Raw genomic sequence first — 288,358 nt, forward strand, 5'->3', positions numbered from 1 at the left:
ACTCTGCAGCTCTGAGCACCAGGAGCTGAGCTCAGAAGAGGGTGTGACAGCCTGAGAATAAACAGGATTCTGGCTGCACGTGAGCCCGTCGCTCGCGGGCTTTAACGCTCCAGGGGTTCCCTGAGGAGTCTCCAGCACAGAGCTGCCATGGCTTCAGTGAGCTGTGGTGTTACCAAAGTGCACTGACAGGGTTAGGGCTGCAAGCAGCTGGCAGGCAGGTCTTTGGAGAAGGTGTTAAAAGAGGAGGTGAGACCAGGTGACACCAGGTGACCCATGGTGGCTCCTGCCAACCCAACCCCCTCAGTGATTCTGTAGCATCTCAGGTTTTCAGGAGGCTCCTTTGGACCACATGGCAGAACATGGAGCAATATTTGAACCACTGTTCCTGTTTTAAGGTTTTGTAAGTCACACATTTAAGTAATACAAGTAAGACTTTCCTGGGAGAGAGAGCCAAAAAAAAAGAAAGGAGGTGGAGCTTCAGTAATGGTGTTTGTGAGCAGTGCTGAAAGCTCTCTTCAGGAAATCTGGCAGGCAGGGATATAGGGATGGAGCACAGCCAGTGGCAAGCCAGAGTGGTCAGGGAGGCCTTCCAGCTCCATTTACCAAATCCAGCAGCTTGGGAAAGCCCAAGCCATTTGGTGGTGATGCCTCAGGTTTTAGCTTTTGTATTTTTCAGATTCAGTGTGTGGATCTGGGCTTCATATTAGGAGATGGTGAGCTCTCTTCACAGAGCAGGGAGACAAAACAATTCCTGCTCCAGCTGGGCACCAAGGACACATGATCCAAATCTCAGCCCCAAGAACACAAACAACGTGGTCTGAAGAGAGAAAAACAAGCAGGATGGGACTGCATGGGCTAAAGCTGGAATTGGACAATGAACTCCAATGTGCAAATGGAGCAGAACTGATCAAAGTGAGAGACCCCGTGAGTGCTCGTGCATTTTGTGACCATTTTGGTTCATCTTGGGTGCAGCCCTGGCTGGGCTCTTGTGCTGCCCAAGGTGGATCCATGGAGGCCTTTTAATAAATCCCTGCTTTATTCTTTAATTCTGTCTAGTCTCTGTTCTAGGTCAGCCTTCACAAGGCACCAGTGGAATCATTTCCAGCCAGCAGCCAGTGCAGGATGCCTGTGAAGGGGAGCAGAGCTCTAAAACCTGTCCTGTTACTGATGTTGAGACTGCAGGCATGGGGCAGCTTTTTTCCCACTGCTTGGGAAGGTCTTAAAGCCTCAGAGTGGGGGTGGACACCCAAAACATCTTTTCTTGCCCCAAAAAATTTTTTTTTTTTTTTTTTTTTTTTTTTTTTTTTTTTTTTTTTTTTTCTTTCAGCAACTAAACTTCATGTAGAAATTTCTCTGAAAAGATCCAAGGGTGGACAGGAGTGCCTGGCCCTCTGAATCCTGGTGGCAAACTGCTCACTGAGCTCGACAAAACCAGAATGCCACCCTTTCACCTGTTCTTTTTGGAACAAAAGAACAATATTCTGGCCTAACCAAAGCATTCAATGAGTTTTTAAGGTCAAGCTATCCCATGGAAATGGTTCCCTCCTCTATCTCCTCTTTCTCCATCCAAATATACAATTTTATTTTAAAAGCCTCTGCAGGCTGCTGCAGCAATTTTGTAATTCGAAGTTAGGGGAAAGCTGAACTTTTCTAAAGGAATAAAGACCCAGTTTGATTAGAACATGGCAAACCTCCCAACAGCTCTGAAAATACATCTTTTGTGCAGTGTTTACAGCACCTGTTGGCACAGCTGGCACCTTGTGGGCTTCTTTAGGTTTCTTTAAATCATTCTGATAACACTAAAAACGTGGCTAACATCGAAAACCAGGGCTCAGATTTCAAGCCTTTTTTCACCTTTTCTTGCAATGAAGCACATTCATACTAAGCTTAACATCAGAAAGTGATGGAAATATACCTTAACTCTGGATTTTGTCATGGTGGAATTTAATTAACTTCCATCCACAGTCTGGCTGGATGTGTTGGGGTCAGTGTGGGAGCACTTCAGACTGAGCACTCCGCTTTGGCTTTGGCAAGAAGCAGCTCTGACCAGGCTGTGCCATTTAAGGAATAGACTGGACTCTGTCACAGTCATATTTTTTGGAAAAATCCCTCTGCCCACGATTTTTCTCCTGGGAAGCTGAGAAGCCTCAGAGAAAAAGGAAAACTATCTTATTTGCTTCTCCTGTCTTTTGCTGCTTTGGAATGTGTTTGGAGATTGTTTACCCACAGGTGATTATTTCATTGGATTCATGTGAATTGTTTCGACTCTTTGGCCAATCAGGGCCAGGCTGTGTCAGGGCTCTGGAGAGAGTCACGAGTTTCATTATTATCTTTTTAGCATTCAGTAGGTATCCTGTCTGTATTCTTTAGTATAGTTTAGTTTAGTATTCTTTAATATAATATAGTATCATAAAATAATAAATTAGCCTTCTGAGAATGTGGAGTCAGATTCATCATTCCTTCCTTCATCTGGGAACCCCAAAAATACAACAGGACTCCATGTCCTTCCCACCTGTGGTGCAACACCTGTTCCACAGCCACCAGAGGCCAGCAGGAAATATGTGAAGTATATACAAAGTAAGGGAGGTGAAAGCAGACACATGGAAATTTCATATACTCTGAAATCATGTCTGCTTTTAGAAAACAGGCTGTGAACTCTGTTATTTTTAGCCAACCTGATGAAAGTGTGTTCTTGGTAAGGAACAGCCTCTAATGGGAGGGAGGGAGGGAGGGAGACAGGCCCATGGTAGGTTGTTATTAAGGCCAGTTTGGTTGGCAGCTGTAGAATTAAATAGTAGTGCTGCTCTTGGTTAACAAGCAGTTAAACTCACAGATCATTAAACAAAGGGAAAGTTCACCCAACATCAAAGTGTGGTTTGGTGTTTAATTTGTACTTTTAACAAAAAGGAGGGGGAAAGGCTGAGACTAAACATTTCTTCAGGTCTTGTGCAGTGTCCATCAGCCCTGCTTGGGAGCACCAGGGTCACAGAGAGCAAGAGTTTGTGTCACCCTCATTCTTGTGGGGACATCTGCGGGAACATCTCTCTCCTCAGACATCATGTATCCACCAAGTCCCACCTTTTCTGTAAAATCCTGTCATTTGGGGGCTGGGCACACATCCTCACAGCCCAGGCAAAGGGCTGCAGCCACTGGATTAATCCCCTGGCTATTAATTCAACCCAGAGACGAACAAGGAGAGAAAGTGGTAAAGATGATGTGTAACTTATAGAAAGACTGCTGAAATAAAATAAAAAAAAAAAAAAAAAGGTTTACAATAAAGATGCTCTGGTACTTCAGAGAAAACTAAATTTTTATTTTTACAGCTTTTTGTAATGCAAATGTTCTGTGCCAAAGCCTGTGGAACCTTGTGTATTAATCACTCTGACTGTCCAGATTTTTATTTTAAGGCTTGGTCCCTTAGCTATTTGGAAAGAAGCATAAATATGTGATTTAAAGCAGGGGGGATGGAGCACCTGTATGCAACAAAGGATACAATTTTATATCCTACAATTTAAAAAGGAAAAGCAAAGACATTTGGTTTCCTCTCACCAATCACACCTGTTCAGAAAGATGGCCATCTGATTACTTTGTGCTTTGAAATGACTAGAACAGCCTGTGCTGGCTTTTTTTGTTATTGTTATTATCTTTTTTTTCCTTCTTCTCTCTCCTGCCTCTTGCCCATAAGAGAGCTGTGGGAAATCATTGGAATAGAAATCCTAGCACTGGTAATAATCAAAGAGCTATTCTGATCTTAATTCAGAACCAAGTTAAAAAAGAAATCTTTTTTTTTTTTTTTTTTTTGGTTTTTTGGGGTTTTTTTTTGCCTGTTCTCTGCTTTAAGAGTCATGCACTGTGGCCACCTCTGCCGTTCTGGTTCATTTCGGGGTAGGTGATGATGAAGGTGGGTGAGTGCAGGGGGAGCAGGGGCTGTCCCTTCTGCACCCTGTGGGTGGATGCCAGGACAGGAGCCAGGACAGGAGTCTCCCGGCAGTTTAAGCCAGCAGCAAGGCTTTATCCTCCTCTCCCAGCAGCAGAATCACTGCAGGGATGTCTCAGGATTGCTCTGCTGCCTTGGCAGGGCTGTTGCCCCAGCCCACTAAGGCCACTCTCCATTTTGTCGCGGCTCACGTTTCTCAGCTGACTCCTCTTTGCCTCTTCATCTTCTCTCCACCTCTTGGACCAAAAATCACACTGTTTAGTGGTTTTTAACTGGAATGTCACGTGCCATTTGGGTTTTCTTTGCAAGACAATCTAAAGTATTCATAACTTTCTGTGACAAACAGAAGCCAAACAGGAGAATGGACTCTGTGTCTCTGCTCTTGCCATCAGCACCAGGTCCATGAGGCTCTGCTGGAATAATTCTGCCCCATCATTTCCTGCAGGATACATTTGAGGCAGCTGCTATGGTTTGCAATGAGGTTAAAAAATTATTTGTGTAAATTTTTGGCGCTAAATTTAGTCTGTTAAGGCTGGGTTTGGGGTCACTCCTTCCCAATCCCATTCCTATTTTTTAGTGTGTTTAATATCTTTCAGCACCTGCACAGCAGCCAGCCCAGGGAATGAAGACAATAATCATTGTGTTTTGATCCTCAGCTCCTTTTCAGAGCTAATAAATAAGTGAGCTGCTGGTTTATGTATGGGTTGGAAGCCAACACCATTCAAAGGTGTATTTCATTGGTGTGGGGAATTAGCAAACATTCCCCAGCATTATAATTTGCTATTTGTTTTCTCTCTGAAGCAAACAGATATAAATTGCTTAAAAGGGCAAACCTGTTGGATAGAAAAGCATCCAGGCACCCACACACCAGTTGCCAGCAGTTAAGGAGCTATTATTGCCATGACCAGGATAAATGTAATTTTTAAACCATGCAGCTGCCAGCGATCACCGTGGTCTCCTGGAAAAACAGCAGGCTCTGGGCCAGGCTGGGAATTGCCTCTGCTACACTCAGATTGTTTATTATGGAGGTCCCACTGTCACTGCTGGGACTTAAGTGACCCTTCCTGCCGGGAGGTTGGAGTGGGAAGGGACAGAGATGGGAGCTGTTCCATGAAACAACATCTGAACTTGAAAGCACAGGTTTGTCTAAACTGGGCTTGTTCTATGTTGTAGTTGAGATGGAGACAATACAAAGCAACACTCCATTTTCAAAAGGTTTCAAACTGGTTTTATTCTAGCATGCATGCTTTTTATACATTCTTATAGAACTCATAAGTTTACACTTTACTCATTGGTCAGGAGAGAAAACAAAGTGCTCACTGGAATGGGCACTTGCAGGTTTCTCTTATTTATCCTTCTTTCTTTCTTGGTTTCTGTGTCAACAACCTTGGTAGAGAATTCTTTCAGGGGTAATCATGGATCCTCTGATCAAACTTCTCTCTGGCTCACAGAAGTTGCTGTACAACCTCTTCCACAGTTCTCTAGGCGTGCATCCCATCAGGGAATCTCTCGGGGGCTGTGCAGCTTGGGGCAGACCCTTGGTGGTCCCCACACCCTGCCTGGCCCCCCAGGCCAGGACTGGAGCTCTGGAGGCTCTGTGACCCCAGGGAGGGCTGTGCTGGCTGTCCCCTCCAAGCTGGGCCAACCTCTGAAATCCCAAACCTACCCTGGGCTTGACTGACTTCCATCAAGCATTGGAGCTGCTCTTCTGCTGGACTTGTCTCAGATTTTGACATCCAGAAATCAGGTCTCAGATAAGTCTTGGGTTGTGCTTTCATTTTCAGAATTGAAAAATTGGTTTGGAAGTGAAATTTATTGGGTTTTCTCTGCTGGGGGAGAGATCAAAGCTTCTGGTTTGTTCTGAAAGAAAATAATTTTTCTGGTTTTAAAGCAGTTTTGACTTCACACAGTCATTGCTGGCTGATCCCCTCTGGAGCTGCAGAGAGGTCACTGCCCTGCTCTGCTGCTGCTCCACATTTCTGCTCCCCAGTGCAGAGGGATGGAGCTGCCCCTGTGAGAGACTGTCAGGAATGTTTACACAGTTTCAGCTGAACTGAGAAAAAGACAATAAACCAGCCTACAGTCTCATTTATAATTACCCAGTGGGAAGGAAATTAAAGTGACAACAGTGAGGTTTTCACTCTCTCCTGGTGACATTCAGACGTGGGGTTACACTTGCTAAAGGCACAGTAATCAGGCAAGCACACAGCTCACAGAGCCCCATTTCATGCTGCAGAGCACTGCCAGGGAGGCAGCCAGCTCCTCTTCTCCCTCATCCAGGTATGCCCTGCATTTATTAGTCCCCTGTCACTCTGGTGCAGACAATGACATAATTGAATTTAAACAAACTAGACTGCAGTCTCCCATGGTCTAGTGAATATTTATGTCACTCAAGCATCAGGAGAACTCTGAAGGGGTTTGGAGTTTTGTTCTTTTTTTCCCTTTCCTTAAATACTTCCAAAAAAATCAAATGTCAATGACATTTTCTGGACTAAATAGTTCCAATAGAGCTGCAGAGAGATTTGGGTGTTCATATGCTTTTTGTGTGACACAAAGAAACAGGATTAGTTTTACCTGGAAGGCAGAGTCGTGAGGCTCCCCACAGGCATCTCAGGAAATGCTGATTCTTCCTGAATGGGGTGGATAAAAGATTATTACACAAATGGTTACTTTTAAAGAAAATATCTCCTCCTCAGGGGATATAACTTTAATGTAACACTGACAAATTAACAATCCATTTCTTAGATGGGGAGAGCTGTATGTATATCCTGTTATGTGCTGCTCAGGAAGTGGGGAAGGGAGAGCAGGGGAGGCATGCTGTGGCTTTCACCTGAGGTGTGGAAAATTGCCTCAGCTGCTGGTGAACAGGGCCAGGTTCTTGGCTGCAGAAATGTGGTGGTTACAGTTTACAGTAGGAGCAATGTGAGCATATAGTTTACCCTGAGTTGGACTTTGATTTGAACAATCATGTAATGGAAAATAATGGAATTATTATTATTATTATTATTATTGTTGTTGTTGTTGTTGTTGTTGTTGTTGTTAAGTATTGTTGTATATTATATATTGTACTATATGTTATACTATATATACTATATATTATACTAGTATATTATATTGATATATTGATATTATACTTGTATTATTAATAATAATTATATATTATTATTAAATTATAGAATGGAACTTCTCCTGATGGAGCTTCTCCTCCACAGGCAGTTCTCCTTGCCACCTGCAGGACCCAGAGGTGTCTTTGCCATCCACAGTAGCACCAGGGCTGAAATGAGTCTGCTCAAGGGTTCAGGTTGACCTAGAGCATGGAAAATCAATCCCAGACTGACCTCAGCCCACAAACATGAACAACATTCAACTTCACCTCCTGGGAATGGTGGGACTTTCTGGAGAGTCCTTAAGCACTGAGCTCTAGTAGGTCCAAGAGATGTTATGGTTGATCTCATGTCCAGCTCGTTGGAAGAACAGGCATTTAAGAACTTCTTGTGCTTTTCTTCTCTCTCCTGTCACTCTTTTTTACCTGACTGCAACACCTGGGTTAGCAGGCAAGGACCAGGCCCTGGGAACCATTCCCTGTGTGGTTCTGATGGCTGAGGCCTTCTCCCTCTGCATTCAGCTTTCATGGTGTTTGGAATGAATGTTGTCTGCATTCTTCTCTTGAAATAAAAAGCAAACTTCCATAGTAAAGTAATTAGGATGTGGGTCACAGGTTGTTATACAGCAAGCCAGACATTATTTAACTTTGCAGAAAATCCTGTGCTAGGACTTTTATCAAGAAAGTCCCTTTGTTTTAAAAAGCCCTTAATCAATAAATCCTAATTAAAATCATATGTCAGATAACTAGTCGTCCTTAAGATTTTGGTTTTGTACCCAGGAGGATGCTAGCTTACTGATGACATAAGTGTATTTATTTACTGACTAGATCAATAGCCTGCTCAATAATTGGTTTTTGCCAAGGTTACAGGCATTTGGCTGGAAATAATTAAAACTGTTTGTGATGATGGATTTTTTTGAAACTTGCTGTAATACCTGAAGGAACTCCTGCCTGGGTGCCTCGAGTCTCAGACAGAGCTGTGTTTTACTTTCATGTGCACTACAGTCCTCCTAGCCCTCTCTAATAATTAGATTTGTTTAATTTTCTATGACCTAGCTTCTAAAACTTGGCCACAGTGTGTGTCCCAAAGCTGGTATGGAGAAGCACATCACATTTACAGCATTTCCAGTTTTAAATTTGGGGATATTTGCCCGCAGTGGTCGGTGGGAAACGCTGAGGCTGGGTAGGGACTTTTGATGCAAAGAACTTTGAATCTCCTGGGTGAGCCCTGGGCAGGGTTCTGTGACACTGCAGGATGTTAGAGTGGGTAAAGATCTCCTTTCATTTGCAGTATTTTTGAACTGCCCTGTGTGGGTTATTTATAAGGAGTGCTTGCACTGTTCGCTGGAGCCAACACACAGAAGATGGTGAAAGTGATTAACAAGCCCTGCTTTGAAGCACCACGTTCCTTCATCTGCAAGTCTCAGTGAGGGTGGCTGGTAAATCCCTGCAGCTCTGTCAGGATCCATCAGCAGCAGCACAGGTCTCAGCCACGGAGTGACAGAATGGATATGAGAGGCAAAAAATCTGTGGAAAACAGAAAATCCACAGAGTAGCTTGTCTTTATTTTGTCACAAAGAGGCTCTGAGTTAGATTAGAAGCTTCTCTGAACTGTAGTTCCAAAAACTTCTTCAAACCAGCAAAATGCCTTAGAAATCATTTGGTTTCCCATTAAATACATGAGTACTTCCATTGAGTTTTGGGGGGCTAACTAATGTGCCCTAGACTTCTTCTCATGGCTATGTTCCCTTAGTTCTTAATTCCAGAGTGCTTTGTCACTCAGTGAGGCTGAGACCTCCTTCTCTTGTCCTTGGCAGAGGCTGTGCCAGCAGATCCTCCCTCTCCCCAGCAGTTTCTGTGCAGAGAATCTGCTCCAGGCAAGGCTGGTGATGTGGCACACGCCCTCACTGTCTTGGTTTGAACAGACAGCTGTCTGCTAAGGAAGGCAGGAGCCCCTCCTGAAATGGAAAATGTAAACCTTCTCCCTCTGAATTGTTGTAATTTTGAAATTAAAAGGCTCTCAGGCAAAAATATGGGAATAGGAATAACAGTTCTTTACTAGGAAAACTAAACATACAAATGTAATAGTACAAACAGAAAAAACCCCAACCACTGCCAGAGCCAGAGCATGCCCTGGCCCCTGTGTGTCAGGGTGGTGGCACAGTCCCATCCCATGGGGGCTCAGCCCTCCTGCAGTGCCAGCTGTGGTTCTGCTGGAGCAGGGATCCTGCACAAGGCTGCAGTTTTCCTCTGGAGCTCCAGGGCTGCTGGAGATGGGCCTGCTCTTCCTCTGGGAATGCAGGGCAGGAGAAAGCTGCTCCTCTGGGAATGCAGTGGGCAAAGGCTGCTGTGCTGTTCCAGGCTCAGATTGTATCCAGGTAGGAATGCCTGGCTCCTGCCCTGGGCGGAGCATCTCCCATGGGATGATGGAATTTGATCAGCCCTGCAGGGACACTCAGTGGCCATGGACAGCAGAGATCTGCTGGAGGGAGGCTTGGCTGTGGGAGAGATAAAGAAAACTGCCCCATGGACAGCAGAGAACTGCCCAGCTCTGACAGATGGGGATAGAGCACACACCCCCATTTCCAACCTAAGACAACAGCTCAGTAATAAATACACCTGACTTCTGCATCCCAGCCTTTTTCCAGGGCATCTGTGTGTGCACAAAAGCCAGCCATACATATTTATTACGGAGCTGGAGCAATAATTAGGAAATATTTCATTTGAATTATGCTCCTCACGCTGTTGCTTGGTGTTGTGCACAAATATATCAGGGAGCAAACATGACTTGGTTGCAATGGCGCAGAAAGAGAAGAAATATCTCTGGTAGGAGCAGAGTGTCCAAACTGATCACAGTGATAGCTTTTATCATGCTCCTTCTTCATCCCTTTTCCCGTAGGTTAAGACTCAAGTCATTGATGCAATATCCCAGAAATAACATTTCAGTCTATTCCCAGACGACATCCTCAGCTGTGTGTTTGGAGCCACTTGCACATAAATTACACGGAAAGCTTATAGGAGCGTAAAGTATTTTCAGTAAAACCTAAACCCTTTGACTTTTAAGCTTGCTCATGACAAACATCCCAACTACCGAAAAACTAGAGCACATCCTCAGAGAACAGAATCTTTCAGTCTTCATAATAATTTAAAAAGAGAGAGATGTCATGGACAGGATGGTTAGAAATGAGCAGCCCCTTGAATGACAGTGTATCATGGCATCCAAGCAAGTAGATGACTTTCTCAGATTTAATCCTGCTTTTTTTGCACATTCCTATTTAAAACTGAAGAGTAAAGCATAGATTTTGTCCTTAAAACATATAAAAATATATATGCACACATACATTTATTCATGCATTTATGTAAAAGAATTACCATGAAAATGTGTTCTTCACTGGAACTCTAATGCCTCCAACAGGAAAAGCCATCAGATTCTTGAATTATCTTTCTCTGACAATATCATAAACCTAAAGAACTACTTAGACTAAGTGCTTGCTTTTACATGGCTAAATTTAGGTAGGATAATTCACTCCTAAGAGCTGGATTTGCATACCAAGACAATGGCAGTTAAGCACCTAAATGCCTACAGCAGATTTTCCTGCTTCCTTACATCCCAAAGCTGTCATTGATCTCTGTGCAACATAAATCCTAGAAAGCCTAACCCCATTTGTGGATACACAACATCCATGTTGCAAAGGCATGGCCCTAAAGTTTAGCTTCTCATTATGAACCCGTTTGCACTGGTGATGTTGTGACGATTCCCACAGTGTAGTTAATAATTTCCCTCCTCAACAAAAGAGCCCCAGGAGGTCTGCACAAGGAGGCGAATGATGGAATCATTGTCAATGCAACCTTGATGGAATCAGATTGCCACCAAACCATACTAGGGGCTCTTTATTTGGTCTTTATTTGAGGCCTAAAGCAAAGCAAATCACTTCTCGTGAAGAGAAGGAAAGTAGACATTGAACTTTATGTGCTTTGAATATGTGGCTGGGGTAGGGAAAGCCTTTTTCCCTGATTTAGGTGAGTTAAAAATAAATATTTTCTTTGAAGTCTTCCTTGGCATGTCTCAAGTTGCAAGATTATTTCATAAAAGCTAATGCAGTCAAACTATGCATCCAGAGCCGGTTGCTCCTTGCTTTCAAAGACTCTCAGGCATCCTCATGGGAGCATGCCTAGTAAAAATAACATTTTCTCCAGTTAACCAGAAAATAGAAACCCAAGGACAACCCGTCCAAAACTAGCATCAATTTCACAGGATGACAACTTATGTGTTTGGAAAGAGCATTACAGCATTACAGAGGCATTACTTTTTGTGTATCTGTAGGACTGACAAAGTCAAACCAATAAATAACCATAAATCAGCTTATAGATGTTTCTTCATCTTTGCATTCTCTGTGTACTGTGGCTTGTTTGGTGGCAAAGAGCTTTTCTACACCTGTGAGACCCTGGGTTTTTCACCTCCCCAGGACTGGCCAGTGCACTCTTGCTCTTGAAGCCTTCAGATTTAATTTAGGTTCAATTTGAGTTCAAACAGTCTCTCTAGCCAAATTTGCAGAAACTGGCTCCTTTCCTTCCTAAGGTTACCTTCAGATCACGTGTTCACAAGTTTGTTGTTTTGGAGAAAATAAGCCACAGGCTGAGCAGAACATATGAAGCTGTTCCCTTTAGTGTTTTAAACAATGCAGGTGCTATGAGTGAACCCCTGTCTCTGTTTCCTCCTTACTCAGATCCATCAGGAGTTGATCCTTATCCTTTAAGCACACTAGGACATGTCCTCTCTGCTCCCATTTCCTTCTGTGCAGTTTTGGGGTTGGGCTCAGGATCCCACAATAGCAGCAGACCCTTTAGTGAAGAGAAGGGGTCTGCTCTGTCAAAATCTGCTCTCGCTGTCTCCTCCCAGCCTGGCAATTCCATTTTCTGTCAGGAGATTAGCTGCTCACTCCCCCACCTGAGATTTGCTCTGGGCACCAGCCAGCTCTTTGAACAGAAATGTGTCCTTGTGGCTGTGAGCTTATCAGGGCTGTCCAGCCCTCCTCTGTGAGCGTCTGCAAGCAGGGGAGTCTCTCCTGACACTGCCAGGGATCTCTGGCCAGAGGGATTTCCAGAGGTTCTGGTGGAAATGTGGAGAAGGTTTTGCTCTCAAGGGTGGCTGGGCACAGGGCAAGGCGCAGCACCGAGCAGTGCAGACTGACAACAATGCATGCACATGCATCAGTGTGCAGTCACTGTGCACACCTGCCCTGGCAAGCATTCCTGAAGAGGAGCATCTCTTTCATAGCAGCAGTTTTCTGGGGTAACTGAATTTCTGAGCATTTTTGTGCCAACTCATTCTTCAAACCTTGACCCTGCACCACCTGTGGGTGTAAGGAGGTGTTTGGTACCTGCTGCTTTGGTATCCAGGTGAAAAACACTGTAAACATCTAACTTCATGTCACTCTGGGCCACGGTCCACTACTTAAATAGAAATTGGATTTTCCCTGAAATCTGTTTTTATTATCAAATTAGACCCTCTCCCAAGAAATATGTAAACGAGAGGACTAAAACTGTATAGATTGGTGCCTGTCACAGAATTGGTGTTGTCCCAGTGAATAATCATTTATGAACACTGGACAGATCTGAATAAAATAAACCTTAAGACATCTCAGAAATAATAAGGGATATGCAGCATGTGTCCTTAATAACCTACTGTAGTGAGCTCAGCTACTGCTTCTTAATACTGAATATTCATGAAGTCATTAAATGAATAATTGGGATACATTTACACTTTATTACTGTTATGGAATAGCCTGGGCACCTTAATAAGATGCTGATGATTCATTTTGGCATGACAAGAAGAGGGTGCAGAGGGAATTTGTCAGTGTGACTAGCTAATGCAAAAATAATTGTTCCATTTTCCAACTTTAATGTCTAGAAAGACAGTGATGCTTAAGAGTGACTCTGCCTCATAGTCCCTTTCAGTGGGTATCAGAGATTTGTACAAAGCCAGTGCTCTTTGTATGTCTCAGTAAATAAAGAACTGGGGAAGAGCAGGCAGAAATACTCCCCCCAAAAAAACTCAGAAATTACTAAGAGCTCCTGTATGGTGCAGATCAATTCTGATGCACTTGATAAATTGGAGGGATTAGATGAGTAATCTGATTAGAATGTAATAGTCATGGAAGGAGCTTTCCATTACAGTGAGACCTTGACTATCAAAATATAATGAAACTCTTATGGATCAATTTAATTATAAGTGAGCTATACAAATATTTACCGTGGCTGGATACTGAAAAGTTACATTCCTCTATTGTAAATCAGCTCCATGAACATATCTGCTGTAAAGATAGATTTATACAGCCAGTAGAAATGAAAATTTAAACAAAACTGGGTTTAAAACCCGTGTTGACTCAAGTGTGCTTATGTTTGTGATTTTTAGTCACGGCGGTGCTTTCTTTGGGCTACCTAAAAACGGAGACACAAAATTAAGGGAATAAAAGGCAGATGTATTTATTGAATGGCCTTCAGGTACATTTTGGGCAGACAAAACTAACCCAGGGGCTACACCCAAAAATGGACCATGGGTCACGGGTTTTCACACTTTTACAAGTTTGGGCCATTTGCATATTGGGGGTTAATCTTCAATTACAGTTTCAGGTAATGAGGGCATTTACCCCAAGTTTGCTCCCCCCAACTCACTTTTGTTTCCATCTCTCAGGGTCTGAGGCAATGAGGTGTCCTTGATTGCCAGGCCTGGAGAGGAATTGTTGTGTCTGCCCAGAATGGGAAAGCAGCAGCTCACACTGTGTGTGGAGTTTGGAGTTATGCACTAAAAACTGCAGGATTACAAATATATGGAAAACATGAAATCTAAAATGCTAAGGCATCAATGGTCACCTGGCACGTGGTGTCCTTCCACTGAGTGCCATTGGTTTCCCCTTTGCCATGGGCTCATGGAATTGCCATTCCTGATGGAACTGCCATTCCTGATGGAATGGGGGCACTGCGGCTGCTCTGGGGAGGGCAGGGCAGGGGTGGCCTTGGCAGTGTTTGTGTGTGTGAGCAGCTTTCCCAGTGGGTGTCAGTGGGAAGTGAGTGTGGCACACAGAACACACAGAGAAATGAGGAACCAAGCCTTGAGGCAGCTCATACACAAGAATTTCCAGGCCATGCACTCTACATCTGGCAGGCAGCTCACATTGTCTGTCTTTGATAAATAGTGCTTATTAAAGAGTCAGAAATTTCTCCTTCCCCAGAGAAGCTGTTTCATACATTTTTCAATCTTTAGGTGAAATGAAAAAGTTTAATGAAAAAGCCCCCATTCAAAAAGCCTTGAAAAAAGCCATGAAAATGCCTCCCCCAATGAGCTTCCAGCCAACGTCTACCTCAAGTACATAAATTCTTAATTTGTTGTAGATAATTTCTACCAGATGATAGTACCAGGAGCACAAGTGGAAAAGAAAGAACTGCAGGCTTGGAACAGAGGTTATTAAGCACTTTTTCACTATGAGAAGCAATTAATGAGTTGACTCAAGGCAAGGCTGTCATGGCAAGAGAGGCCAGACAGAAAAGCTTTGGAGCTGCCTTGTGGAGCAGGTCAGCCCTGCAGGGATGGCTGCAAAGCTGATTTCCCTGAGGGTCAGTAAAACACCCCTGAGAAGGAGAGCACAGTCCCTGTGTCACATCTGCAGAGAGGAACACGCCCTGCTTCCCATGGGGGACAGGGAAAATCTGGGATTTTCCTCTGGGAAGATTTTCAGGGATACAGAATGTAATTTATACCTCAAATTTGTCTAGTTAGCAACATTGAAAGCCTAAAAATGTAGGGTTTTTTATCTTCCCTTCCATAATGTTGATGGTGCTCATGTGCAATGCAGCAGTGTTGGTGTGTCATATAAATCCAAGATTTCTGAAGGAGTTTTTAATCTATGTGGTTTTGGAGAGAGGACCTCTACAGCTCCTCCAGAATGTGGGTAAATGGCCTAAAATGTGATGTGTTATAGTGAATGGCTGAAAAAGCAGAAAAGACTATAAGGGAATGATAATAATAATAATAATAATAATAATAATAATAATAATAATAATAATAATAATAATTGTTATTATTATTAATAATAATAATAATAAAAGCCTTTTTGTCATATAGTAAGACTCATCAACAGCACTTACAAGGCTTTGCACAAGGATTTATCACATCATCTCTCTTTCTTAGATGAGGAAAGAGAGGCTTACAAAAAAGCAATTTTCCAACTGCAAATAATAAATCAGTGGGTGAATGGGGGATAGAGTGTGAGTTTTGATTCCAGGATGCCTCTGGCCAGAAGCAGAGTTGGAAAACAGCAGCTTAGCGATTACAGCACCTGGGTGTTTTTCCTGTTTGTTTAGGGAAAGGGCTAATTATTTTCAGATAAATTTTCATTATTCCTTTTCCCTTACAACATCACCATTTCTAAAGGGGACCAAGCAAATTATCCTTTATGAAATATTTGACCTGAAACAAAACATCACATTTACTTTGTGTGGGCACTTGGTGAGACAGCATATTGAAATGAAAACTGGAACTTCTCGCTTGCTTTGAGAAGATGTTCCAGCTTTTAGCAAAATCACAGGATTTAGAGTCTGGCTTCCTGGGGAAGAACATCCTGAAGAATGGCTGATTATTTGTGTCTCTGTGCATGAGTCTGTCCTCAACCATTTTTGAACTGTGCATCTCTCAGCTGAGAACATTTTTACTGATCTACCCACAATGTATCAGTGGAGTGGGGAAATATCTTCAATATGTTCCTCCTTCTTACATCTGGCAAAACAGTAGCTGGTGCTGATCCTGTGCCTCTGTGTTCCAACATCCTCCTTCCACTGCAGCTGAAATTAATCTTGAGGCAATTTCTCCTGTTTCCAAATAAAAAGGAAATCTTCACATTCTGCAAAATGCAGGTATTGATCAGGTTCTAACCAGAGAAATCCTTTTGAAATGAAATTCCAATGAAGCAGTAAAACTTGCTGCTTAATAAGTTTACAGTGCAAAACTTACTTGATAATGCAATAAAATGTTATCTCAATCATGGAACAGATTTGAGGGTACCTTTTAAATGAGCTAGTGCTTCCTCTTTGAAGAAACTCCAGTGCCAAGCCAGGTACAAGCTTATTCCAAAAATACAGGTCTGGAGCAAGGTTATCCTTGTGACAAGTTCCCAGCAGAGACTGTAGGAGCAATTATTCTTTTAGAGCAATTAGTAATTTCTACTGTAACTCCTCATGGCGGCAGAAAGCTTCAGTACTGAAAAAACTGGAGGATGGGCTGAGATTGAATTTAGTTTTAAAATGTATATTAGTAACTTTAAAGTGATTTTTCTGGAAAAATCAGGCTTGTCAACAATATACTTACATGTTAAAGAGAAATGTCTTAACATTAGAAAACTTATTACCATCATCTGGATTTTTTAAATAAAATATTCATAAAGCCAGATCTGAATTTCAAAAAGAAAAATAGCCTTTAAATTCTGAAGTAATATATTCTCCCATCTCATTAAAAAGCAGAAATCTATCTTGGATCTTATATGCTCTTCCTCATTACAAGACTATTTATATAATGCTCTGATGGACATCAGCTCTTCTTGGGCTTACAGCCCTTGAAAATCATATAAAATACTTTCCTCACTGTTTTAGCCTATATAGCTAATTTTTCATTATTTATAGCATACAAGAACTCAACTCTCAAGGTCACACTCCAAAGAAGGTTTTGTTATATCTCAGAATTCCAATCAGCTGAAAGAAAAAAACCAGCACAGAAAATACAGTCAAGGCAATCAAGAACATAATATGGGTTTGGTAAATGCTTTTCAAGGGTGGAGAGTTACTGAGGAGCCTTTTAGCTAAGGCTTTACTTTAATGGTACATTTAACTCATGCCAAATTGCACTGGGCTGGAGTGAGTGTCCGTGTGATGTGCATGTAACAATCCAAGAAATTCATTCTGACAGTTCTTTTTTCTTTTCTTTTTTTTTTTTTTTCCTTTGCAAAAATACCCTAAGACAAAAGGAGACCTTGGAGCTCTCCCTGCTTTGTATTCTGAATCCTGCTTCCCCGAGGTGCGTGTCCAGGCATTAATCTCAGGAAAGGTTTCATGGCAGTGCATTATTCCAGGAGGGCAGAGCTAAGGCAGAACCCTGCAGTCACTGTTGGTTGCCAAATATTTACCACAGTGCACCAGATTTTAACCCTGCTGGCTCTGTGAGGCTGCAGCCACAAGTTTCTGTCATGGAGGGAGGGAGACAGAGGATGTGAAGTCCAAAGTTGGAAGGTTTGGCTTTGGAGAACAGCTCTGCACTTGGCACACACACACTGTGTTCTCTTAACAGCAGAATTAAATGGAAAAAGGACTGTGTAACGTGCTGTGGAGCTCTGGAAATTTCTATCAGGATGCAAACTAGCTTGGACTTGAACACAAAGCCTAAAATAAAATAACAGCAATGGAAAGGGTCAAGGTCACGCTGGATTTCAGCCCCTTCCAAGGAACAGGAACTCGTTAGACACAACACATCCTTCCAAGCTACTAAAGGGGCTAAAGCTTCATGTCACTGCATAGCCAGCATGGCACTGCTAGGAATCTGCCAGAAGAAAAGTCACCCTAATTCCAAATCATCGAAGATTCCATGTCATCCAAGTCATCAAAATAGTATTATTTCTAAAACTAAATGATTAGGTAACTAACTAACTAAATAGGTAAATTCAACTGGATGTTGTCCTTATCCTTCTATAAATACCCCATTTCTCTCTTTCTGTTGAAGATTTTATGCTGTCATAAGAACGTGTTGTGGGCTGCTGGCAAAAATGCTAAATATTCAAAATTCCCTGATTGTATATTTATGGCCTAGAACACTGTATGATTTATTTCACCTATTATCCACTGAAAGGCTTCATCATTTATTTGTCTCTTTACTTTCTAGTCTGAGAAGGACATGGGAACAGCACTATGGAAAGAAGGACGCCCTTCCCTCCTCTTAGAGGATTCACTCTTCTGCGCTGTCTGCAGAGCTGGGCCAGAATCTTCCCTTGGGAAATGTAGGTCTGCAGCATTTATCATGACTTGCACCATGGGTACCCACTGGAAATTAGATGAGAATTTGGCCACTGCATCCAAGTGCTTCCCATCTATCTTTCCTGATAACGTTATTATTCTAATACCAGTGGTATATTGCAGTTCAACACCTTATCTTCAGGAGTGCCACGGCACAGTCATGCACTGCTGCTGCCCATAATTCACCAGTGTCCTGCTAAACACCTGCTAATGGGATTGCTTTGATTCAAGTTTGGAATTGCTCCTTTACTTCTGCTACTCATCAGTAATAACCTATGCTTATGGGAAAGAAACCAAGCACTTCTTATGTGAGAAAAAAAAGGCATACAGTGCTGGGACAATTTTATAAGGGCATCAAGCTCAATGGCTCTTCAACAATTTTTTCCTCTACCTCAAAATCTGTTTTCAGAGTCTTACATGTGTATCTCAAATGTATGAGAACTCTGGTGAGGTCCTCCTAAAGTCTGTAGTTCCCATCATGTGCTCCATATGTGCTCCATATGTTCTAGTTAGGAGTCTCCTAGTTTAACATATCACTGTGGAATGTCTAGCTCTCATTAACTGAGATTCTCTGCATTTCTGATAGATCTAAAAGCATCACTTTTTTTCCCCATGGGCCAAATCCTGACCTTACTGAGCATCCTTTAGGTTTACAACAGTCAAGACTTGTGGATCTTCCTTTAAAACAAACATTACAGCATCCTTCAGTTTCATTCTTGCTGAGTGTCCAAGTCCTGCTGACAAGGTGGCTCCTGACTTCACTGGGCTGTTTCACTTATCACCTTCTTTTTCCCACATGTCATGGCCAGAGGCCCTGAGTTGCAGAGCCAGCTTTGCATTAAATGTACAAATGGTATCAGCCAAACTTCTATTTGTCATCTTCAGCCCCACACAGAAAATAAGGAACTGGCAGCCTCAAAAACCTTGTTTCTCTTTCATCTCCCTTTCCACCTTTTCTTCTGGAATATCCTACAGGGATTCAACAGGGTGTCTGTTGTGTAGCCCCACATTTCTACTTTTGAGATATTTAACGCTTCCTAACAGTCATAAGGTTTCTGCACGCTCATCATGGGCAATCCCAGACCTGAAGACCATTTAGACTGAAGCTGCTCAGGTTCCTCAAGCTGGGGAAGAGACCCCCTGAGAAGGGTGGCCACAGAAAGAGCTGGATGTGAGCAGAGTGCACATTCTGGTCCAGGGGAGTGGAGTTGTTACATACTCTGCACCACCTGCACAATGCAGCCAACAAACAAACACCACTCAGGGCGTGGGACAGTCCGTGGAACTGTTGGTTATGGGGACAGTTGTCTATGACAAAAGAATTACTATGGTGATGATGCCTTAGGTTTTAGCTCTTATATTTTTCAGATTCTGTGCTTCTTTAGTGTGTGGGTCTGGGCTTCACATGAGGGGATGGTGAGCTCTCTGCACAGAGCAGGGAGACAAAACAATTCCTGCTCCAGCTGGGGACCAAGGACAAATGATCCAAATCTCAGGCCCAAGAGCACAAACAATGTGGGCTGAAGAGAGAAAAACAAGAGGGATGGGAGTGCAGGGGCTAAAGCTGGAATTGAGCATTAACTCCAATGTGCAAATGGAGCAGAACTGATCAAAGTGAGAGACCCCATGAGTGCTCGTGCATTTTGTGACCATTTTTTGACCAGACTGTTGCCTTATCAAGGCTGACCTAGCACAGAGGCAGGACAGAGATAAAGAATAAAGCAGGGATTTATTAAAAGGCCTCAGTGGATCCACCTTGGGCAGCACAAGAGCCCAGCCAGGCCTGCACCCAAGACGAACCCAAAATGAACCCAAGTGAACCCCAAATGGGGGTGCACTTGCCATGATGGCATCAGCCTTCTCCTCTTTACAATCAGTGTTTTCTTTGACCAGACATTGACTGTCCCCTTTGAGCTGACAGTGGTTCAGGCCCAATGCAACTTGAAGGGAAAATAAATGGAAATATATGACCCTTAGTTAAAATAACATTTTAAAAAGGAAGGTAGACTTTCAGTGATTCATAACAAAAATTGTGACAGGGAAGAAGAGAGGTCACCCTGAAAAATTTAAGGAGACTTAAGCAGGATTTAATTTGTACAAAAGGATCTGCAGTGCACCTTGAGGCTACAGAGCTATAAATCATGATGTTTCAGGGCTCATTTATCACCACAGTTTGCCCCAGGATTTGGAAAAGGAGGTAGAAGCCTTCCAGCTGTTTCATGCAGCAAAGTGTCATTGATAAACGCAAGCCTGCAAAGCAAACAATAAAATATCAATTATAAAGTGAGGCAGTTGCAAGGAGGCTGCATAGAATCAGGTTTCCTGTGCCTTGCAGAGCTGTCTAGATAGTGTCTTCTTCCTCACCTGTGACAGATTCCTGCATATTTGGAGATTCCTGCATATTTGGAGATTCCTGTATATTTGGAGCCGTTCTTGCTGAAAACAGGTGACCCAGGCTTCACAGCCATTTTCTCATCAGTAGCAGGTGGGCAGGGAGTTCTTTAAAAAGGGCTGATTTGGTCTGTTAGAGAATGAATTATTTATTAATACACACAAAACCAACAGACATAGGATTTAAAACAACTTCATATTACACAGGAATAACGACAAAAAGAGACTAATAGTAGGTATATACAGCATGGGCTTAAATGTACCATTAATTTTACAGCTAGGGAAGAAATGATATACCTTAGGATTCAATATACCTTACTATCCAGTTGTTGGTGGGGCACTCATCGAGATCCTGTCCTTCAATTCCCAGGAAAGTAACCATGGAATCTGCATCCAGACTCTGGGGAGAAGTCCTGTACCTGTCAGGGTGTGTGTGTAGAAGGCTCCTGCCTCTGTGGTAACGTGTGTCTTTCATAGTCTGTAGAACAGTGTCACTGTGGCATACAGACAGGTAACACACGGGACAGGGACACCTCACTGCATCCAGTTTGGACAGAAATGCAGCTACATAATGAATATCAAAGATTTTAATAACCTTTCAAATCACAGCAAAATGCCTTCAAGCTCCACATGTCCATTTATTGGTACAGCACCCAGCACAGTGAACTCCCACTTCTTAAATCTCAACACCAACCATGTCAGAGTATAAACTCAGTCAGGATAGTCTGGGAATTTTTTTTAGCAAAGGCTTCTCACGTTTATCCAAGGTGTTAGCTGTCATTGCATGTTAAAACTGTTTTAACTCCCTGAAACTCCTTCAATTTGTAAAAATTAAGATGTGTGTATGTAAACATGCTGGAGAAGAGAACGTGGATGGTGGAGCTTTGAGTGCTGCTCTCTCCTGCCATGAGTGAAGGGAACCCAGTGTAATTCCACAGCACCACAGTGTAATTCCACAGGTCTCTGATCTGATGCTGCTGCCACAGAGCAGACTGTGAAGCCAGGGAAATATCCAAAGTCAAATCAGTTCAGCAGAAAACAGAGCAAGTCCTTTATCACCAACAGATAATAAGAATCTTATAGATTTGCCTTAGTGCCTGTTTGTTCTGGGGAATTCAGGCCACAAATTATGGGTGATTCCTTAATTGGAAAGGATTATGATTAAAAAATTACAATACTTTTTCTTTTATTGCTCGTAAAAATTCATGGATATTGTCAGGAAGTATCATTTTTCAGACTGCTTTTGGACATTATTTTCACTAGGTGTTATTGTATTATAGGACTATTTATGTTTTGCCAGCAGTCTAGTTACTGTATTATTAGTTAAGCTCATTAGCCTGAGACTGAAGGCAGACTCCTGTGCTGCAGAAAGCTCCCCTGCAGTCCAGCTTGTCTTGGATGCCTTCTGCTGGCCAGAGGAATCCAGCCCATTTTCAGGACACCACTGCTGCTTTGCTGGCACTAATAATACAATAATACCTAGTAAAAATAATGTCCAAAAGCAGTCTGAAAAATTATACTCCTTAACAATATCCATGAATTTTTACAAGCAATTAAAGAAAAAGTATTGTAATTTTTTTAATCATAATCCTTTCCAATTAAGGAATCACCCATAATTTGTGGCCTGAATTCCCCAGAACAAACAGGCACTAAGGCAAATCTATAAGATTCTTATTATCTGTTGGTGATAAAGGACTTGCTCTGTTTTCTGCTGAACTGATTTGACTTTGGATATTTCCCTGGCTTCACAGTCTGCTCTGTGGCAGCAGCATCAGATCAGAGACCTGTGGAATTACACTGTGGTGCTGTGGAATTACACTGGGTTCCCTTCACTCATGGCAGGAGAGAGCAGCACTCAAAGCTCCACCATCCACGTTCTCTTCTCCAGCATGTTTACATACACACATCTTAATTTTTACAAATTGAAGGACTTGCAGGGAGTTTACAACAGTTTTAACATGCAATGGCAACTAACAATTTGGACAAACACAAGAAGCCTTTGCTAAAAAAAAGTTTGTCTGACAAGGAGCCTTAGTCCTGACTGAGCAGCTTTTCACCTGGTGCAGAGGGACTGGAATGATTCCCCTTCTGCTCACTAAAATTCTGGCCCTCTGGTTGTATCACTTTATTAAAAACAATTGCTGCAGTTTAAACTGATCAGGAAGGAAAAAATTTTCAAGCCTTCTAAACCTGAGAGCGAGTGGAGTTGCTGGTGTTTTAATAATTTATCAACATCTTGTGAAAATTCCTTGTTTTCTGTAGCAGCCATCAGCCCTTCTAGAAAGCACAAGATGCATAACCCAACCATGTAGATAACCTGAGTAAATAACAAGAATTCAGTCATTTAAACCACTGTATTCTGACAGGATTCTGTAACTTCAGGGAAATCAGCCTGGTTAAATGTGGCTCATGCACAAGAGCCAAGCTCCCCGATGGTCTCAGGCTCAGAGCTCCTGTGGGCAGGAACAGATGGAGCATGGCCAGGGGAAGGCTGGGGCTGCACTGGCATCTCCCAAACACCAGCCAGGCTCCCTGCACATCCTCACCCTTCCCTGGTCACGTCAGGGCTGCTGATCACACTCTTATATAGCAGACTCTGCATATATATTATTTTAACTTAGTGACTGGTGAAATTAGGAACTTTCTGGTTTTGATGCCTCAGGTTTTAGCTTCTATATTTTTCAGATTCTGTGCTGCTTTAGTGTGTGGGTCTGGGTTTCATATGAGGGGATGGTGAGCTCTCTGCACAGAGTAGGGAGACAAAACAATTCCTGCTCCAGCTGGGGACCAAGGACAAATGATCCAAATCTCAGGCCCAAGAACACAAACAATGTGGACTGAAGAGAGAAAAACAAGCAGGATGGGACTGCATGGGCTAAAGCTGGAATTGGACAATGAACTCCAATGTGCAAATGGAGCAGAACTGATCAAAGTGAGAGACCCCGTGAGTGCTCGTGCATTTTGTGACCATTTTGGTTCATCTTGGGTGCAGCCCTGGCTGGGCTCTTGTGCTGCCCAAGGTGCATCCATGGAGGAGATCCTTTTAATAAATCCCTGCTTTATTCTTTAATTCTGTCTAGTCTCTGTTCTTGGTCAGCCTTCAAAAGGCATGAGTTTGCCCCAGATTTATTTCTTTTTTCTTTTAAAGAAAGTTGATTCCAACAGTTATTTCCAGGGAGTCCATTACTACTGTATCAACTAATTGGCTTTTCCATTATTGTTCCTCAGGCTCTCCTTTAGTTTACAGTTGGACAGTCCAAGTCAGCAGGCCACATTCAGCCCTGCTGTGAACCTTAAGGCAAGATCATAAATACCAACTCTTCTGTGTCTATGCCCCCAAATCACTTCTGCTTGAGTTGTAGAGTCTCAGCAGCTCACAGAATTTGGCTGGGAGGCTATATGGGCTATTAGCCAGTGTGGAATTGTAGAAAAGATATGAAAAGTAATTGCTTTCAAACTTACTCTGGATTATGGTTTAGGAGACAAAATGAAAAACAAACCACCCTGACTTTCTCCTGGCCTCTTCACTGGCAGCCTCTTCAGTATGACCCCAGCCCCAAGCAGAGCCTGAATCCTCCCAGCCTCAGTCCCACAGCCTGGACAGCACCTAACAGGCAGGCGCTGGAGATGCTGTTATGGCAGCCTTCTTCCCCTGCTTATTAAACACAACTGTCCTAAATTATGCAGCAAGGTGGAAACCCTGGGGGAAAATTTGGGCAGTTGTGGCTGATGACAAGGCTCTGTGAATTTTCCTTTTTTTTTTTCCAGCCGTCTCCCCCTGTGCTGGGGCTTTCTGGTCTGTGGTTCTCATGTGGGATGTAATTTATCATCTCTGAAGGGCTCACACTGTCTTCACTCCTGCACAGGATTGGACTGGAGGCAGGCTGAACCTAATCACTATTTGGTGCTCCAGATCTGAGTTTTTTCCTGACCAGACTGAAAGGTGTGCTGAGCTGTGCCCTGGTGATTTTCTCAGTCTCAGCAAACTCCCCTGAAGGGTTCCCTGCCTTGCCAATGAGCCCTAATATTCCAATGGCAAGAGGCCAGAACATCCTTATCCCAGCAAGTTAGCAGACCCCTGCAGGTACTGATGCACTGCTGCAGTCTGTTATCTTCATTGTTTCCCTCGTCCCATCACTCTCAGAGTGTAAGTTATTGATTGTTCTGCCAGGGGTTGCTAAACCAGAAAATTTGGATCTCTCAAATGAAAGCATGTATCACAACTTATTTACTGAACTGCAGCCACTTTATCCAGAACACTTTTCTGTTATATGTGAGAGAGAATGACTGCCTTCGGGCATGGCAAGTTGGGAAAAATAATCATAGCGTGGTTCTTTATCTCATCTCAGATAGAGGCTGAGGCCAAATTAAATCTGACCTCTGTTATTAGGGAGGGCTTGGAGAGGTCTGTACTGTACTGCACGCTGTGATTCCACACCCTTCCAGCTCTGCTTCCTTCTGAGGGGCTGTGCCACGGGCACAGGGATGCCCAGCTGCATCCCCTGCGTCTCCTCACTGCCTGCTGCAATGCAAATAAAGAAAACTGCCCATGAACAGAGGATAAGTGCCACAGCTCTGACAGATGGGGATAGAACACACATATTATCTTTCAATCAGGACAAAAAGGCACAAACAGTCCCTGCTCCAGAGCCCAGGGCACACGGGATCCCCAGGAGTCGGGGGAATGGTGTGTGGAGAACCCTCTGAGTACCAGACTCCAGGCACAGCAAGCCCAATTTTGGTGCTTCTGATACAACCCAAAGCTGCATTTTAAAAGCCTCCCTGGACAGGATCAACCGTTGCGGTGCAGTGGGAGAAGCTGGAGAGGTGGATTTAGTGCTGGCTTCACCATCATCCCTGACTTTCTTGGCTGGACAGCGGAAGCTGTCAGTGCTAACCTGTCAGACCTCAAACCTCCTGGTTTGAGGCAGTGGTTTGTGCTTTATGGACTTGTCTGAGAGTGTATTATCTCCTACTTTGCAGCTTCCCAGCTGCATTCTCTACTATCAGCAACACACATTGCAAAGCAAAAAGAGCACCATGTTAAAAATAGCAGTGCTTGCTTTCAGGGCAAGAAGCGGCTCCTGCATTTGCTTTAAAAACATAAAAATAATTTAAAAAATCTTGACTCATTTGAAGTGTTGATTTTCAGAATATATTCCACAAATCAGAGCAGAGATCTTGGGTGTTTGGCAAATAATTCCAAGATTAATACAGATATATATCCCTGAGAGCAAGGACTTTAATCAATCCCTAATCTCCCAGAGAAGTAGTTTGACTTTACCTGACAGCACTGTGAAAGATGATCTGTGTCTATGTGACTGGTGTAGTAATAGCAAAAGCCATTTCCTCCTTTTATTACTATTCAATTTTTAGTACAGAGAGCCCACAGTTGCTGAAAGCCACATTGAGAGCCTTCCATTGAACACAGAATGCTTTGAACCAAGCCCTTGGATACCTCCCTACTAATAAATAATGCCTAATGAGGCTGGCAACAGCTCTCCAAGTCTGAAGGCCTTTGAAACTCCTGAAGCCCCAGCAGTTAAGCTTTGGACTGAAAGAACACCTGAAAATGTGAGAGCAGGCAGGGAGCTGGGAGCCAAGATGTGCAGTGCAGGTGCTCTGCTCTCTCCCTGTGCACAGAGGAGCAGCTGCCCCGTCCTGCTGCTCTCCACAAGCCCTTCAGAGCCCCCTCAGCTCCTCTCTGGGCAGCCCAGCAGAAGGTGATGCATTGCCTTGGAGCCTTTTCCAGAGCATTGATTTGCCACTGGGCTAACCCAGGGCAAACTGCCTGCTTTATTAGCTGTGTAATTAAAGTGAGGGACCCTAACATAGCATTCTGTTCAAAAATAATAGCAGAATTTCAACAGGCAGCTCTGAGAGCAGAGGTTGTTTAAACTCCAGCATATTCTGCAAGAGGAGCTTCAGTAATAACTCACCAAGAGACCAAATATATCCTCTGATATAAGACACCTCAATGACTAAAAATCTAATAAAATAATACTAATGGAAGTGTTATCTATTGGCATTATATATTCTTATACAATATGTCTTTTATTACCTATTTCATTAATAGAAGCACTTCACAATAGCATTACAGAGGATCAGAGAAAACAGCTGCTTATAAACATTTTCACTATGGTTTGGTTCTCTTTGATTTGGACTGTGAAACTTCAGATATGCCCACAGCAGAACAGACTGAATTAATGTATCCTTGTACTTATGTTCTGATCATGCAACATCCTCAAAACTGATGGATGGTTCAGTGTCCATGGATTAACCCAGCACTGTGAATGCTCACTCTTCACCATTTAGGATCATGGCTAATGCTGGCTGACACCATGGCTCTGCTGTGCTTAGCATTTTACTGAATTGGGAGATTCCTGAAAGGAATTTAGCATTTAAACAGAGGAGATGCAGGTAACCAGGCTTAAAAGTAGGGAAAAAACAAAGCGAAGCTGGGAAAATGGCAAAGCAGTCTCTGTGTCACTGGTGTTGAAGAGACAATTCCACTGTGTGGTGTTTGATTGCATCTCCAGGTGCTGCTGCAACAAATTCAGAAGCTGTAAAAGCTCTGTGCCCTGAGCAGAGCCTGGTGCTCTAACTGAACACACCTCGTGCCCATCTCTTCTGGGCAAAACCCAAGGAAACCTAAGTCTGCATTTCAAAATGACATTTTGCTGCAGTAGATGCCTGAACTGAAAAGCTGATATAGGACAGTTAAAAAAAAAAACATGGATAGATCCATTCTGGCATGCCAGTTCTGGAAACATGTGTGTAATATTATATAACAGTTTGATTAGCAGATATATTTTTCTTTAAATCTAAAAGTCCAGATTCTGGACTCCTCTCTCTTGAGAGACCTGTGGGTGACTGACCATGGGGAATTCAAATGCAGGTGCCAGATCTGCAGGGCAGTCCCAGCTGTGCCACTGTGCCAGGGGAGCACTTTGCAGCAAACCTGAGGCTTTGCCTGCATATCTCCAGGAGATTGGGGATTTTCATAACCCATCCATAAACCACTGCAAATCTAATAAGGAATCAAGCCCAGTGTCAGCTATGGCCACTATATCACTGTATCTGGAAATACAGCTCCATTGTGCCTTGACCTTTTCTGTTTGGAATTTGGATTTTCCAGCCCTCCTTCCATCTGTTTACAGAACCAGACCCTCAGGGAAACATAAATAAATAAATCTTTTCCCTGGTTCATGCTCATGACATCAAATGATGTAATAAAATGAAATCTCTTTCCTTCTTTCTCCCCTTTCAATATTTATTCTGGGGATTTATTGTTTTCCCTCCTTTTCATTCAAGGTTTCCCTCTGATAGATCACTTCACTGAGGAGCATTTCTCATACTCTCCATGCATTACATCTCAAGCTATTATTTTAAAATGTAGTTGGAGCTGCTTTAAGCCAAAGACAGGGAAGAGATTTTCATTTTTCTTTCTAACTCTGCTGGACCCGCTCCATGAAAATTTCTACTCCATTTTTAGTTGAAATACTGTTAACATAGAATAGTGCTTCATGCAGATGCATGAAGACCAAAACACTTGTGTGTGTTTATATGTGGGCTGTGTCCCCACAGGGTTCTGTTAGTGTCATAAACATTTATGCTGTCCTGAACTGAATTCTCAGCTGGCATGAATGGGAATTGTTCTGCAGGAACACCACAGTGGCATTATTGCTGGGCTGGTACCCAAACCTGAGGATTAATGGTCACTTTCAAGTCTACTTCAACCTTGCTTAATATCTCGAGGGAGAATAATCAGTAAGGATTTAAAATATCTTCAATCCAGACTAGACCCTCACAGGGATTTACACACCCAGCCCAGAGAGCAGGAGCAAAGAAGAGATTTAAAGCAGGATTTCTCCAAGAGCTAAGCATCAGCACAGCTATCCAGAAATGTCCCTGAGCTGCCCAGCCCTGGAGGTCTCTCCTGTGCCCTGCCCACCCCACAGGGCAACAGTTAGCCAGGACAGCCAGGACAGCCAGGACAGCTGCTCTGCTGGGGGCTGGGGTTCTTCTGGGGGGATACGGCTGTTCTGGGGGAATGGGGCTGTTCTGGGGGGCTGGGGCTGCTCTGAGGGGCTGTTCTAGGGGTGCTGTTCTGGGGGATAAGGCTGTTCTGGGGGGCTGTTCTGGAGGGATGGGGCCATTCTGGGGTGCTGGGCTGCTCTGAGGGGGGGCTGTTCTTAGACACTGGGGCTCTTCTGGGGGGCTGGGACTGTTCTGAGGGTGGTGGGGCTCTTCTGGGGCTGCTTTGGGGCTGTTCTGGGGGTGCTATTCTGGAAGTGCTTTGGGGTTGTTCTGGGGGCTGTTCTGGAATGCTCTTCTGGGGTGCTGTACTGAGGGTGCTGTGGGGCTCTTCTGGGGACTGTTCTGGGGTGCTGTTCTGGGGGTTGTTCTAGGGTGCTTTGGGGCTCCCCTGGGCAGCTCATCCCTCTGTCTGTGTTTGTGCCCAGGGGCTCTGTGCACACCAAGGTCATGGTGTGACCTTGACCTCACTCCCCTGAGTGAGACCTGGAGCTTTCTGATAGAGCAGCAGCAGGAAGAGTGCCAGCTGCTTGTATTTATTGAAGAGATTTGAGGTCGTCTTTTCCCTCCTGTGGAGCAGCAGAATGTCCCAGAGAGCTGCCTGTTCCTGCTGGGGCTGCTGCCTCTAAGCTGCTGGCAGTGGGGAGGCTCCTCCTGGGGCAGCCTGATGTGTGAGAGTGCAGCTGGGACAGAGCAGGAAAACTCTCCCGTCTCTGCCCAAGAGATTCCCATAAAACAGAAACTATTGGGTTCTGCTCCTAAATGCAGTCAGGAGAGTTTTAGGGTCCCCTGAACCCTCTCACCCTAATCAACTGGGGTTTTTTTTTCCTTCTTCATAAAAAAACCTAGAATATACTTTATCCCATGAGTTAATCATTCAGGCTTTAAGCTTTCAACACCAGGCCCATTGATAGGTTCAGATTTCCAGAATAATCCCTTCTAATAAAAGTTACTGTCTTTCCCTGAGATCTCCAAGGTAATGGAACAGCACTTGCTTGGCCAAAAAGTAATTCACTACCATGTAATTAGCAGCTCATGCAAGAGACAATCATATTCAAATAAGTATATACCATGAGGAGTGATAAGGACTTCAGGCAGTGAAATATACAAAAAGCTCATTCAGAAATTGAAGAATATTGCCCTTTGTTTGTAGAACAGCTTATGAAAGTGATGTGCATGTTACAGCTGCATCATCACCATTAATATGTTCAGGTGAGCTGTATAAATAAGAAAGACTTTACAATAGTTTTGTTTACACTGTTTTTATATAAAATTTGTAATCACTCAAGGGGTGTCCTTGAGGTCTGCTGAAGAATATTGACTATGAAGTGTTGTAGTTCTGAATATTCAAGTAGAAACAGGATTCTAAGAATGTGTTTATCCAGCTAAGACAGAAACAAGTACTGGGACCTCTCTATTCTCTCCTCATAAGCTACTCATACACTGGGATATGAGAAAACAGCTGACCAAAAACCTGTTTGCTCATTAAGTCTGATGGCAAAATAATGCCAGCCAGAAGCCCTTTGCAGTCAGGTCATTAGAAATGAAATGTGAGTCTTTTCCAAGCGCCTGGAATTGTCAGCCTGCTGTCAGCCTGCCCCCATTCAAAGCTGATCTGTGTATGACTGAAGGAGAGACGTTTGTGGCAGGATGCCTGGCTGAAGATTAGATCTAAAATAAATATGCTCTCTTATACTATCAGCTGTTCAACATCCAGGTGTTGAAATTACCAAGAACCTTGGAAACCTGTCCTTTGTTTAGGTGCTTAGACTGAGCTGATCGTCAGCGTGGCCAAAGCTTCTGCTCCTGGCTTGCCAGGAAAGCACAAACCCACATGCTGCCTGCTCAGGAGGCAGACCCCCCTCCAGCCCACATTTCAGCAAAAATCACTGGTGTATGGCCAGCTAGGCAGCTCCTGACCCTGCAGAGGGTTTCTGATCTATACCACCTGCCTGCACAGCCTGGCTAACAAATATGAGTTTAAGCACGTCACAGAAGTTGCCCAGTCTCCAACAGCAGCACCTTCTGAGAGCACACAGCTCCACCAGCCTAATTCATACCTGCATTAGCCAACAACGTGACATGGCAGGCAAAATACAGAAATTATTTGTTTCAAATGCATTTCTAGGTCTAGTGGTTTGCACTGAAGTTAAGCAATCTTCTGCCATCAAAGATTTTCCCCTGACTTCCTCAGTGCTGTCAGGAAAGTTCACTCAGGCATTTAGAGCTTAGACCATGGATATAATCGAGGGCCAGGTCCATTCCTGTAACAAAGTCTGGAATCCATGGAGCTGCATGGATCCACCCCAGCTGCAAACTGCCCCACTGGTGCAAGGCCAGGCTCAGCCAAGGTGCTTTAAACTAAGCAGAGGTGTTTGAAAAACTGCACCCATTGATCTACCTAACCCTTCAAAAGAAACATTGCCCACCAGAGCCAGACTTAGAAACATTTATTAGGAAAATGTGGCAAGAGCAGGGAAATATGTGTCTGATAAGTAAGATCAATTTCTGTGCTTCTATTCTGTGCACCTTTCAGGGTGCTTCTATTTTGTCTGAAAACCTGGAAAATATCCAGATTCAAGCTCAGTGTTCTCTGCCAAGGCATTTGTGCTGCATTGGTCTTCAGAATCTTTATTGTTTTATCACAAATTTCATCCCTGGCTGTGTTTCAGTATGTTCAGTATATCTTAAACAGCTCTTCTGAATGTGAGGTCAGTCAGTGACACACTGGACAACTGTCTTTTATTAAAGAGCATCCAAATTAATAAAAGTTAACAGCTATTTGTAATATTAGGTAGATTTTATCTCTGAGTTTGATTTATGTGCTTTTGCCACTGGTGTTGGATGCATTCTTTCTGTGCTAGGATCCATAGCAATCCCAATTTTGTAATGTGCCAGGAAAACTCATGGATTGCAGCAAGGCTCAAGTAAAGCAGCTAAATACACATTTAGCAAAATGGGGAAAGATGAGGGAAAGGCCCAGGGGAAGAGCAAGCAAACTGCAGCCACAGGTTGGCCCCAAAGTGGCTGAAGGTTAATAGAAATTTTTGAAATGGTTTCCCACAAAACTGCTCTGTAGGGTGGCACTGAGACATGAGACACCATCAACACATACAGAGCACAGTGCAATAAAACACAAGTGTGCCCACAGCTTATGGTTTAAACCATTCTGTCATCTCTGTGAAGGCTGAGTCCAGTGTGAGCCTTGCCTTCACCATCCTGGAGAGGATTCCTCACCTCCCTGCAAAGGCTGGAACTGAGCACAAAGGAGGAAACACAGCTGCAGCCAGGGCTCAGCCTGGCAGGCTATTTCAGAAGGCAGCAGATGAGCAGGATAAAACATGAGAGCTGCAGGAAAACAAGATGTGAGCTGTAGAAATGTGGTGAGCATGACTTAGCTCTGCTTGTGCTGGAAGTACGATGGGAACAGAGTCAGGCTGAGGCTGAAAGTTCCTGAAAATCTCATTATGAATGTTGTTTTTATTATTTACATCTTCTACATATATCATACAGTGCCAGACTAAGAGCAGTAGATAAGAATTACTTTTTTCTTTACACGGATCCTTTAATTTAGAGACACCCAGCAGTATTCTAGTGTTCAGGTTTTTTGCTCCACTATTTGTAAATCAAAGTCTTAAGCTGTAGTTCTTTATTGAATACAGTGACAAATGGGGATGAACTGCATTCTCCCCTATAGTCATAAAATTGATTTAATATTTCAATTAATCTTTGCTACCTTCTCAAAAAATTTATGTGAATACATTCTGAGTAAGTCATCTTCAGGACTTAAGTAAATACTAACATAAAAATCACTTAATTTATTTGCTCTCTTTAAAATTCCTTTATATCGCTCTTGCAGTCAAATGCAGGCATTACTTCCACCAACCAGAATGCAGGAGCATCAGCTGAGGTTGTCCTGACAAAAGGATTGTCACATTTTCATTAAATACATCTATATTCATAGGCTGGTTTCCATAGCCAGTGAAATGGTTCCTCACAACTTTGCAGAGGATGGAAATTATATCACAATCTACCTTTTAATATCAAATTAAAAGAAAATATTATTAAAAGAAAATATGAGTGCAATTTTTATTTCCAGAGAGGAGAACTGGACAGGCTCTGTTTTTAGGGTTTTTCTAACTTCCCTCTGACACAAAACTGCAGAGGGGCTGACAAGGTTTCATGCAGCACTGTGAGAACATGCATTTTGTGATGTGATGTGCTGTGGTTCATTTTTTTCCTGTAATGATCCTTTATGGCTATAATCTCATGAAGAGGAGACACACAACTCCTAAAGTGCTAAGGTAGTCAGTAGGTAGCGGTCAGCTGGATGGATGTGTTGTTAACTTCGGATTTCCGAGGGCTAATAACACTTTTTGCATAAGTACTGCTCCTTTAATCCAGAATCTTAGGTTCACTAAGTGTAGCAAGCAATTAACTGTTCATTAACAAGCAATTTGTGGAAGCCCAGGGTATGAGTGCCCCCCTCCCCAGCTCACCAAAGGCCTCACCCTGCAGGCTTTGCAGCCCTGGCAAGGTAATCTCCTACTCTGATGGCAAAGACTTGGATTAAATCTGGGTTTAGAGGGTTTTGTGAAGCATAACATGCTGTCCTAAAAAGCGGTTTCTAATGAAAATAAATAATTAATAGTAAATGGGGAAAAGGGCATCTTTCTCTCTTCCTGGCTCTGCCCTTCTGGACATTCTGTCACTACTGGTGTGGAACCTGGTGATGACTTTGAATTCCAGTGCTCCTGGAGACCCTCAGTCAGTGCCTTGTGTAGTGATGCCACAGGCAGCAAACCCCTTGCTCAAGACCCCCACACCTGGCACAGCACAAAATTCACTTCTTCACATTTTTGAGTCAATTTAACAGCTTGGGGGTTTTATTTTGTCTTGTCTTTTGTTTTGCTTTTTGGTGGTTTTTTGTGATTTATTTTATTTTATTTTATTTTATTTTTGGTGGTTTTGGGTTGGGGTTTTTTTTTTTTTTTTTTGTTTTGGTTTTTTTTTTTTTTTTTTTTTTGTTTTTTTGGGTTTTTTTTTAATATAACTGATCCTATTTGTACGAATCCTAGAGAAATATCCTGGTGTTGCAAAATTATATTGAATAAAAGAGCTCTCCCGTGGCAGGCCATGCACTGAGAAGTGGTCAAGCTGCCCAAATAAAGCTTCCCCATGTTCACTCTGAGCAGCAGTCACTGGTTTCCCTCACTGCACTGCCTGTAAATGGCAATTCACAGGTGACTGCAACAGGTAGATGTATTTAAAACACTGGAATGAAAAAGTACAAGGCACACAGGGTTGAAAGAATCACTGAAATAGAGACATTTCCCCTCCTCTGTTTCCTCACAGTCTCCCCATTTTGCTATCTTCACAGTGTAAGAAATTGAGTTAAGGGCCTTAAGATCCGTTGCAGTCCAGCTTGTTGAGCACAGCTGTAATTGAAAAGTCTGGGCTGGTGGGGGAAGGAGAAGATTGATCTCTTTGAAGTGGACCTGGAGAGGAGGAGGGGGCTGGGTAAACTGGGAGATTCTGCTGGGAGAGGTGGTGGAGGTTACACAGGTCTGGTAAGAGCAAGGACTTAGTGTTTATTATTCCACTTCACAGTGCAGAGACGTGCTAGGCTCTAAAATACCTGTGGATCAGCAGGTACAGCTAAGATAATTCTTTCTAATTAGAAATGTACCAAAATGCAGAGGGGCAGCACTGTTTCTGTGCATTTGATGCTTTTAGAGCAATGCACGGCTCCTAACAAGGAGTCCAACCTGGGACCACCATCTGTACCCCTCAGCTCCAGCCCAGTGTGGCCATCATTTATTTAGAGCTGCTTTTCCACTTGGACTCACTGGTCTCTGCTCTCCTGCTGGTGCTTGCCAGATGGAGTTTAACTCTGCTTCATTAAGCCCTAAATGTTTGGGCTATGTTTGACTATCCTGCCTCGTGGTACCATCATGAGGCACGTGAGACCTCAGTGCTATTGTAAATTCAGACAGCCCCAACAAGGGGAGAGAATGATGAGGAGGACTCCATGCTGTCAGAAGGCTAATTTATTATTCTATGGTACTATATTATATTAAAGAATACTATACTACACTATACTAAAGAATACAGAAAGGACACTTACAGAAGGCTGAAAAGATAATTATGAAAACTGGTGACTCTCTCCAGAGCCCTGACACAGCCTGGCCCTGACTGGCCAAAGAGTGAAAACAACTCACAGCAGAATCCAATGGAACAATCACCTGTGGGTAAACAATCTCCAAACACATTCCACATGAGCACAGCACAGGAGAAGCAAATGAGATAAGAATTGTTTTCCTTTTCTCTGAGGCCTCTGTCTGCCTTTCAGCTTCCCAGGAGAAAAACCCTGGGTGATGGAATCATGTTCAAAGAATGTGAATGCCACACAGTGCCACGTTCCAGAAGTTACTGAGGCCTCTGTGATCAATCTGCTACGAGGAGTAAGAGATTCTGCCCCCTCTCAAACCCAAGCTTCAGTATTTTCATCCTCCTGGCAGTAGAAAACTCCCTTCCCTTTTACATGTCTGGAGAAGGGATGGGGTGAGCTTGGTCAAGGCTGCAAGGAGCAGAACCTGAGTGTTGGGGACAGCTGACCAAAGGTGATGGGATCACTGCTCTGGGGAAGAGCTGCCAGGTGGGCAGGGAGAACCTGTGATACTTTCAGTTGTGTGTGATGTATGTAAAGTGGAAGGAAATGTGAAAGGAAAGGAAAAAATAAGCTCCCAAAAAAAAGAAAATGCCTACATTCTGACACTCATTGAATGCCTGAATGTCTTGGAAACATGGGTCAAATATGATATTGGCATAACATCAGCCCCAGGAAGCTGACGATAATTCTATCCAAGTGCTGTGCACAATTATAGAGGTCCAGTACAATTAGTGTCAGCTAAATTAGGTTAAAAATAATCAATAGGAGACAGTCATTTTGTGTGTCAGTTTAGATCACACAGGGGCTTTTTATAAATCACAGTGTGAAGAAAAGTATTTGGTTCTTTTCCATTTTAGTTCACACAGTGAGGGCACAGATGTCTGGCATTTTTTCAGTTGCTTTTTGCAAGTGGCACCACACTGCCAGAGGGTGCAGTGCCAAGCTCAGGGCTCCAGCAGCAGATGAAGTCCTCACTCGCTGCTCCTCTCACCTGCCAGCATGGGCTGGCAGTGGGCAAACATGGGACAGAGCTATTTATAAACAGAACACTGCTCATTTCATGCCTTCCTGGAAGCAATCTGCAATGTGTGTTGGGACTATTCTGTTTAAACACAGCAGGCAGAGTTCTGAGCTGTGTCCTGGAGAGCCCCAGAGCTTCAGGAGGCTGCAAGGCTGAGAAGGAATCTGGTCTCCTGTGCTCATGCACCCTGGGCAGAATGTCTGACACCCCAGTGGAGGCTCTGGCAGCCTCCCCCAGGTGTGCTTGCTGCAGCACACTGGACAGGATCCATCCTGGTGGTGCCTTGTCAAGAGCCCAGCCAGGGCTGCACCCAAGATGAACCAAAATGGTCACAAAATGCACGAGCACTCACGGGGTCTCTCACTTTGATCAGTTCTGCTCCATTTGCACGTTGGAGTTCATTGTCCAATTCCAGCTTTAGCCCATGCAGTCCCATCCTGCTTGTTTTTCTCTCTTCAGCTCACGTTGTTTGTGCTCTTGGGCCTGAGATTTGGATCATTTGTCCTTGGTCCCCAGCTGGAGCAGGAATTGTTTTGTCTCCCTGCTCTGTGAAAAGAGCATACAATCCTCTAACATGAACCTCAGAAGTACACACTAAAGCAGCACAGAATCTGAAAAATATAAAAGCTGAAACCTGAGGCATCACTGGAGCTGGGCAGGCAGTGAAAAGTCCCAGCAAGCCCTGCCTGAAGTAAAGTGGCATGGAGTATGTACAGGCATGGATGTGCAGGATGTTCTGTGTGCAAAAGATCTCTGATCTCTGTTCCTCACTTGGGCTGGCTGGTCTTTAGTTCTGAGGAAAGCTGTGGGCTGTAGCCATCCCGGCCAGCTGAGAGCCCTCAGCCTCCCCCTGCTGTCCTCTCTTTCAGCCCCCTCCCTGCTGAAATCCCAGAAGGGGGAAATCCCAGAAGGAAGAAAGCCAAGGAGAAAAGCCAAATATTTAACATGAGGGGAGTGTTACCCAAGGCTGGAGCTCTTGTCCCAGTCTCAAGCTTTACAGTTTGCCAGATGTTTTTGTGTCCTCTCTCCACTCTCATTGGGACTGGACTGAGGCAGTCAAGTCCCTTGCTGCTGAAAGCAGCTTTTCTTGTCCTGTATTACTTTTTTTTTACCAGCATTTTTATTCCATGCTATGTCACATTAGCAAAGGTCTCCTGTTGGACACGTGGTGCCACATAAATGATGGATGGGCAAAAACTTTTCAGCTGCCACAGCAGGGCAGGGGACCCAATCTCCAAGCACCTCTCCAGCTCTGCACTCCCTGCAGAAATGCTGCTGACCACGTGCACTGCTGGTGAGCACCATGGGATCACCCCTGGGGACCAGCTGTGACCACCCCAGGATCTGCCAGGAGATAAAACCTTTGCTAACAAGGAGCAGCACCATGGGTGCTTTCTGTGTGTGCCCTCCATTCCTGGTGGTATGATCAGACTGCAGAAGGGCAGACAGCACATTAATGAACAAGTGCAGCAGAAGTGAGTAAAGGTGATAGATTAGAAAAGCAAAATAAACTTTGTGTCATCCATTGGATCAGAAGGTTCTATATTGCCTTGTTACAAAGAACTTGTGATCACTTTGAGCTGTGGCTGAATGCTTGCTGTCTTAAACCTCATGGCCTCTGAGACTGATGTTTATTTGAGCAATAAATTGTTTTTAACCCAGCAATAGTCTCATCCCTTCATTAATAATAATATGATGCCAGGTGGGAGTCAGATGTATTCCTCAACAATCCTGTGTATGGGTCTGGGCAGGAGTGGGGTGCTGTGCTATCCCACAGCTGCTGCCATGGGGAGCAGCCTGCTGAGCTCACAGGGATCACACACTGAAGCAAAGCAAAGCAGTGCTGGACAGAGAGCAGATGGGTGAGCAGTGCTGGGGGCCAGTGTGCTCCTGGGGATAGCTAAAGCACGGCCTGCTGTTTTCTTCCGAAATCTCTGCATCTGGAAGGGCTTCCTGGCACTGGAAGTTCACATCTGGCCATGCTGGTGCTTTGCTTGGGGCTGATCCAGCCCTTGGAAATGAGGATCCACAGGAGGACAATAGCAGCTGTAGTTTAGGTTTAAGCCTAAGCTTAAGAGGTGCTAAACTCAATGTCAGCCTGCAAACGATTGGGGGCACATACTAGATTGTGGTCTGGTTTTTACCTGGCTAAATATCTGTGATTCCAGCTCTGTCCAGCACATTGGTGAGAATCAGTCCATTCTTTTGGTCATGTGTTAACCTGTACAGCATCAAAGGCACAGATCCCCCTTTCCAAAAGAAAAACAGCTTTGAATTTCCCATACTGAGGTATCCAGGCTTCCATATTGATTCTGACAGCTTTCCCTAGCACCTGGAGCAGTGGAAGTAAATAGTTCCTTGTTTTACTGACATAGGAGAAAAATCAGTATGGCCATGCAGACTGGATCTTTTTTCCTTTAGATTAAATAGATATTGCATCCACAAAAGTCATTAGAGTCATTAGAGTTCCAAATACTTTGCAGTTAATCATGAAGTGAGTAAATGAATCATTGATTTAACATTAAGAGAGCTTTTTTTTTTTTTTTTTTTTTTTTTTTGGCAATGTATTCTCCTGACAACTTGCATTACCAGTAACTATTCAATAAAGAATAAAATAATACATTTGGTCTGGTTTAGAATGTGCCTCAAACTCCATAAATATCAATACAGATACAGCTAAACAAATCTTCTTGTGATTGTGAGCTCTAGCTGAGACTGCATCTAGCAATAAAGGTTGTCAGTGGAAAGCAGTGATGGATACAGGGTTTTGATGTGTCTGGTGGCACAGTTTGGGCAGTTGCATGTGTGTTTGCAAGGGTCAGGGGTAACTCTTTGGTGAGAAAGAGTGGAGGGAGGTACTGGCCTGCACTGAAAGATGTGCCAGCTTTCTCTGAGGGGTGTGTGTGGGTGTAAAAGTGTCTATGAGCCTGTGCCCACAGTCCCACAGTTAGCTGAGTACATATTTGAGTCCATGTGCAAACCACCTGCACTGGAAAGGAAAGCCCAAGGATTTTACAAAGGTTATGAACTTAAGCACTCAGATATTAAAAAATGTGCTCAGTGCTCTGCAACTGGCTGATAGGTTTGACATTTCTGAGTCAGGGGTGTGATTTCTGGACAAAGGTCTCCCTGCTTTAGGGCATTTGCTAGGTTGGATCAGATGTGAAGAGGGCTGCAGCAGGTGAGGGGGAAGAGTGTCTGAGCCTCCCACTCCATGCTCTGCATCTGCCCTGTCCAGCAGTGCTGTGACCACACACACAGCGGTCAGCTTGCTGACCCAGGACAAAATGCCATTTTTATTTTGGTGAGGTTTCTGTGAGCTCAGTGAGATAGATCATGCACCACATACTTCACAATCTGGGGTGAGGGAGGCTGCCAAAGCAGGAGAGAAGGGAGAGCAGCCCCTCTTTTCTCAACCAGCTAGACTGGCTGCAGTGAAATCCAGAGCTGTAGCCTAAACAGGGAATACAGCTCCAGTGTCAAATGCAGCACAAAGCCACGTGGCAGCCTTCTGTCCATTAACATGGGCTCTCTAGCCCAGCCAGTGCCCTAGCCTCAAATTACAGATACATCAATGCTCAGAGACTTTTACTCACCTGTGAAATCCCACCTCTGGCCACTGGTGCACAGTGGGTGATTCCCTGTGCAGGTGCATGTACCAACACAGATGGCTGTGCACTGGGAACCAGGCTTGGTTTGCTTCCTTCCTTCCTTTTCCTTGCAAACTAGATATTACAAATAATCACTGGATAAGATAAAAAAGCAAATCAGAGAAAATCTTAGAAAAACACCAGAAAAGGTGCCCTCAATTTAGGTCAAAAGACCGAATATTTGGACATCTGACGTGTATTTATATCTGAGCAAACTGTTAAGGCCAGGAATTTATCCAGTGTGAGAAGAAGTGCATTTGTCTGTAAAGTGCTCTAGTAAGACCTTGTAACTTTGTGCACATGAATTTTCACCACTGAAGTAAATGATACTGCTTTTAAAGTTAGGGACTTGATTTTAGGTACCTTGCTCAATTGGAGTCCATTGTGTTAACTTCTCCAAATGTCTGCTGCTTGGATTTGGTCACAGAAAGTTTTTACAGGGCTCCAAGGTTAATCTGGCAGTTGCCTTCTTTTCTCCCATCCCCAAAGCAACACAAGAACTTCAAACTTCCTTTGTAACTTATTTTATGGTTTTGTCAGCTCTAGTGGTCCTTGAGCTTAAAAATGTTCCCTATGCCTGTAATACATGAGGGGTGGAGGGAAGTTTTTGGTGCATTTCATGTCCCAGTATCACCTACAGGTGAACTAAAATGTCACACATATAAAAATATAAAAAATGGTAAAATATGTATATCTCCATAAATCTATTTAAGCACAATCAGTGATGAATGAGTGTGTTTAAATCTTAGAATTGCATTTCTTCTAACTTACTGGAAGAGGACTCCCATAATTCACTGGAGAGTCTCATTCTTGTGAATTATTGTCTTCATCATTTAAGGAATATTTCATCTCCTGAAGATGATCTCCAGCCACTATAACCTGTATTTGGCTTTCAGCTATATTTCTTTATTTTCCTTAATGCATATGATCTTGTGCACTCCGGTGCGGAAAATTGGATAGTCCTTGCTCTCTGGTTCCTGGAACTTGTTTATTCAAGAGTTCCATTTAAGTAAACACAGTGCAGCACTGTGGCCAGCTTCTATTTTCTCCCTCCTCCTTGTGATCATCACTTGTTTACTTCAGCAGCATCACCTGAGGCCCCTGAGCAGCAGCGTGGGGCTCCTGTGCAGGTGCCTTGGGCACACAGAACTCATTAAACCAGTGACAAAGGGTCTGCTCTGGTGGGGAAATGTGGGGCCTGGGCAGAGCAGGACAGCTGAGTTCCCACCCTGGGGCGTGTTTGTGGTCATTGTGTGGCCTGGGGGCCCCTTTGCCTGGTGGCATTGGCAGCTGCAGGTGTGTGGTCACATCTGCTCCTGGCACACGGAGCTCAGCTGGGCTTGGCAGGGCTGGGAGAGCTTTGTGCTGGGGGAGTGGGTAGGAGAGGGACTGCAGGCTTTGGGATGCTGATATTTCATATTTCATTTGTTATGTGTTATGTGTTGTGTGAGAAATGCTACTCACTTCCAAAAATGTGAAAGGTTTATTAAAACCTTTCAACAAATCAAAAATACAACAGAGGACCGAATAGAGAAAATGTTACAGCACCGGGAGCAGAGGATCTTTCCCACCATGTGCTCATCACACAATGGAGGTTTGGCCTTTTAACCCTTTAGCTCCCCCAAAGTTCTGTCCATCTCCTTCTTCACTGTCCAGTGCTGGAGATCACTTCTGACATCTTGACTGGAGGTCAGGCGCTGCCACAGTAACAATCCCACCCTCCCAAATGTCCCAAACACAGGCCACCCCCTGAGAGCAACGCAAGGAGCTGTTATAAGTCTATAAAACTTCTCTTAACATAGATACTTGATATTTGCCTTTTAATTGTGAGAGTCAGTCATGGCATTACTCATGTGTCACAGGCAGGAGCAGTGGTGAATGCTGCAGTAGGCAGGGAAGGAAGAGCTCCAAGGAGCAGTGCCCTGGAGGTGAGGAGGGAGCAGGCAGGCCTGAGCCTCTGAGCACAGCATTCAGGATGGAGGGACTGCCTCCTCCAGCTGGTCTGAGGCACATGATTCCCAACATAAATCGTCCTGGGAAGAAGTCCTGTGCTTAAAAGTAATGTCTTCCCGTCTTTCTTCTGAAAAATGAGGATAATACCTGACCTATCTTCTGTGAGTGTTGCTTAATATTTCAATACTGCTTTGATCCCACGGAGTGCTGAGGATTATTGCTTTATAATCCTTATAATTCTATTATTCCATGAGTGAATAAAATAAAATTGGAAGGATCTTTTATGCTGACCCAGAGTCAAAGCAGAACCAAAATTTTGTATCTGTAGATAGTGGAAGAAATTAAGCTCAACTGTAGGATATTTTGGGGGTTTTGAGTTATCCAAAGACTGTGGGGATCTTTCTTTATGCCACTGTGCTTTAAATAGGTTCAGTAGAGACAGGAAAGCCAGACAAAATGGTTGAGGAATCCCAAGAATGCTAATTCCAATTCTCCAACACAGTGTTCACTATGCCCAGATTTCTTTAAAGCTTCTTGCTATTTTTTGTATTTGACAATCTCCATGGACATGGGAAGGGAATAATGTAGTTCCCACAAAAGTACTGATGCTATTCCCTGAGCTAGGCATTGCATCTCAGCTCTGAGTCAGCTCAAATTTCACCTGAGTCATGTGGCCCTGAGCATGGGCTAGGAAGTTTTCGTTTTGGTTCTTTCCCTGCACTCCTTTTTCTTCCTAAGTGTGCCTCTCTAAAACTTCTCAGCAGTGTTTGTTCGTAGAGCAGTGCAGCCACTGGAGATGGGTCAGTAGGCAGAGCAAGGATATTTAAAATGGGTGACAGATGAACACCGTTACAAAGCTATTACCACGAAATGCATAGCTTAAATATCCTGAGGATATGCATGGGTTTGCTAGTGAAGAGAGGACTGTGAGAGTAGAAGACATTAGAGTGGGAGGGATCATGCTAAGGGCACTGTGCCAGGGGGATCTCACCATTTGGGGGTAGGGAACAGTACTGTGTCTTCTTTCAGGCCTGATTTCTAATTGCTAACCACATTCTGTGGCTGAGATTTTATTATTGTCTAAGAGAGCCCTGCAGATGTAAAAATCTGCTCATCAGTTCATAGCCCTGTGTGGCAGGGGGTGTGAGGGGTGTCCTGGGGGCACTGGTGGTTCTGGCAGTGATGGTGCACAGGCTGCAAACGAGGTGTACGATGTCCTTCTTCGCTCGTGCCAGTCTGAAATCTGTGAGATACCTTCCAGAAAGGAGGAGCACCTTGTAGGACAGAGCCATGGGCAGCTGAAGGGCCAGCCAGGACCGTGCCTGCATCCACCTCAGATGGCAGATGAGAGATTTCCAGCTCTGCTGGCTGCTCTCTCCACCACCCGACACACACCCGTCCCACAGCCCCCAGTGCCTCTGAGCAACAGCACAACGTTTTTGCTTCTTAGTAAATAACTTTTAAACTGATGAATTCAAAAAGCACTTTAGATGACATTTAAAATTTAGAACCAGATGACTGAGCTGTGAATAATGAATCTTGCCCAGTAGATGGATGGCACGTTACTGTGCAATTCTCTCCCTCTCAGTCATTGTCAGCTGAGGCATTTTTCTCTTCCACCTGGTTTCCCTCCTCTCTTCCCCCCCTCACCCCCAGAATACACCAAGCCTATTCAGAAGTGCTTTATTTTGAAGAGCATGTGCAGAGAGGAACTTTTAAACAAATCAGACATAATCAGAGATGAATTTCTCTCTTTCTCTTCAATCCTGACCTGAGGGTTGGTTATTTATTCCACCAGTCTTTACACTGGGGCTTTCTCTGCCCATCCTCACCCACACTTTAGCCAGCAGTTTTCTCCCAAGTGCACAACAAGGCAGCACAGCAGCCCCTTGTCACTCCCTTGGACACTGCCTTGGTGACACGGTGCAGGACAGCAAATGTGAGAAATGGATTTGTAAAGAATTCTTAAAATTTAATAGAAAGCTTACATAGTTTTGTATATTTTTATGTGAATACTGAGATAAGGTGTGTTGATTTAGGAAATAGAGATGATGTTGCGAGAGAAATTGAACTAGAAATAAGTTTTAACAAGTTTTAAAATATGGCTTTGTAAGATGACTATTTTAGAAAATTTAAATTGTGAGAGATGTAGTAAAATTACATGGGGTAAAAACATAAGTGATTAGTGTTAGAAGTAATAGTAGCATTGTGTGGCAAAAGCTAATAAGCTGAAAAACATTTGTAAGGTATTGTAACCAGGAAATGGGCTGGCTTCTGATAAAATGGTGTTGAGTTTTACATCTCTTATGTCTCACTCTTCATTGAGACTGATAATACAATAAAATCTTTTAAAACACCTCTCAGTTACCCCGTCTCTGTAAAAGCTGGGAAAACCAACAAGCAAACAGCCCCCTGTCAGCCCCCTGGACACTGCACTTGACACAGTGCAGGATAGCAAACAGGCAGTCCCCATTTAAGGCCAAATTAGAGGTGCCACTGTCAGTGCCCAGCAGGAGCCAAGGTTTTGGGCAGCATAGGGCTGCTGTGGTTGTACTTTTGATGGCTACAGCACACCTGTCCCAGCTTTCCCTTTTGGAGATGGCGTGGAGCTCATGCCACACTGTCCCCAAGTGTTGGGGAAGATGAAACAGGAAAGCCTTATAAATATGATTGTCTGGCAAAAGATTTTGAGAATATGGAAGCTATAAGTGAGATTGAAATGAAAGCAAGCTCTGAGATACCTTAGTTACTGAACAACTGGAAAACAATGGTATGGCCAGCTGAAGGTAATCCCCTTTTGATGAAACAATACCCTCTGCTTGCAGACAGGCCCAAGGGTCAGAGCAGATCCTACTGGCTTGGCAGAAGGGGTCCAAAGAGCAGTTTTTAGGGTTTAAAATGTAACACAGTATGGGCTGTATGTAAATGCTATAGGTTTTGTATCTTGTATTGGATTGGTTAGTGAGAATTAGAATATTCAACACAGAAGAAGATTTATTGTATTGTAACGGGAACTTTATTCTCTTTTGCTCTCTTTTACTCTTTCGTGCTCTCCCTCATCCTCTTCACCACGCTCTTGCCTTCTTTCTCTTTACCACTCTCTTTACCTCTCTTTCTCTCTTCGGGCCCGCTCCAAGCTGTGGCTGCAGCTCCAGCAGGGAGGGCCCCTGCACCCAGGCCCTTTGCAATAAACCACGAGTACCAAGACCTGCCTTCAGAGATCTCAGTCCGTCCCAACCGTCCTAACCCCGTTGCTCCTACACCTCCTAAGGCTCGGCTGTGCCTCCTGCCACCCCCACTGCAAGGAGGTGTTTCTTGGCTCATGGCTGGCCCCTGCTCACAGCCTGAGTGTTTTACTTGGTTTGAGCATGTCCCTTGCTCAGGAATTTAACCCCTGCAGGCACGGCAGGCAGCGCGCAGCGTCCAACAAGTGGACACTGGCAGCATCCAGCTGTCCCCCCAAGCAGCCCAGAGTCCCTTTGTCACCTGCAGAGAGGGAGCAGAGCAGGGAGGGGGTCTGAGGGGAGGCTGCTCAGGATGTAGCAAGCAGGTGAGAACAGCATGAAGCTGAATTCTGGCACCTGGAATTGAGCTGGGTCTCCACACCTGAGGCAAAGGTGGATTATGAACCGAGCAGGAGGCTCCAGCAGGTGGGAGCAGGGGATTAATTAGACTTTGGTTTTCTGACTGCCTTCACCTGGGTGTCAGTGTGATGCATTTTTGGGCTACCTAAACACAGAAGCCAGACAAAATTAAGGGAATAAAAAGCAGTTCTATTTATTGAAGGAACCTCAGGTACATTTCAGGCAGACAAAGCCCCCCAGGGGCTACACCCAAAAATAGACCACGGCTCACAGGTTTTCACACTTTTACAAGTTTGGTCCGTTTGCATATTGGGGGGTTAATATTCCAATTACAGCTTCAGGTAATGAAGCCATTTACCCCAAGTTTGCTCTCCCCAACTCACTTTTGTTTCCATCTCTGGGGCCTGAGGCAATGAGGTGTCCTGGATTGCCAGACCTGGAGAGGAATTGTTGTGTCTGCCCAAAACGGGAAAGCAGCAGCTCACACTGTGTGTGGAGTTTGGAGTTATACACCAAAGAATTGCAGGATTACAAATATATGGAAAATAAAAGCTAAAATCCTAAGGCATCAATTGCTACCAGGGCTACATTTCCAGCCTGGAAAGGCTAAGGGTTGTCAGCTTGCTTTGGTTGCTGCATGTTTGATCCCATTGTCTGGACAGGCTGTTGGAAAATCATTGCAGCATATAGGAAGTCAGGCTGAAGATGGTATTTATTATAGTATTGGTTACTTTTTGCCTCCTCCATTGTCAGATGGAATGTTTTTGTTCAGAGGAATTCTTGACATTGTGCTACAAGTCATCTCCCAGTGCTGTTGTCTTGTTCCAGAAGGAAGTGTGGAAACTGCTGATTTTGGTAATTGCACTCAGATCTTTGAGGTAGAAATTATTCCTAGAGGAAGATGGGACACCTTCTGTGGACATCAGCCTGGAACAAACCACTCAGACTAGAACAAACCAGCTGGGCTGAAAGCTCTGGGGCCCTGCTCCTGTGTTGCTTTTAGGTGCCTGCCCTGGCCTCTCCCTTCACATTTAATGCTGCACTGCTGGGGTTTGCATATGAACACCAAGAAATTCCACCCAAGGACGGAGGAAGCAGCAGGGCCAAGCTGTCTCACGCACAACTCCAAGTAGGAAAGGCTGTGTGTGTTCCTATTCTGCCAGTTGTTCTGATAAAACAGCTTCAGCTTCTCCAAGCTAAAACCCTCTTCATCTATGTCTCCTGAAGTCTACTGATTTGTTTGTGCTCTCTTATGTTTCTTGAGACTTTTTGTATGATTCAGTTGGAAATTCATCAGCGAGAAAAATAACATGTTTTAAGAATTACTTTCAAATTGTATTTCTTGGTTGCTGGATGGGTTCCTAAAATACTTTTTCTTCCTCTTTTTGGGTTTCCAAGTGTTTTAACACAGAGATTTGAGCCTCTTTCATGTGAGAAATGCTTTTCTGCTGTGAAAACTCACAGAATATTTGCTCTGAGTGGAGGTGAAGGAAGTGCCCTGGGTGGTCAGTGCTCCCTGGGAAGCTACTTCTCTGTAGTAGGATGAACTTCTGGCTCTGTGTGGCATCAAGGAGCAGTCAATGGCTGTGTTGCTTTGTATTTAAAAGGAAGGTAAATGAATGTTGTAAATTATTGTTTAGAAATCTAGCTTTCACATCAAGGAGTCAAGGTAAAAAGGGGATTTTATTATTATTTTCTGTTGGTAGATATTAGCAAAGTGTCAAAACTGCCTCTCCAGAATTTCTTTGTATGCCAAATAACTGCAATGCCAGGCTAGGGCATGGAAAATTGTCTTTTGAGAAAGTAATTTGAAGCATTATTAAAGTAGCACTGACCACACCTGAACCTCAACCCACTGACCCACTGCAAACCCGAGCAAATAATTAGTCTCTGCAGAATTACAGGAAGAGTAATAAAGCTCAGACAGGGAGGAAACTTTTGGTGAGCTAGACTGTGCTTTCAGTGTGGTTACACCATTCAGCTGAACTTTGAAATGCTCAGAGAGAAATATTTGCCCTCAAGTATGGTACAGCTGATCTGGCACAGGAAAGGGTGTCTGGAAAAGGGCCTGTGACTGACTGGAAATCTCTCTATAAAGATGAGGGAGAAGGAGAGCTGCAAATCATGGGATTGTTACACATAAAGTAAGATTTTATTTTTTTAAATGAAAGCTGGGAAAACTCAGCTGAGACTTTGAAGCTGGGAAATGGCTTAGTGGTAGGTATTGGATTGCTAATGAGCTATGAACTTTACTGAACACAATGTATTGATTAAGGTGGTATTTTCGTAATCTTGTTCTTAACACTTATTTACCCTTCCTTAAACTTAAGAGAAAGTATTGCTGTAGATACCTGTTTATTTGATCTCAGAGTAGCTACACCTTCCTACTGGCCAACTCCCCTTGTACTCAAACCAAGTAAAAACACATTCCATGGTGCAGGCAGGTGTCTAAAGCAAGCTGGTGTTGGGAAGAGCCTCAAGACTGGAGGCTGATTTATTTATGAAATATTAAATCAGTATTTATTAAATACTGATTTATTTATTTGGATGTAACACTGTGGTTACATCCAAATAAATCAGTGTTCTGTGCACACCTTCCAGAGCTCTGAAGTGGAATTTATTGTTGTTGCCTGTGGAACGGGCAGAGCTGGTCTGTCCCAAAGCCTGCAGGTGCACATGGGGTGACTGTGCTCACCAGTCCCTCTGAAAGTGCTGCAGAACAAGGTGGGAAGTGCATTGTGTTCAAGCTTTAATTGCTAGGGCCTCAGAAATATAAAGAAAGAAATGTTTTCTCCTGGCTGAACAGCTGCTCTGCTGGATTGGTCTTAACCAGCAATGCCAGCAGAGCACACAGGCCCACGTGCTGCAGTCCTTAGCTCAGTGCTGCTCTGTGAAATCAGGAGTCTTTCATGGGCCTTTTTTATTCCATTTGTGCTGGAAATATCAGAGTAACAGTCTCCTAGTGTTAACATAGTCATTTTCCTTTAATCTTTTCTAAAATGCAGAAAAACCACAGGAGAAAAGACAGATGTTAACTAAAGATCATTTCCAAGATGCTGGTTTAGCTCTTAGGGTAACACTTCTTTTGGACAGATTGACTCCTCTTTGCAGGGTTTTTGAGGTTTTCTTTTTAAAAAAACTTCTTCCAGGTATTTTTTTCTCTTTCTTTCCCCTAAAAGATCCTTCTTCTCTTGTTGTAAAGCCTTTCCTAAGGCCTTACCTCACAGCTCAAAGGAGGAAGCAGGGGCAGGAATCAATGTCTGAATGTGCTCAGGCCTAACTCTCACACCTGGATAAGGTGTTTTGCAGTATTATTTGTTTTAATTTACAGCTGCCTTTTTTTTCTTTCCTTTCACTTGGAAAGTGTTCATAGCAAAACCTTTATTGCAACACCACATGTTCTGGAAACATGATTAATAAAGAGCTTTCAGGAATTGAATTATCATGGAAGAAATTGCTTGTATTGATTTACTCTATATACATATATATGAAAAAAAACTTATTTTGTGACGTGACTTCTCTCCCCACAGTTTCTGGCAGCAAGGAGAAAGCAAATTTCTACCAGATGGTATGGAGGCAGTTCAGACTCTGCTGTGGAGGTGATGGCACAGGTGTGGTGCTGTAAGACCACCAAAGGGCTCACTGATAAAAGCTAGTGTATTGCAAATTAGGGCCAGGAACCAGGAACTGACTCTTTCTTGGGCTGCTACTGACACTGGAATTACTAAAAGCAGTTTTGGAGTATATTCTGTTGCTGACAGCTGTGCAATAGCAGTACAGCCTCTAAAGCATGTGAGTAATGGAAATGGAGAGCTTTCCTGAAAACCTTTAAAACTGTGATCATAAAGAAAGTTTTCTTTTAGTAACTTGCCTTCCCTAGGAGTGACTGTGGGATTGTGAATAGCACTGTATGAACTGTGGGAAAGGTCTGCAGCTTGCCAAACCCAGGCTGGACCCACTCAAACTTCCTCTCCTCTCAGGGAATGTGAGGCTGGCCTTGGTTCACAGTGAGAGCTGCTGCAAGCAGAGAATGTTTGCTGTGCAGTTTTGCAGAACTGATCCTGTGAATGGTCTTCTACTTCACTTATTTCATAGGGGAGCAGTGTCAGGACTTGGGCTAAATATACAGGGCTGTTTTTTGGACATGCATGGATTTTCACTGATTGTTTGTCTGCATGCAGTCCTGCATGGTGATTTAAACTTCATGTGGCAAACGTAATGGAGGGTGTAAATCTTCATCTTGCTTCTCAACCAAACCATAAAAATAAGATAATTTGTTTCATCCTATAGCTCGTTCTAAAATGAGTCATATGCATGTGTATACACTTTATAGGGGTCATTACTGAAATTCCTGCTCGTAATAGGTTCAAGAAAATCCCTTCCAAGGGAAATAAGCCAAATAGCTTTGCTCTATCATCACTCCTACAGAGGCAGCCACTGGGTCCCAGCAGGGATGTCAGCATCGACCAATCTGTGTTTTGAGTGAGGCACCAGGAAGCACAGTTTTCTGGGCCAGTATTTCAGGGAAACATATGGCAGTGTCTGCTGCTCATGAAAGGCAATGGTTTAGTCAAGCACTCAGTCAGGGCTTTCCCACAGCACAGACTGAGAGGGATCCAGTCTTCTCCACATCTCCTTCTTGCAAAGCTGTTTTGCATTTCCTACAGTAGCCCTGGTAGAAACTTGTTTACAGCTAACCCGTGCAGGATCTGCACGCCTGAGCATCAGCACGGAAGTCTTCAGGCTAACGACACCCAAGTCCACCAGCGAGCCTCAGGAATGGATAAGTGAGTTTCTTGCACAAGAAAACTTCTAAACACTGCCTTCTATTGTAAGCTGCACTTTAATTTTGGTGTTGTAACACACATCACATTGGATGGAGTTACTAGAGGGTGAGCACTGCTGCTCCTGATATCCTGCTAGGATGAGGAATGGGCTAGCACTAGGGGGAAAGGGCCTTTCCCACTGCTCTGTATTTACTTTTTTAACTGGCATTGAAGTTGGTTTTGGTCTGCCTGCCCCAGCTTTGGACACTGCTGCCTCATTGCTGTTGCCCTGAACACACTGAGCTTGTTTATAATGGACTGTTGAATTAGTAGTTGCAAAAGGACCTCTAGACTTGTAGACTAAATTTGAAAGTATATTATTTATACTAGTTATATTAATTATCCGTGATACAGTCATGTTCCTCTGCTTGACAGGATAAATAATTTGGTCTTCTGAGAATTTCTTGATTGTAGTCTTTTTCTAAAACTGGCATTAATGACATGGTTTCTAGGGACAGAGATTCTGACTTCTTTGAGATCCTCAGCAGTCTGGGCATCAGGTGACTGTAGGACAGCAGCAACTCTACCAATAATCACCTACCACAGTGCTATCTGGTCTAGTAATTTTTCTGTCATTTGGGACCCAGTAGTAAAGCAGATTTCCCCTTCAGTGTAGAATGACTTTGCTATGCAAGGTAATTATTTTCTTCCTTTCATTTCAAATTAAGTTTGTGTTTTTCCAGTCTATAACTAAAGTATCAGCACAGTGTCAGCTGTAGGTGGGATTATAAGCAAGAACTGCCAAAGCATATAAAGTATAGATACCGACACAGTCAGATGTTGCATGGGGGTTCTCATCATTAAAGTACTGTTTTAGTAGCTCCCATTATGTTGCTCTCCTGTGGTGCAGCATTCTGGATCAGAAGAGACCTGCTATTTCACATGCACTCCAGCTGTTCCCTTCACCCACCACAGTCAAACCTCACATTTTCTTATTTTTAATGAGTTACAACTGTGGAAAGCCAAATAAAAGAATCAAAAACCTTGCAGAGGGAGATGGTTAGATTGTTTCCTGCATGAAGAAGATGAGTGAGACTACTGAGAATCCAAGAAAGTTTTTCCCAGCCATGTGAAATGCAGAGCTGTGAGGCTGACTCATTTCCTTGACCACCATCCAAACAGACCAACACCAGCCTTTGCCCCTGGTGCTTTTGTTTTTGAGAGCACTGATCATTTCTGTTTTCTAGTCTCCTTTTGTTCTTGCTCTTCTGTGTTCTGGGCTCATTATTATTCTGGTTTGATTTTGGTTTTACAGGCCATTGGGGATATTTCCCTTCTCCTTATGTCTCATCTTAAACTACATGTGGTTCAGAGCTCTGACTGACGGCCCCAGGATGCCTGGTTGTGGCTTTGATGCATGTCATAGTCCAGGAAACTGAAACCCCAACACAAATCACTGTACAACCTGACACAACTCTAATGTTTGTGAGGAAAAGCTGTGCCCAGCAAAGTCAAAGGGAGCAGTGTACCTTCCTCAGGAGCCCGTCCAGGACAGCACAAACTCTGCATGTGCCTGGCCTGCCTCTGCAGCTTCAGAGGCCCCTCCTGTGTCAGTGGCACACCTGCAGCTTTGCACCTCATCTCCTGCCAGCATCATGCCTCCTGCATCCTGCACAGCCCTCCCAGAACAGGTGTAGGTCATTCCTGCAGGATGCCCTGCTGCTGGGGGTGATCTCTGTGTGTCACACTGATGTTCAGAACTTTCCTGGTGGTTTTTGGATCTTCTCAGTCCCTGCTGTAGCTTAGTGTACTAGTTTGAAAACAAACCAGTGGGAGATTCCAAGTCAGTACAATTTGATAGAAAAATAAAAATAAAGGCAGAAAACACTGGCTTAAAGTGACAGAGTCAGGATACAACCTGGCACCCTGTTGGTCAGGGTGGCGGTAGCAGTCCCATTAAATGGTGGAGGGATAGATGTGGTTCTGTTGATTCTGTAGAAGGGTCTGGTGTTCCTCTCAAGGTCCAGTGGTGGTTATGTAGCTCTTGGTCCCTGGGAATGCAGTAGGTGAGGGCTGGCTGTGGTGTTCCAAAGCTCAGATTATAACCAGGTAGGAATGCCTGGCTCCTCCCCCTGGTGGAGTGGCTCACAATGGGATGATGGAATTTTATCAGTCATGCAATGAGACTTGATGGCTCATGAACAGAAGGTATCCTCTGGAGTGAGGTATCAGGAATGATCATGGAAGAGGTAAAGAACACTGCCCCACCTGGTTTTAACAGCTTAGGGAGATGGTGACAGAATACATACTTTTGGTGACATCTTCCATTGTAACCTAAGACACAGAGGGAGGGACTTGCAGAGCAGGACTCCTGCTCTGTTTTGAAAGCCTGCCCATAATCTCCAAAGAACTGACATACCCGTGGCCACAGACCTGACCACCGAGCTGGTCCTGGTGCTTCAGTGCCTTGTGACTTTGAGTAGTTGCACAGCAATTTGCAGAAAGTTTGCTGACAATAATACAAACACTGGCTGGCCTCTGCAGAGGAATATCCCAACTCTTGGCATGCAACCAACACAGCACATAAGCTTCTGTTTCCTCCTTCTTTGAACCATCTTTCTGCTTCAAATAATCTTCAGAAAAAAAGGGTTTAAAACCTCAGTATCAAAGTCATATACCCAGTGGTCACAAAGAACTGCAGAACAAACAAGATTTGCCTCGTAGCAGAGCTGAGAGGAGGGAGTGGGTGCTGTTGCTTGTCATACTCCTGTGATGGAGCAGGGCTTAGCAAAGTGGCCCTGAGCTGGGATGGGTTAATCAGAGTGGCATTTTAAGGTCCCTACCCCCTAGCTATACTTAAAGAGCTTTTACAACCTTAGTTGCTTCTGTACTGCTTCAATCCCTTCTGCAGGAGGCTAATCCAGCCCCTGAAGTATCTTTTGGAAAGAGGGATGGGTTGAAGCTCTGGTGGTTTGACACTGGACCACCAGTACTTAAAATCTGAGAACTCTGTATAGTCTGGAGGCTTTTATAGCTCTGCTGAGCTACCACTGGTCTAAAATATTGCCAGAATGCATTACTTGTCTCTGGAAGCCATTTGTTTTCATTCAGTGCACAAAGTAAAACAGGCCCAGGGTTACAAACAGCTTGGTCTGTGCTGGGGTTGTAATTCTGCTGCACTGGTAAAGTGCCACTGTCACTGACATAACACAGTAGCTCAGGTAGCTTCTCCAGGCTGGTGGCACAGAACAGGTGCTCGTGTTGCTGATTTTAGGAGCTCTTTAAACACAGACACAACTCTCTTAATGTGAGGATGATTAAATCCTGAAGTAGAATTGCCTAGAGAGGTTGTAGGGTTTCCAGCTTCAAATAGCCAATACCTGACTGGCCACAGTCCTGAGGAACCTGCTTTAATTGACCCCGCTTTGAGCATTGGACCAGATGATCTCCAGAGATGCCTTCCAACCTCTGCCCTTCATGATTCCCTTCAGATTCCCTTCAGAACCTCTTCAGATTCCTTGAAAAGAGGTTCAGTGCAGGCACAGTAGTTTGAGCACTGTCTTTAGCACAACAGAACTCCACACTGCTCCTATTCCAAGAGGCCTATCAGCAATCTAACTTTAAAATCTGCATTTCCTGGCTTATGAGATCACCCGTGGAGGTAGATTCTCATTTCCTGAAATGATAAGAGCTCAACAGATAGGCAAAGGGCAAGAGCTCGCTCAATCTGTTAGTTATATAAGCACATAAATATAACAGTCACTTTTCTTAGCATCAGGTACTTACTCTGTAATTGGTACCACTTAATGTAAAGCGTTGTTCTCGATTTAAAGGCTGATGTAATTGCAGTTTTGCAGACCTTGGTAGCATACCAAGCATACTTCTGTGCAAAGTAAAGCACTTGGTGTGCCGCTCATGATATGTCAGTGTAAGACTTGGATGTCACAGAAACAGGATCAGATTTTGGATGTAGACAGCTGGATTATTATTATTATTATTATTATTATTATTATTATTATTATTACTATTACTATTATTATTATTTTCTACATGAATTACAGGTTTTATTTCAGATACAGCAATTGCTGCAGTATTAACCCAACTACCTAAATTTTCATATAGGATAGGTAAAAAATTCCACTCTAAAGAGAACCTCTGCAGAGAGTGGGATGCAGAAAGATTTCACACTAATTAATACATTTTGTAAAACCATGACTGCAAGGTGCATGTGTCAGGAGCTTGAACCAGCACTTGAGCTCCAGTTGTAGTGTTGTGGACAGTATCTGGTTTCTCTGAACATGCTCACCATGTCATACTTGACTCAGACAGGTGCTCCACCAAGCTTTGGGGCTGCTCCTGCCTCTGTTTTATTCAGGGTGTGAAATGAACTATTTTATACAAATAGCAATCTTATTAACACTGACTCTGCAAGACTAAAATTGCTCTCTCTTCTGAGGTGCTGGCTGTAGTCCCTGGCAGCTTGAAGTGCTCTGCTGTTTCACATAGGTGCATTCAAGTCTCATCTTTGTCTGCCTTGTACTGAAGAGTGGTGTTTCCAGTTCTGGGGTGTGAGGAGAGGAAAGAAATTGCTGTATTCATGGTAAATTCTCAGCAGAAGAGTGAAGGCTCCTGCTTGGAAATGCAGGCAAGGTCCTCATGAGAGTTGTCCTCTGAGAACAATCCACAGAAAAACTAATCTGCTCTGGTCTGAATATTAATGTGGTCAGTTTTAGTAAACAAAGTAGGCTTTCATCTGCAGTGAGATCTCAGCTAAAATGCTCTTGCAAGTGCTTATACCAGCAATATCTGGAACCTCACAGTTGCTTCAGTGCTTCACTTCCCTTCCCTGGAATTGATTCACCATGTCTCATTTAGCCAGGTTTACTGGGATGATGCCTTGGAGAGGCTTCCTAGAGCAGAGGCTAGACAAGATTAAGATAATAAAGTGGGTATTTATTAAAGCCCTTCAAACAGCCACACCTTGGGCAGTCAGAAGCCTCCCAGAGGCTGCACCCAAGCTGGACAATGGGCACCAGTTTTTCAGACAATTGTATGTTTGGTCCATTTACATATCAGGGGTTCTCCAATTAGATCTTCAGCTAATGAAATCATTTACCCCCAGTTTGCTCCCTCCCAATTCACTTTTGTTTGTGCTTCTGATGCCTGAGGCTGTAGGTGTCCTTTAGCTTCAGGCCTGGAGGGATTGTTTGTTCTGACCAAAATGTGAAGACAGTTAACAGTTTTAGACAGTTTTGGGCTTATACACTTGAAAAATATAAAAGCAAAAATCCTAAGGCATCAGAAATATGATCATAACCAAGATTTCTCCTTCCTGCCCACAATGTCTGTAACAATCTATCACAGCTCTGAACTTCTTCCCTTCCCCCTGTGCCATTAAAATACAGCGCAGTGTGCTGCAACATCTGTGGGTGATTCTGTGCAAGCAGGAGTATATTGATGCCTTTGCAAAACACAAGATTGGGTCACTTCTGAAGCATTTGGTAATAATTCTGATGAAGGAAGCAGCAGACTGGTTTGTTAATGGCACAGGCATTTCCTTAACTTAAAATGGCTCTTTGGAAGCCTTCATCAGATGCAAAACCAGGGAGTGGGCTGGCATGTGGGTTCATTAGTGTTCTGCTTATTTGTACTGATGCAGATTTTGGCCTCTTTCACACCACATATTGACAAACACAGCATTTTGAAGAGTTTCCCCCACCTCCCCCACAAATTACTAATGTATTCTTGGGAGCTTTGTGTTTTTAGAAAACTGTTGTCCTATCCAACAACACAAGAATTTCAGGGTGCACAGTACATGCCACTCAAGTCAATGCAGTTATTTCCGTGCCTCCAATTTAGCACACTGACAGAGCTGAAATAATGGAAATATTTCTGGATTTTGTTTTTGTGGTGAGGACAAAGAAAGCACCAAAGTATGATTTTTCTGCTAAACTGAAATATGCCCATCCCAGAAAGTAGCTGTGCTTTGCATGCATGGGTTGAATTCGTGTGAGGTCTCCTATTGAAATTACATAAGGAAAACACATCCCAGCCTGACTGAGCATAGGTGCATAGCTTTATCAGCAATTAGTTCCACAGGCAGGTTATCTGAACAGCTGTCAAAGGTATTGATCAGGACAAAACCTGGTTTGGAATAGTGACATCTGAAACAATTAATTTTAAAACAGTCAAAAATATAGCTATTGATTGATTCAAGAGGATTCTTCTGGTCTGTACATGTACAATTTTGCTTTAACTCAGCAGATTGCTATGGTGTGAACTTTGGGAATAATCTTTCAAGAAAGTTTTGGGGGAAAAAAATTATGCTGGCATGATTGAACATCTTTCAGAAAAGTTATGGAGGAGTATAGGAAGCCAAGGTTCTTTTCCTGATTATTTTTCAGCCATCCAAGTCTGAGATTGAAAGCATTGCCTAGATTTAATGAGGAAGATGTAAAAAGGGCCAGAAGCAGTGTGGAAAGGCCATATGCTCATCATGTTCCTGGGAACAGGAAATGTAATGGGACTGGGAGATGGCTAAGTCACATTTACAAACCAAGGCACACAGAAATGGCAAGTGGTTTGTGATGCTGAGCAGCTGATTGAGAAATCAGGACTAGGATTTGTTCTAGATCCAGGCAAACTGTCCTGTGCTGGTGGGAGGGATTTTCTCCCAGATGTGTTTTCTTCAGACCTCTCATTATCAGCCTGCATGTGCAGGTTCACTACAAGCCACATGCCATCCCATGGCATTATACTGAACTTGCATATCAGGAGAAATTTCTGGTAGTGAAATGGCAACCTCAGTATTTTTCAGGGTAGTTAAAGAACAACTGTGTCTCCCTTTTCCCCTTCTTTGTCAGCCAGTCATTGCAAAAGCACATAAAGTACTGTAAAGACTCAAGTTCCAGACAATCAATTAATGTACTCAGAGTCATGCATGGTCTGATGTGAATGACACAGTTGCATCTCCATCTGCTGTGCTCGGCAGAGGTTTGAAAGATGGCAACATAAGTGAAATGCTGATGTTGCTTATGCTGCTGTGAATTGAAGGGAGGCACTTTCTAAATTGATCCTTCCTGTCTAGATAGATAGTGAACTTGAAACATGGATTGAAATTTAGCATTTCCTTTAAAAAATATCTGTCTAAGGACAATTCTGTTTCTTTACTTTTCCTTCCCTGCTTTGGAATAATGCTCAGTCTTGCTGGCCCTGTCTGCCTGCATCAGGGGGAGGTTGTGCACCATGGACCATACTGGGGCTTGGACTTCTGGGTTTCCTGCATGTGCTGCAAGGTGATGGAGCTGAGCCTGCTTTAGATCAGTATGTGTTAAAATCTTTTCCAGCCCTCATGTCATATATTCTGTGTGTAAAGAAACATGGTGCTGCTCTTGACTTGCCAGCCCTTGCCCTCTGCATCCTAGGTTGTTTCTAATTTAAACACTGTTAATTGTTGTTCTTTATGATCATATCAAAGGCCTCTGAAAATGTCAGCCCCGGCCGGTATCACTGTCTCCTCAGTGCATGCACAGAGTGGAACAGCTTACAGCTTTTCATGAACTTGTCTGTTCCTTTTGCATCGCTGTCTCTCTTTTGGGGAAGTGAAAAGGAAGATGTGACAACGTAAAGTGGCTCTTCCCAACATCACACAAACTGCCTGTGACAGAGCTGGGAAAACTGACCCAGAGCATCCTAATCCCAGGCCAGGGCTCCTAGGCCATCTTCCTGTGTTAAATACAGGCAGGGGAAAGCCAGATCGCCGATCATCAATCACCAGCTTTCCTTTACCTCCTGCGCTCTGCCAGCTGCCCCTGCCAGGCTGCTCAAGGCCTGCCAGCATCGGCCCAGCGCCGCGGGGCTGCTCCTGTTTTTGGGGGGGCTGCTCCTGTTTGGGGGCTGCTCCTGTTTTTTGGGGGGCTGCTCCTGTTTGGGGGTTGCTCCTGTTTGTTTGGGGGCTGCTCCTGTTTTTGGGGGGCTGCTCCTGTTTGGGGGCTGCTCCTGGTTTTTTGGGGGCTGCTCCTGTTTGTTTGGGGGGCTGTTCTGGGGGGCTCCGTGCCTGGCGGCTGCCCATAGCTCGGACCTGTCATCCGCTGGCCTGGCAGGACAGGCAGGACAGCCCAAATACCCCTTCACCTCCAGCACGAGAAAAACGCCGTCACTTTATCATAAACAGCTGCAGCTAGGGATTTGAGCAGGGAAATCTGGCATGGAAATGACTTTCATTACACTCGTGTGCCTGAGCATACCCATGAAAAACTGCTTTTGATCAGCAGGCGGCTTGGAAAGGCTGCGCAGCCCCGCGGCTTGTGCTGCCCGTGCCCGTCCCCGCTGCGGAGCCGCGCCGGGCAGGGCCGGGCCCAGCGCCGCCATCGCCGGGGCCGCGGCGCCATCTACGGGCGGAGCCGCGTGAGGGGAGCGCGGCTGCCGGAGCCGTCTGTGAGGCCGGGGACAGGCTCTCCGCCGCAAAGCCCGTTCCAAAGGCTAATCGCCATTTCTGGAAAGAAATTCCTCCTAATGTCCAATCTCAACCTCCAGCACAGCTCAAGGCGATGTCCTCTCATCCTGTCCCTTGTTCCCTGAGAGCAGGGCCGGCCCCTCCTGGCTACAGCCTCCTGGTCAGGGAGTTGTGCAGAGCCATAAGGTCCCCTCGGAGCCTCCTTTTCTCCAGGCTAAACACCCCCAGCTCCCTCAGCCGCTCCATTCCCCTCTCTAGACTGTTTCCAGCACTTCAGTGACCTTCTTGAATTGAGGGGCCCAGAATGGGACACATCACACAAGGTGTGGCCTCACCACTGCTGGGCACAGGAGGAAAATTGTGCCCTGGTCCTGCTGGCCACACCATTGCTGACACAGGCCAGGTGCCTGGGCTCACGTTCAGCCACTAGTGACCAGCAGCCCCAGGGCCTTTTCCTCTGGGCCACTTTCCAGCCACTGTCCCCAGCCTGTAACCTGTCCAGATCCCTCTGCAGAGCCTTCCTGCCCTCCAGCAGATCAACATTCCCACCCAGCTTGGTGTCATCCATGAGCTCAGGAAGGGTAAACTCAGTTAGGTGCAGGACTTTCTGCTGGTCTCCAAACCTGGGAGTGGCTGTGGCCTGCTGGCTGGGAGCATCCAGGGGCACAGCTGATGGATGGCAGGAGATGCAGCTGCTGCTTGGGGTAAGCTCACCTCAGCCCCCATGCACCTGGCCCCAGAAAGCCCAGGGGGCTTATCAGGGCTCACTCTTTTTGACTTTAGCTGTCATACTTTGCAAAATGCATGGTTAATCTTGGTACATAAAGTACATGGAGGATTGGGTAGAATCAGTATTGCATCCACCATAGTCAGTCAGGTGAAGCTCAGCATTGTTGGTCTGAAACTTTCCCAACCTGCCCCTTAAAAATCATCACATGGCTCTTAAACTTGAAATTATTAATGCAGATACACTGGAGCTTTTATATGCCCTGTGAGTCCTGGAGCCTTTTAGAGATGCATCAAGAACTCTGAAACCCATTGAGATGCTCTGTGGCACATGGGAGTTCCAAACCAGCTGGGCCTGTGCCAGCCAGCTGGGACCAGCTCTGGTTTGTGGTTAGTGACTGATCATGGCATACGGGGTGGGAGGGACACTCTCAGCTCCACTGAAATTCAGGGAACACTGAGTTCACTGCAATGCAGTGCAGTAGAACTGCAACAGGAGAGAGGGACAAATGCAGGTGCTTTTAGGAATACAACCCAAGTTAATTATGGCAGTGGCATTTTGCAACCACAAAGAGGAGAGGGAATGCAGGAGCAGAGGCAAAGCCCATTCTCTAAGCTGTTGGAAGCTCAGGAAGGTGTGCAGCTGCTTAGCCTTACACAGCAAATCTAGTTCCCTAACTTGTGGTGCAGAGAATTTCAGTACAAGTGGGTTCGGATGGGTAGGGTTGGGTATATATGATATGCTAGTAAATCCATCATATGGAACTGCTGACTGACAAAACAGGCACAGTCAACGTAGCGTGCTGTGGAGAAAAGCACTGCATACTCTGACATTAGCTGATGGGTTGAAATAGCAGTTTTGTTTTCATTCCTTCCCCACTTTAGAGGCTAAAAACCCACCCCACCCCACCCCACCCCACAGCAGTAAAAATTAAATGTGCACAGAGCAGGGATACTGTTTTACAAAATGTACTGTGATCCTTTGGATTAGAAGTTTAATTCCCTGCAAATATGCAAGATTGTCTGCCTTTAGGAGGCAGGGCTAGCTGTGGTCATTTAGTGTCTTTGTCAAAGCAAACTTATTGATTGTACCCAACTGATCTGAAGCAATTCATAAACAGGAAATACCAATACAGCAACCAGTAGCATTTTGCCCAGAGCAACATCTGTGCTCCAAGCAGCTTAGTCTAACACTAAACAGTACAAATCTGTTGATAACACAATGTCAAATGGTAAATCTGGATCAGTGTTGCATATATCCAAGATTAAACACTTCTGAGTCAAAGCCTTCAACTCCATTAGAAATAAATAAGTCTTAATTCTAATATTGGTATAGTGGTGTTAGTGTGGAGTTACTTTGCTGATTTCACAGACCTTACATCATGCTTATTAAATGGCAACTGAGATGCCCAAGGTATGTCAGCCTGAGCTGTCTGCACTCCAGCTAAATGAGAAGTGCTGAATGAAGGCTAGTAAACATGTCAAGACAAAATAATGACACTAAATATGATTTTTATTGCTATGGTTATTTTGCTATAAATTAACAATGAGAATGAGGACATACAGTAAAAGCTGCAGTAAAGACAGGGAGTGCACAAGAACATAAAGGTTCTGGAAGGGAAACTTGTTGCATGCTACCCTCCATGATTTGCACAGTCTTATGCTGAGGAGGAGAAGCACAAACACATCTCACGAACATGGGTGTGAATTTTCTCCTCCACCCCTCTTGCGTAGCTGGTTCCATCACCTACTGAATCTTCACTGAAGAACAAAGTAAGCCAGGGTTGGATGACATGCAGGGTAGCTCCATCTGGACACTGCTCAGAATGTGCTTCAGCACTGGGGGAGGTATGTCTTTGCTGGAAGTCAGTGCAGTTGTTCTGTACAGAAACTCTGCCCACCTCCTCCTCCCTAGTCCATAAGCCTTTACCCACTCACTGGAAGAGACTGGCTCTCCCTCAAATTCATGCAAAAGGAGCCAACAGCTATGTTTTCACATGTAACTCAGAATAACCCTGACTGACCTCTTTAATGTGCTCAGACTTATCAGAGAGCTGAGCATTCCCACCCTGCTCTCAGGAAGCCTGGCTCTGTCCAGCTGTCCATAACTGCGAGCCCAAAAGTAACAAGTCCCATATGAACATCTGGACTCATGACCTCCTCACTTCTGAACAGACTGGCACTGCTGTACAACAGATTTATCCTTGCCTGACAGTGTCCACTGCGCAAAAACAGTGCCACTGTGGTACCTGTGAACCTCTCATAGCTTTAGGGGGCTTCAGTATTGGGCCCAAAGCAGGAATGTGTACTATGCAAATATAACTGGAATTAGAGCAATGAATAGCACCATTCAGAAACAATCATTTCAATCTGCTTTGAAAATTATCTTGCCACCCCTGCAGCCTCTTCCCATGACTGTGGTATCAGTGGTCTGCAGAACCTGGCATGGTTGTCCCTGCAAGCCCCAGATCCCATCTCCTTCATCTCACAGCATCACCCACACCAACTGCAGATACATGAAGTGCAGAAAAAGGCTATTGAGTCACAACTGTGCATCCAGCCAGACATTCCTGTGCATCTGACCAAAGCTCTGCTCTGTTCCTGAGCAACAGGAGACACGGGCCTGTCTTCAGGAAGCAAGTCTGAGCTTCAACAACCAGAGACTTAAGATGGCACTCCATGCTGCTGCTTTGTGCACCAGGATGTTGCCATTTCTGTCTCTGCAATGAGATCAGAAAGGCTACAAGCACCTGCAGGGAGATAACTGTGCTCTTGATTTCAGGCTCTAGCACAAGCTTGTACACTTGCTTTCTGGGTTCTAAATGCCTGTGCTTCTGAGATAGAAAATAGTTCATGATTGTTGTATAAAAGCAACCTATTGTTTCCAAGCTGAAACTACAATCTTTGGCTTTTAATTTGTAGTGTATTTTCCATTGAGAAATGTAAGGTTATTTTCTTAATGGGGAATTACTTACAATTTCAACTTTTAAAAAGACTATTTTTTTTATTTTCAACCCAGGAATGTTTTGCAATCAACAATCTTTATTTTATATACTTCTCTTGAAGAAACTAGGGACCTAGACAGAGTTATCTCCTGAAAACACAAAAGATATGTTCCCCTGCTGTGACTAACAGTTCTTCTGGAAAAAAGCCCAAACCAAAACAAAAAACCCAGCTCATTCACTTTTTCTTATCCTTTCCCAGGCACTAGGAAATTCAGAAAGTCATATGATGCCCAGTGATTTTATTCTCCCCCACTCCTTACAAGTTAAGAATCACAGAGGATTAGGAGGAGATGGAGGCATTCTGCAGAACAACCCAAACAGCAGCATAGACCTGTAATCAAACTCACCTCTTATAGGGCTTTTTAAAAGGGCAGACATGTTTGTCCACTTACATTCCATCCCTTTCTGACCTCAGGGTCTCTAAGAGAGCTTCAGTAGTGTACTGCAATTTCTTTTGGTTTGGACTAGCAATAGGAAACTTTCACTTCAGTCCTCTTTTGCACTTCCAGAATGTCCTTTCAGTACATTTGACTGGCTGAACACGTGCAGCTTGTGTTAACCTGTGAAAGGACATGCTTGCACACTGGTGTACAGCTCAGAGCCAGCATCCTGAAGGCAGTTTACCTTCCCTGGATTAGGCCACTCCTAGTAAAGCAGCACAATGACATTTGTCTGTTTACTTCCAGTGATTCCACTTGGTTGAGTTAGTCCTAAGGCTCATGAAAGCCTAGTGCTTCCCCTGGCTGCTACCCAAACTCTTGTCCAGGACCTCTATTGCTTAAATAAGTAGGACAGAGCCAAGAGAATTTTAGGATGAAATAGAGAAGATTGGGACTTCAGCTAAATTTATATGGGTGCAAGTTCTCATCTATTTTCATCTTTCCTGACATGAAACCCTGTGAACCATAAGGAAATTAACCTTCTTCTAAATGGAAGCATAAGTAAGACTTAACATTAAGCCAGTATGCGAATACAGGAAGCTAAAAGTGGAAGTATAAAAATAAGTCCTCTTACTATAAGAGCTCAGCTTAGGCACCCTGCCTCATTTACCTGAACAAGAAAGCCCATGCATTTCTTCAGAGCTTTCTTTCCTTGCCAAGCACAGCTCAGCATGGATTAAACCAGGCCATGTAACACACAAAACAGCTGCACTCCACGGGACAGCACGCTGTGTAGAGAAACCACACATACAAGCAAAGCCAGACAGGTTCCTTGGAGTGTTTTCCTCAACAAGTCATGGAGGGAAGAGGAGACCTGCTGAATGTGAGGGGGAAATGTACATACAACAAACCCAGGCTCAGCTGTGCTCAAAATTAATTGCAAATAAGGAACCTGGTTCAGCAAACCTTGGTGGCTAAGAGGCAGCCATCTTATCCTAGCCCTGCAAGGCAGCTGATATCAAAGTGCCTGTGTGCAAGGTCTACTTGTTTTGCTTGTCTCTCCCCTCCTGTTCCTGCCTGCAGAGGGGCTGGCAGGCCCAACAGAGCAAGGGCTGTTCAAGTTCCTTCTCCTCCTGCAGCCTCTGCAGAGCCCTGGCAGTAAGGAGCAGAGACAATGGCTAGCTCCTAGCAATGCAGCTGCTGCAGTGTCTGAAGCTGCTGTTCTGCAGACACCTGCAAAGCTAAAGATCCAGTACTTCCATCTGACCAGAGAAGAGTCATCCAGGATAAAGAGGGAGCTGGAACAACAAACACTGCTCTTCCTTGCCACGGGTCAGTCACATTTCTGGGAGAATGAAAGAATTGAGGAGTGCTGCTGCTTCTTAGTGGTTTGCTCATACATTCTCAGAGACAACTTCACCTGGATGGTGTGAGGGGCAGGTACAGGGCTGCACCTAAGAAAACACACTACCATCTGCAGGCAAGTCTGAAAACTAAAAAAAAAAAAAAAAAACCTCAAGCATGGCAGACTGTCTAATGCCAAGGAATCTTTGCTGAGCTCTATGTTTTTCCAGGGAATGTTTAAAAGCCAGTAGTATGTGCATACTAATGCAAGACTCCTGTTAATCTCTTATTTGAACTAGACCTTAGACCCCGCCCCCCCCCAAAAAAAATCTTTTTTCCTATGGTGTTTACAATAACAGTCTATTCATAAAGCAGGTGACTGCTACCACGTGACACTGGTGCTCATGTTGATCCTGAACATCAGACCAGAATTCAAGAGCAGCACATGCCATTTCCAACCACTTAACTAAATGGTGCCTTCAAACTCTCATTAAGACAGTTAAGAATCAGTTATTAAGATGTCACTACTGAAAAATAACTATTGCATTTTTCAAAGTTTAACAGTAAACAACATTGCCAATATATTATTGCACACAATAAAGGGGTTTGGAACTACAGAGATAAGGAAAGGGGAATCTAGAAGACCCAGAAGAGTGACCCCAGAGCCATTCCAGTTGCTGCTCCAGCCAGCATGCCCAGTGCAAGGTCTCCATCGCTGTCACGGTAACGCTCTCGGATGATGACATGGTTTGCAGGGGGCTGCCCATAAGGTCCTAGGAAATAAGAGGTTGTTGGGAGAAGGGCAAAAGAAATGTGTATCTTAATGCATACGCTGCAATTTCAAAACAGGCTGTTCTTTCACCTTCTTCCTTCAAATGAATACTAATATTTTGTCAGCTGCACAGGTAGGATACATTTCTGCTTTGGATTCAGCCTCCACATTAATTAAATCCAAGCAACACTTCTAGCCCTGTAACAGCTTAATATCTGTGAGGAAAACTCATCACAAATGTAATAGTGAACATTGTTCTGCAAAGACCCTATTAATTACTTGTATTCACTTTGTGGATTTAATGTAAGAAATGGGTCTAAAAATTGATTCAGCCTTGAAGTTAAGGCAAATAGTTTAATTCTTTCCCCTTACCCCCTCCCCCTGAAAAAATCTTTGGCAGGTCTCAATCCAGTCATTTGTCTGAAACTGCATCAGTTATTTACATGTACTGCCTACTGCAATTCAGCCTTCACACCTTGGACTGATCTGTGGGGTGGTGACGGCTGCTACATTTCTGTTCAGATGAAGATTAGCCAGTAGGAAGAAATTAACTTGGACTCAAGAAGCCACCAAATGACCTCTGCTCTGTAACAGCCTTGTAACAGCTTCACCTGTCATGTTTTCTGATTCAACTCCTAGTTGCAAAGCAAACATAACAGTACTGGTTTCCCTTCCAGACATTTCAGGGAGATTAAATATCCTTGAAAATCTCACAATGGTGTTTTGTAACAGATTCTTAAGTAATCCAACTAAATACAACTAGGAGAGGCTTTCACTGACTCTCAACAATGCATGACTCTCCCCCCTGAGGACTATGTCACTGCAGAGAAGGAGCAGCAGAGCTGAAGGGACGGGGTTAAGTGAGGTGCTGTGGTGAATCTGAGCCCTAAGGTTTAGTTGTAGTGACTCTGGTGAAGGAAACCACTGAGCCTTGGTTACTATGCCCAACCAGTAACCAGTACCTTAACACACTGGACTTGCAAACTGCTCATGGGTGTTTGATGCTGCATTGTTATCATATGGGTTTGGCCTGCTGGAAGTTTTTAAAAAAAGTTCTTGGGTTTTTAAAAAGCTACTGCTTTTCAGAGCCAACAGGACACACATTCCTCTGTGTTTGAATATGTATCATCTGTACCTTAGGATTTCAGTAACTTACATGAAGAAAACTTTAAAAGCTTTAAAGGCTGATGCACCTCCCTTATAACAAAAAAATGGAAAAGGCAAGTGAAATAACCTGAAAAATGCCAAATGGAAAACAAAATCTCCCTCAAAAGATATAATAAATAAAATATTCTCAGTAGAGATTCTTGTTTGCAGTCAGATCATAAACAATTAGTTTTCTCATTTTTATTACCATATGACTGTAAAGCCCCATTTCTGTAGGACGAGGGCTCTGTGCAAAACTAACCCTAAATTAAGGTGACTGATTAAAAGCACACCCTACAATTTTACTCTTTGCTTCCTGGTTTTGAGATTTAAAGCTATACAAACCTGGACAGAGCAACAGAAGATTTCATTCGGCTGAAGTGCTGCCTTACAGCAGTTCTAGCACATGGGGAAGGAACCAGCTACAACCTTGTTCTGGGAGTAAATTTACCTTTGAAACTTGTGTTTAAATAATTAAACTAGGTTTAAAAGCAGCAGATGAATGAAAATCTCCATCAATGCCCAATATGGAGTACTGAATCACAAAATCACATCTTCTTCTGGCTGTTATACATTTCCTTAGGAAACATGCTGTATGCTTCAAAAGGAGTTTATAAAGCAATGTAACTATGCTGAGATCACATTGGGAAGGTTAAATCCCTTAAAAGCAATTTCACTGCAGTCCCCTTGTTGTGAAAGGATGAGTGGACTGGCTTCCAGTTCCAGGTCAGGTTTTTTTCTCTGTGTGCAGGACTGGTGGCTGGTAAAGGATGGTGATTAATAGAGCTGAACCAAGAAAGATTGACTCAAATAGCTTCTTTGGGAAGGTGGAAGATGTGGCTGATTACCTTGGTATGGATACTGGTAGGGCAGAGCATAAGCTTGTCCATTGGAGGCATAGAAGATCTGAGGGCCCACAGGGGGGTACGCACCATTGTACTGATCATAGCCATAGCCATAAACCTGGGGAGATTACAAAGGGCTGTTACACAAGTGCACTCTGCTAGGGATCCAATCAAGCACCCTGTTCAATCTGCCTTCGTGTCTAATGTAATTAAAATTTCACTAAAGTATTCAGGCTGTCCTGCTATAGCCAGTCTACTCCCTGGAATGAATTCAGAACAGTTGCTTGAAAAAAAAGGCACTCCTAAGCAGCATTTGCTGTCTTCCTTTCCTGGACAGGCAACAGCAGAGGCAGGGCCTGGATCATCAGGCAGAGGCACAGCAGCCCTGCCAGCTTCTCCTCTCTGCCCTCATGCCAACAGCAGCTCTCTGGGGAGCTCAGAAGTGCCAGGAAGGCAGCAGCCAATCCCAAAAAAATCCAGCCAGCCCTCCAAGAGGGTACACTGGAAGCAAATGTCAGATTAAAGATAAATGCTCTAGAGCTGTATGCTTTAGAAGCATACATTTTTTCTCTTTTTTTTTTTTTTTCATTGTATTTCACTTTTTTCTCCAAAAGAGAATGCTGCACAGAGGAAGCTTCCACCACAACTCATTCTTAACAAGAATGAGAGGCTGGAGCAGCTACTGCAACAAGCAATAGTGCTCCAAACTATCCCCTAACATATTACTGCACATCACTAAGCACATCCAGAATTCCCCAACATATCCTGGTTGGTGCCAAAGCTACTCCTTCACTGCAAAAGAACTGTGTATCCAGGAACTAGAGTTATTGTGTTGCTGTGACATCTTGGTACAAAATCCTTACATGTTAGAAGTGGCCATTCCAGTACACCCTATTTCTAAAACTCCTGATCTTACACCTTTCCAGTGCTTGCACAACATCAAAGTGTAGTTACACCTCCTTATGTTAGAAGCTGCACAACCAATATATTTGAAGATCAGCCAAATAAATTCTGTCTCTCAGAAGCTTTATTTTTCAAGTTCTGAGCAGCCACCCCTTTATACACCTCCCAATCAAACGTGTCTCATCCTTTTCAAAGGAAATCCATCTCAAATAAGAGCAGCAATAGACTGATAGTGTCTTACTCTCTGCTGTTGTAAAAGCTTTAAAGCTGGGTGTAAGAGTACATTGCAGAGCACTTTGTGAGTGCTTGAAGGAGGCTGCTCCTGCTGCTTCACTCATGTTAATGGTTCCTGACTGCAGCTCTTACCTCAGGTGATGGTGTGGCATAAGCTGTGTAGGGAGGAGGGGCTGAGGAAATGGCTGTCTCATCATACACCACATCAGATCCCACGTAGCCCTAAACACCAAGGACAGAGAGCACTTATCACCTGTTCCTACAGACAGACAGAGCAGTCTAAGGATTAAAACTTAATGACCCTAAAGAAAAAGTAACCTTTAGCCACACTGCATGTTAAGAAAGCAGTGAGTACCTTGCAAAGGCTGCAGAAAGAAAGTACCTGGAGACTAGACCTGGGAGAATACAAATTCCTGATCAGCCACAGAAAGGAGCCATCAAATTTTTCCTTGTGTGTGTGCCACAGACAGGGAAATATGCACATATGTGTACACGCAAGCACCCTGGCTCCTTCCACCATTCCAGAGCCTCAGATTTAGAAATTACCCTCCTGTTCATTTTCTGTTTTCAGATAAAGAAATCTTCACAACTAAACCGGCTGCTTCCTGGCACCCTAGAGTTATTGTATCACCAAGTGATCACTTGGTATCACCAAGTTCTGCAGAAGCAGGTAAAGGAAACAAATGCAGTAGCCAAAAGTGGTACCTGAGTGGTACCTCTGAGGCAGAGGTGGTAACACTTGAGTCCATTTAGAATAAGTTCTCAAAGACAATTAAGATTTCTTACACTACCTTTGTATTCTTGCCCCTAATATCCAAAATCTACAGTGATGCTCTTATTCCCTTTTCCAAGGGAAAAGCCAGCTCCCATTCTTTAATTCACAAGGGAACATTTTAATAAATCAACAGCAAATGTTGTATTATCTCTTGGACTGATGAAATCATGGCATTTGAGGAAATAATATGGTTATATCCCAAGTCAAACTCATGGTGAAGATTCTAAGGACTGCTTGAAACACTGTTAAAATACTATATGAAGTGGTATTTCCATCACCTGAGAAATCTGCTCACATCTTAGCAGTAAATGTGCTCTGCCCTGCCACAGGGATCTCTGTACAAGCAATGCACAAGCCTGCAAACCTGTAAATGATACAGTTCTCAAAGCCAAGGTGATCACCCCACTGTTCCAGTGAAGTTAGGAGGTATTGCTGGATGCTTGGAATTTTTGAAAAGTGTGTCACACACCTACAGACTCAAACCCACTTCCCCAGTTAGTCCAAGTCCTCATTGGACATCTTTAATAGCTTTGGAAGATGTTAATTTATGTAATATGTGTATTAATTTGTGTAGAGGGCTACCTGAGTAGCCTTGGGGTCTGCCTTGGCTGACCAAGGTCAGCACTGCCACATTCTGAGCCATCTATCAAGGCTGCCAGCAGTGTCAGGGGCATGAAAATAGCAGTTCCCATTTCCTGAAACCAGGAGCCACCATCTCACACACCTAAAACTAGAGCAGACAGACCATGAGTGTTGTGTCCTCTGCATGAGGACAAATCCTTCAGTTCTCATTTAAGGCCACAGGCAGTGTAGCCTGGCTGCAGTCAGAGGCAGTCATGTCTGGGGTAGTTGTGCCATGACATGTGTTTGCTTTGGGTATCTACAAATCCAAGTTATATCATCTGACAGATGCCCCAGTACAGCGGCAATGTTTATGTGACCCATCAGAAACTGAGATAAGCTTCTACAAAACACAGCATTTCCCCTGGAACAGAAACACCTCGGGTTGGTTCAGCCTAGTCATCCAAGGAAAGCTGCAGAGTACTCTGGAAGGCAGCCTAAAGGAAAAACAAATTGCAGAAAATGCAGAGGTAATACACTCCTCTTCAGCATGCCTGCACTCCCCTCCAAGCATTTCACTCTTCCCCGTGTTGGTGCCAAGAAGCATCCCACAGTGGAATGGATCTACATTAACAAACAGCTGCTGTGTAGTAAGCTTCCTTTAGCACTGCACCCACCTGGGAGGCAACAAACACTAGGAGTAAAAAGTTCATTTTTGCTGGTTGCAGAAGATTTGCTTATTGCCCACAGCCTCAATGCCCACAGACCAGCTTTCCAAACATTCACTTCCACCCAGAGAAATCATTCCTTTAAATCATTATTTTCCACACAGCACGTATTTGCCTGGACGTGGCTGCAAGGATGTGTTTGTGATCCAGAGAATCATTCTCCTCCCCACCCACAAGCTTTACTATCATGCTCATGACCCTGTTTTTCTGTAGCACAGAAGGATGGAACATGATTTCAGAACTAAACTGCTGGACCACACAGAACACTGATGTGCTGCTTCTCTATCACTATAAAGTCTAGGTAGGACACTCACTGTGTTTGTTCTGGCATCCTGGAGAGCAATTTTCCATGCCCTGCAAAAAAAACCCCCATTGGTTAGTGGAACACTGATAAAAATTAATGCCACCTTTTTCTTTCAGGTCAATGACACAAACAAGGCTAGCAACTAGAGGTACTGCAGGAGCAGAGTTTTAGGTACTACATGTGTCAAAGCCTAATGAGAACTCAAATGAATGCACAAAAGTGTTACATCAAGACTAAGAAATAATTACTTCCTTTGCAGAGCTGAGAAAGAACGAGGAGGAGCAAGAGGAGGAATGGATGCAGTTTTGGAGGTCCTTGTTGCAAACACAACAGGTGGGAAATATGCAATCCTGCTTAGGATGAGGTAATGAGAAGAGATGCACCCCAGCAGAACAGCTCATCTGTGCTGATTAGAGCAGAGGCCTTGCTGCTGCTGTTCCCAGGAGGCAGGAACACCTCACCCAGCTCCTCCCCTGCCACGGGGCTGGGAGCATGCTCCAGGAACACACTTCTTGGCAAACAGTGGTCACAGAAGTTACCTAATTCTACAGCCCAGTTCAGCTGAGAGTTCACAATCATGGAATATTCCTCCTATTGCTACTGGGATGTCCTTGAGCTAATGCCACATCATGTGCTCTTGAAGAATGGCAAAAGCTTAAAAAAATCTGTTCTACAAGTCTTGCATTAATCATAGTAATCATATTCTTCTACTCCTCCTCACCCTTCAGTGTTTCAGTGACTTAACTTGCAGTTAGTTTGCATGAGCTAGACAACTTCTAGGAGATATATTGGGTTTGTCACTGAAAACCTGCTTTTATTTGCTTGAAAACTTTCTTTAAACATTTCTCTGAAAGTTAGGAGGGAGGAAAATAACTAGGGAGGGAGATAAAGAGGGATAAAAGAGGGAGAAGCATCAAAACCATTATTCTCTGGCTGTCTTACAGGCAGTCATCTGCACTCTCTGCGCAGAGGTTGACTGTCTTCCCATCACGGCAAACAATCTGCAGTAAACAGTCTCTCTGCTTCCCCTCTGGAGGCTGGAAATCTGAGTGAGAAAACAGAGATGAGTTATGAATATAAACAGCATTACATGAGCACATGTACAAGAAGGGAGGCAGTTTAAGCAAGTCTGGACAAATAAACTAGGGCCAGTTGTAGCTGCCTTCCACAACATCAGAATGAGCCCCAGAATGAAATAACCTGTTTTTACTCTGCAGAGTGTCCTGAAAGTAATCAGCTCTGAACACCTTCCCTATGAAATGCAAGTGTCTCACAGCAGAACCAATCCATTCTTAGCAGCAGGTACTCTCCAGCATTTGTGTCCTTCCCTTTTGTCAGCACCAAGTGGAGCACTAACAAATGCCAGAAGGAACTTAGGAAAAACATCTGCTGAGGTTTCCCATTTCTAGCCGTGCCTCTCTGTCCAGCCAGCACTGTGGTTAGCCAGGAAAGCTCTGTACCAGACACACAGTCCTGCTGGGAACATCCCATCCTCCTGCATGCATGGTACACTGTCCTCACTGAGTTTTAACAGGAAGTATCAAACCCTAACCTAACCTATCACATGGTGATACCACACCCTGGGTATCTCTAAAGCAATTTAGGAGTTGGTGGGGTTGAGTTTTTTTTGGAAGGTGGGGGATTCAAGACCAGTGAAGTTGCACACACTTTGGACACGTTTACATCTGCAGTAGTGCTCTATGTGGTATGCTGGGCAGGCACTGAAGTTGTAAAGAATCTCTGGATACACAAATCCTGAAAGTTTCATTATTACCTCGACATTCATTCCCCACTCTGAGGTTGATGCAGTGGATTCGCATGTGGATTTTATCTTCTAGATCACGGCGACTTTGATCATCATAGAATATTAAGCGGCCATCAGACCACAGATCAAACCAGTTCTTCTTCCAACGCCGTAAAATAGTACCTTAAAAATCAGACAGTCACTCTTGAGGGCACATATCAGGAAATATTTCTGTCCTAAAGTTAATAAACCAAGAAATCCTTCACAGTTGCCCCACACAACATTCCAAAAGTGCCAAGCAAAATCCTGTATTACAATATCCCCACTTGGGAATTGGGTGCCGTATTTCATGTAGAATTCAAAGCAAAGCTGGTTTTATTTTAAGTGCATGACCTAATGCTTGAGTTCTAACTTGCTGCAGGAACATGCAGAGGGCATGATTAATTGAAAGACACAAAGTTGAGGTGTCAGGTAAAGTTTTCAAGTCCCCACTTACACAGCACTAATTACAGAGCAGCATCTGAAGCCGAATGCCAGTCAGACACCTCAGATATGTTTATATCCTCTTTCCCAGGATATAAACAGGAATATATCCTGGGAGCACCCAAAGGTCACATGGGAATGCCATCATTACACGTCACTGTGTGACGTATCCTTAAAGTAAAAAGGAAAAAACCAACAAAAACAACCCACAGAACTACTTGTTTTAAGAAAACCTAGGAATTACTCCAACATCAGCTGCTCTGATGTTTTCTGAAGAAATCCCAGTGAAGAGGGAGAGAAGGAAGAGAAAGACCCATGACTTACTTTGCCGGAGCAGCCATCCACTCTTCACAAATGCCATTGTTGCTTAATCTAGTGAGCAGAAGAGGAAGGGGGAGGAGGGAGAAAAGAAGTTGTCAGTATTTCACAATAATACATTAGAAAGAGGCATCTCAGTACCATCTATTAGAGCTGCATGCACCCAGCTCACGTTGCAGAGATGCAGCAGATCCCAGCTGAAGATACTCAGTAAGCACAACTGGTGGTGTAGGACGTAACAAAAGAGCAACTGCTGTGATCCAGCGTGACTGTCAGAGACCACCTTGATGTTTAACTGGCAAACAGAACCCTACAGCTGCTGCACACAGAAATGGGGAAGAGACAGCCTGCAATGACTGCTTCCTGACTCACCAGCAGTTCCTTTCAAAGCCCTTCTCTCTGCATACGTGTACATCCTGTATTCTGCAATCTCAAGTTACCAAGCACTTCTGCCTACCTTTTTTTTTTCCCCTGTACTTCCTCTTCTGTGTTTTTCATTCACTGGCTCAAAGTCCAGTCAAAACAAAAGCTGAAACAGTTTAAACAGGAAGGAGAAAGCTGTTTTTATTACTTGTAGTTCTTTCAAATCATCACTAGCTCGCTCTAAGAATTAAAGTAAGTAAAAGATGAGACTATAAAGTAAGATTCTCAGTTCTCCTCAGCTTTTAAATGAAGCTTGAAATATCATGGCAAGGACTCTGTGTTAAATTCAAGTCATCACACGTGACATTAAATAGTCAGCCACTGCATTCTGGTTTATGAGCATGTTGAAAAATACATCAAACATGGGATATATTGGACAATGTGAATTTATTTTACAGCCTAATGGTGTTCTGATTATTTTTTTAAAGAGATTATAAAACTCAACTATCCAGATGCAATTGAACTTGAAAAGGAAGAACAGAAGCATTTTAAGCCTCCGCTGAGAAGGCTGCTTTTTAGAAATTATTTGTGGGGCCTGTAAGCCAATGGGAGAGACAGACACAACACTGAAACCTAACAAATAACATTCTACTTGTGGCAGCATAAAGGGGGGGGCCATGAGGGGGTGAAAGGTGGCATAGTAGATTTGATAAACAGAAGAACTTCTCCCAGACAAACCTCAGCAGAATGTTTAAAGCTGAGGAGAAGGGAGAAAAAGAAGAGTTTGGTAATCTTCTAGTAAAATATGAAGTTACTAGGCATCCATCTATTTTCTGATCTATGGATTATTACTTGTAGCTGTGTCCTCTTAGACTACTGGGCAAATACTGTAGCACACAAGATTATAACCATCAGGATTTCATATTTAAGGACTGCCACATCCTGCACAGGCTTGGATATGATGGTGAGAACCACCTTCAGGTAAAGTTTGAACTCCAGGATAAACCTCTTACTCTTGACTTTGTACCAGCTTGCTGGGAAAAGAAAGATTCTGCTGAGAGCCCACTTCTGAAAGGGAGTGTCAGACTTCTGTTCTGCTTTAATTGTGGTAACCTGGTCCTGCTCTGGGGTCTGAGCATGCTCTTGTCACCCCTATACACAGAGAGAGCTCCAGAAATAGAGGCCAATTAATTCTTCCAAAGTAACAGAGCAGCACAAGGGACCTGAGGCTCATTCTGCCACCACCCCAACCCAGGTTTCTGTCCCCTTGATTCTCCTTTACAAGCAAACAGTCTACTTGCTCTTCATTTTCACAGGAATGAGTGTCACAGGCATGAGTGTCTCTATGTTTCCATGTCTTCCAGTTTGCCCAATAAGGTGAAATCATTATTTCTGGAGACTGTTTCCTAGGCTACAAGCCAGAAAACAATTTGCATGAACTTCAGTTCTGCTGCAACTGTTACACTAGTGGAATGTTGTTGCTACCTTTAAACCAACTCTGTTACACAATAGCATTAGATTTAACTTAGACACAAAAAGGGGAAGAACCAAAGAAAACCTCTCTCTTAACAAAGTGAGTTTTGCCTGTGATTACAGAACAGCTCATGAAGTCTCACATTCAGAATTTCTCAGAGCTGTCTAAAGCTGCAAGAGCAAACGGGGCTTCAGCAGCTGTACAGCACCTTTCATGTAACCTCGGAGACAGCAAATAAATACCCTTTCCCAATTCAGAGTTTAAGTGCCCAAAACTTCAGCTCTGGAGAGAGAGCAAGGAATCACACAGAAAAATCTGTCAGCACTTAAAGTAGGAGGTGCAAAAACAATTAGATATTCTTCCTTGTCCTTTTTAAGCACAAGGGCTCATTTGAAGTCCTGTACAGTATTCACACTCCTCCTACATGATGTTTAAAAGTGTATTTGCAGAGCTAGAAGATATCCTAGCAAGATCAGCTGCATCTGAGTAGTATTTGCTTGTTAAACCAGCCCAGTGCCACCAACGTGAAAAATGGGACTTAACCAAAGATAAATTAATTTATAACCAATGTGAATAAAAGTGTTCTGGTGACTGAAATCTAAGAGTAGTAGCACTCTAAACTGAACTCAGGTTAGGAATAGATGCAGCAAAGGAATGCTCCCTGGAACAGCAGTTTTCTGCACGGAATATAATGTTGAATACAGTCTGTTCCACTCCCCTTCTTGATAAAACACACTTTAAAATAAAACAAGTGTTTCTCCCTGCAGCTTGTAATCAGCAGTTGAGCTAGCAGTGGGCCCGACCCTGCAATCCGTGCAGATGGAGAGGGCTGAGGCACCAGAGGCAGCTGCGGAGCTGAGCCGGCGGCGCCCGCAGGCCCCCCGCGGTTACTTTACTCTCCGCACCTGGGTAGAGTGCAGGAAGTTCAGACGTAACCCTACCCGGCCCCTCCCGCTCTCAACAGCGCAAGTTTGCTATTTCTGGACTGCCTGGCTCCGGCCCAGCTGCGCAGGCCCTTTCCCCGGGAGCTGTCTGTGCTCTCCGGGCAGCTCCCCGCGCTCGCGGGGCCGCGGCTCCGTCCCAACCCTGCCCGGGCGGTGCTCGCTCCCACCGGGACAGCCCCACGGCAGCCCCCGGCCCACCGCGCCTCTACCCGGCGGGGCACGGCGGCGGCTCCGCTCCGTCCCCGCCAGCTCCGCCCAGCAGCGGCCTGGGCTGGCCTGGCCTGGGCCGCCCCGGGAGCCGCGTCTCGCCCTCCCCGCCGCCGACAGCCGGGTCCCGGCACCGCTCCCGTCCGGGTTTGCGTCCCGCTGACCTCGGCGGGGCTAGCGGCGGTCGGGCCGCCCCCTGGAGCCGGGCCCCCTTGGCTCCCGTCCCCGCCGGCCCTGCCCCAGCCCAGCCGCCGGCCGTACCTGCCTCTCCCCANGTCCCTGCCTCTCCCCGCGCCCGCCGCCGGCCCCGCTCCGCCCGCGGGCAGCGCCAGCCCCGTCCTGACGTCAGCCGCGCCGCCCGGCCCGGAGCCGCGCGGGGAGCGCGCCCGGCCCGGCCGAGGCTCGGCCCGCCGGGACACTGACCCCGTTCCGATCATGCCTTCCCCCGGCGCCGCACGCGCTTTGCCGGCGCTCTAAACCCATCGCCTCCTGCCCGGGCCGGCCGCTGCCGCAGTGGCGGCCTCACTGCACTAGGCGGTTCTTTTCACAGGTTTTTTCTTTTCTTCCACAGTTTCTGATCTCACGCCGCGGAACCGCAACTGAGATAGGCAGGCGCTTGGTTCAGGCAGTCCCGCAAGCAGCGCGGCCAGGAGAGGCCGGCTGCTCTGTGAGCTGTTCCGTAAGGCGGCCGGCGGCCGCGCTCGCCCCGCAGCTCCGCGCTCTGCCGGGGTCCGTGCTGCCCGCGCTGACAGCGGCACCCACGGGCGCTGCGCCGTGCCACCGCCTAATTAACTCCATCACCGCAACTGTGTTTCTAACGCAAAATGTATGGGATGGTTACTCTGGAAAATGAGAACAACCTCTAATGGAGATGTAATATTTCCCCTGATTGATGGGATTTCCTCTTAGAACTTTTTCCGGGCTCATTCTAGCAGCCTAGGAGGGAATACCACTATTATAACAACCGTAAATAAAAAGAAAAAAAAAAAAAACAACATTAATTTGTTTGCTTCAATCTCTTTAAGCCTCGATAATACAGAAATAATATTCATCATAGATACAAGTTGACTCAATCTGTCAACAAGCTCCTCAAATTCCTCCTACCCATCTATTATCTCTTCTTGAGCACAACAGCAGTTCTAACTAGAAATTACATAGAGAGCCTGTGGCCCTGTACTTCAAGGCTGTAGTGTGGCCTTTGCTTTCATGTATCTCTGAAGGACCAGAAAAGTGGTGTAGGCAGAACAAGGGGGATAAAAAGACATCATCTATCTGTGAACAGAACACATTTCAGAAACCACCAGTAAATGAGATTTGTGTAGGTCAAATTCTATTTATGTAGGAGTCCTTTCTCAGAGGCTAAAACTGTCACCTTTCATTGCTGAGAAAGTATTTTCAGGAACAGAGGTAAGAGGTTAGTGGTGGAAGGCAAGACAACCTTTACACCGGGGGAGGGAGCAGTTTTCTTCTGGAATGAAAAATACTCCTCTCAAGGATTTGGGAATTCAGCACATCCTGCCCTGGGTGAACAGTCACAAGGGGACAGCTGCCTTTTTGGCACGTGTTCAAAGCACTGGCTGTCTGGGTTCATATAAAGCTTTCGTTTTCACATTAGGGTTAAAACCATTTCAGACTTCCTCAGGCAACTGTTAGGTGTTTCCTGGATGAATTATCTCCATGGGTGCAGAGCATCAAGACTTTGTTTTGGAGCTGTCTGGGACCATGTCCTGTCCTGTACCCACCCTGGAAAGTCAGGCAGGGCTCTGAACCCAGCCACAGAAGTGCCACAGAAATCCCATCTGAGGGAGCAGGACAGGGGCACAGATGCAGGAAAGGTCAGATCTTCAGTCTGCCAGCAACCCAAGCATGTGCTGGAAACACATGCAAACATCTCTCAGGCTTATCATTCTGAGATCTTTTGAATTAAACATGTTGGGCTCCTCATTTGCTGAGGAAACTTTGATCAGTGAGTTTCTAATTAGCTGTGCTGCAGAGCTGAAGGCCTGAGTATTAATACCCTGAGCAAAAGAATGAGAATATTTAGGTGAATACTATTGCAACTGGGGGTTTCTTTTCAAGTTATTTGCCAGTGAAATGTGAAAGTGAAGGCTTTTGTTCAAATGTTCATAATTGCACTGTCAGTCTGGTAACTTCCAAAGCATGATGTAAGATTCATCCCTCACTAATAATTTTGAAAAAATGTTTGGAATGTTAAAGACTTACCAAACCCTGGCTTTTTTACTCCCATTCTTGTCCTGAATGAAAGCAACAAAGGCTGAAGTTCAACTTCCCCATTGTAGTTACAACATACCAGTTAAAATTGAATTGGCAAATTAAATTTCTAAACACTTATGAAATTGCTATTTGGGAAAATGGATTTGCAAAAATTGAGCCATATGTGACTTCTACTTCTTTGTCATAATGCAGCTGACATAATACATCTCTTCAATGCATGCTAAATTTTGATTGCCACCAACATAAGCATTTGAATTTTCACAGTCATTTGAGGGTCTTCAGCTGAAATTTGAATTTCAAATTTCGTACTTTGATTCATAAAATATAATTAGCCTCTAAATCAAGCAGAATATACATTTGCATTAAGAAAAAGCATTTCAAACAAAATACATGCCAGCATTATTAAGTATTATAATTAATGCTATTAATATTACTACAACTAACACATGCTCAATCAGGCTACTTTTTTTTTTTTTTTTTCCAGAATCAGCATTGCTTACAAGGTAATGAAATGAAAAGTAGTAAAATCAAGAAAATTATTATTCAACCAAAGATCCCTGCTTGCAACAGAAAGATCAGGAGAGTTGCTGCTGGAGAACACCTGAATAAGGAATTCAAAGAACTAGGACTCCAAAAGAGTTATGTGGTTATTATTTATTAGCGTTTCAAAGCTTAAATCTGAAGGTTATGGGCAACTTGAAAGTATTAGTTAGGCATTAGGTGAGAACAGCAGAGAAGATAGGTCCTGAAATAAGGCAAGCTTGATTAACTGTTTGGGAAAGTAAGCCAGGTTGCAATAGTTTGTATATAGCTTATAAACCTTCCCTGATGAAAGAGAGATGGAAAAGAACATATTTCTGTTTTTCCAGAAGGTTGTATTGTCTCAGCCATGTGCATAATAGTCCTGAGCAGAAAGGTAAATCATAGACTTGGAAACATCTTTCTGCAGACTGCCTTAACACACTTCCATGTCTCCAGTGGAAAAGGCCCTTGTCTTTCAGCTCCTGCTATTTCTGTGGGTAATTCACCTGCACCCATGATCAAAATTCCTTGGCAGATTTTACCTGCAGTGTGATCAGTTTGTGTTCTGCTGTCACATGAGAGGTGTGTCCCCAGCTGAAGGGGTTTCTGTGGAGGTCCTGGACAGGATGCAGAGCACAGCTTTCCCTCCTGAGCACAGACAGGTCTCCTAGCAGGGCTATTATCTTACACACCGGGAGCTAAAGTGAAGGGCACGGATTTTTTTTTTTTTTAGATTGCTTTGGGTTTTGTTCTGCTCAAATCTGCAAAATATATCTGCAGCAAAACATAACACAGAACTGCCAAGCACAGCACGTGTATAATGCATGTGGAATGGGCAGTGTGCTTGCAGGCTGCACAAATGCTCTGCTCCAGCTGAACCTGGCCATTGCTCAGAGCCCAGCACCACACACTGCAGCATGTGCTAATAACCTGGGCACTGTGATGCCTTAGGATTTTAGCTTGTATATTTTCCATATATTTTATTCTATATATTCTATATATTTTTATTTTGTTAATATTTATTCTTTTATTTATTATTATTTAATTAGTAGTATTGATATTTTTTATTATTTCTTTTATTTAAATATATTTAATATATTTTCATATATTTGTAATCCTACAGTTCTTTAGTGTATAACTCTAAACTCCACACACAGTGTGAGCTGCTGCTTTCCCATTTTGGGCAGATACAACAATTCCTCTCCAGGCCTGGCAATCAAGGACACCTCACTGCCTCAGGCCCCAAGAAATGTAAAATAAAAGTGAGTTGGGGGGAGCAAACTTGGGGTACATGACTTCATTACCTGAAGCTGTAATTGAAGATTAACCCCCAATATGCAAATGGACCAAAACCTGTGAGCCGGGGTCCATATAGGTACATTTTGGGCAGACAAAGCCCCCAGGGGCTACACCCAAAAATGGACAAAGCCCTGGGGGGGCTTCATCTGCCCTGAATGTACCTGAATGCCCTTCAATAAATAGAACTGCTTTTTATTTCCTTAATTTTGTATGGCCTCTGTTTTTAGGTAGCCCAACAAGGCATCAAGTGGAGCATCTCTCTTCCATGGAAAGGTTGAGGAAGTTGGGCCTGTTCAGCTTCAAGAAGAGACCCCTAAGAGGAAACCTCATTATTGTGCATAAACATTCAAAGAGGGGTGCCAAGAAGATGGAACCAGGCTCCTCTCAGTGGTGCCAAGCAATAGGACAGGAGGCAGTGGGCACAAAGTGATGCACAGGAAGTTCCACCTGAACACGAGGAAGAACTTTCTTCCTGTGCAGTGCTGGCTCACTGGAACAGATTGCCCAGAGCTGTGCAGAGTCTCCCTCCTGGGGATAATCCAGACCCCTCTGGACACAATCCCATGTGCTCTGGGATGGCCCTGCTGGAGCAGGGATCACGGAGCCACACAGTGGCTGCAGACACGCAGGAAGGGCTGTGCCTCTTGTCTTCCCAGCTGCCATTAACCTAAGAACTGGATTTTGCTAAAGGTGATGGGAGAAACAGATGTGTTGACGAAACTGAGAAGCAATTTCAGAGCAATTCAAGAACTCAAATGGCTTAGGAAAAGTGTATTTTCTTAGAAAAATCTGTGAGCTAAGGCTTGAGAAGGATTGCATACTGACAGCAGGAGTGAGAGACTTGCCCGAGGGCATGAGAAGGCTGTGGCAAAGGTAAAGGAGCTCCTTGACCTCTAACAGAAACCATTCTTGCTCTCCTTTGCCTTCTCCTGGCCGCAGTTTGTGCAGCACTCCAGACACCTCATTTCTGCAATGAAGTGATCTCTTCAGACACTTGTTACAGAGGAAACAGCACAGAGAGCTGCGTTCAAGTAAGAGGCATCTGCAGCTCCCTGGTGGCCAGTGTAGCTCTCTGGAAGCAGTTTGCAGAGTACACTGAGAACAACAGACAAACAAAACGACCAGCCAAAAGCTGAGGAACGTTCTGGGTGAGACTCTGGGATTTCATTGTCAGCTTCCATTGTTCAGATCTGATTAAAAACAAACTGGCAGGAGAAAGACCACATGCTTATCAGACATTCCTGCAGGTCACGCCACTGGAAAGCCATTTCACTGTCACTGATGTGGCCTGTTTGGCAGGAACAGAGTTTTGGATCTTACTTTTATTTGTAGGCAGTTTTGAAAGGTATGGGATTATCAGGGATGGGTTAGATCCTTTGCAACTTGCAGAAAAGTTCCTGTGTCTTTGCAGCCATTCTGAAGAGGAAGAGAAGAAAAACCTAGTACAAAACATTTCTGTTTCCATTAATAACTGTGTTTGGGTCTGACAGCCAGCCAGCATCGGTGGGAGCATTTCCTCTGAATTATCTAAGCTTTGACTTTCACCTTTACTTTACACTGGCTGTACTACTCCATTAGCATTTAAAGAGTGCTACATGCACAAAGGACAAGACCTACAGTCATAGCCAAAAGAAAGACATGTCAAGGAAAGAAGACATCAAAAGAATAATTACATTTCATTTTTGCTGAGGGACTAAAGAACAGGGGCAGTAAGAATTAGGTGCAGTCACCTGGAAAATCTGTGCCACTGTGATGAAACAGATTTACACCTCCCCTAGCCAAACTGTCAAATATTTGTGTTCCCTCATCAGACTGCCACAGTCCAATGACCACCAGCAGAGAAGCTCCCAATCTGTATTTTGGTCTGTTTTTTTAACCTTATCTTCAGTTACATGCTGCTTGTGATTTGGACTTTGGAAGAACTGTTGGTGAGGGGCATCTGTTTTGCTTAATTTCATTCTTGAAGCTTGCTGGAACTGGTGAGTTAAAAGTCAATTCCTTCCTCTTACTCTGAAGACCTGGTTCTATTTGTCTTCAAATGCATATTGAATTCTTAACTCTTAAACCCAACCTGCCAAACACTGCAATCAGTAGAAATCACAACGTCTTCAGAGGCTTTTGCATTAGGCCCCATATTTTTTCACTTCTCTTCCAGCAGTCAGACATTAAAACACTGACACAAAGTGGAAGATGAATATCCATTGCCTCTTGGGAATTAGCATGCTGTGCTACACTGATATGTGTGGGGCATGCTTGTGTGTGATTTCTGCTTTTCCTAGGGACAGGCTCCAGTTCCTGCCTCTCCCAGAAGCCTCTGCATGCCTTTTGATTAAGCAGCAGGAGCTCTGGCTAGGAGTAGAGCTGCTTGACTGATGGTATTTTATTTACAGCTGAGATCTGCTGAGGTATTCTGGTTTTTTCCAAGTGGCCATAGGAAATCCCACAGTTATTTTTCAGAACCAAGGCCCTGTAAGCGGGCCAGTGCATTCCACATGCCCAAACCCAGGTACTCAGAATTCTTTGCTAAGAATAATTTCTTATTGCCAAGCTATGTATTCCCACTAATGTCCTCTCACCACATTGCAGCATAGTGCCAGTTGTTGTTGCTAAGACAAGCCAGGAGCAAATTATCTCCTGCCAGACGAGGAAAGGGCCAGCATGGAACTGTGTCTCACAAGTGTCTCTCTTCATCTACCCCTTTGTATTTAGGTCTTCTGAATGATCATTCTCATTTATTCTTGTTCTTTTTGAACCTCCACTCTGTCACTTCTAGACTGGATATTTTGCACATATACAGATATTGAAGCAAAGACCTTCTAGACCTGTGGGCTGCAAGAGTTAGAACAGAGAATTCAACACTTAGCACCAGCATTCAACTTGTAGAGTTAGAAGGAGATGGGCACCTGAGGAAACAATCAGGAGAATTTACATCTGAGTGCAACTACAGATTGCACATCAAGCTGCAATGTTCCATACATAAATCTGACTGCAGGGTAGTTCCCTTCCAGCCTGCACCTAGGTTTGCCTTTTCTAGAAAGGCACAAAGGATGGGAGTAAATGCCTAGGCTGAGCTAAGAAACATCCCTTCTCTTCCTCTCCACTAACATGACAGCACAATGTCTGGAAGTCTAAACTTTGCTAAGATTGGATTTGAATCAGAGCAGAAATGTTCTCTCTTACTTCCTTACTGTGTCAGATCTGGAAGTGTTTGCAGGTAATTGTAAAATGCAAGCAAAATGAAAATTTTGAAGATTTCCATTTGAAGTACATGAAGCTATTTCCCCATGTTAATGTGTCAGACCAGCATTAGAATGTAGTGAAAAATACTACAGAATGCCTGTTTCTGCAGTAGGTTGTAAATCTAGGAGGATAATAGTTTCCATATCAAAATTTCTTTGCACAGGCAAAAGCTTTGGAGACAATTACTTGACATTTCCTATGTACCTTGCAGAAAGCATTCAGCAGAAAACAGCGATGGGAACAATTAAGCTCCAGGCATAGAGCCAATATGCAACTGATGTTTAACAGTGTGTGGATCAATTGCTGAAAACCTCATCTGTATAGAAAAGGCTTCTGAGCACACACTGAAAGCTCTTTACATGACTTGACCCATGATCTAACAAGGACCAGAAATGGAAAGTTCTGCTGTTGTTTGTGTCACAGTAAGGACAGAGCTTGGGCGTGTCTGTGTGCGCACAGAGGCAGCCCTTCCTCCAGTCACTTATTTAACAGAGCTGTACAGAAAGGGTTAATGGAACCCATCTCTGAGACCAGCTCACCAGATAAGGTGCTGTTTGTTTGCTTTGAGCAGGTTAATAAGTTGGCTCCAAAGCAGAAAGCTGTGTTCCAAAACCATGCAAGCAAGAAAAGCAGATTTTAGGGATTGTGGTTTCACTGTGGTTTTATTGTCAGCTGTGCCTGTGTTTCAAGGTGTCTGGTTTCCAACCACCATAACATTCAGCCAACACCCATGTCTTCAAAGAAATTATTTCAGCCAAAGACATAAGAATGAAGAGCATATTTCAAACATTCTTTGCTCAAATGTCACTAGACTCTAAAAAAGTTACAAACCTCCAGAAAAATGTAAGATCTGTGGAACTTGAATTTTTTCTGCTGTGTTTTATGTGGTCCCCTACACACTGAGGTTTGGTCTCAGCCAGACCCTACTGTAAGCCTGGCAGTGAGTGTGCTTTTGGTTTCAAATTCAATGAATCCATGAAAATCACTAATCTGGAAACATTTCATTTCTGAGTCCCTTCATGGTGCCCTTTTCTTTGCCAGCCACTGAGCCCCTGTAATGTGGTAATTCCACTGCTGACAGAGCCTAAATGAAGCCAGCCAAGTTATAATGTGTAATAGGATTTCCTGGAAGCTTCCTCAGGCTGTCCCTATTCGTGCAGGTGGAAGTGCAGACTTGCCAATTTATTAGGTGCCTAAAGAAGCAGTTAGGAATGAATGTTATAAATAATCCAAGGAGGTGCATCATCCTGCTTCTTACCTTTCTGAGACACTTTTCAAACACTTACATGGTACTAATTGATCCCATCAAACTTCAGACACTTCATTGAGGCACTGGGACACAGTGCTATTTTTAGATTCCCTCTAGAAGACAGAAAGGCCTTTCCAGAGATTGCTTCCACCCATCTCAGCTTCAGTTCTTTAGGAGTGTCTTCTTCTCAACTTCACTTTTTAGGGGTGACATGGAATAAACAGAAAACCTAAAGAGATCCTTCTCCTAATGTAGGTATGTGAGGAGTTTATCACTGAGTAGAAACATCCTGCACCTAGGGTTTGCCAGGGCATCTCGGAATGTTTGGAAAATGTAGCTCAAGATGATTGCTGAGCATGGGGTTCATGCAGTCACTGACTCAAAGACAGCTTTGGCTTCAGCCTGAACTGTGCCTGCATCCCTCACCACTGTGTCATTTCTCCAAAGCTTGGGTAAAGATCTGCCTGCTCTTTCCTTGGGGGAGAGGGAAGGGTTGAGAACTGTGTATAATACTCATTAGTATTGCAGTGCTTTGCAGTAGCACAGAGCTCTGCCCAATAACCTAAATAATGCTTATCCCAGGAAAAGCATAGGTACACTAAAAATGCCGGAAGACTTTAATACTTGTATTAAATGCTTATAATTTAAATGTTCATAATTATCTTTGAGTCTCACGTGCTTTCCATTTGCTGAGTTGAATTCCCTAGCACCTGTGCGCTGTAATCATCATTCCTGGAGATTGCACGTGAGGGCTGGCTGCTGCCATTGCCCAGCTGAGTGCCAAGTGCTTTGCATCTCCCTTCTGTTTGTATCAGCCTAACTCTGCAAGGCATTAATGCTCTCACCTCTGTGGCACTAATGCTTTCACCCCCAGTCCTTGTGTCTGAATTCAAGAGGCAATGATGACAGAAGGAGCTGCTTAGAGGAGCCACAGCAAAGCCCTTTCCTAATGAGAAAATATAAAGCATTCCCAACACTTTACTTAGGAACGTGTCAGGTTTTTTTTATATTTCATTCATGAAGCTTGTGTGGGAATAAAACACATCATCTCCATAACTAATGCAACTGTAACAGAAATACAGCACAGACATCCCCATTAATTGCAAGTGGATTTTTTATGTTTGCCTGCATGCACTTGCTCTCATCAGAAACCTTCATTGACCTCCTGGGAGCTCTTTGGTTTCACACAAAATGGAGGCAAAAATGATGCCAAGTTGTAATAGGACTCCCATTTGTTCTTGGATCAAAAGACTGCCAGATAGGGAAGAAGGGAGTATCTGGTTCCTGGTGTCACTCTTTATACCACCAAGCTGAAGGAAACAACATCACTGCTGGAATCATCTCTGCCAGCCTCAGCTGACAGGACTGGCACGGAGCGAGGTACAGGCTGCAGGGATGGAGACAGTAGCCTAATTATTCTCATGTCCATGATACACTGAGTGCACTCAGTTCACCAGGGGATAAACAGAGCTTTCAAGGGGATGGGGACAGCTGAGGAGAATTCTCTTTTGATTTACATCCTCCAGCACTCGTCACATGCAGTGCTATGAAAACAGCATGGATATGGAAGCTGCTTGCTGCAGCTGAGAAGGCATTCCTGGTTCCTTTAAAAACTCAGTTTCCCAGGAAGAACAGATCCAGTCCAACAGAGTCCATCATGATTTGCTTGTGCAGAGAAAGGCTCTCTCGTGGCTGAGACTGAGACGTGGCTGTTATGAGCCAGCAAGGCTTCAAAATGCCTGACTGCCTATATAAATAGAAAACTTGTGGAAATACAACCCCCAGAGGATATGCAGCATACCAATATGTGCTTATCAGCAGTTTGTCCATATTTGCTTTGGACTTCTTTCAAAGTTATTTAAATGTATAGGGGGATAATTGACTATATAGCCTTATATTTTGGTTCGCTTTAAAACCTGTAACTTCTTCAGGCTCTGGTTCATTAAAATCCTGCAAGGTGCCTGTGGCATCAGGGTATTTGCATTCTCTCTTCTCCCTGCACCCCTCGATGGCTGCATCAGTTTGTGCCCTGCCTGGAGCTGGCTCTCAGGGCTGCACATGTGGGCACAGGAGTGCAGCTGCTGCCTGCAGAACAGGGGCTGGATTGAAGCACCCACCAAGGGGCTGCAGCCACTGTGTCTGTCATGAGGATCTCACTTTTCAAGGGTTTGTTTTGCTCTTAATCTGCTGCAGAAAGCTTCTGCACTGGCAGAGAGAAAAACCTGTGAGGGTAAGGTCAGCCAGATGAACTGGGAGGAAAGTGCAGGGGAAATTCCATGGAACTGATCAGACTTGTACCACGGGGTCACAAACCCAGAGCTTGTTTAGAAAGGGTGTATCTGGTATTTTCTGGATAGTTGCAGAAATGCAGGGAGCTCATGATACTCAGTGTTATGAATTTGTTCTGGTTTTTTTTTTTTTTCCTTTTCAAACAAAATTGAAGTTTCTCAGAGATGTTTCAGAGCTTTGTCCTGTGTCCCCTCTCAGGTATGGGTTACATGAGGGAAGAAGGATGTTAGAAAGAATACCACACATAATCCAGTTTAGAAGATCTTTATATAGCCATTAAGAAACACCAAGTAACGCAGATTCCACTCTAAGCATTGTCCCTGTGCCCAAGTGCAAGGCTCTGAAGGGCAAGGTAATGCAGAACTGTGAACAGTTTATTGTATCCATTTTCATTGGATTGACTGCCCTCAATTTCTTAGTAAACTGTTTACAGAAGTTTAATGATATTTGTAAGCCACATTCCATCAATATGTGGTGCTACAGAATTGTCTTTATTTGATTACTTTTCTGTATATTAAAGAAATTTAAGTCTTACTGTGGTATGATGTAGTTAATATTTGTAATATTTTTTGTGACTAGATACCTTCCTAGGCTGATAGTAGGAAAAGCAAGTGAAATAGGTTCATCTAAAGTTCAGCATCCAACCTTTTAATTTTAGAAAGCTGACTTTGTAGAAAGAGAGCAGCTGTTAAATCCTGTAAACTACCTATGCTGAAAAGTAAAACTTTATTAGAGACAGGCAGGGTTGAACACATACCATTAGCTCACCAGCAAAGCAATTCTGATACAGCCACCAAAGAGTCACCTAGTCCAGAATTCAATTTATGGAAGTCAGGTACTACTTTCATGCCAAGACCAATTTAAAAAGTCTGGCCATTCCAGAAAATAAAACACAAGCATCATAAAGTCACAAAGAATTCAAGGTCAAGGCTCCCACAGAAAGCAGCACTTACTAACAGAGAGTGTTGAACTTGATGGGAGCACCCAGCATTTGCACACAGGTGTGAAGGATTACACCTTCCTGCAGAAGTGTGCTGAAACCCCCTGCATGAGGGAAGGGAAGGGAAGGGAAGGGAAGGGAAGGGAAGGGAAGGGAAGGGAAGGAAACTGATATCAGTATTACATACCCCAGATGTTTGAAAAGGCATAAAACCCCTTGGTTGATACAGAAGTATTCTTGTTATAATTGCAGACCTTACACATTAGTTATTCACATGAAGCCTCTGGAAAAGCAGGAATGTTCTGTTTTTATCTTGAAATGTGACATATTTTACTTGGTACAACGAATTGTACTCTAGGCACTACTTAGCTCCATAGCTGTAGGAAGAGTTTCTGCTTGAGATGTTTAACATATCTGTTAGCAAATTCAGAAATTGCAGTGTAAAATCCAGGGCACCATGAAGACTGGAAATAGTTCCGTGTGATAGTTTAACATCAAGTATCAGAGAATGTATTGCTTATATCAAGACAAACATTGCTTATATCAAGAAAAACATTGCTTATATCAAGACAAGCAACACAGTATTTTTATGTAATTAATGTCTTATGGATCAGTCTCAGTGAAATGTCCCTCTTTGCTTATTCACTAAACAATGCAAAACAGCACATGGTAAACAATTACATCAACAGAGAACTGCATTTTCTTGTGGTAGAGGGCTATAACATGAGCTATTTCATTAAGGGGAGCCTAACTTCATCATAAAAAATGTTTTTTGGACCTGAATAAATAATGAAATATATCCCTACTGAATGCAGTTTCAGTATCTAGTACTTCCCTGGATATTGCTCAACAGCAAGAAAAAAACAATGCAGAATATGGTGTGGGAAATGTGCTCACCTGATAAAGGCTGCATTTGGATTGGGTAACTTGAGATTGGTAATTAAAAATGAGAGGAAGCCCACTAATTTGGTAGCTCAGGTTTTGCACTGAGAAGGGAAATGTGATGAATAAGGGGGTAATTCATGTTTGAAATATGAGATTATTAATGTAATATAAAATAAAGCTTTAAGATCATGCCAGCCGAGGGGAGAGGGTGATTGCCGCACCGGACAGCTCGCAGCCGAGGAGGAGGTGCACCATTAGCATACAAAGAAAACCTAGCTGGAACAGGAGATGGGCACTCCCGATGGCACGAACGAGGAAACGCCCAGCGATGATGGCCCGCGCTGATGTCCGCCCCAGACAGACGGGACCATCAAGGACATACATCTGAATGGAGGATTCCGGGAACTGGGGACAGATACACATCGATTCCCGGCTTTGTCCAGCACAGGACAGAGAACAGGCACTGCATGAACATGAAGGACTCCAGGAGGGGACAAAGGGAAAGAAAATGAGTATAAAACCCGAGCTCTGCCAGGCCTGGGTGGTGAACAGGGCGATGCGATAGAAGCCAGACCATCGTTCACCCGCCCCCATCCCGGGGTCGGTGCTGCTTTTTGATTGTTGGCGGTCAGGACTATATATTGGTCGCGAATAAATTTTATTTTTGATCTACTTGGCTGGATCAATTTTCACCTATAACAGGAAATATATTCAATATTGTCCAAGGCAGACACAGCTAAGTTCAGTTTCCCTGTGCTTGCTCCCATCTCTGCCCTGGGGCCGATGCCCAGCCTGATCCCTGCTGCTGGGAATGGTGTTACGGGAACAGAGGATTGTCCCTCCATGCCACCAGGCCTGGCAGCACTGGGGACCAAGGAGAGTTTTAGGTATGAGATTGACAGGGATGGAACACAAGGAAGAGCTGTTCAGTCATTTTAGTGACAATCATGTTCTCCTAATTCTAGTAAGATTCTGGCAGGATTTTGGGGAAAAAAACCAGTTTTCTGCAGGGCCTTATTACTGTCATGCAAGTGTCAGCACTTAAGTGGATGGTCTGAACTTTCCAAGTGGAGTGTATTGATCAGCAAATGGAAATCACTGCACAGAGGAGGTGCAAAGAACACTGAATGTTCACTTCTCTTTAAAATGTCATGGAAATGTCTGGCAGATAATTGTCATTTGCTTTTCTCCAATAACTACTCAAGACTTCCATCTCTCCCATTATAAGTACTTGGACTAGAAACTCACAAGCTGAGTTTATTTATCTTAGTGGATGTTTCTATGTTAAAGTGCTTCAAATGTGTATTGGAGTGAGACAGGTACCCATCAGAGCAGAAGTGTACAATCATTACCATCTGAAAGTGTCTCATTGTTGTTAATTCTAATAATTTGGAAGAACTCTAAAAACACAGTGAAAAAGCCAAAGGAGTTCAGTTGTCAAAAAGCACAGCTTTTGGAAAGGAGTTCATCCCCCAAGAGAAGAAAAATGCAAGTTCAGCAGCTCTGCAAATGTTGTTTCCATGTAGCAAGAACAACACTTACAATTAACTAGGCAAGAATTGCAGCTGATGTAAATTACATTACAGTCCATATAAAATGAACTACTGGCCTGTAAGCTGGTGTAGATAACAAAAGGAACAAACTTAGTGTATAGACAAGAAAAAGTAATATCAGAGAAACTGAAAGACTCATCCTAAAGTTGCAGTGTCCATGCACTTGGCTCTTGGTCTGCTGCCCTTCTTGGAATCCCATTTTTAATGGCACTTCCCACCTCTGGTAACAGACCTGGCACTCACTGGTTTCCACGTGTGGCACACTGAACATCCCAGCCCCCCTGGTGTGCAGATACCTGGCCACACTCACATCCACACAGCTCTGCCAGGTGCAGCAGGAGTGGCTGTCTGCAAACACCTCCCTGGCTCTGAGCATCTGCCTCAGAAGGGCTTTTTCAGCACCAGGAGGATTCCCAAGAGACAGACAGATGGGACCACCTGTGCAGGCTTCTGACTTCCAGCCTTAGTGCTTGCTGCCATCTCACTGGGTACAAATTTTATTTAGGAATAACCTGTTCAGTTATTGTTATATATATTCTTTTATTAACCAGCAATTGATTCACATTTAGAATTGTCCTAAAAAAGTCCAGGGCCAGTTGTCATCCTCCTGCCTCTTTCTCAGGAAGCCCATTTTGATGGAAATGAGTCACATCCTTAGAGCATGCTTCACTAATTATCTTGTCAAAGCAGAGACACAGATAATGAAAAAATGTACTTAGGGAGAATTACTAGGCCATGGGTTTAGATGGGGCCCAAAATCACTTGAAGTAGTCTTAGAAAAGAAAATGTTGAACAGTGAGTGTTTCAGTAAATAGAGTAGGAAAAAGAATAAATCATACTATGCTGTGATTCTAATAACAGATGTGTCTCTTATCTGAGCCTTAGCTTCAGTTGGCTGCAGGTTTAAAACTTTGCATAGTAGCTAAAAATACAGAAAAACATGCTGTACATTCTTCAAGAGGGGCGATTAGCCTCCTGCTGGAGGAATGTCAGCTATTGTTCTCCTCCCAATCAGGGCAGTTCCAAGATGAAGCTAAAGTCACTTTTTATTTTCCATCTCAAGTTTCCATGGTAACAGTATGTAATCATCATATTTGTAAATAGCAACTACCCATTTAACTTCACAGCCACTCTGAACATTTCTTGCTACAATTTTAACGTTCTTGAAATGCCCAGCTCTTATCTTCTTACAGTCTTTCTGTCAGCATAGTTAATTATTTGGGGATATTTCTGTTTAAGAAATCTTCAGTGATGCAGTAGCACTGTAGTACATCTGTATGTAATACAGATGTGTGGGGGTCTGTACCTGCACAGACACAAAATGAACATTCTCTGGCAATGGCACATCCCATTATAAATCTTTATTTTTAACTTCTTACAACGTTGCCAAGTCCAGGCCACTCAGGTTGAATGCCATTCGGCCCAATTCACATTCCAGAGATTTCTTTTGGAGTTTCAACTAACTTTTTCAGTTGTGGTCAAAAATGTGGCTGTGGAAGAAAAGAAAGGTTTGACTTCATGGAGAGGATCCTTACAGCTTTTTCAGCAAGTCTGGGAACAGGGCATGGATGATACCTTGCTGTCACACACACAGCTTGTTCTTGTCCTACAAAGAATTATCCCAAATTGGGCCAACTTTTAATCTTCTGAGAACTTTTATCTCTCATATACACAATCTAGATTTCCTACAATTCATAGCTGGAATTTGCTGGAGTTTCTATCTGGTCCATGAGAACTCCTATGTGCTGCTCCAGCATGGAATGATTCTTGATGCCTTCCTGCCTCTGCTTGGCTCCAGGGCAGACTGGGGACAAGCAGTGGGGACAGAACAGAGAGCAAGAGAGCAGCAGAAGAACTCTGCTGTGAGACCTGCACATCTGGTTAACATTAAACAGGTATTTAAAGGCTTTCCAGAGTAAGGACACAGAGCATTTTTAACAAAGCAATTTCCCTGAATATCTCAAATCTCATCCCTTGCAAACTTAAGCCTCTTTCCCATTTCTACCCCATCCTGTGTCATTCACATTCTCTGGAAAAATCCCTTTGCCCAGGATTTTTCTCCTGGGAAGCTGAGAAGCCTCAGAGAAAAAGGAAAACAATTCTTATCTCATTTGCTTCTCCTGTGCTGTGCTCATGTGGAATGTGTTTGGAGATTGTTTACCCACAGGTGATTGTTCCATTGCATTCTGCTGTGAGTTGTTTTCACTCTTTGGCCAGTCAGGGCCAGGTTGTGTCAGGGCTCTGGAGAGAGCCACAAGTTCACATTATTATCTTTTTAGCCTTCTGTAAGTATCCTTTTTGTATTCTTTAGTTAATTAGTTCGTTTAGTATTCTTTAATATAATATAGTATCATAAAATAATAAATTAGCCTTCTGAGAACATGGAGTCAGATCCCCCTGCCATGAGGATCCCTGCAAACACAATACCATCCGCCTTACATCCCCACAACACCTCTTCCTGTGGAATTAAACACCAAGAATACAGCTTTTGGGTTTGATCTGAGTCAGTGGTCTGTACTGGAATCTTGTCAGTTGTTTTCTATTAGGAGAAATGGAGAATGAAGTGGGGAACTACTTTGATGTAGCCCTTTTCTTTTCCAAAGAAAACACAAAGGTCCATTTCCTTGGGCACAGGAGGAATTAAACAAAGAGTTGCTTTACTCAGCATCTAGTCCCTCCCAGTTTGCACTTGGCCAGAGAAGTTAATTCTGGCCACGATTCTAAAGCTATTCCACAGAGAAACATGTCTTTCCTACATTTACCCTGCCTAAAAGGTCACTGGTTGTACCCATGAATTCTGGAACGCAGCCCTCACTCACAACAAGACATCATTTTAAAGAAAAAATAGCAACAGAAAAGTCCTTGCAAGTTTGTTTAACCAAAGTTAAACAGTTCCATTGCGCAAAAATTAATTAATGAGAAATGCCAGTTATTTGAAACATGCGTAAAACTTAGAAATACTAGAAAAATATTAATATTTTCTTTTTTCCCTTCCACATTCTAGGAAATAATCCTAACTTTTGCAGATAGACACCTGAAGTGAAGCACATTAATTCTGGGTGATTCCTGCAGGAGTCCTGTTACCTGCTTCCCAGGGGGCTGGAACGCAGACAATAGAAGCTGGGATCTGACTGCAGCAGATTCTGTAATGCTCCTGACTTCCTCCTGCTTTAAGTCACTTTTTGTTAAGGTGTCTGGAGAAAAGAAAGTACAGAAAAGAGGCTTGGTTACTTTAATAATAAGTAAGATCAAATATACTCATTCACTTTAGTAGTGAACAAATGAAAAAGGAAGCATAAATTGTAGATTTTTTTTTTGTTTAATATATGAAAATTTTAACAGTATTTTTCTTCGCAGCACTGAATTAACCTTGCTTCTCTTGTCTTTTGCAAAGTGCTGGCATCAAATAAACAGCAATAAGTCAGTGTCAGGGAATACAAATTAGCTTCCTTTTCTAAGTGCTATGGTTCTTACTCCTGATTCTGGCAAATACAAGGGAAAATTGAATGTAGCATTCCATAACACTCCCTGGGAATTGTCAAGTATTCTGCTGATACTACACTGAATGATGTTAAACATTTATCTGTTGCACTTTACTTATATTAAATTTGGGGGTGGAGCTAACTAGTTGTTAGTTACAACAGTTCTATATTGGATTTTTATGGTTAAATTCCAACAAAAGAATTTGCCAGTTTTGTTTGTAGAGGCTGGTGGTGGCTCAGAGCTCTATAAAATCTGAGCAAGTGTTCTCTCTGCCAGAACTGCTGATGGCCTGCAGGTCTGGGAAGGGTCTCTGCTTTTGAAACTAAAGGAGATCATTACAGTGCTGTCAACAATACTCAGCAAACATGTAGCTGAACAGTTGCATCATTAAAATAAATCACAACAGCAACAAGCATTGTGAAGCCTCACTAAATGCCACAAGGCACTGGTCCTCACTGTAAGCTCTCACAATAGAAACATAGGAAATATCTCTTATTATTTCCTCAACCTTTAAGCAGCTATATAGTTTCTCTGCAAAAGCTGTTCACACATTTATCAGTAGGACACAATGGCTTAAAATCTGTCCCCACTTAGGACAAAATAAATCTAACCAGGAAATCAAGGATTTTATCTCATAGATGCATTTATCTGTGTAGTAACAGAGGAGAGTTATTTATGACACAGTGATATTTACATACATTCCAAAATCTGTTTAATTTTCTGTCTTTAATTTTGTAATTCCTGGTTTTCAGATGTTAGGGATCATTATGAAGTTCTTACCACGTTATCTGTCCCACAATTTCAATCCTCAGTATGATGGAACTGGTATTTTGTCTGGTGAATTAACTCCATGTATGACTTACTTTTATCACGTTGTGTTTGGGAATGAAGAGCCAGGCTGAGGGCCTGTTAGCAGCCCCTGTGTATCTCTGTGCGTGAAGGAGGTATGCTGAGTGAAAATGCCTCTGATGCCCATAAAACAGAATCAAAAGAAATGCTTCTGGTGAGTAATAAATCACGTCTGATGTGCGTTAGAATTGTGCCACAGCTGGTGTCCACATGCTATTTTCAGAGGCTTTTGTGTACCTGACAAAGATACCTGTGAGGGACTTTACATTAGAGGAGAGCATGTGTCCCACACAGAAATTAAACTTGTATGAAAAGGGAATGTGTCCACTCCTGAGAAAGGGCAAGTTTGAGGGATAATAACACCCTGAGGTATTTTCATATGGCTGATGGGTCAGGGAGGTTCTCAAAAATCAGAATGAGTTTGCACATTTCCTTTTCTGTATGCCACCCTTTGAAATGGGTTTGCACCCAAAGTGTTTGATCAAAACATGTGTTTTTGAAGATTTTTAATGAAGGAGAATGATAAGGCCTAAAGAGATGGAATTTTGAGCTTGTGGAAAAAAATAAGAGGGAAAAGCATGAGAATTCCTGGGTGGTGAAGAAAGGGGTAGGAATGGAAGAAGCTAAAAATGAGAAATGTTTGTGAATACTTTTATAGCATTCACCAGTCTTGTTGAGGACAATCAAAACTGCCTAAATCTACTTTTCAATTACCTTTTTGCCAGTTCTTAGGAATATTTTTTCAATACAGGGCCACTTGAGAGTGCTGAAAACAAGCAATAAAAATGTACCTCGAATTAACACGACCCTCCACACATCTCCATTCCATGTTGTTAACTGCAAGTTTTGCTTCCTTTATAGTTTGTATCATGGGTTTAAAATACACAGACAGTACCATTCAAAATTGTTATAGATACATATTATAATATTGGCTTTTTGCAAATATTAAAATAGATTCTATATGTGTAATGTTAAAATTACTTTATTATAAAAATATAGGGTTTTTTTCTATTGTTAATTAAACGTAATACAATAGCTGGTGTAAGTTTACTTATATTAAAATACCTACTTAAATGAAATAACATCCAATAAACATATAAAGAAAACACCTACTACAGATATTCTATCAACACTCACTGCCTAAAAACAGTGTAGACCAAGAACCAAAAAGTAAAAGTGATAAAAATAAACTAAAACCACAAAGAATACTCAAAAAAAAAAAAAAAAAAAAAAAAAAGCCATACTAAACAGTTCTTAGAATATGTAAACTAATTTAGGGAAAAAGTTTACATAATTATTTATAAATATATAGCAAAGTGATGTAATAAAAATAATATATAAAAAGTATTTCCAAAATAACAAGTGTACTCAACTAAATACCCAGCACCCAGCCGTTTTTAACCCTTTATTTCTGTCTCCCACTGTCCTTTATTAAACTTTTCAAATTTTCACAAGGAAGTAAAGCTGGTTTTCACAAAAAACACCACCAAAAAACACTACACGAAGTACAAAGAAGACAGTAAGTAAGTAACTATTTGTTTCATACAAGATTGTTCGCTGGATAAAAATGTCAGGGGGTTGCAGTAGGTTTCATCGGCCCTGGGTGGGGGACCCAAGGCAGGGGTCTGCCCCTTCAGGCAGCCCCAGGGGACTGGACATGCACAGGTTTCCCGAGCAGTCCGAGCAATTCCAAGGGAGCCAGACTCTTAGCAGTGCAGAACAGAGGGATGCTGGGGGCTTCAAATACTCTGGAAAACCCCCCCAAACACAGGGAATCATCCTGGAGCAAGTATCACCTCAGTGTGGACGGCACAATTCCCTGCAGTGCCTGTGTTTTCACATGCCCATTACTGCGAACTGAGTCCCCCCGACAGACAGACGGACAGACAGACAGACTGCAGGATGCACCCTTCTGCAAACTGAGTCCGCCCGACAGACAGACGGACAGAGAGACAGACTGCAGGGTGCGCCCTACTGCAATCTGAGTCCCCCCAACACAGAGACGGACAGACAGACAGACTGCAGGATGCACCCTTCTGCAAACTGAGTCCGCCCGACAGACAGACGGACAGAGAGACAGACTGCAGGGTGCGCCCTACTGCAATCTGAGTCCCCCCAACACAGAGACGGACAGACAGACAGACTGCAGGATGCACCCTTCTGCAAACTGAGTCCGCCCGACAGACAGACGGACAGAGAGACAGACTGCAGGGTGCGCCCTACTGCAATCTGAGTCCCCCCAACACAGAGACGGACAGACAGACAGACTGCAGGATGCACCCTTCTGCAAACTGAGTCCGCCCGACAGACAGACGGACAGAGAGACAGACTGCAGGGTGCGCCCTACTGCAATCTGAGTCCCCCCAACACAGAGACGGACAGACAGACAGACTGCAGGATGCACCCTTCTGCAAACTGAGTCCGCCCGACAGACAGACGGACAGAGAGACAGACTGCAGGGTGCGCCCTACTGCAATCTGAGTCCCCCCAACACAGAGACGGACAGACAGACAGACTGCAGGATGCACCCTTCTGCAAACTGAGTCCGCCCGACAGACAGACGGACAGAGAGACAGACTGCAGGGTGCGCCCTACTGCAATCTGAGTCCCCCCAACACAGAGACGGACAGACAGACAGACTGCAGGATGCACCCTTCTGCAAACTGAGTCCGCCCGACAGACAGACGGACAGAGAGACAGACTGCAGGGCGCACCCCACGCCTCTGCAGGCAGCTCTTGGTGCCACCGCAGCAGTGACACCTCTCATCCCCCAGACGGGTCGCTCTCCCCTCCACAAGCGGACCCCTCTCAGGAGGGCTGCATGGCAGGGCTGGACGCTCTGCGAGCCCCCTTCCTGCTCATTCCTGCGTTAATGGCACCGTTCTTCTTGTCCTGCAGCTGCCATTTACTGCAAGATTCCTCCGCAGGTGACCAGCGCGAGGGATGAATGGCAGCTCACATTTCTGGGAAGTGTGTTACAACGAGAGGGAGGCATTTGAGGATAATTAGAAAAGTGCAAGCTGCCCTGCCTGTCATAAATGTCAGCAAGCTGAGAATCAATTTGCATTTCTCCTACAGAGAACATTATCACCTCTACGTTTTACTACTGAAAATATGGCACTGCACAAGGGAAGTATCAGAAGGTCTCCAGTTTTATTCATTTTTAACAATAATATCCATTTTATTGTAATTTTATCCAACCACATTTATATGTGTGCATTTGCCTGGCTGACAGGGGTTGTGCACCATACAACTGATCTATAGTTAATAGATTGGATTAATAATTGCACACACCAGACAGAGATTGCCTTCTGAATGTGCTGCCAGGGTGTAAGAGCTCAGAGTGCTGCTCTGTCATCTCTTTAGTATCAGGTTTTTGTTTGGGCTGGAATATTTCCTGTTGTGATGTATGGAATTACACCAGGAGACAAGCTGGAACTTACAGCTGAACTTACAACAGTGTGCAGAATTCTGTCTGGCACAAAGACAGCAGCCCTGTGGTTTTAACAGTGGGGTAACTCGTGGGGGTGTTCAACCCTATCAGTTTTAATTCACTGTGCTCTTCTGATTCAGTTTTGTACATCGCTTGGTGCACTTCAGACTTCTAGAAAAGTTTCCTGGGTTCAAACAAAAACTGTTGGGAAAGCAGGGATTTTGAGGCGGTGTCCCCATCGTGGCAGGAGTGCCTGACTGGGCTGCTGGCACCCTTGGAGGGGCTGTTTGATCCATCCATCCATCATCCATCCCTCCATCCATCCATCCATCCATCATCCATCCATCATCCATCCATCCATCTATCCATCCATCCATCCATCCATCCATCCATCCATCCATCCCTCTTTTCTCTAAATTTCAGCTCACACAGACCTTCAGCCCCTGGCTCTGCCTCTTTCCCCAGCAGAGGGTCCCTGATCCTTGGCACACTCCCCATGCAAGGAGCGCTCACAAAGCTCTGTACAGCTCCCAAACCCTGTTTGCCATAGGACTTGCAGAGGTTTTCATGGAAGCGGGATTGTTTTCAAAAAACAGATGTGACAACTAGATGGCACTTCCAGAACCGTGCCAGCCAGCCTCAGTTTCCGCACGGCGAGCTGCTGTGCCACATGGGACTGGGTGAATCCAAGGCCGAGGGCAGCTCCAGCGAGCTCTGCTGGCAGGTGCTTCAGTGGAATTACGCAGCAGGCCATTAAGGCTCCCTGGGACACTGAACCGAGCAGTTCAACCACTTCGCTAACCTCTTTACTTTTCAGCGCAGCACCCTGCAGCCGCACGGCGGTCACGGCACTGCGGACAGCCCCGCTGAGGGGCCGAGCCCCGCTGAGGGGCCGGGCCGCGCTGGCCCCGCCCGCCATGGCGCCGCGCCGTCACGTGCCCGCGCCTTCCGCGCACGTGACCGCCGCCCCTCCCCGGCCGGGCGGAAGTGACGTCAGGGCGGTCGGTGCGCAGTTGTGCGGTGCGGCCGGCGCGGAGCGGCCGCCCCCTCCCGTCCCGTCCCGTGCCGTGGGGACAGGTGCGGGCCCCGGCCCCGCCGCGCCGCGGCCCGGCCGGCCGAGGGGAACTGGCTCCGGCCGTAACAGGTACCTGCGCAGGGCCCGCGGCCTCCCCGGGCCGCGCTCGGGGCACGGCGGGGCCGGGCGCAGGCGGCAGCGCAGCATCGTCCGGCTGCGAACTTGGTGGGAATGCGGCGTGTCGTCATGAGGGCTCCGGCCGGCCCGCTCCCCGCACGGCGGCTGCGGCGGGAGCCGTGCGGGGGCCGTGTGTGCCCGGTACCTTTGTGAGCTGCGGGCAGCGACCCCAGCTCCGTGCTCCCCGGTGAGGCAGCGAGGGGGGAGGTGCAAACGGGGCTTGCGGTGCTTTTGTGCATCGTTTGGAGCCGTAGAAACAGCAGCCGAATGGTGAAATCAGTGTTGCGAGAAAGGTAAAAAGTCAGGGGTTCGATGAGGGCAGCCAGCCAGCTCCCGGGGCAGAATGGCATTCGGTAGATCTTATTCTGATAGCGTGTCTGCACGGCTGTGGAAATCAGGAGTAGGAAAGTACATGTGCTGCAAAGGAATGCGCAGTTTGTCTCACAGTGTTTGCATCGATCTGTGGGTTTTTTACATTCCTCTGTGAAGCGTGATTTGTTCTTGAATGTTGAATCGCAGTGTGCATGTTCCCTCCTGCGAGCAGACTTTCTGTCTGCTCCGATGCGATTTTGCTGCAAGATGTGTAATTGTCAGTGTCATAAAAGTTCCACGCTGGTGGAACGCAGCCTTTCCTGCGCGTTTGGGGTGGGAATTACACACTTTTAACTCTGAGCTTCGAACGGAGGAGGGCTCGGGAGGCTTTTGGAAATTCTGTGTTCGTTGTGGTCTCCGACAGTTTCATGTTATTTCAGAAAATAATAGGGAATAAATTGAAAATTAGTTTAATGAAAAAACGTTTTATACGATTTTAGGAAGAAGTAGAGCTCCGGGGCTAAATACAAGTTTTAAATATAATTCCTTCGTGTAGTGAAGCTGTACTCTTCCAGTTTGATTTCTCTGTTTCTCACAGTTGATGAACTTCCCCTAAATTTGGCAATAGACAGGCTTCTGTGATTCTTACAGTAAGGACTTGGTGATTTGAGGACTTATTTGAGAGAATAATACCCACAAATTCAAAGCTATACAGGAGATGCAGGGATTGGAGCTGGCAACTTCTGTCCCCTTGTGCCGTAGCAACAACAGAAATTGTAGACTTTGAGAAATACTGTGCAGTTTGTTTAATGCTTCCATAAGTTGTAAGGGTTTTTTTTTTTTTTTTTTTTTTTTTTGAAGAGAAGAAGGATATGTTTGGTAATGTTCTGGGATGTCTTGAAGACTAGAGCAATGCTACAATGTACAAATAAAGTTGGACCACAAGCAGGATCGTCGTGTTATGTTTTTAGTGTAGGTTTTCTTTGTGTGAATGACATATGAAACTGTTGAGTCTTTCACATCTAATCACGTTGTCTCCATCCTTACTGACACTGAGTACAAGTAGTGTTGGTGTTAATGTAGGTGTTCTTTATGTAGGAAAAAACCCTAACAAACCCTTGTTAGATCAGGCTTGCAGGTAAGAGTTGTATTCACTAGAAAGGATTAAAAAGCCTAAACTGCTCCATCCCTGTTTTAGCCTTAGGAAAAAAGAAGGCCTGCACACAAAACATAGAGTGCTTGCAGGTGTCTTATTTTTTCTCTGTGACGTCTTGTAACTCAAGCAGGGGAGGAAGGCTTGCATGGGAATGAGAGTTGCAGCTTTGTGTTTCACTTTATGTGTGAGCTTTGAGCAGAGTTGTTAACTGTCCTTTTCTAGGCTGTGGTTCTGCAGCCTCAGTCTGTCCTGTCACTGTCCAGTCCTGCTCCCTTCCTTGCACTGGAACTGGTCTTGGCCATTTGGGGATGTGTCTCCGTTCTCTCAAGCTGATAGATGGAAACTAGCAATCCTTTATCCAAAATTCCTCCAGCAGAGCCCAGAATCGTGGCAGCCAGTTTATCTGCCCTAGCCTGGTGAGGGGTCCCAGTGCAGGGATTGCGTGCCAGCTGCATGGCACTTCTGTGAGCACTGATTCCAGCTGCCTGCAGTCCTGGGCTGCCATAAACCCCTGCCCTCACCTGAACAGGCTTCCCCTCCTTCCTGGGAAAATTCAGTGACTATTTCTGAGGTCTTTGGATGAATAGAATTAAGTACTGCCTGCCGGTACCAGTACAGCATGGGATGCCTTGTCTTGGTCTTTATAATATAAGCCCCCCTTTTTTAACTGATTTTGAGAAAAGTGCCTGTTATTTGGCCTTGGATTTGCATCAAATGGCCTGTTTGGTGGCTGAAGGTTTAACAGAACATAGTGTAACTGAGACTTTAATTGTCAGTTATTTGAAGAGCTGAAGTGTCGTGAACTATTTTCTTTGTTACTTAGCAGTGGAAATTACTTCTTTTACGTTACCAGGCACTTATGTATTTTACTTGTATTATGCTTTGACTGGAAGTCAAACGGGTAAAATGTAGAGTGTTATTAAGATGGTAAGTAACTTAGCAAGTGCAAATTGGGTCATTTGTACAATTTCACGGCAAATGACATTCTGAAAGTGTTCCAGAATGGATCGATGTTAAACACTGCAGTGACTTGGTGTGTGTGAGTCTGCTTAAGATCCTAGAAGGAAAGCATTGCTGGGCCACAGTAGTGTGCTTCAGCCAAGGTACTTGGAGATTCCTCCCCAGCTCTTGTGATGGAATTGTCATCAAAAGAGCATTAAATGGCATTTGGTAGATCTTATTCTGAAGAAAATACGTGTGTTGCAAAGAAAGAAAATACATGTGTTTGAAAGAGAGAAAACGCATGTGTTGCAAAGGAATGTGCAGTTTGTCTCACAGTGTTTGCATTGATCTGTGTGTTCTTACATTCATCTCTGTGAAATGATTTTTAAAAGCAGAGTTTCCTAGAAGCATGCTTGTCCTGAGTGTATCAGGAAAAGCTGTGCAAAAGAGATCCAACTGGTCAGCATTAGCAGTGGTTGGCCTTTGTGCTCAGCTTCCCAAAACCTGGGTTTAGAGGAAGATGGTTGTCCTGGTCTCTGCACCAAGGTGAGATCTAACAGGCCTGATGGAAACTGAGTTTGATTGCCTGGCTTTAGCAAGAGTGAAAGGTGAAGGTTTGATCTTCTCAGCATCCTTGTGCACTCTTTAATCAGAGCATCTTTAATAAGTATGATTGCCTTCATTTCAGCTGAAAGGGTAATTCGTATACAGTTAGCTCTGTGCAATTTATATACAGATGATGCACTGTAGACACTTATTTGCATATTCATTAACATGAGAATGCTTTGGAGGGAATGCCAACAAAGCAGTTGAAAGACTCCACTAAAGATTCTTTAGGTTGCCTTTATACCAATCCTCCCTAGTGTTTGATGTGGACTTGGAGCATTCCAGGGAAGTGGACTGCAAGGTTCCACATCTCAGTATAACAGATGCCCTTCCAAGTACAATTACGGTAAGAGTGGGATGATTGCAACCACTGGGTAATACTACATAATTATACTTACACATGTTGGGTCTTTCAGAGAAGACCTGAAAAGAATTATTTTTAATTAGAAGTGGTCTGACATTTAGTCTGCATTGCAGACTGTGAGCACTTTGTGTAGGCTGGTGGCTCTGACTTGTCTGTCAGTGGTGAAAGTACATCCCTGTCCCACCAAAGCTGAATTAATTTGTGTGTGTGTACACATGTGAAGTTGGAAGCATGGATTCATTTGTAGTGGAAGTGAACAGCTTGAGGCTACCAGTGTCATTAGGGGTTTTTCCCCCCTTACTTAAGTGGAGTTCCTCTCTGTCAGTCTGTACTTCCTTTGAGATCAGGTCTGTGTTGTCTGACATTTTCTATCCATTTCCTCTACCTCTTCATTTTTGCATGACTTCTCTTTAAGCCATCTCCCATAGTGTATGTCCGTGTTGTTCTCCAGTCCTTGTCTACTGATATTTCTAATAGTTGGAATTTTTTTTGTGTGTATTTTGCCTAAATATTCACAGAAGGCCCTTACTGATTTTCTACCTGACAGTTCTTTTTGTTCACTGCCATTCAGAGACGGTTCCAGAGTCTTTTCTCCTAATTGCTGCAGGGACTGCAAGGAGGAGCAGTGCATTTGTGGGATATGAGGGTGTGGGAGAGCACTGTGTTATTTGAGTGGAAAGGTTTATCCATCTCCTTAAGGCTTTAACCCCAAAAATGGGAAATGCTGAAACAGAAGTGGAGCTTGGGCCCCTAAGGATTTTGTAAATTTAGAGACAAAATGTGACAATCAACATTGAAAGAGAAGCAGAAATGCACATGAGAAGAAAGTGCAGGGAGATATAAAGGGAACAGATTGAAAGTTTTCAAGTAAGTGAGAGTTATACTTGAGGGAGAAGGATACACTGAACAAACTATGGGAGAAAAGAGCAGCCTTGCTAAAAGAAAATGTTGGTCCTGCAAAATACACCTGTTGATTGTGGCATAGAGTTAATGCTGCTAAAACTCCACAGGGCTTCAGTGGAATATAGCACTTTAAGCACTATATATAGCACTATAAGCACTTCTTTTATTCTTGAAGTATAGCTTGCTATAGAACATTTTCACAGAGATTTGTTTCAAATGGCTCTAGATGTGGGTCAGGTGATTAAAACATGCTGCTCTGGGGAACTTTATTCATCCTAAATGATGTAAATGGCAGCTTGTTTGGTTTGTAACTCAGTGGATTCTGTTTTCTTGATGCGTAATCACGTATGGATCTGAACAAAAAAGGCAATTCTCTGTTAGAATTGTGGGAAAGTGAGAGGAGGAAGCCCAAGAAACCGATGAATCTTGTAATTATCTTACGTTGACTTGGAGTGTTTTATGAAACCTGATTATAAACTTTCTGACAGCACTTTACTGATTCCTAATTTTGCACAAATGGCAGTTTTATATCTGTTGTGTACCAGGTGCTGCTAATTCTCTTGGCACAGAGCTGGTTTTAGTGCTCCTTTAAAAAGCAAACTATTTATGCTTTATAGAGTCACTTACCCTGGGTTTATCAGTGCAGCTATACTGATAAACTCCACTTGGATTCCTGCCATAACATATTCTGGAACTAAGGTAGTGTGTGTGTAATTAAACTTCCTTGTTTCATAAATTTTATTTACAAAATTTCCTTAAACTGTGTTTAACTGCTTAACATCCAGTTGGTTTGAGTTAGGCAGCATCTCGAGATGTAGCAGAGGAAGTTCAAGTGTCAGCTATTAGCAGTTAATAAGAAAATCTGGTTTCATAGAGTGCCTTTCTGTCTTGGGTGCTTGCAGGCAGAATCATTGAATGTCCTGAGCTGGAAAGGATACACAGGGACAATCAGTCCAGCTCCTGGCCCTGCACAGCACCCTAAGAATTCCACCATGTCCTGGGAGTATTGGCCAAACATTCCTCGAGCTGGGTCAGGCTTGGTGCTCTGAGCACTGCCCTGGGGAGCCTGTTCAGTCCCCACCACGCTGTGGGGGAAGAACCTTATTCACATACCCAATGTAAACCTCCCCTGTGAAGTGGGAGATCTGTGTATATCTATCTACCTATATATACAGAAAATCAGATGATTGAAGATACTGAGCTTTAAATATGAAGATTTTTTCCTAAAATACTGGAATAGTTGTTGCGAACAGCATTCCTGTATGAGGCACTTGAGAAGCATCTTCAATGCAGTTTTCTTTTCCTTGGTGTTTGCATACAAGGTTCTTTTTAAAACAGGATTTGGTTTTATTCCTGTGGGTGATGCTGGCCGTAGGAGCCTGGTTTTTGTGTGAGTGCATCATTCAGAAATGACTGGACAAGACTGTCAGTTTGTCATAGGCTCTGAAGAACTTGGCAGGAAGTAAACAAAGACAGAGGTGTGGGCTGGCTGGCTGAATGCACAGTCTTTTGCCACTTGCTTCTGTAGTAGTTGAATGTTTGTAGTAAAGGACTGGGATGCCAGGCTCCAAGTGCCAGTAAGAATAGACCATGAGTATTTATTTGCATCCCTTGGCTAGAGGCTTCAGGAAAGAGCTGGGAAGAAAGCAAGGTTGGTAGATGGCAGAGAGATGGTGAGTGATTGATAAATGGTAGAGAGGTGCTGAGTGATTGATAAATGGTGGGGAGGTGCTGAGTGATTGGCAGGTGGCAGGAGGAGAGAAGTCCAGCACAGGAGAACCCCTGCAGTGGGTTTGGATCACACGGGGGAGCTCTGGGCTGTGGAAATATTTTGAAAGCGTGCTCCACAACAGGGAATGTTTCATTCCTGAGACATTCTCTGGCTGATTGAGGGTTGGGATGCTTTGAAACTTCTTCCTGCAGTGATTCTTTCCTGCCTGTAGCTCCAGCTTTCATGTTGAGAAGTAGTGGAATTGCTGCTTTTTCATTTGTTACATCTTCTTCCAATATGTTTCCTTGTTTCCAGTTTTGCATTAGTTGTTGAGAGTTCAAGCTTTCCCTATACTTAAGTAAATACTGGTTTTCTTTTTATTTCCTGATTCAGTTACTGAAATCATGAATCCTGTGTATAGCCCTGGATCTTCTGGGGTTCCCTATGCAAATGCCAAAGGAATTGGTTATCCAGGTAAGCAGCTCTGTTTTCTGACAAGTTTTGGTTACACTCCTCTTTGCTCATGGTCAAGATGGAATAGTCACTTATGAATGCCTTCATGTAAATCTGTTTTGGGATTGGGATGAGGTTGCTTTTGAATTTAAAAAGTGACATTTCAAGAGTGATGTTATTTCTTCTGTTATATTTCTAACTTCAGTATCTCTTCCAATGCAGCTTATTTTAGGAGTTCTAATAATTACGCCCTGCAAGAAGAGGAGGCAATCTATTTCTGCTGCCAGTTGACTGGCACTGTTAACCTTTCTATCCTCTAATTCTTGTTCATGCTGTCTGTTCTCTGACTGCCCAAAGCATGGCATCAAAGGTGGCACCAAGAAAATGGCCAAAAATGTTTTTGAAACAGAAGTACATTTAATTTCTTGTTTTATCTGCTTCTCGTTGACTTAAGAGTTTTTCATTAGGTTTCCCCGCCTATCTCCTAATGTATGTGCAAGGAGGCTTCATTTCTGATGTCTCTATAGCCTAAAAGTCGGATGAGGCAAAATTAGATTTGGACAGAACTTTCCAGGAAGGCTGAAGAGAAGCCTCTGTGCCTCTGGGAGACATTTCAAGCAGCATGTCTTGATGCTGTCTTTTTTTTCTGTTATCTCTGACAGAAGGGAGTTTCCATCCTGGGAGGCTGCAGGGTCTTTTCTGCTCAGCTTTGTATTTCATAAGAAGTCAAACTTCTTTAGCTTTTACAGGGAGGCAGTTTTGTGATTTAGTTGGTGTCTGTGTTGAGAGGCAGAAATTATTCTGTGCTGCTACTGTTTATATTCTTGGTAACTGTACTATATTTTTCTACTGGTATTTACCATTCTTAAATCTGTTTTTCACCTTGGGTAATGCCCTAGAATTTGTTTTCCTGTTCTACTTTTCTTTGTTCCTCCTTCTAAATAGTCGTGCATGAATGAATTCTGTTCATTGGCTTGATTGTCTCAAAAGCATTTTAATTTTATTTTTTGCTTTTCATATTCCTCAAACTAGTGTACCTTCCTTGATTTCTACAGTATTTATAAGGGAAACACAAAATGTGTTTAAATGTTTTTAGGTCTGTTGAGTGACTGGAATGGTGCAGTAATAAATTGTAAAGCTGACACTATGTAACCATAAGTCCTGCATGATGGTTTTACTCTCTGAGTTACAAAAGCTGTAGTAATCTTATAATAAGGCAAGCAGCAGAGGCTTACTAATTAATATAATGTATGGACAGTTATTTCTATATTTATAATAGATTGCTTTTTCCAGCCTTTCTTATGCATGCTGTCAAGATTATTATGGATTATTATGGATTATTTGAATATAACTTCATATCTTTAGCTCATTTCATTTTCTTAACTCAAATTTGTATTAACCAGGTTCTGATTTGTATTTATAAGCCTCTACGTATTGTATTGAGCCCTTTGTCTATAAACCAAGTTGTACCTTAATTTATTTAGGAAAAAATACTGTTGTAGATTCGTAAATAGCAGTTTAAACAACATTACAATGTCTAATCTTTTATTCTACTCTTATATATACTAAACTATATAAATGATGTAAATACTTTATATTTGCCAGTCTGCATAACCAAAATATATGGAATTGAAATAGAATTGTTGCAGAAGTGCCTTAAACTGTCATGCTGCAATGTGGTTACTCAGAATTCTCCCTTGCAGCAGTCAGTTGATCAGCTCATGCAATTGTGATCCTTAAATTCAGCTTAGTCAATAATGTGTTACACCATTAGAAAGTTTGCTGAGCTGCCTGGTCCAGGCTTTAAGGTTGTGGGATAAATACAAAGCACATTCTCTAAAATGAAAAGTAGACTTGCATTTTAGCTTTTTTTTTTTTTTTAAATATTGCATGACTAAGTCCCTCTTCTTTGCTTCTCCTAATTTAAAAGCTGCAGATTCTCCATTCCTGATCATTGCATTTGCATGGGTTGCATGGTGATAGAAAGTGAGGAACCCAGCAGTAGGTGGAATGCATTACTGAAAGGCAATGTGTTTCTAAAGCTGTTGCATATTTAATAACTGTTTATATTATACTACACCTATTTTAGGCTGTTGGATAGTTTGACAGCAGCAAGAAATCAATATTCAAATGTTCTCATATGGATTGAAGTTCCTTGTAGAAGCTAAAACTTCTGCTTGTTGTAGTTACATTTTCCACAAATGACCTGTTTCTTGAGTAGCTCAGTGCTCCTCAGTGAAGCTAAAGCTGTGAAGAAGGACAGAAAGGACTGGAAATGTTTCCCACACACATTGTTGCAGATGTGTAGTGTGTGTGAGCAAGGTTAAGCTGTACTGAGGCTTTCCACCAGCAGCTTGTGAGTTTGAAAACTGAAGAGCTATTTACACTCTGATAAGTTGTTATGAGATGTTGGAGATGTTATTTTTAACTCTGATTTTTAAGCTTAAGGCTTTTCTTAGTCTTCTCCATGCTGACCACCTAATAGTAGTGCCAAGTGTATGTCACTTGATATGTTTACAGAGTGCTTTACAAAACTGGGTTAGCATATCTAGTCCTGAGCTAAGTAATTCTTATTGGTGGGAGTAATTGCTGAGGACTCTGGGATTCATAAAAACCCTTCAAATTTGAGCAGCAGTTTAAAACTAAACTCTGAGTTTGACAGTGGGTATGCAAGTATTAATTGCCTTTTTTTCTGAAGGAGCTGAAATCTTTATAAGTAGAGAGCAGAATGAGGTAGTAACTGCATCTTTCTGAATACAGGCATTACTTGGTTTTACAGATTTGAATGATGTAAATAGGTTCTTGGGAAAACTAATAGCTATGATTAATTCAGAAATCTCACTTAATCTGAGCAAGCTTTGTGTTTTTCAGGTAACAAGCTTTTGCTAATGCTGTGTTGTGCCTTACACAGGAGTATATCACAGTGTTCTCTGATGCAGAAGTGTTTCACTGTCATTTTTCCAGTACCTCTGTGAATCACTCATTACTGCTGTCACAGTGTGTGTCTGAAACTGGGGAGCTTGTTTGATACCCAGTGTAGTAGCAAATATGTGTGAGATTCAGTAAGCAGTTTGGGCTGCTACTGCTTTGTACTTTCTACTTGAGATACCTCTGATCTGGAGAGTCAGAGTCACTCTAACTTCTAGAGATTTATTTCTGTGAAAAAGTCCATTCAGATAAGTACTGTATGTGATGCCTTTTAGGGGGGCTACCTAGTAACAGAAGCCAGACTGTTAAGGGAATAAAAAGCAGTTCTATTTATTGAAGGGCCTTCAGGTACATTAAGAGCAGATGAAGCCCCCCCCCTCCCCAGGGGCTACACCCAAAAATGGACCATGGCTCACAGGTTTTCACACTTTCGTAAGTTTGGTCCATTTGCATATTGAGGGTTAATCTTCAATTACAGCTTCAGGTAATGAAGTCATTTTACCCCCAGTTTGCTCCCCCAAACTCAGTTTTGTTTACATGTCTTGGGAAGTGTCTTTGATTCCTAGGCCTGGAGAGGAATTGTTGTGTCTGACCAAAATGTGAAGACAGTAGCTAATACTCTATATGGAGCTTAGAGTTAGAAAATAAATAATTGCAGGATTACAAATACATGAAAAACACAAAAGCTAAAATCTTAAGGCATTATTTGTATGTCACACCAGGGGGAGGAGTGCAGGACAGTTACACAAAACTTGGTTTTGCAACTTACTTAAGAGTTACTTGGCCAGTGGAGATGGCTGGAAGGGGGGTGTAAGAGAGAATGGACCTGTGAAACCATAGCTGTTCTCTTCACTTAGCATTCATCTTCAGGGGGCTTGGGAGAGGAGGATTGCAGTGTTTTATGTGAGGAGGTGTGATTGAAGGCTGTTTGCTTGCCTCAGTTAAAGCATGTGCAATGAGAACTTTGAGAGTAAAGTCAGTCTAGAAGATAACTGTGGTGTGTTCTCTCTCCTAGCTGGCTTCCCAATGGGCTATGCAGCGGCTGCTCCTGCCTATTCCCCCAACATGTATCCTGGAGCAAATCCTACCTTCCAAACAGGTACGTGGAATTGGGTTCTCAGCAGGATCCTGACCTTTGCAAGTGGTTAGAAGCAAGAATGAGGAAAAGCTGTAGGGGTTCACAACAATACTTGTACTGTAGGATAAGTTTTATATTACCTTGAACATGACTCATAAGGAATAATCTGATAAATTAAAAATATTATAATCTTAAGTCACACTACATGCACCTTTCAAGAAGGGAACAGCTGTGGTTTTAGCTGTTTTTTCTGTATTCCCAGATGATCCTTGAGATTTGCATTGCATTTCTCTTCACTGCTTCCTTCATGGCTCTGCTTGCTTTGCATCCTTCTGGTCATTTCCAGATTCCTGTTTTATTTCTCTGTATTATCCTCAAAATTTTTCTTTTTTATCCCTTTCTTAAATTGCATCTTTCCAAGTTCATCTTGCTGGCTTCTCTCTGCCCTTAGGATTGTTTTGCACAAGCTGATGGTCTGGAAAGCCTGGTTGCTGGGTAAAGCTGATTCACTACTGTGGATACAGGGCAAGGACTTAGGTTACTGCACTTTCATGTGTGTCACTTAAGGAAGGGAATGGGATGAGCCTAGGAAAAGGGGGGGTGGGAAAACAGACATGAAGAACAAGGCATTCACCAAAGTTATTTTTGTGTAGTTCTGCTTTCACTAGTAGAACATGATTTTAATGTGCTAATCCTTGAAACAAAACAGAAGTGTTTAATTTCCACTTAAAGCAGGAACATGCTGATACAACAGTATTCTCCCTATGGTTATTTTGTATAGAAAGGAATTCCTTACATTGCTTTGGTAGTGCAGAGCTGGGCATCCTCAGAACTCTTCCACTTCCATGTATCATGCCAGTTTTCCAGAGCTACATGTGGCACATAACCAAGTTTGTCCCTGAATGCCCTTGTGTAATTCATGGCAGTAGGAAAGGATACTGCTTGAAATTGGGAACCTTATGCTGTGGAAGCTTGCTTGGTATTGAAGTTCAGTGTTCGTAATGGATGGACTTCATTAACTGCCAGGAGACTCTTCAGGGTGTGGCAGCAATTACTGAGACAAAAGACTCATCTAAAATGTTTGCCTGCAGCACCTGTTACAAGTGTGTAGCTTTCCTTGAAACTGTGTGGGATTCTGTCACTGTTCAGTTTGCTGCTTAGAGGCAGAGTGAGTGCAGACTCACACTTTGTCTTGTTTTTGGCCTTGAATTCAAAGTAAGGAGACAGATTAATGTTAGAGGTTCCAGTAAAGGTGCCAAAAAAAAAAAAAAAAAAAAAAAAAGCCCCATGGCTGGGTATTGCCACTGTGCCAGCAGTATCATATCTGGGGATGCCAGCTTGCATCTGCACGGGATTGCTCCAGGACTTACCCCAAGAGCCATGTTCAAGGGAGAGCAGTTCCCATCAGGGTGGAGCTCTCAGCTCGGGTGGCAGAGCCCCACGGGGGCTTTTATTATTGGCTTTATTGCTGTCAGGCCCTTCAGTTTCACTGCCCTCTGTGCTGCCCTGCATTTATCCTGCAGCTGTGCTAAGGAGGAGCTGTAGGCTTTGATCCTAGGAGCAGGTAACTGAAGGTAGCTCCAGTCTTAGTACAGGTTGCAGTTTGCAAATCCTGCTGCAGGAAGCTGAGGATAAGCTGCATGGAATCAATTTAACAAATCATGGGAATTCTGGCAAAGATTCTTGACCTGTTAGACTTAGTTATGTTGTAATATTAGTTTGCATTGATTAATCTTGGAATATATCTCATGCTGTATACTGAAGTCAAAGAAATAACCTTTTCAGGTCTAAGAAAAAGCAATAAAGATGCATAAAAATCATGTATTGTCATTGAATGTCATTAAATTTTTAAAAACTAGTACTGTTAGTCTTTATTGCTGTTGAATAGGAAGTACACTTTTATTTCAGAACTAAGAATAGCTTTCATTTTTAGCTGCTCTTCAAGCTGTGAACAAAAGTTCAAAATGTACAGACCTCTAATTCAGGCAGATAACAATTTGGGGTACTTTCTCCTAACAGCTGGGATGTTTTTATATCTTTTTTTAACCTTTCTGATGTAACTGCTTGTTTGTAGAATCAAAGCTTTTGTAAATTCATATTGCACAGCAGTATTTGAATGTGCTGTGCCACTGCTGTTACAAGAGGGTGCTTTTTTACAGGTACCTGTCTTAAATTACTGTGGTTTTGACTTCTCCTGTCATTTACTGTTAAGGTCTTTGTTCCATGTTATGAAGAAGAAAAAATGAATGCAATGGCAGAATACCTCTTGTGCAGATTTACCACTCTGCAAGAATGAAAGAGAAATTGCCTGTGCAGCTGCATCAGTGGGTTATTAGAATGAAAGTGGGCTTCACTGAGGACGTGGCTGTAGTGATTCTTCATGTTCAGCATTTTGTAGCTGGGGTTTTCACCACAAATAGCTCCCCATACTAATAGAAGTTACCTCCTCAGCATGCTGGATCTGTGAAATACTTAGGATCTCTAAAAGCAGGAGTTCAGAGTAAGTGCTTTTACCTTTTTTAAAGGTAAAAATTCTATTAAAAAGAAACAGTCAACCTATTTCTTTGTTAGCTAGGCAACTTTTAGTTTGAAGGGTGTCAGGAAATTGCAAAGAAGCCCAGACTTCTTCAAGAAGAATGAAGGTCATGTGTCATCATGCTGTTTGCACAGACTGATTTTTGACAGCACAAATGCTACAAATTCTCTCTGGTATACAACTTCAGATCTGTTCTCTGTATTGAAGTCAGCCCATTCCTGACAGTTTTTAAAATCAATCTAATCTCTACTCTGATGCTCTCTCTTTTTTTCTTTTTCTTTTTTTTTTTTTTTTTTTTTCCTGTAATTACCAAGTGTCTGTTCTTTCTTGCACTGCCCTGGTACTAGTTTATTCAGTTCCAGCTAACTACAAATTGTACCTGTGGATGTTGTGTCTCCCAGTGTGGTAGACCTGCACAAGATTCAAGATCTTTTCACAGCAGCACAGGCAAGAGCTTTGATGCTTTCTCCAGACTTGGTCATGCCTGTTGTGTGCTACCCTGAATGTTAAAGCTGTTGGATGCTGCTGCTGAGGGGTTCATATTCCCACTCTGGCCATGGAATAACCTTGGGAGTGCAGCATGCAGAAACATTAGATATATTGTAGAAAATATATATATCAACATTATATATAGATAGAGATATATATCAGTATATGACAATCTCCTCCATGCCTCTTAAAGCCCTTGTTCTGACCCTGAGACCTTGTCTGATGAGGGCTGGAGAAATTATGGAAAAGCTGTCTTTGGGCACTATGAACCAGCAGTTATCCCTCTAAAAATTCCACAGTTCCAAATATTTACAAAGGCAGGCTGATTTTGTGGACCTTGTAATAGGAATGCCAACCACATTCTTATGGCATCTGAAGTCTTACTGTAGTATAAAAACAATTCTTAAATTATGTTTAAGGATATGTCTACTTGTATAATACTCAAAAAGAAGATGTAAGGATCTAAGTGCCTTCCAGGTTGAATTTGCAGTTGCACTGAACTTTGCAGTGTTTGTGTTTTAAAAGTACAGCATTTCATGTTTATTTTAGCCAGTTCAGAAAATAAATAGAAATAAAGGTAAGTTGAAGTAGAGGTTGCAGGATTTGTCTCGGCTCTCTGAAAATCCATCATGAGGATTTTAGATAATTCTGGCTTTTGAAATTCTTACTCTTGTGCTGTATAATCTCTTACAGGTTAGTTGACTGTTACTGTGTTTTGCCAGTATGATTTGGGGGTGTGTGAAGAACTGACTGACACATGTGCCAAGTCCCACTATGTAGGGGTGCTGCCTAATATGCCAAATCCTGGTATTTAATGTGTTATTATGAAAATGCACTTGTTGCCCCATATCCATAGACTTGAAAAATAAATGGTGCAAGTATACACTTGTTATAAAGTGATGTTACCTTTTCATGCTCAGTTGACACAACCAAATACTATTTCCAGGCTGCTGCTGGTGTTAGGCTGATGATAGACCTTGTGCCTGAATATTGGGACTAAATGAAGTGCTCCCATGAAGCTTATGGAGTTGGGGAATGTGAAAATCATTGCACCTGCCTTTGGGGAGCAGCGTGCTCTGGGTGTTTGAATGCAGGTGTGCTTTGTTTCAGGTTACACGCCGGGCACCCCGTACAAAGTGTCCTGTTCACCCACCAGTGGGGCAGTGCCGCCCTACTCGTCATCACCCAACCCCTACCAGACTGCTGTGTACCCAGTCCGAAGTGCCTACCCCCAGCAGAACCCGTATGCACAGGTACAGTGCCTCTGTGGGCACCTCTGTGGTCTCTGTAATGTCTCTGTGAACTCTTAGCTTCTCGTCTCATTCATTTCTTTGGGCATTGGGAGAATTTTTAGCTACCTGCAGTAAGAATTTCTAATACAATGATTTAGTGTGTGCTCAATTTGACATCCTCTGTTGCCTGACAGTTACTCAGCACTTACTGGTAATGTGTTCACTCTTTGAAGAGACACTAAATTCAGCAGTTATGAGAACCTGCTGGATCCTATAACTACCAGTATCCTGGGGGTTTTTTTGTAAAAATTGTCATAATTTTTGTTACACAGTTTCTGTTGTAATTTCACTTGGATTTACCAAGTCGCACACTGTAGGGAAGCTGTTGAAAACTATTACAAAGGATAGAATTAGGACACTTCAGTAAATATGATATTTTAGAGAAAAGTTGGCCTTCTTTGTGTAGTGCCAACTCACCTGGCACGTAAACAGTAGCTGAAGAGGATTAATAAGCATGTAACAAGTTTTATTCAGTCTGCTTAGTGTGCTTGAATTTGCCAAAAAACATTGTATTGTTTTACTGAAAGCAACTGAATAAAAAGTTGTGAAATAATGAGAAGTTCTGTCATGGATTAATATATGAAAGGGATCAAAAGGAAGGGAATGAATGACGCATGAGCCCTTATTGTTGAAGACAGAGTCAGCATCTACTAAGATCCCTACTTCACCTGTTATCCTAAATGCCTTAAAAAGGGATAAAATGTTAAATTGCAAGTGAAACACAATTGTAATAGTTACAGTAAATGTTTCAGCTTCTGCTCTGTAAATTCATTGCATTTAGAGTAATACTTATATTTTTATGATGCATTTGTGAAAGAAGCTCTCATTTATCTTCCCCAGCAGATACACTGTATTTACTTCACACACTGTTTTTTCTCCAACAGCAAGGCACTTACTACACACAGCCTTTGTATGCAGCACCACCCCACGTAATCCACCACACCACAGTCGTGCAGCCCAATGGAATGCCAGCAACCATGTACCCTGCTCCGATCCCGCCGCCCCGAGGGAACGGGGTCACCATGGGCATGGTGGCTGGGACCACCATGGCAATGTCAGCAGGTGGGTGCACTCACACCAGGGCTTCTGCTCAGTGGAGCTCTCCTTTGAGCCCAGGGGGGAGCACAGCTTCCTTACAAAATGTGATGCCACAGGTGCACTTGATAAAATCGTACAAATGTCAGTTCAGAAGGACTTGTGCAGGTCGTGTGTCTTCACAGAATTCCCACAATGGTTGGAAGTAGCCTTCAAGATCATCAAGTCCAACCCATGCCCCAACACCTCAGCTAAACCCTGGCACCCATTGCCACATCCAGGTTTTTTTAACATATCCAGGGATGGTGACTCCACCACCTCCCTGGGCAGACCATCCAGAACTTTATCACTTTTTCTGTAAAAAACTTTTTCCTAATATCCAGCCTGTATTTCCCTTGGCACAGCTTGAGGCTGTGTCCTCTGGTTCTGTCAGTGCTGCCTGGAGACAGAGCCCAGCCCCAGCTGAGCACAGGCACCTCTCAGGAGCTGTGCAGAGTGATGAGGGCACCCCTGAGTCTCCTTTTCTCCAGGCTGAGCACCCCCAGCTCCCTCAGGGGTTCCTCTCAGGGTTTGTGTTCCCAGCCCCTCTCCAGGCTTGCTGCCTCCTCTGGATGTGCTCAGTGTCCCAAGGTCCTTCACAAACTGAGGGCCCAGAGCTGGGCACAGCACTTGAGGCTGGACACAGCACTCAGTGCACTTCTGAGCGAGTCCAGCTAGGTCAGGGTTTGTTCTTGTTCAGCAGTGCATTGATCACCTCTAAGGATGGAGATACCACATCCTCTTTTCAGAGTTAGTATTATGGATTCAGCAGTTTTTCTTCATATCTGTATAGAATGTCCCTTAGTCTTGCACCCTTTGTTTCTCATACCAGTGTCGAGAGTGTGACTTCCTCTTCCCACTCCATTTCTCTGTGCCAATTGAAAGCAGCAGCCTCTTAGAGCTGAGGAAAATGCCATGTTCTGAGCTCACCCCTCATATCACAGGCCTTCCTTGTCTTGAGATAGAACACTTCATGTGTTTGTACTACCTGCAGATCCTCTTTGTCATGGGAAATGGCTGGGGATGTGTCCTTCATATTGGCACAATCTTTTGGAGAGAATGGTGTTTAATCAATAATTCAGTGTCATCTCTGATTGTTTGCTGAGGGGGTGTCATGCTTTGTTATTTGCTGGGTGTTAAGTCACCAAGAAAACTCCACATTCACTCAAGGGATGCTAATTTAAAAATCTAATAAACAAGAGCCAGAAGTTTGTTTTGAGATTCTGGTTTGTATCCTATCAAAGTTATAATTTAATTTGAGAAACTTCAAAACTAAAGGAGTTAGGTGTCACAAACTGAGCTAAAAGAGCTTTGTGAGGAAAGCTCTGTATCTGTAATAATGCAAATTTATTCTTATTTATCATTTAAGTTATCTCTACCATCAGTGTTCTTAATGGCATGTAAAGCCTGCTGTGGGGAGAGTTGCTTATGTTGCAGAGTTTCTGCTAGAGCTATTTTTGACTAGTGAATATCTTTGTATGCATTGGCCTAAACATCCACTGGGCTAAAGTGGCCCTCAGCATAAAGGTTTGAAGAAGATTGGGACTGGAATGCAAAACAATAATGGTAATTTTGGCAATGAGTAAGTTGTAATTGTAATTGTCTTTAAAATTACTTAGATTTTTCTCCCCTCTCCTTTTTTTCCCTCCTCTCTAGTAGAATTTTTGCTTACTGAAAAACTGTTCTCTTCCTTCCAGGTACTTTGTTGACAACTCATTCCCCAACTCCAGTAGCCCCTCATCCAGTTACTATGCCCACGTATCGGGCTCCAGGAACACCAACCTATAGTTATGTGCCCCCACAGTGGTGATCATCCTGGCAGTCAGTGTAAGTTGCATTGGAAGCAGTTAATCTTTATTACAAACAACAGCATTTCAGGTTCTCTGGGGGACATTTTGCAATGAGGGGGTGCTTCTGCAGTAATCTAATTGAGCAGGAATACTCAAAAATCCTGCTGGGGTTTTTTGAGTGGTCTGTGTCTTCACAAGTCATGAATCATTTTCATGATGCATGATTGTCAAATATGCCCTAAGTTGGCCATACTAAAATACATCTGGAATTAAATATATGCAGTAATTTGGAATTATTGGTAATTGTTAAATTCAGCAGTACTGTGATTCCTGAATTGAATGTATTTGACTTGGTAGTCAAATTATTTGTGATTGGCTAAATATGTAGGCAAGGTGTTTTGCCTTGCTCAGAGGGTGAATATTTGTCACAAGCTGCTGAAACAGATAACCTTGAGATAATTTCATATATTCACTCTGTTCCAGATAAGTATCATACTTCATGCAGTCAGCATGGAAAAAGCATTTTTAGTGTGAACCAAAATTTAGATCATGTGTTTCAAGAAAAGGAGTTTCATTTTGAAATCTGCTGTAAAGTGGGGTAGATTTTGGGGCTGTAATCTGTGTCAAACTGACACGAGGACTAATGTTTTCGTGGTACCCACTTCATTTCTAGTTCATTTATTTTTAGCATGAGTTGGAAACAGCTTCATTTGAATTAGAGACTAGTCAGACCTACTGAACTTGAAATTTTCGCTTTTAGTCCATTTAGTTTATGACAAAAGTGAACTTTGTTTTAACTTTTTCTGGATTTCTGTTTGAGCAGTTAGAAGTACAGGGTTCTGAGATTGCAGGTGCCTATTCCCTTTGAGTTAGTAATGTAGCAGCCATTTCTCATTTTGCTGTGATGGTACACAGCTGTCTGCAGATCTGAAATGCTTCTCATGAAGTATTTTAACCAAGAGTCTCACACTACACAAACACAAGAAGTGAAAATTATGCTGCTAATAAACACATGACTGCTGGTAATTAAATTTAGGATGAAATACCTTCTCAATATTCCATCTTCTACTTTAAAAACCATGGTGGTGCTGACAGAAAGCTGGACTGGATATGACCAGAGCAAGTCCATGTAGTGTGTTCTTATGTCAAAATGTGGCAGGATAACTGCTAGGGCAACATTATTTAATACTTGGCATTTGTTGGTGTATGTGGTGCATGCAATGTTAGTGTGTTCTGCCACACTCAAACAGTATTTCACCTAATTGAGAGTATTTCCCACTCTTTTCTCCTTCTTAATGTAGGTTTAAAGATGGGAGATATGCAATCAAGAAATTGAGGTTTAAAAGTTGGTGCTGAAGCCCTCATGCCTCCAACCAGGACTTTCCTTCTGAATGCTTTCAACACTTGGCTAAACACTACTAATTCCTGATCACTGAAGATTTTCCAGTGCTGCATATCTTACATCTTGGAACTCCAGCAGTTAGTCTTAAAGCAAATCCTGTTTTGTGGACTGTCTTGCAATTTTTTAGCTAATTATAATGATAAAAAGGGAGTATAAATTTATTCTGATCCATATCTAGTTGAATGCATGTTAAAACACAAAAACAAAGCTTGCTCAATCTACCTGCAGTGACTGATGCAAAAACCATCATATGCAAATCCAAAGGAACCGAGAAGTATTTTACAACTTGTATCACTAATGCACTGTTGTAATGTATGCAGGGTCTGACAAGGTAGAATCATGAAAGTGAGTTTCTTTCTAGAATGCCATAACATACATTAGATGAGTGCTTCAGCCTGTTTCAGGTTGATGGAGTTGCCAGTTTAAAAGGGGCATATTTTTGTTTAAGTGATGTGTTCTTTTCAAATTCAACTAATAAATTGGAGTGACTGGAAAATGAGTCAGACAAGCTGTAGACATCCCGCACACCATTAGTTTACTTCATACCTTTTCATTTTCATTGTATGGAATCAGTGTTATACAGATGTTCTTAAGGATCAGAATTAAATGACGAAGGTAATGCTGTGTGTGCCAGTAAATAAGGCAAACTTCCTCGAGGCAAAACTGGCTCTTAGGAATAGTAGGAGGTGGTATCACCTGCAGAATGAATAGCATGTCCTGGGGAGATTTCTATCCAGTACTATCTGCAAGATGTGTCAAAGTGAGACTGCCACACAGACTCATAGAAAAACACTTCCTTTTAGTTCTCAGTTGAGCAAATTTGTGCTGTTTTTCCTAAAGAATGTTGTAGTCAGTTGAAAACATATGTGCAGTTGATCCAGCTTGCTTTCCAGAAACTTAGGAAGTGCAAGGGCTTTCTGCAACAGAGTTCAGCTGCATGTTATTCTGAGGAAAGCTTGTGTGCCTGATGAGTATGTTAAAGGGGAACAAATCATTTTAACACAATTTCCTTATTATCTACTTGCAGTATGGACTATGGATACTCTGTAGTAGGGCTGCCAGAGTATAGAGGGTTTAAATAGCAGTTTCATTTTGGGGTTTTTTTTCATGAAAATAATTGTAATTGAAGTAGGAGCCATTTGTTGGTTACAGCCATTTGATGTGTTTTCTTAGTATTTTCTTTTTTTTTTTTTACTTCCTAAATTGCACTTGGAAGCACGTAAAACAAGACTCGACTGCAGATTAGCATTTCATTGCAATGAGTCATTTGTGATATTCTTTCTTGCAACTTCAATTTTTAAAGTACCTCAAAGCAAATGCTGTGGGGATAAAGGGCTAGCCTTGGAACCCATTTGTATACCAAAATTGTTATGGGGGAGATTTTAAATTTTTAAATTTGAATATTGCACATTAAATCCGAGGTTCTTCTTAAACCTGCTTGATTTACAATTCCAGAAAGATGCAATTTTTTTTTAATACATTCTGCCTGCAATAAATTATGCAGTAAATGGATATAAAATGTTGTTCCCTTTTAAGCATTTACACAGAGGTATATCAGGCTGTCTTGTTCTGTAGGTTAACTTCCATTCAGAATTAAATCTTTTGAAGTTGTGTATCTTAGTTATGCTTTGTTTTGGGGTGTTCTGCTCCTGTACAGGTTTGGCAGCTGATTTGGGGTAGCATCAGTTCTGATTTAGTGCTGCCATCCCAGTACTCTGCCCTGGTGAGAGGCTTGTGTACCTTCATACCCCACTGGTGGTTAGAGCCTTCAGTAACTTTATTTTTTACAGTAAGCACTCTCTGTATTTTGTACCCTTTTTTTTTTTTTAATAAAGTTTAGGTTTATTTTGCATGAATCACTGTCAGTGGATGGCCCCCTTATTTCTAATGCCTTGAACATAACTATGTTGTTGGAATGAGTACTTTCAACCTTACTCATGAGCACTTACTGCAGCTTAGGGATTTCCATATGTTTTTATATGGAGCAGAAAATGATCCAAGACAAACTTAGTTGAATGTGTACTGCTTTGTTCAGTCTTGTAACAATTCCATGTGTGTGTGTTAGATTTGCAGCTGTGATCAGTCAGGTGTGGCAGAGCACAGTGAGCACCAGCGCAGGGCGCTCGTTCTGAGCGTGGTTCTGTGGTTCTGACCAGGAGCTGAGGGCTGGAGCAGAGCTGTGTTGGGGAGGAGCTGTGAGGGCCAGGCTGGAAGTCTTGCTGTCTTCTGTCTCATCACCATGAACTAAAGTCATAGGAGAGAACTTGCGTGAATGCTGCAATAGAGAAATAGTTAAGGAATGAATATAACTTCCTGTATATTTGCTCTAACTTCAGATTCCTAAATGTCATCTTGGAATTGGTCTCCGTGTAGTATTCCATAACGCTTAGGCGGTCTCACTTACTTGAGCACTTTTTTTCCTAAGTTGCATTATGGGATTCATCCACGAGGGAGAAACTGTACCTTTTTCAAAGGTACTGCACCTTCCAGTCCTGAGCGATTCTGATCCTACTGGGAGGCTGGAGCTTGTCTCCAGGAGTTCTTCTGAAAAGTAACCAAAAGCACAGTGCAGGGGAAGGGGGAATATGTGTATATATAACTATCTCAGTGGTATTTTGTTGCAAATAGTAGAAAGCATGGATATAAAACTGCAGTGGGGGAAACTGTACATCATTAAATAGGCGTTTACACAGTGAGGGTCTTACGAAACATTCTCTCCTGCTTTTTATATAACATTCCCTATTTAGAATTCCTTTATAAATGAAAGTGCAGTATGTGTTTGCACTAAAGCTCCTCAGCAAATTAAAAGAGCTAGTGCAGTAGAGACATTTCAGATCAAGCTTCTCTTTAAAAAAAGAAAACTTTTATGGCAGCTTTATATGATTAAAAAAAAAATACTACTATAAACCTGGAACTGAAAATAACTGTTGCAGCAATAACAAAGAGAAGTCCAAGAAATTTTTTTTAAAATTCAAATTTCAAGTGTTGCGTCTAGATAAAGTATTTTTTAAAAACCAAGGTATTCCCTATGTCAGTAACAGCTGATGAAGATGTCTTTTAAATGTAGCAGCAGCGAAAGAAAAATGGCTAATAATTGGTACCAAAACCACATAGCCCTAGTCAGTGTGGTGGTGGTTAACTAAACACCAGGAAGGAAAAGAAACAACCTACTGCTAGATGTTGCTTGTGCTTGTTGTCACCCTCTCCTGTTTGGAGTTTCTAGGAGACACGCAGGAATGCTGCTCAAGAAAGCTTCATTTTGAGTGTACTATGCAAGTTAAATGCTTAGATGCAGCTGTAGGTGATCAAGTCCTTTATTTTCTTTCTTCCTTGTATCGCTCCATCCACTGATAAAGCTAACCAAACAACAGAAGGAAACCACCACCCCTCAGTGCCACCGTGTCTGGCTGGTGTCAGGAGAGCTGATGGTACAGAGCTGTGCACCAGGGTACTCAGCATGGGCTGCTCTCCGTGGAGTGTCCTGCCTTCACTGCTCCTTGGCTAGTGAGGCAAGAGCATTGACTTGGAATCACTCCCCAGTGCTTCAGCACAGTGTTCCACACTGTTCATTCGGGTTTGCTCAAATAGGTAAGCACGTCAGTCTGACACCACCACCTAACTCTAGGGTCAAACTCATGCCAGGGGTGGTAACTCCTCTGTGTGTGAAAGCTCCCATCTTAGGAACGTGAGCAATAGTGATGCTCCAGCAGGAGCTGGAGGCATGGCACAGAGCCTGTGGCTGTGCCTGCTCCGCGGCTGCCTGGGCTGTGTTTGTGCAGTGCTCCTTAGGACACAGCCCCACTCTGCCCCAGCTCAGCCCAGGTTCCTCAGCCCTGTGAGCCAGCCTTTGGCAAGGCTGTAAAAGACACGGCCGTGGCCATTTCAGCTCACTCATGTTCTCATTAAGAAGTGTCAGTTTCTAATCCTGTGTTGTGTCAGCTCTAGGCTTCCTGCAGAGCCCCTCACACGAGGAGGTGAAATGCCAGAGGGCAGGAGCACCTGCAGCAGGGTCGGGCATTTTGTGCAGGGCTGGCCCAGAGCTGAGCTGGTTCCCATCTGCTGGGAGGACTCTGGGCAGTCTGGAGCCTCTGCCCAGGGTGCTGAGGGCAGGCAAGGTGTCCTGTAGGCACCAGAGAGGGAAGAGGAACAGTGGGAACAAGAAACCTTTTCTTGTGCAGGTTGCATATAACACTGAAACATCTGAATTTCACATGTAGTAAGGGTCCATTTGTGACTTTTACATCAGGACAATTTATGGGCCCTGAAGTTTCAACATCAAGAAAATGAACATGACTTTTCTAAACTGATTGTGACTTTTGGGCACTTAGCAGGCAAACTGGGAAAGCTTTTTTAGCTGGCTGCTGTACAGACTTGTTTTAAGTAGAAGGGATTTGTTAGTGGGTTTTTTTTAATTGTAATGCTATTATTGGCTGCCCTCCTGTCTTAAGATCTAAAAAAGTGAGTGCATGCAATGGAAGTACAAGAGGCCCCAGTAATAGTTCTCCATGTTTGTTATGAAATAGACACAGGTTTCCTTTTTATGACTTTTTTTAAAACTGTCTTAGGAACAGTTGTATTGGTACTTTTTTTTTAAGTTTAGGTCAATGTTGTCTTCCAGAATAAGTTTTAAGGCATCACTCACTCCTGCATTGAACTATCGCATCAACACAAAGAGTGGAGATTCCATTCTGAGCCAGTTCAATTGTGAAAATTCATACTTTTTTATTTTTTATGCAATTCAATGAGTAGATGAGCTCAAGTTTAAATTCTTAAAAGCACGTTTATTGTAACAAGAATTGTTATGTATTAATACTTCAGTTTTCAATAAAGATTGACTTGTGTTGCTTATTGTGGTTTCTTTCCTACTGTGTTTGGTGACATCCTTCCAGAAAACATTCTGTGCTGGAGAACAGTATGGTGCATTTAAACTCTTCAAGCTGATGGAATCTGGTGATTGATGGAAGCAAAGTAAAATGTTGAAATAGGATGAGTGATCAGTAAGATTTCTTCATGCCTAATAGAACACAGTAGCAAAGGCTCCTCAGTGGGGAATTAAGCTGCCCTAAGTTGTCCTGTCTGAGAGTGTGGTAAAGACGTTCAACCCTGTCTTGTTCCCTTTTGAGACATTTCTGGGGTTTGAGAGGTTTTATAGCTTAAAACAGAGGAAATGGAACAGATGTAAAATTTGACAATACTGGAGCATTTGCTTCATACCAAAGCCGTGCTGTTTGATTGGAGAGGTGACAGCCCTGAGCAGAAAGCTGTTAGAAATCAGTGTCTTGAGTGTTCCCCAGAAGGAAAAGAGTGGAGTAGGTGTGAAGTGTGGGTAATTATCCTTTTTCTTTAGTGTGTGGGTGGTTGTAAAGCTCTGGGGGAGCAACTAAGCTTCTTGAACTAACTGGCTATTTTCATTTATTGTAGGTCTCCAAAAATAACAATAACTTACCTGGTAACCTTCTGGAAAAAAGCAACACATGTGGAAGAGGAAGGTGCAACGTGACTGCATCAATCTGCAGGAATAGTGTTTCATTGTCAGGATTATTGCTACAGTAGTTTTAAGTAGTTGAGCTTCTAAAATTGTAGCTGAGCAGAAGGGATGCTATGGACAGATTTTTTTTTTTTTCAGTGTGTTTTTCCTGAAGCTAATTGTTGGTCAGTTATCCTGGGATTACTTTCATGTTACAGGTAGATAGGTTTGGGAGTGTTTTTTGCAGAGCACTGCAACTGATGAAAATTCATAATCCTCAACCAGTGGGTTGCTGAAATCTGGGATGCTATAAAGGGAAAAGCTGTTCTTCAGAATGGTGCTGATCACTCTCAGGCTAGAAGGATTCTGATGTGGCTGTTCTCCTGGGAGTCTGCTGCTGTGAAACCTGACCTTGTACAGTATTCAACACCTGTAAGGACATGGTACTGAATTCTTAAGTCTCTAGATAATCTAGAGTTTCTTTCATGGTGGTTCTAAATGTATCCATGGAACTGCCCAAATGGTGGGTCAGTAATGGTTTGACATTCCCTCTTGCCAGATGGATTTTGCAGTGGCAGTGTAACTAATGTGTGTTACCCTCCCCTCAGTGACAAGTGGCTCCACTTGCTGTGGAAGTAAGATTTCCCTCATTTAGGGGCAGCTCTGAACACCTGAGAACAGCCAGAGCCCCTTCCAGGAAAGTGTCTGCTCAGTTAGTGATTGGTAGAAATCAGGTAAGAAATTTTGAGTTTGAAGTTTTCCTGTTAATAATTATGGGCAAAACCAAAACTTGCTGTTTCTAACATCTTGCTTTAGATTCTAAACTCTGGCTTGCCGTAAACAAAGTCAGGTAACAGAAAGTTTCATTGGTGAGCTCCCTTGGGATCAGGAATGATGTACTTATTTAGATGGGAATTTTTTTGTGTAGGAAATGTCAGTGTTGCTGAATTGCATGGGTAAAATGGCTGACTCGTGTGTAGGAGGCTAAGTGCACTCCAGGATTTTATTTTAGTATCCATCAGGCTATTAGCTATCCTGTGTTAATCATCCAGAATAGAATGGAGGCCATGTGATGACTTCAGTTTTTTAATGTTTATTTTAAAGAACAGCCAGAAATCTTTGGCAGCTGTGGGAAGCTGGATTGTGTCACAGGGGGAATTGCAGATGTGGAGGGGAGACTGTTGAGCCTTGTGGGTACAGGAACCCCAGTTGTAGTCCTTGGTGGCTAAGAGATCCTTCCAACACAAATGTGACAGAAAGAACTTGACAATGAGCAGCTCAGCTGTCAGCTTAAAGTACCACAGCTGGGCCTTCATTTTTGGGCTATAGTAATCTACTTTGTAGTGTTTTTCAATAGCTTTTCCTTTTCTGGGCAAGAAAGGTAAAATATGTGGGCAAATTGATGCTTCAGAAAGGGGAAGGAGAACACACCTTCCCAAAGTTTTGCTTTTGCTAGCCCTGTAAGAATTGTAATCATGTGAAGTGCCCAGCTGAGCTCAAATGCAGCTCCCTCTGCTTCAGTGAACACGTGGCTGTATTTGGGGATTAGGCTTTTCTTGATGGTGTGATTTAGATAGCAAGTATATTATTTCAGGTTACTGGAGGTTAAAGAAAAAAGCCATAAATTATTATCCAGCCTGGGTAATGGGTGGGTGCTGCTCAGGAGAAAAGGGAAAGAAGTAGGTGTGGAAGGATAGAAGGAACTTGTAAGCAGAATGCTGTTCCATAGCTGCTCTATAGTCAGTAGTTAATGCTTTTTGGGAGGATTACAGAATGATACAAGACTCCAAGTTGGTAGCTTGTTTATTTCCCATCTCACAACTGTAAATGTAGGCAGTCACACACAAAGGTACACAGCTCTGGGGTAAGTACCACAGGTATTTCATTTGCACAGGCTGTGAAACAGGGAGCTGCTTTGGTAGCAAACTTGTGCAAAAGAGAAGCTCAGGACGTCGGGAGAGGAGGGGTGTAGTTGCAGGGGGAAAGATGACAGGAGTGTTAAGCCAAAAGAACAAGCAGCCTGTATTTTTCCTAGAAGTGCCAGCACTGCCAAAGCCATGGGATTTTAGTCATGTAGCTTGTTAAGGGCATGTGTGAGACACATGGGAGAAATAAGGTGTGAGGTGTTAATGGCAAGGCAGGGCAGCTGGGATTGCTATGTGGCTGGGAAGGAGCACCCTTTGGCTTCTGCTGAGCCTGCAGCTGTGTGGCTGGGAGTGGAAAGGAGGTGACTCCAGGCTGCTGCCTGCAGCTGTGGTCCCCTGGAGGCATTTCTGTCTGCTGCCAGGTCACATTGCTGGCTGCACCTTGCACTGCCTCCACTCTGACACGAGCTGCACTGATGGGTCACTGCAGCCTGGAAGATTGAGTCCCTCCCCACACTGTCCAACTGAAAGAGCACCACTGTGTCTTCAGGGGGTTAAAATCAGGTGAAAACACTTCTGGTTTTTTTCAGTTAATTTTTATCCACTGTCAAAGTTCTTATTCTTTAACCCATTACTTACCTGAAGACCTGACCCTACAGCTTTGCTTAGGCTGGGAGCTCTGGGACAAGGAGTTCCTGCTGGTAGGCTGGTACAGGACATTCCAGTTGATATTTTGGGTTGTACCAGTGTGGTACTGCTCATGTCAGTAGCAGTGGCAAGTCCTCCCCCTTTGGTAGAGAATGTGAGCAGCAGCAGGCAGGCACAGGCTGAGGCTGCAGCAGTTGAATGAGGTGTGAGTAGTTCCCTCCTTAAAGCTTGAGGAGTTGCTGTTGTACCATGTTCACTGTCCAGATGGGCTTTGCAATGCCCATAACCCTCATGAGCAGGTACGTGGTTGGACTTGACAGGAGAATTAAAACAACTGAAGTAATAACAGTGAAGAAGAAACCAGCACTTGCTGGATGCTGCCCCACCTGCCAGGTGCTGACAGCTCCAGAGTCTGGGAGGTGAGTGGTGCAGTGCTTGTTCAAAAGACTGATGGTTGCATACCAGTCTTGCCACAGACTTCTTGAATGATGCTGTTACATGAAGGTGTGCTTCCACTACAGTGAATCTGGAGGAGCACAGCCTGATATTTTGACACATCAGGTGAAAGGCCTTTTTATTTTAAAAAAGCTCATTTCTGTCATTCTGGCATCCAAAGAAATGAAGTGTTCTCATTCTGAAGCTGAGATTCTTTTGTTACTGGCAGGTGCCTTCTGAGTTATCCCTGTTGGTGACAGTGAGGTCTGGTTTTCAGGTGGTTTTGGGAAGCAGTTGGGGATACCCAGGTGCAGATGGTTGGCACGTGGTTGGCTCCTGGATGACAGAGCTGTGCTGGCTCTGCAGAGCAGTGTCCTGCACAGTGAGAATCTCCTGCAGTGTACTTGGTGAGCCAAGGACTCTGCTGGACACAAGATGGGGCTCCTCCCCAGCTGATACCCCACTGTCCTGGACAAAATGGACAAAACAGGAGAGATATTAAATGCTGCTTTGGGGAAACTCTCTCTCCATGGGACTGACCTAGTTCTTACTTTGAGTTAGCACAAAGACAGTTCGTGCTGGTTTTGATGCTATTAGAACTTGAACAGTATATACACCCACGGTGTCTGAAACTATTCTAAACTAATAGTTTAAAATAGAGGCTTTTTTCCTTTTTTTTTTTTTGGTCAGGGCACAGACTGTGTTATTTAGTAGCCACTGGTTCATTTAACTGGTAGCTTCAGTAAATCATTCTTTCATTTGATTCACATCCTTTACATAATACTGTGTTTTATTTGACCAAGTGAAATCTGGGCAGATTTAGGTCATTAAGAATCATGGCTGTTTTTACAAGAAGCTTCCTAAATGGATATCTACAGAACGAGAGGAACAGGTAGAACCAACACCCCTAAAAAAACCCCCAAACCACCCCTGACTCAATCTCTTTGTCCTCTTTATGAAACTCAGAAAAATAGTTCTGAGCAGTTCAGCTGGTTCTACCCTAAAATCCAGAAGGGTTGGTGTTGTTCTGACTCACATCAGGAGCTTCAGTTTGTTTTGTATGCAAATCTGTATTTCTGGCCCCTGTTGAAGGTTCAGCTCCAGAGAAAAGGTTGCTGATGTCTCACAGCTCTGATTCTTCATGGTTCAAATGGACACTTCTTGTGGAACTGGCACGATGGTCTTGTCCATTTAGCTCAGAGAGCTTGTCAGAGGCTGTTCTTGGCCAGCCAGAAACCCCATTCTCACAAGTTTAGCTGATGCCCTTGAGATCTGCTCGCTGTGCACACCCCCAGTCCAGCCTGCACAGGGGTTCACCCCGGTTCTGTCCGTTGGCAGAACAATGGGAGCCACTCCAGCCCAAATCCAGATGCAGCAGGGAAATCTGGGCTTGGTTAATCTGTTACCATCTCACACACAGGTACACTTTGCCATTTAATGAGTAACTTGGGGGATGAGATGACTTTTGAGTGTCTATTCACTTAAAACCTAAGGAGGTTACACCTGATCTGTGACAGTTTGTTCAGGAAACACCGAGGGTTATGGTGAGAGTTGGGAGGTGGTGCTGGCTGTTAAACTAAGGATGGTATTTTGTGATGAAATCCTCTTCAGAGCAGACTGTGGGGTGGGCATGTTGAGCACAATGGGTTTATGGGTTTGAGCCTTACCTGGTTTCTGTGTTGCTGCTATAACTCCACCACTTTGTGTGATCATTTTACCTGATCTCAGTCTTGCATAGGGGATTGGATCCTAGCTCCAAATGTGGCGTTCAAGACTAGAATCCCAACTGAGGACACTTTTTAGAAAGAGTACTGATAGTCAAGTGGAGAGTAGAATTCTTCCAGAAGTAATTAACTGCCCATTGACTGGGATGCTGTCTGGCCAGAGAAGTCTGGTTTGGCACTTCAGAAATTTCTGTAAAAAAAGTGTCTCTGTAAATCCTTTGTGAGCACTGGTCAGAGATGCGGCCAGTTGTGGAAGAGCTGATAAATGATGTGATTATTTTAACCACTGGATGCATATTTACTGTTCAGAGTATTGCTACACAGGTAAGTAATAATAGCCAATTCTTGTGTGTGTTTCAGGGGGGAGGAATGGCAGGGTTGTTGCACTTCACAGCTGCTGCACTCCATGGTCCTGTGCCACTCTCACCCCATTTCCCTTGGGAGAAGAGGTGAGGATTTCTACCAGTGACTTCGTTGTAGATGTAAAGCTGAGTATATTAAGCAGCATTCTGTCTAAGACCAGATTGCAGCAAGGGGAGCTTTGAATAGATGTCAGCACTTCCTTCACACTGGGGACAGAATGGTTTTGAGCAGGGATATAAAGAGGTTTTAGGAGAATGTCCATCCTTGAGCGAACCCAGATAGCAGCTGGACAAGACTATGAGCACCTGATGCATTGTCACAGCTGGCCATGCTCGGTGTGGGGGGTGTAATCCTTTTTCTGTTGGGGAGGGGATTGTCCTCTGCCCCTCTACCCCCCTCCATTTACTACAAGGCTGATGATAAGCTGAGAAAATTGATAATTTTAGTGCCAACAGGTTTTGTTCCTGGCCAATCAAAACAAACATGCCATGGATAAGAAAAGGAGGGTGCAGACACTTAGGGTAAACACAGAAAGGACAATTGTCTTCTGTTACGAGTGGTGCTGGCTGCAGTTGTCTGATAATTACCTGTGTGTGTGTGTCTGTGTGTGTGTCAGGGTCTCTTTGTCACCATCTCCCCTCACGGGTGTCTGTACACACCTGGCAGTGCCTCTGTGTCTGCTGGGCCACGTGTGTCTCTGGGTGTCTTGCAGTGTCCCTGTGTCTGTCTCTTGATGTCTGTGGGTGTATGTTGTGCTAATACTGCTGTAGCTGCCTGATCTCAGTGGCTTCTTAGATAGTGTTCTTGGTTGTTTTTTTTTCCTTTTTCCCCCACTGCCTCCCAGCATTGACCCAGTGTTCTCCCCAGAGCAGAGAGTGACCCCTCTGGTCATGTCCCTGTGTCCCCACAGCTGGGATGGCTGCTCTGAGGTCACCTTCTGGCAGGGCCCCTGTGGCTGAGCAGCCCCTGGTGGAGCTGCAAGAGCACAATCCCCACAGTGACTTTGGAAAGAAACAGCTTCACACAGATAGACGGGCAGGAGACAAACACAGGCTGAGAGTCACTTTTACAAGTTTCTTTATGAAATTAAATGTTGCCCCTGGTCTGGGGGGAAGATATAGTGCAAGAAGGAGTTTGTACATGCTACTGAATTCAGATATCCCTGGATGACCAGACTTTGGTCAGCTACAGCATCAACAAACACTGGATTTCTGAGCTCTGCAGTGTTCACTCACACTTGAGCTGGAATGAGCCAGTGTCTTCCTTCCACTGTCACAGGATGTCTCCTAATCTAGGGAATTCAGTCAGTATGGCTTCTAACTCTCACTATGGTAAGGCAAATCTTTTTGCTAACCAAGGTTTAAATTCATTCTTTTTGGCCACCATTTGAAACTTGGGTACTTAAAGTGAGGCTCCTTATGCCAAATCTAGGCCTTTATCAAGTGGTTTTCCATTTTTAAAAGTGTCAGCAACACTCCTTGAATTTGAGGGTCTGTGGGAGTTTGCATAACAATGACATTGCAGAGTTGAACAGCAGACTCTGACTTCTGGGAGCTAGGTTTGCAAATATTGACCTTTCTTTAAAAAAAAAGGAAAAGAAAAATTAAACAGACAAAACAGGCATCAAGTTAACAACATCTGACAAGAACAATTACAGACTTACAAAATACACAGTTCTGATTTTTACCATAAATAAACACATTACAAACAATGAGCATTTTCATTGGCCAGGAAATATGGCAGAATGATGGAGAGACAAGAATTTAAAGAATTGCGTATGGTATTAATTAGGCACATTTTTCTCTAACTTATGTAACTGAAACCCACTAGAGAGATTCTTCGACTTGACTCATGCTGCAGGTTGGCACAGTTTAATGTAGGACACCTTTCACCGGTGCTGCTGGACTAAAGGGAGGGAGGAGGTCACAGTGCAGTGCTCACTGTGCTCTGAGTGCCTGCAGAGGCTGCTGAGTTAGTTTGGACACGTGGAGGAGGATCACAGCTCTGAGAAACGCAGGGCATGGGCTGGGCAGAGCAGAAGGGTTCATCCCTCCTCATCACGGACTCTGAACTGTTGTTCTGAGCAGGGCAGCGGCCACGGGGCCAGCGGGTCCATCAGCTGCCCTCCCCTGTGGCAGCTGCCAGCCAGCAGCGGTGGGCACAGCAGGAAGGCGTGAGTCCAAGTACAGCTGACAAGGTAAATCTCTCGGGCTGCAGCCTGTCCAGCTCCCTGCTGCACGCTCCTGGAGCTCTGCCTGCTGGGCAGTGCGGGGCTGGCTCCGTGGCACCGCTGCCCGCGGTGTGCGAGCGCCCACGCGGCCTCACCTGGGAGCCGGCGGGTCAGCCGGGCTGCAAAATAAATAGGGGAGGCAGGAGCGCCTGTGCCATCCTCTGTAAACACAGGGTTGGATGAACCTGGGCTCCACCTGCCAGGAGTGACGGATAAAGTGCTTTCTCAGAAGGGGTTCAGGCACAAACACGGGGCTGCCCCTATTTCCGGAAGGGCGTCAGCCTGCTGATGTTCTGCCAGAAGTTCGAGGGCTTGCGCTTGGGCTCTGCCAGCATGAAGACCTGCTGCTGAGGGAGCGTGGTGGGCAGGGTGGGGTGCTTCTGCCGCATCAGGAAGTCATAGTAGGGCCTGGTGACAGCTGGGAGGAGGAGGAGGAGGAGATGGGAAGCACGTTAGTCAAAGACAGCTCCTTTCCCCCCACTCTACCGCCTTCTCCAGTCCCCATTAAAGCTGCACGGCTGTGAATTGAGTTTGTCTTAGTGTAACCTTTCCTTCAACTTATCCTTACTTTCAGCAGTGCCTTTTAGGACTGGAGCTCATGTGGAAGGCTCAGAAATGTGTTGCACAACTGTCAGGTGTTCTGCCAGCACGACAGCAGGGCTAGAGAGCGCAGCTCAGGACTGGTGACAAACTTAGCTGGTGCTTTTGCCTGTGCTGGGAGAAGCAGCTGCTGTGCAAGTGATGCTGGTGCCTGTTACAATCTCCTGGGCTGGATTTCTGACTAGGAATGGTCAGTGCCTGTGTGGAGAAACAAGGCTGGTCTGTGCAATTTCCTCTAGTGCTGTGTCCCAAGGGCTTTGCTCTGTTGGCATGGTCTGGTCTCCTTCCAACCTTCCCCCTGTTTGCAGCCAAATCTTATTTCTGGCCCTTTTTGACATTTAGCCAAGCTTTCTTTCAGGAGATGTGGCTGGGGATTAAGTGCTGGCTGGTACCACCAAGAGGAAGTGGTTGCCTCTGTGGGTTCAGAGGAACCAAGCAACACCTCTTCCTCTGAGCAGAGAGAAGGGGAAGGTGGCATCAACAGGGCTGTCTTCAGCCAACAGTGCTGTGGGCACAGGAACCTTTATTTTGCTTGACTTCACTCTCCCCTGGCTGCTGCTAATTGTCCTTGTCTCTGACAGGTTGAATGAAGAGCTCTGCCCAAGCATGGTTCCTACCCCTGGCACCCTGCCCAAGGTGCAGGTTTCAGAGCATCTTCCACAGGCACAGCTGCCCAGCAGGAACAGTCCCTGCTGTGGCCCTCTGTGCACCATGGGGATTACTAAAAACCTTGCCTTTTGCCAAAGGGAATGCCATACTGCTGGGAAAGCCTGCTCCTAGGGAGAGGCTGTGCACTGGCCTGGAGGAGAAGCTGCTGGGTTTTGGCAGAGTGCTGATTATGTGCAAAGTGGCTCTCCTGGAGTTGGGAATCTCCAGCCATCTGTATCTACCAGGAATTGTAGTGCAAATTGTCACCATCTGGCCTTCTCAAGAGTTTGTTAGTGTCACTTCATTGAAGCCTCTCCCATGTAATAAATACAGAGCCACCCCCCATTGTCACAGTGTTCCTGTGTTCAGGTGTGACTCACCCTTGGGCTTCCCAGCATGGTGCTGCTTGCTGGCATTCAGCATTGCCTGCTTTTTCTGCACCTCCGTGATGGAAAACCCTGGAAGGTAAAGCAGATTTCTGTCAGCAGCAGGTCATCATTGGGTACCTCAGGAGAAGACAGGTAGGCAAATGCCTGAGGTGAGAGGCCACAGTTACTGCCAAGGCTGGGGGGCACAGCTGGGCTGCACAAACCTCCTGCAGGGTTTGCTGCCTGCCCCTCAGCCCATGCTACACTGGGGGGAGAAGCCACTCCAGGCCACTGGTGGTTGAAATTTTTCAGAATACACTAGGCTGAATTAAGAAGGATTTGGACAAAACAACACAAATCCTGTTGTCCAGTGAGAACCCTTGACTGAACCTGTTCTATGCTGTTCTGGACCCTGTATATAATGTATTGACTCTTTTGTCAGCCCTGCTTGAACTCCTTAAGACACATCAGCCTCCCTGAGGACAAACTCCAGTGATGGCTTATGGTGATTTGCAGTTTTTTAATTGCACAGATTCATTCAGAATGTGTAATTCAGCAGCTCAGAGCTGCCCTCGAGCATGGGCTGGCTTCCCCACCCTTTCACTCCTCAGGCATTAGCCAATGGGTAAAAAAAGATGAAAAGCCAAAAATAATAATAATGATTTTAAAAAAACAAAAAAACCAGTCTCCCAACATTGCCTCTTTCCATACCTGTCTCCTGGTCGAGCTGCACCTGCCTCCTTTCATTCTCAAATGCCTTCAGCCAGCGCTGTTTCTGCTCAGGCTTTTTTGCACAGAATAAATGGACTTCCTCAGTGTCTCTGCAGTGCAGCTTAAATGCATTTTTCACACTGATATTGAAGTCCTTGTCTTTGCCATCTTCTACGTCCAGTATTTCCATGTCATCCATGTTGATCCGACTCTTGTAGTACAAGATGTCCCTGCGCAGAAGGTCCTGGAAGAGATCACAACACATGTTGCTGTTTCTTGGATGTGGTGGAGAATTTAACTTTCCTGCTATCATTACAGTCTGTAAAAGAAATGAACAGTGGATTTGAGTCTGTGGAACTGCAGAGTGCTGAGCTGCTGTGGGCACTGTAGGGAACCACAGTGCTTGTCCAGGCAGTGGGGTCAGGACTGGCTGGTGGCTGTGGTGGGGCCTATCTGCTGCCCTGTAGCTTGGGTGTTGCACATGATCCCAAATCCTCATTAAGCCTCTGACTGAAAACACTATTTGAATCCTTCAGTTCCAGTTAAAAAGCAAAAATATAGTATTTAGCTCTTGGTTTTTTGTTGACAATGAAAAGTAACTTTGAGAACAGTGATTTTCATACCTAAGTTACCTGGAGCTACCTGCATGCTGTGGAATAGGCAAAAACTAATTGGCACATTCAGTTCTGAAATTCCAGAGGAAGGTACTGTTCATTGGCTCCAAGAGGGAAGATTTCTGTAATTACTCAGCTTATGAAAAAAAGCTGTACTTACAGACTTACATGTGCTGTTAGCATGGCCTTACTGACTGCCAGGGCCCACAACTGTTCATCAGATCTGCACTTTTTTCTGAATACAACACGAAGGTGGAAGTTCAGATGAAGTACAAGGTAGTTAAAAGAACTTGTGTGACAATACTCACAACTGAGTTGTACAGAATAACCCCACACTAACCCCGGAAGCTGTGCAGTGCTTTCCTCTTTTGCTGTGAGGATTAGGCCAGTAGCTGATTGCTGTGCTCAGGTGCACAGAACACCCCAGGACCTCAGAGGAAAGACTGCACAGAGTGCCAGGAGCACATGAGGCCAGGAAGAATTAAAGAAACACAGGGGTGGAGAGGGAGTTCACTAAAATCCATCAGCACAGCAGTAGCCAGCTTTCATGGTTACCTTCTTGCAGCAGACAAGCTGGTGATCGAAGAGGAAGAACATCCTCTGTTGGCTCTTGGCTTGAGGGTGGGAGATTTTGGCTAATTCCCCAGAATAGATGAGTTCTGAGCTTCTGACTAGGACATCTTCTCCCTGAGAACAGCACAAAGAACGGGTTGGTCTCAGCCTCCTCTCAAAGTGGGAGCCTGAATTCCTGCTGACAGAACTCGTGTGGGAATGAGAGACAGCCTCTGTGCTGGAGGACAGCCCTTGGCACATCAGGGAGACACTGTGCCCTTGGTACCCAGGGGGTGAGAACTGAATTTGATTAGAACATTAGCTTGTTAAAATTTTTTAAAATCTCCTTTTCCAGGGAGTCTGCTCAGGAAAGCTGCTCCATCCCAGATATAAAGGGGGCACGTAAGCAGGGAGCTAAGAATTCAGCCTGACATCCTTGGGCAGGGAGACAGTGTGGGTTTATTGAGTCTAGGATTTAGAAAACCAGTATTTTCTTTCTTTTATTTAGCAATTTTTTTAAATGAGTCTACAGGGAACCTTGGTTTCCTCTGTGGCTATGCCAGAACTTGCCTTTCTGCAACAGTAACCTGGCTTGTTAAGAATTAAGGAGTGATTTTGCTCATCTTGAAAGTTTGAAGTCACTCAAGATAAAGTGGGGGGCAAGACAAAAATAACAGAATTTCACTAACCCACATGCTGATTTCATTCTGCAAGGAAAAACAGGGAAGCAAGAATCCCAGGGAACATGCAAAGGCATCTGGTCTAGCTGGATTATATGCCAGACCTGCTCAGTTGCACTAAAAGATCATAACTGCTTAAATAAAATCAGACTCTCCACAAAGATGGGCAGAGAGCTCAGGTGGGGCTAGACAGTGAGATATCACTGCAGAGAGAAGCTGTTGGGAGGGCAGAAGAGGAACAAGGTGGAATTCCTTGGGCAGGGAAGTCCCCTACCTCCCAGTCCTCTATGGAGCTCTGCCACTGAGCGATCTTGTCGATGTTCTCCAGCCGCCGCTTCCTCTCGTTGATGAGCCGAGCCACGTTCTTCATGGCATTCAGGGCAGCCTCCACATCCTTGAAATCCCTGGGGAGGGGCAGAGGCCTGAGGCTTGGCAGAATGGCACGGGGGTGTTGTACCTACACTCCAGAGAGCAGCCTGGCACAGAGCTGGGTCTGGAACCAGGAGTTCCACCTGCAGTCTGTCCCAGCTGTTCTGTGCTGGAATCAGAGACAGCTGCTGCTGTGGCAGCTCTCAGACACTCTCTGCTTTTGAGGCACAGGTTAGATGTTGATTAGAACAATAGCATGTTACATTTTTTAAAATCTCCTTTTCCAGGGAGTCTGCTCAGGAGAGCTGCTTCATCCCAGACATGCCCTCCCTTTATGTGTAAGGGAGGCACGTGAGCAAGGAGCTAAGAATTGAGCCTGACATCCTGGGGCAGAGAGACAGTGTGGGTTCATTGAGTCTGGTAACAAATCCTGGCCACCTCTGGGGAAGGGAAGGGAAGGGGGTAAGTCATCAAATTTAGCTACAGAGGTGTAAATACAAGTTGCTGAAGAACCTCCAGGTTCTCATTTTCTTTGTGCAACATAACACAACTCGTTCACAATGCTGCTGTTCCCATGCAGGGACTGGTCTGTGGAGCAGAGGTGAAGCAGTCCAACAGTAACTGGCTTGGTTCAAACATGAGCTGATGGATTATCTGGCAGGGTAGGACAGAGGCTGATCTGCCCTCCCCACCCACCATCTGTGGCCACCAGCTACTTCTGCTGAGTTCAGAGCAGCTGGGAAGGAGCTGAGCTGCACAACTTGGCTCTAAGGCAACTCTCAAAACATCTGTGCACTTCCTTAAGGAACAAGACATGCTTAAAACCATTCTGGGAAGCACCAGGGCTGCAATTAGGAAGGTGAAATTAAGTCAGACCACAATGGACCAATATCAACACTGTCATACAGATTTTTCATGTTTTCAGGTACTTAATTAAGTTATTTGACCCAAAGGGAGTGCCTTCACCCTGAAAGTGAGTGATGGATTTGGGGGCTTTGGGCTGGCATGACAGGGCACCAAGCGTGCATGGCTTGACTGCTGCAGGGCACAACTTCCCACTGGTGAAGTGCAGCTGTATGGGCATGGTGGGATATATTCAACCATGCTTTTGGAGGCAAAGTTCTGAACAAAACCACCAGAAACACGTAGCTCCAAAGTATGTATGTGCTGGTATCACTGATGCATAAGCTGAATAAAATAGAAAAGGGCCATTATGAAGTCGACCTTGTAAATCTTGATCTGTGACAGGAAAGCTGAGTGCTACTGTAGTGGGAAATTTTGTAAATGTACTTTTATGATATACTTATAATAAGTTATAAGTTATTATTATTATAATATTATATAAGTTGTATACTTATATAATAAGTTATATATAACTTATGTAATGTAAATATACTTTATAAAATCATATAAATACATTTCTTTTCCTGGTTTCTACATGGTAACCTGTAAGAATTGAGCTGGCTGCAGTTAGCCACTGCCCTCCATGCATGATCCAGCACGAGCCCATTTCCATGGGAGCATCCTGGCTCCTTCCCTGCCCCTCCCTGGCCTACCTGTGCTGGGGGTTGGTGTACTTGAGCAGCTCGGCCAGCTGCAGGGGGTATTTGCAGATTTTCTGCACGGGGGTGAGCAGGAAGCCATCCAGGGAGATGTCAATCATCTTCTGCAGCAGGCGGCAGGCCTCGAAGAAGTAAACGTACTTGTTCACCTTGGTGAGGCGCGACAGCTCCAGGCACGCGTTGGGGTGGTTGTTGCAGTACTCGGAGTAGATCTGAAACTCTGTTTGCTGCAAGGCACAGGGAGGGATTTATTGCCCATGTCCTTCAGACTCCTGCGCCTGTTTGGTGATTTGTATCCTCTAACTGGAGCTGTTTGCTCATTTGTATCCCCCACAGGCTCTCAAGCTGGAGTTCTAAAGCTGGGGGCTGGCAAGGTGTGTCACAGCTTCGTCTGAGAGACCCAGACATTCCCACATACCCTGCTCTGGGCTCAGCTGAATGCTTTTAGTGCCCACACCAGCCACAGCTGATCCTTCACTGACCTCAAAATACCATTACTGTAAACTCAGTCCCACTCGAGATTTTGGAGTATTCCTACATTTTCCCTGAAGTACCAAGGGCTGGCAGGGACTATAGTGTTCAGAAGATAAGGTTCTTTGAAAATGCTCTTTCCACAGCCACGAGAGCTACAGGGTATTTCTTTGGGAAGTAGTTGAAAACAGCTAGGATAGAGGGTGGTGGCATTTAGTTTGGTTGGATGGGTCTTTTTAAAGAAGACTTCAGTTCTGTCGGATCAATTTCTAAATCCTCTGGCTCAACCCATGCTCAGCTACCCCTTTCCCATGAAGTCCAATTTACTTACATATTCCAAGAAGCATGAGCCAACCTCACTCAAATGTGGGTGGTCTTTGTTAAATTTCTTCTCTAGTGCTTTAACAAATTTCTTCTGGCACCTGTAGATGTCCTCAATATTCCCAAAGATTGTCTTCAGCTGTTCTTCTGTAAACATGTCGGCTCTCTTGCGGCACTGCTTAATGTAACCCTGAGAAAACCAGATTGGAAAGCTTCCTGAGCATCTGCTCTGTGGCACAGAAAGCCTCAAGGACTGCACTCAGGTGTACACCAGGCTCCTGCATTTCCTTCCTGCAGATCTGTACCCATCTGTAACTATTATTTCCTCTCATGTTACCCTAAACACGGTACAAATAGAAGCTGCCACAGACACAGCAGCCCTGGGTGATGCTGCAGCCCACACCTGAAGGAGTCACAGAGCTGCTTTCTCTCTTGCTGAAAAAGCCTTTATGTGTCTGCAATGGGGTGCTCTGACTCCAGCACTGGTAGATTCAGACCAGTCAAGTCCAGGTGTGGACCTGGTTTGGTGCCTGTGTGAGGAGCTGCCCAGCTGACTCAGCAGAGGAGAGCTCCGAGGGACAGGAGGACACTGCAGAGGAGAGGCTTGTTTGTGTGTGCTCTTTGCCCTAGCTGCCTCTGCTGGGAGCCACTTTTGCACCATTGCAGTGGAGAATTCTGTTCCTGCAAAAATTCCAACTGCCTTCACTCCCCCAGTGTACAGGATGGATCTCTTTTAGAAGAGGTGTCACAATATTCAGCCTATTTGACAGTAAAGGATCCAATTGGCTGAGCATCCCCCACTTGTTTTGATCTGAGCATGGCTTGCCTGAAGGCTGGAGTTGCTGATTTTATTACCCCAGAACACATATTAGAGAGGACAGCAGTGCTAGACATTTACTTTTCTCTGGCTTGGGAAATTCAATTAATTCCATTTAATCAGAGCGCAAGTGAGTGCTCCAAATGCAGAGGCATTTGGGATTTTGCTGTAATGAATTGTCTTCTGTTTTCTAACCATATACTGGCATTCAGCAGAACTGATGAAAATCCAGTCTCGTTTTCAGAAAAGCTACATGCTTAGGATCCCTTTCTGGGCAAGCATGGGACACACAGTCCATTATCCTTCAGAGAAGCTCTTACAGTCCTTTCCCCCTTTATTCCTTACCTCACAAATGTCCTTCAGGTGCTTGATGTAGTCTCTCTCTGTGCTTATGATCTCGTTGATGACGTTGGTCCTCATTTGGTCTTTGGTGGTCTGGCCCATCCCAAAGCGCCGGGAGTCGTCCTCTTTGCCCCCCTCCACCTTCAGGGGATAATCTTCCATGGGCTCATCCTGGTTCACCCGCAGCTGGGAGGCACACAAGATGTTCACTGCTCCTGTTGCTAAAAACAGCTCTGCCAAGGAAGTGGCTGCGTGGCAGACACACACTGAGCTGGGACAAGGTGAGAGGAGGCTGTGTGTATTGCCTGGAAACATTTTCCCCTCGGGGAGGCTGAGGCCAGACAGTCACTTTGGGGAGGGCACATGGCAGCTGCTCCCACTGTGACATGGGTGGGTTTAGGCAGGCATTTCTAGTGGACAGAAGTTACAGGAATAATGTGGAGTCCTTCAGGAATAATACGTATAAAATCAGGACAGAAATGGTTGATTGAGTGAATTTTTCTTAAATATTTGAAGGGACACTTCGGGAGGGAGGGGAGAACCAGTAAAGGTTGGGTTTTTATCTACTTTATTGTTCTCATACTGTCAGTAACAGATGGCCCCTCGGTAACTGCTTCCCCGGGATTATTTAAAGAGAGTTCATTGCTAAAGCAGAAGCAGACCAGCTGCCTGTGGGCACCGAGGTGGGAAAGAAGGGCAGAGCAGGGCAGGGCAGGGCGGTGTGGACTCTCGGTGCCCCATCAGATGGCAGCACAGCACGGGCGCAGGGAAGCACCGAGCTCAAGGGCACGGACTGAGCTTTCCACTCTGAGCTCCCTTGCCTGGTACTGCTGCGTGCCCCTGGGAACACTGCATGGCTCAAAGGATCCGTCCCAGCACAGAGAAGGAGTGAAAGGTAGGAAGGTAAAACAAACATAATTATAGGAATTTTTAGTACAGTGACACAGAACTGCTTTAAACTTTTAATGTAGTTTCTTCTAGGCTCTATGACTTACCACTTGATACAAACACACCTACGTATAAAACACAGCGCACACCCTCCCTTGCTAACACAGGCACACATTACATTTACTCACTGCTGAAGCCTCAGGATGTGCAACCCTGGCTCTCCTTCAGTGTGAGCAGGACATCGGCAACTCTTAAACTCAGACCTCAAATGTGGCCTGAAACTCAAATGTGGAGTGACAGAGCCCTGCAGTCTAAGCCAAGCCTCCAGACATACCAGCCCTCCCTGCAGTGAGCTTGAGAGCCAGTGGTAATTAGCGGGAAATCTTCAGCTGGATGCTTGAATAAGCGTTGTGATTCCTCTGTTAAAAGAATTTCTAACTCTGCATCCCTAATGCCTAGCACTAGTCTGCTTTACTCTGACAAGTTTTTGCCAGCCAGGACAATTCAACTTATCTGTAACATGAAAGAAAAAAATTCTGTGTTTTCATTGCAAGAAAAAGCAGTGCTGAGGTCTTGGTAATCTTATTTGCAAAACATTCCACTGTTTGTATTAATTACGCAGCTGAGACTAACTCCTGCAGCCTGTAACAAAGCATTTCAAAACTGCCCCGCTTCTGCAATGACTTTTGCTACAGACACCGGATGACCTCGTGTCACCTCCTTTCATGCTTCACCTGGTTTGGGGTCATTTGTGATCTGAAGTGACCTGGATAAAGAGCTAAAGGGCTGAGAATCTCTGCCCTTAGGCACCTCGCTGCCTCTGCAGCGCTGAGGAGCCTGCCCCGAGGTGGTGAAAGCTGTCAGGCACTGACACCCACAGTCAGGAGAAAGGAAAAAAGCCTTTCCCCTCAGCGGGACGGCGAGCACAGCAGTTACCAGCCTCCCACACTCCTGGTCCCCCCTGCTTGCCCTGAGAGCTCAGATGTGTTTCAGAAAGCTCTGCAGGATGCAGTAGGCACTGTCTGGGCTGGTCTGCACAGCTCTTCTGTGTGGGCTTTGAAGCTGGCACCAGGGAACAGCCTTGGCCCACAAGTGTCTCACATTGCCCCAGATCATGGCCCAGACATTTCTTGTGTTTTTCTCCTCCATTTTTTAGTGCCTGGCTCGCAGTGCTGTGTGACAGCCCAGCAGCCTGGTGGCTGAGGCGGTGCATGTGAGCCAGGTGGGTGCACTGCAGAGAGGTGCCTTTGGTGCCACGCTCATCTCTATTGTCTAAGTGGACACTGGAGTGAAGAATCCAGGGATCTGCATCAGGGATTCTTCCAGGAGAGTGCTGCTTGCTCCTGGAAGTGGATGCCATGTGCTTGGGCACAAATCAGCCAGTGTACAGATGGGTAAGCAGGAGCCAGACTGCAACCACCAAACAGGGCAGCTCCCCAGCTGGCACAGCTCAGCTCTGCTCTCCTCTGGAGCTGAACCTTTTGCCCTGATTTACTCATGCAGAGGGAGTTCTCCACACTGGTGGCTGCTCAGCCAGGAGGGCACTGTCACATTCACATTCTCTGAAAAATCCCTTTGCCCAGGATTTTTCTCCTGGGAAGCTGAGAAGCCTCAGAGAAAAGGAAAACAATTCTCATCTCATTTGCTTCTCCTGTGCTGTGCTCATGTGGAATGTGTTTGGAGATTGTTTACCCACAGGTGATTGTTCCATTGCATTCTGCTGTGAGTTGTTTTCACTCTTTGGCCAATCAGGGCCAGGCTGTGTCGAGACTCTGGAAAGTCACGAGTTTTCATTATTTCTTTTTAGCATTCTGTAAGTATCCTTTCTGTATTGTATAGTGTACTATTCTTTAATATAATATATAATATCATAAAATAATAAATTATCCTTCTGAGAACATGGAGTGGGATTCTTCATTCCTTCATTCCAACGTCGAGGCACAATACAATAGGACACCCTGTACTGTAGCCCCTTGTAGAGGAATACTAAACAAGACATGCTGAACCATCTCTAGCAGTGAAAGTCCTTAGGAGTCACCACAGAACATTAAACCTGGAGAAGAACAAACACCTACTGCTAAGAGAGAGGGCACAAAGAAAGATGAAGATCTTACCCGAACAAAGCTGGCTGGAAACCAGCCTTCACTGTCCAGAATCCTCCCCCACCACCACTCCTTGTTGGTGGCATCCATTACTTCGATGACATCGCCGGCCTTGAATCCCAGCTCCTGGTCATCCATGGTGACGTGGTCCCAGAGGGCCTCTGCGTACACCACGCTGCCATCGCTGATGAGCTGTGGGCAGAGCGGGCACACCGTCAGTCCCTCCACGGCAGCAGCACCGAGTGCCAGCCTGCCTGCAGCCCCGGCACACGTGCTGCTACCTCCGCACCCCCGTGAGCAATGAGGAGCAGCTGCAAGGCTGGCAGTTGGCTTTTGCCCTGCTCTCAACAGCATTTATTCAGAATCACTTGCACACACTATGGTTAGCACCATAAAAAAATTAATTCTGGTATTTCATCCTGCTGGTTTTGCCTCAGCCAGTAAACAAGGCTCAGTGGTACCTTGTTTGTGGAGGATGCTCTGGTGCTGCCAGTGCAGCTCTGCTTTGGAAAGCCTTGAAATAAAACCTTGAGCATCAATATTTAGAGACATACTTCAGAGCAAAAAGTTCTGGAATGGCCTGCCCAGGGTGGAGTCCCCATCCCTGGCAGTGTTTAAAACAGACTGGATGTGGCACTGGGTGCCAGGGTTTAGTTGAGTTGTTGGGATTGGGTTGGACTCTGTGATCTTAAAGGTCTCTTTCAACCCAGTGATTCTGCGAAAAAGCATTCAGAGTCCTCAGAGCTTCTCTGGAATAGCTAAAGCCTGAAGCCTGTAAGGTGGTTAAACATAGCACTTAAGATGCTTAAAATAAGACTCCTGGAGAGTTTTAAATAATTATATTGAGGAACAACAGTTATTTACTGCTGGGGCCCCCAGAGGCCCCACTCTAGGAAAAACAGGACCCCCAACAATCAAAGAACTCAAACCAAAACCAAAGCCATGTGTCTGGAAGCTGAAAGGAGCTCTGAGCTCAGTGATGCTGTGCCTGGAGCCATTGCTGACCGTTCCCACCTCAGCTGTGGGGTGGCCAGGTAACACCTGGGTGCTGCTGCCGTGGGGTCTCTGAGGGCTGAGCCTGCTGGCCACCACAGCAGGAGTGCCTGATGCCACTGGTTCGTCAGGTCTGAGTCTCCCTTGGATTTCAACAACTCCAGAGCACACTCACAGAGTTCCCAGGGCCCGAGGGTACCTGGGACTGTCTGAACACCAAGGGTTTTCCCAAGAAGATGGAGTGTGTAGTGGAGTTCTGCTGAAAAGGAATTGGCAGTGAAGGCCTGTTTTTCTCCAGGAAAATGGTGCAATGATGAATTATGGGAAGACAACAGGAAGACAGTATGGGAGGCATATGGGAGAAAGAGAAAAGCTGTAGGAAAGCCACTGTCCCTGGCAGGTGTCCCAGCTGTGCAGCAGTGACACCACAGCACACTTGGCTGCTCAGTCACCCAGAGCCATCCCCTGCTCTGGTTACTGCTGCTGCCTCTCCACAAAGGAGAGATAGATGCACGTTGGAAAAGAACGTCAGCATAAGCATCAACTGAGTAAATCAGAAGAGGGTTAATGAGGCATTTGAAAGAAAATTGAAATGCAGTCTGCCTTTGGATAGCAAATGCCCCTTCACTGAACCAGAAACAGCTAATGCAGTGTTTCCATTCTGACAGAAATAACAGGATGATGAGGAAGGAGAGGGTGAGAGGTTCCCACTTATCTACACAGCCAGTGTGTAGCCAGAGCTAGGTGGGATGCAGTGCACTGATGCTATGTGTATCTCTGTGAAAGCAGGGGATGGATCCATGGGGCAGCAAAACCAAAAGGGTTATTGATGTATTAAAAACAACAAAAGTGCCTTAGAATGGTCATGTAGAAACCTCTCCCCCCAAAAGGTGGTGGGATCAGCGCAAGTGAACCACACTAATGCACACAGGGTGGGAAACAAACAGGAGGAGTCCAAGTCCCCACTCCTCCTGGTGTGGAAGGAAAACTGGGATACAGCTGCCACCACAGCAACGTGGTGGGATGATTCTCACAACTGGAGCGCTGCAGTGGGTGGCCACAAATCCTTCAGAAGGAGCAGGCATGGAAGGAGAGGCAGTGGGGGAAGCCTGTATGTGAGGGAGTGTTTTGATGGTGGTGATGGCAGTGTTGAGTGTTCCCCCTCTCTGCTCTCTGGTGCCCAGTGACAGAACCCACAGGAACAGCCTGGAGCTGTGGCAGGGCAGGTTAGGCTGGATATCAGGAAAAGGTTCTTTCCCCAGAGGGAGGAGGGGCACTGAACAGGATCCCCAGCATCACAGCCTCAAGGCTGCCAGAGCTCAAGGAATGTTTGGACAACGCTGTCAGACACAGGGTGGAATTCTTGGGGTGTCTGTGCAGGGCCAGGACTTGGATTTTGATGATCCTTGTGTGTCCCTTCCAACTCAAGATACTCTATGATTCTCCAAATATACTTATCCATGAGCTGGATGAGGGGATTGAGCGCACTCTCAGTTATTTAGAGGTCTTAGCTTTTTAGCATAAAGCAGTGACAACTAGAGTAGGGAAGAGAGTGTATGTAAAAGCGTATTTTTCCAGACTTGGCTACCAGATTTCAGCTCCAGAGGAGCAGCTGGGCCCTGGGTGAGGGCAGGTGTAGCCACTCTCACAAAGAGCTCTGCTGCTGCTTTGGGCAGTCCATTTGCAGCGGGACTGCAGGGAGTGGTGCCTGTGCAGATCACAAGCCGGGCCCAGCTCCTCCTGCTGCAGGGAGGGAGAGCAGCAAAGGGTGAGGGGTGCCTGCAGCCCAGCCCTAGGCAGGGTGTTATGAATAAAAAGTTATCTATTTTTTGTTTAAGGTTGCAGAGTTAAAACCGTTGGACCGGTTGCTGTTAAGTTAGCTTCATTGTTAAAGAGTTCTTCTTCAATTGCCCGTCAATGGTTGGTGATTTAGCCATTGTCCCCCTGGTGCTTGCCCGGGAGAGACACCTGGACACGGCAGCACCAGGAGAATCGGAGTGGCCTGAGACCACGTATGCAGCTGAGGAATGCACTGCTCCAAATCTTCCCGTTTTCCAGGAAAACCCCTAAAAACAACGAGCCAACATAGAATTAGGGGACCCTAGGTGATGTCTAAGGATGGGTGCGTAGTCCAGTGCCTGCTTGGATCCTTTTTGCTTCTCACCCTGACCTCAAAGGATGTTCACTAAGGAGGGGACCCGAAGTGTTGGACCGAAAAGTAGGAATCTGCCAATCTCCCATAAGGACACAGTCCCCAGCTCTGCCTGCAGACCAGCGGACAGAGCTGCATCACCCTCCTCCTCCGTGCCACTCTTGGGGACAGCGGCGGTGTGGGCGCGACCCGTCGATTTCTCCCCACCTGAGCTGAATCTCTTTAATAAAGGCATTAAATAGGAGAAAGATCTCCTGCCCATTTATTTGACAGGGCAGCTGATTAAACACTCAGATCTCACTCTCAGAGCTGGGCACACACCGGGTCACGGCAGCTGCTGCCACGCCCTGCTGAGTGACACATCCCTGCGGGAAGGGATGGCTGCTGCTCAGGAAATGGCAGAAGCTGCTAAACCTTCAGAAGAGTGGTATCCAGCTGGCTTTTCAACACCCAAACTGTGACCAGCACATAGAGAACATGGCTCTTTCTCGGACAAAATACTTTCTCTGTGTGTTTAAATGTGGCAGCCTGGATGAGTGCTCCGAGTGTGATGTGCAGGCTGGCACACACCATGGCCATTTCCAGAGAGAGGCTAAGGGACTTCCTCTAGCACTGAGATGATCACACAAACAGAGCACTGGTGATGTGAAGGCATTAATACCACACAGTACCACGCTGTCACATCTTGGTAATGTGATGAGAAGAAAAGAGACCAAGCCTGACCCAGCATTCTCAGCACAGAGGGCTGACACTCAGCTCACAGAGCCACATGGTTCTACTCAGAGTCACTGAAATCCACAGGGCTGGGGAGGGAATCCTCAGCTGGTATTTTAATCCATGCATTAATATTAATACCTTACATTTTCTCTATTCAACAACAGCCATACTGTGGATATGATTTGGAAGACACAGGAAGTCACAACTGTGGGATCACCAGCCTGGCCAAATAGGCAGGCAAGACACTGCCAGTTCTCATGCAAAAGAATAAATAAAATACATCTGAACAACAGGCCAGGATTTGTTTAACTGACAACAAACACCATATTTCTGGGGAGGAATGATCTATAAGGCATGAAATAAAGAACAAAAAAAAATTTCATCTGTTCATGGGATTATCTCAATTAATGTAACACAGCAGCACTGAACACACCTTCATGTGCTCAGGCTGACAGGCTCTGCCTGGCCCCCTCCCTGCCCCACCTCCTCCTGTGTTGGCACCCCAGGGTGGGCAGGGGCAGACCTGGGTGCTGAGCAGTGCTCAGAGCTCTGCTCCTCTCTGCCCCAGCTCGGGCTGTGCCTTTTGCTGTTATTTCCCACTGTACCCAGTCCAATTCCTAGGCAGAAATACCCACTACACCCAGCCCAAGAGCCCCTCTCCCAGAGCAGGTGCTGTGGGGCAGCTCAGAGCCAGGACTGGCATTTCCATGGCACGGGAGCACCCAGGGTACCACATGTCACTGCCCCAGCTGGGGCACAGCACTGCCCCATCCTCCCCCAGGGGCAAGCTGCCACGGGCAAAGAGGGGCAGGACTCTTTTGCAGTCAGGGAGAAAAATTTTAGAGAAAGGCTTCATAAAATCAAACCTGCTCTCCTGGAATCAGTGGCTGGCCTTGTCAAAGCTAGCATTTTGCAGTTCCCATGCGAAAGCAATCCTGGTGTGAGCAGTTCATTAACATAACAATCTATTCCTGGGTAAAAAAACCAACTTGCACCTGTATAAATTGTTTTTGCACCATTAGATAGAAAAATAAAAACTATTCTATACAAACAACTTCCCTGCAGGTATAGAGAGTCTGAGTGACCAATCAATACAGGATAACAACTTGTTACTGACCAATAAAGTAATTGGCAAGAAAATCAGTGACTAACTGGAGTCCCACACGAGGTGTGTAACACTGTATAAAAAGGAGTGATGTGAATAAAGAATGGCCTTTTTCCACCATGAAGAAAATGGAGTCCTGTGTGATTTATTCCCATAGGACCCTCCTACCCCAGGAAGGATAAAACCAGCAGGTAAAAGGGTTTTGGCAAAATGTGTTTGAGGTGGCACCTCAGCTCTGCTGAGGGAGCTCCTGGCTCCCAGAGGAGCTGGATGGAAGGGGATGCTCACCCCTGCCAAACACCTCCTCAGCTCAAAGGGCTCAGCTCACCACACTTTGATCTCTGTAATTAAAGCAAGGTTTGGAAAACAACTGTTTATTTCCATATGAAACAACATCTCTGTGCTGGCTTTGTAATGTCAAGGACAACTCAGTACATGTTCTTGAAGGGGTCCAAACAAGTGTGTAGCACAGAAAAGTCAGAGAATGCAAACCAGCCACCCCACAGCTGCTCTAGCTCCTGCAGCTGGCAGTGGGGAAAACAATCAGAGATCAACTTCTTTACTTTGCTTATAAAAACATCTAACTTTGTAGACAGCAGCATTTGCAACCCAAAGGCAGCACTAGCCCAGATGCTTGAATCTGAAAATCGAGGGCAGCTCTGTTACTGCCCTGGCCTTTGTGTGTCCCAGCCCTCCCTGCTGCCAGGGGAAGGCACTGGGGAAGGCACTGGAGCTGAGGCCTCGGAGGGGCTGCCTAGAGGAGAGGCTAGACAAGATCCAGAGAATAAAGTGGGTGTTTATTGAAACCCTTCAAACAGCCACACCTTGGGCAGGCAAAGCCTCCCAGAGGCTGCACCCAACCTGGACAATGGGCACCAGATTTTCAGACAGTTACAAGTTTGGTTCATTTACACATCAGGGGTTAATTCTCCAATTACAGCTTCAGCTAATGAAGTCATTTACCCCCAGTTTGCTCCCCCAATTCACTTTTGTTTGTACTTTATGGGGCCTGAGGCTGTAGGGTGTCCTTGGGTTCCAGGCCCAGAGGAATTGTTCTGTCTGACCAAGATGTGAAGGCAGTAACTAACACTGTGTATGGAGTCTGGAGTTATGCACTAATGCAGTACAGGATCTGAAAAATAGAAAAGCTGAAATCCTGAGGCCTCAGGGCAGCTCCTCCCATGGCACAGATGGAGGGGAGGATTGATGGATGGCTCCTCCAAGCAGTGTCTGCACAGAGGCTGCCAAGGAGGAGACACAGCCAGGGCTGGTGCACAGAGCTGCCCCAAATTAAGTCCATCATGTGTGAGCAAACAGACCTGGCATGTCAAGGCCCATGCCATGGGCTTGTTGGCATTGCAGCTCCTCGGTCCCCGTCTGTCTCAGGCTGGACACCTTGACATAATTACCTTGTATGTCCTGGTCTTGTTTGGACAGGACCTCCAGGCAGTATTAACAGAGATAACAGATCTCAGCAATTTACAGAAGGAGGGATGAAGATGCCTTTAGGAAATATTTATCTTTGAGCTACTCATTTCTATTTGAATAAAATTTGAATAGCTTTCTCTTGACAACACCAAGTACACTGGATCATGCAAAAAATAAAGGCAGGAGCATCAAAAGAACTGGGAAAAGGGAAGATCAGGGAGAAGGTACCAATAGAATGGAATTTATTTTTCAGCTCTGTGACTCTAAAACAGACATGTTCCACAAAGAGCACCTGAACCCAGCCCCTCCTGGTGAGCTAAAATGGTTGCCATGAAGCCTGTGCTCATTCCTGACCCCCCCAGCTTGTGTGGAACAGACTGAAGGTGAACTGGTCCAGCTCACCAAACATTTAAGCCCTGCAGCAGTCCTGACCCCAGAGGCAAAGCCCTGCCACAGCTCCAGTTCCTTCAGCAGTCACTTTGCTTCCAGAGCTTCTCCTCTGCCTCTCTCATGCAAGGTGCAGCAGACGAGTGAAAAAAAAATTACTTTCACACATGTCCCAAAGTTGTGCTTCATGCACACAAATACTTATTTTCTGTGAATATGGGCAGAAGACAAAGCTGGCCTCTGCCTTGAACTTAACCCATGGGATATTTTTGAAATTGCCACAGAATCACAGAATCACCAGGTTGGAAGAGACCTTCAAGATCATCGAGTCCAACCCAGCCCAAACACCTCAATTACACCCTGGCACCCAGTGCCACATCCAGGCTTTGTTAAACACACCCAGGGATGGTGACTCCACCACCTCCCTGGGCAGACCATCCAGAACTTTATCACTCTTTCAGTGAAAAACTTTTTCCTAATATCCAACCTATATTTCCCTTGGCACAGCTTGAGGCTGTGTGCTCTGGTTGTGTCAGTGCCTGGAGACAGAGCCCAGCCCCAGCTGAGCACAGGCACCTTTCAGGAGCTGTGCAGAGTGATGAGGGCACCCCTGAGTCTCCTTTTCTCCAGGTGAGCACCCCCAGCTTCCTCAGGGGTTCCTCTCAGGGTTTGTGTTCCCAGCCCCTCTCCAGCCTCGCTGTCCCCTCTGGCCGTGCTCAGTGTCCCAAGGTCCTTCCCAAACTGAGGAGCCAGAGCCGGACACAGCACTGGAGGTGTGACCCCAGCAGTGCCAGGAACAGGGGCAGAGTGACCTCCCTGCCCCTGCCGGCCACACCATTCCTGATCCAGGCCAGGCTGCTGTTGGTCTTCTTAGCCACCAGGGCACACTGCTGTCCTGACTGCTTGTTCTCAAAACTTCTAGCTTCACTGTCTAATGATGGGCAACAGAGATTAAATTTATCTCACAGGGTTTCTGTCATCTGAGCAGCAGGCACTGAGTCTGAATGAGTTATCTGGATTGGCTTTCCAGAGCATCTCCCCTCGTGGGGAGACAGGCACCCCAGGGAAGGGTTCATGTTCAGCACCTCCCTCAGCATGATGAGCTAACCCAGCCCCTAGGCTTCCTGTCTCCCCTCACTGCCAGGCAGGAATTTGGGCTGCCTCTGCTAGACTGGGCTTGCTGTTGCCTGGCTGCAAGCTGCCAGAACCACCAACCCAGCTCTGCAGGCACAGCAAACACTCCAGTGCCTCTTGCTGCTCCCCTGCCCACACGTGCCAGGGTAGCAGGAGCCCCCTGTGCCAGTGTGCCAGGGGCACGTGTCCCCTCGTGGGCAGGGCTCATGTCACTGCTTCATTCACAGCCCACACAGCGTGCCCCTGCCAAGCCATGCCTTGGCATTTGCTGCCCTTTGCCTGCACTGTAAGCTGCATATTTTTCAGCAGAGATTTTTGAGACTGATTAAGGGTAGTGGAGGACTCTCAGGCATTTACCAAGCACTGCAGATCTCCATTCAAAATATTTTAATTTGACAGTGATTCTCCTTAACAAATCTAAAATGTCAGTCAACAAAGATCTTAATCCAGCTAAGTGTGCTACACTGATATTCCACAGTGCTGCTTTTTTAATCAGTGACTGTAGTTAAACTCCTCATGTGACATCCAGTACAGCTGCCTCCATTTACCAAACATTCAACATTTGTCATCACATTTATTTGGTAAGAACTATTTTCCACAAAACCATTATGGCTGGCATTAATTACATTATTCCCTTTTATTTGTATCATCTGAGTCCTGATTCTCCCTCAGAAGTGATTTAAACAGATGGGAAGGGGAGGAGGGTCCCCTGCAGCAGGCAAGGAGAGGCTTTGCAATCTGCCTTTAGCAGTGCTGCAGGAGCAGGGAGCAGCTCCTGGGGCAGGGCAGGGGGCAGAGCTGTGCTCAGTGAACCTGTGTGTGAAGAGTCTGGCCTGAGAAAGGGGTGCACATCCCCTGGGTGCCATTAAATGGGATCCTTCAAACCCCAGAGTGATGCAAGAACCTCCCAGCTCCTCGCCTAAAACGGGGGAGCTGATTATTACAGCACAAAGGAAAACAACTTGAAAATTGCTTTCAACCATTTCGTTTTGGCTGAAATAACTCAGGGAAGTCCTTAGGAAGGAGAGGGGACAGTCACCTGCAGCTGAGGAGGACACCTAAATCACCTTGACCCTGGCAGTTCCCCCAGGGCTCCAAGCACCACTCTCCCATGGCCTGTCAGTCAAGGGGGACTGCTAATTTGGGGAAACAAGACCCTATGTTTTGGCATAAGGAAAAACCAGGAGCAAAGCCCTTCTCAAGCCTTCAGGTAACTCTGCAACAGGTTCTGTGTGTGTCACATTTTATAGCTGCACATTGCAGTAGCTGGTAACATGTACAGGAGGTAAAGCTGAAAAGCAGCTTCCATTTTAACCTGTCAAACAATTTTCCAGAGGGCATTTGTTGAAAATTCTGTATATAACACGTTTATTTTCTGGTATAAGTGAAACGTATTTTCACTCTTTCTAAAACAAGTAGATACGACACTGAGTGACAGGGTGACAAAATGGCAACAGAAGTGCAAATGTAACAGAAACAATATCTAACATAAGTGACTGACTAAATGAGCTGCTCCTCAAGAGGGTCTTCGCAGACCTATTTAGGAAAACATCAGCCCTCTCCATCAGGGTCAGAAGCCCAAATATCAGGAATGACTCAGAAAGAGAGAGGAGAAGCAGGCAAGGCACAAAGAGCAGCACGAATCAAAGGTGGGAAGAGTTTCTAGGCCAGCACACGCTAGACAGACCTTGAAGCTGCAACAGAGACAGGTGGATGGAGGGTGGCCATGAGTTGAAAGCTCACAAAAAGGTTCTTTCTAATCCAGGCTGCTGGGTGCCCAGTGAAACCACCTTTTTTGGGACAAAAGCAGGACCTTTTCCCTGTGGTGCATAATTAAGCTGTGCCACAGGAAGCACCACAGCCCAAGGCTGCGATTTTAAAAGGTGATTTTAAAAAAGATTAAGTAAATGTAAGTCCTTCAAGGACATTTAAACACATCCTGTCTGGATACAGCCCACCAAGGACCTTAAACACACCTGGGAAGGTGCACAAGGCAAAGAGCCAGGCCACGCTTGCCTCTGCTCCTGAGCAGTTGCCCAAGTCACAGGTAAAAGTGTCACTGGCCCCACAGACCTGGGCATGAGGGTGGCAACACTTATCTCACAGAGCATTAGGGCATGAGGATATAAAAAGCACAGAAGGAAGGAAATGCTGATTATCTGTATTACCCACAGATACAAATTGTTCTTAAAACCAGCGAGCCCCGGAGCTGTTAACCTGGCAGGCACAGCTACATCCCATGAGGAGCAGCAACACTGGCATCCAGGTGGAAAATCAGCAGCTGCCAGCACAGTAATTACAGGGACATTAGGATGTCCCCTGGGACAGGGCTGTTTCTTTCTTGGCTGGGACTCCTCAGCACTTCCACACATTCAATAGAGCAGATCCCACACACTCCATCCTACATCAGCATTCCTCACCAGGGACACACATCTGGAGCAACCATCCATCCCTACACATGGATGTCTGATTCCTGGCGTGCATTTCTTTCCTCCAGAAAGGAGGATGAAAGTGTAGCCAGGGAAACCTGGCTGTCCAGATACTGCCTGGGAGAAAGAGTCCCTGAACACAGGTCACAGGAGCAGGCACGTGCCACATCCTCACTCAAAATGTCCAGAAAGCCCTTTGCAATTAAGAGCTCAAAGGACCTCAAAACCTCCTTAAAGACACAAAACTTAAGTCATTCCAAAGCTCTAAATCAGCTTAAACAGCTTAAACTCAACTAAGGCCCTACAGTGTTTTAAGCATTTTAAACCCATCTAAAGCCTTAAAGTGGCTTAAGGAGCTTGAAATACTCTAAGGCTTAAAAGTGGTTTAAGATCTCTAACTTTTGGCTCAGGCACTCCTCTCCCACCCCTGACTCCTCATCCCAGCCAGTCCCAGTTACCCCAACCAGCCCAGATGCTGCCAGAACAGCACCTGGAAGTTGCCCACGTACCCTTCTCCTCCTTCCCTTGGTTTCAAAGACTGCAGAGGTGCAAGGCCTGGGGCTGAACCTCAGATTGGAACAAGACTCTGACCTAGGGCTCACACTCTACAAAGTTTGTAGCTTCTGGTTCCAGTTTGGCTGCTGATGAAAATTGTGTCAGACTGCCTGACTCCCCACTTGACCTCACCAAGAGTTTTGAAGTCTGCAGAGGATGAAGCAAAGCTGGTTACCACAATTTTTGCATTTTCTGATGCCCTGATTTTAACTGTGCAACCTGGGAATGGAAATGGTCCAGGATGTTTCTGTTTGGTTGTTCACACGTTTAAGAGTGATTGCTGTTGCATCTTTTTTACACTGCCATTTCTCAGACACCCAAGTAAAAACTATTTTCATCAGAAAATTGTATTTAATGCTACATTAACATATTTCTCTGCCACTTATGCTTTCCCCATTCTCCTCTTGCTGCAGGAGTACCCTTCCTCTGTGCACTCCCACCAGCACATTCCCCTGGGATATTTCCTCTCCTTTTCCCTCTCTGCAGGACAGCTCCTGCTTCCACCACTTCTCTCATGATTTAATTCTGGAATTTTTCCTATCTACTGCCTCTTTTGCTTTCTCTTTCATCATTATTTCTTTGCACAAATGAGGATTATACTCCACAGATCCCACAGGATAATGTATCCAAACCAGTTCAGCTGTAGCTATTCTGCCACACAGATTTTTTGAGGATAAATGCTGCATCCTGGCTCCTTGAAGAAGGAAAGGAAAAGGAGCCATGCAGGCCACAGGCTCTCTGCCTGCTGATGACTCTTCCCCCAAAAGATACAGCAAGTTATGGAATCACTTATAGCTTGAGGACAAATTAATCTAAATTTGTTTTACAAATAAGGTTAAAGAAAACATTTAAAAGTAAATACCAATTGCATTGCTACAAACCCTTCTGTATCATCCAAATGTCAGCATCAAGCCCCAAACACAGTTCATGGCTTCCCTTTTCATGTGTGTGCATGAGTTAACTGCAATGGAACACACTGCAAAAAACATGCTGAAATCATTTTTACTGCTCCTGTCTCCTGTGAAAACATCTCCCTTGCATTAGACTGTGCCCAAGTCTGTACAGCACTGGCAGGTGCTGGCAGGAGTGCTGGGCCAACACAGATTGTTTATCAATTTCCATGACATGGCTCTAAGATGTTCTCCCTGCCTCAGAAGAACCATGCACAGTTCAGTATCCATTTTCTTTCTTAATTTTTTCCTGAGAGAGAAACCCTGCAGGGTTTTGGTGACATAAAACTTATAACTTCCACCACCCATCCTCTGTCTGGTGATCTCTTTCCCGTGGTACACACACTGGGCTAGATCCTTTCTTCACAGAACTGAGAACTGCTGTTTGTCCTATTGTTTGAAAATGGGGCAGAGGAAAATCTGAACAGACAGAGAAGAACAAAAAAAAGACCTTGATAATGTCGCACTGTCGGGCAAAGGATGCTGTCTAAGCCTTTGTTTTTGGTTAGTATCTGTAAATATAAAAATGAGTGATTTCTTTTGTAGTCCCTGCAGAAGGTTCTTCAAGTTATGTACTCCCTAGGAAAAACAAAAAAAAAACAAAAAAAAACCCAAAAAACAAACACCTTCTCCTTTTGGAAGTGTCCTGTGCTAGGTGAAGAAAATGTTCAGGAAGCAGCAGCTTCCTGGGATCTTCTGAGGCCCTGTACTATTTTGCTTTTGAATATATCCATTTTCTTCATTTGCCTCACATCCACATCATCTGGATGAGGAGATTTAATGGCCTAAACACAGCTAAGGCCTCGAACAAGTACCACACTCCTGTTTCCAAGAGCACATTGCAAACAAGTCCTCTGACTACAGGAGACCAAAGCAGCTGCTGCTCCTCCTGCAGGACACGCCTTTGGTCCAGGGAGGAAACCCCACACATCGTGGTGTGCACCAGTGCTCATTCCTGTCACCCTGACTCCCTGAACCAAGAGTCATGCCTGGAGTGATCCTGGCCACAGCTTTCAGCAGGACAAAGTGTTTCTGCAGAGGCAGCTCAGTTTCAGCTGAGCACGTTCTGGCAGGGCAGGCAGCGATGGGCTCCTGCCATCCCCAGCACTCCTCTCTTGGCATCCAGGGCAGATCTTCTCACTTTGTAATTAGATTATGCTTATTATAACGAGTGCTGGCTCCTGGGCACTACAGGTGTGAACTGGGATGCTAAAAATAGCAAGCCATGACTCCTTAGCAGCCTGTCTTTGCCTAATCTCCTGCTGGAACCATTTCATCTGGTGAGGTGAGGAAAGCTGAGTTGGGCTGAGAGATCCCTGTGCAGCTGCTTGGATTCACACAATGCCTATATCCAGTGGTTTTATTTCCATATAACATTTTCCACATCACGGCAGATACTCAACATGCCAGGAAGGAACCAGATCATGTTTGAGAACAAGCACAAGCAGTGGAGCCCTGCTGTACCTGTGCTGCTCAAAAACACTCAGGTACTGAGTACTACAAACCAGCCCAGCTCAGAAGGAGACAGCAACTGATCCCATTCCTGAGCTGATATCCCAAATGGACACAGCACAGGACAAGCACACGGTTTCCAGGTGTGGGCTCTGTGCTGTGTCACCCTGATTTGCCCAGCTCTGGGCAGGAGGGGCTGCAGGAAGCACAGAGGGGGCTGAAGGCAGCCCTTGTTCCCCCAGCTACCTGCTCTGCCACCAAGGGACAGCAGAGATTCAGCTGTCCAGTGTGAAACTGGTGCTCTCTGGAGGGGGAAGCACACTGGAAGGGGCTGTGCTAGGGTCTCTCCCCAGGGAGGAGAAGGGGAAGACAGGGCAGGACCTGTGTGCTGCAGCAGGATGGGTGGGATCAGAGTCCAGTACCAGCCCCTTGTTCCAGAAGGGCCAGAGCCCAGTACCAGCCCCTTGTTCCAGAAGGGCCAGGTCTCCTGGGTAGTTGCAAGGGAGACCAAACTCCCCAGTTTCCCTCTCTGTGGTCCTTCACACCTGGCTGACTCCTCTGCTGAAAGGTTGACCAACACCCTCTTGGTACTTGGGGAGACATTTTTCTTTTAGCACCTCCAACACAGGTGAGCTATCACATTTATCAATACAAATGCAGGAAGCTTGCATGCACACAACAGGACAGGGAAAGCCACTGTGCTGTGAGACAGGTCCACACCACCTCTTTGAGTTCCAATTCTGCCACTGCCAAATGCAGACACAGAGTGGGTGCACTGTATGTGACACCAAGATCATGCCTGGAGTAATCCTGGCCAAAGAACACATACAAAGATTCATATAAGACATAGTTTTATTCCAGTTTGCAGCACACTCTGTAGTTAACAAGGCCAGTGACAGCATCAATAACAAGTACTCTCCCTCTAGAAATCTTTCTTTAACCTGTGTAATGTGTCTTCTTTTGTTGTGTGTTAATTTTTTATTTTCTTTTAAATCAAAACACTGGAAGGAGTAATTAAAAGTAATTGTTGATGGTATCATCCTAAATGCTTACTGTGTTTCTTATCTGGCCAGCTCATGCCTTGGATTCCAAGAATAAATCACAAAGGCAGCAGATACCACATATCACCACAGAAAAGAGTTTAGCCTGGGAGAATAAATTAAGCAAAGATATAATCTAAAGCCCAGATCTCCCTTTGGAAATGATGCCTTGGTCTCGCTCCTGTTCACAGATGCTCTTTGCTCTCACAAGGCTCAAAGCAGAGCAGAAACAGAGCTCTTGCCTGTTAAATGTTCTGGTGAACTTGTTCCATGCAGGGGCACAGCACATCCCTGTCCCTGCAGGGCTCAGGGCACGTCCCTGTCTCTGTCTCAAAGAGCAGCACAGGGCATGGGAAGAGTGCAGGCACAGCCTCCCTCTGCACCCAGGGATGAAGGAGGAGAAGGAGGAGAAGGAGGAGATGTCCAATGGCCACATGAGGGCCTGGCTGCCATGCCCTGCTCTACAGCAGGAGCAGGGAGCAGGGGGCACCAGGGAACAGTGGGCACCAGGGAGCAGGGGGCACAGGGCTCCCCAGCTGCCTTGTCCCCTGCCCTGGCAGTGCTGCTCCCTCCCAGGCCTGTGGCCCCAGTGCCAGGGCAGGGCCTGGTGTTCAGGGAAGGCAGTCCCAGCCCTTCTGCAGAGCTCTCCTGGCAAATAAGTGCACTGAGAGCAAACTAGAAAACCCACCAGAAATGTCAGAGACTCCTCCCTCCCCCCAGAGCTCTCCTTCCCCACTGTCTTTCTATCACCATCTACAGCTTCTGCACATGATTCAGGGATCCTTCAGCAGCTCTCTTCTTCCTGGCTTTATTGGCCATTGCAGCTTCTTCAGCCAAGATGTGAGGCAGGACAGAATGAGTCACAACTAACACCAGGCTGATTAACACTGATCAACTGCAGCTTCCAGCTGAATGTATGCAGCTCTAGGGGAAGCTGAGGATGGAGGAAAACACTGATGTCCCCATAACAAAACTTGACACAAATACTTCAGCATTAGTCAGGTATCAAGAATCTAAACAAGCACTGGAAAGAAGAAATTAGAATTCACCAAACATTAAGTGGAAAACTGTTCCCAGGCTCATAGCAACCCAAGCTAACACCTGTGGCAGGCAATATTAGAACATGCACTTCCAAAGGGTTCTCTGTAATCTTGATACTTTTCTGATTAGAATTTTTAAATGCAAGACCAATTCTACTTTTTCTGCTCCCAACTGTTCTGGTACAAAATTGTCCCGAGCAGGGAAGGGAAAGGCAATTTCACCAGAGGGCACATTACCCTTTCCTATAACATACTTTTCTTCCTCACTGTCCTGCACTCCCCAGAGCCCTTCAAAGAAACAATTCCTCCCTTTAGCTCTGTAGCAGTGAGCAGGTCTTCTGCCGCTGGGGAAAGCTGGGGCACTTTGGAAGCACACAATGCTTCCTGCAGGGAGCAGCACGGCAGCTCTGCACCCCAGAGGCACCAACTGCCCAACCTCACAGCATTCCTAGGCCTTCCCAGGTTTGATATTCCCAACCTAGCAGAGCCTTCCAGCAAGCAGAGGAGGAATAAGGCATCCCTAAACTGAGTATGCAGCAGTAGCAGAGGGTGAATTACTCCATCACCACAAGACCAGCTCCATGCTAACCAATTTTACAGGACACTTAATAAAAAGAAGTTCCTGAAAAACTTCCCTGAAGTCCTTTCCTAGGCAGAGTGGAACAGGAAGCTACAGTCTCCAGTTCAGTGACAAAGCCACCCAAGGAACATTTCAGGGACATGGCACCGAGCTGAACAAGAGCATGAGTCACTTGGTGCATCCAGGCTCAGCCTGGGCTGGCAGACACGTGTGCTCAGCTTCCCAGCTGCCCCACACGGCTTCCACATGCTGTGCCAAACCTGGGATTATGAATGGAGGCCATCTCCAGCTCCTCTTCAGAGGACTGGATGCAGGCCCTGTGAATAACTGCTCTTCTCACCAACATCAGGGGTTTTTTGCAGTATTTCAAGATACAGAGCAGGCACGACAGCAATAAGTGGCAGTCTAAACTCGGTGCAGGGGCTGCCACGATGCTGAGGTCTCTCACTGCTCCCACAGACAAGGGGTAGGAGCTTCTGAACCTCAAGCACTTTGAGAACCAGCTCAAACCTTGTATAGGATTTGCTGCCATAGGCAGCTGCCAAAAGCTTTCTGACACCTATGAGCCCAAAGCCATACTTTGGTCCCTCATGTGCCATTTGAAGAGTGAGGCATACATTCCCATCACTCACTTGGCCTTTCCAAGAAACAATCCTTTTTCCACCTTATGCCATTTGGTTCTGATTCCAGCTGAAACTAAGACCTTGGTAAAGTTTAGAGGCAAGAGAAAACAGATTTGTTTGAAAGCCAAGTTGTGAGCTGTAGTGAGCTTTTGGGTTTTTTAATAGTGACCTGAGAAAACAACAGACTGGATGGTTTTGGTGGCTGTTATCACAATAGCTAGATAATGGAATTTATAGCCTAGTTTGAGATTTTTAATAATTCAAAACTGTTCATCTGCATAAGAGATTCCCAGAGAACTGCAAGGACCTGGGGCCTGCTGCTGCCCCACACCCAGAACTGCAAAAGAGTGTCCTCTCTCAGGGAAAAGATGTTCTGCGCCTCAGATGTAACCGAAAGGAGCTCCACAGGTACAAATTCCATTCTTTGCGTGCTAAAGTGACGTGGTTTTGTACGACAGTGATGTATTACACCATCACAGAAATAACTGATACAGAGTACATCACTCATGATGACAGAGACAACACCACCATCCAGCCTTTCTCAACACCAGATCAGACTCCAGGAGCCATAAATATTCAGGTCTGAAAGAACTGCAGTAGCCTCAACCATTAGTGCCAGCAAACACAGTGCCCTTGCGAAAGTCGTACTTAAATTGCAGACTACCTAACACACAAAATGAAGGATCCTGCTGAATTTTAAGGGCTTGCATCTTTTGCAGTCTTCTGCACAAAAGCAAGCAGTGTCATTAAGAACAGTGCACCGTGCCTTCCTTTCCAGTCTGTCCTCCTCCAGGGATTGGTCTCCAACGCCATCAAGTCGAGGGTCGCTCCACTGGGGTGCCAGTGCCAAGTGCGGATGTGCTGGGATGTGCAGGGCTGCTGGTAACATCACAGGGGTGAGCAGGCCTGCATGGGGCAGGCAGAGCAGGCCTGCATGGGGCAGGCTGCCTCGCTGCCCTTTCCTCCTAGCCTTGCACAGGAGCTCTCCTGGAGCTGCTGCCCCGCTGGGCACGGCTGCCCCGGCCCGTCGGGAACCAGTGGCCTGCGGGCAGTGTCCTGTGCCGTGGCCGTGCCAGCCATTTTGATACATATAGCTGATAAGCACTGAGGTATCGTAAAGGAAATGGGATTAAAGCCAACAAAATCCTCCTTGCACACTGCTGCAGTGTTTATTCAGCCTGAATTCCTGATGGACTCTATTAATCAATCTCTTTGGCTAATTGGGCATTACTCATGGCACAGCACAGCACAGCGCTCACAGTGACAGAGCAGCGGAGGCGTTACAGGCTTCAGCTTTTACAGCAGGTGTTTACATGTAGCTGGTCCTTGTGTAAGGGCTCCTTACAGGATGGCTGTCCCTCTGCAAGCAAAGCAGCACCACTTCGGGCTTCTCCGGGGCTCAGAAGGGCTACGTGCAGGCACGGAATCGTCATGGCTAGGAATCAAGGCTGATTAGTGCCACGGAGAGGTTACAATTAAGCATGTTGGCTCTGTTAGCTCTCTCCCTTTCTCTTGTTTACCTGGGATCCAAAGCGCAAGGCACAAGTGATGACAGGAGGAGAGTGAGCAGGGGAGCAGGGTGGGGAAGGAGCTGATGATTAAAAAACACGGGAGGAATGCTCTGAGACACACAGTCACCGTAACAGCAGACAAGCAGACCAGAGGCAGACAACGACAAGCTGACCTGCTGATTTGTTGCCCAGTCCTGGAAAGCCCCATGCACCACACCACTACCGGCAGTCCTCCTTCAGTGAAATGCCAAAAGAAACATCAGCACCACGTTGACGATGATGAGGAAGAGCAGGATGACAAAGACCACTACCCGCTGGGTCTCCGGGTTCATGTTGCAGCGGAGGAAAGTGTGAAGCGCACTCCATTTGTGCTTGCTTCTGTCGGGGACCTTTGCCATGGCTTCAGCCCCCAGGAGGAAAAAAAAAAAAAAAAAAAAAAAAAAAAAAAAAAAAAAAAAAAAAAAAGGAATAAAAAAGCCTAAGTGCCTGCCAGAGCAGGATGGGGCAGAGGGCTGTGAACAAAAGCTGTTTGCAGCTCGCAGAAGCAGAAGTGTAAAGGGCTCGGCACAGCCGCAGCACGTGTACCGAACGCCCCCTCAGCTCAGGGCCAGCTGATCCCCGGGGCTCCGCGTCCTCCGTGCCCGGCGAGCCGTCGCCATCGCTCCGGCAGGAGGAGGACACCGGGTTCCTTGTGGCGGAGCTCCGCAATCCGGCGGCGATGTCGGCTTCCCAGAGAGCGGCGCCGCGATTCGCTGCGCTCCGTCTCCAGGATACACCGGGCCCTGGCAACGCGGAGCGCAGCCCGGCTGGGCGGGAGGCGGCCTCCTAAGGCGGGTCAGCGCGGGATTAGGCGGCTGCTTTGCTAAATCCTCCCACCCGCACTAAGAGTGGGCCAGCAACAGGCCAGTCCTGCCACGAGGCGAATGCCCTGCTGGGCCGGGCCGGGCCGGCCCTGCACAGGGAGGGCAGAGCGAGCAACAGGTGCGGGCTGCCGGCCAGGGTGGGAGCGCAGGCCTGCCTCCGCCCCGAGCCGCAGCTTCTGCTGGGCCCTGCCGCTCCCTCGCTTCCTGGCAGCATCCTGGAGCCAGGGAGTCTAAAGGACTTGGCTCCCTCTGCCAGTGTCTCCTGAGTCACTGCAAATCTCCGAATCTCTGCAATCAGAAAACCTCTATTCAGCTCTGCAGAGCCCTAAATGTGCTTTTGTAGTTTAGCTTTTGCTGCTGGACTGCAAAGTTCACCGAGCACCAAGCTGGCCTGCCTTGGGTGCACTCACAGATGCCCCAGCTGAGCATATCTCCCACCCGTGCTGGGTCAGGAACAGAGGGAAAAGGCACTCCTCCTTGGAAGGATCAGGGATAGACCATGGAGAGCACCCAGCACAGGCCCAGGACTGCACCATGGGAATAATGCTGCCACTCAGAGAGAGTAAGAAGTGAGCACATCCAGCCTCAAAGGCCTGGACACACACAAAGCCCTGCTGCAGTCCCACAAGCTGCTCCGTGACCAAGGCTTCAGGGAATGAGCCATTCAAGAACCCCCCTGTCTAATATCAGATAAAATAGAAAACAAAAGACATGCCTTCATTTTTCATCAAAATCAAGTCCACTGAAGGCCTTTCATTTCCTCTAGCCTGCAAAGCAGAGCTCACCTCTTACTCCACAGCCAGCAGCAATTGCTTCCTAGGAGAGGAGGAGGAGGAGGAGGAGGAGGACTCAGAATTCAAATCCTTCATTGACAGGAGGCAGCTTCACATCTTCCAGTTCTCACTTACACCACACATTCCCCCTCGTGAAACTGAGGGATACAAATCCAGCAACGCTGATACCAAAATGGGCTCAATCCAGACCTTGGATTTAGGGCTGGGTGAGACTGGAGCTGTGTGTGGAGCTGCAGATGGAGGATGGAGCTATCCAAGAGGATGACTCTGCACTTTGCACAGAAGTTTCCAACATGGCCACACACATTCCTAGGAGCAGGAACCAGAACACAAGGTTGTCCCCCTTAAACACCCCAACTGCTGAACACCTCTGATAGCCTCCATCTCTGGGAAGGGCCATGTGGGAGCAGCCACACAACGTGGGTACAAATGGAACACTCTCAGCTTCTCTCACAACTGACAAACAAACTAACAAAAAAGCTGGGCTTTTTCAGGTGTCAGCACATCAGTGCCTGTAATGTTTCTTGGGGTTCTGTACAGCTCCTAGAAAACAGCAGGTAAGATATTTAAATAGGGAAAGGTTTAAGAGTTATGGGTACTGGTACTTTAATTTTGGAGGTTTTTTCCCCAAATTGCACCAACCTCAGCAGGGGCTATACAGAAAGGACAGTCAAAACTTCCATTGTCTGCAATGTTTAAGATAGCTGTCTTTCTTAGGCATAATAAAATCAAATCAAGAATTATTTCAGTTTCTTGTTTCTGAACACAAAGATCTTGCAAACCTCCTTGTTTTAGCCTAAATGTAGAACAAGGAGAATGATGTGTAGATGAGATCTTGTGCTCTCAGTGCAGCTTCAGGACCTGTAGGAAAACCCCAAAAACAGAGCAAACTGCTGGGATCCACAGGCTGCCCAAGCTCACCGTGCTTGAGCTTTTGGCCTGCAGTGACTGATAACCAGCTTTAGAGCTGATAAGCTTTAAAAATCTATTTCTCCCTGCCATGTGCACAGCAGCAGAACAGTTCAAAGCTTGCAGACTTCAATTTACTGAAAGTTCTTCGAGTCTACAGTTGACTCGCATCACTGCATTGTTCAACTCCTGGGCATTCTGCAAACCGTGTCTGCCTTTGAAGGCTTTTTTGCCTGATTGAGTTTGGACATAAGCCACCAAGCAGGATTTGGGTGGGATGTAGATCTTCAGGAAGACCTAATTATGCTGAATGGAGAGCATGATCACACCCACTTCTCTGAAACCTGCTCAGCAACCACTATCTTCTGTAAGCACACAGTTACACTGAAAAGAAATGGATAAACTCCAGAGATTCAACAAGGCTGGCAGAGCTACACTGTTGGTATTGCAGGACACAGGGTAGTTTCTAAAATCCATGATAGAATTCTCCACTAGTCTCTTGGAATCTTTGCCACTTATGAACACGCTAAAACATTTGGAGGTGAAAGCATAGGAGGTTTGGCTGAAGACATCTGAAAGGGGAAAGCAGTTCACTTCTTGGACACTGCTTTGAGCCCCCCTGGAAAAAGAAGTCCAGGAGAAACTGATGGCAGAAAGAAATTGCAGGGGACAAAAAAAGTACAAAATTGTAGTGGAAGGTACATTTTCATCCAACTCTGTGCTGTCTAAGGAAACTCCCCAAGCCCCTGCTATGTTCCTTTGCTCTTCTGATGTGCAGAGCCAAGTGCCCCCTGCACTGCATTGCCTGGGCACAAATAACATATTTGCCTCATGTACATCCTGGAGCATTGCACAATTAATGCAAAGTGGCACTCACCCTTCTGACCCCTCAGTGAAGAGAAACTGGACAAGGACAAAAGCTGCAGAGTGACTGTGACCTGGCTTTTGTTTCCACCCCCACACAGTGAATCCCCTCACAAGGTCTGGGGCAGAGGCTCTGCATGGGGGAGTCACTCCCATGGTAACTCCAAGTGTTTGCACTGGGGGGGCTCTTCAGCTACTGCTGCACTCTGCTAAACATCATGTGGCATTTTTCCATCATGGAAATAAAGCCTCATTCTTACTCCTCACTGATCAGACACGCTTCTGTGGTAGGTTGCACCAGCAAGAGATGAAATAGCTGGAAGTTTTACCTCGTGGCTTGTAATACAGCAGGGCTCACTTTGTGTAACTATCACTGAGGGAGCATATTTCAAATAATTGTTGCACAATCTCCACTGGAATCTAATTTGCAATTGTAATAATTTCCTTTGAAATTATTATAAATTCCTCGTTCTTCTAAGAGCCATCCTCAGCCAGGACTGCACCTTGGGAATAATGCTGCCACTCAGAGAGAGTAAGAAGTGAGCACATCCAGCCTCAAAGGCCTGGACACACACAAAGCCCTGCTGCAGTCCCAGAAGCTGCTCAGTGACCAAGCTATTCAAGAAACCCCAGTCTAATATCAGATAAAATAGAAAACAAAAGACATGCCTTCATTTCTCATCAAAATGATACTAAATATTTAGGACTACTTAAATGGTCCTTATTCATCACCATGCAGCACACAAGGCCTAAGCTTTTGAAGACTGTTTATAGGTGTGGTTTTTAGGAGGGCAGGAGTACACAGGCAAACCCACTGCCTACCAGTGAAAAGGGGGTTTCAATATTGTAACAGCTGAACTGGGAACTGCAAGGCACGCACATAAATGTGAAGAAATAAGAACTGCAATGAGCAGCACAGGTGTATCAGCAGAACAGGGATAAATAAGTGAGCAGACAAGCAGTGAAGCTGGGTCCATCATGCTGGGAAAGCAAAGAGCTCGTGTCCCACAGCAAGGCCACCAAGAGCAGTGCTATGGGGGACCAGCCCCACCTTCAGCACCTTTCTCCTCTCTCCTGGTGAGCAGATTTGGAAAGCAAAGCTCCAAGTAGAGCACTGCATACCATGCTGGAGCACGTTTCCAGGACTTCCTATTCTTGGCTTGTCACAAATAAGGAATGTGCTTGCTACAAGTACAAGAACAACACAATTCATCTCCTCTTAAAGGCAAGGATACATTAGTATTGTAGGCACTAATAAACCAGGCTCTGAATATCCATAGACAGAAAAAGAACTCTTACTGGGTCATTTATCAACACTCTGCCTCCAACAAGGTGAAAAGGATATTATCTAAATATTAACAAAGTCAGAAGTGCTAGAACTGGACCTGGATTGGGCCCAGCTGACACACAGACAGCTCCTGCCCCAGCTGCCTGCTCAGGGCAGAGCTCATGGACAGAGCAGGCAGGCAGCTCCAGGGTTTGCTGGCTCTGTGTGTGCAAATCACAGCAAATGTGAACTCCTTTACAAGTTTCCCTAAGGTACTCCTAAAGAGGATACCTTCTGGGGAGGCTTTCCTCTCTCTTGTTGCACCACTGAAGGCCCAGACACAAATGTGAATTCCCCTGTCCCTCTGGGTGCCATCACTGGCTGTTGGAATGCTGGGCAGAGGAAGAGAACACATTCAGCACTTCCAGAAACATTTAATGTTGCAACAGCCACATACACCTGGGTCCACATGACTGGATTTTTTCCCCCTTCAACTTCTCTTTGACATAAAAATCACCTAATTATTACTGCCCTTTGCATTATACAGAGCTATTGAAGAACTTGCCAGGGAAGAAGCTTCTGTTGATTTTTATTTTTTAATTGGGTGATAAAAATACTTCTATCTATAACACTGGTGTGATGAACCGTTTCAAATGCATCTTCTAAAAAAGAATCCAGGATGAGTGGATGTTCAGTGGATGACAGCTCAGCAGCTGAAAAGACTGACAATGAAATTGTGAGAGGGGCAAGCATTTGTACCTGCAAATCATTGCAAGGAAACCAAATTTTCTTAACTCCCACAATTACACTTTTCCCAACATCCAAACTAAGCAACTCTCAACCCTGCTATGCATTGAGCTAACTCTCAGTTACACTGCAGATAACACCTCCCAAAAGGACAGCATTCTGAGCCAGGGCCAGAAAACATCCGAATAAGTGTAGCTTTTTCAGCTGCATATGATCATGTACTTCTAAAATGGAAAACAGTCTGTCAGAGTTTGCTTTGAATTTTTACAGTGTGTAACACAGTGTTACTAGAGCACAGTTACTCCCACTGCATCTTTCTCTAGCTCTGCATGGTTTAAGCCCACTCAGCTTTTACAGCCACTACTTCCCTGGGCAGATTCCTCAGGCAGTGCTGCCAAAACTTTACAAGCTGTTCTTGTGCTCGACTACCACGACTCACGAGATAACTCTGAATGGAAAGAAAATGGCCCTGATCATGTCCTTATGGAGTGCATAGATTAAGTCTCCCCACTGGGAGACTGCAAGAAAAGCAGCCATTCAGACTGGTCACCCCTGACTTAATTAGAAGTCTGACTTAGTAATTAAAAATTAAAAAAAAAAAAAAAAAGAAAGAAAAGAGAAAGAGAATGTGCTTAGCAACCAGTCTTTTGCTTTCAGACATTACTAAATCTAGAAAATCTTCCAAATTCTCTTAAAGCAAGTTTTATTTTCAAGAGTAGCAACAGCAACTGTTCACATGTTTGAAGCCTCTGGGAATTGCCAGCATGACCTGCAGCTCCAGTGCCAAGGGAAGGTGGCAGAGAAGAGAACACATCCCACACCTCACCTGGGAGCTGAGGAGAGCTCCAGGGTGTGCTGGGCTGGAGCTAGGCATGCTTTTGGGATTTTGGGATGGCAGGAGAGGGATACAGACAGCAATGGCCTGGGAAACAAAAGCAAGCATGTTAGGATAGATGTGGCAGAACAAGGAACAAGCAGGGAGAAGCAAATACAGGCTGGCACAGCCCATGCAGTGGCCTAGGAAGGTGGATATTTTCAGTACAAATTGGACACAGAACAAAGGATATTGTAATAAAGATGCTCTGAAATAAACACAGGCTGAATGGGGTTTGTAGTAAGGCAGATGGAAAGAAGGGAAATGCTTGGAGACCAGCAAGATTAAGAGCCTGAATGCAATAGAAAGGGGTCAGAATAGAAATGACCACACCACTCTTGTTACAGGGCAGAGGAACAGACATGCTGGCAATGACATTCTAGTGACTGAGAGGGGAGGTGTTTGGGCTCCTGAAATTACTTGAATGCTTTTTGGTTTTGTGGTGTCATGGTTTTGAGCTGAAAATTTGACAGCCATGGATAACAGAATAACAGGGAATGGCCATTTGGGCACTATGTGGGCTGGAAGAGAGAATAAGGGAAAAACATTCAGAGAAATACCCCTAGAAAAGTCAAGGAAACAGGAGAGGAAACAGGTACAGGTGAGCCGTGGGACCTGAAGCAGGTGAGGTCAGAGGAAGCTGCATGAAGCCAGTGAAACAGATAACGTGGATGAGAAGGGGATGAATCACAGGACAAGGTGAGTGACAAGGTGAATATGGGAACATGGAGTAGAGGAAGATGCCTATGTACAAAGCTGGAAAAGCATTAACAGACAATCCCTGTAAGAGTTTCTACAAGAGGTGGCTGGAGAGGGGAGGGGGAACATGGCCAAGCTTTATTTTTCTGGTTGTTTCTAGACCACTAGTCCCCCTTCTTTCTGGCTGTACAGAAGTTTATAAGAAAGCAATGTAGTTTTGGGCTGTCTCAGATATTCTGTTGAGCCCACAGCATTCCTTTACCTGCCACCTTTAAAATAATGCATTTAGTTACAGAGCAGTGTTCTGACCCTTCTCTTACTGCTCAGCATCCTCACCTCTTACAGAATATACCAATCTTGTGGTGGCAGAGAACAGGAAAACTGCTTTCAAGTATCAGGTCTCTATAGTTCAAAACCAGAAAAACTGTTTCCAAGTGACAGGTCTCCAAAGTTCTTCCAGGCTGGTCTGTAGTAATGTTAATTTGGGAGTCCTCCTTCATTGCCTTCTGATGTGAGTATAGGAGCCACAGGAGGGCTGGAGAGAAGAATAAGCTCCATAGATGAGAACAAGTTCCATAAGAATGAGAAAAGCCATAAGAGAATAAAGACATACATAAGCTGTTTATAAGAATGAGGCTAGGCATTCCTATGTCTTACATGACAAAAAAGCAGGGCAGAAATTTTACTTGGTTAAGCAGCCTTCTGAGGTGATATCTCCCCTGGTACCTCTGTTTCAGCCAGAAGGCTGAAAAAAATGCAACAGAACAATACACCCTGAAGATCAAACCTTGATGGGCTGTTCTCCAAAAACTGCCCCCAAAATTAGTAAGAATCTAAGACACAGCTCAGAAGCAAACCTGGTGAGTGGTTGTTAAGATAATCAGAGAGGTGAGCATGGGTTATCAAGCCCCAGTAGTAAATGAACAAGGTGCCCCTCTGCCTTACTAGCAAAGCATGCACTAGGGACAGAGGAATGTGGAAAAAACAGGGCATTCATCTGTATTGGATAGCTCACACACCCTGCCTTCATTTCATAAAACCTGTTGACACAGAGACTTGCCAGCAGCAAGTCAGTGGAACAGCCAGAAACAGGATCTCCTCTAGAGATCACAGATAACATCAGCTAGAAGGAGAACTGAAAAAAACAATCCCCACAGCACCTTTCTAGGTCACTGTTCCCCGTAATCCAAAACTTGAAGGAAGAAGCTGAGCTCGATGTCCCCTGAGGCCTGGGGACAGCCTGACCAGGGGCACAGGAGCTGTGTGGGACAGCCCCACTGCTGGGGACAAAGGCTGCTCTGTTCCCTGCCCATGGAGCCTTCCCGGTGGGAGCAACGGGGTCACTGCAGGAACATTTCCTCCTTTTGCTGCAAGGGGAGAATGAGTGACCTGGCTCTCCCAGGGCACCCAGGAGGGCTGGCCCCAAGTGCCCCAGAGAGAGGGGGAGCCTTCCCACGAGCCTCAGGAGGAGCAGGGCTGGCATTTGAGCAGCTTCATTACTGTTGTTGATCTTTCTGCTTTCACCAGAGTGGGAAAATCAAGCTGCAAGGAATATGGCAGTGCCTTGACTCTGTTAAACCATGGCCAAACTTTTTGCTAACTCAGCCCCTAACTTACCAAGTGTAGGACAAGGGGCCTTGGTCCCCTACTTGATGGGGAAGATCTCTTGAGGGATTAACAGTGCTCTTTGAAGGGTCAAAAGAGTCAGGAGGGATTTTATTTTTCCACCACTGGGATCAACTGTCTTTGGAGAATTAGGAAAATTCTTTGCAGAGAAAAGCTGCACCAAATCAGGATTTGGAGAAGAGAACAAATCCAAGAAATGTTCTGATATCAAAACCATGCTGAGAGGAACCTGAGACAAGTATGGTATAAAATGAGAGATATTCACTTCCCTGTCTCCATGCAAACACTTAAGCCTGGAATAGCCTCTGCAATAAACTCGACTCTACCCAGCATTCCTACTCTCTCACATTCCTTCTTTATCCCCTGCTCTCAGTAAATCTTTGTACTCCAATATCCACTTGCTTATTGCTCTGTTATCCAACCCAGGTGTTTCTTGAACTGCTAAACTGGAGTATGGACATCCCCAAACCTATTTTTAAAATAAAGACATTGGCAGAGCAAATTGTAACACCAAGATTCTGCAAAACAGACTTGTCTTTGCACACTGTCAGGCTCCTGTTTCAAGCAGTGGTTACAGCAGTTTATTACACTTCTGAACCAAAATCTTTGTAGGGCTGCAAGTATCACAGTGCTTCTAATGCTCTTCCTCCCATAAAACAGCACTGGAGAGTTAGGTACCAAGCCAAGATCCCTACAAGCCAAACAAGGAGCTCCTGAGGACAGGGTAAATTCCTTCTTTGTATCAGAGAGAGGGCAGGTTTGAAAGATTTCCACTTTACACAGAGATGGTGAAATCACTCCCCTTCACCTGCACAGTTCCTTGGTTTCATTGCACAGACCCTGATTAGGTGCAGGTGAGAGCCCTCAGCAGGTAGAACCACGAGGACCTCGAGGGGTTAGAGCCTGCCTTGCCCCGTGGGAGGATCTGAAGTGGCACTGTGTTAAATGACCCTCAGGAGCTGAAAGTGGCAGGCAGGAAGCCAAGACCTTCTGCAGCACAGCCCTTATCCCTACAGGACACAGTGCTACAGGCTAAAGGAGCCCTTTTAATGGGATGCCAAAGCATTTATCTTTAGGATAGAGACCTCTTGTAAACACATCATATTGTCTTTAAGTGGTGGGGAACATCAAACAGAGCTCTGGGAACCCATGGACATGCTGGATGAAATACAGGCAGTCTTTGAGGTGATTTGCCACAAGTTACTTCAGGAGTTAAAACATTCTTGGATCATTTTTTTTACCAAAGGGAATACTATTTGTGGAGCCAAGCCCCTCTTCACACCCCAGTAACTGGGAACAGATTTAATGCAGACAAAACCCAGACATTTTATGGAGTCCCCTAATAGACACAAGAGATCATTAACAAGTGTTAACAGAAGCTGTTAGTCTTTACAATCTAATAGCTGGCAGGGCTGATGTAAGAGCTCCAAATCCACCACACTGTCTCCAGTTATCTCCTCTGAGTGACGTATTTTGCTGTTTTGCAGCCGGGGGTGAAAGTTTGGGCAGCACGTCCCACTCTTCAAACACGTCTGTGTGCAAGTGGGGCACACCTGTGCCCACAAAGAGGTGAAAGCCAGAGGCTGCCTCTCCTGTTCTGCTGCTCCAGCTCGGCTCCTGGAAGCAGGAGTTGGATTCCCTGAGAGACTGAGCCCATACCCACTCACAGAATTCACAGAGTGACCAGGCTGGAAGAGACCTTCAAGATCATCGAGTCCAACCCAGCCCAAACACCTCAACTAAACCCTGGCACCCAGTGCCACATCCAGGCTTTGTTAAACACACCCAGGGATGGTGACTCCACCACCTCCCTGGGCAGATCATTCCAGAACTTTATCACTCTTTCAGTGAAAAACTTTTTCCAAATATCCAACCTATATTTCCTTTGGCACAGCTTGAGACTGTGTCCTCTGGTTCTGTCAGTTGCTGCTTGGTGAAAGAGGGCCATTCCCTAATGCACCTGCAGCACTGTCCCACCACAGAGATTTGGTTTGGGAGTTAGAACTCTAACAGCCCCCCATTATTCTTACTCCAAAACCCAAGCTAAGCCTGGAGGTTTTTTATTTGTTCCTAATGTGTATCAGATTAATTGGGGTATTCAGAGAAAGTGTGATCTAGCAAAAAAGCCAAATATTTTATAGAAATGTTCACTTGGATTGAACTCCTGGTGGAGTCTATGCTACAGACCCATGGTAAGGGAGCCACCTGCCCTCATCTCCCATGGCTGAGAACAAGCATTTGGATGGATAAGGATTCACTGCATGACTGCAGGTGTGAAAGCACATCCCATTTCTCCCACCTTTCCAAAAAATCCCAACATTTACTCTCAAGACAGCCTTTCCTCAGTGCTGAGTGAGCTACACTGGCTTCCATCACATTCTCTGCATCTTCAGCCTCTGAGGGAGCATCCCTTGCTCAGGGGATGCCCAAGTCCCAGTGCTGAGGAGGACGTGAGAAAATGGCTCAGAGCAGCCCCAGCTGCTCATGGTAGAAGGCAGAAATATGGCTCTGGAAACCCCTGGGAGCACTTAGCTACTGATCCTTGTGTTTGATGAGACATAATTGCCATAGAGTATTTGAATGTACTGATTTCCTTTAAATCCATTGCAAAATGCTCTCTAAAACAACCTTCAAAGTCTTCAGACCAGAAAACTCTAAAAACTAAATCCACCAGGCAGTAAAAGAAGTTACAATTCTGACTCCATACTCTGAACACTCACATTTAAGCCCTACACAAAATTACACAAGCACTTGGGACCAAAAACCAGGATCCAGTAAAGATTTATGTCCGCAGGGGAACATTATTTCTTGTCCTTGACAGCACTGAGCTTTATACTATATCCTGCAAATAAATCATATCTGCTGCTTCTGGAGCACAGCTGTCAGCCTTGGCTGCAGGAATACATGGGACACAAAAGCAGGAATTAGGTCCTCCAGAAGGAAAAAAAAACCCAAAAAAACAACTCAATGGGTGCTGCAGGTGTCTGTTAACTGGTTTCTGTTTGCTTTAGCAATATACTCACATTAACATACAAAAGTGATAATAGATCTTCCAGATTACACAAGAATGTTATATATTGCTTCCATATGACCAATCATTCTGTTTTCAGTCTGGAAATCTGTGGTGACCACAGATTTTGCAATCTATTCTGCACTCTTTTAAAGAAAAGGAATGGCAATATTTTGTGACACTATTTTAAAATGTTTCTGTCTTATGAAATTTGCCTTCATATAGCACACAAGAGATTTCTATTAATTAGAATGAAGATAAATGAAGTGAAAAAGGCTATGAATGATATTATTCATATTTAACAAAATAAAAATCAGTTGTTCTGATTTCATCTGTATTAACATTTTATGAGTTTGGGGGTTTAGTTTGGTTTTGCTGGTTTGTTTTGGTTTTTTACTTTAAAAAACCCCAACAGTTCATAAGTCTGTCTTGTTTAAAATTGACTGGTCTGGGAGAAGCACTGGGTGGACCCAGCACAGATCAAAGAGCCCAGCACCAGTGTAGTGTTTGAGAGACTCAGTAAGATGAGAGTACTGCCACAGTGTCTGCTGCCCTGGCTGCATGGCAGATGCCTTGTTTGTGCCACCTTGGACACTTTTCTGGATTAATTACTTTGTTAAATCAGAAACATATATGATGGAACCAATTAGCTTAATGGCATCTTGTCAACAACCACGGGTTAGCTCAAACATCTGTAGGGCACTATGATATTGTCACTTTAAAACACAAGGCAGCAGTGGCTACGTGCCTTACATAAAATCCTGGCCTGCTGAAGCAATGAATTGTGCCTTTTCACGTACCAAATTCCAAACTTATCAGGCACAGAGCCATAAGAGATAAGGGAAAAATTGGGAGTTTTGTTGTTATTTTCTGAACACTTAGAGCTCTGCTTTCACAAGATGGGCACTGTGCTGTTCATGGAGGACTGTAAGGGCTGTGCTGAGAACTGCAATTGCATTTCTTGCAAAGCACAGAGCTGCACGAGCCCTTCCCACAGCAGGACACAACAAACCCTCAGACACCTCAGATGTTACCAAGCAAAAGATGTCCAAGCTTCCTCACCCAGCCCAATTACTTAGTGGGGAAAACTAGACAGCTTTTCATCACCATGGTCACTCCAGAGCCAGGTTTTTATGTGCCTAATCCCTCCTGTTCTCTGCTTCACACTGCCTGTAACACATTTAATGAAGCTTGAAGCTGGATCTGTGCTATACATAACATTTATAAAGAACTGGAAGGAGAGAATCACAATGTATTTGTAGTACAGATTTTTCTCTTGCTGCATTTTCACCCAATGATACCCTGGACACAATAAAATACAAGGACAGGGTCTTTATCTGGAGCAAACACAAAGTAAACTCTACCAAGTACAATCTAAACACAAAAATCTCTTTTCCTGATCAAGAAAGCATTTGAAAGAATGTCAAACAGATGCCCCAAGAAAATTACTTCCCCTGCCTCTTTTCTCATCCCAAACCCTTATTATTACTTTTTGATTGATTTTTTTTGGCTCTTACACACTCTCATGCTGATCTTCTTAGGTGGGCTCTATACAACCTTCCCAGCTTTCTTTCATCCCTCTAGTGTTCTTGCCAATAAATTATTCTAGTTTTATGAAAGATTTCTTTTTTATTTCATAATCATTTTCTCTTGATCCAAAATGAACTAAAACTCAGTGGTTGGGTGTTTTGTTCTTTAATGCAACACTTGGTCTGCCAACAGCCTTGAAAATGTATTTCAGCCTTCTCTGTTTATTTGAAAGCTGTTTCTTCCAAGAAGGCTAAGAATAATGTGGTTACCATAGTTTCCTTATCCACAACCAATAAAATGCAACTTGGAATACAATAAAACAAAGCTGAGACTACTCACAAAATGTGACTGAATGAGTGAACACTGAAATCTTCACCCTACATCACTCCTAGCACTATGGAAAACACTCAGGTCTAATCAATAGCCCCCTTTTGGTCCAGCAGGGAAGAGGAGGATAAGCCTGTCCAACTATCAGCTATTTGAGATATTTCAATTCCAACACTGAAGATGTCTGCTGCTTTGGAATTCCCATCTCACAGATTCAGTGTTTCACTGCAGAGATTTTGTACTTTTCTGTAATCTCTTGTTCTGGGAAGCTTTGCTGAGGCTCACTGGAACCAAGTGATGGATTAATTACTGCTAGGAACAAGTTGACAAAGTAAATAATGAACTGTTTGTTCTTACAGTTTTGTTGGCTCCTGAACAGGCAAGATTCTAGGGAACAAGCCAAAAATAATCTTTTTTCTTTCAAGTCAACTGGCCAACAAAACCCCATATATGCTTCATAGATTATACTAATTACACCTGCTTTGGACACATCCATTTGCTTTCCTGATTACAAGTGATGGGATTTTACTCTAATGAAATGAACTTTTAAGAAATGAAAGAAAAGCATTTGTTCTCAATAATAATGAATAAAGAAAGAACCACCACGTGCATGATGGTGAGACCTGCTGGCAAGTTTAATTTTTTTCTGATTTTAAAAAAGGAAGGGAAGGGAAGGGAAGGGAAGGGAAGGGAAGGGAAGGGAAGGGAAGGTACAGAAGATGTCCTGTTTAATGCAAGCACCTGAGTGGGAGGGAAGCAGAATCCTCCTCCCACAGACTCAGTGCATGCTTTGGGACTGACCCCTCTGGTGCCTGGGACTCTCATAAACACACCAGGTAAATATGGAAGAACACAACTCAAGATTTTCTGCTGTCCTGCTCATGTTTTCTTGCCAGTAACACCAGCCCAAGATCGCTGAGTTTAAATTAAAAAGCTCTGACCATGGTTTGATAACCCCTGGATGTAAGCAATAGGAAAAGAAAATAAAGCAACTCCCTTCCTTAGCCAGGGCTGTAGGTGGGGGTTCTGAGCAGTGGGAGCAGGAGAACTGCTGGAAGAGCATTTGCTGTTGTTGTTTTTGAAGAAAAGCTGTTACCCTCACTGTGCAGCTTTCTGGAGCTTTCTCAGACCCCAGAAGCACCATCAGTGGGTGTATCAAACACACACACTGAGAGCCACGTAGTTTCAGTTATAGCTTAGCACAAGAAAACATAACACTTCTTTCATCCCTGCTTCTCATCTTGGGAAGGTCACGTGTAGGTAACAGAGCAGAGGAAAGAGAGAAAAAGGTGTAGGAGTTCAAGAGATCACTCATGTGGTGAACATGCTCCCCTCTTTCAAGTTCACCTCACAGAAGAAGCATTCTGTGTGTAGCAGGATGCCAGCTCTAATGCACAGGATAAAAACCAGTACTTTTTCAGGCAAAACATCTTAGATCTGTTAGTGTGATGCTCATGGCATCGCTTAAACCAAGTACGTTTTTAACCTGCTGAGGTCAGCTTAATCAGGATCAGCACTATAAAAGAAAATAGCTAAAAACAGTGACTAAAAAGACAGGTGTTGCATTAAGGTAGAAAAATTATAAAAAAAAGGCCTCATAAAATCAGGCCTACTCTGTTTAATTGATAGCTAGCCTGTCATTTATTCTAAGCAAAGCTAGCACTTTACAAATTCCCATGTGAAAGCAATCCTTGTGTGAGCAGTTCCTTAACACAATCTATTCCTAGGTGAAAAACAGCTAGCACCTACATAAACATTAAATCTATCCCACGAGAACCACTGAAGAAAACACATAAAGTATTTAAGAGTAGAGAGATTTGATAGACAAGTAAAATACCTTTTACTAACCAATTAAGTAATTAGCAAGAAAGCTACTAACCAATTAGAGTCACACACAAGGTCTGTAACACTGTATAAAAAGGAGTGAATATGTGAATAAAGAATGGGCTTTTTCCACCATGAAGAAATTGGAGTCCTGTGTGATTTATTTCAATAGGCAGAACTTTCACATCCCCAGAGTGAATATACTGGGGAACAGGAAGAAACAGCAAAGACCAAACCTGTATCAAACTTTGCACCCTCCTTACCTATGACTAAAGAAACAGGTAGGCCAGGGATTTTTTTAACATTTCCATTATGCCTTCAGTACAACACACTCCAAGTCTGAACTTGTTCATTAATGTTTTTAACAAGTTCATTAGTGCTTTTAAACTTCTCAATCAAAAACACCCAAGAGGAGAGTTCCTGTGGTTCTGCATCACCTTGGGGATGGGTAAGCATCCTGATGGACAGCCCAGCCCCTGCTGTCACCTGGCTGCAAATGGTGCCCACAGTAAATGACATTTAAAGCCCCATCTGCTGTGCCATGACCAGCTTGGCTGTGGTTCCAGAGCCAGCACCAGCAGCTTGGTTGTGGTTCCAGAGCCAGAACCAGCAAAAGCAGCTTGGCTGTGGTTCCAGAGCCAGCACCAGCAGCTTGGTTGTGGTTCCAGAAGCAGAACCAGCAGCTTGGTTGTGGTTCCAGAGCCAGAACCACCAGCCTGGCTGTGGTTCCAGGGCCAGGAGCTTGGCTGTGGTTCCAGAAGCAGAACCAGCAGCCTGGCTGTGGTTCCAGAAGCAGAAGCAGCAGCCTTGCTCTGATCCCAGAAGCAGCACCAGCAGGCTGGCTGTGTCCCAGAAGCAGCAGCACCCTGCCCCGCCTGGCAGGGCCAGCAGCAGCACACACACCTCGTTGATGGCCAGCTGCTCGCCGCCGCCCCCGGGGTGGCCGTAGCGGTGGTTGGAGCTGCGGAACTCCTCGTACAGATCCTCCTCGCTCCCCACATCGTCCGTCAGGGCTGTCTTGTCCAGGCCTCCATCAGTGATCACTGCAAAAGCAAAATGCACACATTGGCTTGGTTGTGGTTCCAGAAGCAGAACCAGCAGCTTGGTTGTGGTTCCAGAGCCAGAACCACCAGCCTGGCTGTGGTTCCAGGGCCAGGAGCTTGGCTGTGGTTCCAGAAGCAGAAGCAGCAGCCTTGCTCTGATCCCAGAAGCAGAACCAGCAGCCTGGCTGTGGTTCCAGAAGCAGAACCAGCAGCCTGGCTGTGGTTCCAGAAGCAGAAGCAGCAGCCTTGCTCTGATCCCAGAAGCAGCACCAGCAGGCTGGCTGTGGTTCCAGAAGCAGCACCAGCAGGCTGGCTGTGTCCCAGAAGCAGCAGCACCCTGCCCCGCCTGGCAGGGCCAGCAGCAGCACACACACCTCGTTGATGGCCAGCTGCTCGCCGCCGCCCCCGGGGTGGCCGTAGCGGTGGTTGGAGCTGCGGAACTCCTCGTACAGATCCTCCTCGCTCCCCACATCGTCCGTCAGGGCTGTCTTGTCCAGGCCTCCATCAGTGATCACTGCAAAAGCAAAATGCACACATTGGCACTCAGCACAGCATTAAAAAAAAAAATCAATAATAAAAAATATTTCTTCACATCACCCTATGTATAAAACCAATTTTTTAAATATAGCACTTCTAAAATTTCATCTACATTTAATTCTATTTCTCTTCAATTACCACAAAAAGTATTTTTCATTTACAAAAACAAAACATAACCTATTATTCCATCAAACATTAAAAATAATGCATATAATTTTAAAGAACTTACATTATTACATCCTAATATTAAAATAATTACCCATATAAAACACACAGAAAAAAATCCTTTATCCATCAATATAAATCAAAATTAAAAAAATAACTTTAAACCTTAAAACTTTTAAAAAAAACCAAACAAAAACAGAGTGGCAGCCCACTGGGGCAAGGAGCACCATAATGCAGCATAAAGGGAAAAAAGACAAGGAAACTAGAGGCAATTTTGGGTCAGAATTCCACCCTCATGCATGCCTGTTCTTCAGAGAATTTTTCTCCCCTCATGTTTTACCCTCCTAAATGATTGTGTCTTTCTCTAGACCAGAAAATATGATTTAAAAAAAATTCTACAACTGCCGCATATTGCAAAGGAAAGACCAAGCAAGAGTAGCAAAACAAGGTCTGAAAAAAGGCACAGGGTAACGATGACACAAATGTGATTTTATTAGGACCTGGCTGTGGTGACAGGAAACTGGACTAACAAGTAAAAGTAACAAGCAGCTCATGCCTGCCACTTCATACCTTGAGGGTTATGATTTACCAAATCCTATCAGGTCAAAGGAAATCTCAGCCTTTGGGAAAAACCTTCACCTTCCTCTTTGTCCACACACTTATTTGAGAATCCTTTGTGATGCCTAAAAGGGTGTTTGTTCCAAAATGATCCAATGTCACCACAGGAAGGCCATTCTGCTCAGCACAGCCCCCAATAAGCCACAGATAATGGAGGGTTCACAGTCTGCTGCTACAACAAACACTGAAATCTCAAACCAGAGAAAAATAAAAATGTGGCATTTTTACTCCTTGCACAGAAGAAAGTGTCACTTCATCTGTTTCATGGGCAGGATCTTTTTCCTACAGTCTCCTTGAGGGAGTAGCAAATACCCTACAGTGCCATGTAGTGTCATTCACCCCATCCCTGTACTGGTTACTGAACATGAACCTTCTGTTCTCCAATCTGTGAAAAATGGCAGTGATTAAAGAAACCAATTGCTGACATATTCATCTGGATTAGCAACTGCTAGGGCAACAGTTTCCATGACAAAGCAGTGGGCTTGACAAAGATTCCTGTGCATGAAGCAAGCACCTACACAGACATGGTGCAGAGAACAGCTGATGTGAATTGTAATTTTAGTAAATGGATTGACATGGCTACAGGAGTAAAACTGAATGAAAACAGAGACATTACTATCAGCACACCTGGCAACAGTCTTGGCTGTGCAAGTTACATGATGTGACCCTCCAAATTTTTGCAAAACAGGTGAAAAAAATCTTTTGAGCTTGACCTTGTAGAGCTTTAATAGGGAGAGACTCACAAACCTGGTCTTGAGCCCTCCTTTCCCTTCATAATGCAAGTGCATGTTATGCACCTAATTGTGCCATTGGGTCAAAAATGCACCCCATGATTTATTAGCTTATTAATTACCTGAAACCAAAGCTGCACCACATTAGCACTGAATGAAGTGCTGACAGAGGTTCCAGCCAGACCTGCAGAGTTTGTCCTCATCAACACTTTCAGTACATGGGGTGGTTTGTTAAGGCTGCACCACCTGATCTCTGCTATTGCCAGTGAGGTGTAAATTCAGTGTAGCAGCTAGCAGTTCAAGGCAGTGACCTGACATCAAAATGACAAGTATGAGCTATTTTTAAATTAAACACTTGCTTGTTTATGCTTTGAATTCAATCAATAGGCACAACATAACAAAGATTGTCTGAAGCTGGGACTGCACTTGGTACTGATGGCAATTCAGGACACAGAGGTGCATATGAGCTTATGATTAAAGCAAATTTTCTGAGCAAGTATGGAACTACCCAACCATTCAACTTTAAGTGACATTTCACCAAAAAAATCAAGCATTCCCCTAGCTTTGCTCTGACACCTCACATCGTTCATTATACAGAAATTCTGCACTGAATAAGTGCCAGTAGTAGAGATTGCATATAAAGCAATTCTGGGGTTAAGACCTAGTCCATTAATATAAAACTCAAAACCAGCTGGAATACCACTGATATTATAATTTCATGCAGAGTTACCATGGTTGGAACTTTAAAAACTAAATGTAAGGGCATTAAAGAGATCACTTTTTGCTCATACACTGTCTGAAAAACCTTTGTCTGATAGTAATGAACAACTTCCAGTGTGACAGTGTAGCACAGAAACAAATTAGAAACATTTTTCAAGAACAAATAAAAATAAATCATTTATAAGAAGTCAGCAGTCACTTAATTCAAAACTCTTCTGCAGCCTTCTGATCTCATTCTTTCCCCTTATTTTACACATGGCTTCATTGCTTTCCCCTTACACATCTTCTGCTATTTTCACTGCTGAAAGTAACCTTCAGCTTGAAAAATGTTCATTGGCATCTTTAAAGCTTTTGTTTTTTGCCCCCACATTTTCCTACTTGTTCTCTGATCTGTGCTTAGATGAAAAAGCAAAAGCTCCAGGGAGGTATTTATCTGTGTTACTTAAAATGCTCTATACCTCTGCTAAGTGCCTTGAAAGCTGTGCTTGCTTTTACTAGAGATCTGTTTTTCCTCTCTGATCTTACCAAGCTCATCAATTCTCTGCTGTTTCAAGACATGCCACTGCATTTGGGATTAGCTTTCCTGGCAAAAAAAAAAAAAAAAGTCCTTATAGACATATTGCACCAAAACTCTACTCCACAAGCATGAGAACGTTCTCAGTCCTTGAGGAAGAATGGTCCAATACAGCCATTGCACATCTTCCCAAACTAATGCTGGAGGGAAGAATTAAATTAATGAAAAATAAGAATTTGCTCTGAAGCAGGTTAGATGAAAGGCATGACCACAAATAAATAAAATAGTAGTCTGGATTGGTGACCCAGTGCACTAGAAAGCCATCAAGGAAGCAGGAGAACGAAGGTTTTTAGTGTAGGAACTGAGTTAACGTGCAAAGCACAAACTAGGTCAAGTAGAAAAGAAGCAAGCACTATACAAAAATCTTAGAAGACAAGTTAGCAGAGATTGCTGAAACAGTCTGTGAGCCTGCCCACAGCACAGCACTGCCTGGACAGGCCACTATTCAACTGCACAGGGGCTAATTCAGACGCTTCATTCCTGCCACCTCCGAGTGCTCATCTCTGTCTGACACTGAAATTCAGTGGCACAGCCAGGCCTGGCCTCTCTGGAACACTGACCTGACCTGTCCTGTCCCTCCCTGACAGTCAGGCCCCACCAAGGAACAATGTTCTGTCAAAAAGTAAAGCCAAGCAGCAATTAACTCAAGCAGATTTCTTCATATTTATACCTCTGTCCTGATGAATTTCACTAAATATGGCAACAAATCCCACACACAGGATCAGAGGGAGGGGGAGTAACCAACGTTTAGTACTACAGCCAATATGTGCAAGAACTAAAACTCTGTTTCACGCTGCTGTTAGTCCTAGCCCAAGCTTGGGATTTATGTCATTACAGTACAAAAGCAGATGGATAACGCTAGCAAGAGCAGCTCACAAAAGAATGCCACACAAACTCTTTTTTTAATGCATCCATACAGAAAAAGTGTCAAAAACCTGACTCCATGAAGAATTATCTTGGGGATGTGGAACTTCCAAACTCATACAAAACGTGTCACTGGAAGCAGGGAGTGGCACAGGTGCTCTGTGTGCCTGAGCAGGCAGCACTGGGGCTGCACCCAGGGACAAAAGGGAAGAGTTCTGTGCAAATCAAGTGAAGCTTGGTCAGGATGGTCCAGGGGAAGGGCTCGCCCTGCCCACACCTCCCTGAGGAGTTTGGAATGCAGCTATAAGCAGGCAGCAGTGGGAAGGGTCCTGGCTGGGCTCTGCTTGTGCCCCTACCTTGCTGAAAGGTGATGCCAAGCAACTCTGAGAGGTACTGGCACACAATTCCAGGGCTCTCCATGCCACCAGAAAGCCTCTGGAGCTGTTACCAGTTCTGTGGCTTCACAGGAAAGAGCACTCAGTGCCCAGAGGGAGAGACAAGCCTGGCTGAACATCCCATTGCCACCCTGTCAGTGCAACTGCATCCTGCTTGGAGGTAAATTGGGCAATTGGAAGGCAGCTGCCTGCATGGTGGGATTTTCACAATCAAGCCTAGGTGACACTGGAGAACAAACCAGCAGGGCTGCACTGGGACAGCCTTGATCTTCACCACCAACAGGGATGGCAGGGAGGGGAAAACAGAGAAAAGGTTTTGTGCTGTTCATCAAACTGGTGGGAAGATGAAGTTGGAATTGGATGATCTACTGGAGGTCTCAGAAAACAAACGTTAACTGCAGTCCAGAGTTCAGTTCAGACTAATGTCACCTAGTGCAGGTCATGCAGTTCCACACATCTGTCCTCTGCTCCTCTCTCAAAGGATGGACCTCCCTCACACATTCCATGTGCCAGGAATTAGTGAGCACAAGCTGCTGTCAAACAATCAAAAAAATAAAAAGCTCAAACAAAACCCCAAACCAAAATAACAGCCAAAACCACCCATACACCTCCACTATATTAAAAAAAATAAATAAATTAAAGGAATATAATCCCACCCTCTCACTGGAAAACTATTCTCACTGAATAAATTTCTAGAATAATTTCCTTGGAGGAGTTGGACAATACAGCCCCAAATTTAGCACAGCCTCTTAACAGAGCTCTCTCAAACTCACAGAGGTTTATGTCTCAGCTGGAACAAACCCCAGCAGCTCCCCAGTGGTGAGGAGCTCCAGACTTGTGTCTGGGTCACAAGCCTGAACAATGACCCAGGACTGAAGGAAAATGGGCTAGAGGCACTTTCCCAAAATGTTGGTTATCTGTTTTCACTTGACTTACAGTCTACAGCTTTTAGGGGTAAGGCTGGGACAGGAATCCATGATGATTACAGACAGCTTGGAAAGCCAAGAGCATCCATAGTTTATTAAAAGCACATTATATTGACAAAGGGAACAATTTTTCCTGTATTTGAATTCTCTCTTTCAAGTGTGCTTTTCCCACATCCACCCATTTCATTTGTCTCTGTAGCATTTACATTTAAAATAATTCACCAAAACAACAGTGGGAGGCTGATTTACACTCACAGAGCAAATTAATTCAGAGCTAACAACATCATCCCCTCTGCCTCACTGAGCAGAGATTGCTGTGGTTGTGTGCAGCCCACAGGAAAGTGCAGTGCAGCTGCTGCAGGAAGCACTTCAAAAGATTTAAGATGATAAACAAGTGAAGCATGGGGTTGGGAACCACACCCAGACTACATGGCCCAGGTGAGAAGAGCCCCTCTACCTCCTCTTCACCTGTTTGGGACTGCTAACCCCTTGTCTCCTTGGAAATAGAGCTGCAGCCTCCATCAGTCCTGCTCTCAATTATGTGCTTCATTTATCAGATGCTTGGTACACGGAGGTCCCTCTGCAGCTGCCACAGTGAAATCCATCAGTGATGTCATCCCACTCCTGCCCCAGCAGTGCCATTCTGCAGCTCTTACTGGGCTGATGGACCCTCTCTCATCATTCTGCTCATGCTTGTGGGCCAGTTTCACAGGAAGAGGGAAGTCAGGCAGGGAATTAGCAACAAGGAAACAATGACCAGTTAGGATGAGCTTATGAGGAGAAAAAACATCAATAAAACAAAAATATCAAAACAAACCAGAAAATCACCAGGAATCTGGTCCTTCAAAACCAAGCCTAGAGAGCTGAGGTCATTAGGATGACATTTCTGGTAGGTTACAAAACCATGTTAAGCCAGTCTTTGAAGGAGAAATCACAGATTGGGAAGGAAAGACAGAAAATATTTAAGTGGAGAAAGCAAGCTTCATCCCCTCCTTTTTAAAGAAACATTAAGAAGGGAAAGGATTCAACATAACAAAATTGAATTAACATTTTGGTATAGTGCCACAAACAGAATTTCTTTTGTGAATTAAGCCAGTTCCTAATTAGCTGAGGTAAAGAGCAAATCTGTACTTGAAGGAAAAAAAGGACAGCTCTTCACTGGAAAACCAAGCACAGATCCTCTGTGGGTCTGCTGGGCACATCACCCAGGGTACCATTCATCAGCAATAATGCACCGAGCCACCCACTCAGGTTTCAAGAGTTTTTAAATCCCAATTAGAATCTAAATTACTTGCAGGGAGGCTTAAGGGAGTTCTCAACTCTCTGGGGTAGCAGAGATAATTATGAGGAAGACAGACGTGGATTATGAATGGCTCTGCAGCTCTGACTCCCATGTCACCACTTGCCACTTGGCCCGCTCTGCCCTGGCACACACAGGGCACAGAGCTGCCCCCAGCTCCCTCCTGGCTTCTTGAGTGATGGCACAACTGGGAGAGGGGCAGTGATTTAACTAGCTTTGAAGAAGAGAGGACACAGTGGGAAAAACAGATAGGAAATCACATAAATATACTTTCTTCATCCAAAGCCTGATCCAAAGCCTTTGTTGAAAAGTGCCTCTGTTGTACTGCACACAAACTATTAATTCACTGGCCTTGTTCCCATCACAGCTACTGACTTGGAAAAAAGCAGGCACGTCCTCCTCCTCCTCCATGTATTTGTTGTTTGTTTGCTCAGGTCTGATTACTCATCCATGGTGACTGTTTGCTCTGGTTTTGCAGATGAACCTCTCTGGAAATACTATTTACTTTATGTCTGGACAGCCCTGAACACAACAGGGACCAATTTGAGTTCAGTCCTTTAAGCCCTATCACAGTCTAAGCATGAAGTCAATGGCAGCAATCAAAGCTAGCAGACAAATCCTTCCCAGTACCCAGGCACATTTTTACCACATCCCTGGCAGGGTGTGCAGGTTAGAATAAATACCTGGCATGTCATTTACTGCCCCAAAAATGACTTTTATTCATTGAAGTGGCTGCAGTTTAAAGGAGTTTGGATGTGTGTGTCTAGGTGAGGCAATCTACCATCATTTTTTGAACATTTCCTCTGTGAAAGACTGAAATGATTGCTTTTCTCATTTCTGACAGGTAACAAGCACTGACACTCCAAACTCCTGTGGAATTCTCACCTGTCCATTCCACTCTGCTGCTTAGCCCTGTGCCTGCTACATTTGAGAACAAATCAGACCAAACTGCTCTCCCTTGACGTGAAAACCACCACCAGCACCAAAGCTGCCCCTTCTTCAGAGCACTGCATCCTAAAATCCTGCCAGGCTGCTGCCTGGGGAGCTGCACGTCTGACACTCCTGCTGCAGCGTGACCAGAGTCAGCTCAGACCTGCAGAGTCCTCAGTGAGCCACCAGCTCACCTGCAAAGTGGAAAACGCTACATCCCTGTATCCATATCCACCCATTCTTATCCAGAAGTGTAACAAAAACTGAGGAAATTCAAGCAAATGGGCCAGGAAACCAGAACAATAGTTATTTACAGTGGGCAACACCTACTTCAGCAAACATGGGAGGTAAAGCAGCATCAAAGGGTGTTAGTACAGCTGACAAGCCTGACAAAAATGGACTGGAAGAGATTTTGTCAATAAGGTTCCAGGAATTTATTTGTTTTTATCTGTTTATTTTTAGAAGAGCATCAGCTGCAGATTTTCAAAACCTTATAGGCACATCCCACAAGCTGGAAGAGCAGCAATCAGGCAAAAAGAGACACGCTGTTTATTTAAAAGATTATTCCCACAGACTCCCCTAAATTATATCAATACTTGCCACAATTTCAGTGGATGGTTACTGTGGCATCACCCCTAGAATCACCTTTGGGCTTCTCTCAGCTTTTGTTTGCACAAATATATGAAACTTGCCTGTGGGAACATGCAAAAGGAGCCACACTTATCTTACTGCTACTGAGTCTTATTGCTCTGCCTTCACCTAATCTGAACTAAAGCCCTGGTGCATACTCAAGCATTCCAAATATCTGTGTTTTAATCTTTTTTTTCTCTTCTAGAATGCAAATGAAAGACCCTTAAACAACTCAGACAGAACCAATATTTCTAGTCATCACCAGCCCTCAAATAAAGACCTTCAACAGAAAATGTTCCCCCATTCTCTCAGGAATTGTTCCTCCTGCCTCTGCAGCTACTTTCCAAAGACTTAATTGGTGATTTCTTCATGCAAGTGCTGTTATGTCCCAGATCTCACACTGCCCTTGTCTGTTTTAGTTCTATTGATTTAGTGCTGATTTGCTTCACCTCTAGAACAACTTCCTCAGAGCACTTGCAGGATCATGGTAGGAATCCAGCTATCCTGGGCTCTCTCAGAGCCTCCTTTCTTGTACCTGTTGCTTTATTAAACAAAGGAAAGAACACAAATATGCTGTAGGAAATTCTGGTTGACTTATATTTCCTGGAGGTCTCAGAATACAAATGTTAACTGCAGTCCAGAGTTCAGTTAAGACTAATTCACCTAGTGCAGGTCATGCAGTTCCACACATCTGTCCTCTGCTCCTCTCTCAAAAGATGGACCTGCCTCACACATTCCATGTGCCAAAAATTAGTGAACACAAGCTGCTGTCAAACAATCAAAAAATAAAAAATGAAACCCATCTTTCCAAAGATTCTGCATTTTTATTCTGTCTCTACATTCAAGCACACCCTCAAAAGACCAAGAGCTTGGAAGATAAGTCCTTGCTAAATATTTTATTGCCAAAAAACAAAAAATTTTCTTCAGTCTGAAGTCACAGCTAGAAACAAGAAAATTCCACTACACATGAAGTTTTAGTTTCTGGCTTGAAAAAACACACCAAAGAATGGCTAAGACAATTTTCAGGAAGAATTGCCACTAGGATGTAAAACAATTCATATATCAGTGGTCTCTAAAATGTTCCACTTGGTCATGCCAACTTTTCATGGAAACAAAACAGACACAGATCTTTCTTATAATGGCATCATCCACACTATACCTTGAACCATTAAAAATGAAGAATTGTTTTCATAATAATTGAAAGCCTTGGCAACACGGCCACTTTGGTTAAGGCAAAACTAACAGCAGAGCCTGGAGGAGGCCTGGAGCTGGGCTGGTGAGTGACACAGGCACTGGGCAGGGGCTGTTTGCAGCACAACGAGCCTCTGCTGGCACTTGTGGAAGGCAGGCTGTTTATCCAAGTGTCTGAGGAGGGGTTTAAGAGGCTCACTTGGAACACTTCAATTTGAAAAATGTGACCTTTGGTTTTTTCCCAGAATTCTGCATAAATGCCATAAATTTAGTCTTTATCTTGGTGAAGCTATCCAGGCTGACAAGTGGCTTATATCTATGACCTTGGACCACAGAAGTAATTAAAAATGAATGCCATGAGAAGACTTTCAATTGCTCTTGTGCATTATCAAGTATAAGTCTCAAGGGGCAGCAAGATTGTTTTGTTGACATTATTTTGCATGACCACTCTTCATCTGGTTTCATGCTGGGGATACAATATATTCAATAAAAAATACTTTTAAAACTGCTTTACCTATAGGAAATCCCTCTGTCCCAGTTTATATTTTAATCTGAGTTCTAAGAAAATCCCTGAGATGAAGCTACCAAATATTTCTGAGGGGAAAATAGAAAATCAAGGATTAATATTATTTACTACAAATGCCACAATAGCTAAGGGATCAGGCTTTTTGCAGCATACATTTGAATCACACAATGCTACACAAAGGAGTCAAAGCCAGGCTCTGAATTAGTCAGGGGAAGTCTTTGGTGTTATTTAGAACAGATTTGGGAGATCAGCTCTGAGCAAGCTACAGGACAGATGCTGAACATGGCTAAATGTAATCCAGTTTTTATATTTGAGTAGAAAAAGCCACAAGAGCATTGCCACTGGAAGATGTGTGCAGAACTGCAGGGCACCACATCAGCTCAGGGACCTGATGGACAGAGACAAGGTGGAAATTCAAACCCACTCAGACACTACATATTTACACTTCTGTTAGCACAAACCTTGCTGCCAGAGACAGGACTGACTGGTTTTAATCACCAATACCTGTGTGAAGAGCAGGTGTACAAACCAAAGGAAGGAGGCTGGAGCCCAGAGGTGCCCTGGATGAGTCTCCTGCCCTTGGGGCTTGGCTAGGGGTGCCCTTCAGAGCAGATCCAGCTGCACCCCACACCTGCCAGCCCCCAACACCTCTCTCCCAGGGACTCCACACTTCCCTGCCAGTGATACCTGTGAAAGTGAAAGACTCTGCGCCAAAATAATGTCAAATAATAATCAAATCAAATAATCAAATACTCAAGCAAATAATATCACTGTACAAGGACAGTGATATTCTTATTAAATACATTGAAGAACTCAAGAACAGGCCTTACAGCCTTATGCATTTGATTATGGGCTGCCCACTGTGAATTATTTGTTCCCTGGGAGTCTGGGGACGCAGATACAATAGATTACTGCAAATCAGATTTAAAGAATTATCCTCAAGATACTGAACCTACTGATTGATGCATCTCAATAAACTTTCTAATATCATAGGAACAAAAGGAGGCTTTGCTTTCAATAAAACTAAGTTTCCTAGGAAATTGGTATGAGAAGGTGCCTCATTTCAGAGTTCTTCTACAACACTCAGCTCCAGCTCTGAACTGTGGCTGGATGTGTCAGATGCAATCTCACCCTACAGCAAGAAAACTCTTCCAAGGAAAACATTATTCCTCTTGAAATACATTAAGTATTCCATTCAAAGCCATTATTAATAGCCCCTTTAAAAGGAAAAAAACATTCTGTCAAGGTCATACTGGCCAGGGTGCCTTTCACAGTTAAATTCATCACTTAGGATGTTTACTGTGGCTTGGAGAAGGAAATCAGAACAGCAGAATTGGGCAGATCAGCATTTCAGCAAATCGTGAGCCTGAGATGCTAAGCATGCATTTTGAACTGTGAATTCCAAATGACACATTACCACTTCCAGATCATTGCATGCAACACGGAATATTTTGGAGCTTTGGGAACTAATTTAGAGGTGGAGCCCATCCCCAGCTGCAGATGGCAAGAATGAAGCACAGCCAAAGGCAGCTGTACGTAAGGCACTGGTCAGAAAAGGGACATTCTCCTGGAGACATGGCTGCAGCAAAGTCATCCTTGCAAATCTGACACCAGGGGGGAGCTTGCTTGCAAAATACCCCCAGGCTAAAACAAGGACATCCCTCCAGAGCAAGCCTCTGTGTGTTCTAATGCACTGCCCTGGTTAACAAACCTGCAATTCCTTATCAATTGTTTGGATTTATGAAACAAGCACAATAATCCTTTCACTCAAGGGCAGGTATGTCAAATGTGATCTTTCCTATGTTTACCCAAATTTTAAAACATTGGATTCCACAGTACCGCTGTTATTGGGTGCTATCTGTGCATTTTAAACTGGCTGGACACATGGTCTGGATGAAGTGTAAACACAAAATCTGTCAGTTTAGATCATATTTCTGTAAGACCAAGCTCCTGGCTAATTTTCATATTCATCATGACTTGTTCTGCGCAGAAACATCTTCCTTTAAGTTAAGGTATAGCTGTCTCTGTCTCATAAATTTAAATAATTATTTTTATCTTCAGCTTTGGTGGTATTCCCCTGCACCAAAAGCCCAACTTCATCATTTCTGAGTGACAGCCTATGTAATGCAGGATTATTACATCAAAGGACAACACTGAAGTATCAATAAAGGAAAGAGGCCCTCAGGAGACTACTGTCAAAAGATATAAATTTCTTCCTCTGATACGGAAAAAGCCCCACCCCAACCTCTAAAACAAATTCCCAGATGATGTCCATCCATCCTGGAAAGCCATCCATCTTGGCTGTGACAGTGACCAGTGCTCTCAGCACCAAAAACATTTATTTCACTTGACAAGTAAGGGGTGCATAGAGTGAGCTGGAGAGTCCAACAGGAGAGAAACAGCAGCAGCAGAAGAAGGCTCACCCTGCAAGGGGCTGCTGGGCAGGGCCAGGACAGCACTGCCTCACCTGGACAGCCACAGATGTTCCCCGAAAGGAGCCAGGGGAGGTACTGCTCTGCTGCTCCTCAGTTTCTCTAAAATCCAGTCTTCAGGGACGGGTGAGAACAGAGAGTGTAGTTGATTTATTCTAAAGGAGCTTTAAAAGACACTTATTCTACTGATTAAAATCGGTGAGTGAGGCACGTAGCATGTAGTGGGGACCATGGAAGCTGAGCGTGCTGTAAAATTCATAAAAAAATTGAGAATACTTTATTAGTCTCATGCCTTGTGAAAGCTCTTCTCTACAACAGAGACTAGACAGAGTCAAAGAATAAAGCAGGGATTTATTAAAAGGCCTCAATGGATCCACTTTGGGCAGCACAAGAGCCCAGCCAGGGCTGCACCCAAGATGAACCAAAATGGTCACAAAATGCACGAGCGCTCACAGGGTCTCTCACTTTGATCAGCTCTGCTCCATTTGCACATTGGAGTTCATTGTCCAATTCCAGCTTTAGCCCATGCAGTCCCATCCTGTTTGTTTTTCTCTCTTCAGCTGTTGTTTGTGCTCTTGGGGCTGAGATTTGGATCATTTGTCCTTGGTCCCCAGCTGGAGCAGGAATTGTTTTGTCTCCCTGCTCTGTGCAGAGAGCTCACCATCCCCTAACATGAATCCCAGACCCACACATTAAAGCAGCACAGAATCTGAGAAATAGAAAAGCTGAAACCTGAGGCATCAAGTCCACAAGGCCATTTGGGTGCAGCAATGCCAGATGTCCCACAGGATGCCTGTGCAGTGTGGCACGCTGCGTTCCGAGCTGCAGCTCTCCTGTCAGCCTGCCCTGGGGGCCCTTTGTGAATGACAGACCTGTCCCTCACCCTGCCTGGATGGAGCCAGCACTGCCACCAGCTGCAGTCCTGCACAGCACCATGGCACACAGGTGCAGGGGACACTCACTCTTCAGCCATTCAGCCGTGACCCTTCTACTCACAAACTGACCCAAAGCAAACTCACGAATCTTTACAGATTAGCTTTTTGCTTGTAACAACAAACTGGGTTGACCGCCTCTTCTCCCATTTTTCTTCTGAATAAAACCAAAAGATGGGTAATAGGGATCTGTATCACCCTGTAGCAACCTCCCCACCCTCAGCAGTCCCAGCACTGTAGAGCCCTAAATCCCACCCCGTTAGAAAGCAGCCCTTCCAAGGAGCCCATCATGCAGCTGACAGGGCCATTATACACATAGATGAGGGATATAAACCTCTTCACAATCCTGTTTCCTCAAACCTTGATTAATTACTCTTCTGTCTGCCTTCTTTCCTTTCAAACACAAATGCAAAGGCCAGGCTCCAAAAGTGGGACATTCTTCCCCTCAAGTCCTTGTCTGAACTCAGCAGGTGCAGTTCCACCGAGGGCAGGAAATTGCCATTTCTACACCATGTTCCTGGCGTCTGCTTATCTTTCCTGCTGGAAACGTAGCAAATGTCATCAAAGTGTATCAGAAGTTAAACAATCCCCTTGACTCCAGTATCCCTCTGCTGTAAATACAGTCTGAGCTTGTTTGAACTGGAAATTGTAGTTCTTGAGAATAATTGCTTTGTACACAGCACTGCCTCCAGTCGATACCAAGGCACATTTTCTGAGCTGTACGAGTTTTCATTGCTAACCTCAGAGTAACCTTAAAGGTTTGGGTTCATTCTTTTCACCACACTGCACAGATCCTTCTTTGCATAATCTCAAAAATGTCAACAGCAAAACAATCAGAGCAGGCACAACGGTGCTTGCCTGGTTTCAGTGCAGAATACCATTTCCAGTCTGATAAAGGCTAGAGAGCTCTCTCAGAGGTAAGAGAAAAATGCACATTTCCCTTTTAGTGGGGAACAGATTGATCCTAAATGGGAAGGACAAAAAGAACAAATGAATTCACAACTAAACAAAGTAGTACCACAGAGATGATAAAAGGTATCATTAATACCTCCATTCTAATTAGAACTCCCAGTTTAAAGCAACAAAATAGCATCCTTTCATGTTGGCCTCCTCCATACTGCAGGCACAACAGACAAGTTTTCACCTGTAACCATTTCTCCTCATGTTCTGCAGTGGTTGGGATCACCACAAGTTTGAGTTGTCACTTTGGAGAGGGCTTGGGCACTGCCAGCTGGAATGGCTGGCACTCAGATACCACAGTCGTGGGTCATCACAGTTCCAATGACTCCACTACTAAATCTACAGCTGCACATTTCAGCCAGCTCCAGTCTCATCCAGCCTTTGAGGAGGAGAGAAGCACACTGTGAAGATGTAAGATTTCCAAGCAATGGGGTCTGGGACTCAAAAAAGAGTCTGGGGATGATAAAGAAATCAGCAGGTTTGCTCAGCTCCAAAACCATGACAGCTGAAGAACTGATCTGGAAATCATGAGGAGGTTTCTGCTTTCCTGGTGACAACACTGCAGCATCACTGTGTACAGAACACACTGGATTCCTGTGGCCTTGGCTATTGCCAGAACCACTGAAATCTGTCAAACCCAAGGGAGAGCCGAGTTTGGTCTGTGTGAAGACAGCTTCTGGACTTGACAAGTACTGTCCTCTCCCTTGGGTGATGGAAATAGTGTGAGCTCAATCTCACCACAATTGATGCTACTTCCTTTGTTCCTTAGAATAATCTCAGTTAGATCTCCCTTTGGGGAAAAACTGCAGGAAAAAGAGAAATTTGCACCTAATTCAGTCTCCTGACACTATTTTGCTAGGCACAAAAATCAGTATCGTCATCATGCTCACAGAAATGGTTACGTAGAAATAGGAGTCTTAGGCAAAAAATTCTCAGGTATTGAAATTCCTGAGAATTTCCAGGTATTACCACAAATAGTCAAAAAGACAACAAATCCCAAAATTATACAGTGTTAATTATACAGTGTTAATTTTTTAATCCCAAAATTATACAGTCTGCAAAGAGAGTCCAGAACAGACACTATCCCTAAGGTACCATAAAGGTGAGATCACAGCAGGAGTCAGCAGCAAGGGAGGAAAGCCTGCTCAGTGGGCTCAGCTGAGCACCTCATCTTCCAGCAGAACATGAGCAGCAAGAGCTCTATGTAACATTAGCAAAGGGGAGGGAGGGTGCAGGCTGCTTCATCTCATAACAGATCTGTCTTGCCCAGAAAAGACCCATGATGCAAAACATTTTTCCCCCTAGTTATTAATTTATACTTCCGACATCAGTGAGTGGGGCTGTTATTGCCCATACACTCAGATAATCCCACTTTTCTGTGTGATGTGGAAAAAGCTGAGCAGGACCAAGATGGACAGGAGGACAAGCAATGCAAACAGAGAGCCCTGTACCAGGTGATTCCTGAGAGACACTCTGCTTGTTTTCCTACCCTCATTCCAGGAAGGGAGCATGCCCCCAGCCCCAGAGCCACCATTAGGATTGTGTGAAGGGGCAGATTCCCTCTTGTTGCCACTCAACCTCACAGATATTCATCTCCACTGCAGCAATAAGAGAGGATTTGGACTTTAAAAAACAACATATGAAAGCACATAAGTATATTTCAGAAACACGTTGAAACAATTAGACCAGTGGAAAAAGCCTCTTCAGCCTCTAACTAATGGATTGCAATTATCCAGCAAGGAGTGACAGGCAAATTTGGGCTTGAGAGAACAAGCCCATTGTAAATTGTATTCCCATGGCCCACAAACATCCTATGCTGGGTTCTGATGAGAAAGATGTTGAAGGACTGCTTCAATTTTCTCTTGGTCCAGCATTTGATTTACATCTCCTTCAATCCCTCCCCAGTTATCTCTGCTCTCAGATGACCTAGGGTGAAGGAAATGCAGCTACTTAGAGCTAACAAGGACATGGAGATGGCCCCGGAGCCATCACAGCAGAATCTGGAATTCTCATTCCCTGTGGGTACACAATACCATTTTTAGTAGTTGCTGACCTGTGTTAGGAAAAGAATGGAGTCAGAAAGGCAAGGAAACACAGCTGTAGTACAGAAGCAGAAGACAGAGTGTGAGACACCCCCAAAACCTGCACATACCATTGAGTACTGAGCCCGAATCCTGCACGTTGCTGCTGAAAGCACAGCCTGATAACGTCTGGCATCTGCATTCTGGGTCTCACAAACCAGGAAATGACCATGCCAGGAAAACAATTAAACACCATCATATCTAAATTAGGCTTGGGTGATATTTTTTGTTCATTTTCGGAACAAAATGGAGAGTCACCACAAATAAGTTCTCCAAGATGGGGGTACTGATCTGCCTAGAATACCAAATTTAATACTTCCTACATGACTCACATAGTTTTAATTACCTATGGGACCTTCCAGGTACCCCACTGAGTCTACAATAGCCACAACTCAAACATCCACACAACATGGCACTGAAAGTGGAAAGAGGGAATCTTGTGAAGTCATCTTCATTCTATACAAATACACAGGAGGCTTTTAAATACATAAATTAGTAGGGAATAAATATCTTGGAAACATAAGTGTGCTCCTAACTGTGCAGAAAGGATTTAATCCAACTTTTACTAGAGTAAAGGAATATTGGAAAGGAACCAAAGTGATTTACTGTGCAGTAATGAAATAGAAAGATCAATGAAGCCAATTACTTGAATTGCAGGTCAAAGCATAGGTGGTAGCCCAGTGTTCATCCTGATCTTGTCTACACAAGGCAAGACTGGAAGGGACCCTCACCAAATCTCCTTGCCAGTTCATCTGCTCTGAAGCTGAATCAACATCAGTAGTAGTTTCTGAGAAAGGTTCCCCCAATCTCCTCCTCAAGACCTTTACTGATTGAGACTTCATAGTCTCTCCAGGTAATCTTTTTCCAGGGCTTCTCCTAGCATCCAATTAGAAACATCTTTGTCACAGATTTCCCAACCCCTTCTCCCCTCTCACTATCCTAAACATAGAAATAAGTATCAAGTAGTTACCTTCAGGACAGCCTTTCCAGGCATTTCAAATTCATGTCTTTCTCCATTCTCTTCTACTGCACACATCTAAAATAATCCAAACTCCTTATGTATATCACGTGCCCTGAATTACTCTTGTTACTTTCTTCTGGATCCTCTCCAACTCATCCCACAGCACTCTTATTGTGGTGCCCAAAAATATGCTCTGTATCTCCTTTAAACCACTACACATACACTTAACAAGTCAGCCTACACACTGTTTCATGCTTCAAGCCAAGCACATTCAAATGACGTTGTTAGGAGTTCAGAAGAGCTTTATTTTAAATTATAGAGTAGATTGATGTAGTGCATTTTAGACTAGACTGGGCAACAAGAATGCATCTGCCACGAACTCACTCAAATCCAGTTAAATTGAGGGCAGTGTGTTTCTGGGCCCCAGGAGCTGTTGCTGCCTTCACCCGAGTTCAGTGCTATTCCAGGAGGAAAGTGCCAGAGAGTTCCCTGCTCTGCAAACCCAGCACAACGTGTCCTGACACAGCCACGCTCTGATTTGGGAGTCCTCTTACTCACTGTGCCCCTCGAGGGGCACCGAGCACAGAAAGCAATTCCTGGTACCCATTTTGGTCTGAACTTTGAACGCTCCTCCCGAGAGCTCTGCTCAACCTGGATGTCTCTCATTTTCTTTTGTTTACTGCAGCTCAGCCAGATCCTGGAAAGAGACCTGTCAGCTCTTGTTGTGTGCAGCTCAGTGACCTTCAGGAGACAGTCTTGCTGCTGAGCATTTTGTTCAGCACTGAACTGAGGCAACAAGCACAGAGCCAGGTCCCTGTCTTGCAAGAGCCACACTGCTCAATGATCTGCTCTCCCTAACACAAAAGGGCAGAGCATTCTCCTCGCTGTTTTCTACCCTGTTCGCCTGACTATAAATGTGATTGCACTGATAAACATCAACAGCAAGAGATCATTTGCCCAAACTAATTAACTGCTGTCACCAAATCACCATGTAATATTTTCACTAGAAAAGTGCAGCCTACACTGCTGTGTGACATTTAGCTTTTAATTGCCCTCAGTCACCAGCAACAAAAATTCAGATGTTATTATTTGTGTCGGTGAAAGTTCCCCCTCTAGATAAAACACGAGGCCTGTCAAATACCATCACAGGAGCACTAATGCTCTGGGTTAAGCTGCAGCAGAGGCTGTAAGGGAACTGCCCAGCCCCCAGAGGGAAGAGGACATGGGAAGAAGGGGATTAGGACAATCTGATGCAGCACAGCATCACTGGGGCACAGCAGGGAGGGAGGAATGCTCAGGGCAGGAATTCATGCTGAGCAGAATACTCCCACTCAGCCTGCCTCCAGCCAAGGGGAGCAGGGAGCAGAAAACCACAGTCCCAAGGCCGCTGCTCTCGCTGGATTTTGAAAGACTTTGGCCAGCCAGGTTTGCTCTGAGTGGTTTTCATCTGTGCAAACAAGGGCAGAACAGCTGCACTGGGAAATTCTGTCTTGCTCCAATTAGCTTGTGGCTGCTCACCAGCCAACTGTCCTGAGAGCTGCCCTTTGCAGTCAGAGCATGACTTCCAACCTCACCTCAAGCACCATTAGGAAATTGCTCTTAAAAATTTGCAGTTTTTATTTTAATCTGTCAATAAACCTGCCTGCTGATGTTGCTCTGACAGCACCATGTTTGTAGAGACCAGAGAATTCAAGTGCCTGAAGCCACTTCTATGCAAGCCACTCAGCTGATGCTGATAATTGGGACCAGTTAAGAGTTCATTTGGGCATGCACACATTTTAATGTTCTCCTCAATTCCAGGATGGGCAGAACACAAAGGCAGCAAACAAAATGCCTTTTGGGGTTGTATCACACCAAATATCTTGTGGCCAGCAGAACAGAAGATGCCAGAGCCAGGAACAAAGCTATTAATTCAGGGGAGAGGCTCACCTTACAGTCACAGAATATGCATCAGGAAGCACAAGGTGATTTTAAAATTTTAATTCAAGGCTGGAAGGATCAATATCCAAATTAGCCCACAATGACCTAGCTCCAGAAGGAGCAAGGATACATCAAATTGAGTGCTTCAGCCAGGTTGTTTAGCCAGGCTGTGACAGGTCCCTGTTACAACCTGGCTGTGAAGATCTAACCTACCCAGGCATCTCTGCTCATGTGTAAATATCTTGGAAGTCCTTCACAGTGCTCGGTTTTGACAGGTAGAAGCTAACTTTCGAGTTTTCCATCCACAGATTTTTCCAGGAAAAAGAAAGAAATGCCAGATTCCATTTAAAGCTCTTGTAAATCAGGGCCCAGAACAAACCAAAATTGAATGTTAATGACTAAACTGTGAATCCTTTGCTCACCTTAGTACATAAAACTTCTCTGCAGTTGTGTGTTGTAAACCAGTGACCTGTCCTAAGTGAGTATGAGCACAGCAGCCCAAGTAAGTGGATCCCAGTTCTTACTGTGCCACAGCACAGTCCAGGACAAAATTCAGCCTGCCTGCCAGCCCCAACTCCTGGAAGCAAAACCTCAGCTGCCTTCTTTTGCTATCTGCCCTGAAATTTACTCCCATTTTCACTATGGCTGTGTAACCAAGCACAGCAAGTGGGGACTGTGAGCTTGGAAGATGTGGTAGTTTACAGTGTTTTACTCCTGCTTAAGCAAGCTGTGTTTTGAAAGAATGGGAGTTATATGCTAGAAAAGCTGCAGACTAATTTGAAAAATTATTGAGGAAGTATTCTTCTACTTGTTCATGTGATTTATGCCATTACTGCAGCTTTTCTCTCTTCCACAAAGTCTTGAATGAGGAGTAAGACAAGTGATCAGCAGCGCAAGAACTCAGATGCTTCCTGGAATTTTCCTGGAATTGTTGGGATTTAATGTAAATGCATAAAATCCAGGCATCACAGAGCTTTTTGCAATATAATCTAAAAGCTGCTTAGAGGCCAACTCAAGACAAAAATTTTTGTGCCTGTCTGGTTACACTGAGCATGCAATAACCTCTCAGAGGCCAGTGCCAGAAGCTATGAATTTACCTCAAGGTATGTGTTTTATGTGCAGCAATATGTTGTCATTAAAACAAAGCTCCACAGAAATCACATCTTAGTCATTGTCTATAATCTGCCCTTGGAAACAATTTAATTTACTGTCTGCTTACTCCAAGAATACAATTACTTTTTGCTGTACAAGGTGCTCAGCTTGAGCATGTACCAAAACTGCAACAAGGGTTTTATGGATTTTTTTTCCCAAAAAAAAGAGTGGCTCCTTGTGTTACTAGCATGCAAAGGGAGTGATCACACCACCACTCTGCCAGGCAGTTTAGGGACACAGACCCTCTGCTAGGTGGGAGTACACAAGGCTGACAGTAGAAAGCAGAGACAGGCAAAGCCATTTGCTGGCAATCTCCCTGAACCTGAAGGAAGATCTCATTCTTACTTTTGCAGGTTTTGCTGCACCACTAACTCACCTGTGTCATTACCTGCAATCACACCCACATAGGAATAAACATTAATTTCTGCCAATTCCCTGTTGTGCTCCACAGTAAAATGACTCCAGGAGCTCTTACCACTGGGAGGAAGATACAATAGCATCCATAGCTTTTGTAAACAGGCCTGAAAGCTCCCTTGGTTTTGTAATCATCTTACACAACTGCTATCAGCCATGACAGCATCCTTTCAGATTATAATGTCCTGAGACATGCAGATAGCAAAGACTTGCCTAAGGCTACTCTTCTTCTGCTTGTAAAACTATTAATAAAAATACCTAGGCAAAGACTTGACTTTATTGCTATAGATTAAATGAAAAGGCAACTGTGCAAGAAGTCTGGCCAGAAGGATTACATTATTATTGATCTGGTTATTGTCTGATCAGGTCAGCAGCAGGTCAGCAGCAGGACTCGCATTCCTGCTATACAGCCCAACTATTTAGAGAAGATTTGTCCTCTCAGGGCAGACTTTCCCCTCCTGCCTGCACTGCATAGGCTGGAATGGAGCTGTGGATTGGCAGGACTCCACTGCTACTGCAATACAACAATTGCAATTGACTAAAATTTGCTATTTTGGCTGCACTTTTTCAAGCTGCAGAAGGAAGCCCACATGGGGGACTATCCATATATGTGGTCTGCCCAAATGAAGGAGTGCAGCAAATCCCTTAACTTAAGCTTTGCAAAAAGGAAGCAAAATCTGTGCTTGCAGCATTTGGTGCTCCTTCCATTGCTGGGCATACATCAGCTTTGCTTTCTTGTCAATAATCAGCAGCAGCCACCATCAGAATGGCTGCCTGCACCATGATCTGCACAGGAAGTGGGCATGGCACCAAAGCCAGCAAGCTGGGTCACATTCCCAGCAGTAATTACAACGGAGAAAGAAAATAGCAGGGGAAAAAGACAATACCCAAAATCAAGTGGTGGGATGACAGAAGAACACAAAGTTGTGCTTCAAAATACCCATGGAATCAACTCTCTGTAATTCAGCCTGCACATTATTCCTTCAATCCATGCTCATCCCAGGATGCTGCTCTGGTTTTGCTGGGGAGCACGAGTGCCTTGCCAACAGCCGGCTGAGGACATGCATCAGCAGCTTCCTAAGGCACACCAGGCATGCTGCTCCAGCAGCAGCAGGCCAGGATGTTATTGATGTTATTGTTCTCATGGACTCATGCTGGCAAGAAGTCCTCTCTCCACCCAAACCCACAGAAAGCTCTCAAAGTTGGAATCTCATACTTCCCAGTTTGCAAATCCTTCCATCCTGGAGGCCTCACAGATGTTGAACAAGCACCACACCATAACACAGCCCTCTGTGATCTCATGCTCAGCTTTGGATTGACTGGGGGGACATTCAAATGCTTTCAGCATCTCTGAGCTTGTGCTGTCCACATTTCCAGCTATTTAGGCAACTTTGGATGAATCAGAAAACAAAACATAAAAGAGAAAAAATAATTCTGGAGAACCCCTTTCTAGACTTAGCAAATGCATTGAGAGACTGTAGAAACATTCAAGTTCAGAGTAACAGAAAACTATGGAAGTTTTACTTTAAATTACTTTATTATCCTCATCTGGAACAAATAGTTTAAATTATATTTTAAGTCTCACCTATGGGTTTTTGGGAAGGGGAGGCAATGAAAGAAAATCAAAATTTAGCTTAGAAAGTCTGGTCTTAAAGCTGCCTCACTCTAGATGTGCAAAGATTTGGGCTCACAACAGAAGCCTCCAAGGCAATTTAACAGACTGTTTTTCCTGTGGCAATCCTTGGTGTATGTAAAACAGAAACCTTATACCTGTTGTGGATAGATGACTTTATTGTACACATGAGGAGGAGACACCACCTGTGTTTGCTACTGAAAGGAGCAGTGCCTCTCCTGCAAACCAAGGGTGGGGAAAGAGCCAGAAAATCAGAAACAGAGTGAGCACTTGAGAGCAGCAGTGGCAGAGAGCTCCAGGCTGAGGCCATCACTGAGGTTAGGATCATTTTTAGCCTGTGCTTTCTGTTTTTCTGACATTGCTTCAGATCTCCAGCTATAAAAACATTCCTCTTAGGAGGAACATGGGAGTGAGAACAAAGAGAGAGATTTCCTTCAATAACATACACACACTAAGGAAATTCAAAACAAAGGAGCCAAACCCTGTTATTTTATAGAGCCTATAACATTCATGTCACAGTTAATGTCATGTTACCTTGGAAGACACAGAAGACTTCCTTTGCATTTCAGCTGAACCTCAAGTTTTTTAGCAAAATGCAAGTCAGTTTGTCTCAAGAGAGGAATCTGCCCACAAAACCTAGGACCCTGTAAATCTAGCTGTTATCTGACAGGAATGCAAACATATTAGCCAACAATTAGTTCAACATCCCATTCTTGCTAAGGGGGATTTCCTGCTTCAATCATGATACACATATTAATAATCTTGTTTTTTTAAAAATCAAAGCAAAAATTATATGCAAGTGTTCACATAAATCACCTAAACATGATAGCTGAAACAATAATAAGCAAAATCTTGATCACTGAGTGAGAATTACTTGTTCTAAATTGACTTCCTAGGCAAGGTTAGTCCCATGCTGAGCTCAGCACAAGTAACCAAAGACCTGCTTAGGAAGGGTGGAATTCAGTGTTCTCCTTGCACAGCTGAAGCTACAATATAGTCTCTTTAATCATCAACTCTGTTTAGCCTCCATAGACACAAACAAATTTCAAGGAATGTAAAGAATTAGACAGGGCCATTAACACAGGACCCAGAAGCTTCAAGTCTTCAATTTGACATTAACTGTCTGAAAAGCAGGCAAGATAGAGGATGCCAGATATTTTAACACAAATATCTCATTTGTGCACAGTGTTCCTGGAAGAAATTTGTGCTTATGATATGAATGCAACGGTAAGAGTCTTTTCAGAGCAGAAGGATCACTAAATGGTGGCAGTTCTAATTATTGCTCGACTGTGACATCCCCAACCCTCTGCCACTCAAGCCTTTTTTTGCTTAGAAACATCTGGCTTGTGTGTTACCTGAGGATTCTCTTTGCTACACAAACATTAACAGGGGTCTGAGAAGTTCCACATGGAGGATTTTTACTTTAGAAGGACACATGCTGTGAGGAGAACTCCCATGGGTCAGAGGGAGCTGAGGTTCTTTTCAACTGCAGGCACAAAATTCACAAAGCACAGGTATGCTTCTTTGAGGGAATAACCTTTAAGGACAAAGCCCAGCTCTCCTGGCCCCCTGTGATAGGCAGAGTAACAGGGGTGTATTGAAGAGAAATACCTACACAACTGGGGCATGGGCAGGGAGAAGCTTTTCAAGTGGAAGGACAACTCTGGCACAAGGACAAACATGTACAAACTTGCTGTAAGGGAATTTAAGACTGGGGAGACATTTTCATTGCAGGAGGCTTGTAACTCTCAGAGCTGTGAGCTGCTGGAACAGCCTCCTAAACAGGAGTGATAAAGGCAGGACAATCTAGCTAATTTAGAGACACTGCTGGAAAATAAGTTACAGGAGTGCCCCAGAACAGAACCAGTTATAAGAGAAAAAGGACTGTTCTTACTGGAGACTCTAAGACACAGCAAGTCCCTGATGGTCCTGTATTTTATTTTCATTTTAACTGAAGATGACAAATTAAGGATCAGTCAGCACTGAAACAAACTAGACAAGAAAAACCCTTCATGAGCAAAGAACTCAAGTCTTACACCTGTGCTGAACACTGTGAGGAGATGGGTTCTGCTCTGCTGCACGTTCCAAACCATTGCATAGAGCTGTCAGGATGTTAACACTGATGCCTTGTGAAGGCTCTTCTCTACAACAGAGACTAGACAGAGTCAAAGAATAAAGTATAGATTTATTAAAAGGCCTCAATGGATCCACCTTGGGCAGCACAAGAGCCCAGCCAGGGCTACACCCAAGAGGAACCAAAATGGTCACAAAATGCACGAGCACTCACGGGGTCTCTCACTTTGATCAGTTCTGCTCCATTTGCACATTGGAGTTCATTGTCCAATTCCAGCTTTAGCCCATGCAGTCCCATCCTGCTTGTTTTTCTCTCTTCAGCCCACATTGTTTGTGCTCTTGGGCCTGAGATTTGGATCACTTGTCCTTGGTCCCCAGCTGGAGCAGGAATTGTTTTGTCTCCCTGCTCTGTGCAGAGAGCTCACCATCCCCTCATGTGAAGCCCAGACCCACACACTAAAGCAGCACAGAATCTGAAAAAGATAAAAACTAAAATCTGAGGCATCAACTCCACATGCACAGGAAGAAGGGGGAAGGGGGTTCCAAGAGTACTCTGTGCTCAGCTGTGCCTGGGCTGTCTTCCTGACTGTATATGGGCAGTGAACAGCAAAGCTTCATTATAGGCGATAATGAATCGCTCCCAAATGCCAGAGTAGGGCTCCAGATTCTTTAAAAGTAGTATTTTTATCTACTTTGCATACGATGCAATAAAATGTTACAATCACTTAAGTCTGGTAAGGAAATATACTCTAGAATTTAATAAAGATGAAAGAAGTAAAAGATTCTTGCCATTTTGTTTCTCTAGTCTGAAATGAATTGATCAAATTTCCTTTCTGCAAACCCTTCACCCATCCAGGAGGAAGTTACAGGAGGGGGTGTAACTCCCTCCTGCACAGCTCTGTCCTTTAACATGCCCCAGGATACAATATTTCTGGCTGACTAAGGGATGCAAGACTGGAATCTTTCTCAGCTTTTCGTCCAAGTTCGTGAGGCATTTGCTGCACTACAACGTTTTGTTCAAAATGGTTTTGCTGCAACGATTCTGTGGTTTGATTCAAACCCAGAAGTTGTGTCTGGCTTCCTTCAAAGAAACTGGATGAGCTCCACCTTGTAAAGGACAGGAGGGGGAAAAGTCCCAATCATCTGTTGTCATAGAATCATAGAATAACCTGAGTTGGAAGGGACCCACAAGAGGTCCACTTCCCAGCCCCACACAGGACACCCCAAGAGTCACCCCCGTGTGGCCCTGAGTGATGTCCAAGTATTCCTTGGCTGTGTCAGGCTTGGTGCTGGGAGCACTGCCCTGGGAGCCCGTTCCAGTCCCCAGCCACTCTCTGGGTTTTTCTAATATCCTATCTAAATCTCCCCTGACAGCTCCGTGCTGTTCACTCAGGTCCTGTTCTGGTCACCAGAGAGAAGAAATCAGTGTCTGCCCCTCCTTTTCCCCTCAGGAGGAAGCTGTAGATTGCAATGAGTTTTCCCCTCACTCTTCACCAGGCTGAACAAGCCAAGTGACCCCAGCTGCTCCTTGTATGGCTTCTGCTCAAGGCCTTTCAGCATCTTCACAGCCTCCTTTGGACATTCCCTAATGGCTCCAGATCCTCCTTCTATTGTGGCACCTACAACAGCACTCGAGGTGAGGCTGCAACAGCACAGAGTGGGACAATTCATCTTCCTGTCCTCCTCCCTTTTCCTGTCCCTTGTGCAACGCATTCCCAGCTCTACCTGAAGGCTCCTTTGGAGTAGGTGGCCTTTAGCTGAAGGCTCCTGGCTGAGGATCACATCTTGCCCCAGAGAGAAGAGCAGAAAGCGAGGAGACTTTTCCTAAACTCTACAAGAGGCAAGAGCTGCTTGCCTCCACACTCTGCGTGGGGAGCACTGGCAAGCAGAAGCACACTTGGGCTGCTGTGGGCCTCCCTCCCACTTGTGGGCTGCAGCAACGCTCTGTGAGCTCGGGAACAATGGAGCCTTAATTACTGCAGCCAAACAAGGGCTGGAGTTTGAGAGCAGCTGATAAGCATCTGGATAACAGAGTGATGAACAGAGCCTGCAGCCTGTCACAGAGCTAGCCAAGGGCTGTACCAAACATTCCCACCTACTGCAGGCACCTGGACAGTGTCCAAATATGGTCTCAAAAATGTACAGCAGAAACACAACGCAGAGCTAAAGACTGGAGCTTCACGTATCAAGGAACAAATTCAGATGAGCACAGCAGGTGATTGATTACGGTGGGAAATATGAAGAAACACCAGATAAGAACTGACAATATGAATATAAAGGAAAGCCAAAGCTTAGATTTGGGTGACTGAAGAGTTTTGCTATGCGTCATTTGGTCAAGAGCACAGCATCATCTTTTAGCACCGTGCTGCTCTGAATAGCAAACCCATGCAATGCTGACTTTTGGAGGTGCACAAAGTAATCCTCAGAACTTTGGGCCAGCCAACTACAGCCAGCAGGCAACAAACACCACTCTGCAATTTCAACAATGACCAGGAGGAAGCAGGAGTGCCAGACACACAAAGAGGTGGCAACTAAAAATTTCATGTCTGTAGTCTGATGTTAGTTTTCTCCCCCTACTAGTGTGAAAGAACTGGGGAGGGGGGGCAGAATATATTCAGAATTTTCCCTGTTGAAACTGAACCCACAACGTTCCACAGTATTGTCAGGAAACAGCTGAAGAGATCTTTCTGCCCCATCCATACAACAGCCCAGCTCTGGAATCAGGAGAGAAATCCCTCTGCTCACTTAAAGATCAGCCCTGTGAAACAGATTCCTGCCTCTCTCCCTGTCTTAGGAGAACCATCACCTATCTGCCAGGATCCTCCTCTTGTGCTCACCTGGAACAATGCTGGTGAGAAGATGCTCCACAGAAACTCCTCATGCATATGGGATGTGCAGAGGTCTTTGAGTCCTTTCTATCAAACAAAGCAGTGATACCTTCATGGTAGAGGCTGGACTGGAAACACTAACATACTTTTCAAGGATCTGAGATTTCCCTTTTGAATAGGGCAAGCATCTACTGAATTAATGGAGTTAATGGAAGGCTAAACATTTTGCCTGAAAAGATTTGAAACTTGCTTGGAAAAAAATATTGCTACACATTACATCTTTAGGTATGTTATATAGTAGAAAAAAAAAACATGACTACACATTACTTCCTTAGGTATGTTAAATAGCCTTGATTAATCAGTGTCCTTGTTCACAGGGAAATTTTTGTCCCAAATTTACAGAAAAAATTCACAGTTTTAGTTTTTTTAGGCTGGCAATTTGGAATTTATTGCAAACCCTATGTTGGATTTTCTTTGGCCAGCTTATTTTTTATTCATATGTGCTCAGCACTGGCTAACCTTGTGATCTCAGTATAATAAACTCACTGAAGGGCTGCATTTCTCTAAAGACAACTATGCAGTCTCCTCATGTTAAAGACTTTAAGGCTTTTTTTTTTTTTTTTAACAGAGGATTTTAATTCACAGCATTTTTAATCCACATTATGTTTAGTTTCAATATCCCACTATAGGTATTTTCATGTCTTGATAAGTCTTGTAAAAGGAAAGCACAATTTGGTGTTGTGACTGCTGCTTCCTATACTATGAACAATTCCAATGTCTGTTTAGCTGTTTATAACAATCTCAGATGTGTATTTCAGTCTGGCAATGGAAGATACCAGTATCTCTCAAAGACTGAAAGTCAAACAAGAAAATCTGACAGAAAATCCCAAAGTTATCCCAAGCTAAAAACCACAAGAAAACTCAAATAATGACTTTGGGAGAGAATATATGATATTAAATTTAATTTTCATTTTCAATGAAAACCAATATTCATTAACATGCTTCTCATGTAGTGATGGTAAATATGATGCAAATGTAAGGGTGAAAACAAAGTAAACCACAAATCTGTGAGAATCTTTTTGCACTAACCAAATTTTAAATCCCCCTGATATGCTTTAAATTGTGATTTAGACCAGGAGGTCACACGCACACCACGCCCCTGATATTCTTCAGCTGGAAAATCCTACCTACAGAACTTGCTAGATGAGCTTTAAATCTCCAGGAAAAATAGATCTAGATCAGAACAAGAGAGCATGAAACGTTAAATGGTTTTGTGGGGATTTTTCTTGGTAGAAAAGATTACCATCTCAGAGACAGCACATCAGCTCTTTAGGTAAGATGGTGAATGCAAGAACAGATTTTGATCAATATCAGAACAGCTTAGCTAGCAAAAATGTAAGCATGTTACAGTTTCTGTTCAACAAGGCTTTGGAATTCAACACTTGGAAGGTGGGAAATGAAACTTAACTCCTTGCTCACTGCAGCCCTCTGTTTGTTTTCTCACTTCTCCAACACAGCCTTCCCCTGGTGCTCAGGAGGAGGTGGAGCAGCCAGAGATCACATAAGCCTCACACTCTCTGTAAGCACAGAAACATCAGTTTTTCTTAAATGGTCTCTTTCACACAGAGAATAAGCTGAGGAGGCAGTGGTATAGAAATATTGTGCTATAGTTTCCTAGCAGTAGGCCAGCAAGGAATATGGAAACAACTTCCCATCTTAAAACTACAAAGAACCCCACAACAGGGTGCAAATCCTCTCCCACTGCACCTCAGCCAGTAGCTAACTTTACCAAGATGACACAAAATCGCTCTTGTGGAACTTTCTTTTCCTTTAGCATCTTTTTATCATCAAAAAGGACAGTCAAGTGACAACAAAACTCTTTCTCCATCATCACATAACTTTAGGTAAAGCAAACAGCAAACGGGGTCATACTGATGCCTTATCAAGGCTGACCTAGAACAGAGGCAGGACAGAGTAGGGATAAAGCAGGGATTTATTAGGAGGCCTCAGCAGATCCACCTTGGGCAGCACAAGAGCCCAGCCAGGGCTGCACCCAAGAGGAACCAAAATGGTCACAAAATGCACGAGCACTCACGGGGTCTCTCACTTTGATCAGTTCTGCTCCATTTGCACATTGGAGTTCATTGTCCAATTCCAGCTTTAGCCCATGCAGTCCCATCCTGCTTGTTTTTCTCTCTCCAGCCCACGGGGTTTGTGTTCTTGGGCCTGAGATTTGGATCATTTGTCCTTGGTGCCCAGCTAGAGCAGGAATTGTTTTGTCTCACTGCTCTGTGCAGAGAGCTCACCATCCCCTAATATGAAATCCAGACCCACACAATAAAGCAGCACAGAATCTGAGAAATAGAAAAGCTAAACCTGAGGCATCAATACAGTGAAGTAAACCATCACCTCTCCACAATGAGGTCAGAGAAATGAGGCTGTGTCTGGAGAGAGTGAAGCACTTTGTAAGGCACCTTTAGCTGAAATAAGTTTCACAGGAGAAAAACATCAAAGTTCAGCAGTTCTGTAGAACTGGGACAGTGTTTATGATTACAGAGATGCTACTGCTAGTAACTTCTTGCCCTTGCCTTCAGTTTCCACACTGTGGCCAGCAGTGCCTTCAGGACAGAACTGAATTACATACTTGACTGATTAAGAGCCCACAAACCAAGTCAAAAGGCACTGCTGGGCTGAACTCTCGCCTTGAAAAAGGATGAGATAAACAATTCTAAAATTAAAAGGAAAGGAGGGAGAGATCCACTGTAACAGACAGGTAGTCAAATGAAAAGTGACACGTCATCCCTAGAGGAAGGAAAACTGGCAGCTTGGCTGGATTTTCCTCATGACAACCCCAAGGATATATGACTATCTTGGCAGAGAATAGAAAGAGGTCCTTTACTTGTCTGTATCACTGCAGCTCAATTTAATTAGCAGCCTGCTAAAGAGCTAAATTTCCTAATTAATAGTGATTCAAGGAGGCCAACAGCACAACAGAAGCGATTTTGCAATGTTCTTCCAGAAATAGCTGAGTAATCCACTTTGGGGATCATTTTAATGTACATTTCCAATGAACATTTCTGGCTTCTAAAATTTCCAAAAATATGGGAAGCATCAAGGAAAATATTTGGTATTCATTTCTGCCTGCTGACCCACCTGCTCATCAAGTTTCCTTGCCAGCCTGCTATCAGATTAGGCATCTTATCTGCACAAAATGCTCATGTCAGTTACAGATGAACTACTAAATTGTTCCCTGTGGACATCTTGGGTACCACCACCTAGGGGAAGAGGAAATAAGTTTGATTCACAAATGTTTCACTGTGGTAGCAGTATTTCCCCACCAGCTATTGCCCTGATACACTCTGTGGGACACAGCCCTGCTCTTGCTGAAACCAACAGGTTTTTGATGGATCCATAATTCAGGAATCAAAGGTATGAATCAAGGTTCCAAGACACTAAACCAAGGCCAAACTTGATCATGTAGCATAAAGAGCCCTGATTAGTTGAGGAAGAAATGCAATCTGGCCCAGGGCCAGACCATATCTAGGTTCCCTTTTCAGATGATGAATTCCAGGGTGAGGTAGCTGTGACATATTAAAAGGACAAAGCCTGAATTTAGCTGTCTGGCACAGGGCTTGTCCTCACATTATGAGTTGGCTCTTTACTAACTACTAATATCTCAAAGCAGGCTCTCTCTCAATTTATTTTTAAAAGAAGTTTACACTGTCCAAATCTTTATAGTTGTTTTCATTAGGCAAGACTTTACATTTTCTTACAGAGTTTGGCACTATTTTTTGCTTTAATGCATTTTTTTTTCTTCTTCTTCTTTGTATTTTAAGATAACAGGTGATCAAGTTGAGCTGTTATGAAGTTTTCAGATTAATGTCAGGAGACTTGTTAGTTCCCTAAACCAAACCAATCAGACAGAGGTATTCTGAAACAGAAGAAGGGTACTTCTATCCCCCACCCCATGATCTGTGTAGAGTCTTGCAAAGACTCTGGATTCTGTACTGCTGGAGTGACACTGAGATTTGCCATCAGCACAGGCACTGATGAAGAACTTCTAGCTGCCAGGTACTCACACACACACCCCACCTGGCAAAAGAGATCAACTTGCAAGAGCATTTCAGTCTCATAAAGCAGAGAATTTCTCCAATTACTGAAGCAGTCTGTTGCTGTGATGCAGGGCAAAAGTGTGGGAAAGCAGCCACACAAACACTCACTTGAGATTGTTTAAATTAATTTTTAACCCCTAAGACAGCCCAAACCCAATTTTTTGCTTTTAGGTCAGACAGAAAATGACAGATTCATGGGCAATGTGTGGAAATCAGCCAGTGAAGCTGATTTGCACTATTGTTTAGTGTAAAGAAAGGAAGAGTCTGAAGTCAAACTGACTCAATCTTTTAGCCTGTATAGACAACAGAACATTTTCCATTCACACCATCAGTCTTGTTAACATGCTGCAGTGGGTCAGACTCCACTTTCAAAAAGGTGGATTTGTCTGAAGTAGAGCAGAGACATCATTGCCAACAGAGTCACAGCAGCCATTTGCACAAGCATGACTTCTCCCTGCTAACAGTATTATAAAATAGAAAAGCTGTTCTTTTCCAGAGAATCCAAACACAAAGCCAGCCTAGTTCAAGAGTCTCCTTCTGAGCAGCTCCCCTCAGACTCCCTTTTCTGCAGTACTAATTAGCATGCTCAGCCTGAAGGTCTGTCCCAGAGGAAGCTCATATTCCACAGATCCCCTTTAGCATCTGACAGGCAAACAAGGGATGTGCAGTCAGCTTCTGGAACTGTGTTTTTAGTGATGTGTGCAGGAAAAACACTCGAGGTACTGGCTCAGGCCAATTGTGCTGGGGATGGAGAGAAGGATACCCAAGCACACACAGACACACTGTCCCAAAAGCAGCCCTAAGTCTGCCTGCTCAGCATCCAGCCTCCAACAGAATTGCTCATTCCAGTCGTGATAACAGTGAGCAGAAGTGCTTCCACTACTAGAAGGACCTTGTTGAAAGATGGATACCAGACCCAAGCTTGGTTTTGCAGAATAAGCCCTCTGGAAAACTCTATGTGCTTCTTCCATCGTCACTACAAAATCCAGAACCCAAAGCTCACATATATCTGGAGAGACTTGAAAGTTACTCCCCAGTAACTTCTCTTCCAAGAAGAAACAGTGATTTTGGCCTCAGTGTTTCCAAGAGCTCTGTTTCAGCTGAAAGTCAGCACTGGTTTGACCAGCCTGTAACAGCCAGCCGAAATCTCAGCGTTTTGTGAGACCCCTCTCCCTATTCTATTTGCCACTGACAACCATTCCATGCATCAAACTCTCTTTTTTCCTACTAAGAGAGAAGTGGCAAGGAAGGACATTGTCCTTGATTTACCAGAGCCTATGCTATTAATGGATTTCTGTTCAAGACTTGGTGATGAGGCAGCCTGTCTGGGAAACTGATTCAAATTATTCCAACTCAAAATCACTTCAGTGATTAACAGCTTAATCAATTACACTCAATCTGTGGTGAGAAGCCCATGTTACTGACAAGTAAAAAAAAAGTAAGAGTGCTCATAACTAAGGGATGTGAGTTATGGAACTCACACATCATGTTAATTGATTTTTGATAAATTACAGTCAACAATTCCATTTAGCAGAAAGCCTCGGTCACCAAGGCAGAAACAAACTACCAGAAAACTAAACAAACACTCCATACTTGCTTTTTTTTTTTTTTAAGACAAGATACAAGTTTTTATTTAAGACAATAAAACCCTTCAGCCATATTTAGCACTGGATTTCCTAGTCTGTGTTGTCTTTTGCCCAAAAGAAGGATACCAGCATCATGTGAAAGATGTCTCTGCATCGTCCTGGACTGTGGTCTGTGGAACAGAGCTGTCATCTCTGCATTTTACAGCACTTGGCAGCAAACCCACATTGCTTGTGCATCACAGACTTCCCCTAAGGCCATCAAGTGTGTTGGGTATGGACAGCACAGGGTCAGGGCTTCCAGTCATAAACCCCAATCTCCTCACACTGTGCGTGCATGAGAGCTGCAGATCCCATGACAGGCATGCACAGGATAGATCACTTCTGTGCACCTACAGCACCAGGGGACCCTCACTGCTTCAGCAAGACTTTTAACCCATTTTTTTTTTCTCTACAAAATCATGACCTACATTCCATGTGTAATTTCCAGAGTAACAAAAATACCTCAAATCCTCACTATAAATGTGATTGTGTGCCTTACAGAGCAACCTCATCTGGTGAGTCCTAAGGAAAAGATGCTAAGCAGCACCATGAGTTTGGACTGGACTTACTGACCAGCTCAGGAGGCACAGACAGTGCCTGGGTTTGGACACACAGTGGTGGACTTGGTTTCCAGAGCACTTCTCAGCAAGAATCACCAGTCACCCAGCAGAGGATGAAAACATTCTGGCTGCAGAACAACACTGCAGATTGAAACTCCCAAAGGTAAGAGCCAAAGCATACATTCCAAGATAAAAAAAAAAAAAAAAAAACAAAAAAAACCAAGTAATAAGTGACTCAAGAGGTAAATTACCATCCCATGGAAAATGCTGGGCAGTAAAGGGTTGCTCACTAGATTAATGATTGGTACTGAGCAAAGACTGATGAGACAATGTATTTTTCCTTGGCACATCTGAAATGTGCCAAGGATCTGATCTTGGAAAATGGATTCAAACATGATCCAGAATGTTTTTCTGGAGGGGAAAAAAGAAAAAAAAAACCAAGAAAACTAAGTGTTTATCAAATGTTCAGAAAACAAAATATGGTCTCAAGCACCATATGCTGCTTCTCTCTGTTTCTGTACCTCACCAAAAGATTAAGGCCAGGGGAAACACACACAGGATGGGGGACACAACACCAATAGTAGAAGAGTGATCACAGCATAGTTCTATAATCTTCTCCCTCATTATTTAAAGAGAACAGGTATGATTCTTGAAAGCTTGAGGAATTAGTGCAGGAATCAGAATCCAGTTTAAAATGTCTGGTTGCTTTCTTCCTCAAACACACATTCTAGTAGATGTTAAAGTAGAAATTCTGATCTTACTCCAGGATTACAGTAGAATTGCCATAAATCTGATTATATTTTGTTTATACTATATTTCCAACACTGTTTCTTGCTCTCTGCACATTACCCAGGATATAAGAACAGATTTTGGGAGTTTTGGACAATACACATGTATGCAGCATGATCCAGAGGTAAGTTTGAAATCTATCCTCTTACTCTTAAGTTCCCCAGATAACTTCTTCCCAGCACTAATCCATAAATAGCAAGTGATTTCTAGGTGGCTGGAGAATGAAAGGGGCAAAGAACTGTGGGAATTTCTGATAGGACTTGTCTCTGGCTAGCAGACAGTGAAGAAGCTGAGAAGCCAAAAAGAGGTCAGTTAAAAAAAGAGGTATTCTTCACTCCATTATGCAAACTGAATTCATTCACATAGAAAAATTCTCAGAAAAAAAACACATTCCTATCAGGGCTTCTGTTGCTCTGAACTGTGACCACTGGGAGTTTCATTCTGCTTCACAATAAAACCACGAATATTTGGTGCCACTGAATCATATGTTGTTCAGCAAATGCTCACTCATGCTACACAATACTTCATTTTTCCTTTCTCTCCTCTCTTAAAAGGATGGTCATACCATCAGAGAGGCCTTTCTTTCTCTTTCAGAAATCAAAATACTTAAAAATGAAGGAGGGTAAATCTGGATGAAAAGATAAAAGACAAGACAGGAAACAGAGCCAACAAGCTGCTGCCCAGCCATAGGCACAGGGAATTCACACAGAACACAAAGAAGTAAAGTGAGTTAGTTCATGTTCCTGCTGTGATCACTTCAATTCAAGGTTAGTAAGAGCATGTCCCCACACAGCACCTTCAGCTCCAATGGGAAGTGAGCACTTGAGGAACATTGATAGGCTGCCAAATCCCTTAAAGTGCTCATCATCTATTTTGAGAGCAGGTGGAGCAAAAGCAGAAGCCATCTGAGCTGTCTACAAGAGCCTGAAGCTCTTTAGTCCTATTTAGGAAGGAATCTCTTGGGAAGAATCGAAAAAAGTCCTCTGGAGTCTGAGAAGAAGAACCCCCCCCTTTGTGTATATCTTGATGTGGACACTTGTTCCTGAGGGTAGGGCTGACAGTGAGCAGGCTCCACATAAATGGCTAAATAAAGCTTCCTTATCCACCTGAACAACTGACCCAAGTGACTGCTCCATAAATGGTACCAGAGCCTAGTGTGACCTGCAGCAGTCACAGGAGAAAAACCACCTGCTCTTGCTCTGCCTCTAAGAGTGGCATCCTTGCAGGCCTTCCAGTCAGAAAGGTCTGATCTTTTTTAATTAGCAGATAATATTCTCCTGGTTAATTTTACAGACCTAACGCTGTCATGGGATGGTGAAAAGTTGCAGATTAATTCATATTACACATGAAGAAATCTACTAATGTTTTCAGCAGAGGATCACATTCCAAACCTTCACTGCCATCAAATTTTGGAAATTATCTTTGTTTAATCATGTTTTGAAGCCCTGCTGTAAAACCACACTTACAAGCACCCAATTCTCCCAATCTTTATTCAGTCCAGATTACTGTTAATTTGGGTCAGTGGTAATGTTACAATGCCATGTTATAATGGATATATCAATTTTAGACAATAATAATTTACTATATAATCAATTATATCAATTATAGACAATAATAATTGACTACAGAATGAATTATTGAAAATTATAATTGACTATAAAACACTGTATGAATAGTGTTTGAACCTAAAATTGAGTGCAGTGCTTTCTTCTTCCAGTTAGCCAACCTTGTCAGGAATGAAAACTCGGTGATCACTGACCCAAGGCAGATAAAAACTGTTCTTTATCTTGAAACATGGCACTGAGAGGTGTTTCAGGCTCATGGGTAAAATATAAACAGGAGAATCTTGTATTTTTATTTAAAGGCATAAGAGCCAACCCAAAGCTTTCTGTGGTGATGTGTTCTGCACAAACAGAATCTAAGTGCACATTTCTCTGCTCCCAGTGAAGCTGACCAGAGCCAAGAACAGATGGGAGCAGGACAGAACTTGGAACAATTTTTGTGCAATCCAAGCAAACCTACCAAATAACCAAAACCAAAAATGCAGAAGTAGTTTACACAGCTTGTCCAATTTCTAAATTTAAAATAACTCCCTCTGTGATGTACAAACTGGGTCCAGAACTTCTCATGTTCTTGTGCCCTTAACTCTTCTTAGGTCACAGTACAACAACATGTAACGAAAAATGAAGTGTTTTCATAGTGAACAGTTTCTTCAAAAAAGTGGAGGGGGAAAAAGTGGTATTTGTCACCTAGGAATACATGGATTTTTTATGCAGTAATGAAATTTCCTCAGAGTAAGAGCCTTTTATTTATATTACACTTCCTGAAATGTTTGAACAATGCAGTTGGTCTGTAGTATTTTCTCAAAAATATTAATTTAATGCAGGTTTGAGTTAGCTGATTAATTTTTACTTCATTACAATTATTTCTTCCTCATTATACTTTGCATCAAGATTCCCATGCTCCCTATTTTTCAGAGACAAGTAGTAAATTAGCTTGCCAGGTGCCAAAGTGACTAACTCTGTTTTCTGCAATGGCTGCAGCCAGAGTTCTGGAGGTCTGTCTACCATGACATCTGGACAAAAGAGATGAGGAGCTCACTTCTACTACTGAAAACTGGCATGGTAAGATGTCTCTCAGGGCTTCCTCCTTCCATAAATTATGTCTCTCTCTAGATCAATCCTCTGGATCTTTCTTTCATGGTTAATACAACCAAATTCCATAGCGGTAAGGGAAATAGTATGGCTGAACTCAGAACAAAAATTATCTCAGAAAATGAGCACACTGAGCAAGTACATCTTTGTTTCTAAAGTAAACATTAATAAAATAGAAAAAGCTGTCACACCTGCTTAGGAGACTAATGCTTCCAGCTTCTTTCATCTCTGCTCTGGGCTCAGGAATTACAGCCCTTTTCTGCATTCCATATTAGGCATCAAGCTAAGATTTTAGAGATGCTCTAAATTCAGTTCCTCAGGTAAGAGTCATAATCATTAAACATTCCTATTCCCCTGAAAGCAGAACTGCACAGAATTATTCAACAGTTCAGCTGGCATCTATAAAAAGAGGCACCAAAGATTGTTGTTCTTGCTTAGACAAAAGATCGCATTTGCAACAGTAGTTCTGATGCCCATTTTGATTGGCCAAGTGCCCTTTGCAGTCCTCCTGTCTGTCTCTGTCTGCTCTCAGGGCAGAGCCCAGGCAGCCCATGGTCTCAAACAAAGAAGAGCAGAACCAAGTGCTGATGTCTGATGTGTTGAGCACACACAGAAGGCAAGGCGCTCCATATGCTCTCAGTCACAGACGGAACAGATTTCACTCCAAAAGTGGGCTCCCCTCAGCAGCTGCAGCCCCACTTCTGTTCCTGGCAAGCCTCACAGCAAAGGTTACACATCTGCAGGTGGGTCTACATCTCCCACCAACCAAGGTCATACGGCACGACCAGTAAGAGTGACAAATCCTCCTCCCAGCACAGACAGAAGCTAACACAGAGATCCACCACCCTAGCAAGAGCACCATAATTCTTTTAGTCTCCAGATTGCTGGAACCTGTGGAAGACCATGCATGGAAAATAACAGTCCTCAATCTCTTTCAGGATTAATGAGCAAGACCTCAGCCTCAGCATGCACAGTAACTAAAGCTGCCAAACCACAGATGAAAACATTGAGGTAAACAGGGATTAGGGCCCAGATTCATCCAACTTCATTCTACTTAAAGCTCCTAAGCTATCTAGCTCAAGGCCTTCCCTAGTGGCCAGCTGCCAGGAAATACCAGAGGATTTTCCATGGCAAGTGGTAGTCTTTGTGATCTAGCTGAAGTGCACCTAAGACATCCATCCACTGCCTCATGACCCCAGGGGCTGAACTATGTCCTTTCTCTGGCAACATGAAGAGCTAATGGGTAGCTAATTCCATCATTTGTAAGGGCTAATTGACAATTTTGAAGCAATTACATTAAACACGACATGAAAAGTCATATCTTTTCAGAAAAAAATTTCCAAAACCAAACCCCATATTTTTCACTATCTCACAGTCTCTGTTGCTGAGAGAATCCACAAAATGCAGAAGCCCAGCAAAGGAATATGAGACAAATGGGCAGAACTGAATTCCCAGTGCATCAATCTCCTGTTATCACTAATAAACCTCCAATTATTCAACCCATAAGTGGATGCTATGTTTTAGACATGAGATACAGTTTTTGTCTGACACCAGAAAATAGCATCAATATAAATGAAGCACGGGCCCCCTCAGGAACTTACAGCTTTGTGTGCTGCCTCCTGTATTTATTGCCTGGTCAAGTGTGAAATGGATACCCACCACTCCCTGAATTCCTTTCTGCATGAGCACTGCCAGAAGTGAAACGCCTCTGCCCTCAAGATGTAGGAGGGATAGAGGCAGCTTTGCCAGCCTGGCAGCGAGCATGTCCACTCAACCTGGGGCACAGGATGGAGAGACACCTCCAGAGATGGAGAAACATTCCCATCCCAGCCACAGAACCCTTGCTGGGTCACACAAACCTCCTGCCTGTCTTGCTTTGTCCTCACTTGACCCAGTCCCACAAGCAACAGCTGTCACACAGCAGAGGTAAGATTACTTTAAGTCATAAATTAGCATTAACTGCAAAAATACTGATTGTCTACCAAATCTGTGTATTACAAAATTCTTCACTGGAAGCAGGCCCAGCTGTGCTGCAGGTATAGCCTAGCTAACATTGCAGTTTCCTCCCTAGTGCAAAAGTGCTCTACTGGAAATTTTCTTCTGCATGTTTGCCTCTTCTTTATACATTCCAATTAGGAGCTCCCTCTATCCCTGACCAATTAGCTCATGCCTATTTGCATTAAAATAACACTGAGAAGCTGCCCACCATAAACCACTGGTATTTCCTGTTGATGCCACAGAAATCTTCATTTCTGTGCACTGAAATGCAGCTAATTTATCTTCCTGATAGCTCACACTAATTACTTGCTCACAGAGCAAGTCACCATTTTCAAATGCGTTTTCTTGAAAGCCAGGAGATCCATAGGAGATCCATACATCAAACAATTAAATTGGGTCTACTTCCTGTGGTTATAAGTCTAAATAAAGGCAAAGACATTAAAATTGTCTTTGGAATATCAAAGATATTGGAATATCAAAGATAGCATGAATAGTTTTATGGAAAGTAGCAGTGCATATAGAAGAAAATGAGTGCAGATAAGAGACACTCCCAGCTTATGTTGTGTATCACAACTGCTACTTATCAAAAACTGTATTCAGCAGCTGAAGGAGGAAAACTGATTTAGTCAGTCATAAGAAGAGCTAATTACACAACCCCCTTCCAGAGCATGAGGCTGTTGGAATGCATCTGAGATACCTGATGTGAAAATCCCTATTTCAGATAGTTTTAAGCGTTGAGCAGAGCAAGGTCTAGTGAGTCAGAGCTAACTTTGCAGGCAAATTAGCTTTTAATTTTCAATGTCACTTTATATTATGCAACTGGTTTGGAAACTTTCTTTTTCCTTGAGATAACATCTTCTCACCTGCACACTGTTCTTTCCTGCAGGAGGTGATTTCAGTTAATGGCAATACAAGCAGAATAAGACCCACTGGAATACCTACATTTTAATTCCAGGCACACTTCTAAGGTTTCCCTTTGGAAAAGCAGAAGCTAATTGAAGTCAGCTGGGAGCAGGTTACCCTGAAAGCTGTAAAACACAAGGACTGGATCCACTCTGAGCACACAACACCTCTGTGCTGACAATGGTCTGATTTCCATCCAGCAAACCCCAGTTCTACCTTATTGACAGTTTAGCTAAAACTGAACCTGCAGCAGCTGCACAGACACAGAGGGTACAGCCTCGGGCTGTTTATGGAGCAGAGGCCAGAGGCAGAGTGCTGAAAGGTGACCCAAGCCCAAGTCCTGCAGCCAAGCCATAGGTTTGTTATAGGATGACCTATACAAAGTTTAAGGTGTCTCCAGCAGAGGTGGAGGTTTCTGGAGAACAGGGACAATACATCTCTATGTCAAAAGCTTTCAGGAGTCTAGTAAAATGCGAGGATTTCTCCCCACATACCTTAAAAACTCAAACCAAAATGACAGGTTGAATTAAGAGCATGTGAAATTATGCTTAGAAATAGGAAAGCAATAATGGAAAAAGTTTTGGAAGGAACAGAGCTGATTGAAGCTGGTAATGGGTGACAGGATGAAGAAATCATTGTGTTCAAGAAGCTGGAAATCCACTCACTGAAGAGTGGCCATGCAAGCAGAAAAGGTGGGAGCACAAGTGAAGGAGTAGACTTTGGATAGTGCAGGGGAGAAGATGACACTGACAAAGATCCAGGACATGTTACTCTTCCACACCCAGAGGACCCACCTGAAAACATCAACACCTTCAGCGTTTGCTACCATCATCTGCACATTTAACTTCTCTATCAGAAATACCAACCAGACACCCAATCCCATTCTCTCACTCATGTCACAAGCTGGAGGCACTGCAGAATATGTCAATTTATTCCTCAGAAGCCAGGGGACAGGGCGGTCACAACAAAAACAAGACAGTAAAATATTTGCCTGTTTTAACCCGAATTAATTGCTTATGTGAATCTGATTGCAAAGCTTTCTATTGCTCCTCATGACACGCTGCCCAACCCTGAAATTCTGGCTGGTGGAAATGTTCCTGCACAACTCAGGGTGCCCAGCATGGCTGCAGCCATCCAACACCTGCCAGCTGGGTACACCTGGTGCTGGGGAACACACTGTGTGGAACTGGGGAGCTGCAATGTGGAACTGAGCTGGTTTTGCCTGCACAAAGTAGCTTGTGTGTCAAACACCTCATGCTGCTAAACAACAGAGTTGGACTTCCTGTATTAGCCAAGTTGGCATCCTGCAATAGGGAAGATGACATTTTTGCATTTGGCTTTTTCTGTTTCTGCACCACATCAAATTTTCCGCTGTGGTGTCAGGAGAGATTTCTCTCTACTTCCACTGGAAGAAGCCAGGTAAGGACAGCAGTTCTATACCTTTGTTATCTTTATAAAAAGGTTAGCTTGCCAACTGCCTTCATTTTTTTTACCAAAGGCAACGTACAGCTCAACAGAATATACATCAAAGTTTCCAGTGATTCCTTCACCTTTTCTGCTGTGCTGTCACTTGACATTTGCCTCAGAGGCAGTCCCAGTCAAAAAAGAACACTTTTGTTTTCTCTATATTGCCACTCTGAGACACAAAAAGAAAAAGTTCACCAGAGAGATGATCTGAAAGCAACCAACACTTCTTCCCTGGTTGAAGTTCCTTGATCTGGAAAGATTACCTCAGGTTAGGGTTATCTGCAAAAGTCCCTTCGCTCCAAGAAAATGTAAGTTAAAATGGCTTTTAAAGGAAAATAATTATTCTTAAGGTCTTCCCCAATTTCTAACGTGAAAAACTGTCTGGGAACTTGTTCTAATTATACTCCATATTTTGTTTATTCCATTATTCAACCATAACCACATCCTGCAGACAAAAGCCATCCAAGGCTTTCACCCACTGTGCCCAGAGCAGCAATACAGATATGCTATCACTCTTCAAAAGAACTCCCTTCCTGGGAAGGAGGAGAAAATAGGATGCACTTTATCTAACAAGTGGTATCTATTGATAAATCATGTCATCTAATGGTAATTAGATAATGGCATCTAATAATAAATCTTGACCATCTTTCTTATCTTTCTTTTCACTTGCCACAATTAAAGGCCAAGTTTAGGGAATATTTTTCAGTGTTCGGCTTTATGTTTAGAGATAAACAGTAAGTTACCAATTGCTGCTACTGATGCTTCTGCTTTGAACACCAGCTATTGTACAGGTTCTGTAATTCTAATCTGCCAGTATTTACAGGGTGACCAGTTTGTGCTAGGGCCACAGAACCCTGAAGGGAGCAGCAGCTTTTTCAGGCAGAACAGCTGGCACAGATATAAGCAGATAAAATATTAAGATGATGTTCTTAACAGTGCAAATTTCTGCACAAAATGAGAATCCTTCCCATCTGGTTCCCTTCTTACATATACAAAATAAAAGCACCAGGAAACAGACGTTTGCATCAAACCTCAAAAAAAGAAAATCAACCTTTTTTTGCTCTCCTTACCTACATTTTTAAAATGCAAATATGCAATGGACAATTAAAAATCTTGGAGTTTGGGAAGCACTAATTATAAATACATTTATGACACTTATATGTATTGCTCACATACAACAGTATCTGGGAAGTTGATAAACTAATAAACATTCCTGCAATCTCAAAAGATTAAATCCATCAAAGCTCCTAAAAGGATTCTGGGCAAGTCCTGCTCTGCCTTCCTACAGGGGGACCTGGAGTGCATTGAGTGCAGCTGAACCTGGAGCTCACGTGGGGTGCAGGGACAGGAGCTCCCTTACTTGCATTCTGTCTCATCTGTCCAGGCCATTGTGAGAAGTGCAGCTTTTTGTCAATGCAACCAGAAAAGACCTTCCTTCTCTGCAGTCAAACTGGGGTGATTTTTGGATCATGCTGGATACAGACTGCACTAGAAACAGCATGGCTTTCACTAAGCACGTACCAGCCTCTACGTGCACGTTTAACAGAGAAATAAAACCCACCAAGTGTCTGATGAAATGCACTGAAATAATCTCCCACCACGTTCAAGATGCACAGGAGGGGGAGGAACTCCTCCCACAGATCCAGGCACTAGAGGAAAGAACCCTGCAGAGCTCAGTTCCGAGATGCAAGATGTGGCTTCCCTCACTGCTCTGAAGTTCCTTATCTTCTGACTCTTCTTGGCATGAAGCTGAGAAGCTCCCTGTAGCAACAGGCTGTGAAAACACTCTGATCTGAGGCAAACAGATCCAACATTCTTTCTTCTGTTCTTTCCCCTCCTCACAGCAGAGGACCTATCTTGGGGAAAATGCAGGGTGGCAGCAGCAGAAAGGACACTAGGAGTGGAAACTGCCAATATTACTCACTTTTTCTCTCTAAGTTCATCTTCATTAACTCTTCAAATATTCCTCTTTTCCCTGTGGTAAGTGGGAAATATCTGGCTTCAGTCCCTGACAGTGCCAGTTACAATGTTCAAATGGATGTCTTCTTTCCTATCATTTTCAAAATAGCAAGTACACACAGGATCTCTCATTGACTAGAAATACAGGGCAAAAAAGACTGGGCAGAGATGTTAGTGCTCAGCACTGGTGCTAATCAGTAGCACACAGCTATTGGAGCACGGGATCCAGCTGGGGATCCCAGCTGTGTGGGATCCTGTCTTTTGTGATGTTCAGTAATGCTTTGTGTCCAAGCATTAGGTATTGTCCTACACAACCCTTTCAATATTAGCTCAAAACAACTCATTCAACAGCTCTGTGCCTTCCAACTGGAGTGAAGAAGCTGAAGAACAAATATTATGTATGCCTGAGTGATGAGAAGAGGCCTCTTCCTTTCTCACCCATCATCCTGATCCTTCAGTACAGAACAAAGCTGCTCTGCCGTGGATGTGTCAATACAACCATTTCCATGACAACAGCCTAGGATGTGCCAAATATAGACATTTGACTTCAACAAACAGAGAGGAAGAGACACATGACTAGAGGGTGTTCTGCTGCACTGCATTTAAACCCAATTCCTTCCTGATGGCTGTGGGTAAACACTCAGAGAAGAATTAACAGGGGCCCTTTGGGATAGCAGTGCTCTCTCAATCTCATTTCTGCCCCCCGTGCTCTCTCCTGCTGCAGAAGGCAGGGAACCAGCTGCCTGGCTTCACCCTCAGGTCTCCAACACAGAGCCCACAGCTGAGCTCTTCTTCATCATTAACTGCTGATGAAGAAAGGTTTAAAGTTTTTTTCCCACCCTCGTTTTTAATGAGCTGAAGTTCATATGCTCATTTTATTTCACCAGTTCTGCTTTAAAGACAGAAGACTGCCATAAACAAAGACAACTTAAATCACTTCAGAAGGTTTCAGCAGCATTTTTCTCCTCCTAGCCAAGTGAGGTTCAGACAGCAGGGAGGACTCCTGTAGAACACTGCAAGCAGCTTCTCTCCCTGCAGAAACCCCATCAGGGTGCAGAACATGACCTGAGGTCCTTCTGTCAGCTGCTGCCTTACCACATCACAGAATCATCACAGAATGGGTTGGGATGGAAAGGACCTCAAAGCTCCCCAAGCTTCAACCTCCTGCCACCAGCTAGGTCAGGCTGCCCAGGACCCTGTCCAGCCTGGCCTAGGACACAGTCCATGTAATAAGAAAAACCCTTGCTCTTCTTGCTGCACTGTGACACCATTCCAGCACAATGATGATCTAGAATCACAGTGTGTGAAGTGCCCAGCATTCTAACATGAATCCATTTAAAACAGTGAATTAGTGGAAGACCCACTAAAACACTTCCAGCACAGGGCTCTGAGATCCTGAATCAGAGCTATGTAGGGAGCAGGAAATTCCAACCTGCAGCAGAGTTCAAACTCTTTCTGTGGCCCTTGTAAGGTACTTGAAGCAATGTTTTGGTCTATGGCCCAGCTCTGTTTGCCTTTTGATTATCTTACAGACAGCACTTAGCAACCCACACAACCCCCTTGTATTTAGGTTTTATAGGAGAGGAGAACAGAGCAGGAATGTAGGTAATGTGCCTGGCTGCCACAGAGAGCACACAGAGTGAGTGATTGCCAAAACCCCTTTCCTCCCAGCATTCCTATCTACTTCCAGAGTCTGTGTCAAGGAACTCCCAAAGTCTCACTGCCTCAGGTGCTTTGTCAAGAAGAAAGTAGTTGAGATCAGTGTGTCCAGGAGAAAGCCCTGCTTTAATGGCAATGCTTCAAACTGTCCAAGGAAATTGTTAGATCAAAACCCTTTGAGCACAACAGGCTGAGCAACAAGAAAAGATATTCACAACCAAGGGATGTTGTGTTTAAATGAGGTTATCCAGGGAATTTACTCACAAGGGCTCATTCTAACAAGCACAATGGCCTCTTACAGAGAATTCTGGGATTAATAATTAGAGTATTGCAGCACAAAACTGTAGGCTGTTGTGCCCAATATGGCAGGTCCCTTCTGTGCTATTACTTGTTAGTTATGGAGTGCTATAAATAGTGGGACTGAATGAGTCTGTACACAGTGCAGAAACCACATACAAGGCTTGATAGAAGAGCACACAGTGCCTCAGTGCTTTCTAAGGATCCTCCAGACAAGGCTCCACCTTTGCATAAACTATTTGTACAACCAGATCCCTCCCACACATGCACCAAAGTCTGGCCTGACATATGCCTGAGTCCAGCTGGTATCTGACATTACTCTCAGAAAAACAAAAGCAGCACTGATCAGAGGCTCACACCCCACGTCCCCCTAGCAAGCTCTGCAAGTGCAGAAACACAAAACCCCACCACAAGCATACAAAATATCCCACACCATGCAATTCATGCCCTAAAATAATTAAATGCTGTTTCAGAGATTTAGGCACCAAACACTGTCTGTACAGGCACTAATGAACCTTCAGCTACAATACCTGCTGCAACCAAGCAACTCTGACCTGTCTTGGCCTCTCAAAGCTTCCTCTCCAGCTATGTGCTCAGCTGATCAATAGGAAGCAACTCGTGAATCCTGCAATGATCCAGCTGTCAGCAAACCCTTGGGATTAAAGCAGGAAAAATTTCCTTCTGCTTTATGTTTTCAGAAAATTTAATTTCCCTACCTGCCTTGCCAAAGAAAACACTTGACAGAGAAAGCTTCAGATGTGATACCAGTTGATCATTAAGGTAGTTAGGAGCCCAGAAAACACACCACATTAAACTCAGCCAGGACTCCAGTGCAAATGAGACTGCAAGGAACATACTGATGTTCCTGGAGTGGGTCCAGCTAAAGGTCAGGTGTGTTTAAGGCACTGGAGCACTTGACATACAGAGAGGCTGCGAGAGCTTGGGCTCTTCAGCCTGGGGAAGAGAAGGCTCAGTGTACCTCATGAGGGAGGTGCAGAAGACATAGTTAGACTCTGATCTGGTGGCCAACAAAAGGACAAGAAGAAATAGATAGAAACCAAAGTACAGTAAATTCTATTCCAATATAAACTTTTTTTACATTAAGGGTAGCCACAGCCTGAAAGAGGTTGCAGAGTCTCCATTCCTGGATATATTCAAACTTTTCTGCTCATGCAGGTCACTCTGGTGAGAGCATTGGAGTAGGACTAGACAGCCTGCAGGGGTGCCTAAAGCATTCTGAGATTCAGGCTGCTTAGAAGCCCTCAAGCAAAACCAGAAACTTCTACAGCAGGTAAAACTTTCAGGATAAGCCCACAGCAGAGGATGCTTCAGCTCTCAAGGACTCTGGAAATTCAAACATGATTAAAGAAAATCAATGTCAATCATGCAATTCAGCTTCCTTGCAAAGTAGAATCATGCAGGGGGAAACGTCCATCCTCCCTGCTGCCTGATCAGAGAAGAAAAAGGGTCAGTGCTCCAGCCAGCACAGCAAAACACACAAGCCAAGGTACCATTAAAAATATTTGTCACAAGTTTGGGAAGTAACAGAAAGAAGTTACTCCTGCTCTCATCTGCTTCCAGTTTGCACCTAGCCAAGACTCATCTTCCTCTGAGTACTCAGGAACTGATGAACCGCCCCTTCTTTGCTTAGCATGATAAAGGAATTGGGTCATAGTCAGCTGTAAAGTTAAAGCACCGATGCCACTACAAGTCAGTGAACACCTCAAGAGAAGTGTAAAGCAGAAGAATTGGTGCCTGGTCCTCTGACAAGAGGGCAGAATGGTTCTCCTCTTCCCTATACTCCCCAAAAAAAAAAAAATTATAAATCATCCTCTGTTTTTTCTTAATACAACTGGAAAAGTTTTTGCACTCAAGGTGCCTTTTTCAAAAATGAAAACTGAAAGAAAAAAGGTAGCACCTGAGAGGAAGACAGAATCCCAGGTTGCAGGTCCCACCTTTATTCAGGAAAACAAACCATTTATTTGGCCAAGCAGCCTTTCAGGACTTGGGTGCAGCAGTGCTCATACTCATCTACATTTGTGATTTCAGAGACATCAAGAATGATTCAGATGAGTCAAGACTAATGCCCTGGCCATAATTAATTCAGTGTATTTTTAAATAATTCTGTTCAAGTGTCAAGTCACAGGGTTGAAACACTGTGACATTTCTTTGTCTTACCCTTGGAAGTACTTTCTTTCCTTCTGAAATTCAAGTTTTCCAGATCAGAGGAGTTATCTGAATTAGACAATCACAAGTGGCTGCCTAAGAGATGCATAGGCTGTCCTACATACTATTACTTTGGAGATTTCCTCCAGTAGCTCAAAGATGATGGCCAAGTGGCATTTGGGGGCCAAGCAGAAGTCCCAGCTATGCAGTGTGTGCTCTCAAGTGAGCCAGAAAAAGCAGCACGAACACAGGTGACTATAGATTCACAGAAAAAAACTTGACCAGCCCCCAGAATTCAGCCTGTGCAGAGAACTGACAGTAAGACAGCATGAAATAGGACTGCCAGGCCCTAGATTTATGACAGCATAGAGATTGTGGTGAAGCTCAGAATTTGGAGCAAAAATAGCCCAAATTAAATTATTTTGTGCTCTCCAAAGAGAAATGACATATCCAATCAACAAGTTTCAGTAGAGATGGGTTCTGCATATTTTTAATTTATTCGGGCTTTTAAGGCTGATAAGAATGCCACATTTCAAATTGATCCAAATCACTGTTTTGGGGGTATTAGTAACGCTGTGTTTTCATAATAAACTCTCTTAAAAGGTTTATTGTCAAAGCTTCTTTCAGGCATGCAGAGTAGGTTTTTGCCCTGAGCAGGATGTACCATCAGTGACCTCGAGCTGACATGCAGCCCTGCTCAGGGCTGAGAGAGTCAGCAGGAGCTGAGCCAAGCCAGTGCTTCAAACAGCAGCTCCAGCATCCAGACTGATATTCTCTTATCCAGGTCACCCTGTATTGTCAGAAACTGTGACAGTTTCAACACAGCCACACAACAGGAGCTTGCCTGCTGTAGGGCTGGGAACAGCCCAGTGCTCACTCTGGGATTGTTCACCTGCCTGCAGCCCCCTGCTGTCACCTCCCAGCTGGGACCCAGCTCACCTCTGAACACGGCAGGAGTGTATTTTTTGGACAAACTCTGTCCTGGGCACTTGAGCACACAGGGCTGCTGGCTCATGTGATTCTCCAGAGCTGCACTGTGTCCCAGACCAGGGACAGTGTCACAGAGCGTGGTCACTTCCCTTGATGCCTCAAGGGGCTGGAGCAGAGGCTGGATGGAGAGCAGAGCCATAAAGTGCAGATTTACTGAAGTGCCTTCCTTGGCACACCCTGGCAGCAGCAGAGCCACAGTCCTGGCTCTGCCCAGGGGCTCCAAGCAAAGGAGGGCTTGGTCACGAGATCTCACATTTTTATAGGTTTTAGTCCATTTGCATACAGGAGTTAACTGTCCAATTAACAGCTTCAAATGATGAAGTTTCATCCTCCTTGCTTGCTTGCCCACCCTCCTCCTTTGACGTTGTTCATGCTTTGGGCCTGAAGTTTGAGGAGATTTTCCTTGAGTCTCCAGCTGGAACAGGATTTTTTTGTCTCCACCACCCTGTGCAAAGATCCTGGTGACACTTAATATAAAGCTAAAAGCTGCACTCCAAAACAAAACAGAAAAACTTAAACCCCAAGGTATCACCCTGAGGGCCAGCAAGGGAAGTCACAGCACAGGAGCAGCTCCAGCAGCCCTTGGCTGACTCTCACTGCCCTCTGCACCTCCCTGCCACAGCTGAGCCTTGAGCTCCCAGATAGCTCAGGTTGGGCTTGTTTAGATTCAGTAATTATGCAGACAGATTCTCCTCCTTTTAACTCATATGAGCCTTGGCATTTGTAAAGATCCTGCAACAGGGAATAGAATAATGTTATAGGGAGAAGAATAATGTTAATGACAGCTCCAAGAACAGGGAGCTATAGCCAGTAGGTGCACAGCCTTGCTTGTGGTTTCCTTTGCCTCTTAGAACACTCCATGAAAACTCCTAGAAAACTCCTGAACTGCAGTTTCCCAATGCCAAGTCTGTCTTTTCACATGTACACCCCGGTAGTGAATGTGGTTCACAAAGAGCTGAGGGCTTCTCACACCTGGCCTGGAAAGGTTCCATTGGCCAAGGGAGAGCACAGTAAATCCTACCCATTCCAACAGATCGTGTTGTGCTAACACTGATTGTCCTAGCTCACTGCCTTTTCCTGCATTTTTATGGACACTTCAATTTAAAAAAAAAGAAAATACCCAAAATTCAAGACTACCTCATGGAAACTATTGCCATTAGCCAAAATGGAAACTCTTGCAATTTCACTGCCACATAGAAATAAATCTCTGCCAGCTGTTTTGAAAACATCATTAGTCTTATGTTCCTTTATTCTCAACATGAAGCATTCCAATGCCATTATAATGATTCTCTTTTTTTAATTTTAAAGAAAATAATTCTTTTTAAAAAATCAAAGTTCTGCATTGACCTCATTTTCCTGACACAAAAACTTCTTTTACAAGCTATTTTATAAATACTTACATGTAATTTACCTTCCAAAGCAAGAGGATGGAACCATATACCTTAACAGTACACTTGAAATGGATTTCAAATTATTATTTAGGCATTTATCAGATCCTTTAAGAAGGGTCTTGAAAGTAACCTTATCCATTGGTAAACAAAAAAAGGTACAGCCCACACGCAGAAATGCTTGTTTTTGAGAAACCTTACAGAGGAATGTTCTAAAATTAACTAATGAATAACCTTGTGTGTGTGTATATGTATATATACACATACACACACTTCCACTCAAACATGAGGTAAAATATAATTCAACAGAATAAGAACAAGGATAATATTCAAAACAATTGTGTACTCAGCTGCCTTTAGCACTTGATTTTCCTCCTATACTATGACCACTTGCCAGCCTTCACCCTGCTGGAGGCCACAGAATGCAGGAATCAGCTGCACATGAGGTGATGCATTAGAGCATCCATAAGCACTCCCTGGGATACAGCACAACTTGGAAATGGCTCAATTACTCCAGCAAAGCAATTACTCTCTACTCCATGGCAAAAAGAAAAGAAAAAAAAAGGTTTATTTGAGCTCTTATGAGCCAACATCATAGTCCAGGGAATCGCTTACTCCTTGACTAGCAGGGACTGAGAATAACAGCAGCAAAGCTCTCTACCTGTTTAGGCAAATACACCCCGAGGGATATTTGTAGTAAGAGCTGCCAAGACTTGGATGTTCACACAATGTAATCCAAGACAGTTAACCAGGTGCAAACCATGTTCCTATCAGCTTACAGCCAGGCTACTGTCTCGCTTTCATGTGCAGACACACACTTTTAGGAGCAGCTTTTTGAGAATGGCACAGCCACTGAAGGCACTCCGTATCCAAGAAGACAGCTCATCTCGAGACTTTGGGCCTGCTCAGACCAATGTCCTGTGCAGTCCAGCACACTCAGCTCATCCTTGGCGCTTTTAAGCAAATCACTGAACTAGTTAGTTGGTTTAACAAACACCAGGCCACAAAAGGATTGTGAGATGAGACAGGATTCCAATTAAATTAGAAGCCTCCACAGATAATTACTGACACTCAGAAGAGGGCTATATTTCTCTAATCCTTCAAAGACACTTCTCATGATCCAGAAGAACTGCAGAACAAGACCTTAGTAGGGAATAAGCTTAGTTACAGACTTAGTCATTTAAAGGCCATATCCCAATGGCAAAGGACAGGGAGGATTGTCCCCTACATTGTTTAACTTAACTAATTGCTAAGCAGCCATGGCAAAGCTGCATCTTGTGTAGGCAGCAAGTACACATTCTCTGTGACCACTGGGCATAGACACTATTTGCCAGCACGTGCTCTAATCTATTCTTGCTGGTTTTTTTACCTACATGAACTAGACCCAGATAATGCAAATGAAAAGGTATTGTCAAGTTTCTACCAGCTTTGAGTGTCCACCTAAAGGTAGAGAAGAAAGGAAGGGTCAGGTAAGCTTCATGGCACCATTTCATTCCCCTTTTCTTTACTCTCTTGGACCATGCTAGTTTCCTGCTGCAAGAGCTGTGATGCTAGCAGTACTGAAATCAGGTGGCTTAAAGCTGTTTCACATCCATGCAGAAAAATAACAGCAACTGAAGCTGGGATATATCACAGAGAAGTGGTGGTTTGAAAGACTTCTCTAAAGGTAACTGAATCTTTGAGAAAATACAGCCTTAGAAGTTGTCATATTCCTCAGCAAAGGGAGTAGTGATCACAACTTAAATGTTCTTCATGGGAGGTGTTTTGAAGGCAGAGAAGGCAAAGGATGAAGATGGTGTATCTGTGACACCTGGGGAAGTATCACAGGCAGTGTTCCAAAGATTCAGCTTTCCCTGCTGCAAACACAGCATCAGCAAAGATGGGAATATTTATTTCTGATAGTCACAGGTGCTAATCTGTGCCTCACAGGGACATGAGAATAAGCATTTACTCCTCTTGAAACAACACAACAAAATCTCAAGGGAAAATCAACTAGAACTACCCCCAATACATTAACATGCAATTAAAACTCCAAAGTAGCTGAACTTACAAAATCTGGTTCTGCTGCAAACAGAGGTACAGAAACATGATTAGACTTCCTACCTATATTAACACTATTTTTATTCCCTTTAATTGAAAAGCATGATGCTAGAGGATACTCTTCACTGAAAAAAAACCCATTTAGTAAGTGTACTAAATGTGTTAGGTGGCCAAGTTTACACACATTTAGCATTGACTGAGATTCCCTTTACTGGAATGAACTCAACCACTTACCATTATAGATGCCCTCACTATTTGAATGTAATGCCAAGTCACAGTTCAGTAACACTCAACACTATTTGGAAGATGTATTTTCAACTAAGAAATATTTACTTAAGCTTTAGGGCAGCTCACTAGCTCATCCAAGAGATGTGCATCTTGTAATTCTTCCTCAAAAGTTCAGGATTGCCCTTAGGTTTAACCTTATCATACCAGTCACCACTACAAATTAATCTACACAGAGAAAAAAAAAAACCAGCCAAGTGAATTTAGCATGGATTACTGTTTGTTTGTTCTTAAATCCATCAATTATTTGTTCAGAAGATGAGTGGGAGTTATTGTGGCAGGTGACAGGGGATATATGAGGGAACACACAGGACATGTTAGAGTGCAAGCAATGAATCCAGCTGAAATATCCTAGCTCAGGATTTGCCAAGGTAATGGTGCAACACAACCTGGAGATGCTGCACTGGATGCTCTGAGGCACTCACTTTTTTTCCTCCCTGTTTGCCTTTTGATGCATTCTGAAGCAATTTGAACCTTAAATCAATCTCCCCTTGTGTGACCTCTAACTCTTGCTGAGTGACCCTAGAGAAAGAAGGATCAGTGGAATTATGCACTGCAGTCCATGAACACAGCTGAAGACATCAGTACCAAAAAGACAGGGCTAGGGGAAGAAAAAGGAAAAAGAAAAGGTTAAAAAGAAAATCTTGCCAAACAAGAACGACGCAAAGCATTCGCCACAGCTCTATTACTGGCTCTCCCATCAGCCACAACAATGAAATGAATGACTTGGAAAAAACCTTCCTAAAAAACCCACAATTTTCTTTTTAAGCTCTGAATGAAGAAAAAAAACCTCCACACCCATGCTTCATGTTTTCTAGTTTGTTTAAAGGCCGTATTCCCAAGGGCAGTAGATGAGCATATCTGCATATTAGGAGCCACAAATCTGTGCAGAGGCGCACTGAAGTGGAGCCTGTACAATTAAATTGCTACATATGCACAAATACACTGAGGATCCCAGGGAAACTATGGCAACCACTAGTCCTCCAGGTTGTGATTCTCCCTTTGTCCCTACCTCTCTTTGCTCTTCCAGCCCTTCCCAACTTGGACAAGAAAAATAATAAACAGAAGTGTTAATGAGGTCGGGATTGGACCTGCAACAAAGGAGCTGGAAAGGCAAAGAGAGCTGCTCACAGGCTTGAATCTGGAAACATTCTAAAGGAAAAACTTTTCAGTGGAGCTGTACAACAGTGATGAATGGGATACAAGCAGCCCTGGGGTACCAAGTCCTGCCTAGGAAACCAGGGCTAGAGCACCCAGAGTGCCACTGAACCACTGGCTGGAGCACTGGTACAAGTGACTTTTAATCTGGATGCCTTATGGGGTTTTGGCCAGCTGAGATAGTTACAGCCCCATTTTCAGAATTGCTGAGCCACCCCAACTCCCAGTCCTTTTCTCACAGGACACCTGCACCGGACTTGGACACTGCTCGTAAGTATTTAAAAATAGTAAGGATACTGTCCAAGTATCAAATATACCTTTTTATCTATCCTAAATCATGCTTTGAAAGTCTTTTGGGTCCTCTGTGAGGGTTACTGATGCTTGCAAAGTCCTCTGGCATCCTCAAATGAAGAGCCTGGTAGGAGAGTAAAGCATTCCTTATTTTCATTTTATTTATTTCATTCCTTATTTTCATGTTTATATTTAGCTTCAGGGAGAAGGGTCTTCTCGTGTAAGGTAGTGTTTATTGACATTTAGACCAGAAATGCCACTGATAGTAAAAAACAGTAGATTTTTTTCACTTCCTACAAACCTGAATCATGGGGTTTTTTGCATTGTATTTCAAGCAGCATTTGCACAGAAGTTTATGCTGTAACAACAGGTCTTTTCTCTTTCAACTGTCACATTTAGCTTCCCCTCTTGGTCAATATATTACAACAAGGTCAACCCCAAACCAAAAGGAATTGTATACTTCATTACTGACCGCAGAGGAAGATAAACCAAAGACAGTTTTTGCTCTTGTGAACCTCAGAAAACTCTGTCATTTCTACACAGGAGATGTCAATTTGTATTTCTGAATCACACACTGTCAAACACATGCATACATAAACACACATCTCTGTCTCTTCACCTCCTTGGAATCTAAATTATCTAAAAGAAAAACTCCAATGGATGCATTCCAATCGTACCTCCCACCTTCTTTTCACCTCCACATTTCAGTAATTTAAATCTGGCTTATTTCTACTCTTCCCTGAAGTCTTAGACAGCAACAGACTCAGTATAAAGATCCCTACAGAAAAGGTGATGTACACACAGGGGAAAAAAGCAAAACCCTCTCTGCCAAGTGCGCCTATGCAGCCTTGAGGACACGCAGGATCCCCTTCAAACAGGGAAAGGGACTGACTCATCCCTCAGACCTCTTTTAATGCAATGTTGGGCACTTCATAGTATTTCCAAACAGTCTGTACTCTTTCTTCCCCTCCTAACTCCATGGAAAGGTGCTGGAGGCTGCCTGCTCCTCTGAGGAGAGGACATTGCCACACATTTTAGTGACTGCTTCTCTCATGCGTTGCCAGCTGCTACTGCTCCTGCTGGGTTTTTCTCTTGGGTTTTCTGTTCGGGTTTTTTTGGTTGGTTTAAACAATGTATTAAATTTTACCATTCGAAAATGTTACTCAGCACAAGCTTTAAAGAAATCCTGCATCACTCCTCAAACAGGCAATTGACGTTGGTGGAGAGGAGCAGTCCTACCACAACTTCCTAAGTTTAAGCCAAAGAAGAATTCTGACAGAGAAGAATCAAAACAAAATAAATTCTCCCTAGTGATCCATTTCTCTCAAAGTTTAATCCTAATTCTGACCTGAATTGTGTTAGTAGTTAGAGACAAACTGCTCAGAAAACTTTTGCACATGGGAAGACACCTACCACACAGGCAGCAAGGAGTCTGAAATGCAGTGATCTGCTTTTATTATTGCATTTATATATCAATACTGTAATTATGAAACTTAATTTGGTTTCTCCCTGTCCTCAGTCTGTCTCCATACCGTTTTCTGTTCCATTTCTTCACATCTCTATATTTCCTGCTAAATGCATGTGGCATTCACAAAATGACACCATGCCTCACAGCCTTGGGAGCAAGACTATTGTGGAAATGAAAGAGCATTTAGAAAAACAGACTTAATGTCAGAGCCTGCTTTTGCCATCAACCTCACTTCTTTTGTATCACTGTTCACCATTTGTTTCAAGTGACCTGATTAAGCCCAAGAATGCTTCCAGGGAGGGCAGCTGACAGCAAACCCTGTGGCACAGAGGGGATGGAGCCACTGCTGCAACCCCACAGAACTCTGAGCAGAGTTTGCAGAAAGACCCTGTGCCAGACTTACCTCATGCCAATGTCAGAGCATGCTGGGGTCAACTTGCACTCCCAGTTACAAGAGAAAACAGCCAGCAAATGCTACTGAGAATGCAAAAGCACATCATCTTGCACTTGCAGCCCAGGTCTTTCCCCAAAACAGAGCACCAATGGCTTGATCTCACCCTCAGCTTTTTTTCCTGTCCCTGGACTCTCAGGATGTACTGTAGGTGGTTAGTGCTTTTGGCCATCTAGAAGGTAGGGTGTGCAGGGTGGAAAGTCTGTAGCCCTTTCCTGTATGGTTGTGCAGTTACTCACACTTCAGCAGAGACTCCAGAGCTGCAATGGAGATTTTATTAAACAGCTCTGGATCTACAGTAGCAGATGGAATGATAAAACCTTTCAATAATTAAAAGTACACACAACTAAAGCAGATTACACAGAACTGCACCCTGAATTCTTCCCAAGCCTTGATTCTAGCTGGTAGCACTGGGTATTTCACTAAGGAAATGGCAGTCACTGGTGGCCTTGAAGGCACTTGTCTGAATTCATCTAAGAGAGGAACTAATTTACTGCAGCTCTATTAAAAATCTCTCTAAACAGCAACAGCTGAACAGCTCAGCAGTCATTGGCCGTTAACATCATTGCCAGGATCCTTTGCTAGGATCAGTTGGGAATGAGAAACCTTCTTTACTATGCTTGCAGTTCAAACATTCAAACCCTAAACAGGCACATCAGTAACTAAAAACCAGAATGCCAGATCCAGACAGGCTGAGCCAGAACGGGTCCAGGCTACATGAACATGCCTCCAAAATCTCTGGTTCAGAAAGACATTAAATAATAGATGGGAAAGCAAAAACTGAACTTGAGCAGCTGGCTCAGGGACCTGCCTTTCCCTCCTTCAGTGCACAGCAGTGCAACCCTACCTAGCTCTCATCTGCTGCACAGCGCTCGCCTGGGCATTTTCTAGAGGCAGTGATACTCTCTCCACTGGAATTTACACAGAGAAATATCAACTCTAACGTTCAGCTCTATATGATTAAGCTGAAATGAGAAATGTTCCAACAGGCAAGGACAGCTTTAATCAGGTAGAAGCCTACACACTGTTTCCAAAGCCATTAAAAACCTATTTCTTCCCTTCTGACTTAAGAAGTCTATTAAGGGTCTGTGTTGTTTTGGTTCAGGTTTAAGTCTGCAGAGGGTATAGCTAGCAAATACCAAATGCTTTGGTTATCTCTCTAGACTAAGATACTGCATTTCCAAATTATATACTTTTTCCAGAAGGTTTGGTTTCTCAAGGTCAGTGCAATATCATAGAGCAGTTAAAAAAATAAAATTTAAAAAAAAAAAAAAAAAAAAAAAAGGAAAAGGAAGAAAAGAGCCCCTTACCTGTGGCAGAGTGCAGACTCTCCAAGCTCCAGTACCTGGACAGGACGCCTCTCATGCCACCACCACCACACACCACCCCGCTGCTGTCTGAATCCGAGCCCGGCGAGAGCCCGGAGCTGCCACTGCTGCTGCAGTTCTCGGCACTGTGTGCCCCGCTGGACTCGCTGGGGCACTGCTGGGTCCTCATGCAGGCGGGTGACAGGGGGAGCCGGGGGCTCTGCGGGGCCGCGGGAGGGATCGGGCAGCGCTCTGCGGAGCTCTCGCAGGGCAGCGGGACCTGGCAGCGCCGGCCGAGCACTGGGCTGGATCCCGAGCCCCCGCTCCGCTCGCCTCGATGCATCCTGACATCATAGGGGTCCGCTAAGGAGGCTCCCTCCGAGGCAGCTCCGCCGCTCTCAGCCGCAGCTCCCAGCAGCTGATTTTTATTAAAGCCGATTTCAAGGCATTAAGGAAGCAAAGGGTGAGACAGAGATCTCTGCTCCTAATTTAGCAGAACTGTCAGATTAAAAATAAATAAGTGGAAATAGTAGAATTTCATGCATTTTAAAAATGCCCGAGTGAGAGAGACCTTGTGTTATCTGCTTCCCCTGAGAACTCAGAAAGGATTTAACATATAAACTAATCATGTTTAGAACTGGCTGTGACTGCTGCTATTAAAAAACTATTTTTGTAAGTACTCGGAAGAAGAATTCAAAATGAAATTAAAGCCAGAAAAACACAGATTGAGATTTGGGGAGATTGCAGCTGGGAGTTCTGAAAAATCATATTAGCATCCACTCCCAGACTGCGGACCTGGTATGATCCCTCTTTCCGTGTGTAATCTTTGTAAGAGACCTCAACTGAAACAGCATCCCTGACTACCATTTACTAGAAAGCTTTATATTCTCATTACCTAACAGGAGATTCCCTGTATCCCTACAAAAGGATCCTGAAAAAATACTAGTTCCCTGGGAATGCAGAAATACCTGTGCACTTTAACAACAGCTTTGAGGGACCACAGAGATTTTGTAATAAACGACATTCCTGGGCTGCCACTCTGCTCAAAGACCTTGCAGACAGCAGATTTGTCAAACTACCAAAGTAATTTAAGAGTAGCCACATGGTTTGTACTCTGTGCAGCAGAAAAGAGTGCAAGACCAGAATTAGCATGATTCAGGGTGGGATTACTCAGGCCAGGTGAGACTGCAAGTAGGGGTTGGACCAAAGCAAAGGAGGAGATCAGCTCCCCCAGCACATCTGGGAGAGGGACAGCCACAAAGGAAAACCCCACACTGCTCCTGTCACAGAGAGAGTGAACGTGGCTCCAGACACCCAAACCCAAACCCAGGAGCCCAATTTCACACAAGAACTGAAAACGCTTATTTGGCAATTTGTATGTAAGGTGGCTCATTGCAAAGTAGATAAGGCCATCACAGCTTTTTCCAATAGAGACCCCTTTGAGTTTGCCTCACTATTTATGCAGTAGCAGAGTTATTTCAGTGCAGTAAGACTTCTGGTTTTCTGAGTATTTCCTAATAGGAAAAAAATGTCACACTCCATCACTGGAGAATATCACAAGGCACCCAATAATACTGAACCAACTTAAATATTCCAGCTGTTCTTTAAAAGAACGGTCTCTGTAGCAGTAAAAAAAAAAAAAAGATATTTTATGTATTCTGTTCTAATTATGTTCCCATACTCAGAAAGGTTACAGGAAAAAAAAAAAAAAAAAAAAAAAAAAAAAAAAAAAAAATTACATTTCTAGTGATCTGTGACAAAATAATTCCCTCAATTATAATGGAAACGTGTTCTCAATTTGATTGCAGTAGAGCCACTCTTCTGCATTGATCTGGTTCTTCCAGAACTGCCTGCGTTCAAGTACAACTGGAGAGAAACTCTTCTTGATCACAATCATCAGGGGAAGGTAAATTAAAAATTGACAACAAAGGCAGCTGTTCTGTGGTTTTGGAGAACAAGGCACCGAGAAGAAGAAAGGCAGTGCACCTCTTCAGAGAGCAAAGGTGCTAAAGAGAGACTACAAATCAGTCCTAATTATCCTTATGTATGTGTGTCTGTTGTAGATATGCACTGGAGAGGAATTTTCTAACAGAATGCAATGAAGAAAAATACTACACAGCCAAATTTTGGAAAGCAAAAATTTTGTCAGAGTTCAAGACTGCAACCCATCATAGAGGGGTTCCACCGACTACAGATTTTTTTTGTTGCTGTTGTAAAATCTACATGGAGACTTTCTTCTGTGACATTAGAGAGAGGTTATCTAAGGCTGATGCAGCAGTAACTGAGTCCAACTAAAGATTAAGAATCTCACTGCACAGCCTGGTAAAGATAGCCAAGCTAGCCTTGGACAACCTGATCCCAAATATCTGCTGGATTTTTTAGTCTCTGTTGGGTTCTCCTGTAATCTTGTAGCTTTGAACAGTGATTACCAGAATCATTCAGGATTTCCTAGGACCTTCTTCTTCTCTCTTTGCCCCACAGAGGGATCTTACTGGTATGCTAAATCTTCCATCTCAGTAGCTAATACATACAATCCCACTCAACTTGCTAAGACAAATTTTCAGGAACTCAGCTACTACCAGGCCCTGCTTTTAAGACTGGATGAAGCCCTTTGAGTGAGCAAAGACCTCACAGAGGACAAATGTTTGTGGCTGTGGCTAAACAGAACCAAGATTGACATAGTGGGTCTAATCTTTCTGTGATTAAGAGACAAAGTGAAAAGTATACAGTAGGCAATGTGATTATTTTTTAGCCACTTAAATTCAATTATACTCCTCTAGTTAATGGGGATGGAACAGACATTTCATGCTACAGCTACCATGATACACTTCTGGGAACTTGCATACCACTTTTTTCAAGAGCTAAAATGACAAAAATGGAATAAATAACTCAGCTTGCTATTTTGCTGAACTACAGGACTGCTAAATATTTATAAGACATAATGAAGTCCTGTTATTGAGCTAATATTTTCCCTCTTGAACAGATTTCTCCAGTGGCTGTCAAACATCTTCATATTAACTGTTGCCAAGTGTGAGTTTAACAGCACATCTATAGCTGGGAAAAGAAGATTAAAGTTGTCCACATGATGTTGAGTAAACAAACAGTCCCTTTGCCTCTGAGAAATACTTTCCACTGCACCAGGGAGGCTGGAGGATAACTCAGTATCACTAAGTGGTCACTGTTTTCCAGACTATCCACAAAAGATTCAGCCCTTGAGAACTTGGCTTGCCTATTCTTGTTGCAGGATTTCCAAGGCCACCAGTATGTTCCTCATCAGCACACATCAGTCACAGGGAATTCATGCCTCTCTGCTTGGCACAACCAACCACAGCTCTGTGGTCTAACTCCAGGGCATCTCTTGTAGATATCTGATAGAAAATTCAAAGACCTGAGGCTGTTCTAATATGACAAGACATGTGGAAAGTTGCCAAAAAGATTTGGTCTGCATTTAGATAACAATTTAAAATAATACAGGTATGACATTTGTTCTAGCACAGCTACAAACCTATCTTGTAATACACAGGTTACAGGTTCCTCCCTCTAGGAGGATATGACAAACCCTGGAGGTTTATGGTCATGTGTGTTTCCCTGTCCCAGTCCTAAAGTTTCAGAGTGTCTGAGAGGCAGACTGAGGGAAACATCTGGGAAAGGGTAACAAGCTGGCACAAGAATAGAAAAGTCTCTGCCTGAGAGGCATGGATAGCAGTGAAAGCAGGGATGCCAAGAAACTCCAGTTCTCAGGCAATTACCTGTGTCTGTCTGTCACTGTCACCTTGCGATGGCCTCCTGCTGGAAAGTGCCTAAGGAAAAGCTCAGGAATGGCAGCATCTGTCCTGAATGTTCCTCTGCTCTAGGCCTGTGGGCTGGTAGCTCTCACACCCAGAACTGCCCTCTCCTGGCTTCAGCTTTGCTGCAGCTACATTCACACAGCTGCAGCCACTGTCCAAACAGCTTCCCAGCAACATCCCCAATTTTAGGCAGTCTTCAGTCTATAAATAAACAAATATCAGACTCAGGAGAGATGGGGAAGGAGAAGATAGCTCTCATAGCCTAAAAGACAAACATGCCAGTCCACTGCTTTCACCCAAAGTCTTGTTATCCTGCTACTGCTCACTCCAGTACATATTAAGCCCTTCCTTTCACCCCTTTCCTGCTGCAATACCTATGTCAAAAGGTCTTCAGAGGGTGCTAAAAAGCAGAAAAACATTCCCAAATCTACTTTAGGAAGTGGCTTGCTTCCTAACCTGGCAGTAAGGAACAGGCTGAATGGTACAAATGAAGACTGGGAGTACCCAGACAACCAGAAAAGGAGACTTAGGGGGATCTCATTGCCGTCAGACTTTCTCACACAGGGAAGCAGAGGGATGGAAACGATCTCTTTCTCTGATAGTCGGTGACAGGACCCAAGGGAACAGCCTCAAGTTGTGTCAGGGGAGGTTTAGGTTGGATATTAGGAAAAAGTTTTTTTACTTTTTAGAGGGTGGCTGGGCACCAGGGCAGTGGTCCCAGCACCAAGCCAGCCAGAGTCCAAGAGGCATTTGGACAAAGCCCTCAGGCACATGGTGTGGCTCCTGGGGACTGTGACTCCAGCCAGGAGCTGGACTTGATGATCCTTTTGGGTCACTTCCAAATCAAATATTCTGTGAACTGAAGGGGGAAGACACTTGATATTCACCAACACTCCCTGCTGAAGCATGTGTGCAGCCAAGAAAGCTGTCCCAAACTATTCAGGTGTCCCTGATGTTTGAGCAGGACGGAGAAGCTCGCTGCCCTGGGGTGCCGGGGTGTGCTGGAGGGGGTTCACCCGCACCCTGCCCGCCGGGGCTCCGCTGTGCCCGGCCCAGTGATCCCGGGACAGCCCGGCCCGGGGACAGCCGCATTTAGGGGCTTGGAACACGAGCCCTGTGAGGAACGGCTGAGGGAGCTGGGGGTGCTCAGCCTGGAGAAAAGGAGACTCAGGGGTGCCCTCATCACTCTCCACAACTACCTGAAGGGTGGTTGTAGTCAGGTGGGGTCGGTCTCTTTCTTCAGAGGACAGAACCAGAGGACACAGTCTCAAGCTGCATCAAGGGAAATTTAGGTTGGATATTAGGAAAAAGTTTTTCACGCAAAGGATGATAAAGTTCTGGATGGCCTGCCCGGGGAGGTGGTGCAGTCACCATCCCTGGGTGTGTTTAACAAAGCCTGCATGTGGCACTGGGTGCCAGGGTTTAGCTGGGGCTGTATTGGACTCGATGATCATGAAGGTCTCTTCCAGCGCAGTGATTCTGTGATTCCAGAGCGGTCAGAGCCACCTGCCGGTGCCGCACGGCTCCGCAAGGCCTGCCCGGGCCGAGGCACAGGGGACGTGGGGGACAGCCCGCAGCCGGCCCGGCCCGGTCCGGCCCGCAGGGCACGAAGCAGCCGCAGCGAGAGAGCGCCGGGGCGAGCACAGCTGATCCAGCGTTAAAACTGCTCTGCACTCGTTCTGTTCCAGCAAAAAGCACACAGCCCGGCCCAGGACAGCCAGGCTGTCCCCAGCTCTTGTCCCACACCCTATGTAGGTGCATGACAGAGTCTGAGAGCTGTGCATGGCACCTTTTGGGCTGCCACCATCCCAGCCATCATTTCATACTTGCAGAACTAGAGAGGCCTCCATCCTCCATCCCTCCCAGTCTCTGCAGCATTCCCTGCACAAGGTGACGAGGTGCAGACTTTGAGAGTGGGAAATTTATCCATATTTTCAACACGGAAATATCTAGTAGCACTGGATATTGCATAGTACTTTTACATTCACTGTCTTTTATGACTAAAGTATAGACTGGGATCATTAATACAAGCAGCTGCAGCTTTGGAGTTACAAATCTTAAAATTAGATTAAACAAATTGACAATTTATTTTATATTTGTTTTACACGCCCTACAGCTCTGTCAAAAACAACAGGTATCATAAAACTGTGCAAAAATCAAAGAGGGCGTTCTGTTGCACTACTGATGCCTCAAGGACATAGCAAATCTTAAAACTGATCCATCAGCTTCAGAATATTACTTCAGTAACTTGCAGTTTACTTCCCACCCACATCCTGCCACAGGCAGGACATGTGCCCACAGTCATCTCCCCCAAAATGCTTCAAATGAAGCCCACATGCAGCAGCTAACAGAGATGGCTGGGGTAGAAGAACCTCTGCTTCCTCTCTCCATCAGTTTCCTTTCCCTGGAGCATGGTTTTGGTAGTGGGAAAATGATTCTGCTCGATTTCATTTGTTTTGCTGCATTTACTCAGAAATTCTTAGGTCATGGTATGAAAATCACTTGTACCTATCTCAGAAATATTGTGTGAATCACAGATGATTCAGGTTGCAGGCCCCATTTCTAGACAGCATATAAACACCTACAGCACTGCCAGCTGGTCAGTCTGCATACATTTATTTCCCCTATTCACCCTCAGAAATTCATACATATTTTTTAACTCCCTCATGTCCCAGTTGGGAACTACCATGAAATTTGTCTCAGCTGTGACTCAGAGTGTACTTCTATGACAGCAGTGCTCAGGGATTTCAGCTGATGTCAGAGATGCACAGACAACTTGACAATGATGGGTTTCCATCTGGGATTTCCAAGGAGTAAATCTACAGCTTTTTTAATTCAGGCAGGGAGCTGGTCCTAAGCATTGGGGCAGCACCAGATGCCTGTGACAGCAAGTGATCAAAGCCCTCAGTGCTGAGAGAGCAAAGGCAAGGCGCTCAACACCACAACAATAAACAGTTTTCTTATTTCCAGATCAAGCCTCATGACTCTGTGCATGAGCTGCACAAAGCGTCAGAAAACAAACCAGTTTTGCTTGACAAATACTATGACCATTCAACTCTGATGTAATTAGTACAATGTTATTGTCCCTTAATTAGGTAACTCCAGCAGGGTTTAATCGATGGTACAGAGACCTTCTGAGGCAGAAATGGCAGTTTGGCACCCAACTGTGGCTGGCTTTTCCTGGCTAGGTTCCTAACCACCAAACAACTCCTCTGCATTCTGTTTTCCTTATCCCAGCCCAAAGTGCTGTGATAGAGATATCAGCAGTGTTTGGGCAGGCACTGTCAGATGGAGAATTTAAAAACCTGGCAAAGAAACATCTCACAGTTTAATAATCTGTGCAAGTTACATTTTAATTCTGAGAAAGTGTCAGTCATCAGAAATGAAGCAGACATGATACTTCATGTGCATTCCTCATGAAAACACAGCATACTTTTTCTTTAGGGGGATTTAAAGTACAGGAAACTCCTGTCTCTAGAGGCTCATTTAGTTGCTTTAGTGCCTAATTAGCAACCTGAGAGGAATCTCACCATACCCACTCTAGTGCTCTCCAGCAAACACAAGGCAGAGTCTATTCCATCTGCAGAAATCTAATTCAAGAGTGTGATAGAGGTGACATCATCATAGGTGAGACAGAGTTCTCACAAGACAACACAATGTTTCTCCATCAAGCACACTATCATTGCAAGGAGTGATCTCTTCTTCACTAAAAAGCTGGCCATGCCTTTAAACAGCACCCTGTTCATCCACTCAGGGAGAAAACAACCCCAAATATAAAAAGCACATGAAAGATTCCACTCTAAAGCAGATTTCTGCTGAGACATGGATGCAGCAATCATCACAAACAGGCTAGAATGCCTATCCCACTCAGTAAAGCAGAGCTTTACTCTCCTCATCCCCAGCCAGCCAGGCCAGCGTACGCACCGGGAGCGGAGATGCGCCGTTTCCAGCCCACGCAGTCCAGGCCTGTCGGCGTGCTCTTGGAAAAAGGATGTAGCTTCAGTGGCAGGATGTCAAAGGCAACAGGAGATGTGATGGATGGACTTACTCCAGCCTGCAACAGGACAGGGAAAACAAAGGCAACAAACATTAAGTTTAGATGCCCTCTAAGACAAAATTTAGCATTCATCCCAGAGCCCCTCTTCCCACCCCTGATACCTGCCCGTGTAAGTAAGCAGCATGTTAGTGGACACACATGGATGATTGTGGCTAGAAATGTTAGGAAACAGGGAGAAGGCAAGGAAAACGGTAAGGTGATAAGAACAGATTCATACTTCACATACAGCCACACACACCTCCATTCACAGAAAGTTTCACTCCTCCCTATAAAGTGTTTCTAGTGGGGGGGTTTCATACTACTACAAGGAGTCATTCCCTCAGCTGCAGGGCTATTCCTGAACCTTTGTGACTAATAGGTCCTCTTCTGGTATATAACATGAAAGTAAAGCTTTTCCCTTCAGAGATTTATTGGCACCAGTCCCCAACCATACAGAATGTGGATAACAACATTTTTCTCTTTAGCTAGAGGTACAAGTAAGAATTCTCACACTCTCCTCTACCTGGCTGATTTTTTAAAACTTATAGAACTTAATGAAACTTTGAAAACTCTATACCACTGCCAGATCTCATTGAATTAATAACTTTTGCTGGTTTAAAGGGGAAAACATAGAGACACATACACATAGCTCATGGCTTCTAATACAGAATGTAGTAATTAAGACATGCTGCAGGTATGCTTTTATCTCTTTTTCCTTTTCTCTCCTGTGGCTGCCACACACAGAAAACATCAGTGGCTGGGAGATCAGCTGGTCAGTAAGCACTGGTCCCATGGGCACAGCCAGTTTTTCATGTCTAACACTATGGCCCCTTCCTTTTGCCACTGACATTGAGTTACAACATACCCATCCTTCACTGAGCCAGGAACTTGAAATATTGAGGTCTGGTATTCTCTCTAGGATCTTTCCCTCTCCCCACCAGCCCACAGCATGTCCTATCAGCAGAAAGTCTGCTGACCAACCTTGATGCTGAAACCTCTCCCGATGGCCATTAGCCAAACCCTCCTTCCAAAACTAACCAGCACACAGTGCTCACACAGCTGAAAGTGCTGCTGCTCCATGCCTGGTTTGGTTTTCTATTCATGGACTTAACTTTCCTAAAACAAAGAGAACACTGCCAGTACTTTGGCACAAATCATCATCTCTTGAGGGATAGCATGAACCCTGTTCAAATTAACCTGAGCAGTGCATGTTTTTCTAGAAAAGTGGCAGCAAAGATCCAGTGGGAGCACACTGTCTTTTGGTGACAGTGAAAATCAAGTTTACTGGGCCACAGCTCTGAAAATGTCAAGGATAAAGTCTAAGTTATATACATGAAAGGTGGTAGAGAGCATTGTTGTTCTGTTTAAGACTAGAAAGCAGAACCTTGGCCTAAAGCTGTTACAACTGCAGGCTTCATTCTTATTAATTCCTGGGACATCAGAGCAAATTCTGGTACAGACATCATTTAATTCCTATAGCATGGAAGACAGGCCTGTACAACCCTAAGTCAGGAGAAGAAGCATTTTCAGCAGTGTTAGTAATATGTAGGTTTGCGCAACCTACAAGGGAGAGGATGAGATTTGAGGGAGCAGACCATACTAAAGGTCCTCTCTCCTGTATTTTCTGCCAGAGGTTCCAGAGGTTATTTCTACACTCTTATGCACAGCAGTTCAGTCCCAGGCAGAGGCTGGGTCTCTATTTGTATATCCATGCCTTGTCAGGTGCATGTCGGGGGGAGATTCTCTCATTAAATCCCCTCCTCAAAATGTATCCATTTTCCTCCTAAAGTCTATCTGAGTTATCCACAGAGCTCAAACCATGGTACTATACAGCAAAACTTCATTTTCTCTTATTTTGAATGGGGTAAAATCAGATTTCCAGAAGTCACATTCAGGGCAATGAGCTAAATATCTATTTTTCACTGCTTCTCATTTCTCTTTCAAAATAAAAGAGCTTTTTCTGCACGATACCCCCTCTGGGTATAGTTCCCTGATGGGCCTTTTAGGAATCTCTCTAATTTGGCAGTGCACAAACTGTGCTCAAACAAATGCACATAGAAAACATGCCTGTGCTTCTATTGCTGTGCACTCAAGAGGTTTCAAGCTTAACAGCCAGGGTTTAAGTTTTTGTCAAAACAATGAAGCATTGGATGGCAATAGACAGGCAGTTCAGAGCAAGAATAATTCCCAAAACAGAGCCCACTGCCATTACAGCATTCCATATGTCAGTGGTTTGGGGCATTGTCTCTGCTCCAGTGAGGGAACTTCTCCTGCATTAAAAACAAGCAAGAGGACCCCAGGCTACAGCTGAAACCCATCACCATGTGAAGGGCAAAGCCTATGGACAAGCAAAAGAAGACAGATTCATCCACAGCTATGCTTCTCTTCTTCCCCTTGGGGTGGGCAACATGGGGGGTGTTGTATTAAGACTTTAAGGCCCGAGATCAGAAGCTGCTCAGCTTGTTACTGGCAGCATCTCGTTATAAGGGACAGCTGGGTCAAGCTTTGAGTTTGACTGGGAGTTTACACAGGCTGTACCCATTTAAGGAAGCAGAGCAATTTACTGGACCTAAGCAAAAAAAAAAAAAAAAAAAAAAAAAAAAAAAAAAAATCCACAATATATACAATTGTTTGGAACTGGCATTTTAAATATTTTTGGGTTTGGGGTTGTTTCGTTTGTTTTTTAGCTTATAGGTAGTTTCTTGATTGTTTGTCCATCTTTCCCTGTCTCAATTGCCAGCTCTCAGAGCATCCTTATACTTCCATTACGCTCCTATCTATACATTGATCTGAATGATAGAATGATACCAGAAATCAGCCCTTGAATAAGCAAGAATTCCTCTCTGCTCTGCCCCATTAAGTTGTTTCCCCAATATTGCAGCATTACATCACCTTGTGGGCTGACCTGATCTTGACTTAACACAATGTGACTTGTCACAACAGAAGCCACACATCCCAAAGGCAGCCGTGTCAGAAAACATCAGACTTGTAATTTCAGCTCTCCAAAGCCCCATACAGTCCCCCTCGTTGCAGTCACAAAACCACAACAGACAATGAACATCTTACAGAGCTTCTTTTGGGATAATTTGTTCCTTCTTATTAAAAGGGATTCAGCATCCTTCTAAAACTGCCCTCAAACACTGCAGCTTGTGACAGCACTCCCAAGACACTTGGGAGTATGAATAAGCCAGCATTATTACAGGACCAGAGCATTGCAAAGACAAAGTAAAATAATAAGAAAATGAAACTGTGTGATTACTATTATAAATAAAAAGCACAGGCCAAGAAATTCAGTTATATGGGCATAAAAAAAGAGACTTTGAATCCCCACAGTCCTCTCATTAAACCAGCATTTTGCTTTCTTGGCCTGCCTACAAAGATTAAAGTGTCAATAACCTACAAAACACAAATGGACAGAAACAGTAAACCCCAAACCTACCTACTCACTTGTACCCAGAGAAGAATGAACCAGAAAACTGACTGAGGCCCAAGAGCCCCCGGGCAGGTGATGTTCAGAGGAGCCTCGTGGGCACAGGGGCAGCTGCAAATCATCATGCAGCTGATTGCAATTCAGAGGTAAGTTTGCACCAGAAAATAAGGGTGGAAATGCTTAAAGGAAAAGCTGTTTTCTGGCAGCCTCCAAATGTGCAGTCAATCAGCAAAGCAGACAGCATTCAAGCTGTGTAATCTGATGGCTCCAGGGGAAGCTATTGAGGGAACTGGTCACTCCTCTTAGCAGCGTTAATGGGCTCAGTGCTGGCCCACATGCCCTGCAGCACGGGCTAGATTTCCATCACTACCCATGCTTGTCCAGGAATTGTGAGAAATATTTTTAGTACATTTCACTGATTTCTGTTAATCCCTGACCCTGTGTAAGCCAGGCATTCACTTTCACTAGCCTGTCTCATCCCTGTACAGCACTAAGCACTCAGAACTTCGACCAAGGTAGAGAAGTAACCCAAGTAATTTATTTTTAAATTTTTAAAATCCTAACATACATACACCTCAGGAGCAATACTCATTGTCTCCATCACATAGGTAGGAGGGAGCTGAGCCAGGGAAGCATCCTCACTGAACTGAGAGTGGGAAACACATCAGAGAATCATATCCAGCACTCAGCCAGGCAGCAGCTGGCAACACTTTGTGTTGAAGATCCCAACACGTACAAAATAGCCCAGATTTTTAATCTCTTTCCTTACAAAGAGGAGAACAGGGTGCAGTTTTTCAGAACCCCTGTTTCTGGGATTCGCCTGGCTCAGTGTCCCAGGTGTCTGTCAGTTTGAGGGAGCTCTCCCAGGTGGACAGGTTTTCTCTGGGCAAGCCATTGTGGGCAGGCCAATGTTTCCCCTTCACCATTCACAGAACTATCTGCACATAAGCTCAAGCATATTCTGCAGTGGTAATAGGACTACTGAGGCCTCATCTCCTTTCCAAAACTGTCATTTTAATGTAATAACAACAAGAGACAGGCAACCAGGACAACACAGAGAGAGGGAAGCAAATACAGATAACAGACCAAAAGAGAAAACCCTGAGGAAAGCTTTTATTTGAGTATCTGCTACGTGATTTCAAGCTTGATCAGAAACTTTCCCAATATTATCGTGAGAGGCTTCATAGAGCATCCCTTGATCTCATGTCTGTTTTCCCCAGAAGTTCTTTTGTATGTATTAAGGCTAATTTTGGCTCTTGGGTAGAGATTTGTGACTCTCCCTGAAGGGAACAGACCTTAGCTCTGGATCCAAAAGTAACAGATGCCATCAGTGTGAGTCACAACAGCCACAAAGTTTTTCACAAGCAATCAAAATGCTGAACTAAAAGTCTCCCTCAGTGGAGAGGAGAATATTAATAGCTAAAAATCCAATGGCAATGTTCTCTTGAGTGTTTCACAGCAGGAATTTGCTTCAGTAGGAGTTGTGGAGTTGGCTTCAGATACAAGGGAAGTCTAATTTAAAGTCTGTTATTAAAGTTATAAAGCAACACCACATGGCACAGAATGAAATGTCATCAGTTTAATTTATATTGATTTAAGGGAACTTTGATTTGCCCCTTGCCCTCCCCATCACTCAGCTCACAAAACAACCTGATTCTCTCGCATTCTATTTCCAACATCTCACAGGGCATGAACTATTCGATTTCAGAAGACAAGGAACCCACCACCTTCAGATGCTATCACTTAAGGGCCAGTTTGGTGTTTCTGCAGTCTCCACAGAGTACCAGGCCCACAGAAATGCTGACAGAAGTGGTACCAGACAAAGTGTAAGGACAGGAACATGATGACAGCAAAGAGAAACAGCTGGAGCAGAGAGGAAGACAATGCCAGAGAACGAAGAGGTCGGTGTATGGCTTCTTACTTTTGAGGGGTCCTGTGGGAGATGTTGCAATTGAACCCCTCCCTCTGGCTGTGTCTCCTTCTCTAGCTTCCTTTTTTGATTCCTCTCCATCCAAACATCATCGAAGCTGAAGCACTTATAGAGGGGTTTGGGTCTCTTCCTCCTCCTCTCTGGCATCTCCTTGGCTTTTTCGTCTGGAGCAGGGAAGGAGAGCCTGCGGGCTCTGCTCTCCAGGGTGGAGACAGGGCATGGTGGGACCCGGGGGGGCCTCCTTTTGCGATGGGGAACCCATTTCTTACTTGGCCTCTTTCCAGCTGCTGTTTGACATGGCTGTTTAGACTCCTGTTTTACAAACTGCAGGTGAAAACACAGGGTTTGTTGGATGGAAATTTTGTTTGCTTCAAGTCAGTTTGAACAGAAGATGGCAAAGCTCAGTTATTCAGCCACAGAACTATTCAGAAGAAAACACTTAGGAGCACAGCTTCCACCCTGAAGCAGCACCTCTGCTGTCCTTTGAGGGTGCAATATGCACTCCCTGTGCCCTGTTCACCCTCAATTTAGATGGCATATCACACTGCATTCCACCAGGATTTAGGTCACTCTGTCTCTATAATATTGTTTACAAAGACAGACGATGTCTCTGAAAATAGAAAAATGACCTCTTGTCTGTTTCTGGTTTTCCAGCTGTACTTCAGTTATAAAATGAAAAGGCTCCATAGGTGCCTGCAGGTCTGATATATTAAGCCCTGTGCTTCCTGATGTGCTCTTTACACTATCCACTTTATTTGCTTGTTGCTGGGCCAAGAGTAAGGAATTGCACAGCTTTGCCCTTCGCTCCATTTGAGTGGTTGCACAAAATTACAGTTTTTATACTAGAACAACTTGAAATCAAGTGTGCCCTTAGGCAACCTCCAGGTAGCATCAGTGTGAGAATCAATAATATTTAAGATAGGAGATAACCACACTGGGGAATGAGTGAACTCAGGAGTCTCATGACAAAAAAATCCTGACAATAGTATCTGTCCAGTTTCTCATAGATCATTTGAAGAACCCAAATAAAACAACCCTCAAACCATCACAGGTACTTCCTATCTATTTTCAACTAACCAACAATTCCAGGTCAATTCTTCTTTGTCCCTGGTAAGACATGCCACAGTCCAGAAAGAATAGATTGTGTGAAAAAGGTGTCTTGAGCTTAACCCCACTTCACTGGACAGGGGCAGGGAGAAGAACATGTGAATTCCAAACATGGGACATTTTAGGACAGTTTTCTCTTGCCTGCTGAGTAACACAATTTATGCAAGTAAAATCGTGCCATGAACAGATTAATTAAACATGTATGAAGGGCCTGGCAGATGGGCAAACTGGTAATGGTTCTGTCTTGCTGTTTGCAGCATAAAATCTTTGCCCTGGAGGATACCTGGGAAATGTTAACCATTAGCAGGCAATGAGAGAGAGGCTGGTGTGTGCTCCAGCAGGCTCCGAGGAGTTACTTACCTGAGTGGTAGCCAGAGGTGTCCAGGGTGAGCTGATCCAGTGCAGTTTGGCACAGCATTAACACAGATAATGCAGACACAGCTATAAAAAAACCTGGTTGGGGCTGGGGAGTAAATACAAATCCCCATCCTGGAGGGCACAATGGGAAGTGAGCCCAAGAGCTTCACTATTACAGATATGTTTTGCACTAATGTCTTTACTCATGTAGAACAGAAAATGACTTTTCTTCAAATTCACCAATAAACTGAATTTTATGATCTCTTTAGGAAGCATCATACATAAGGAAGACCATCCTTAGCGTATAGATGATAATTATTTTGGAAAGATTTAACATTGTAAATATAGTTTGCCCGGTGTCTGTTGTAATTTCAGAGATTCCTGAAAATACAGCTTTGCTTAAAAAAATACAGGGTGCAATTCTGCTTCATTTTACAATGTCATGAAAACGGAAATAAATAAAGCCCTATCTATTTTAATAGATTAGATGTTGTGTTTTGAAAGCTGGGACATTTGCATTAATTTCTGGGCTCCAGCTGCATTTGGATTTTTCAGATATCATATTCTTTTTCAGATATCATATTCTGCAGCTTCTAGAAGAATCAGGAAAATGAAACTGTTTTATATGTCTTAGATACCATTTAAATATTTTATGTTTTTCTTTGAATAATTTAATCTAGCAATCAATTTAAGTAATTATTTATTTGCTCCTAATGCTTACATTATAGCATGTAGACTTGCCTTTCCAAGGCTTTACATGTGCCTCATCCCTACACTCTTTTCTAGATGTTCTTTTGAGCTGTAATTTACAGGTCAGTGATTTTATTCATCCTCTGAGAGGCTTCATCTGTTGACAGTGTGTATTGTCCAAGTCTCTTGCTTTTTGCTAGACTGCAGTCTCTTGTTTGGAATGCAGTGTGCAGTATTAAGTTTGTAGGTTAACCTGGTGCCCATGAAACAAAAGATTTTCAGTTAAAGCTAAGCACAGAAGGGAATAAAGAAAAATCTCTTCCCCTTTTCCCCCTGGAATTCTGATACTATACCTCTCACTTCTCCAACTGCCGCCCAAACACTTCTTTGGATTCCAGACAGCTTTAGAGAAAAACCCCAAGCCAATTAACCAAAACACTTTCATTTGGGAATATGAGGAGAGGCTGAGAGAGCTGGGTTTAGTCAAGCTTATAAGAGGGCACTAAAGGCAGTGTAAGAGCAGTCACCAATGCTTTTATATTTATATGGATGGCAGCTTGGAAAATTCTTGTTGGGCATTAGGAAAGAATATTTCTCAAGGAATATGTTTCCCAGAGAGGCAGTGAAACCTTCAGCAATGGAGGTTTTCAAGACTTGGCTAGCTAAAGCAATGGTTCTGCCTATCTTTGTTTGTTTCTATAGAAAAAAAGAGGGATTTCTGTAAAAAGGTATGAAGAAAGGGCAGGATAAGACCATCTTGGAGGGTATCTTAAAGGCTTAATGCAAGCTGAGATGTGAGAGGCAAAAGGCAGCAGCAGCAAAAGCTGTGCGAGGCTCATTTGAGTTGAATGCAAGAAGCCCTCAGCTGTTATGAATTGATCAAGCAGTTCCAGATTAGTGAACCTTCTGAAAATTGTCTGCTTGGGGTATGCAAAAGTTCTTGCACTCTCTCAAGTACCACTTCTGACAATCTGCTCAAAAAAATTATTCTCCCATTTCTTAATGTCAAAACTCATCAGCAATAATAGTGAAAAAGTAGCATGGTCAAGGCATGTTCTGGGATCTCAGTTACAGCTCAGTCTCAGTCACTCTGGGGGTTGTGTTTAGCCAATGAAAGAGATTCCTAAGCTCCCAGCCACTTACAGCTTGGGAAATCCTCTTTGGGATTAAAAACCCACTGACGAGGAAGTCTCTGCTTTTAGAAGTCTCAGCCAATCACAAAATTCCTACTGAAGATCCAATCTGTTCCATGAGATTCAGCCTTTGCAAAGGATTTAATGTGTTACCTGGATTAGAATAAAATACAACATGAAAGGGAGACCCTGAGCCTGCAGTATGGGGGTTTTTTCTGTTTGTTGTAGAAAAGACAAAAGAGGACTTCTAGTAGCACCAAAAGGTACTTATGGTGACTGCAAAAGACACATGGTGCTTCAAAGGACAGCTTTTCTTTTTCTAAAGAAAAAGTGACTGCTAGCCATAGTGTCTTAAAAAGTGACTGCTAGCCATAGGTCTTGATTTCTTTGTTGCCTTTCACAATGAGAAACTTATTTACTCTACACCAGTTACATGGCTCAATTCTGCCTTAAGAGGGGTAAAACCCAGCTTAAAACTGGAGATGTACACAGGGTGATGGCTGTACAATCTTTAGTGGTGTTGTGATTCCTCCATTCCTTTGGGTTTTTGTAGCAAATCCTCCCTTTAAGAGCACATGAATTCGTACAGTCTTGAACAGAAACAGAGAGAATGAGTAGTGCTACCTATCTTAGACCAAGAGGAATATTTATGCACTCATATAACCAATGAGCCATTGAGCCATTGAAGAGTTTCACTGAAATTCCTAAACCATAGTAAAGCAAAAGACTGTAAACCCAACCCCTCCCTGATCATTCCCTGACAACAACTCACCTCATCTCGGAGCATGTCACTGGTGGAAGAAGCTGTATTTAAGCTGATCTGGGATTGGCTGCTTATGCCACTGTCATCCCTCTGGAAGTCATCCAACGAGTGCAAGAGACTTCCTCTGGGTTTCAGTGTCTTTGGCCTCTCAGGAGCCTCCAGACTGCTTTCCACTCCCGAGCTATTCCCAAGAGAGGTCATAGAAGTGGCACAAACTCGCCCAGGGTAACGCAAGTTCTTGTGCTGAGAAGTGGATCGTGAACTCTGAGGTTTGGGACTCATGGGCCTACAAGGCATGTCTTTACCATCAGAATTGGAGAGCTGGGGACATGATGGGCTTGACTGACTAAATGCCAACTGCAAGTCATTGGGGCTAAATGGAGATTTCATCCAGTATTCCTCTAGAGAAGTATTTAAACTATTGCTCAGAACCTCCTGCTGTTCATCACAGTCTGAACTCTGTGAGTATCTGATACCCAAGTCATGGGACTGTATTCGTCTTCTCCACATACGTGCAGGTAAAGAGACATCAACAGGCTCCACAGAACTGTCAAAATAGTTGGAGTCTGTTGAAGAGCCATTATCTGTTTCTGTTTTTAAATAAGTGTGTCTATTGGAACTATACTGTTGCTCTAGTGGCGTTAACACGTGGCCATCAGTTGCATTGAGACTCTCCTGTGTGGATGATAAACTTACTAAGACAGGCCTTTTTAGTCCATCTGCCTCCTTGCTCTTTAGAAAAGCTTTCCAGGCACTCTGGCGAAGTTTGACTTTCTCCTTTTCATTTTTCACTGATGCTTTTGAGCTTTGCTCAGTGTTCTCCTTTTCTGGACATTTGGACTCAAATAAGCTTGAGAGGGATTTGTGCGCCAAGGCCAACCTTGTCCTGAACTTCTTACCCTCAGGGTTTTTGTTTCTTTTGTGTTCATTTTCAGGGATTGATTTTCTAATCCCTGAATGCTCCACAGGTTCATTGTCATTGTTTTCAGATGAACCTGAAACTTGTCGATCTGCATCTTCCATCAGTATCCGACCAGAGCCAGAGGCCTTCCTCAGGCTCAATCTGTTGAAAAATCCTGCAGGTCTCTCATAAAATAAATCATCATCATCAGAGTACTCAGAGGTGTAGCTTTCCTTCCTATGGAAAACTAAACCAGATGAACAACTTTTGAAAGACAGTAAACTTGCAGTGTCTTCATCATCTTTCCCAACATCAAGTCCTTCCATCTTTGCCTTGCTGCCAAAGATACTGCTGCTTCCCTGATTTTCCCATGAGGCAGGCTTAGTTTTCCTGAAAGACGTCATTTTTGGGAATACTAAAAACCTGGAAGCTTTCCCACTATACTCATTCTTTGTTGGCTTTTGTAGAGCTTTATGAATACTGCCCAGGGTGTGGGATGGGCTCTCATCCAGTTCCTCGCTGTTAGTGCTGCAGGTACTTACATTGTCCAGGCCCAGCATGAAAGTGCTGTGGGTCTCCCTGTTCAGAGACTCATCAAAGACATCAGACACATCCAGACTGAGTGCACTGTCTTTGCTGGGGCTAGAGGTGTCTTCTGCAGGAGAGCCCTCCTTTCCTTCCCTAGGAGAGGGTTCTTCACAAATAGCTATTTCCTCCTTTGAGCCCTTACAGCTTTCCTTTCCTTGCCTGCTTACTGCTTGTTCAGAGACCATGCTGGGCCAGTGAAGGCTGACACCAGCACCATCTCCCTGCCACAATCTGCTTACACTGCTGCTCATTTCCAGGGTCACTGCCCTGGTAATATTCAAACCTTCCTCTGTGCTTCGATATGCTTTGAATTCCTCTTCCTTAGACATCTGGTCATGGTTTCTTCCAGGGTTTCTAAAGCCTGACCTTCCAAACTGTTCTCTCCTGAATTCAAAACCCCTCTTTGTTCTGCAGGGCCCTTCCTCAAAGACCATCACACCACTTCTACCCTGTGATTTTACAGTGCTGGGCCCTTCAAGGCTGACACCAGCACCAGCTCCCTGGCACACACTGCTTACACTGCTGCTGGTTTCCAGTGTCACTGCTCCAGTCACCAGTGGCCTTGCTCTGCAGTGCTCATCCTCAGAGAGCTTCACACCTCTCCCACTGGGGGATTTTTCACATACAAGTGGTTTTTCACATGGATCTGTCTGAATTTCTGCAGGAAGTTTATCACTGCCCAGTGGTACAGCAACATTCCTGAATTCCAATTTTGCACTTGCTACTGTGGAATTACTACAGGTGAGCCCTAAGGATGAAACTGCTTCTGTTTTCTCTCTTTTCTCTTCTGAAATTTCTGTTTTTACTTCAGCTGTATCCCTACCAGAAAGTACCTCTGCACTGCCAGGAATGGGGTGGGTGGTCAGAATTTGTTCTTCACAGTTACAGCATTCACTCAGAACTCTCTCTGACTCACCATGAGCTTTACTGACAGTTTGAGGAGACATCAAATCCTTGCTCACTACATTTCCCAATGTTTCAGCTACCACTTCACTAGGAAGGTTATCATTCAGTGTTTTGGACTGTAATCCTTTCTCTTCCACAGAGACTATAATTAGGGCTGGCTTTAATTCTGGAGTAGTCATTAAATCCCTTCCCTGCCTTATATAATCTGATCTGAGGGTCCTTTCAACAGCAAAGACACTCTCTTCATCCATTCCTTTATGAGTAGGATGTTCATTTGTTCCTAGCTCTGAGTGGCTCCTCAAGGCACCAGTTTTCCAATTTGTATTTTGCTGCACTGACTCTCCGTGCTCTGCCCCTCTGTCACTGCCATCTGGTTGCGCTGCAGTTTCCAGGAATTTCCAACCAAAGCCAAGATCAGAAGAATCATCTGCCCATCTTTCCCCTGCCATAATCTGTGTATCTGACAGCTCAGATTCAAGGCCATTCTCCTTCAAATGTTTGTGCTGTATTCCACTACTGGAAACACAGTTTACAGAACAATCCCAGTCTCTTCTTTCCACACCAGCAGGAACAGCTGTATAGGAAGCTGCAGGGCTCTCAGTGTCCAATTCAACATCAATATCACATGGGAATCTGCTCACTTCCAGATCTCCTTCAGCTTTGTACTCATTGTTTTGTGTAAGTTCTTCAGCGTTTATGATCCCTGGATCACAATCCAGGGAAGAGGATGTCTCCTTTTGGTTTGGATTGTCCTCACAAGCATCACTCCATGTTAAGCTGTCAGCACAAGTACCAGCTGGCTCTGGGCTAAGGCCACATGTCTCTGATTTAGAGTGCAAATAATAATCAATGCACGGGGGAGAGGCTGCTGGTTGGGAAACCTGACACACCTTTGAATCTGTGTCAGTATCAAGAAAAGATCTTTTTATGCCAAACTGGCCCTCTATTTCTATAGCCTTTTCAGGGCTTACAGTTACCCTTCCTAAGTTTTTCCAAGTGTATTCAAAATCCAGCTCTTGAAGATGTATTCTGGAACATGACCATCTAAATTTGTCTGTTGGGTGAATACAGCTCACCACATATTCTCTCTCCCTTTGAGCACTGATGTTTTCAGGTACACTGTGCCATGTTTTACTTTCTGTAATCTCTGACCTTTTTTGTGGTAGCCAAGATTTTGGGTGGAAGCAGCTCTGGTAGAAGAGTGAATCTGATGTCAACATGGTCTCTGTACTTCCATGTTTTATCCTTTTACCTGTAGTGTCCTCACTGTCAGCTGAATTCCTCCTGCTGCATTTTATACTGGACATAGACTCTAATTCACACGTGCAGGCAGATGTCTCAGTGTCACTTTTACAGTTAGGCCCATTTGTTTCAAAATGAAGATTAGGCAAACTACAGCTTGGTGCTGCATCTGACCGGAAGGAAAACTGCTGTACCTCAGGAAAAATCAAACAACTTTCTGAGTTTGCTTTGAAACAAGCAATGCTAAATACTGCAGGATGTTCCTTCAGTCTTGCAACATCATTTTCTGCAAGTACTGAGTTGGTACAGGACTGCACTTCCCTGCTTTCTAACTCTGCCTTACTCTGCAGTGCTGTTAGAGACTTTCTCTTTGCCTGTGATAAAATGCTCTCTTCATAGACTTGGCTCTCTGTGATGGAAATATCACTGGATAACGTTTGCTCTTCGTCACCCAGTTCTTCACCCTCCAAGTCTGCAAACTGGATGCAAAATTCAGTTTTGCTTGGTGCTTCTTTTATTTCGGAGGACAATTCTAGCTGTACATGCTGGGTGAACTCTGGTTGCCTGGAGCACTTCAGTTCATGGAAGGTTTCTGCCTTTTCTTTGGGAAGATTACAGCACAGGGGTTTTTTTTCAGTAAACAGGCAGTTTGAATCTGAGCAAGCATTCCCAGTTATGTCACTGGAAAGGGATTCTGTGTCTGATGCACTCTCATAAGGCTCAGTTTTTACATCTGACAAAGATCCACTCTGATGTGACACGGTTTCAAAATAATCTTCATCTGTTTCTTGGCTGGATCCACGGACCTCCAGCTCCGTTGTGCTCGGGGTAGAAGAACTCAGATCGTCTTCAAACTCTCCTTCACTGATGTAGTTTTCAACTGGCTGTGGGGTCTGTGAATAAACAAAAAAGAATGATTTAGCAATGATATCCCTCAGCAGCAGGGTGACATGAATTATTATTAGAAAAGGGACTTCAGAACACAATTAATTCAATACATACTGATGTCTTTGCAAGTTATACTCGGTGTCTTACTTCTTGATGGTCCTGAGGTCTTACTATTTCTTGCTTCTTTTTTTTTCTTTAATGTTTCTAAATTAACCTTTTTTTCATTTTCATATGTAATTATGCAGAGGCCAGAATTTTACTTTTGGCAATATCTTTCATAGCCCATTACCAAAACACTTTTCACATTCAAATACATCAAATGGCAATCATCCCTTGCCAGTAGATGTAGAAACTCCAATGAACACGTCTTCAAATCTGGGGAGGAGGTTTATGTGAAAAACCTGGGAATTACTAGTGTCTGCATTACAGAATGTGGCATAAATATACACAGAATAACTGCACTTGAATAATCAGGTATTACCTGTACCAAAACTTGAACCAAAGGTGAAAAAGCTCTTAAATCTCATTTTCCAGAAGGCTTACACCCGGAGCACTGAGTGAATCAGTTATCAGAGCACACCCAAATCATTGGCTCTGAGCAGAAGGATTAAAACCACACTGTCAGTACTGGGAAATGTTTTTGCCACAGACAGTTGACCCTGGGAGAGCCTCAGTCTTCTTTTCTTCAACAGAACTCTGGACATTTCTCAACTTTGAAGCAGAAAATGAAGTCAGAGCAAAGTATCTTCAAAGTTTCCTGAGGTAAAAATAGTACTTGCTGTCTGTCAGCTTCAGGTTCAGCTATTGTCAGAAGTTCTACAAATGCACCCAGCTGAGATACTTGGCTGATTTCAGCTTCAGTCCCTTCGTAGCTAGAATGACTTGCCACATAAATATAGATAGCAGCCTTTAACCCTAATGCTGGATGCCTCTTTACCCAGGTTTGGTGACAGTCCTCACAAGAATGATTGGCATATTTTAAAATCTGAAAACTGAGATAATGAACAATGAAAGGCAAACCAAACCAAAAAACCAAAACACACCATAAGTGAATGGCATCCATCAAACTAGAACAGAAGATCCTTTAGCCTGAGCTGCACGTCACATTCATCAGGGTGCTTTGTCACAGAGGAAGTGTGAGTCCTCATATGGGAAGAAAAATTGCAAATCACATCAAAAAAATGTGTCACAGAGTTTCTGATTTTAGAATCAGAAACATAGCATGTAAATTGGAAAAAGAAAGACACAAGAGTTATTTCCAAATTAGAATTTCTCAATAAGAAGAATTTTCTCTTGGCAGAAGAAGGAAAATAGGAGTTGAATGGAGGAGGCAAGGGGGAGAATTCAGTACTTCAAAACAAGTCAAAAAATCAGTTCTGAACGTGATCAAATTGCACTGCAGCGGCAACACAAGTCACATAACCAGCAGAGCAATGTGTCCTTTCCTGTGTGCAATCAGTGACTCATGTAATCGAGGCCCTGCAATAATGGCAAACGCCAGTGTCCCCAGGACAGGAGTGACCAGCAGTGAGCAGCTCACAGTGTGAGCAGTTGGCTCACACCGCAGTGAGTGCAGCAGCAGCTGCTCAGCAGCACCAGCTCTGCCTCCTCAACACTGTTCTGAACACAAACCTACAGATGGCAAGAAACTAAGATAAAAACTATTCAGGCAAGTAGAAGCAAAGTAATGAAGATGCCCAACTGTACTCAAGGATAATTATGAATTAAATTGCAAAAATATTAGGGCAGAAATCTCTTATGCTCCATCTATAATTCCAAACATAGCTATGTCAGGATATTCATGCTGTGACCCCTCCCTAATTCATTATTTTTAATGTGTATAATACAAAATTATGCATTTAAAGCAGAAACAGAGGCCCCACAATTTCTTCCACATCTTGTGGGAAATAAGGAAACAACTTCTAGGTATGAAGGGCACCAAGTAGTGCCAACCAGCAGTCTTGCACTGAGCCCAGGACTGAACACAAGCCCCAGTGGTGCTGAGGATGAGAGCCAGTGCCAGGATGAGCCTGGTAGGGCCAAGTCTGCCAGATGGAGGCTGGGATGGAGCACCCTGAGGAGTGAGAGGATGCGGGAGTTTTGGTTTCCACCAAGTCTAGCCAGGTCCTCTGCCTAAGGGAGAGGTCTAGAGCTCACCTTTGGTAAATCTGACATTCATGACCCACTGAACTTCCCTAATGCCCAGGGAAGAAATCCCTACAGAGCCAGCAACCTGCATTTTGTACATTGTGCTGGTCTCTCAGGGTCTGTGGGAGCCCAGACTGTGCTCTGACCATGTGTTCTGTCACATGTGGTTTTACTTTCTCCCAGCCTGTACTGGGTGTATTTTGTTAGGGTTTCTGGGACTACTTCTCATGGTGTTTTACTGGGGTTTTTCTGTGAAATTGAGTTTAAAGGGCTCAGTCAGAGCAGAAGGGGAGGTTTACAAGGGGCTCTGACGTAGCCTTGTGCTGCCAACACAATCACAGGCTTGGGAGTATTTGTGCAGCAGTGATCCTCAGCGAGGCTGCCCATTAGATAACAGCCCTTGTGCCTTTCATTTGCATGAGATTACACTGAGAATTTCAAAAGACCAATTATGGCTCTTTCTTGGGAAGAGTTCTTAAAAAAACTCTCATCACCCATGGACAGGGTTTCTTGTTTATACATCTCTTCAATCTCAGAGCAGATAAACATTTGGAAGACAAGGGCCTGGAACAAAAGTGAAAAATGAGTACTGAAATAAGGCTTTCACACTTCACAAACAGTACACAAAACACAGCAAAGCTCCCCTGACTGCTTTTCTCTTGCATGTCTCTTACCATCTCTGAAATGTGCCAAGAAAATAGGATGAAATTGAGGTTACAGACCTGTCTTGCTGTTATTACATGTAGCCATATATAATCATGTCAAACTAAAGTCACCAGAAAAATAAAATTTGTGACTTTGATGTGTGAAGTGAAGACCTTTATCTCCTTAAAGTAAGATACCTCCCATCCAGGCTGGCCTCATATGTGACATTTACTCCCATGGGCTAAGTCACTCTTGTCTTCTAAACATTTTTCATTTGGTGGGAAAGTCAGGTATCATTTTTTCTCTAGATTTGATATTTGAATAATTTTCTCACACAATATTATATTACAGCAATAATGAGTTTCTCAAATATTGTGCCTCCCTAATTTTCTCTAACACTTGGCAGGAGTGGTTAAGCAGAAAATTGTTTTACTTCAACTAGTCTTTCAATGAAGGGTTTTATCCTTAATTTTCACAACCACAAAAAGGATCTGACCATTTAGATGGCTTTTGCTTTTACTTTGGATGCAAGTTCCCTAAGCAAGTCTGACTTGCTTTCCCACTAACTTGGACCTGACCCTAGTTATCACCTCATTTCCAGCTCAAGGAACATCAGAACAGTTTCTCCCTGAAGTCAAGACAACATGAAAGCATTTCAGTTGATATTTCACAAGATCCAGACAATTGTTTTCTCCACAGGTGATGGTAACAACTCTTGAGTTGCTATCAACATACATTTCATAAATGTCCATTCACACCTTGTTTGACTGAAAGGCACAGCCCAGTGTCTTTGATTTGCAATGAGGTGAGACTAAAATGCAGTTCCATTAACAGGTGAGAGCAAGCCAGTGGTCCTGTGTGCTCAGTGCTTGCACATCAGGGAAAGGAAATGTGCAATTCCCAGGGCAGGGAGGAGGGAATCATTTACAGGAGGTCTCATCCTGCAGAGTGCTGTGTGCTCTGCCCTCTGCCACTTAAAAAGCAAGGAAGGAAAGAAAGACAAAACTAGTGAATAAAAGTGTTATTTTCACTGTAATATAAGATTGCTAATACAGCTGCGTCAGGTTTCAGCTGTAATGTTGTGTAGGATCACTTGTATTGGTTTGATGGTCACCATTGATATGGTGTCATGTATGTTTGAAAAACAAGCTGAATGGAATTTCTGAAATGTCTGAGTCTCTGGAACTCCTCCTTGGCTTCCCAGGGATCCTGACTCAGTTAAATTCTTAATTTTCCATGATAGCTAAACGGTTAATATTCTAACATGGTAGCACAAAACTCATCCAACCTCTGTGTAATGAGAGCTCAGGTGAAAACCTGAGATTTTTCAATAGCCATGAAGGGACTTAGGTGGCCTTGGGGTTTGAAAAGTGCTGGTCATGGAACTGTTATTGTCATTATGGATATTCTGAGCTGAGGGCACAGAGGAAAAAAACATAGTGTGCTCAGTACCAGGACAGAAACAGCATTTGAAATACCCAGTTTCTCCTTTTTGTGACTTTGATACCCCTCTCTTCTGAAAGGGACAGTCTTGGAGAGAGAGGGAGGAGTCTGGCCACAGGGCCCTGGGTCTCTCCAGCTGGGGTGGCAAAGGTTGCCCAAGATAATGTTACTTCTAGGATGTTCCTTGGATGTTTGCCAGGTTGGAAATGCCTCAAAAGATCTAAGATCACCAAGCCTTTCCAGAAGAACAGCCACAGAAATGGCTTTTCATGAATTAAATTATGTTCTTGGATTTAAAGCAAATCACACAAAGCTTTGTCACAGAGGTCAGAAGTGGTTCCTGGCAGTGATGGAACTGCCATCCCAAGGAACCAGCCACACCACCTCAGTCACCACAGAGCTATAACAAAAAAGCCCTTGACACATATAGATACAGGCCCAGAATTAATGGCCTCAACTTACCTACACTTTTTCAGGTTTAAGTAAATGCAAAGCCTGTCCAGAAATCCTTGAAGCAAACTGGATGCCAGTCAGGGTTTGGATTATACATGGTGAAAAGAGACACAGGTCTACCTCAGGGGAACTTTGTGTGGCAAATAAATTTGCATGTAAAGATTTATACTCTGAAGAGTAAACAAAATTCTTTGGGAGAGCCCTTCCATATGCCCAGAGTTGTGTTTTTCAGGGTCCACGTAACACAGAAGCACAGAACTTGAGAAAGGCTCTTAAATTAATGATGACACAACCACCCCTCAAAAAGCTGCCTCTGGGAAAGGACTTCAGACAGGAGATGACAGTGCAGGGTACAGTGCAGTAGCTGCAACCCACCCCAAATCCCTCTGCACTGATCAACTGTGGCTGGAACAATGACCCGGCAGAGATTCAAATTAGAAACTACACAGAAAACATCATGTCAAATAGCCACATGAGGTCCCCCAGCTTCACATTATCTTCCTGATCAAATCCAGATACCCAAGCTCTTTTGTTAAATTGCCTTTATTTACTGCTGCCTTGTAAAAACAAACCTTGTTACACTTAATGAGAAAGAAGTAGATTGAAAGACATTAACTTCAAACAGAACTTTTGTTTCTTAGTCAGCAGAAAACCACTTTTTCTGAATTGCCTGTCATCTCGGTGGATATTACAGGTGCTACAGATGTTTATAAAGAGCAAACCAGCATGAAGAAGAGCAGATGCAGCACTGTGCCTTGATGAGGACTGCTGAGCAGGGATGCTGTTGTCAGCAGAGGTTCTGAATCTTCAGACTGATTCTGCTCTGTGCAGAAATGGCAATTTGACAGGCACTCTGAAAGGCACTAGAAATGAAAGCCTCTGCAGGTACTGGGGAAAGTGCTCTATAACCACTGAATGATGGCATTTTCCTTGCAGAACATGTTCTGTTTTTGATGCAGGACACGAACATTTGCATCTTAACTGCACAACAGGAAACAAAATTCACAGATGGATGAGAAAAGTAACTTCCCAGGAGGTTCTTGCTCCAGTGCAGATATGTATAGGCATCCAAAATTAATTCTGGCACTAAGCAGTTGGGTGACACAGATGTTTTGTTAATCATCTATGCACAGCAATAGCACTCTTTGCAGGGCTCTCAGTCTAAAGTGGCAACATTTTCATGTACAGAACCATTTATATATGAAGCCAATGAAACAACATATCTCCCTTTTCCACAAAAGATGGATTTTTCATTGCTCCCAAGAGGTGCAGTTAAAAAATCTCTTAAAGCCAGTTGTGTAGATTTGTAGAACTTGCACTGTGCTAATGACTCCTGGCATGGGGAAACAACACGTGGACATCCACTGCATGTCCTGCTCTAGTTGTATTCAGTGCCTTTACTGGGAAGCCTCCAAATAGTTAAACAAGTCCAAAATCAGCAGGATTAGGTGAGCAAGGCTCTGGCACCTACCATCACTCGAGGTGGTGGTGCCAGGTGAAGGCAGGAGGGAGGACTTGGATCCAATGGCAAAACAAGGCACAGAATCAGCAAAACATCTGAACATCACAACAGCACCATGACTCCCAAAACTTCAATGTGTTCCCCCCACCCACCACCAGCTGGAGTGCTCTGTTTCTGCTCAGAGCCCGGATTAACCTGACCACCACGGCGCTGTCTCTGACGCTTGGTCAGTGCAGGACTGCAGGAGCAGACAAACACCACAGCAGTGGGTCTGCTGCACGCCACAGCTTCTGCAGTTCCGTTCTACAAGCCAATCCCAACATAAAGTTGGGAAAACTATGAAACCATTTTTATAGTGTTTTTATTTAAAAAACCCAATTTTTATAGCCCAGAGCCAAAATCGGCATCTCCCCTTTGACACTGCCACTCCTGCTGCCACACAGAGCTTAGCAGAAATGTTGGCCAGGGTGTGGGGGATTCCAGAGTGTGGGATCTGGGAGCCATCTAGAGGTGCAGAGGTGCCTGGGCAGAGCACTTTGCACAGACAAATACACACTGCTCCTAATAAACACAGGCTGCATTCCAGCGCCCCATCACCAAATCCCTCAGCTTTAGCTCCAGACAGGTAGGACTGCCCAGCAGATAAAAGGTGAGGCAGTGAGGAGGCATAAAGATTTCCTGTGTTAAGCAGAAGTGTGCAAGACAGGTTATTTGTGCAAAATGATTGCACAACACTGAAAAGTTCATGGCTCTCTGTATCTTTTATCTGTGGTTTATTTCTTCCTCTCAGTTTTACAAACTGCAGTTTGCATCACAAATACATTTTTTTCATCAGTGCAGCAATATGAGACATAACTATTATGAAAATATTTGTAGATTTATTCTCACAAATTGACAGCTGATCTGTACCAAATGGAATCCTACATTTTAGCCACAGCACTAGCTATGTAGTGTCATTTCACTCTTGAAATGTAAAGTTTAGACTGTATCAATAATTAATATTGTTACTGTTCTGAAATATAAAAAGATCCTTTTTTGGTCAATATGGCAATATAATATGTGAAATAAAATTTGGAATACAGACAGCTAAAATTCAGACTCCAGCAGTTTCCCTGCTCTAGGACACAATCTGCGATCATTGCACTGCGACACTCCCTCTGCTGGCAAATCTCAAGGGAAGATATTGCTCACTGCCTCATTGTGCTTCTGCCTTCAACACATGGAAAACTTATATTGTTAGATGGCTGGTTATCTTTTCATGAAAATTGAGATATATTTTGCTTGCCTTATAAAAAACCAGGGCAACATTCCTCCTCACTCATGCCCTTTCTCTATTTTTATTTTAATAGGGAAAAGCTCAGTACTGTCCCAGCAAAAGATAATCACAAGTTTATGTAGAAGATAGAGTGTAAAGATATGAGCAGATAACATGGCTGCTCTCATGAAATGGGGGACTAAGCCTCACTTTTTGTACCAAAAAGGAAATCTAACACACCTGGCCACAGGGAAGGTCCTGCCTCAGAGTCATGGAGCAAATGTTCATCTGTCTCTGTGTGAATTTTACCATGAACCTTTCTGCAAGGCAGGTGCTGTTACAGGAGATGGAAGCTGTCTGGCAGAGGCACCACTCAGCCGTGCACAGACCAGAAGTCCTACCTAGAAACTGTGTGAATCCTCCTCCAAAGACAGGGCCCATGCTGAACCCTGGCGCTCTGCAGCCCAGGAGCCTCGAGCACTGACATCCATCAAGCAGTTTGTATACTCTCTAAAAGGTCATGCTGGCCTGCTACTCTGCACTAAATGAACACAACATCCACAGTTAGCTTCTCTTCACAGAGTTTAAAGGCTTGACCGCTTAGCTGAGTGGGAATCCTAAGGATTCCTGGAGAAAAGAAATGGAGACTTTTGCTCTAGAAGACCAGGCAGCAAGGGCTGTGCTGGTGTGTCCTTCCATGGTAACTCTGCTGCAACTACATTTTTGTTACTACACTTTAGAACAGACATATTTACCTTTTTCAAATTCAATTAGTTTTGGTTTTTTGGGTTTTTTTTTTTTTTTCAGAGTGCTGTTAAGAAATTATAGAAGGATTACTGACTTAAAGGAGCATAAAGACAGCAAATATTGTATAGACAGGGCAAACTCCTCTAAAGAAAAAAGCTATTGGAAAAAAAAGAACCCACTAAATACAATGGCTCAAGAAATCCCAAGTGTATATGTGCGTACAGAAGTAGCCACACGACATCCACTGGTATTCCCTCAGTTATCATCAATTCAGTGCTCATAATGGGACTGCAGTGAAATTGGAAGCTGAAGGTCATGAGATATATGGCTTGTTTACCTTATAACCACTCTAACCACTCAGTCTGCTTTTAAAACCAGTCTTTCTTTGTTTAGTCAAGATTTCAATCTGCAGCATTATAAATCAGTGTTAATTAAAGAGGACTCTGAAGGAAAAGGCCTACATGAAGCCCAGGAAATGCAAGGCAGTGATTGATACAAAATCCTGCCTTTCTTGACTTCTTCCTGCCACCACTGGAAACTTTGCCACGAATTGCCCAATACACTCAGCCACTGCAGCTCCCTCATCATTATGTTGTTTGCTTTTAAACTAATGTTTCTGTGGTCATGTTTGTCCTTTTTATCAGCCCCGCTGCAATATTATTACTCCAAACACCCTTTCTCTGGCACATCCTGCTGAGCTCCTAGATGCTGCAAGGCCCATGACCAATAGTGCTGGATAAACATGGTGAGAGTGTCTGCTCCATGGTGTTTAATTATGTAAGATAGAGGGAGGGAAATGGGGAGAGGGAGGAAGTACAATGTTTATTAACTGGTTCAGGGTAAATTACTCACTCCAGTCATACCAGACTACCTGCAGCAGAGCCAGATATTTAACCACCTCAGTCCCTGCTCATTAATTTTATCTTTTAATTTCTCTATTGGGTCTAATCCCTCTCCGAAGGTTTGAGATCTCACCACACAGAGTAAACAGGGGAGAAAACCTCAAGGATTGTAAGGAAAGAGACATGACTAAAAGCTGTACAGATATACATCAGCTGGAGCCTCTCTGGATTGCCAGCACAGAAATGCCCCTAACACAACTGTAGACTCTTTCCTATGGCATTTTAAGGTGGCATGATGTCAAAGTGGTGGCAGCAGAGAGTGGAAAAAATTAAATAGAAAGCAAGAACAAGTAGGGAGGAAAACTATAGTACCATATTTTGCATTGTTGAGGTGATTTTAGTGGGGCTCCAAGTGACACTCAGTGAAACATGCACCCCTACCATGAGCTATCAATAACAGGAGCATTATTTTTTCATATGTCTCAGTCTAAGACATATGCCATTACTGCATGGTCTTGATAGCTTTGAGTAAGAGCTTTGCTAACAAAGTCAGCCTGGGTTTTGATAGTCAGATAAGATATTTCCCCCTTTTGTTGTCATGTGCTTCATCTTCAGGTTGACTCCTGGTCCAAATCACTGCATGTGCATAAAACACACAAGGCTTCCCCTCCTCAGCTGCCCCTACTGGCTGTTTCTTACACATTTGCCCTGCACTTGGGCTCTGGACTCCTGCAAGTGTTACACAAACAGAAACTCAGAGGACAGGCTTAGCAGCCAAAGGCAGCTCCTAAAAACTGATAACATGAGATCTGGAGCCAACAGAAAAATGAGGAACATGGGAAGAAGGATGATTTTCAGACATGGGACAAGGACAGGCTAGGTCCTGCTCATGAGTTCAGGAAGTGAATTGAATCCAGCACAACTTTGCATTCTCACACCTTATTTGAGTTTAGCCTGGCTGAGTGACTTGGGATATTCCAGTGCCAACAGTCTGCTCACTCCCTTCCTCCTCTCTCTCCAGAGTGGTAGAAAAATCTTCTCAATGAGCTTTTCAAAGCAGAAGAGATCAAGTAACATGCCCGCTTATATAAAATAACAACTTTCAAGGAAACTTATCTAGCAACACTGTTGCTGAGCATGGATTCAGCTGCCTGAAGCTGTGCCATTTGCAAATACCTTTTTTGCCCACTGTTTCCACTTCTCTTTCCACATGACAGGAAGTAAAAAGGGCTGTTTAGAGGGATTTTGATCAGGCACAAGAACTGCATCAGTAGCAGGCTTGATCTGCAGCTGATGTTTGTGGGGTCAGGGTGCCCTGGTCCTGGGCAGGGTTAAGTCCTTTCTATGCCCACGTGGCACAGGGCAGAGCAAGCCTTTGGTGCCAGGGTGGCAGCCACACATTCACTGGGGCTGAAGTGTGCTGCACGCTGTGCACGTGGGACCAAGCCCTTCAGCTGCTGGGGCTCAGGGAGTGGCTGACATGCCTTTTCCTGATGCAGCTGCTCGGTGTCCAGCTTACTGCCTTACTTCTCCTTTGATCTTGGATACCTGATTTCACCTCTGTTCCTTCTCTGTGTAACAATGGCAACACCTCCAGACCTCTGAGCTGCACTGTAATACCAGATTAAGTGACGAGGCACAGGGGAATGAAATCTCCTGACTCATGAGATGAACTGAGGTCACATAAGCTCAACCTTATTATTCAATCCACAAGAGTTGTATGAATCTGTGACCAAAATGCCCCCTTCTCTCTTTCCTCAGGAACTTTTTGTCCCAGTGCTGACTTGGTGTGATGTCCCTTGGTTAGATTTACATTGAATATAGTGACTCCAGTGTAACTACCAGCTGTGCTTTGCCACAAGGCTCCTGTCTCATTCATGTAAACAGTTTCCAGGGGTCTTCTGACACTTCCAACAGTGCAGGTGGCTAAAACAATAGCTAGAGTAGTTACAGGGGCATGGGGAACCTGAGCTGGGCACAGATGAGGTCTCAGCTGGAACTTTCAATACAGCTTAATGTGTATCCTACATCAGCATACGTGGAGCAAGTGGCAATAGTCAAAATAAGAGCAAGGATTATTTAGGATGAATCATGGGGAAAGACTGAAAGTACAGTGTGCATCCCAGAGAGAGAGAGTACAGTGTGAAAACAGTCTTTAATTGCTGATTCAAGGAAGCAATCTTCTCTCCAAGTGTATGACAAATAAAACAAGATTTAATGGATTTAAATTGAAGCAGACAAGACTGAAGTTAAACAAAATCAATAAACCACCAACAGTATGGATAATGAAAAACTGGGACAGGCTGCCTAGAGGATAGCATGGAGCCATTTCTGTCTTTAGGCACAGATTAGACACACTTGCCAGGAGTGACTCAGGGAGAGCTGATCTCCAGTGGTAGGACAAGTGAGAATATATTTTTTTGCTCCTTTTAACCTTCTAATCCAGTAATTAGTGTCTTGTACGTGCTTATTAATCTGTTTTACCACAATACCCAGGCCGGGGAGGGATACACTATTGTTACAGCTGTGACATGGAAGAGCAGGCCTGAGCAAGGAATTCCTGCAGCAATCCAGATTTACAGGCAACCCCTGTATCAGGTGCAGAGCTCAGAAAGGGCCCAAGAATGTCCACGGATGAGAGGAGAGGTCTAAAAAAGGTGGCATGAGAAAAGACTGAACCCCTGTTGCTAAGCCAAGAGAAAACCTCCCAGTGCAAAATGGCACATCCCACCCAGTCCTCATAGCTTAAGCTGTTTATTTCAAGGCTTGAAACTGCAGTACGATAAAAAAGGTATCCAAAGGGACAGAAATTGTCCATATCCTCAGTCCTTTGGCACAATCCACCTGCACATCTGGCACATCTGCCCTACACTCCAAGTTGTGCCTCTGGGTCACAGAAAATGTATATTGTGGTGGAAATTGTTCCACTAACAGAAAGCATTTCATCTTCCTCGCCAGAAGCACAAATGATGTCCATTTAGTTCCTCAGGAAGGAGAAATTGCTCCTTACTGCTCCTATTTACCACCAAGGGAGATTCTAGGATTGCAGCAAGTGTTCATTTTGGCTTCCCCACACTTTATCAATGAAACAGTAATTTATTTTTTTGAAATGGAAGGAACAGAAACTTCTGCCCCTGGAAAGGTTAACTACAAGAGCAATATCAGTCCTTGGTTCAGTGGGAAGCACCTGGCTTCCCACATTGTAAGGCTAAAGAGACAGCTGGAGGATGTCAGAGAAGCTCTAATAAAGTGTGATACAGAATTTCTCCAACTTGGCAGCATTTAGAAAGGAGAAAATCTCTTGCAGAAGAAAATCCAGGGCAGCAAGATCATGAGCAGAGTGGGTATGGTTATTCCAAGTCGTTCATTCCTTGGCTGTTCCCAGGCTGCCAAACTGCCCTGTGTATCTCCCCAGGAATCAGCAAATTACTTCACGTGGCAAGGAATGCAGAGTGAGATGTGAGCAAGATCCAGTCACTCAATCCACACCACAATTCTTCACCTAGCCAGTGCCAATGTGAATGCACAGAAAGATCTGAAAGCTTATCAGATCAGAGAAATATGCCTTTTAAGCCAAAATCCAGCTTTCAGCACCATAGAATCAGGAATACAGTAACTGTAGCCTCCTACCTAATGATTTTTCTTGGCACAGCACTGGCTTAAAACCATCACAAGATCAGAAAAAAATCTTATAGAAGTTGTGTCTCATTTCATACTCTCTTAAGGTCAGTTCAAGGAAAATGGCACACAGACCTGCATGAACATCCAAAAAGCTGTAAACTTTGGTTAACAAAACACAGCTCAGTTTTGCTTTTAACCACAAAGATCAAGTAACATTTAAAAGGAAACAAAAAGATGCAAATCATACATTTTCAAGTCTTTGAAGATCCTGCTGGCACTGCCTCAGGTCAGAGTACTTCTCACTACATCTCATTTCCCTTCAGTCAGCCTTTTCACTGCTTCAATGCTGAATACACAAAGAGTACCAGACATTTTTAGCCTCAATAATGTTTTCATTACCTGTCAGGAATAGCACTAATAATAGGCATTAGAGGTACAACATTCAATTGTTCAGGGCAATCTAAACATTTAATTACATTATGGTAGCTAATCACAAATAATTGCCTTAGGGAAGGCAGGGCAGCTGTGAGGGGATGCAGTTTGCCTGTTCAGCTCCTGGAAGAATTCAGCAAGGACAAAGTAAGAAGCACTGGGAGAAATGTCTGCAAACCAATCACAAATATTTCCTCTTAGTCTTTTAGAGAGGAACTGCTTCAGCTTGCTCCTGTGCAGCCCAGAGATGATCACCTTGTTTGAAAAGAGCCTAATTCTACATCACCTGTGGTTTTTATTCTCTTGTTTTACTATCATTTCTGCTCACATTTGCCCTTTTACTGGATCTGGCTCTATCAAATTTCCTTATCGTTGTTTCCTTTCTTCCTAACCCTGTTACATTATCTTACATAAATGTTTAGTTTCACTGATCTACCAAAGAGAAATCATATAGAGGGTGATTATCAGAACGAAAGATGACAAAATAATTTATTTAATGAAAAAGAAAGAAACAAAACCAACCATGCCAAGCACACACACACACCAAAAAAAAAAAAAAAAAAAATTAATAAAAGGAAAAAAGATAAATAGGAGCTGATCTTGCTTTCCTCTGCCACTATTTAGAAGTAGGAAGTTTAGGCAAAAATAGAGCAGAATACCACAGAGAGAAAGAGATGTTACAGCAGAACTTCTTTGACTCAATCCTATTTGACAGGTACCTCAGATCTGGATACAACTCTATGATGCCCATTGGACTGTCCCCTTCCTACTTGTCATCCTTTATGATCTTTACTTACAGATATCTGTACAAATCTGATGCTCCATTACACAACCATTTCAAAGCACAATGCCTATGGAGCAATGGAGATCTAAGCTCTTACAGAAATGAGTGTTATTCCTGTGTGTTATAATGGGTTAAGAAGATTTTCTTCAGGCAGTGGAGAGCCTCCTTTAGTACCAGTCTGAAAACTCCATTTATAACATTACTTCTCTGCCAGGTCAGGTCCTTTAGCAGAAGCCTCCAGCCAACACATCAATACACCAAACCCAGTGCAGACACTGCTCTTACAATTGTTAACACCTCACAAAAGCCTTCATGCAAAATTTAAGTCTTGCAAAAGAGAAAAAGCAACAGTCAAACATGTAAAATATTCAAGTACTGCAGTATAATCTGGAGGACTGCAACTTAGCTGAGAGTTAGGGTTCTGCATAAACAGCTGACCCACAGTTGGAGTGGCCAGCTCCCAGGTGCCCATGTCCAGTTTTCTGTCACTCTGTCCCAGGCCCTTTGCAATCAGCAGCCTACCTGCACGTTCCTGACTCTCCTGGGGGTTGTGTTTGTAGTGGCAGGACATCTCACTTGCCAGCCCAGGTGCTGTCTCCTCATAACTGGTGCAGGTAGCATTGGGCTGTGACAAAATGGGATGAAGTGATTTTGCTTCTCTTGATCATATTTTGTTGTGAGGGCAGGAGGTTTTCTCTGTCTCCAGCAGTACCACTGATTACAGCAATTATCATTTCTTATCTTCCAAATTTTACTAGTGCTGCTGCAGTTTTCCCACTGCTTTGTCAGAACTGGAATAAACCCAGGGCAATTTTTCTGCAACACTCTCTCCATCTGTGATCCCAGCTCCACTGCCTGGGCCAGAGTCAAGGTATCAAGTTCCATGAAGAGCTGCTCCCGAATTCTCCTGTCTGCTGCTTTGTCAACCAGCTGATGCAGGATCTGCTCTTCCTGCCAACAGCCAAAAGCACAGGCTGATGCCAACTCTTGCAGTGCTGAAGCAAAGGTTGTGAGAGTTTCACCTGGCATTTGTTCCCTCTGCCTGAGCTGGAATCTCTGTGAAACCACACTCTGTCTGGGCTTAATGTGCCCTGAAATCTTCTTCATTTTTTCTTCAAAGGAGGTAACTGAAATCAAGGTTGTAAAAATCCTTTGAGCTTTCACATCCAAAGCGAAAGAACAGTTCTCGGAGAACCTTCAGGTTTCAGTCATCTGTATCAGCCAAATCTCACCATCAGCCACTGACATGAGGAACCTGAGAGATCTCACAGTTCCAGGACTTGAAACTGCCAGCAAGATGCAATGGGAGCTCCCCAGTCTTCAATGCCACAGCTGTGTAAGTTCCACAGGTATTCCCACTGCCTCTGAACTTGCCACCCAAAGGAGTCCTGCCTTCCAGCCCAGGTTGTCTGGCAGGGCAGGAAATTCAGTGCTCCTCCCATGCAGGCAGCAAGGGTAGGGGCAGGTGAGTAAAAGAGAAAATTAAATGGGAAGGAAATAAGAAGATGATATGGGAAGTCTGTCTCTCCTGCTAGGAAGTGTTTGCTGAATGCCCTAAAACTAAAGCTTGTCAAATATTTACTGGAAATCAAACATATTCCCCAGGTTTAATGGTTTTATACACATTGCTTGCAACAATTAACAGCACGATGTTCACAGCAAAACCATCCCTCCATGTGACCAGGACATATGTGGGGAGTGTGCAGGACCAGAGCAGCAATGGCAGACAGCAGTCCCACAGCAGGGAAGAGCAGCACAACCCTAGGAGGACCTCTGCATGACCAATTCTTTCTCAGGATGGAGTCTGCAGCTGCCTCAATTTTGAAGCATTTTTCAGAAATCACACAGGAGGTACAACTGGAAACACTGCAACTTATATGTTGCAGAAAAGGTCATGAGAAAGAAGAAGATGGCTTTGTTGCCCTGAATGTTTGTGAAAATGTGTGCAGTAAGAAATTATTTTTAGGACTTTTTCATATTTTTCTGGGTGTCTGGTATATCCCAGCCAAAGAGACCTGAGGGGTCTGTGCACCCCATCCTGCAGTCAGGGAGAATCAATGGTTCTCTGCAGCAAATCCCTGCACAGGCCAAGCTGATCACAGTTTTAAGATACCCTTTCTCAATGAACCAGCCAACTCCATTAGCTGAGTCAGGAGCACTGATCAATTTTGTAATAATGGCAACATAAAAAAATTTATTTGGCTAAAAAATTATTCCTGAGCAACACTGGAGAAGCTCACAAGTTTATTCATATCTGCCCACTGCCTCACCATGCTCTTTAGCAGGAACATACTAGCTTTTCCAGTAAAGTCTTGGTCACACAACAAGCTTAGGTGGAGGTGGAATGCTGAAATACTTAAAAGCTTTTGCATTTTTCAAAGACTTGAATTTTAAGAGGTTTAAAAAGTATAGTCACAGCAATTTATTAAAGGAGGATTTAAGTTCAAATTAATCTGGAGAGTCTCAGACCCATTTTTAGCAATAAGATTTACTGTACAGAGATTAATTGTGATGGGGGGATGGTGCTGTGCAGAGCCAGGAGTCGGACCCAATGATCCTTGAGGGTCCCTTCAAACTCAGCTTGCTTTGTGATTCTGTAATTTCACAGATTTTGGTTATTTTCATAAGAGAACCCTAAACTTTACCCCATGGGCATAACTTTCTGCTGCTCAGAATTTTCAGTGTCCTCTGTTTTTATGGGGCCAGCTGACTTGAAGGTAGTAAGCTAAATGAAAAAAGCAGATAAAGGCAAACATCTCAAAAAGCTAAAAATTTAAAATTCCAGAGTGCCTTAATAGCTTTGTTCAGCACACTCCAGGGTACAGTTCTTTTGTAGTCAGAAGATTTTTGTCTGAAATGCTGTGAAGTAGAACTCTTACTAGCGCTTTATTAGAGCTGGAGAAAACTACCCATGAAATACATTGATATTATTATATATTACTAATACTAATACTAATAATAAAATTAATAGTATTATTATATATTATATTATTAATAGTATGTTAATAATAATAATATATTATTAATAATAGCATTGTGAAGTTTCAACAACATCATACATTTTTAAGGATTTTCTTTCAGTGGAAACTGCTGTTAATGCCCATTATATGAAGACAAGTTTCCTTTCCTAAAAGATTGGATTACCTAGAAGAATAATCGTGTGGAGGGGAGGCAGAGAGGATGAACTGTGAATCCTACTGTTACAGATCTATTTCTGAACTGAACAAGACATTCTTTAACACATAAAGCATCCTCACACCATGCTTTGTGCCACCCTAGGTCAGTACTCCCCTTTTCACACAGAGAAAAGGAGCTCAGAGACATGACGGGATCTGCTTTTGACAATTAATGAGACAAAGCCAGGATAGGAAGTTAGGGATTCAGCATTCCATGCCCCTTTCTGCAGCAGCTCACCAACCCAATTGCCTTGCCCCAGTTCTGCTTCTGAAAACAAACGTTTTAGTCCAAAGGCAATCCAAAGCTATTGCCAGCCCAACTCTAGACAGCCAGCCCTACATTTAATAACAACCCTATTTAAAAGGCCTCTCTGACTGGAGAGGAGCAGACAGAAAGCTCAGGAGAAACTTCACAATATGTTTGCCATAATTTTATACCTTTTCCTGGACAGGATATTGAGCTAACTGGAACACACTACAGATCCGTCTGTCCACTGCAGCTGCTTTTTTCTAACTTCATAAAGGAGGAAACAAGTTTAAATAGGATGACGCCATAAAGCAACTTCCTTTATGAAATTTAAGAACAGATTTTTAAACATGGAGACCTGAATCTTGGTGCCTCCTTTGGAAAACTTGCCTATAAAAATTAATATGCAAAGCTTTTTACTGTAAACTATGGAAAGTCAAGTAATGTAATCAGGTTGGGTTAAGAGGAAATGCATTGCAGAGGGACCTTGTATGAACTATATCAGACCTTCAATCCAAGAGCTCTCCCCCTCTGCACTGTCCTGGGTCATGTGCCATCTGACCTGGGTCTGACTCCAAATCCCTGGACATTCTGGTGGTGTGACCAACCCCACTGAAACAAGTGCTAACAGTGCCCACAATTCACTGAGGCCGTCACTGCTGGGAGATCCCCAGTGTCAGGAGCAGCACTGGGAGCCAGGAGGGATGGCACTGACATTGGGACACCGGGGCTCATGGACAGTACAGCACTGGCCAAGCACAAAGGGCTGGCTACACCCTCAGCCGCAGTTACTCTGACCTCACTGTTAAACATGGCTAAACCACCTCATGCTTCTGCATGATAAGAATGCTGGTGGGACAGATATATGCAAAAAGCTTTGGGTAAGATTAGAAACACTGCACTGCTGCCTTTCTTATTCTTCTCATCTACAAACCAGGATGCCACATGACAAACCCAAGCAAGCAGATGAGATGTTCCTGCTTTCCATCATACCCTGAACTCTGTTGACTTGGAAATAGAAACAAACATTACAAAGAAGGAAAAAACCCATCTTGAATGACAAACATGGTATTTTAGTCAAGTTTCTTTCTGTAACCATTACTTTGCCCTGCACTGGTGTGACTGAACATGAAGTTTTCAACACTAATTACAGCTGCCCTGCATAAAGAGGTATTTTCTCTGTCATTGCTGACCCACTTCTGTTCCTGTGCCGAGAGTGACTCCACACTTGTTCACCTACCAGGAGACATCACACTTGACTAGAGAAACCAGAAACACACAGAAGTGCATTCCTTCTGCAGATTACAACCAAGAACACGGCTCTTTCTTTGCCTTCCCTGGAAATAAGGTGCTAGGATTTTATAAGTTTGTGAAAGAAAATTGAAGAACAACACCTTTCCTTTTAAAGATTTCCAGCTCTATGGTGTCTGACCATACTAAACAAGGCTCATGACTATAACATACTCAGGTAAAGGCAAGTCATACAGACTAGATGTCACAGTGGCTGAAAATCCTGCACTAGCTTGTACATCTACAGGACTTCCTGGACATGAAAATTTCATGTGGATTTGTGTATCACAGCACATTTCACTAAAAAATCTGCACTTATCTTTTAATTGATGTGATTTTGCCCTCTTTCATCATCCTCTTTATTTCACCTGCTCTTCCCATTTCAGCCAATTAGTTTTGGGAGGTGGATTTAAATGCCACTTGGAGTTGTCGCAGGATGTATGTGCCATTCCCTTGGTTATAAATTGCACATTTCCACAGGCTGGTAGTAGTGTTAGCAGCATTTCTCCAGTTCTGGAGACCAAGTAATCCCAGGTATTTCATGCAGCCTCACCACTGCAGAAGCCTGTCCTTCAAGCAGTTTGGCTGTGGAGAATGATCTTCACTTTGCCAACAACCGAAGGACATTTGGATCTCAATGGCTTAGCAATGCTCTACTGAAACAATCCTGACCACATCCCCCTGGTTTTTTGTCTTCTGCAGGACAGGCTCTGAGCCATTTCCCATCTTAGCTTGCTGCATTACCTACTCAATAATTATAGAAGCCAGAATATGGGTTTCACATCAGCTAAGCCTATTATTTTAAGTGCCTCTGCTCCCAGTGTTGGGTACCCTCAGGGAAGACAGATTTGGTGCCAAATGCCACCACGTCCAGCCAGTACTCATGCACATTTCAGAGCAATGGAGAAAGGGATCGTACTCTCCTGGGTTTTTGTCCCAAGACACGGCACATGAGTAGTATTTACAAGATCATTGCCCTTATGATCCATTCCCAACCAACCCTGTTGATATTATGTATTCCTGCTCAGGAATTAAAAAGATCATTGCTGTAAATAGTGTTAGGATTCCATGTGACTTATAATAGCAACAGAGCTTTGTCAGTCAAGAAGTGTCAGACTAAAATTAAGAGTCTGATTTGCCATGAGGCCAAATCCTCTCTTTATTGGACATTAGCTGAAAGAATTATTACCCTGCACTTTATTGTGGCTCCCAGTAACATTCTGGATGGCAGAGAGCTGGGCAGCCTGTTGTATCAATTTATACCAGGATCTACAATTAGATAAATCTTTTCTATCAGTGCAACTTTGAGACCAAGTACTTTGAGAGCACCAAAAAAAGTTCTGCCCAGCCCAAAGCTTGTTTCTATATTGGCTACTTTCACAGCTTGACAAAAAACTCCCTTGTATTTGTGGGATGTGGAAAAATGCTTAAGGCTTCTCTTGGATTCCATTCCAAAATTATTACAAATATCCCCCTGTGACAGATTTAAGCCTTCAGAAATAGAGCTGTTGGTTTTCAGAGATGCTCATTCCCATGTTCTCAGCAAGCAGATCTCTCCTTCCAAAGTACTTAATTCTCTGAGAAGTGCTGCAGTCTCTGTGGTGAAAGGATGACACAGTATCTACAGAATAATATCAAGGTTTTCTTCATTTTAAATAGTATAAAGAAATATCTCTGAGGTATGTAACTCCTCTGCTCATGGCACAGACTAATTTTTCACTGTCTGCTTTTCCCATTTATTGCCTAAATTCAACAGTCAAGGAGTGAAGTACTTGCCAGACTTTGAGAATGCAGCATTTATTCAGTTCTTCCAGGTTTAATCAGGTACAGAGGAATTGGGTTACCTGAGCCAACCCTGACACACATCTACCTTCAGGTTTCCTTTGGACAGGCCCTCAGTCAGGTGTAAACTGTGAAACATCAGTGGTATTGGAAAATAAACCAGAAAAACCAATGACTTAAAGCCAAGAAAACTCAGACTAGCCAGAAAAACAGACAAACTCAAAGGGATTGTAGATTGCTTCCAATGCCCAGTATTCTTGAAGAACAAGTCCTGCTTTGCTGAGATTCACAATTTATGTTTTTAAATTAGAAATATACACATAACTCTCTATAAGTACAAATATATCACTCTAGATCTTGTCAGGATCTCCCTTTTTAAATCCCACTGTTTTCAGCAGGAGCTGGACTTTGTCCCTGGTGAGGTGCAGTCACCAATACAAGGGATTGGTAAAATGCAAACTATAGAGTTGGTCTCTGTGAGCTTGACAGATGTTTGTTTATTCCAGCTCTCAGTGTTTATTGAGATCCAGGTACAATGGCAGCCTTCTCCAAATGTGCTCTAATTTTACGCAAAATTAATTTTTATCACAAAATTATTTTAATCACAAAATGATTGCGATATTCACTAGAGGAGCAGTAACACTAAGAATATGACACACACATTAGGATGTGTTACTGCAGTCCCATAAAGCTTTTCTTGTAAGATATCAAAGCATTTAATATTAATGATCTAAACCTCCTGGAAAGAACAATTCCCACATTCACAGCTGTTATGGTTTCACCCCAGCTGGCAACCAAACACAGCGCAAGAGGAGGTCAGTTCTGTTGGGTGCAGTTCAAAAGTGCCTACCTTGCTATAAATGCAGGAGTTGCTACAGGACCATATCAATTCAACAGTCTGAACTGGAAACCTGCCTCACCTATTTTGTAATTGCAAGAATTCCTTCATTTTTAAGGCTGTAAATACATGGTGCTGGCCCCCAGGAATGTTACATTGCCGTGAAGATCTGTATCTGTTAAATTACTTATTTACCTAATGCAGTAATTCAGGCTGGTGCATAAAAAAAGGGGACAGGAGCCACACTTCACATGCAATCCACCTTCCTCTTGCCCCTTGCTAACAGTAAGCAAATATGGATCAGGCCCAGGCAGCATGAGAGCTGATACCACTAATTACTGCTGAGGAGGAGTTGTATTAATTCTATTTCTACCTACCTCCTTGGATAAAGAAGATTATTGTCCCAGTTCTTCAGTGGCTGCTGGGCCCAGTGTGCCAGGTGCTCATTAGACACCTCAGAGAGACAGACAGCATGGCAAACTGGATGCAAATGAGTGCCCTAGAGAAGCACTCCTCAGTCACCAGCTGGCTTTCACTGAGCTATCACCATGAGCATGCTGCTCACTAGAAAGGCTCTTTGATGAGGCAGGCAGATTGTGACTCCAACAGTCCTACCTAGAAGCTTTGAGAAAATCCTGCTCATTACTCATCAGGAGCCTCTCAGTTTCTGAAGTGAGTACACCTTACAAGAAGTGTGAGTCTGCAGCACTCGGGACTGCTGAAAGACCTCCTGGGTTGGGAGAAGACCCTTCTTTTACTTCTACTACAATACCAAAAAAAAAAACCTGTGAGGAAATTGCTTGGGCCCTGTTTTTACCAAGAATACTTGCACAATTTTATGGAGGTGTTCAGTTGAAATGTGTATGGTGTTCAGAATATGATCACAAATTCAAGTAAGGCAAATGTTCAGGTTTGTTACTACACTGTGAAATTTGCACCAAGCTTGCAGCACTGAACTAGGTAGAAGTGAAGCCTTGTGCTCAAAACAAACCACACATTTTCCCGTGTCCTAATTGCTACTTTTACCCCTGCCCTCTTTGGTTTTCATTAGTCACTGGAATATATGGCTTATTTCCAAAGCAGAATGCTCTGTCTGCTTCACTGCTCAACTCTCTGTACCAAGCTGAGATAAACAATGTTCTGATTTAACCTCTCCTCTGGGATGCAAGGCAATTTAAAGAACACAAATTCAGCTGGACTTGGCCAGATTGTAGCAAGCGTTACCTTGGCTTGCTACATGCTATGCCATAATGCTTCTATCTGTAACACAAACACAGGGTGAGTGCAAATTCACTGGTATTCACTGTCCTTTGAAATAAGAAGAAAACAGAAATAGAATGATTGTTTAAAAGACATAGCCATTACTGGATGTGCTCCCAGGATCTCCTGGATATCCTTGTCTTTTTCTTCCATTGTACATATGTACATATTTCTCCTATACGACTTTAAGTGTCAAGAAGCTGAAAAAAACCCTGACCATGAAGGAAGGGTAGCTTCCCTCATAGCAGTTGTAGTAAGGATGCAATACTGTAATATTAAGGGACAAGATTTTAACTTTCAAGTGCCAAAAGCTGCTCATAGAAGAGAAATATTTTAGGTGTGCTTGTGCTGGTATTTTGATGAATGGTAATGGTTTGGGGGCAAACCTGAAGGTCTTCCTGTTTGGTTTTTTTCATTAGGTAAAATAAAGACAAAAGAGCTTCACTGTTCAGCCTTATTGGGTGTCCCATTATAGAAAACAGAAAAACCAGTATTGCTTTTGCATTCTACAGGCCAAAAATTTATTAAATGTTTTCCCAGGAAAAAAACCTGCATTGCCAAAAGAGAGAGAAAGAAAAATAGAATGAGAAAGATGACAAAAAATAAGAGGGAGAGGGTAACGTATATAGGTAGGTGATATTCTCTAGGTGATAGTGTGTGAGTTAAACTCAAAAATAGAATTATATTAATATGGAAATCAATATACGGATTAACCAGATCGATGGCAAGATCAGCAGCCACTTGAAGCCAGCTGGTCCCTAGTGCAGGGCTGATTCTGAGATCAGTGTGGTCAATTGTACATTGGACTCCCACCTTATTTAAGATATAACTGCAGAATTTGTTTTGTCAGCTTTATGTAATGTGATGTAAAACAAGCATGAGGAATTAAGATAAAACTGAAACTTGAAAGTGTTCATTTCCACAGATGTTGGATTTTTGAATCAGTCCTTGGCAGTAAAGTTCTTGCTAGAACTCACAGAAGATAAGAAGATAGGACATGTACCCTGCAACATTTCTTCTCAAAGTTCTGGTATCAGAAGTTTCACATATCTGAAATGTATGGGGTCATTCTTTTCATTTGAGGAAAAAAAATCTTAGCTGTGCATCCAGCCAACAGTTGGAGAGATGAAACACATTTCCTGTAGAGCACCAGATCCAAGTACATTCCTTCTATTCCCAAACCAGGAGAAGTCAGAGGCCAGGGGCAGCTTTCAGGCTAGGAAAAGGCTGATGACTGATGTGTACATGGGGATTTGTGTCTCCAAAGCGATCAGAAAGCATGCCTTTCTTTTCTGTCTTCATGACTAACAATGCCATTGTGCAAGAGAAGCCCAGGGATTAAGGCTCACTCCTTCAATCACCACACTTGAGGACCTGGTTAACTTCTCTGGTTGGGGCAGGGCTTGAAAGGCTTCAAGAACATTTCTACTTCCAGAGTATTGAGAAGATTAAAGTCAAGACTGTGTTTTGCAGAAAACTTAGTGGATCCATTGGTAAGTGCTGAAATGTTTCCTGCTGCTGGGGAGGGCATGGCACAAGAAGAGTAGACAACTTGGACCCTCACAGACTGGGAGCTGAACAAAATTACCTTTCTCAAGCAGCCTTAAAAACTCCACCAAAATGAGTATTGCAAGACAGGACTGTGCTTTAAGTTGCGTCTTCTTGGGAAAAAAGCCCTTGAGAAACAGGAGTGTGAGAACCTTCCCACCCCAGTGAGTAACCATGTAACTATTATTTCTTTTCTTTCCTATAAAAGCAAGGGAAGCCTGGCACAATGTTATAAAGGCAGACTGAAAGCATGTGCTGACTTGGCATCTAGTTGTGTCATACAAATTTTAAGCCTCAACAATGCAAACACAAGGAAAACTGGATAGTAGTCAGCAATAACAAGAAACATTGCCAAATCAATTACTGCCCTACTAATAATTAATCAGGACAGCTCATTGAGGGAAGCACATCTTATTTATAGCCCTTGTATAGTAATCCAAGGTGAATTACCACAATGAATCCACAATGCTAACCAAACACAACATGAACTTTATAAATCATGCCACAGTCTACTTTTAGACATATTCACTTATAGAAATTTACTTAAATAAATATATACTTAAATCAATATTAAGTATATATTTACTTAAGGATTTGTTTACAAAAATATTAATTTTTGGCACTACAGTTACTCCTCAATCTCTCCGAAAACATTTTATCCCAATGTGAATGCAAACATTTGAATCCCTGTCAAAAAAAAAAAAATATGGAAATAACTTCTCCTTTTCAAAAGATGCTTGATGAGTCTTTGTTAGCTCTCCTTAGTTTTGGGGGTTTTTTGGGGTTTTTTTGTGGGTTTGTTTGTTTTTTTGTGTAAAGTCCTTGCATTTTAGACTTTTCAGGTTGAAGTCTGCAATGCAAAATGCAGCTTCCAATTTTGATAGCATCATTGAAAAATGAGTTTGAGTGCATTTATTACATCTTGGTTTCTCTTCTACTAGAATAGTGGCTTACCCTTACTGCATAAGACAGAATCCTTTAAAGGATCTTCAGACCCAATGGTTGTTGTCAGACAAAAATAGTTTCATGAAACCTCAGATATATCATTCAACCCTGAGCACAAATGTGGAAGACTTGGAGTACATCTTTCTGGCAGACAACATTACTCTTAAAAGTGCCTCTACATTGTTGTTGCCACTGCTTTAAATAAAGGCACACTAAGCCATATTTTTTGCTACTACAAATTTCCACGGCTTCTCTGAAACCTGAACATCTAAAGCTGTGTCCTGTCCATTGCCTTTAAGCAGCTTTATCCACATTCCATATGCACAGCCACCCATTTCGTACAAACACCACACAAATGCATGGAGCCTACAAATGCTCTCCCCAAAGCTCTGCCTCTCAATCACTCATGCACACAGCCCTGAATCACAGGAAGTGCCCTTCAGGAGTTTCATCAGGCAATTTCCAGTCAGAAACAACAGAGCCTCTGAACCAGGGATTCTTCATAGGAAGACCTATGATTAATGGAAGATTTAATGCTAAAAGAGAAAATCCTACATTTGTATCTCGTGTTTATATGCAGAGGGGTTGCTCCTTGGTAATTTTCAAAACACAACCAGAGAGAAAGGCAAACAACTTTTTGTCTTCAAATTGAGCTTCTATATGAAGGACTATCTTTAGCTTACGACAAAAAGCGGTGATGAATCAGAGGAAGCTGCTTAGACACAGACTCATCACTTGGCATGATACAAGAGGTGACATGCTCTGAACTCAGCCCTGCTTTGCCCCACGGGGCTGTCAGTGAGCTGGCACCCCTGGAGGAGGCTCATGGCATCTTCCTGCTCCCCATCCCCATCCCAGAATGAGGCCAGCCAGGAATTTTTTTTGGCCCTGGGAAACCGTACCCACAGACCAGATCTACATTCATCCAACTGAACCAGCAAGGCCAACACCCCTGCAGTTTGATTTACCCCTGCTTAGTGCAGATACACATCCTCAAGAAATAGAAGAGCAATCTGCTCTATTAATAGCAGCAGTTTCCATGGAAAGTTTGTATCCAAATGGGGCTTTTGCAAGTTTCCAAGGCTGGTGAGAAGGACACTGTCCTCCCCATGTTTATGGACTGCTCTCTTTGCTACTCTTTGCTCTTGGCCACCTCTGTGTTCCTAACTAGGAACTGAACAAAAGCAAAGTGCAGCTGCCAGGTGTCTGGAAGCCATCCTTCAGCTCTCATCCTCCACAACTGCAGCTGTGATTTTGCTTTTGAGCTGAGCTAAAGGTATGAACCCAAAGACATTTGCCCAGTTCCTTGGAGACCTCACAAGTCTGAGATTATATGAAAATGCAATAATAACTCATAATTCCTGTGGTTAATAAACTCCCAACATGTTTTTTTTGCAAAGCTGCCCTTTGCATAACTTCTTTATGCAAAGCCAGGTTTCTGAAAGTTAGGTTTCCTTAGGTGACAAAATTACACTGGCAAAGGCTCAAAATTAATAGAAACACAGATTTGCTGGTCAAGGACAAAAAACAATCCTAGCCCCAACTGTGGTTTATTTAAAAATTATAATAATTAATTGTCCATATTCATTCATTTATTCAGGGAACAAAACCAAATTTTAAAACCACTTGAACTGAAGTATTTGTTTAGACTGGAGAGTATAAATTAAATGGTATAGGTTCAGCTGAGAAATGGAAATGTAAGATGAGTGCAGCAGGAAAAAAAACCAAATTCCTTCTGTGGTACAGTGTTTGATCAGCTGCACCACCATTCCCAACAGGGTACTACAGTGTCAGGCTGACCCAGAGCCCCCTTTCCTCTTGGAAACATGGACAAGGGATAAGATTATCTGTTTGAACTCTGCAAGTTCAGGAGATAATGAGAAGGTCTAAAGAGGACATGCTGAAGCACCAAAAGATGAAGGAGAGAAAGGAAAATTCTCAAATAAATTCCAAAATAAAGACTAAAGCTTAGGGGTGGGAATGGCGCACTTCACAACCAGAACCACTCATTCATCCCAGGCTCTCCTCAGTTCCAGGGAGCACTTTCACTTGGTCACTGCAGAGACTGGAATGCATGGGGACAGCACAGGGGACAGAGAAAAAGTCCTTTTACCAGGATCAAGTGGCTCATCTTCAGAAAGCAGAAAAATTTAAAAAGGGACTGGGAGCAGACAGTAGTAAGAAAACAAGAATGTTTATGGTTTGCCATTCTACCTGCCATATCCTAATTCTCAACATTGGCATGTGTTATTTGGTTGGTACAAAATACATGAGGCAAAGGGTATTCACTTTTCTTAATGAATATAAGCTGACTCCATTAATAAGAATATTCAGCCTTTCCCACTTCACATATGCTCTGTTTCGGGAGTGGGGGGGAAGAGAGGGAATGTTCCTCTTCAAAAACAATATTTGTGGATGGTGTGTACTTCAGAGTTTAATGCACCACCTTTTCCTTTGTTAAGAGCTGGATTCAAAGCCCAAGTCCATCTCAAAGAAAAATACATGCGAGCATTTCATCCTGTTCACTTGTAGCCCTCAAGAAAGGAACCAGAACTGCAGTGAAGCAGAAATTTCTGCCCAAACAAGTCCCAGAACTGGAAGAACAAGTGTGAGTGCTTTGAAAATATTTCAGTCCTGAGCTGTATGTGAGCAGTCCAGCCAGCACCTGATGTGGTGTATACATCCCTGTCTGCTATCATTAAGTGCCCTGCTTAGGATTAAAAGCACAATGTAGCATAATGAAGTAAATTGAATGAGGGAGGGAGAGAATAAAATTGCTTATGCTGCCACTTTGTGGTCTAAAATAGCATTTATTGCTCACTGCATCAATCTAGTTTACACAGCTTCTAGACTCTCATAATCCAGAGTCCTGACACTCAGTGCAGAGACAGCAGAAAAAGAAAGAGTTGATAAGAAATCAAAGTGGAAAGCCCATCTCATGTGCGTGGGCACAAAGCCCGAACTGTAATGCAAGCTTCATTGAGTTCCCTAAGAAGGAATAATAGTTAATATTTAAGGACATTTTTCCTTCTTGGCAAAATCACACTAGCAAAAGAATGATTCATTTTACCTGTCTTCCTCTTTAGTGTGTCCCTTGCTCAGCATCAAGTGTTTTATGAGCACTTCTGAAGAATACTTGCAGGGAACTACAGCAGTATTAAGACCAGCGTTATTTAGCAACACTAATTAAAACCACTGCCTGATGCTTCAAAATATACTGAACTCAGCTTTGTTATCTTTCCACACCCAGTGGCAGAAACTCCAAAAATTTAACTCTGGTGACTGACTGCTAACAACCAAAGTTCGGGCAGTTTTCAGGAGCAGGCACTTGACGTTGTACAAATCTTCCTAACACATACACATGATGTGCAGAAACCACTACACATTTACATCACCCACACGAGGGAGAACCCCAAAGCAATTTCAGGGGCAGGATGGACACAGTTTTCCTTTCTGCCGTGGTTTTTACTTAGTAAAGAGAGGGGACACGACCCGGCCGTGGTGAGCGGGGCTGTGGATGCTGCACCGTGCAGGGAACCCCGGCCAGCAGCAGGTGGAGCCCGGCCACAGCTCCCGCTCGGGAAATGATGCTCTTCCCTCTACACTCCCTCTTACAGATTTTGACAAGCAGAAGTGGAGAATTGGATTATTATGACACAGAAAAATTGTATTCACTTGTCCTAGAACTCTGTGGTACCGAGAAGGAAAAATCCCATAGCAAGCCTCAGACACGGCAGAATTCTCACTCCCATGTTTAACACCTTTGCAAGCACTCCAGCCAACAATCCAGACATAAAAGAGGTCAAGGCTATGCAGATAAGAATTTCCCAGCAGCTGCATATACATTTAAAATTTACAGGACCAGAACCTCTGGAGAACATTTCAGACCTGATATCATGCATGCTGTATTTCCCTCATGAAAGACTTCCTCTCCCCTACCTGAGCTCTGTGGCCAAAGAGGAAAAGGAAGGCAACACTGACTGTGAAAAGTCCTTGTACCTCTCACACCTTGTGCTCAGCTGTGTCCCCACACTGGGGTCTCTCCCACCTGACAACCTGATGATGCATGGAAAAGCTCAAGAGTCAACCCTGTCTTAGCCTATCTTGGCTTGCTCCAGATGGAACCTCCAGAGTGGAAAATCTGTTCATTGGGGCTATTAGGCATAGTTCAACCTGGTTTTTTTTCCCTTCCCAGGGGAAAGCACAAGCTTTCTAAAACCAGCCATCCTCCCACAGAGACAGAGCTGTTCTCCAGAGTATGAGAAGGAGCATAACTGAAGGAAAAAGGCACCTTCTCTGATACCAGGTATTCAATCCTTTCTTTATCCTCCTCCCCTCCCAGGTAGGGAGCAGCTGCTCTAGGCTCTCTGGATCTCGCCTCACCTTTCTTCCCTATATGTCTCTATTTTCTTTATCCCTAGTCTGTCTCATACCAGGCCACCTCAGGCTCCTTTGCTCCCCTTCAGTGAATCAGGTAACTCTTTAGTCCCTGTTCAACTACCAGGCTAGTGTTGTCCCAGCCTCCTTCATGCTCAGGAGAAGTGTCAACTTTTTATCATCCCTGGAAGTCCTGGCAGGCTCTTACAGAGACATAAGGGCTCTTGACCTGCCAGAAGTTAGGTACTTAAGCTTACTCTCTTCTATATTTTGTTTTTTTCTGGTTAGACTCAGGTTTTGCCACTATTAGAATAGTATAAATCAGTAGTACAACACATATCCATACACAGACAGGAACAAATTAATGCAAGCCCTGGCCATAGCAAGTTGGTTTTGAGAACCCAAGTAGATTCCAGAGGGCAAAGATACCAGCATGGTTCCCCCACTACACAGGCAGGTAGAACCTTCCTGCACACACATAAGGACTCACACTCTCATGTGTGGGATGACACCAGCCCACTAGGGAAAGGGAGCTGTTGTCCCAAATTCACAAATTTTCTCCCTTCAGGAGGCCAAGGAAAGTACATTGAGGAACTATCACTGAAAGGTTTGGGTCAGACCTTAAAGATCATCTAGTTCCAATTCCCCTGCCATGGACAGGGATGTCACTTACTGGATGAGATTGCTCCCAGCCCCATCCAGGCTGGCCTTGAATACTTTTAGGAAAGGGACATGCACAGCTTCTCTGGGAAACCTGTGCTAGGGTCTCACCACCCTCACAGTCGGGAAGGAAGTCTGTCACCTCATAAAATTTCACAGATAAATTTACAGACCTTATGGAAGGTCTGCACCCCTGGTCCTGGAAAGGAAGAGTCAATAAAGGTCCCTCGTTGGGTTTTCACAGGGAACTCTGACCCATATGGTGTGACATCGCATTAGAAGGCTGAGCAGGGACTGCTCCCACACAGCCCAATGCTAACTCAGTCCCCAGGAAGTTCATTAGCTCCAAGCTGCACCACACTAGAGCTGCTTCCTAGGAGTGATGAGCACATACAGCTTCCAAAGCCAGCTTGGCCAGAAACAGCTGCTGCACAGCTTGGCTTTCATGGCAGAGGCATATCCTCAGAATCCCATCATCAAACCCTGATGCATATTATTGCTACTTGGGAAACAGAGGGTGGGCAGCTCCAGTCAGAGCTGACAAAGGGGCTGGGTATCTGTTTTTTCCCCAAATACCCCAGCTATTTTTTACTGAAAAAGAATAACTTTCTTTTTAAAGTTATTCTTTAATAAAAGAGTAAAAAAGAGTAAAAAATACTCAGAAGTTTTCTGACATACTGAAGGATGGGGCTTGGCAGAAGAGAAACAGCTTTGGACTGGATCTGTGCAAGTCACAAGTGATTTGGCAGAATTTCACTTGCTCAAACATTCAACTCCAGCTGAAGTGTATTGGGCATAAAGCTGAAATTCAACACAGGGTAATAATCATCTAAAGCACAGTATATGTCAAAATACAGCATGTAAAAACATGCAAGATTATGCAACAGTACTCCAGAAAACACTTCCTCAACTTCTCTGATAGATTAATTTCTTTTGTGGGCATTCCAAGTAAGAATCTATGTAGTCTTTGGTGTCCAGTCATTTATCAGCAGCAATATCCTTTTTTATTACTGGAGAAAAATCTAAACCAGGAAACATGCTCATGGGCAAACCCAACCTTGCTCTTTTCTTGCACTGTGCCCATTGTACCAGCTGTGTGGCTGTGAGTGGCTGCAGTAAGCCATAAAGTAGCAGAAACTTTTCCTCAGGCATCCTGAAGGAGTTAGGAGCTCCAAGGCAAACCACATGCCCAGTGGCTGGGATTGCAGGGCTCCATCACAACCCAAGGGACAACTCTGCAGCCAAAGCCAACTCGGCACCATTCTTACCACTCCAACATTTTTGTCAGTCATCATTCCTCTTGCACAGGTAATCAGAAGCTCACACACAGCTCTTCAGTGCTTTCCTCAGGAATGGACTGACACACACATCCAATCCACTGCTCTCTGTCACAGGGGAGGCAGTGTAACAGTACCTCTTCCTCTGGCTTCAACCCAGAGCAGCTAAAGCTGATACTTCCTGCCTCTCACTGCTCCCCTGGATCCCCTCCAAACTATTCTCTTTTTTTTTGCCTTTTCACAGCTTCTCTAAGCTCCAAAACAAAGTTTTAGCCTATTGCTCTGTGTCAAATCAGCTGCTTGATCACCATGATGGTGCTAATTAGCTATTTGATTAACTATGTCTGGACAGCTGCCATGTGGGACACTCTTCCATCAGGATTTAGGACCAGATTCCTATCTATTGCCTTGACTGGCAGAAAGGGACTGTCCATCAAGTTTTTTTTTTGCAGGTAGGGTGGCTTTGCTATGCAGAAATGAATTCCAGAAGTGCAGCTATGCCAATACATTACCTGTTTTTATCATATTTACCAAACCAGAAAGGAAGCATCTGCCTGTTTTCTCTATTGTGTTTTTAAAAGATCAGGCTAAACAAAAACACCCCATAAGGGTTACATTTGGCCTCTAGTCTATCCTTCCTCAAAAAGTCTGACACTTTCACAACCCCATAAACAGTTCAGTTTTCCTGCATCCATCAGTGATGCTGCTTCAGTGGCAGTTTCTCCTTTTCCAAGCAGAGGCCATTATGTCTCAGGTGTTGCACTTTGTAGATTGCTCCAGGTAGCCTCTGCTAGTTTAAGGTACCAATATGCCCCTGCAACTTCTATCAATCAGGATCACCACAGAAGCTCCTCAGAGCAACACCAAGAATCACTTCCCATCCAATATTTACTACTAGGTCAGTACTGGAATAGCTAACTTTTGTTGTAACCAATCAATTCCCCAATAGCTAAAACCTCATTATACTCTGAATGGGTCCACTTATCCATCCTTTTCCCCTCTCACCATTCCACTCCACAAACCACCCAGAACAGACACAGTCTATAACTGGAGAGGCCACACTGAGAACACTTTGCTGTACTAAAAGACCTCCACAATACCCCTGACAGTAGGAGTAGAGCAAGGAAGATGACTGCAAAAGGATAAAATTAAGAATTCTGCCCAAAGGACACAGGCAGTTGATACACACCTAAATAGGGTACCACCTCCCACTGAAGGTTTCACTCTGGCAGCTGGGCTGCTACTGCCTTGGTTTTGACTCTAAAATCCAATCAGTTCAAGGAGTAATCTAAAAGTGAAAATCCAAACTTCACATTATTCCACTGTTTTCTTCAGTTTCAAAGTGGAGGGAAGAGGGATTTCAGATACAAGTCCTGACAGTGCTTTCTGTTAGTTAACTTACATTTCTGTACCAAACTTCATAGGATGACTTCATGTTCATCTCCATGTGTTATGTGTAATAGCTGTGCATCACTTATCTGGGTTACAGTCAGGATGCACTAGTACAGATTCAGCTTTATGGCAGCACCTCTGTGGAGATCTTCTGACAGAAATGGGTCACATATTTCCAGCTCACAGAGCTGCAAAACTGAGGCCAGGCTGTCTGTGGGACTCCGAAAAGCATGACCAGGACATACGAGTCGGTGCATCAAACTCCAGCACATGTGCACTGTGTCCTCTAAGGACCTGTCTTTAAGCTATCTGGATTAGGAGCCAGCAGTTTAATACACTGTTCTTGGCAGAAGTAATTGAGGATCTTAAAGTCAGACGAGGAACACATAACTTTTTTTTTTTTTTCCAACAGAATAAAAGGCACTGAGAGCATATTGGAGCTTCTCACTTTGAGCAATGACATGAAACAAATACAACCACTGCTCTTCAAGTAGAACCTTTTTACCAACCCTGTTATGTTTTAAGCCACAGGGACTTCATATAAGGTGAAAAGCTTTATGGGCATCTCCTGCAGGGATATGCTTGATAACAAGCGTCATGCAAAAGTCATCTTTGATAAAGCTGTTTGTCTATGCAGCAAGAAGAGAAAGATTATCTAAAATCCAGGTACCTGAAGAGCAGGGTCTGCTATTGAAACACCCAGATCATGAAGCATCTGTAGTCAGAGCCTCCTTTGTATTACTCAAAAGCAACAAGTAGATTCAGTGTCCTCTACTGCTAAAAACATGAGAGCCTATTTTACATTTACTCTCTTTATAATCATCTCAGTGATCATCAGAGTCAGAACTGGCACAGTGGTTTCTATCCATGCAGGAAAAGGCTGGCTGGAGTATCAAGGCCTGTGCCATGATTCAGCAAGAACAGAGAGGGCACAGTCACTCAAAGCCTTGGCTGGCAGCAGAATGTGCAAAAGCAGAGCAGCTCTCTGTTTATAAAGGCATTCCCAACACCTTTTCTCCCTTTGGTGCTGCCAAGGAGACAAAGCTTTTCAAGGAGGGTGAACTCATTGAGTTCATGTTTGCA

General features: G+C 44.0%; 4 protein-coding genes across 8 annotated transcripts; 1 reads left to right on the forward strand and 3 right to left on the reverse strand.

Moving 5' to 3' along the window:
- Window positions 1–60,342: 60,342 nt before the first annotated feature.
- Window positions 60,343–75,724, reverse strand: PLEKHB2 (pleckstrin homology domain containing B2). Of its 3 annotated transcripts, XM_041486816.1 has the most exons (9): window positions 75,657–75,671; window positions 72,848–72,918; window positions 72,396–72,445; window positions 71,619–71,771; window positions 70,787–70,889; window positions 69,855–69,894; window positions 67,609–67,698; window positions 66,343–66,457; window positions 60,343–64,349 (listed from the first exon to the last, which is right to left on the reverse strand). In XM_041486816.1, exons 3-9 carry the CDS (start codon window positions 72,430–72,432, stop codon window positions 64,213–64,215), a joined length of 675 nt encoding a protein of 224 aa, XP_041342750.1. In that variant the 5' UTR covers window positions 72,433–72,445; window positions 72,848–72,918; window positions 75,657–75,671; the 3' UTR covers window positions 60,343–64,212. The 3 variants fall into 3 exon arrangements, with proteins under 3 accessions (XP_041342750.1, XP_041342749.1, XP_041342751.1); XM_041486815.1 differs by lacking the exon at window positions 72,848–72,918 and having other exon boundaries at window positions 72,396–72,443; window positions 75,657–75,724; XM_041486817.1 differs by lacking the exons at window positions 72,848–72,918; window positions 75,657–75,671 and adding an exon at window positions 75,639–75,651 and having other exon boundaries at window positions 72,396–72,443.
- A 22,716-nt stretch (window positions 75,725–98,440) lies between these two features.
- Window positions 98,441–122,428, forward strand: FAM168B (family with sequence similarity 168 member B). 2 transcript variants are annotated; one of them, XM_041486809.1, is made up of 7 exons: window positions 98,455–98,498; window positions 104,934–105,014; window positions 108,937–109,020; window positions 113,135–113,277; window positions 114,201–114,378; window positions 116,088–116,217; window positions 117,482–122,428. In XM_041486809.1, the coding sequence occupies exons 2-6, from the start codon at window positions 104,945–104,947 to the stop codon at window positions 116,198–116,200; spliced, it is 588 nt and encodes a 195-aa protein (XP_041342743.1). In that variant the 5' UTR covers window positions 98,455–98,498; window positions 104,934–104,944; the 3' UTR covers window positions 116,201–116,217; window positions 117,482–122,428. The 2 variants fall into 2 exon arrangements, with proteins under 2 accessions (XP_041342744.1, XP_041342743.1); XM_041486810.1 differs by lacking the exon at window positions 116,088–116,217 and having other exon boundaries at window positions 98,441–98,498.
- A 6,719-nt stretch (window positions 122,429–129,147) lies between these two features.
- Window positions 129,148–175,833, reverse strand: ARHGEF4 (Rho guanine nucleotide exchange factor 4). Of its 2 annotated transcripts, XM_041486929.1 has the most exons (10): window positions 175,693–175,833; window positions 141,372–141,551; window positions 138,373–138,555; window positions 137,221–137,400; window positions 136,413–136,645; window positions 134,762–134,891; window positions 133,811–133,942; window positions 132,642–132,885; window positions 131,943–132,020; window positions 129,148–130,732 (listed from the first exon to the last, which is right to left on the reverse strand). In XM_041486929.1, exons 2-10 carry the CDS (start codon window positions 141,495–141,497, stop codon window positions 130,575–130,577), a joined length of 1,464 nt encoding a protein of 487 aa, XP_041342863.1. In that variant the 5' UTR covers window positions 141,498–141,551; window positions 175,693–175,833; the 3' UTR covers window positions 129,148–130,574. The 2 variants fall into 2 exon arrangements, with proteins under 2 accessions (XP_041342863.1, XP_041342861.1); XM_041486927.1 differs by lacking the exons at window positions 141,372–141,551; window positions 175,693–175,833 and having other exon boundaries at window positions 138,373–140,925.
- LOC121363973 lies at window positions 166,286–233,235 on the reverse strand. The gene is made up of 4 exons (XM_041486778.1): window positions 232,896–233,235; window positions 176,203–176,346; window positions 175,693–175,832; window positions 166,286–166,294 (listed from the first exon to the last, which is right to left on the reverse strand). The coding sequence occupies exons 1-4, from the start codon at window positions 233,233–233,235 to the stop codon at window positions 166,286–166,288; spliced, it is 633 nt and encodes a 210-aa protein (XP_041342712.1).
- Window positions 233,236–288,358: the final 55,123 nt, after the last annotated feature.

This window comes from Pyrgilauda ruficollis, unplaced genomic scaffold (assembly GCF_017590135.1).
Source record: "Pyrgilauda ruficollis isolate IOZ18807 unplaced genomic scaffold, ASM1759013v1 scaffold79, whole genome shotgun sequence".
Lineage (NCBI taxonomy): Eukaryota > Metazoa > Chordata > Aves > Passeriformes > Passeridae > Pyrgilauda > Pyrgilauda ruficollis.

Bases quoted from the DNA above. Each gene is read 5' to 3' on its own strand.
- ARHGEF4 (XM_041486927.1), bottom strand. From the start codon at position 138,684: ATGTTTCCAGGCAATACACACAGCCTCCTCTCACCTTGTCCCAGCTCA. The intron at 136,646-137,220 runs GTAAGTAAATTG...TGTGCCTTGCAG, and splicing joins GCTCATGCTTCTTGGAATAT to CAAACAGAGTTTCAGATCTA. The intron at 133,943-134,761 runs GTAGGGGACTTC...TGCTGTTCTCAG, and splicing joins GCTCCATAGAGGACTGGGAG to GGAGAAGATGTCCTAGTCAG.
- PLEKHB2 (XM_041486815.1), bottom strand. From the start codon at position 72,432: ATGGCATTTGTGAAGAGTGGATGGCTGCTCCGGCAAA. The intron at 71,772-72,395 runs GTAAGTCATGGG...CTGATTTTTAAG, and splicing joins TGGATGGCTGCTCCGGCAAA to GTACTATTTTACGGCGTTGG. The intron at 66,458-67,608 runs GTAAGAGCTGCA...TAATCTCCCCAG, and splicing joins ATGCCACACCATCACCTGAG to GTTTATGGCTATGGCTATGA.
- LOC121363973 (XM_041486778.1), bottom strand. From the start codon at position 233,235: ATGCATCGAGGCGAGCGGAGCGGGGGCTCGGGATCCAGCCCAGTGCTC. The intron at 176,347-232,895 runs GTAAGGGGCTCT...TTGCTTTTGCAG, and splicing joins GAGTCTGCACTCTGCCACAG to TGATCACTGATGGAGGCCTG. The intron at 175,833-176,202 runs GTGTGCTGCTGC...TTGCTTTTGCAG, and splicing joins GCTGGCCATCAACGAGGTGT to TGATCACTGATGGAGGCCTG.
- FAM168B (XM_041486809.1), top strand. From the start codon at position 104,945: ATGAATCCTGTGTATAGCCCTGGATCTTCTGGGGTTCCCTATGCAAAT. The intron at 113,278-114,200 runs GTACAGTGCCTC...TTTCTCCAACAG, and splicing joins AGCAGAACCCGTATGCACAG to CAAGGCACTTACTACACACA. The intron at 114,379-116,087 runs GTGGGTGCACTC...TCTTCCTTCCAG, and splicing joins CACCATGGCAATGTCAGCAG to GTACTTTGTTGACAACTCAT.